This window comes from Prionailurus bengalensis, chromosome B3 (assembly GCF_016509475.1).
Source record: "Prionailurus bengalensis isolate Pbe53 chromosome B3, Fcat_Pben_1.1_paternal_pri, whole genome shotgun sequence".
NCBI classification, from domain to species: Eukaryota; Metazoa; Chordata; class Mammalia; order Carnivora; family Felidae; genus Prionailurus; species Prionailurus bengalensis.
This window is the reverse complement of record NC_057355.1, coordinates 122,708,814-122,993,498: the sequence shown is the minus strand read 5'-3', so window position 1 is coordinate 122,993,498 and position 284,685 is coordinate 122,708,814. Positions and strand designations below refer to the sequence as shown.

General features: G+C 43.5%; 10 protein-coding genes, 1 non-coding gene and 2 pseudogenes across 13 annotated transcripts in view; 9 read left to right on the top strand and 4 right to left on the bottom strand.

Annotated features, from left to right (window-relative positions):
• SPTLC2 (serine palmitoyltransferase long chain base subunit 2) overlaps positions 1–86,759 on the top strand; it is a 103,820-nt gene extending 17,061 nt beyond the window's left edge. Inside the window, exons 2-12 of the mRNA XM_043556731.1 lie at positions 11,292–11,486; positions 19,694–19,848; positions 21,299–21,447; positions 23,139–23,263; positions 28,405–28,498; positions 30,077–30,182; positions 31,385–31,604; positions 34,304–34,430; positions 79,022–79,157; positions 81,327–81,456; positions 86,379–86,759. Coding sequence (XP_043412666.1) covers positions 11,292–11,486; positions 19,694–19,848; positions 21,299–21,447; positions 23,139–23,263; positions 28,405–28,498; positions 30,077–30,182; positions 31,385–31,604; positions 34,304–34,430; positions 79,022–79,157; positions 81,327–81,456; positions 86,379–86,498 — 1,557 coding nt within the window. The 3' untranslated portion in view covers positions 86,499–86,759. The remainder of the gene's footprint in view (positions 1–11,291; positions 11,487–19,693; positions 19,849–21,298; positions 21,448–23,138; positions 23,264–28,404; positions 28,499–30,076; positions 30,183–31,384; positions 31,605–34,303; positions 34,431–79,021; positions 79,158–81,326; positions 81,457–86,378) is intronic.
• Positions 64,869–66,139, top strand: LOC122469389 (annotated as a pseudogene).
• A 6,389-nt stretch (positions 86,760–93,148) lies between the features above and the next one.
• On the top strand, positions 93,149–93,254 carry LOC122469693. The gene has a single exon (XR_006293588.1). It is a non-coding gene; the product is annotated as a U6 spliceosomal RNA (small nuclear RNA).
• A 4,659-nt stretch (positions 93,255–97,913) lies between these two features.
• On the top strand, positions 97,914–112,132 carry ISM2 (isthmin 2). Its single transcript, XM_043556730.1, has 6 exons — positions 97,914–98,710; positions 105,272–105,514; positions 106,790–107,168; positions 108,810–108,950; positions 109,203–109,286; positions 110,468–112,132. Exons 1-6 carry the CDS (start codon positions 98,585–98,587, stop codon positions 110,983–110,985), a joined length of 1,491 nt encoding a protein of 496 aa, XP_043412665.1. The 5' UTR covers positions 97,914–98,584; the 3' UTR covers positions 110,986–112,132.
• A 3,964-nt stretch (positions 112,133–116,096) lies between these two features.
• AHSA1 (activator of HSP90 ATPase activity 1) lies at positions 116,097–124,205 on the bottom strand. Its single transcript, XM_043556728.1, has 9 exons — positions 123,691–124,205; positions 122,151–122,341; positions 120,359–120,441; positions 119,845–119,962; positions 118,664–118,752; positions 117,723–117,851; positions 117,138–117,239; positions 116,605–116,656; positions 116,097–116,487 (listed from the first exon to the last, which is right to left on the bottom strand). The coding sequence occupies exons 1-9, from the start codon at positions 123,768–123,770 to the stop codon at positions 116,315–116,317; spliced, it is 1,017 nt and encodes a 338-aa protein (XP_043412663.1). The 5' UTR covers positions 123,771–124,205; the 3' UTR covers positions 116,097–116,314.
• A 146-nt stretch (positions 124,206–124,351) lies between these two features.
• VIPAS39 (VPS33B interacting protein, apical-basolateral polarity regulator, spe-39 homolog) lies at positions 124,352–148,861 on the top strand. 2 transcript variants are annotated; one of them, XM_043556725.1, is made up of 20 exons: positions 124,352–124,479; positions 128,376–128,468; positions 129,570–129,672; positions 131,342–131,488; positions 132,325–132,363; positions 132,714–132,778; positions 133,503–133,559; positions 134,741–134,833; positions 135,476–135,509; positions 136,000–136,102; positions 137,622–137,649; positions 140,935–141,008; positions 142,715–142,790; positions 143,238–143,372; positions 144,042–144,083; positions 144,410–144,499; positions 145,791–145,877; positions 146,465–146,554; positions 146,956–147,060; positions 147,809–148,861. In XM_043556725.1, exons 2-20 carry the CDS (start codon positions 128,376–128,378, stop codon positions 147,827–147,829), a joined length of 1,482 nt encoding a protein of 493 aa, XP_043412660.1. In that variant the 5' UTR covers positions 124,352–124,479; the 3' UTR covers positions 147,830–148,861. The 2 variants fall into 2 exon arrangements, with proteins under 2 accessions (XP_043412660.1, XP_043412661.1); XM_043556726.1 differs by lacking the exon at positions 146,465–146,554.
• Positions 147,983–169,527, top strand: NOXRED1 (NADP dependent oxidoreductase domain containing 1). The gene is made up of 7 exons (XM_043556727.1): positions 147,983–148,091; positions 152,123–152,294; positions 153,970–154,172; positions 158,808–158,988; positions 159,586–159,737; positions 160,384–160,606; positions 168,829–169,527. The coding sequence occupies exons 1-7, from the start codon at positions 148,055–148,057 to the stop codon at positions 169,004–169,006; spliced, it is 1,146 nt and encodes a 381-aa protein (XP_043412662.1). The 5' UTR covers positions 147,983–148,054; the 3' UTR covers positions 169,007–169,527.
• Positions 169,528–170,244: 717 nt separating this feature from the next.
• Positions 170,245–182,006, bottom strand: SAMD15 (sterile alpha motif domain containing 15). The gene is made up of 3 exons (XM_043556724.1): positions 179,884–182,006; positions 178,816–178,914; positions 170,245–171,922 (listed from the first exon to the last, which is right to left on the bottom strand). Exons 1-3 carry the CDS (start codon positions 181,918–181,920, stop codon positions 171,686–171,688), a joined length of 2,373 nt encoding a protein of 790 aa, XP_043412659.1. The 5' UTR covers positions 181,921–182,006; the 3' UTR covers positions 170,245–171,685.
• A 161-nt stretch (positions 182,007–182,167) lies between these two features.
• On the top strand, positions 182,168–217,055 carry TMED8 (transmembrane p24 trafficking protein family member 8). Its single transcript, XM_043556729.1, has 6 exons — positions 182,168–182,352; positions 200,394–200,475; positions 206,373–206,502; positions 208,071–208,197; positions 208,425–208,730; positions 210,061–217,055. The coding sequence occupies exons 1-6, from the start codon at positions 182,268–182,270 to the stop codon at positions 210,276–210,278; spliced, it is 948 nt and encodes a 315-aa protein (XP_043412664.1). The 5' UTR covers positions 182,168–182,267; the 3' UTR covers positions 210,279–217,055.
• LOC122469385 lies at positions 192,151–192,480 on the bottom strand (annotated as a pseudogene).
• A 1,774-nt stretch (positions 217,056–218,829) lies between the features above and the next one.
• On the bottom strand, positions 218,830–232,082 carry GSTZ1 (glutathione S-transferase zeta 1). 2 transcript variants are annotated; one of them, XM_043556723.1, is made up of 9 exons: positions 231,990–232,082; positions 228,974–229,025; positions 227,017–227,084; positions 226,463–226,543; positions 225,988–226,113; positions 224,807–224,885; positions 224,202–224,254; positions 223,708–223,757; positions 218,830–222,921 (listed from the first exon to the last, which is right to left on the bottom strand). In XM_043556723.1, the coding sequence occupies exons 1-9, from the start codon at positions 232,002–232,004 to the stop codon at positions 222,795–222,797; spliced, it is 651 nt and encodes a 216-aa protein (XP_043412658.1). In that variant the 5' UTR covers positions 232,005–232,082; the 3' UTR covers positions 218,830–222,794. The 2 variants fall into 2 exon arrangements, with proteins under 2 accessions (XP_043412658.1, XP_043412657.1); XM_043556722.1 differs by lacking the exon at positions 231,990–232,082 and adding an exon at positions 229,303–229,409.
• Positions 232,081–274,988, top strand: POMT2 (protein O-mannosyltransferase 2). Its single transcript, XM_043556721.1, has 21 exons — positions 232,081–232,733; positions 238,092–238,176; positions 243,197–243,301; positions 245,274–245,382; positions 247,097–247,205; positions 249,167–249,326; positions 250,633–250,739; positions 251,410–251,492; positions 254,256–254,365; positions 258,696–258,762; positions 261,303–261,372; positions 263,112–263,190; positions 264,533–264,684; positions 265,362–265,453; positions 266,556–266,632; positions 269,526–269,597; positions 269,907–269,966; positions 270,053–270,158; positions 271,232–271,372; positions 271,523–271,637; positions 272,486–274,988. Exons 1-21 carry the CDS (start codon positions 232,276–232,278, stop codon positions 272,589–272,591), a joined length of 2,463 nt encoding a protein of 820 aa, XP_043412656.1. The 5' UTR covers positions 232,081–232,275; the 3' UTR covers positions 272,592–274,988.
• Positions 274,989–278,329: 3,341 nt separating this feature from the next.
• On the top strand, positions 278,330–284,185 carry NGB (neuroglobin). The gene is made up of 4 exons (XM_043556720.1): positions 278,330–278,637; positions 280,012–280,123; positions 281,464–281,583; positions 282,984–284,185. The coding sequence occupies exons 1-4, from the start codon at positions 278,549–278,551 to the stop codon at positions 283,116–283,118; spliced, it is 456 nt and encodes a 151-aa protein (XP_043412655.1). The 5' UTR covers positions 278,330–278,548; the 3' UTR covers positions 283,119–284,185.
• The last annotated feature ends 500 nt before the right edge of the window (positions 284,186–284,685 follow it).

Below are 284,685 nucleotides of genomic sequence, written 5' to 3'. Positions count from 1 at the left end.
CACCCAGGCGCCCCTCAAGTCCTTTGTTTTAAAATTGGGTTGTCTTTTTATTGTTGAGTTGTAAGAGTACGTTATGTATTCTATATAACAAGTCCCTTATCCACGTATGATTTCAAATACATTGTGAATTATCTTTTCATTCTACTGACAGCGTCCTTTGAAATACAAAAGTACAAAGAGGTAAAAAAGTTAATTTTGATCTACTCCAATTTATTTGTTTTTGGTTGCTTATACTTACAGAGCCATATCTAAAAAAACACTGCCTAGGGGTGCCTGGGTGGCTCAGTCAGTTGAGCAACTGAGTCTTGACCTGAGCCGAAATTAAGAGTCAGACGCTTAACCAACTGAGCCACCCAGGTGCCCCTGCAAAGGTTTTAAGCGATCAAACTTATCAACCTTTATTTTATAATTTGTGCTTTGGTAGTTTTAGGAAAGTCACTCTATACTTTAAGGTCATAAATATTTTCTCCTCTATGCTAGAGTTACATATATATAATTTTCATATTTGAGTATCTAACAACCTGGAATTGATTTTACAGATTGGTGTGAGGTGTGGTGTGTATGGGGATGGTGTGTATGGGGGTGGTGAGGTGGGGATTTTTTTTTTTTCCTTCTTTTTCTATACAGAAAATCACCTCTCTCAGCACTAGTCCATTCCCCACTGATTTGAAATGCCACCATCATTATCAATCAAATTTCATATTCATAGTGTGCTCTTTCTGGGTTTTCTATTCTGTTCCATCAAAATCATACTGCCAATATCACTATAGGTTTATCCAAGTCTTATTATCTAATAAAGGTGATTCCTCCTACCCAATTTCTCTTCAAAACTGCTTTGGCTCTTCCTGGTCCTTTGCTTTTGCACATGAATTTTAGAATCAATGTGTCAGGAAAGAAAGCATGAGGAAGAGAGGAAGGGAGAGAGAGAGAAGAAAAAAACCCCAAAACACTCAGAAGGTAGGACTGTGTACCTGAAATGCTCTGACTTAAAGATCAGGTGAGGAGAGTGACATTTGTATCACATTTTCACCAATGCATTTTGGGAACCCAAGAGGATTCTGTGTTACATTATATTTTGAGATAGTAGTTTTACTCATTTAAAGATACGGTTTGGATCACTTAAATTGCAGTCAATTGCACTTTAGAAATCAGAAAGCTTAAAAAAATATTTCTACAGCTTTCTTTAAATTCATTTTAAAATGATATTCTGATCAGAATCATATATATACACATATGTACATATACATTTTTTTAATGTTTACTCATTTTTGAGAGAAAGAGATAGAACATGAGCGGGGGAGAGGGAGAGAGAGGGGGAGACACAGAATCTGAACCAGGCTCCAGGCTCTAAGCTATCAGCACAGAGTCTGATGTGGGGCTTGAACCCATGAACCATAAGATCATGACCTGAGCTGAAATCAGAAGCTTAACCCAGTGAGCCACCCATGCACCTCCCTCTTTTTCTTAAGAGAGAAAGTGCAAGCACACACGGGAGAGTGGCAGAGAGAGAGGGAGAGAGAGAGAATCTCAAGCGGTCTGTGCCCCATGTGGGACAGGATCCCCTGACCTTGAGATCATGACCTGAGCCAAATTAAGAGTCGGACGCTCAACCAATTGAGCCACCCAGGCGTCCCACACATATACTTTTTGAGTGGGCAATCTCATTTCCAGGAATTTATCCCTATGAAAAACTCAAAAGTGTGAGAAGATATACAAAGTGTTGACATATTGAAAATATTGGGGAAGTATAAACATTATGCACAGGGATTGGTTAAATAAATTACACTATATATTCATACTGGGAAATTTTTGTACCCCTTAAAAGAATGATGTTTGTCTTACTGACTGGTGATAGAATATATTAATGATATTAAGCAATTTCTTTTACATAAAACTGTACCCCCTCCCTATTACATATATATATATATATATATTTATTTATTTATTTATATATATTTATATATTTGTATGTGTGTGTCTCTATCTACCTACCTACCTATCTGGCAGGATATACATGAAAATGTTACAGTGGTTATCTCCGGGTTGTAGAACTTCAGGAGATTATTTTCTTTATACTTTAATGTGTTGGTTTAGTGCTTTCCAAGTACGGTGTTTTTCCAATTCCAGTATTTTGCATGTAAAATTGTATGTAATGTATGCTGACTTTACAAGAGAAACACTACATATGCCCACTTTAAATTTTATTGAAAATATACAAACGTTCAAGAAATACTTGTTAAAACTAAAAATTTGTAAAAGTTTTCAGATATGTTAACTCTGATGGAGCATATATAATACAGATACTATTCTACTTAAGGACAAACTCTCCCCATGGAAATTTTAAATCCCCGTGAGAGAGTGTTGTTAGGTTCATTGTGGCACAGGAGCCTACCCCCGTGTCAGTCAGGACCGAGGAAGGAACGTGATCGTGTCGCACAGAGGCGACCACCGGAATAATCCGAGATTATTCGCAGAGAAGGCAAAGGCACGCGAACCAGGTTGCCTCTCAGTCGGCGTCCACCACACAGCCAGAGCGGAGGGTGTGGTGCCACAGCCCCAGAACGTGTCAGAGGTGGAAGAGAGCCGAGATGAAGGTGCAGTCACCTGTGGCAGAGCCACCCTCGTGCTCCGCTCTCCTGTTACGCGGGTCTGTGATGCCGTGACACGCTGACCCGGAGACTGGGAAACGCTACAGAGGGGATGTGGGCGGCAGGTGAGCACGGTAACTCCGGGGCAGAGCCTCGCTGCCCGCGTGCACAGGATGCCACTGAACTAACTGAAAACGCTCCCGTGCGTACATACTTGGGGGTCTCCATTTTTGAGGCAGGAAAACAGTAATGTCAAAATATGTTTGCTTCACAGCTAGCTTTGGAAGCACTTTTCAGTCATTCCATATGGGGATGCTATTGACACAAGTGAGGGAATTTATCCTGATTGCAAAGAAAAAAAAAAAAATGTGGACTCCCTACTTTTCAAAATCCCCCTGCTGAAAAAAGGAGGACACTTCTGGAAATATATGTTCAGAGTGTGGAATAGCTTGTGTGACCAGTGCAAAGCTCCAAACTATTTTCGTTAGTATGTGTGGTATGCGGTAGGGAGAGGATAGTACATTTCAGTAAGATTCCAAGAAAGGGCCATTTCAGTAGAACTTTTTAAGGAACAACAGAGTATACCACTGGAAGTAAACAGGGTTCATTTAGCAGAAAAGGATGATAACAGTCCTTTGGTTGCCAAAGAATAATAGGTGTTCATAATGGACATTGATTTCTTTTTTTTTTTTTTTAATTTTTTTTAATGTTTATTTATTTTTGAGACAGAGAGAGACAGAGCATGAACGGGGGAGGGTCAGAGAGAGGGAGACACAGAATCTGAAACAGGCTCCAGGCTCTGAGCTGTCAGCACAGAGCCTGACGCGGGGCTCGAACTCACAGACTGAGAGATCATGACCTGAGCTGAAGTCGGACGCTTAACCGACTGAGCCACCAGGCGCCCCCCTTTTGTAATGTTCCAAAATGTCTGCCGGGTGGGCAGGTTCTGTCATCGTGCTATCACATTCAGTGGGGATATATCTATTTGCTTATAAAATCATGCTTGTATGGTTTTGTATTCATGTCAAATGTATGAATATACTTGTTTTTGTTTCCCAATAATTGCTTCCCCATTTTTGTATCATTACGTAGTTATCTTGTGTTCTTTCATGGGATTCTCAAAACCTCTGCTCAGGATCATTCCTTGTAAGTCAGTTTACCCTGTAATCAAAACTTACCTTTTTCCTTTTCTGAAACTGAAAAGCCAGAATGCAGCACATTATCAAGGACTCTTTTGCTATAAAGACGTTATTAGGAAAACTGGCAAAATTTAAATAAAGTCTGTAGACTAGCTATTAGTATAGTACCCTATCGGTTTCCTGATTAGCAATTATTCTGTAGTTATGTAAGAGAATATCTTTGTTTTTAAGAGAGACATGATGAATTATAGAGGTACATCATAACTGCAACTGACTCACCAATGGTTCTTGAAGAAAATTCTCCATCATTCTCTCTACACACCACACACACACACACACACACACACACAATTTTTTCCTGAGGCAATTGAAAGTAAGTTCTGTATATTATCTCCCCTTACTATTTTCTTAATCAGTGTGGGCACCTGTAACAAAATACCATAGGTGTATGGATACCATATCTATCTTAAACAATAGATATTTGTCAGGGCGCCTAGGTGGCTTAGTTGGTTGGGCGTCCGACTTCGGCTCAGGTCATGATCTCGCAGTCCATGGTTTCCGTCCCTGCGTCAGGCTCTGAGCTGTTAGCTCAGAGCCTGGAGCCTGCTTTGGATTCTGTCTCCCTCTCTCTCTGCCCCTCCCCTGCTCACACTCTGTCTCTCTCTGAAAAATTAAAAAAAAAAAAATCAGAAAACAATAGATATTTGTCATGGTTCAGGAATTTCAAGATCAAGTTGCTGGCACATTCAGTTCTTGGTGAGGGCCCTTTTCCTGGCCTGTAGATGGCTGCTTTCTCATCGTGCATTCACAGGGTCATTCTTCAGTGGAGATCAGATCTCTGCTTCCAGTACTTACAAGGGCATAATCACATCATGGGGGTCCCACCCTCATGACCTAATACAAACCTAATTATCTCCCAGAGGCCCCACTTTGAAATTCTATCACACTGGAGGCTCAGAGCTTCAGTATATAAATGAGGTGGGAAAGAGGGGAGACAAACATTCAGCCTATAACAGTCTGCCTATGACCCCTCTAAAATCATGTTCTTGCATGCAAAATACATTCATTCTGCCCCAACAGCCTCAAAAGTCTTAACTCATTCCAGCATCAGTTCTAAAGTCTATAATCCAAAGTCTCATCTAAATATCATCTACATCTGATATGGGTGAAACTCAAGACACAATTTATCCTGAGACAATCATCTTCAGCTGTGAGCTTGTAAAGCCATGTAAATTATGTGCTTCCAAAATGCTATGGTGGGACACAGAGGATAGACATTCCTGTTCCAAAAGGGAGAAATCAGAATGAAGAAAGGAGTAATGGGTCCAAACCAAGTCCAAAATTTAGCAAGGCAGATTCCATGAGATTTTTAAGGCTCAAGAAAAATCCTTCTTGGTTTGATGCTATGCCCCCTGGACCCACTGGGTTGGTGGGGTGAGTCACTTTCCTCTATCTCTTATGCTTCAGGCTGCCTTTTGGAGGCACTCACCTAGTGAATCTTTTTTGTTTTTTTTCTTTTTCTTTAAGTAGGCTTTATGCCCAGCACAGAGCTTGAACTCACAACCCTGAGATTAAGACCTGAGCTGAGATCAAGAGTCAGACACTTAACCAACTGAGAGGTGCCATCCCCCCGCCACCCCTTTTAAAGTAGGTTGCCTATTGGATCTGAAGTGATGGTCCCTCCTTGCCACCTTTGAAACTGAGGAGGGAACCCGATGGTCTCTGAATTGTCTTTGGAGTTATTCTTGTCTTGAAAATAGCACATGATCACAGCCAAATAACCCTATGGTCCAGTCTTCTAGGATCTAAGAATTCCTAACAGCCTGTAGCACATGGTTTCAAGCATCAGATGGTTCCACAAGGCTTGTTTTGAAATATACCGCAGTCTCCTGCTCTCTTCTACTCTTTTCTCCATCTTCTTTTTGGCATTGACCTCCACATTGCAACGTGCTTATGTTACTGCTTCTTGACTGTTCACATTGGACATTATTTATTGCCTTATTGCTATTAGAAGACTTGCAGTCCCTCTAGGAGAGGATCTTTGTTGGAAAGACTGCAGCAAGAAGTTTGGTGTGACTAGAAGGATAACTGGCATGTGTGGAGGGTGTTGGTGGCAGGGAGACCAGATGGGAAGAGGAGGGCATTGCAATAGTCCACTGAAGGAAGAGGCACTGAGGGCTTTTTAAAATTGAGGAGTCACATACATCTGTTAAGTGCATAAAGTATATCCTGCTCCCTGACTTTTTTAACCTGTGTGTATACTGTGTCTCCAAGACCTCTCTCAAATTGTAGAACATTTCCAGCCTCCTTAAAATGTCCTTGTGCCCCAAAAGAAGGTCTTGAACTAAGGCACAAAAATGCATTACTGGTTCTAGAATGAAGTTAGAAAATGAGGTGGTGCTAAAGATGACTCCAAACTTGGGAGACTGGGGAGACTGGGTGGTGATGCTGTCAACGAGGTGGGTGGTTCAGGAGGAGATTCTGGTTTGCATTAAGGGAGGAGTTAAGAGGGTGAGAGTTCAGCCTTGGACTTGCTGAGTTAGGATGTCCAAGTGGAACTTGGTGGTGGGTGGAAGTGTAAATTTGGAGTTCTGGGGAAAGTTTGGAACTGACATGTGGATTTGTGTATGCTCATCAGCATTTGCGGTCTGAGAGCCAGCAAGAAGATGAGAATTCTCTAGAGACTCTATAGAGACCCAAGGTTATGATGAAAGGCATATGTTGCTTTTATTAATTCTGTTTTTATTAATAGTGCATAAAATCAGTGAGAAAAATTCAGTGTAAACTTTTCTTTTTAAAATTTTAATGTTTATTTATTTTTGAGGGAGAGAGAGAGACACACACAGAGCACGAACAGGGAAGGGGCAGAGAGGCAGGCAGACACTGAATCCAAAGCAGGCTCCAGGCTCTGAGCTGTCAGCACAGAGCCTGACGTGGGACTCGAAGTCACAGACTGGGAGATCATGACCTGAGCCAAAGTCGGATGCCTAACTGACTGAACCACTCAGGTGCCCCTGGTGTAAACATTTTTAAAACAATGATACATAAAAATTCAGTAATGTGTACTCTTTGTTAAAAATGAAAAAATCACATCGGTTCAGAGGGTTATGAGTAGGAAGTATGCTCTCTTCCCACTCCAATTTCTTGTGTCTCCTTCCAGATGATTTTAGTGCATACATATTATGTTTATGGTTTATCTTGATTATTCCTTTCCAGTATTGCTTTGGTTAAGAGTGGCAGCAGTTTAATAAATATGGCTGACAGCCTACAGGCATGTGAACAGTATGGCTTATTAGTTTGATTTTTCCCCCCCTCCCCTTGTCCTGTAATGTGTTTTATGATGATATGCTTATAATCTTGACTGGAAAAAAATTTTCTTCTTTTGCCTTTTTTTTCTTTTGCATTTTCTTGGAAAAAAATGTTACTGTTCAGGCAAACATCTTAGTAGTTGTAGTACTTAAATCTTCCCTCGATTAATAGTACTAACACTGTCACAACCTTGTCTGCTTAATGTGAGCAGACTAGTAACTGTTTTTTTAACCTGGAGGTAGTGATAAGCTAGTATTTTTCTTGATTGCCTTGTCGACAGTGTAATTCTCATTAGAATGAATGAAAGCCTTTTAAGAGTCCTCTTGCCTGGTGAATCCAGAGACTAAAATACACTGGAAAAGTTTGTAGCCCATGTTTTCTTTAGCATGGATTTGATCTCCAGTCTAGTTGAGACTAAAAGGTATTAGATGTCGTTTCGAGAAATGTCCTAATGTTAATTGTGCAATCACTGTAACTTGTTAAAACCCTTCTATTACAGGGTACTTATTGTTGAAAGAGCAAAGAGCATAATGTGTATTTTCATTCATTCAACAAACACTTGTAAGGTACCGCTTTCTGTAATACTAATAGTAATAAAAGGAAACATTGCTTAGTACTTACTATTTGTTAGCTCTTAATAAATACTATCCTGAGTGCTAGATTTGCAATAATGAGCAAAATAAACCTGGTGCTTTCCTTTATGGAACATTACACATGTATAAGATAGTAATACTATCATTTTTATTTGAATCATGTCAATAAGAAAATTTAGCATCAGTAGTTGAATTGCTTTTCTTCTGAGTTCTAAGACTTTGTCACCTTTATCAGAGGTTTGCATACCAGTTGGCCTGTACATTCTGATCCTGAATGATCAGAGTGACCTGTATTTTTTTTTAACTTTTTTTTTTTTTTTGAGAGAGTGGGAGCGGGCCAGAGGTGGGGTGGAGACAGAGGATCCCAAGCGGGGTCCGCGCTGACAGCAGCGAGGCCCATGAGGGGCTCACAAACTTTGAGATCATGACCTGAGCTGAAGTTGAACACTCAACTGACTGAGCCACCTAGGCATCCCCAGAATGACCCCCAGTGATTTGACTGAGGCTGTTTTCCAAGAGTTACTTAGTTGAATCTCAGTTCCTTAAAATGCAATTAAAGTGACACTGTGATTATAATTACAATATTTAAAAGCAAACTAATGATTTAACTTATTACTTCCTAGACAGTCCAGCCAACAGTATGAATACACTGTGAGTAGTGCTGGTTTGGGTGTGTCTCAAATCAAGGCGGATATCTTTTAAAGAGATACACTCACAGCATTCCTGACATCCGCCACACATTTGTTACTTAGGAGCTCTGAAAATTGTCTTTTTCCTAGTATGTTCTATTGCGAGAAAATAGTTTAAACAATTTCAGAGTTAAGAGTTGGGTACTGGTATTAAATACAGTGTTCTTTTAGATATAGTTTTTTATTTTTTATATTTTATTTATTTATTATTTATTTATTTATTTTTACTGTTTATTTATTTTTGAGAGAGAGAGAGAGAGAGAGAGAGAGCACAAGCCAGGCAGGGGCAGAGAGAAAGAGAGGGACAGAGGATCCGAAGCAGACTCTGTGCTGACAGCAGAGAGCCTGATGCAGAGCTTAAACTCGTGAACCGTGAGATCATGACCTGAGCTGAAGTCAGACGCTTAACCAACTGAGCCACCCAGGTGCCCTAGATACAGTTTTTAAAAGAGATGATCAGATTATTATTTTATTTTTGTTGTGTTTTAAGTGTTTTTGATTTGTCCAGCTTAAAAAAGTTTAAGTTTATTTATTTTGAGAGAGACAGAGACAACATGAGAGGGAGAGAGGGAGACAGAATCCCAAGCAGACCCTGCACTGTCAGTGCAGAGCTCCATGCGAGGCTTGAACTCATGGAACTGTGAGATCATGACCTGAGCTGAAACCTAGTTGGACGCCTAACTGACTGAGCCACCCAGGTGCTCCTGTCCAGGTTTTTAAAAATGTTTATTTATCTTGAGAGAGAGAGAGAACGTGTGAATGGGGAAGGGGCAGAGAGAGAGGGAGAGAAAAAACTCCCAAGTAGGCTCTGAGCTATCACCTCTGAGCCCAGTGTGGGGCTCCATCTCACAACTTTGAGAAGAGGACCTGAGCTGAAACCAAGAGTAGGATGCTCAACTGACTAAGCCACCCAGGTGCCCCTGCTTTGCCCAGTTTAGTAACTTGTTTATATGTTATATTGTTAATTTATTTTTTATTTTTTATTTATTTATTTTATTTTTTTTTTTTTTCAACGTTTTTTATTTATTTTTGGGACAGAGAGAGACAGAGCATGAACGGGGGAGGGGCAGAGAGAGAGGGAGACACAGAATCGGAAACAGGCTCCAGGCTCTGAGCCATCAGCCCAGAGCCCGACGTGGGGCTCGAACTCACGGGCCACGAGATCGTGACCTGGCTGAAGTCGGACGCTTAACCGACTGCGCCACCCAGGCGCCCCTGTTATATTGTTAATTTTTAAACAATCTCCTGTCTTCAGTTATTGGCTCATTTCTAGCTATTCTATTCTAAACACATTGCAGCCTTGCTCCTGCATAAAACTTTCAGTAGTAAACATCCATACAAACTTCTACCCCTTTGGGGAAGAGATTGATGAAGATCTATATCAGTTTTACAATTAGTTTTCACAAGTTTCTTTAGGCCATCAAATTGAAGCAGTACCATCAGATTCTAAGTATCATGCCTATTTGAATGCCGTTCCTTTGTTAAGAACAAGTTTTTATTTTCCAGCTGTTCTAGCTTGCAGCATTCAGATAGCTTCCCTAAATTAATATTATCGGTATGAAATACTCTAAAATATATTTAACCCCTGGATCAAGTTGCCTGAGAGGCCAAGAAAGAATCTTTTATTCCTTTGGGACTTTTCATAACTCTAGTACAGTGCTCAATTGAAAATGTGTTCCTGATAAATTGTGAATGACCATCCTCACTGTAATTGGCTGTTTCATAGTTAAGATTAAAGTTAACACACAGGGGTGCCTGGGTGGCTCAGGCAGTTTAGTGTACGACTCTTGATTTCAGCTTGGGTCATGATCTCACGGTTTGGTTTGTGAGCTCAAGTGTTCTCTCTCTGTCAAAATAAATAAACTTAAAAAAAAAAGTTAACACACAAACTCCTCTGATGAGATTTTTTTATAAAACAAGATTTCCATTAAGATTGACCAAAAAGTGGGGTGCCTGGGTGGCTCAGCCGGTTAAGTGTCTGACTTCGGCTCAGGTCATGATCTCACGGTTCGTGGTTCAAGCCCCGCGTCAGGCTCTGTGCTGACAGCTCAGAGCCTGGAGTCTGCTTCAGATTCTGTGTCTCCCTCTCTTGTGCCCCTTCCTTGCTCATACGCTGTCTCTGTCTGTCTCAAAAATAAACAAACATTTAAAAAAAAAAAAAAAAAGATTGACCAAAAAGTAAAAAGCTTTGAGGTATGAGATCAAAAGTACAGTAGCTTGGTATTTTATATTAAAATTCAAGTGTCCCAAAGGATTAAACCAGGGATAATCTTAGAGTGGAAATGGGTACTTAGGTGAAGATGAAGGGGTCAGAATGATTTCATGACAGTTGCTGACCATTCTTAACTGTTTTTCCCTTGTGTTGCATTTCACTTTCTACTTCTGTACAGTGCTGGACCACTCTTATGTAAGCATTTTACTTTTGTGCATAATTTATTTGGGTTACCACAACAAAGGGTTAATAAACCACATGTTTCCCATAGGAACCTAGTACTGGTCATTATTTGGAATACTATGGCTGGTGGCTTTAAGACTATACAGCAATAAAACATTATAAATAGTTTATTCTAGGACTGATTTACTTTGCTTCATTTGTAAGTTAATATACTATTTTTCAGGACAGGCTTTTTCTTTGTTGATTTATTTTTTAAATTGCTTTATTAGAACAAAGGAAATTATACATGCTCCAACCATAGCATTTTAGGATCTATTTCATAAAATCAAATAATGATAGAAATGAGCATTAAGCATTGTTCTTGGGCACTTCCTTCTCCCTCTTTTTCTTTGTTTGCTGTTTATCTAAAGTATATATAACTTACAATATTTCTGTTGGAAAAAATTATGCCCTGCTTAGATCTTAGTGGATTTATTTTTACTAGTAGAGAATTCTGAAGTTATGCAAATCTGTAAGGACTTAGAGCTTAATCTTTTTCTTACTGGCATTGAAATAAACATTTTTACACTCCCTTTTAGGTCCATCATGTTACACAAAATGGAGGACTTTACAAAAAACCGTTTAATGAAGCTTTTGAAGAAACACCGATGCTGGTCGCTGTGCTTACTTATGTGGGGTATGGTGTACTCACTCTCTTTGGATATCTCCGAGATTTCTTGAGGCATTGGAGAATTGAAAAGTGTCATCATGCAACAGAAAGAAAAGAACAACAGGTAATTGTTAAGAGTCTTTGATTCTATAAATGGAAGCCTTTTATAGAGATCTTGGTATTTTCACTCATTATTTCTTTAGAGATCTGGGGACACGTTAAAATAAAAATATTCCAGATGAAGTTAAATGAAAGCATTTCACAAAGGAAGTGGAAAACAAGGTTAAGGCATGGAGAAATCAAGGTCTTTAAGATATTTCTAATTTAGTCATCACAAGAATTTATTCCTGTTTGATGGATGAGAAAGCTAAAATTCACAAGTTAAAGTAACATTTCCTAAGACACTTCGTGTCAGAGCTGGTACACAGACACAGGTCTGTGAAGTGCCAGAAGCCATGTTCTTTCTGTTCGTGGTACTGTGCTGTATCCCAAGTTGCGGCTCCATTCGTCTGAGAAGATAAAGTTCTGGAGAACTCATGATGTGTTTTCTCATAGGCACATTGTACATAGATGTTTGGCTCACAGATCAGCTCCTCTCCCCAAACAAGTCTGTAAACAGAATGTGGTTGAGCTCTGTTCATGGTAGAAAAACAATCTTGTTCGAGTAATTGTAAACAGAGATAATAATGGTGGTCTCTGGGAGGAAAGACCTCACTTCACTTTTTTCTCTATACTCCTTTGCACCTCTAGAGTTCTGTACAGTATGCATGTATTGCCTATTCTCAAAAATCAGCCAAATTAGGGTGAAAAATGCCTGGTGTTTCTAAAAACAAACTTGTTTGTTCTTGGCATGTGAAGTATGCAGAGGTTGTCCTCTAACCCAAGGAATATTTAGATTAGAGATTAGGTAGATAGATTAGATTTAGATTAGAGATAGATTATAGAAGGGCTTCAGAAATTAGATTTTTTTGGTCCATCATACTTCTCACTTTTGTGGGGTTTTAGAGGAGAGAGGCGGATATGGTGGCAGCAAGGTCACCACTGAGAGAGGAGCCATTAGACACTGGGCATGGATGGTGGTCCTGTCGGGGGAGGGATGGGGGCATCCAGAAATGTGGGCAAAGAAGGGACCTCGTCAGCTGCTAGAAAGCCAAAACCAGTCTGTATGGAATTGAGGATTCTGGTCCTGGGAGAACCCATAACCCAGGCTGTCTTCTCTCTCATGTCAGTCATTTTGCATCCTCACCAGCACCAGAACCACAAGTTGGCCATCCTTCACTGCCCTGAAGGGCCTACAGTTCACTTCATCAAGAAGGTATTTCTTGAATACCTAATGCAAGCAAAGCCCTGCATTCAGAAGTTTGGTCCAGTAGGCAAAACTCGTTGATGGTATTGCTGTTACTTATTTATGGGCCCGTATCTTCCTATTAGACTGAGTTGATGGTGGTTGTCACTGATGGGAGCTAACGTTTGATTCACATAGCCACATTCAAAAATCTTTGTCTACAGGGACCTCTCTTAGTGTAGACATACTTCAAAGACCTACTAACTAACATGTAGAGGTGGGTGTGGGGGTACTGGTTTTGATGTGGAGAGTATTCCAGGCTGAGGGGATGGGGTGGGCATGGGTATGAGGAATGTTTGGGAGCAGCTGGGTTTTGGCTGTATGAGAGATTGTGGTTTGAATGTCAAGCTAAGAACTTTGTGGGCAGTGAAGAGTCTGGGCAGTTTTTGAGCAGGGGAGTGGCCGGAGAGTTTGCATAGCTGGTGTTGTGTCATGGTGTGATAAAGAATGAATGGGGTTGCATCAGAATTACTTTGTAAAAGAGTACATCACGTTTCGAACTTGTTCTGTGTTTCCAGAGGGTGAATTGACTCTTGAGTATTGGGGCTGCCTGTGTGTACTTGACCTTTGTGTTAAGGAGTCAGAACACATAGATTTTATTAAGTAGTTTCTAATTCTGTTGAGGAAACATAAACTCTTCAGATTTAACGGGTCTTTGCAAAGCACTATACACGTAAATAGTGTCTGAATTGTATGCAGAACAAAAAAATAGTATCTGAATTGTATGCAGAACAAAAAAATAGCTGACTAGCATTGAATTAATCAGGAAATAATTGTAGGAGGAAGTAATAGGAAATATGTGGGACAGAGGGGGGACATTTGCTTCTACGGTTTAGAGGACTGTACTAATTTGTTTGAATTCTTTCAATAGGATTTTCACAGTAGATAACATTAACAGTTAAAACAGTTGAATTCTGCCATTTTCTTTTCTTTCTTTTTTTAATCTTTATTTATTTTTGAGAGAAAGACAGTGTGAGCAGGGGAGGAGCAGAGAGAGGGAGACACAGAATCCGAAGCAGGCTCCAGGCCCCGAGCTGTCAGCACAGAACCCAAGGTGGGGCTCTAACTCACGAACCGCGAGATCATGACCTGAGCTGAAGTTGGACACTTAACCGACTGAGCCACCCAGGCGCCCCGAATTCTGCCATTTTCTTATCAAAGTTTAGCTTTTAGAGGGAAAGGAAGATCATTCAGCCCTATGGTAGAGCATGTTTATTTTCTGATACTGGATTAGATGTAGTGAGAGGGATATGCAGAGTTTTAAGTGTTACATTGGAAGAAGTGAGGGAAAGTGCTTGGGATCATAAAATGCAAATCTAATGTTGCCACTTCCTCATTTCACTGAGTGAATGGTGTTTATAACTGCCTCCTTACTTTCTTCCCCATTCCATTATAAAAGAGAGTCCATTTTAACTATTTATGCTAGTTCTTTATATGTTGCTTTGGGTAGAACTGAATCCCATGGCCCCAACTAATGAGTTAGCATGACTTTGTTCTTTTCTATGTAAATTGTAAAAAAAAAAAAAAAAAAAAAAAAAAAAAAAAAAAATTCTTTGAATTCTTTACTGCTTGATCCTCTCCTATTAGTGTTATCTTGGAGGAGTGTGTTGTTTTTCCCAGTCTGTAGTCTGTTTCTTTTTTATGTGAGATGAAACTACTAGTCCTCTAGAAACATGTATGTGATTAGATATAGCAAAAGGTTGAATTTAAAACATTCCAGTATCTAGACAAGAAATACCTAAGAAATTTAAGGATCAAATCATGGTAGGTAGTTCCCATACAACTTACCAAACTTAATATTTTGCCTCTATGGTTTGTTTATGATCAAATATTCAAAAATGGGAAGGATAGGATATTGGGAAGGGACATTATTTATCCATATCCTGATATGTTTAATTTTCAAGATACAAAAGAAGAAAATTATTTGAAATAGATTAATAGAAATTCCTGGAAGTATTTTATTCTTGGCCTTCCTCAAAAAGTAGTTCACTAAGAATATTTTGATGGTTGCCATTGTAGCAGTATCTTTGGAAACTATTAATGTCGTATAGTTGCTTGATGTATTAAGCTGAGGGATTATCAGTTGGTTTGTCTTTTTTTGTTCTGTGTACTTATAAAGAGCTCTACTTTCCATTGTTTTGTGGTGTGTGTGGACCCCCGGACAGCAGTCATCTATTTTTTTTTTAAATAGCCTCATTGAGATAAAATCTATATACCATAAACGTCACCTGTTTAAAACATATAATTCAGTTAATTTTAGCATTACAGTTGACCCTTGAAAAATGTGGAGGTTAGGGGTGCCGACACCTCCCACATGCAGTTGAAAATTTATGTATACTTTTGACTCCCCCAAAACTTAACTAATACTCTTCAGTTGACCTGAAGTTTTGCTGATAACATAAACAGTCGATTAACACATATTTTGTAAGTTATATGTATCACATACTGTATTCTTTTTTTTTTTTTTTTTTTAAGTTTATTTATTTTGAGACAGAGTACCAGCAGGGGAGGGGCAGAGAGCAAGAGAAAGAAAGAGGATCCCAAGTGGCAGTGCAGATCCCAATGCAGGCTTGAACTCAAGAACCATGAGATGATGACCTGAGCCAAATCCAACAGTCGGACGGACATTCAAGTGACTGGGACACTCAACTGACTGAGCCACCCAGGCACCCCCACCTTTTATTTTCTTTTTTAAGTAATCTCTACACCCAAGGTGGGGCTTGAATTTACAACCCTGAGACCAAGATTACCTGCTCCACCAACTGAGCCAGCCAGGTGCCCCTTATATACTGTATTCTTACAATAAAGTAAGCTAGAGAAAAAATATTAAGAACCTTATAAGGAAGAGAAAATACATTTATAATACCGTACTGTATTTATTAGAAAAAAATCTGCATGTAGATGGACCTGCAAAGTTCAAACCCCTATTGTTCAAGGGTCAAATGTATTTTCAGAAGTATGCAGCCAGCACCATAATCTAGTTTTAGAACATTTTTATCATCTGAAAAAGAAACCCCATAGCTGTTAGCAGTCACTTATTACTCCCCCTTATCACCCTAGGCAACCACTGATCTACTTTCTGTTTCTAGATGTTTCATATGAATGGGATCATACAATGTGTGATTATTTGTGTCTGCCTTTTACTTGGCGTAATGTTTTTGAGGGTCATCCATGTTGTAGTATGCTTCAGTAATTCATTTGTTTTTATTGCTGAATCATATTCCACTGTATAGAAGTCATCTATTTGTATTTACTCTAGGGATTTCTCACTAGTACCAAGCTGTATCCCAGATAAACCTTTTCAAAGAGTTTTGTAGTAGATTACCACCTTATCCTTTTGCACTAGTGACATTAGTAGGTTTGCAAAAGTTTCCCTGTCACCTTTTGGGCTTTTTTGTTTGGAGCAACAGTGTAGCTTTTTTAAATTTAATTTTATTATTATTATTATTTTAATGTTTTATTTATTTTTGAGAGAGAGAGAGACAGCACGAGTGGGGGAGGAACAGAGAGAGGGAGACACAGAATCTGAAGCAGGCTCCAGGCTCCAAGCACAGAGCCCGACTTGAGGCTCAAACTCATGAACATCAAGTTCAAACAGCACATGAAAGCTGTTTGTACTTTACCATTGCCACTCACCTGCCAGTTAAGTATTTTTTGTCTGAGCAAGTATCCCTTTAGAGTACTTGTTATATTGTATTATAACTTCATTTGTGTGCCACTCTGCTCCACTAAGAGATCCTTAGGAGTGTAAAGGTTGTGTCTTACTCATTTTTATTCCTAATGCCTACCTTAGTGCCTGGAAAGGACAGCTCAGTAAACGTTTGTTCAGTGACTGAGCAAACAAGTATTAGGTTGGCCTGACTAAAGTCATTTCACAGTGACTAAATTAAGAAGGAGGAGGAAGAGGAGGGTGAGGATGTGGAGTGGGGATGGGGGACAGGCTGGGGGAGGGGGAGGGTAGGAGTAGTGGGGGTATTGTAGTTTGTGGAGAGAACTGTCTTGTTTTTTAATATATCCTGAGTCTGGCAGAAGTATTCAGCAAAAGGCATTGGAAGGAAGGAAGGAAAGGAGGAAGGGAGGGAGGGAGGGAGGGATAAGTCATCTATTTTAACCCTGTCCTAGAATATTTAAACTGTAGGAGATATTTTTGGGAACAGACACTCTTGTTGCCTAAACTGGAACCCTGAATAGTTACCCTGTTCCATCCCTATTCTTGCTTCATTGCTAAGCTGCAGGGAGTTTGGTTAGAGGCCTTTCAGTTCTTTTCACCGAACCTTCTAACTGTAGTCAAGCTTCTACCCTGGCCAGGAGTCCTTCTCTTCTGCCGTTCTGTCCCACCAGCTTTTGGTCTCTAACATCCCTCACTGTGGCAACTTTCCTGTCACTCTGTGTAAGTCTGTTCCTGTCTCAGGGACTGAGGTGTTGTCTCATCGGAACAATGAGGAGTGGTGAGCTCCTTGATCTTGACACTCTCTGCCCTCCCAGCCACACCCTGGCTGCCCAGAGCTCTACTTCACTTGAACCTGCAACCGTTTGGGGTTTGGTAACCCTTCCAATAAATGGGACCAGACTGTCTTAAGCGTTTTCTGATGTTTATATAGTAAAACAAAAATAGTGCTCTTTCTTCTAATAAAAATTTGTCTGTGATGGAGTATTTCTCTCAGGTGTTTGAGTTAATACCTTTAACATTAATGTGCAGTATTTAGAAAGGGTTTAAAGAAATGAGATCAAGAAGAGTTTGTACTGTTTACCCTATTTGATGTGAATGGACAAAGATTGGAAACAGCTCCCCCCACTCCCCCAATCCTACTTTGGGAAATAAATGCATGGTGAATGACAGCCAAGGGAAAGTCCCAAATTAGAATTTGGATGTCTTTGTTCCAGTTTTCATTCACTTAGTATTCTTGTTGGAAGAAGAGACTATCAAAAAGGATACATTATTTAAGTAGTAAATTTCCAATTATGATAGACACATTATTTATGGATATTTTCTCAAGGAAATGTAAATGTTAGGGCAATTGTGAAAGAGATGGTATCAGGTACTGCACATTCCAGAGAGTACTTTCTGACTCTGCTCAGCTTTATTTAAGATTTTATCTACTGTGAGGCTTACTTATTAGTTACTTTATAGTCCAATGTCATAGAAGGTTAATTATAAAATTTTATGAAGAGTCTTTTTTAGCAATAAAAATCTTACACAATAAGGCTTAAGCTTTGCATGTTTCTAATTAGCTTATTTAACAGATTAATTTAGATTGACACCAAGTCCAGATCTCAGGGCTAGAAGTTCAACAGTTTGCTAACTGTAGTATAGTTTTCTTTTTATTTGGATTACCCCTTATCTTCAGGAGTCCAGTTGCTCTAATGTGGTCTGATCATGTGGTCATATCACATCAGTCATATCATTATGCATTCATTTTAGCTCCACCCAGACTATTTTTTTATAGACTTAATTTTTAGTGCATCTTATTTCAGGGAAGAAGGGAGGGCTTTAAGTCCCTCATCATGGGAATTCATCACGAGAATCTTTTTTTCAAACTCCCATCCAAGGAAAGAAACCTGAGATAGGTGTCTTTCTATATAAGCAAACTTTTAGTCTTTCTTGCTTATCATTTTTCTTTGGATTTGTTTCACTTTGATTTTAATTTTTTTTTTTTCAACATTTATTTATTTTTGGGACAGAGAGAGACAGAGCATGAACGGGGGAGGGGCAGAGAGAGAGGGAGACACAGAATCGGAAACATGCTCCAGGCTCTGAGCCATCAGCCCAGAGCCCGACGCGGGGCTCGAACTCACCGGCCGCGAGATCGTGACCTGGCTGAAGTCGGACGCTTAACCGACTGCGCCACCCAGGCGCCCCTCACTTTGATTTTAAAAATATGCAGAGGATGGAATTTTAATTTCAGAATTATTATTTTTTGTTTAAAACTGAAATTACAGTGTTTTTTTTTTTTTTTAAGTTTAATTTATTTTGAGAGACAGAGAGAGAGCATGAGTAGGGGAGGGGCAGAGAGAGAGAATCCCAAACAGGCTTCACGCTGTCAGCACAGAGCCAGACAAGGGGTTCAAATCCGTGAACAATGAGATCATGACCTGAGCCAAAACCAAGAGTTTTGAATGCTTAACCAACCAAGCCTCCCAGGTGCCCTTAAAATTACAGTGTTTTTATTAAAAAAAAAATTTTTTTTTTATGTTTTTATTTACATTTGAGAGAAAGAGAGAGACAGAGACAGAATCAGAAGCAGGCTCCAGGCTCTGAGCTGTCAGCACAGAGCCCGACGTGGGGCTTGAACTGAACCGTGAGATCATGACCTGAGCTGAACTCGACTGAGCCGCCCAGGTGCCCCAAGACCTACTTTATTAAGTTAAGTTCTTTGACTCTACATTCATGCAGTCAGATGATTATTTACAACGATTTCATATAGGTTAGCCATCAAAGCCAAGTGGTTTTTACCTGATTAAGAGTTGTTTTACCTTGAGGCACCTGGGTGGCTTAGTGGTTTAGCATGGGACTCTTGGTTTCAGCTCAGGTCATGATCTCACGGTTTCGTGAGTTCGAGCCCGTGTGGGGCTCTGTGCTGGCAGTGCGGAGCTTGCTTGGGATTGTCTCTTTCTTCCTGTTTCTCTCTGCCCTTCCCCACTCTCTCTGTCTCTCTCAAATAAAAAAACTAAAAAAAAAAAGAGTTGTTCCCCCCCCCTCCCTTTTTTTAAAGTAATCTCCACACTCAACATGGGACTCAAATTACAACACTGAAGTCGACAGTCTCATGCTCTACTAAGCCAACCAGGTGCCCCAGAGTTGTTTTAAAGTTTTAAAGTTGTTTTTAACATAGAGAATTGATGCCTTTGTGATTGTTTTTCTTATCAGCAAATTCAATATAATTTACCTCTCATTCTTAAGTGCTCTTACAACATGAAAAGGGAAGTTGTAAAAATTTTCTAAAGCAATTTAGTTAAATTCATGGTATTTCACCATTTGTTGGCAGGACTTTGTGTCATTGTATCAGGATTTCGAAAACTTCTATACAAGAAACCTCTACATGAGGATTAGAGACAACTGGAATCGACCGATCTGTAGTGTGCCTGGAGCCAGGGTGGACATCATGGAGAGGCAGTCTCATGATTATAACTGGTCCTTCAAGTGAGTCTCAGTTGGGAAATTATCTCTTGACAGCAACAAAAAGGAATTTCTTCACTTCAGAATTTATTCTATTGCAAATTGAGTATTCTGTTAAAACAAGAGTCGAAGCTGAGAGTACAGCACAACATAATTAGTTTCCTTGCATATAGTTCATCGTTATCCAGATTTTTAAAATATATTTTTCTGTTACATTTGATACTGTGTTAGATTATAACTGAAGACAAAGCTTGACTAATTAAAAAGAAAAACAAGAAGCCAAAGAAAAACTGTCCTGTTGTGCCACTTACCAGAATCAAGTGTCTGAATATACTTCTAGATATTTTGATTTCTCGAATGATTCCAGGATATATGCAATGCTTTTACTTAAATAGGCTGAATAGTTTAGAAAACTTTTCATATTCATAAAACTTTATTGTTTAGATCTCACAAGTATTGCATGGTTGCATTGTTACTATTAAAAAAAGAAAAAGACAGATAATACAGATAAATGAAACATTCCCCCATGACAACTAACCACTATCCCTTCTGCAAATCCACTTCCCCACAAATCTTCACTCCCCAGAGGTGACCACTGTTACCAGTTTGTTGTGTATGATTCCTCCAGATGTTTTCTGTGGGGTATGTATGTGGTGAATCCACTGGGGTTACGTACAGGTAATTTTTGATTTATAAAAATGGGACCATACTATAGAAATCATTTTATATCTTGCTTTTTTCTTGCTAACATGTTGGTAATATCCTGCTTGTCTGTATCCACAGCCAGCTTAATATTAGCAGTGGCTACTTAGCATCGTATAGTATAGATGTATATAGTGTATGGCAGGTTGGGCTGCACCATCCTTTGTTAAAAACCCCAAAATTTCAGAGTTCAAACAGCAGCAGTTTCTTGTCCACACTTCCCGTCCACCTTAGGTTGGTGGAGCCTCTGAACCATGTTATTCTCACTGGTGGGCCCAGGCTGATCGAGCTTCCATCATATGGAATGTCACTGGTCTGTGTGCCTGGAGAAGGGGCATGGTAGATAAATTGTGCAGTGACTCTGAAAGGATCTTTATGCAGCTATCCTTTCGTATCTGTGTGGAAATTGCTGAGTCAAAGAGTATGTACGTCTTTTAATGGAGAAGTCCTGCCAAACTGCCCTCCAAAAAAAAAAAAAAAATTACTGACTGATATTCTTATCTACAGTATGTGAGACTGTCCTGGCCAACACTGGCTATGGTCAGTTTTTAAATCTTTATCATTATCTATACGTGAAAATTACTATTTTGTTTTAACTTTCATTTGCTTAATTTTAGTTTCTTAGTGAGTTTGAGCTTCCTTTCTACTAGGCCATATTCTCCCTACTTTCTGTATATGGTGCTTCCTTTTATATCATCAGTGTGTTTATTATTACGTGTACATATTTGATTTGCTCATGAGTTTCATGAACTTTTATGGTATTGAAATACAGGTACACAGGGAATATAATTAAAGGTGTTATAAACATGGGTTCCTACAACTATCTTGGATTTGCACGGAATACTGGATCATGTCAAGAAGCAGCTGCCAAAGTCCTAGAGGAGTATGGAGTTGGAGTGTGCAGCACTCGGCAGGAAATTGGTAAGTGCAGGTTCTGTTTGGCCAGCTAATGTTCTTAATTGTGCTACTCAGGAGGGAATAATGCTGATACAGAGCTAGAATAGTAAACAGCCAAATGCATACTTTGCCATATAGTTTCTGAAATAATGGATGATTTTAATGTGTTCAACACATGTTGAGACATATTTATCTTTTCCATTATATTATAATACAAAATATCTCTAGAAAAGTTCCATAAGTATTTGACTCATTTACAGCTTTAATGTTCACTTTGTTGGCTTTTACAAATGGTAGTGGTTAAGAGTGCTGTTTCCTAGGCCTGACCCTGTGGGCATATGAGGGTTATTTAATTTGTTTCCATGCTGGTAAGTGGGGGTGAAAATAATTACTACCTTATAGGGCTATTGAAGAATTAATTCATATAAAGCATTTGTGACTTGGTAAATATTCAGTAAATGTTAACTTTTTGTTATTGTACCTTTACAAAATATAAAGGTGAATAGATTTATATGAATAAATTTCATTTTTGTTCATAGGACGATTTCAAATTCTTCTGTTTTGTTCCAGAGAACTGATAACTATAAAGGTTAAAAGGCAACTTCTGGATATTTATTACTATGAATCACCTTCAAACTTAGTAGATTAAAACAGTAATTCATCATTATTTCTCATAGGTCTAAAGATTGGCAAGTTTAGCTGGGTCATTTGTGCTCAGGTCCTTAATGACATAGTTTAGGAAGCATGGTGCAATGACGATATATGGTAATCAGAACTTACATCTTTATGGCACTTTGTAGTTTATAAATTTCTTGAGCCTTTTCTCTCTTTTGATCCTCACAACAATGTCATGAGGTAGATAGAGCAAATATTATTATTGGTATTTAGCAGATATGAAACTGAAGCCCAGGGAGGTTAAATGACTTGCTTAAAGCTTTGAGAACTTGTAGCATCTCAGTTCAGCAGTCTTTTTTTCATCATCTTTTCTGCATTGATCAGTCTTGTTCGGTCCTTACAGATTTGATTATTGACATAAAATCACAATACAAAGTGAGGGAGGATGTTTTTTAACTTGTCTTTTGCTACATAACAAATCATTCTAAAACCTAGCAACTTAAAACAGACACATTTATTTGCTTATAATTCTGCCATTTGGAGAAGCCTTGATATTTATCTTAGCTCCATGTGGTGTTGGGTGGGGCATTATGGCTGAGGATAGAGTATCCAGGGTGGTTTCACTTACATGTCTGGTACCTCAGTTGGGTAGTGGGATCAGTCAAGGGCTGGCTGAGCCCTGCATTCCTCTTCCATAGTCTCTTATCCTCCAGAGGCCCTCCTGCTCCCCGTGGCTTTTCTTTACAACAAGCTAGTTAGACTGTTTTGTGTGACAGCTGACTTCAAAAGTATAAAAGCAGATGTTGCCAGGCCTGTCAAGGCCTAGACTTAGAACTATCATGTGTCAGCAGGAATGGGAGAAATTGTTGGCAATCCTCTTTACAGAAATTCCATCACAGGTGCTGAATCTGAAGGTATTCAGATCTGAAGTGGTATCGACCACGATGTCTTTCGTTAGCCATTTCTCTTCATACTACTCTTCCATAGAGCTTAGTCTGAAAAGGTTGTAACGTGAAGACTGTGATTTCTTTTTATAAAGTAATGAGTAACTCTTAAATTCAGGATTTGGCAGTGTTAACTTCACTAAGTTCTTCACACAGGAAACCTGGACAAGCATGAAGAACTAGAGAAGCTTGTGGCAAGTTTCTTGGGAGTAGAAGCTGCTATGGCATATGGCATGGGATTTGCAACAAATTCAATGAACATTCCTGCTCTTGTTGGCAAAGTAAGACTTGTCATTTATGAAAACTCTCTTGTATGTTGTAAAGCATTCAGAACAAGCCAAAGGCTGTTGTAAACTTCATACCAAACCTGGTCTGCTGAAAGATATTTCTATCACAAATTTTTGAATAACAATATCACATGGAGACTTGGTGGAAGCTTTCTTGCTAGAACTCATGATTCTTTACTCTTCCATTAGAGGACTCTTGCCTTTGTCATTCATGTGGTTTTGAAAGGGATTCTGATAAAAACCTCATAAAATGCTAAAATTTTGAAAGAAAAAATGTTTAATTTGGAAGGTTGTTTAACAGGTGGTTTTTCCTAAGTAGAAAAATTTGAAAATACATAGGTACCCTAATACTTGTTCTTATAATGCGTGTTGCTCAGAGATAATATAGGCAAATTATAGGTATATATGTAAAGTGAAGGTAATACTATAGATTAAAAGTAAGAATATAAGTTAATAATAGTGAAGGTTTGAAGCACCTGGGTGGCTCAATCAGTTAAGTGGCTAACTCTTGATTTCGGCTCAGGTCATGATCTCACAGTTCATGAGATCAAGCCTGCATCGGGCTCTGCACTGACAGTGTTGAGCCTCCTTGGGATTCTCTTTCTCCCTCTCTGCCCTCCTGTGCTTGCACTCTCTCTCTGTCTCTCAAGATAAGTAAATAAACTTAAAAAAAGTAATAATGAAGGTTAAAAGTAGTAGTACTAATAAAAATAATAATTTAAGAACTGTGTATTTTTTGCTCCCTTGTGGGTAGAGTTTGTAAGGGGCAGTTAAGGAGAGAAGAGATAAGAGACTTTGTAAATCACATTTTAGCAGACTGACACTCTCTGCTTGAAAGGGCCTTCAAGGAATTTTATTTATTTTTTAAATTTTATTTTAAGTAGGCTCCACACTCAATGTGGGGCTTGAACTCAAAACCCTGAGATCAAGAATTGTATGCTCCACTGACTGAGCCAGCCAGGTGCCCCAGGTTTTTTAATATTGATATTTAAGAATTGTATATTGAAAAATTGGTAGATTACTGAGTTGGAAGACTTGGGTTTTTGTTTGGTTGCTTATATATTCAAATTTATTTATTTTTTTATATACAAATTTAGCTCTATGTGAGCATGTCACAGCCTTCCTTTTTTTTTTTTTTTTTCCTTTTAAGTTTTATTTATTTAAGATATCTCTACACCCAAACCTGGGGCTCAAACCCATGACCTCCCAAGGTCCAAGAATTGGCCTGCTCTTCTTCTTTTTTTTTTTTTTAATGTTTATTTATTTTTTGAGAGAGACAGTGTGAGTGGGGGAGAGGCAGAGAGAGGGAGGGAGACACTAGAATTGCCTGCTCTTCTGACTGAGCCAGCCAGGCACCCCGTCACAGACTTTCTGAGCCTCAGATTTTGCCTTGTAAAATGAGGTACTTAGACTAGGTTAACTGTAAAGTCCTTTTCAGTTATATAATGTATGGTTTCTTTTTTTTTCTTTTTAATTTTTTTTTTTAACGTTTATTTATTTTTGAGACAGGGAGAGACAGAGCATGAACGGGGGAGGGTCAGAGAGAGAGAGGGAGACACAGAATCTGAAACAGGCTCCAGGCTCTGAGCTGTCAGCACAGAGCCCGACACGGGGCTCGAACCCACGGACCGCAAGATCATGACCTGAGCCGAAGTCGGACACTTAACTGACTGAGCCACCCAGGTGCCCCTATAATGTATGGTTTCAAGGAACACATGGAACAAATAGAGAACAAATACCAAGGGAGGAGGTTTAAATCCAATTATATTGATATTATATGATATTATATTAAATATAAATGGCTTATACATTCCAATTAGAAAAGAGAGGTTGGGGGCATCTGGGTGGCTCAGTCATTTAAGCATCTGACTTTGGCTCAGGTCGTGATCTCACTATTCATGAGATCAAGCCCCACGTTGGGCTGTGCACTGACGGTGCAGAGCCGGCTTGGGTTTCTCTCTCTCTCTTTCTCTCTGCCCCTTCCCCCCACACACGTGCTCTCTCTCTCAAAATAAATAAACTTAAAAAAATTATTTTTTCAAAAAGAAAAAAGAGCTTGTCAGATTAGATAAAATTAAGTAGGTTTCTACCAAAAACCTGCTTTAAAGACACAGGTTAAAAGTAAAAGGATGAAAGGAGATACAGCAAGCAAACAATAATTGAAAAGAAAGTTAGAGTGACTATATTAATATAAACAAAGATTTCAGAGCAAAGAATATTTCTCGGGTAAAGTGGAACATTGTATAATGATACAGGAGTTAATTCATTAAAAAGATAACAATTTAAAATATATCGGTACCTAAATAGAGCTTCAAAGTACATGAAGCAAAAATTGATGAAAGGAGAAATAGACAAATATATAATTGTTACTAGAGATCTCCATATCCTTCTCTGAATAATTGATAGAACTAGGCAGAAAATCAGCAAGGTTAGAGAACACTTGAAAAACATTACCAACCAACTTGACCTAATTGACATTTATGAAACATTTTACCCAATAACAGCAAACATTTACCAAGATAGGCCATTTTCAGGGCCATTAAACAAGTCTTAACAAAATTTTAAAAATTTAAATTATTCAAAGTATGTTCTCTGATTCTAATGCAATTAAATTAGAAATCAGTAACATAAGGGGCACCTGGGTGGCATCCGTAAGTGTCAGACTTTGGCTCAGGTCATGATATCACGGTTTATGAGTTTGAGCCCCACATTGGGCTCCGTGTTGACAGCTCAGAGCCTGGAGTCTGCTTCTGTGTCTCCCTCTGCCCCTCCCCAACTCGTACGTGCCTGCTCTCTCTCTCAAAAACAAATAAAATTAAAAAAAAAAAAAAAAAAAAGGAAGAAATCAGTAACACAGAGATACTTGGAAAATGCTCAAATATTTGAAAAAACATACTTCCAGATAACTCATTAGTCAAAGCAGAAAGGAAACATAGAAAATAACTTGAATGAAATGGAAGTGAAGCGTATTATAATTTGTGAGACAAAGCTAAAGCAATTCTCAGGGACTATATAGTGTTAAGTGCTTGTATTAATAAAAGAAAAGTTTTGGGGTGCCTGGGTAGCTCATTTGGTTAAGCGTCTGACTCTTGATTTCAGCTCAGGTTGTGATCTCATGGTTCATGAGATGGAGCCCTGTGTTCCATGCTGACAGCTTGAGCCTGCTTGGGATTTTTCTCTCTCCTTCTCTCTCAGTCCCTATCACCCCTCCCTTCAAAATGAAAAAATAAACATTAAAAAAAAAGAAAAACATTTTTTTTGAAGGAGAGAGAGACAGAGTATGAGGAGGGGAGAGGCAGAGAGAGAGGGAGACACAGAGTCTGAAGCAGGCTCTGAGCTGTCAGCACAGAACCTGATGCGGGGCTTGAACTCTTGGACCGTGAGATCATGACCTGAGCCGAAGTCGGACGCTTAACTGACTGAGCCACCCAGGCACCCCAAAAAAGAAAAATTTTTATGGAAACCAATTTGACAATAAATTTTATATAAAAAAAAAAACACATTTTGAATCAGCCATCTAAATAAGGACTTTGAAAAAGAAGAGCAAATTAAAGAGTCCCAAAGAGTCCAAACAGAGGAAAGATAAAATAAAGGTAAATTCAGAAATCAATGATTTAGAAAAGAGACAATGGGGAAAATGTGTGAAACCAAAGATGGTTCTTTGAGAAAATGAATAAAATTGATAACTCTCTAGCCAGACTGGTGAGGATAAAAAGAAGACACAAATTGCCAGTGGCAGGAATGACAGAGGGCACATCCCTACACATCCTATAGACATTAAAAGGATAATAAGGACATTTTAAGAACTTTATGCCAGTAAATTCAAAAACTTAGATACAGTGGACACATTCTTTGAAAGACCTAAATGTATGGTTCTTTGACTTCGTCACGTTGATTATAATACATTCCTGTCCTGCATTTTAGCAGTATAAATCTTGAGATTCTTACTTGGAATTTCTCAGAATTTTTCACAGTAAAGAGTTAAATAATCTTGTTCGATTCTTCCCTGTATGTTCAGAAACTCTAATAATCATGTAGAATTAGAGATCTTATATACAGACACGGAAGGTCTTACCTTAAAGATTTATCTTTCAAATCAAGTATTTTAGTTGAAATGTTATTAAGTATCATTTAATCTATTAAAGGCAGGAACCAATACAGTTTTAATATTTCTTTGAGTCTGATACTAAATTCTATGTGAGGTTGTTGATTATTCAGCTTCAAGGAAGGGGGAAACAGTATACTGTAGAATAAGAGCATGTGTTCTGGTAGCAGAAGCTTTGTAATGAATCACTTAGCATGCTTGTGACCTTGGGCAAGGTTTGTTAACTTCTCTGAAAGGGAATTTCCTCATATGTAAAGTGGGGATAATAATAGTACCTGCCTCAGAGATTTTTTTAATGAGGATTAAAAGTAATAATGCCTTTAAAAGCCTTAACATAATGCCAGGAACCTATTAAGTACTTAGCTGTTAACTGCTGACATTTAATTTTATTTTATTTTTGAACTAAGGATAGTTCATGGTAGATTGATACACAGAAATGGTGAATAAGAATGTCTGAAAAGGAGGTAAGGGGCTCCTGGCTGGCTCAGTCATGGATCATGCAACTCTTGATCTCGGAGCTGTAAGTTCGAGCCCCACGTTGGGTGCAGAGATTACTTAAAAATAAACTCTTAAAAAAAATACATAAAAAGGTAAATAACAAATCATATTGCAGATTTTGTCAGGAAAAAAAATGAGCTGGAAAGAGAAGAAAATAAAATTGTATGGAGGGAAAGGAGGAGGATCCTTTTAAGGTACAGTGGAATGCAAGAGTGGCAAATAAAGGATTTGAAGACTTGGAGAAGAGAAATTCAGAGTTTGGATGTAAATAAAAGCTTGTTGTTGTATACCTGAATATTTAAGTCAGTCACAGGACTGAAGAAATTAAAAGGCTGGAATTCTGCATCTACTTCTAAGTTAATTTTGCAAAACAAAAATATGTATACTTTTCTTCTTCTTGAAATTGATAGTTTTGCTGTTGTACAAGCTTTCCTTAATAAGATAGCATTATTCATGATTTTAGCGTTTTATAATTTGTGTAACTACATCTTTCCTCCCAGCTTCTTACCTTCCTGTGCTTGTGGTTTTGCAGGGTTGCCTGATTTTGAGTGACGAACTGAACCATGCATCTCTGGTTCTAGGAGCCAGACTCTCGGGAGCAACCATTCGAATCTTCAAACACAACAGTGAGTTTGATGTGGAATCCACTTCAGACTTTAGTGTTTAATATTTTTTGGGTTAGTGGCAGTGGTACCATTAGTTACATTAATAATAGAAAATCTAAATGAAGCATGTTGCAACATTTAAAATGTCCTTCTGGTCCAGTCTTTTAAAAGTTATTCTTGGGGCACCTGGGTGGCTCAGTTGGTTAAGCGACTGCCTCTTGGGTTTGGCTCAGGTCACGATCAATAGTTTGTGAGTTCGAGCCCCTAATCAGGCTCTGTGCTGACAGAGTGGAGTCTACCTGGGACTCTCTCTCTCTCTTTCTCTGTCTCTGTCTCTCTCTTTCTTTCTCTCAAAAAAATAAATAAACTTTAAAAAGTTATTCTCTTCCTCATTAGAATAGAAATAGAGGCTAAAGGAAGCCTTTTGGTACAAAATACAAGATTCTCCTTTTATTTGGCTTTCAACTTTTTCTAAATAAATTTTTTCAATGTGTATTTATTTCTGAGAGAGAGAGAGACAGAGTGAAAGCAGGGGAGGAGCAGAGAGAGGGAGACACAGAATCCGAAGCAGGCTCCAGGCTTTGAGCTGTCAGCACAGAACCCAATGTGGGGCTTGAATCCATGAACAGTGAGATCATGACCTGAGCTGAAGTCGGCCATTTAACCAACTGAGCCACCCAGGTGCCCCGAGAGAGGCAGGGGAGGGCTTGTGGTGGGGGAGAGAATCTTAAGTGGGTTCCACACACAGCGTGGAGACTGATGCCTGACATGGGGCTTGAACCCCTGACCCTGGGATCATGACCTGAGCACAAACCAAGAGTCGGATGCTCAGCTGACCGAGGCACCCCAGAGCATTTATCATTAACAGGAAAATTATGATCCTCATTAATGGTAGTACCAGCCAAGCTGTTTCTGGGCCTGTTAACCATCCTTAAGGACCAACAGAGCCATGAGAGCTAGATAATGTACAGACAGCTGATCAAGTCAAACAAAAGGGTAACTAATTGCCAAGCTTTCTTAACACATAGTCTCATGGATGCCACTGGCGTATTTTTAGCACACTACTAAGTTAAAGCTGTTTAATAAGCAGTTATTGAGTGTATCCTGGGTGAAAGGAAATGGAGCATGCGCATGAATTTTCCCTCCTATTTGCTTTTTAAGAGGTGCATGTATTTTTAATAGTTTATTTGCACTTTCTTGCTCAGTCTTTTATGTGTGTATTTCTGAATGACTCACTAGGATTAAAGATACAGTTGATTCTACGAATACAAAAAAAAAAAAAAGCTAACTGAATGGTCAGGTATTTAACATGAAACATGAGCCATTTCACAAGCATGCTAACCAACTCTGAATCACCTATGCCACAGTTATTTGGTGGAGTTTTTGTGGTTTTGAACATTTATTACATTTCAGATTGTCATTCAAGCTAGCAGTAGCTCACCCATTTTGCCTTTTTCTGCTCAGTTCTGATTCCATAAGTTAATGTCCTTTGCTATTTGAGACACCCTTCCTGAATAAGAAATGTGTATTTGCATTTCTGAAATAAAGTTCAGAAAGAGGAAGGTACTTTGTGCTGAAATTCTTTTTTGTGTGATGTAGATATGCAAAGCCTAGAGAAGCTGCTGAAAGATGCCATTGTTTATGGTCAGCCTCGGACTCGAAGGCCCTGGAAGAAAATTCTAATCCTTGTGGAGGGAATATATAGGTAATCCTACTTTCCTATTCTTATCTTTTCTGATTTGGCTCCATGAAGTTACAGAATTTTTAAGCAGAAGGGAATGGTAATCTAGACCCCTCTGGAAACTACGGGAACAATGTTTATGATTTGTTAAAATACCTGGAAGCAGGGGCGCCTGGGTGGCTCAGTCGGTTAAGCGGCCGACTTCGGCTCAGGTCATGATCTCGCGCTCTGTGAGTTCCAGCCCTGCGTCGGGCTCTGTGCTGACAGCTCAGAGCCTGGAGCCTGCTTCAGATTCCGTGTCTCCCTCTCTCTCTGGCCCTCCCCCGTTCATGCTCTGTCTCTCTCTGTCTCAAAAATAAATAAACGTTAAAAAAAACAAACAAACCTGGAAGCAGAGTTTGCACTAGAACAGAAGTCTTTTTCTCTGGCTTTTCTTTATTCTTTCTGTTGTGCTTCATAGTCTCCAGATCACCCCTCTGTTGGGGTCCTTTCTTTTTCTGCTGTTTATAGAGGGAATTTATACAGAGGGCCAAGAATTGGAATATATTTTCTAATATGTCAAAAAAAATCATACATCATTTCATTTGAAGAAAGATTGTAATTCTGGTTTATTTGCAGTCCTCACACTTAATTCTTTTATTTCATTTTATTCTGTTATTTTAATTACACATGCAACATAATACAAAATCTAATGTTGCCTGTAATTACAAGCATTGGAAGAATCTGGTGACCTTTATCCCTCTGTGGTAAATTAAGATCAGTTCTGTTCTGATGCTTGTTTTAAAAGATCCACTCTCCTTTCCCCTAGACATCTGCCTGGCCATGGCATCACCTAACTTTGCTAGTTTAAAATCACAGGCAGATGGGGCGCCTGGGTGGTGCAGTCAGTTAAGCGTCGGACTTCAGCCAGGTCACGATCTCGTGGTCCGTGAGTTCGAGCCCCGCGTCAGGCTCTGGGCTGATGGCTCAGAGCCTGGAGCCTGTTTCCGATTCTTGTCTCCCTCTCTCTCTGCCCCTCCCCCGTTCATGTTCTGTCTCTCTCTGTCCCAAAAATAAATAAAAAACGTTGAAAAAAATTAAAAAATAAAATAAAATCACAGGCAGAGTTGTCAAACTATTTTTAAAAAGCAATAAACTGAAAAAATTAATAATAACAGTAAGTTGACAGACCAGCCCCTAATTTTGAGTTAAGAAGTCTCTGTATGTATTTTCTCCTGTCTTGCCAGCATGGAGGGATCTATTGTTCGCCTTCCTGAAGTGATTGCTCTTAAGAAGAAATACAAGGCATACTTGTATCTAGATGAAGCTCACAGCATTGGGGCTCTGGGCCCTACAGGTCGAGGGGTGGTAGATTACTTTGGCCTGGATCCTGAGGATGTGGACGTTATGATGGGAACATTCACAAAGAGTTTTGGTGCTTCTGGAGGATACATTGGAGGCAAGAAGGTAAATGGGCCATGTGAATTGAGCAATTGAGGATAAAGGGACTGGTGATTAGACTTGGTAACTCACTTGTGACAGATAAGAATCTGGAACCCTGATGTGGAGACCCTGAATTTGTTTGTGGCTTAGGCTCACAGTGCCTTTGGGCTTCACAGTTTAGCTTAGGGAGTGACTGATAAACTGAAGGCGGGTTCTGTTCATTGTTTGTTGTTTTCTTATTTGAGCTTCGCTCTAAACTACACACTGGTCTGAGATACAGAACACCCTCTTGTATGAGAGAACACACAGTGGTGCTGCCTGTTTGCCACAGTCTTCTACTGGGTTTGAATTGTGCCCACAGTTTCAAAAGTAGAGTTTATAATGAGAGCCAGTGGGAATAGAAGACCAGTTACCCTCCCCTTGACCTCGAATGCATCTTGGGTGAGCATAGAGACAGGAAGAAAAAGATTATTTTGCCTGTTCTGGTATACTACAAGGCATTGTATTTTTCAATTGAAAAATTATGTAATGAACTCTGAGGCTTTTGAGAATCAATGCGGTGTGATGGAAATGGCTGAATCATGAGACAGAGGCCTAGGTTTGAATATTTCCCTAACTTTGTGAGACCTTGGGCAAAGCATTTAACCTTCCCATTTCCTTATCACTAAAAACAGAGATAAATATGCCTAGTTTATAAGATTGTATAGTAAGGGTTGAAAAAATAATGTATGTCCATGTTACAACATGGATGAATTTGAAAGTTCACGTTAGTCAGTTTACATGAACTTAAAGAAGTCAGTCACAAAGGTCACATTGTATTATTGCTTTTATATGATATATCCAGAGCAGGCCGATTCAGAGACAGAATGTAAGTTCGTGGTTGCCAAGGGCTGAGGGGATGGGAGAAGCGGCAAGTGATTGCTGATGGGTATGAGGTTTCTTTCTGAGGTAATAAAATGTCCTAAAATTAGATAGTAGGGCCTGGCTCGCTCAGTTGGTACAGTATGTGATTCTTGATCTCAGGGTCATGAGTTCAAGCCCCATGCTGGGCATAGAGCCTACTTTAAAAAAATAAATAAAACAAGATTAGATAGTGATGAAAGTCGCACAGCTCTATGAGTATACTGAAAGCCACTGAATTGTATACTTTAGAAAAGTTAATTCCATCTCGGTAAAACTGTTATTTAAAAAAACTCTCCATGGTATTAGAAAAAAACACATCATTTGTTAGTATTTGTATGAGGTATGTGGTAGGAGCTCATACATATCTCTAATTCCTTTTTAAACCTTGACATTGGGAGGCTTAAAGCATGGACTTTCTCTTAATAATTGATTGCCTTTTAGAGAAAACTCATTATTAGTGGTTTTAGTCAAGGCTGATAGAGTTTTACCTCAAATTTTTGTTAATGGAACCAGGCTCACTTTGGAGAGTTTGATTGCTAAGATTTATTGCCAAACCAAAGGACTTGAAATCATACTCTGGGAGATCATTTAGGTATGGTATATCTTTGCTTTTGTGGGTTTTGAATGGTTTTTAGTGTTTTTGAAGTGATACACTATTTTTGTAGTCTATTCTGTGTGTCCTTTTTGGGTTCTGATACATGAGCTACTTTGCACATTTTATTTAAAGATTTAGTGAAGTTAAAAGGAGAGAATAGGGACGTAGACCTGATTGTTTTGGACTCCTTGTAACTGGCATACAAAGTTTTTCTTCACTCAGTGAGATGGCTTTCCTGTTCTCATGAAAGACCCAGTGAATTTCTATTCTGCCATATTTATATTATTTTATAAATCTGTGTATCTGGAGGATATTTAGATTTTTTAATGTTTGGGGGGGGGGCAGAGAGACAAGGGGACAGAGAGGATCTGAAGCAGGCTCTGCTCTGACAGCAGAGAGCCTGGTGGGGTGGTTGAACTGAGGAACCATGAGATTATGGTTATGAGATATGGTTATGAGGAACCATGAGATTATGACCTGAGGTGAAGTTGGACACTTAACCAACTGAGCCACCCAGGCGCCCCTAGAGGATATTTAATACCTTTAAAATTGATGCTAGAGAACGGTCTTACTCTTACTCAGAAGTGTAAGGATGGGCTTAGCAGACATAGGGTAGCATGTAGATGATATTTTTTGTAATACTTAAAAGTAAATTATTGTGGGGTGCCCAGGTGGCTCATTTGGTTAAGTGTCTGACTCTTGGTTTCGGCTCAAGTCGTGATCTCGTGGTTTGTGAGATTGAGCCCCAAGTCGCTGACAGTGTGGAGCCTGCTTGGAATTCTCTCTCTCTCCCTGTCTCTCTGCCCCTCCCCTGCGTGTGTTCTCAAAATAAATAAATAAACTTAAAAAAAAAAAGGAAATTATTGTATCTAAAAAGCAATCCATACGCCTTGTTTATTAACACAGCATTGCAGATATGTTTATAACATTAAGTGATATGTTCTCCAAATTTAGAGGGCTTCTTTAAAACTAGTTTCTCTTTCTTTCATGTTGTGGCACATTTAACAAACAAAACAAAGCCTGAGGCTGTTGCCATGTGTCAGATGCAGTTGTTGCTGGTGGTGTCCTTTGACCATCGATGCTGGTTGATCTTGCATCTCAGATTAGTGTCCCCATCCCCATGCTCTTGAAGGGAGGAAGAGTGCTTTCACCTGGAAGGAAGGCAGTGACATCGCCCGAGGATTCAAGCTTTACCTCTAATGACTTGCTTCTGTGAACTCCGCAGGAGCTGATAGACTATCTGCGAACACATTCCCATAGTGCAGTGTATGCCACGTCGCTGTCACCGCCTGTTGTGGAGCAGATTGTCACCTCTATGAAGTGCATCATGGGGCAGGATGGCACTACCCTCGGTAAGTCTGTTTTCTTGGAAAATTTCCTATGTTCAGTAAATGCTTAGCAACCAAACATGCTCTTTTCTTGAACTTTTTTCCTCAAATGAGGAGTCAGGTCTACTAATGGGCAGAACTGGCAGGTGTGTGAGGCCTTGGTTGCTATGGGCATTTTTCAGTGTGTTTGGTACACATATGCCATGACAACTAGCCTGGCTTGCTTCCAGTTGAATTTTCTTGTCTACAGATGGTGACACTTTAATCTTACGATCTTACCTATCTTCATAAGTCTTAGGTAATGAGCCCCAGAGTCTTTCTCAAATTGTACAGTTTTATATGAAGATGTAACTCACTGTGTGTAGTGAGAATCTGTTCCCAATGTATTTAAAGTCTGCTGTTTGCATATATTAGTGTCCTTGATTCAGTGCCTTTTAAAAGAGTTTCTAATTTAAGAGCGGATAATAAAAGTCATCCTGGATTTGTTTATTCTGTCTTTGGTGGGATTTGTAGTCCAAGCTAGATGCCCTGACATAAACATACTAAAATGAACAATAAATAAAATGTGGTACTCACTTTCTATTTGGCTTTTATTCTGCATCACTAGAGGGCAGTATTGACTGCAGAAAATGTAGAACAATTGGGATTTTTGTTTTGTTTTTTTCACTTCTGAACTATTTCCATTGTGTGTATGAGACATACGTTAGTTTTGGTTATTGCTTTTTTAAGTGCGTCTAAAATGAGTCTTATTCTTGTAAAAGATTCTTCATTATCAGCCTTGAGCTGTCTTCATTTATATAATATTTTGTGGTAAGATTTATTTGGTTTGCACTGAAAAACAGGAAGGAAGGAGTATGTCTGATTTTGATTAATGTAAGCCTGTTTTCTTAAATCAGAATTTTACCTTAATATTTTTTCTCATCTGTGATATATCCTTATTATCTCTAGTAAGAGATTTTTGGAAATGGATTTTGAAAGTGTTGATCATTTTCAGTTTCATGAATTCATTCCTTGGGGAAGGAAATACTTCATTCATATTGTGAACACAGTATGGAGCCTTGTGAGTAACCCCCTGTTAACAGTGTCTATGTTATCTCCTGTCCTTCCTTTATGGTATTAATTACAAGTAGCGTGTTCTGATCTGAGATATACATATATAGCTAGCGGTGATCTACCTCCTTCACGTAGGTGCCATCAACCTTACTGATCCAGTATATGGACTGAGGTGACTGCAGTGAAAGGCCAACAGCTATCAAAGTTAATTTTGGATAATTTTTTTTGCCCTGTCCTAGAGCATGGATCTGTGTGATGTGTGACCTCTGGATAGATGACTTATCCATACCAAATAATGAAATCTAGGCTCTGCTGGCAGTGAGAAAATGAAATATGGTAATTAGTTATAGATAGACGTTGGGTTAGCACTCATTTTCCAGTTTATTTCTCGCCTCTCTAACCACCCCCTATGCGTAGTGGTGTGAAATAAGAGCCGTCTTATTATGCTCACAGATTCTGCAGGTCAGGAATTCGGTCAGGGCACAGCAGGATGGCTTGTCTTTGCTCCGTAATATCCAAGGCTTGAGCTTGGAAGACCCAAACGGCTGGGGAAGACTCAGATGGCTGGGGGCTGGGATCATCTGGAGGCTTCTTCCCTCCCATGTCACTTGGGCCCAAGTGTCTTGAATTCTGGGCTCAGCTGAGGCTGTTGACCAGAGCACCTTCACATTCCCTCCCCGCGAGGCTGGGCTCCTTATTGCACGGTGACTGGGAATCCAGAGGGATGCTTCAGAGCAGACATTTCCAAAGGATGTGCTGTAACCCCATGACCTTTTCTGATTTGTTGTTAACAAGCAGGTCACTAAGGCCAGTCCAGATTGCAGGGCGGGGAAATCAGACACCGTCTCAAATGGGAAGTGGGTCCAAGAGTGTGTGGCCATTTTTACAACTTGCCACTACCAGCTTTTATACATTTTAAAAATTACTCTCTAAAACTTTTAATTAGTAGTGACAAACTTCTTTTGGTTACATTATTTCTCTGCCAAAATAGAGGATAATAAAAATGAAACCAAAAGTAGAGATAAATTCTGTATCTCTTAAATCCAGCTACCCAGTCTTAATTAAATATGACCTGATTTCTTTTAGATTTGACTGTGTAAGGTAATGTTTATTTTTATGGTATCACTGAATGCATCTTTTCATTGTCCTTGCAGAAGGAAAAAAGTGTGACTCAAGCAGCAGCCCTTTGACTATGCCTTAAAGTGATTTTTAAAAAGAGGTATCTGCAAGTAATTGCCTGAGTGTGATTTTATAATAGAAGTGGCCTGCCCTGAGTGAAACTTAATCTCTTATGTTCGAGACATTGAATTTCATTCATTCCACAAACACTGAGTATCTCACTACGTGTTAGGCTCTGTGAATCACAATCCACAGGAAATGGGCTTACAAGCAGATCATTTGAGTGGAGTATATACTTGGGCAGTATTGGAGATGCAGAGGACAGTGGCTTGTTGTGTTAGTCTTGGAGAGTACTATAACAGAAAAATTGAAGTTTTACTATTTTACCAAATATTTGAGAGCTTGCTGTGTGCTAGGTGCTGTTTCTAGGCACTCGTGATTCATCAAGAATGAAACACCCCCAAATTTTTGCCTAATGGGGTTTCTAGTGAGGGAAACAGATTATGGAGTATGCTAGAAAATGGTGAGTACTCCGGAGAATAAGTAGAGAAGTTTTGAGGGACCCAGTTTGCAATTTTAAATAAAGCTGTCATTGAGAAGGCAAGATTTTAGCAAGAATTTGAGAGAAGTGAGGATTTGGCCCTGAAAAATCCAGGGATAAAAGGGCCTAGAGATGGAGGCAACTCTGTGGTCAGGAAGACCAAGGAGTCCACTATGGCCTGAGCATAATAGTACGGGTAGAGGGGTTGCAGGTGAGGTGTGGAGGATGGCAGTTCTGATAGGAGGCACACTTGTCTTGTTAAGGGTATTAGGGTGACACAAAAAAAAAACAGACACACTGGTTCTCTTGCCCTAGTATCAAATTCAGATTCTTGTCTAGTATTGAGTTCAGATTCTTATGAATCTGTGGCCTCACTAATGTTGGCAGGCTTCTGGCATGCTTCAGGTAGGTTAAAAATGTTATTGGTCCTTCAGGGGCACCTGGGTGGCTCAACTGGCTAAGTGTTTGACTTTGGCTCAGGTCATGATCTCATGGTTCATGGGTTCGAGCCCTGCATCGGGCTGTGTGCTGACAGCTTCGAGCCTGGAGCCTGCTTCGGATTCTGTCTCTCCCTCTCTCTCTGCCCCTCCCCTGCTTGTGCTCTGTCTCTATTCCTCTCTCTCTCTCAAGAATAAATAAGCATTAAAAAAAATGTTATTGGTCCTTCAGATTTGATGAAAAGGTACAGAAAATAATGTACCCATGATCTAATATTTTAATGATGTTAATATCTCACCCCATTTATCCACTTTTTAAAAAGAAAAAGATAGCTAAAACTCCCTGTAATGTCCCTTCTTGTTTCTGTTTCTCTCACCCATTCCCTAGAGATAACCACTATTCTGAAATTATCTTTCTGTACTTTTATGCTTTTACTAGGACCATATCCATGTAATGTAAGTATCCCCCACGTTTGAAGGCTCACTCTTTGCTGTGATGACTTCCAGAAATGCTTATGGAATTTAACTGTCTGAATCAAAACCCGCATCATGTGCACACCATCAAAGATGTTTTCACTTGTGCACAAGTCTGGGGAAGAGGCTGTGGAGTGCACTTCAGTTTATTTCTCCTCTTTTCCTGATAGGACCCGGTCCCTTGTCCACTTGTGTTGTAAAATGTGTTGTGCAATATCTCTTACCTTCCTTATATTACTAGTGAAAATGTCCTGTGATATGCAGGAAAGCCTATGAAGGAAATAGGTGAGCACAAGAGGCCCACGGATGTCCCTGCATTTGAAGAAAACGTGGGAGTGCTCATGCTCCTGGAGACGAGTGAATGCCTAAGTAGAAATATAATAGACTCCGTACTGGGCAGCATCACTGAATGATGCACGCTAGAGTACTTCAGTTGTTTGAGGGTTAAAATAGGTCATTGGTATTTTAGGTGCCTTCTATTTTATAGAAATTCTTGGTAGGCTGTTATGTAGATATTGAAGACTGTTTCAGTTTGGAGCTTTGGATGAGCCAGGAACATGTAATTTTTCTTATTTTTGAATGATGTAATATACAGACTCTGCCGCCTGAAATTCACAGTGTGACACACTTAGGAACAGAATGGAACAGACTGGATTCCAGTAGCGAGGACTGTCTATGGTATTATCTGTTTTTAAATGTTACATAAGTTGGTCATACGAGGTCATACAGTGATATTGGTGGATATCCTCAGAGGCTGCCAAATTCTTTCAGAAGTCCTTACAGCAGTTCAGTCTCCCATTCTAGTATATGAAAGTTATCATATGCCCATTTCCTTGTCTTTGTAGATACTGTCAGTCCCTTTAATCCTGCACATAGGATCTGTGTGAAACAGAATCTCATTGTAGTTTTTATTTCTATTTTCCTGATCATTTGTCCCATTGGCTGGGGGTTTTTGTTTGTTTGTTTTTGTTATTTTCTTAAGTAGGTTCCACGCCCAGTGTGGAGCCCAAGGTGGGGCTTGAACTTACAACCCTGAGATCAAAACCTGAGCTGAGATCAAGAGTTACTGAGCCACCCAGGCGCCCCTGGCTGTTTGTTTAGATGGGTATTTTTAAGAGTTCTTCATGTATTCTGGATAATAATTCTTTACCACTATTGTCTCTCAACCTGAGAGACATGGCTTTTCTTTAAATCTTGTTAATAATTTCACAAAACTTTCACAAAAGTTTTCATTCTTTTTTTTTAAATTTTTTTTTTCAATGTTTATTTATTTTTGAGACAGAGAGAGACAGAGCATGAACGGGGGAGGGGCAGAGAGAGAGGGAGACACAGAATCGGAAACAGGCTCCAGGCTCCGAGCCATCAGCCCAGAGCCTGACGCGGGGCTCAAACTCACAGACCGCGAGATCGTGACCTGGCTGAAGTCGGACGCTTAACCGACTGCGCCACCCAGGCGCCCCCTTTTTTTTTTTTTTTTTTAAATTTTTTTTTTTCAACGTTTATTTATTTTTGGGACAGAGAGAGACAGAGCATGAATGGGGGAGGGGCAACAAAAGTTTTCATTCTTAATGTGATAGAATTTATGATTCTTTTCCCATGTGGACAATGTTTTTGTGCCTTAAACAAACTTTTCTTTAGTCTGAGTCAAATATATCTTCTGTAAGTGTTTATTGCTTTCTTCTGTTTTGTATTAATTTGTGGTATGTCTTTATGGTTATATATGTATGTGCATGGCTTATTTTAGGGGTATTTTTTCAGTTTCATCTTGGGTTATCTAGGCTTTCTAGAACCATGCATTTTAATATTGTACTGTTTTTCACTTTTTATATGTTGAAGAAGTTTGGAAGGAATCAGATTTACATAAGAGCTGCACCAGTATTTCTTTCATTGAATTTCCACAGTGCTGTGAATTGGAAATGGGGAGAGCTAAAGATAACCCATATGTGAGCTGAAGACACTTTTACATCATGACAGTGAACTTGCAAAGTGAAGAGCCTTTTCTCTACCTTGTGTCAGATATCTCATGTTTAACTTCTGTATAGGAAGGAGGGAGAAAAGGTCACGTAATGTAAGTGCTTGGTCCTGGCTTTGATTTTAGTTTTAGGGAATGTTGCACTAAGAAGCTGGCTTGCTTTCTTTTCATGCCTTACCCTCTAATTTTCTGATTTCTGTTATTGGATATAAAATATCAAGCATTATTTTGAATAAGTTCATTTTTGACATACTATTTTCTCCTTTTTATAAGATATGACAGTTCCTGTTTACTTGCACGTTTTCAATCTCTGTGTTGTGTAAAGTTATTTCACCATAACTAGTCCTTGCTGTAGGACCACTTCAAACAGGATGCTAACCCAAAGGAGTTTTGTTGCAGATGGGGCTGAAGGCAGTGAAGTCACTGGGAACTTGATTCCCTTCCTTCCTTCCTTCCTTCCTTCCTTCCTTCCTTCCTTCCTTCCTTCCTTTTTCTTTCTTTCTTTCTTTCTCTCTCTTTCTTTCTTTCTTTCTTTCTTTCTTTCTTTCTTTCTTTCTTTCTCTTTCCCTCTTTCTCTCTCTTCCTCCCTCCTTTCCTTTTTCTTTTCTTTTCTTTCTTTCTTTCTTTCTTTCTCTCTCTCTCTCTCTCTCTTTCTCTCTCTCTTTCTCTCTCTCTTTCTCTCTCTCTCTCTCTCTCTCATGTCAGTTTCAGATAATTCAAAGAATTATAGCTAGATGCTTTAAATAAGCTGCAGTTAGGGGCGCCTGGGTGGCGCAGTCGGTTAAGCGTCTGACTTCAGCCAGGTCACGATCTCACGGTCTGTGAGTTCGAGCCCCGCGTCGGGCTCTGGGCTGATGGCTCAGAGCCTGGAGCCTGCTTCCGATTCTGTGTCTCCCTCTCTCTCTGCCCCTCCCCCGTTCATGCTCTCTCTCTCTCTGTCCCAAAAATAAATAAAAGTTGAAAAAAAAATTAAAAAATAAATAAATAAATAAGCTGCAGTTATTAGCATGGCATTTTTTGTTTTGTTTTTGTGTTTACACTTGACCACTTGGAGTATCATATAATTGAATCTACCCTTATTACCACACACTCTACCCTATTTGGCACTCAGATTCACTTTTCTGAACATGTTGTATTTGATAGATGTGTTTTAGTTTTCTGTTTTTAAGATCATGAATTTATTATATATCTTTTCTTTCTTTCTTTTTTTAAAGTTTATTTTTGACAGAGAGAGGGAGAGAGAGAGAGAGAGCGAGAGAGTGAGAGAGAGAACATGAGTGGGGGAGGGGCAGAGAGAGGGAGACACAGAATCTGAAGCAGGCTCTAGGCTCTGAACTGTCAGCACAGAGCCCGATGCGGGGCTCGAACTCACGGACCATGAGATCATGACCTGAGCCAAAGCCAGACGCTCAACCGACTGAGCCACCCAGGTACCCTGATTATGTATCTTTTCTTTAAGATAATCTATTATTCGAGTTTTTAGCATTTTATATGTGGTCATAAATTTGAGCCTTTTATTCAGAATGTCAATTTTGAGACTGATTTAGGAAGTTCATGTATTACCTGTGCTAAGGTAGTTTTTATTTTCTTCTTTCCTGGCCAAGTATGGGCCCCTGTTGATTTGCAGCACAAGTTTCTTGTTGCCATACAAAGATCATCTTTCTTATGTCTTTTATTTTTAAGTGTGCAGGTTTCATTTTTTGAAACTTTGCAGCTTCTGGAAGAAAATAGAAAATGTAGGGAGAAATTTGAGCATTTTTTTTCTTTTTAATTTACCTCCAAGTTAGCATATAGTGCAACAGTGATTTCAGGAGTAGATTCCTTAATGCCCCTTACCCATTTAGGCCATCCCCCCTCCCACAACTCCTCCAGTAACCCTCTGTTTGTTCTCCATTTTAAGAGTCTCTTATGTTTTGTCCCCCTCCGTGTTTTTGTCTTATTTTTATTCCCTTCCCTTATGCTCATCTGTTTTGTCTCTTAAAGTCCTCATATGAGTGAAGTCATATGAGATTTGTCTTTCTCTGACTGATTTCGCTTAGCATAATACCCTTTAGTTCCATCCACGTACTTGCAAGTGGCAAGATTTCATTCTTTTTGATTGCCAAGTAATACTCCATTGAATATATATATACCACATCTTCTTTATCCATTCATCCATCGATGGACATTTGGGCTCTTTCCATACTTTGGCTGTTGTTGATAGTGCTGCTATAAACATTGGGGTGCACGTGCCCCTTTGAAATAGCACCCCTGTATCCCTTGGATAAATACCTAGTAGTGCAATTGCTGGGTCATAGGGTAGTTCTAATTTTAGTTTTTTGAGGAACCTCCATACTGTTTTCCAGAGTGGCTGCACCAACTTGCAATCCCACCAGCAGTGCAAAAGAGATCCTCTTTCTCCACATTCTCGCCAACATCTGTTGTTGCCTGAGTTGATAATGTTAGCCATTCTGACAGGCGTGAGGTGGTATCTCATTGTGGTTTTGATTTGTATTTCCCTGATGATGAGTGATGATGAGTGTGTCGGTTGGCCATCTGGATGTGAAATTTGAGCATTCTAATCTTGCTCCGTGTTCTTGGCTTTTCCTGTTGGCTTTAAGAGACTGGGGCAGGGGAAGACAACTAAAAACTGTGGGGAAAAAAATCACAATAATTTGAAATATTATTCAAATATTTCAAAATTCCATGATGTAGAGCTAGCTATAGCCATATGGTAGAGTCAGTATTTCTGAGCATCGTATTTTTAAATCATTTTCTTATTTAAAACAATCACACAGAAAAGTTGGAAATAGGGGCGCCTGGGTGGCGCAGTCGGTTAAGCGTCCGACTTCAGCTCAGGTCATGATCTCGCCGTCCGTGAGTTCGAGCCCCGCGTCAGGCTCTGGGCTGATGGCTCAGAGCCTGGAGCCTGCTTCCGATTCTGTGTCTCCTTCTTTCTCTTCCCCTCTCCCCTTCATGCTCTGTCTCTCTCTGTCTCAAAAATAAATAAACGTTAAAAAAAAAAAATTAAAAAAAGAAAAGTTGGAAATAAAGCACAAAAGACTTTTTTTTTCCTGAACCAGTTGAAATCAAGCTGCTGATGAGAAGCTTCATCATCCCAAATGCGTGAGTACTTCCTACATTTTCCTACATAACCACAATACAACCATACAAAGTCAGAAATTGACACTGAAACAATTAACAATTAACTAAACAATATGGCATGATGTTATTTCAGTAACTAATACTGAAACGTTATTACTGTCTATTCCACAGACCCCTTTTAAGTTTGGCCAGTGTCCGAGTGATGCAGGTGTGGTTCAGAATCACGTGTTGCATTTAATGGTCCCCGTCTCTAGTCTTCTGCCGCCACGGTTCCCACTCTTTCTTTGACTTCCATGACTTTGACACCACGAACGATTACAGGCCACTTATGCTATAGAATATTCCTCAGTTTGGGTTCACCCAGTGTTTTCCTCGTGATTAAGACTCAGGAATGTATCTTGAACAGGAACAGCACAGAAGTTACACTGCGGTTTTCTATCTTCAGGTTATTCAGGCCTGAAATCTTGGTCAACTTCCCCATATCTAAGTCAGATTTTGTTGATTCTGCCTCTCACTTCTGCTTACTCCCATTGCCACATTTCTATTTCAGGCCCTGATTACCTATTGCCCAAACTATTGCCCCAGCCTATAACTGCCTTTTTCTTGCTGCAATCTTTTCCTGAACACGGCCACCTGTTGCGCTTCCTAACAGACAGCTGTTTGTCAGCATCTGCTTAAAGATGCAGAAATAGAAAATAGCAGTCTTCAGTATCTACTAGTTGCTCGCAGAATAAAGTCCAAATTCTTGATAAGATGCTCAAGGTCCTCTACATTTAACAGTAGCTTAACCCATCTTTTTCTGTATCCTCTCACGTATCCTTATTTAAACCAGCTTGGTCCCTCTGCCGGAATGCTTATCCTCCTATTCCCCAAATTCTGTTCATTCTTCAGGACCAACTGAAAGGCTCTTTTACAACACCTTTGTGCTAATACCCTTTTTCTCTCAAAAGCCTTTTTCACAGCTTTATAGTATCACAGACTTATAATTTTGTCTCACAGGGTTGGTGTTTAATGTTTGAACACAGTGTTTTGTCTAAAGTGTGTATGTAAGTCAGTTTGTAGAATTAACTGCTAGATGTTAAAATTGGTGTCCAGTCCTAAAACACCAAATATGTGATGAAATCTCTAAACCTTACCTTTTCATTGTAATTTTGACTGTTTTAAGTATTTTAAAGTATTTTATGTTACTTGCTTTTGGGTTTTTTTTCTTCATAACTGATTGTGTAGCTACAGTACAATTCCAATGAGCATATAAAGTTTATTATTGTCATATTCAGCGAGTCTAATAATTTTTGGTTTTGTCTCAGATAAATTAAGTTTCTGAGTGCTGTGTTAGTATTCACACTTTATTTTTTCCCTTTAGCTAATATTTTTGGTAATACAAGGATGAACTGTCATAGAATAATGCTGTTATAGAAAGACAGAAACTTTTCCAAAAATGAACGTTCAGTTATGGCAGTATTACTGGGTAGTAACTTGAAAAGCTTGTTGGTCAGGTGCTGGAGCTAGACCAGTAGTGTGGAGATTTCACTGTATAATGTATTGAAGTTCCCTAACCGTTGGCTGTAATGTTTCTGTATGTATGTCACCTCCCCTGTTTTTTTTTTTTTTTAAACGTTTATTTATTCTTGAGACAGAGAGAGACAGAGCATGAACAGGGGAGGGGCAGAGAGAGAGGGAGACACAGAATCGGAAGCAGGTTCCAGGCTCTGAGCCATCAGCCCAGAGCCTGACGCAGGGCTCGAACTCACAGACCGCGAGATCGTGACCCGGGCTGAAGTCGGACGCTCAACCGACTGAGCCACCCAGGCGCCCCTGTCACCTCCCCTGTTAAGATCCTTGTCTTGTTCCTCCTTCACACCTTAAATAGTGCCTGTATCAGGAACTTAGCGTCAATAATTGTTTGACTTGATTATTTTCATAATTGTTACCTATATCTTCCCAAAGTAGAATATAAACTCCACAAAAACCTGGAGTTTTGGCCATTTTGTTCATTTTATTCTTTCTGTTTAGAACTGTGTTTGGCACATAGTAGGCATGCAGTAAATACCTGGGGGATGATTAAATGAATACTTTGGTGCCTTGAAGAGAGGCATTCTTAAGAGTTAATGACCTACAATTTAGTCCCTTATATTCTTTGTTCTCTTAAATACTGAGGACTTGATAAAGCTATGCACCTAAGAGGAAAAGATCATTCATTCACTCATATAGGATTATTCCTGAATTGAAGCCTCATGTATGTATACTGACCAATGTTCCTAGAATTATAGGATTTAGGAAGAAACATACGAGAGATTTAAGATTAATAATTTGGTTTTTAAAATATAAATGTATCTTTGATTTGATGTTGTTACTGATTTTCCCTTAGTGGGATAAATCCTCAAACTTTGATGATACAGGTGATTTGACCTTTGCTGTCCCTAACCAGGTCCACTTGTAACATAGCAACCATTTGTAAGCTGGCTTTCTGAGCCTGAGAAACATTTGCTCCATTCTCACTGGCAGGTGTTGTATCTCATCAGTGATAAAGAAATGGAGCCTAAGAATTGTTGGAGAAATGTTATGAATCAGATTAGGATAGAGACACTGAACCTAGTTTCATATAAATAGGATTTATAGGTAACTGTAAAACAGATAAGACTTGGATTATAATATAAATACTTGTTTGTCATTAAATACTCTAGTTGAGCTTTAGGGTTGTCCCTGAACATCTATTCTAAGCAAAGATATGACCTGCGTCAGAATGTGGGACTATGGCACTCGTTTTCACCGGAGCTACTGTTCTCTCTCCAGTTATGTGCTTAGTATAATTTTTCTCCCTGCCCCTCCCCAAAGCCAGAGTTAGTGGATCTGAAATAGTTGTTTCATAATGATAACATGGGGGTGCCTGTGTGGCTCAGTTGGTTAAGCTTCTGACTCTTGATTTCGCCTCAGGTCATGATCTCATGGTGGTTTGTGAGATCGAGCCCTGTGTTGGGCTCTTCATTGACAGCATGGCGCCTGCTTGGGATTCTCTCTCTCTCCCTCTCTCTCTGCCCCTTCCCTGCTCACAAGCATGCTCACTCTCTCTCTCAAAATAAATAAACTTAAAAAAAAATAATGATAATATGATGAGCTATGAAATAGTGAACAACTCTTCTTCATTTAAGATGAAATTGGGTGTCTGGGTGGCTCAGTCGGTTAAGCGTCTGACTTTGGCTCAGGTCATGATCTTGCAGTTCGCGAGTTCAAGCCCCACATTGGGCTCTGTGCTGACAGCTCAGAACCTGGAGCCTGCTTCAGATTCTGTGTCTCCCTCTCTCCCTGCCCTTCCCCTGTTCATGCTCTGTCTCTCTCACAAATAAACATTAAAAACAATTAAGAAAAAAAGATGAAATCAAAACTAAAATGTGACTTGAATTGTTGGGTGTTAAAAAAAGAAATCACTTAGTTTTGACACTTGGAAGACTTTCTTTTGTTTCACACAAGTGTGGTGAAATAATCATAATATTATTGCTCTTAATTAATTTCTAGTTTATAGGATCAGTTACAGGTAAAGCATGGAAAGTTTAGCAGTGGTTATAAACCAAATGTAAATAACAAAAACCTCAGCATTGTAAACAGTAGCAGACGGAAGACAGGAGGTGTTGAAAGGGGTAAAGGAAGGTGAGGGACATGAAGGTGTATCAGCTTCTGTTATGTACTTGGTGGAGAATCAGTAGATACTATTTTAAGTTAATAAAGTATTTTAAAGTAAAGGAATCGTCTTCAAATTTATGACGGTACTGGCCACTAGAATTAAAAACAGTCATACGACAAAACTGGGCGGTGATTAGTAGCGGAAGCACGGCTGTCTTGGCACACCGCTGCCACCACCACCACCACCACCACCACCACCACCCTGCAGCGCTGCTGGAACAGAAGCAGGGGTGTGAGCGTGTTAATCAGCATTGTGGTGCTAGCTGCCAACAAGCTGGATGGAGAACCCGGCCCCGCTTCCTGGGATGGGAATGGAGGTGGCTGGTTGGAGGTGGGCAGGGGGCACTTCTGTACTTTGTATTTAATATTCGGTACTACTAGACTTTTATCCTATGTGTATGTCACTTTTGTGAGTACAACTTTTTTGTTATTAGATGCCAGGCTACATGAATAACCTACATGGAAATAAATCCTGCCTAAAATATGAAAGTAAGGCTTAAACATATACACAGATATTGCATGGTTGATTGTTAAGAAATGTTCTCATCTTTTTGTGGGAAGATGTATTGCTCTGTGGTGATAGGAGTGTGGAGCCTTCAGAGAAGCCGCAATGGCGCAGGGGAGGTTGAGATCCACCCACTCCCCTACTTTGTAAGCCCTCCTCTCCCTCCCTCCCTCCCTCCTTCCCTTTCTCCCCCTTTCTCCTTCCAGTTCCTCTCCTTTTCCCAAAGAAGAGAGGGTCATGTGACTGGATTGATGAGGAGCTGTTGAACCGAAGCCAGAGAAGAGTGGGTGGGAAGTGTGCGGGGAGGAGGGGGGCTCGTGCTTTGAGTAGACACACGGAGTTAGAACAGGCCGGCTAGAAAAACTGACAGCTAGGAAATTCTGACAGATTCCGCCAGACATTTGAAATTCTAACTTTTACTTAGCACACCTCCAGTAATGGAAATTTAGCTGTAAGATCTATTCATGAGTCCAGGCAAAACATGACTGACCAAAAGCAACTAAAATTGTGCTTTTTCATTTTCCAGAGCTGTGCTTGGCTGTATTTTATTTCTGGCTAGAGATGTAGTTAATAACATGCGTAGCACCCAGCTTAGTGTCTGGCATCTAGTAGTAGCCTTTTGATAAATTTGCTGAATGAATGAATGCACACATCCATAACTATTAGAAAATGAGTGGGTTCTTAAAGTGTATTGCTTAAGTAGATGAATGTTAAACGGAATGGCCAAATCATGGAACAAATTAAATAGATAGGTGCATTTTACTAGGTAAATTTAGAAACGATGACAAGTAATCTTCCGGAAAACTGCACTTTTTGTACTTCTTAGTTTTGAAAGAACTGAGCCTATTTAGGCGGTTATTGTATAGGAGAAAAAAGGAATACCTTGGGCAGATTGAGGTTTAATTAAAATTAGTTTGGGCTTATTTGAATTAATTCCTATAATAGACTTGTTAATGAGGTGTTAAGTGATCATCTTGAGAATCCCAGGAACTGTCAAAAGTTAATTTAGGAGAACTGAGAAACTTAAAAAAATAATTTAAAAAAGCATTCCAGGAGTCCCATGCTGAGGAGGCTGAACTTTTAAAGAAAACAGAATCTTGGGGCACCGGGGTGGCTCAGTCAGTTAAGCATCTGACTTCGGGCTCAGGTCATGATCTCACAGTTCATGAGTTTGAGCCCCACATCGGGCTCTGTGCTGACAGCTCAGAACCTGGAGCCTGTTTTGGATTCTGTGTCTCCCTCTTTCTCTGACCCTCTCCCACTCTTTGTCTCTCAAAAGTGAATACATGCTAAAAAAATATTTAAAAAGAAAAGAAAAGAAAACAGTCTTTTTGGGAGGAGAGGTAGGCATAAGGAGAATCTCCTGCTTTTCTGCAGGAAGGTGGACAGGGTAAGCCTGGGCACCCTTCTGTAAGTGCTGAGCTTTCTGCGCGCAGGACTGTTTTTGGATTCCACTTTTTTCGTTGTCATTATTTATCTGCTTTTACCTAAGTGTTTAATTCAATATTAGAAATTCATGTAAATAAAAATCAAGTTTTCTAATAAAGTTTCTTCTTAGTATAGCTTAGCAGTATATCTGACATTGCAAGTCAAACCAGATTACCTCCTTTCTTATAACTGACTTCCTTGAACACCGTTAAAAAAGATACTGGCTTCGACATTTATAAAACATTTATCAAGCATCTACTGTGTATCCTGTGGTAGGTTTCAAACATGATACTTGCCTTTGAAAAATCTTACTGTCTAGTGCTAGGGATAGGATTCCAGAAAAGACCTGGTCTCAGAGCCACAGGTAAATTCTTCCTTTTTTCAGCTTCCTCTTTTCTCAGTTTCCTCCTTCTGTCTCCTCCCCCAAAAGCTCCTTCCTCACCATCATCCCCCCAAAATCTTAAACTTCCTTGAAGCTAGCTAATTATTTGAGGCAAACTCAGATTTTATTAATCTTATGTTCCTTTAATTTTTCCAAATGGATTTTTCCCTTTTTTTTAATGTTTATTTTTAGAGTGTACTTAAGCAGGCGGAGGAGAGAGAGAGGGAGGGATGGGGAGAGACAGAGAGAGAGATTGAGAATCCCAAGTGGGTTTTGCACTGTCCACACAATGCCCACCGCAGGCTCACAAACTGTGAGATCATGACCTGAGCCCAAATCAAGAGTCAAGACCCTTAACTGACAGAGCCACCCAGGTGGCCCATCTAAGTGGATTTTTTTCTTTTTTTTTTTTTTTAATTTTTTTATGTTTATTTTATTTTTGAGACAGAGAGAGAGCATGAACAGGGGAGGGTCAGAGAGAGAGGGAGACACAGAATCTGAAACACGCTCCGGGCACTGAGCTGTCAGCACAGAGCCCAACGTGGGGCTCAAACCCACGAACTGCGAGATCATGACCTGGGCTGAAGTCGGACGCTCAACTGACTGAGCCACCCAGGTGCCCCAAAGTGGATTTTTTTCTATAGAAGCTTTCACTTTAGTAAATTACCAGCAATTAAAGAAAAAGAAAGATTTTCCTTTTGTAAATTGACTTCATCATTATGTAGCCTAAAGGGCTTTTTTTTTTTTAATTTTTTTTTTTAATGTTTATTTCTGAGACAGAGAGAGACAGAGCATGAGGTGGGGAGGGGCAGAGAGAGAGGGAGACAGAATCCAAAGCAGGCTCCAGGCTCTGAGCTGTCAGCACAGAGCCCGACGCAGGGCTCGAACTCACGGACTGTGAGATCGTGACCTGAGCCGAAGTCGGACGCTCAACCGACTGAGCCACTAAGGGGCTTTTTAACCAATAGCTTAAGCCTTCTAAAATCAGCAAGCAATATGACCACTTCAGGGGTGCCAGGGGCTCAGTTGGTTAAATATCCAACTTCGGCTCAAGTTATGATCTCACAGTTTGTGGGTTCAAGCCCCACGTTGGGCTCTGTGCTCATAGCTCAGAGCCTGGAGCCTGCTTTGGATTCTGTCCTTCTCTCTCTGCCACTCCCCTGCCTGTGCTCTCTCTCTTTCAAAAATAAACATTAAAAAAAAAATTTAAAAAAATCAGCAAGCAATATGACCACTTCATAAGTGGAGAAATTTCAGCCCACAAATGGTACAAGTTTTCTCAATATCTTGTCTCTAAATTGAAAGAACGTGGCTTTCTTGAACTCCGTTTCTTCTGAAGTTGCATTAATGGTATTTAACATTTTATTAAAATAGACCTTTATAACCTCATTCTAATTTTCTGATTTCTGGTATGCTAGTATTCCAAAAAACAGCTAAATTTATTTGTGAGTAATTAGCCCTGCAAATGAAAGTCCTTTGGGGTATTTACCTACCTATTTCCTCTCCATGGATCAATAACCCCTTAAGCCTCCTTCTCTGTTTTAGGAATCTGTTCGGAATACTCCAGAGCTCTGTTGCACAGTCTGTTTCTTCTTCCACTCCCATCTCTTTCTTCCACATCCAAATGCTAATAAAAGTGTCTCACCACAAGAGTGGTCTCTCCCTTTGTGTCTTGCTTCAGAGTTTGTTTGAAACTAGCTATTAAGATGCCCACAGGCAGCAGGCTGGGAGCTAACCTTTGAACAAATGTAGGCTTGTTCAGTTCGTAGAATATGGTTCTTAATGCAAAACATAAATAAGGAGTTGGAGGTTCCCATGGGACAGGAAAGGAGACTGCACTGGATGTTCCTCCTTTGGGAGATGTAGTAAGATGATATAAGGAAGCTAATTCTTAATTAAAGCATTGTGAGTCAGTACAGGGTCATTTTGTTTTTTAAGATGAAAGTGGGTGAATTACCTTGGTTTTATTACATAATCAAATTTATTTTAGGGGCGCCTGGATGGCTCAGTCAGTTAAGCATCTGACTTTGGCTCAGGTCATGATCTTGCGGTTTGTGAGTTCGAGCCCTGTGTCGGGCTCTGTGCTGACGGCTCAGAGTCTGGAGCCTGTTTCAGATTCTGTGTCTCCCTTTCTCTCTGCCCCTTCCCCGCTCGTGCTCTGTCTCTCTCTGTCAAATATAAATAATAAAACCTTAAAAAAATTAAAAACAAGTTTATTTTGAAGATTTTTTTCCCCACAGTTTGATTTATTCAGTTACTGTTTAGCTGAGCCTTATGACCATTCCTTAAGCCTGTTCTTATCATTTCTAATTTGTGAACCTTTATAACCCAGGCTCTGTTTTGTTTGTTGGAGAAGAACTTTCTAAACCTTAGCATGATTAGAATTGCTTCCCCCCTGCCCCCAGAATTATTTCTGAGGACTTTGTCTAGGAGACTTGATCCTAGTTTTTCACCAATTTGCTACATATTTAAAAAAAGGAGAGGGTGTATGGACTCTGTTCTCAATTAAGAACCAGATACCCTTCTGAAGCCTTGCCACATTTGAGAGCTTTTTGAAGAGGAATGATTTAAGGAAACAAACAAAAAGTCACCTATGGTTTTTCTAATTATCTAAATATTTTAATCTGCCTGCCATCTGCTCCGGTGGTGAAGTAAGGTTCAGAAGGACCTCATTAAGATACACTGTTGTAAGCCTCTGTTCTCAAGCTTTGTCCATGGACCCTGGGCATCAAAGGCACTTTTAGTGAAGTGGTTCTTAACTTGCTCACACAAAGGAAGGCTTTAAAGTTAGTAATAATGCTGATGTCAGGGTCCCTTGCAGACCCTGTGAGTATCTGGGGGTAAGACCCCTGCAGGGTGTTATTTAAAAGCACCTCGAAGTTGAGCACCAGTGTTGTAAAGCTTGTTAGAAATGAGGATTCTAGTCCATTCTACCAGACCACTGAGTCTTGGTGGACAAGGCCCTAGAATGTGCATTAAAAAAAATTTTTTTTTAATGTTTATTTATTTTTGAGAGAGAGACAGAGTGTGAGTGGGCAGAGAGAGGCAGAGAGGGAGGGGGCAGAGAGAGAGAGAGAGGGAGGGCAGAGAGAGAGGGAGAGAGGGGAGGGGCAGAGAGAGAGGGAGACACAGAATCTGAAGCAGGCTCCAGGCTCCCAGCTGTCAGCACAGAGCCCGACGTGGGGCTCAAACCCACAAATTGTGAGATCCTGACCTGAGCCGAAGTCAGGTGTTTAACCGACTGAGCCACCCAAGTGTCCCTAGAATGTTTATTTTAAAGAAAACCTCAGTTAATAATGCAAACTAGTTTTTAAGGAATTTAAGGGTTATTTTTTTTTCCTTTTTTTTCTCCCTTCCTCCCTCCCTCCCTTCCTTTCTTTCTTTCTTTCTTTCTTTCTTTCTTTCTTTCTTTCTTTCTTTCCTTCTTTCTTCTGCTTATTTACTTCAAAGAGAATCAAGAGCTACTCTACTGGTAGGTGTCTGGAAGGCATGATATATGACCTCTTTTTTTTTTTTTTTTTGAAAGAAAAATAAAGGGACATGTTGGCTTGTGGAACAGGAGCTTGGTGGTAAAACTGAGTTGCCAATTTTAATTGTTTTTGGAACTCTGGATGCCTTGATGCTTTCTTCTAAAGAGCTGATGATCCTTCCTGAATAAATCATTGACACAGGTGGAGAAGTCAAAAACCAACTAGGAAAGGAGAAAGAGAAGTAAGAATTCAGAGACCCATGATCATGCTTCTTAAGTCTGGTTGGAATTACTTTTGTTTCGCTCTTTTTTTTTTAATGGCCTATTAATTCAGAATCAAATTTTTCTAGTACATAACCTACGAATGGCTTTCCCTGCTATAAACTTTAAAAAGTTCAATACTAATTAGCTTGTGAAACTTATTATTGCTTGTCTTCCACCCCTGGTAACTATTAATTTAATTCCAAGCCTAAGGGGCGCCTGGGTGGCGCAGTCGGTTAAGCGGCCGACTTCAGCCAGGTCACGATCTCGTGGTCCGTGAGTTCCAGCCCCGCGTCGGGCTCTGGGCTGATGGCTCGGAGCCTGGAGCCTGTTTCCGATTCTGTGTCTCCCTCTCTCTCTGCCCCTCCCCCGTTCATGCTCTGTCTCTCTCTGTCCCAAAAATAAATAAACGTTGAAAAAAAAAATTTTAATTCCAAGCCTAGCCTTACCAGCAAGTGTCTTATTTCCTGGCCCTCCTCATCTGAGGGTGGATGCTTGAGGGCAATACATCCCTTTAGTTCTGCCTAAATGTATTCTAGCCCCAAAGCATAGTCTTTGGACAAATTAAGACTTTCTGTCCTGACTGAGCTGGCACCCTTTAAACTCAGTTCCTTAATTTTTCGAAAGCACTTGGCCTCCTTTCTTCCTTTTGTTTAGGGTCCTCTGTTTCTGGCTGTGCAATAGCAACCATGCTTTTAAACTCTTGATTGCATTGAATCAACAACTTTAAGCCTTGGCCCCTGCAGCCTGGTGCACATCCTGTGTCAGTCCTCAGGAAATCCTAATTTTTGGCATTGAAACTAATTAAGAGATTAAACTACGGTTAGGGAGTGATAAGCAGTACTTGAGAGAGTAATTTACTGTGCAGTGCTTGGTGTTAGCAGAAGCTGCTCTAGTTGCGGATGAGAGAAAGAGCAACAGTAATGTGGGAGAGTAGACTCAGATAACTTGGCTGCATTCTTATAGGGAGACAAGACGCCAAAGTCCACTTTGGAACAGTAGTGTCCCTAGGGGAGGAAGAGGCAGGCTGTCTGCTTTGATGTTCATTAGTTTGACAGTTGCCCAAACTGAGCGCTTTGTTTGTTGCCAGTCTGGCAAAATAGAGGGGCTGCTTCTAGGAGATGGTGAAACTAGTTCCTTCTCCTTTTGCTTCAGTGTTAAAGTTACTGAACTCTTGCTTTCTGGAAGTGCCTTATAAATATCTCTTTTATAAGACTGTTTGCTGGAGCACAAAAATAGCTTGTTAAGAGTGGGTTGGGGGTACATTTATTGTCCTATTCCTTATGTCTCTTATAAGGACCTTCAAACAGAAAGATTTTCTAGGGCAATTTAGCTGGTACTTAAGGGGAACATGGTATTCAAATCAGTCTGCCCTGCCGTTTAGCTAATATATCTTTTATTTTTGTCTTAAGTAATATTTCCAGATAAGATACTTTATCCTTCTTTCTCTGAAATCATGTGAAAAACCTGAACTCATACATTCAAATTCCAACATAGTGTGGTTTTGCTAGTGTTTTTTTCTTTACATCCCATGGTCTCCTCTCTCTCCCACTCCTGTTTCCTGCTCTAGTCCTGTTTGGTACTTAAAGATATTTTTAGGTATAGTGATCTTAATTTCATTTACAGATTGAAATTTTCAGGTGTTCATGAAGAAGTTAAAGAACAAAGGATGACCTCATAGGTCAGTTGATTTGTGTGTTTAGGCATTCTTTTGTCCTTCCTTTCCAGTAAACCATGAGATCCTACTCCCCTGGTATATCCCGACTGGGTGCTTGTGACACATGTACAGTTTATTGATCTAGAAAGTTCTCTGATGAGTGGAAAGTGTTGTCTGCTGCCTTCTCCACCCACTTTAGAGCTGTCCATAGAAGGTGACCATTGGTAATTAAGAAAGATGAGTGAGGAGAGACTGCTGCTTCTTTCGGAAAGAAACTGGATGACTTTGTTAAGAATTCATCCCTGTTCTGCCCAGCCCCTATGCTAAGGTATCATCTACATGTGAAATAATAATAATAATAATAATAATAATAATAATAATAATAATAATATGGAGTGGAAGTTCCTTTGTAGTGTAACCTTGTTAACTCTCGATATATTTCTGTTGGCAGGGAAATCAGCTTTGGTACTTAAGCACTCATAAGATTCTTAAGATAAACAAAAGTTTAAGAAATTTCAGCAAGTACCAAGGGTTTGCCACTACTGCCAGAAAGGTTTTCTGTTTTCCATTAATGGATCTTCACCTTTTCTGAACTTACCATTCAGTTTTAATTCGTTAGCATACCCTGATTCTTGGAGGAATGTGCACAGAGTATGGCTGCAAGATTTTTTGCTCTAAGATGCTTGCTACTGTATGTGATTTTGAGTAATGTGTACCATTCAATGATTCCTAAAAAACACCCCATTAATGATAGGATGTTGTCTTCCCTAGAGACCTAGAGTACTGTTTTTTGCCCATTGATAGAGAGCAAAGGAAGTACCTGGCTATTTTTATATTTGGTATGGGAAGGGGGGGTTCTTCTCTCTCATAATCAAAACTATTTAGATGAAGTACAGTAATTATATGGGTTAGTACTCTTTCCAATTCTGTGCTTGTTCTTCAGATAGTGGTCGCAGTGGGGATGGTGACCGTTTGGGGAGAGAAGTAGAAAGAAGATGGTAGAAAATGACTGGCTTTAACAGCACTTGGAGATTATTTTTAACATCTAAGTAAGAGTGTGGCCATTATTCAAGAAAATGTTCTATTAAGTATCATCTTAGTCCCCTTGGGCTTGGGATAAGTTGGTTAGATGAATAAATGGCCATTTCTTGGAGAGGATCTGAAGCTTTCTGAGGCATCAAAACTGCAATCATCATCATAAAGCATTTGCTGGACTTTTCCTGTGCAGTGTTTTTATAGAGAGGAAGAGGGAGAGTGGGCAAGAGAGGTATTATAAGAAATTGGCTCACATAGTTGTGGAGGCTGACAGGTCTGCAGATCTGCATTTGGCAAGCTGGAGGCCCAGAAGAGCTGATGTAGTTCTAGTCCAAATGCCGTTAGTCTTGAGACCCAGGAAGAGCTGATGCTTCAATTCAAGTCTGAAGGCAGAAAAAACCTGATTTGCCAGCACGACAGGCAGGCAGGAGAAATTCCTTCTTATTCAGGAAGGCCCATTTATTCTTGTGAGGCCTTCAACCAACTGGATGAGGCCCACCCACATTAAGGAGGACAGCCTTTACTCAGTTGTTCAAATGTTAATCTCATCCAAAACACCCTCACAAGCACACCCAAATTATGTCTGACCAAACATCGGACACTCTGTGGCCCAGTGAAGACAACACATAAAATTAGCCATCACAGCTTTCTTCTCTGTTGATTAGCACTCTCTCTCTTTTTTAAAAATGTTTATTTATTGAGAGAGAGAGAGAAAATGTTTGTGTGAGCAAGTGCACAAGCTGGGGGCGGGGGGAGACAGAGCGAGGGGGAGAGAGAATCCCAAGCAGGCTCCACATTGTCCGCAAGAGCCCAACAGGGGCTAGGACTCACAAACCGTGAGATCAAGACCTGAGCTGAAATCAAGAGTCAGATGCTTAACTGACTCACCCACCCAGCACCCCAGCCCTCTTGTTTTTGAACACTAAAATTTGCCTGCAAAGTTTTCCAGGTTCACTAGAAGTAAATACGTGAATAAACTCTGTTCTAGGCCTGTCACTTTTGTCTCCCTCTGTAGTGGGCTTGGCAGTGAAGAACCGGCTTTGGGTTCTAAACTCTGGTTCTCTTCAAATGTAAACAGTTTTTATAATATTGTTTGTTAACTTTATGTTTTAGTTTATTCGTTGATTTTTAGTTGGTTTCATTAATAATGTTCAAACTCTGGGAAATTTGCTGTAAAGTAACATCAGTAACATGATGAGTATATGCAGCTCAGGGATCAGTCTGTTAAGGATCCAAAATACAGGATTTTTAATACCAATTTAAATGTATCCATCTATTCATTCTTTATTTTGTTTATAAAACTAATAACATGCTTATTTTCAAACCCAAATATTACAGAAAGTAAACAGTCCCTATGATCTTATGTCTTGGGATAACTCATGTCAGTTGTTTGGCATATAGTCTGCAGATTACTGATTTTACATGCCCTTCTATACAAATAGTAATTTTTATCACGGTTACTCCTTTTTAGCAATGGCGTGTAAATAAAACCACTTGATTAGAAAGAGTTTGGTAGTCATGGGTAGGAAGAAAATGAGAATATTTATTGCTTTTTTAACCGTTGCTGGGGACAGTTTTGTTCTAGGATTATTACACTTTACTCCGTAATTTTGGCAAGAACAAAAAACAGATGAGTTCTGCTGGGATACCTCCTCTACCGTCTGTGTTTAATAGTACTTAAGTATTACAGAAGAGAAAGAAATCACATTGTGAGAGGGCTGTCAGCTTGTGAATTCTCCATAAATGGGGGCATTAACAATGCCTAAGCAAGTGATATTATCCAAGTAGGCTTGAAGGTCAGAATCTTGTCCTTATGGTAAGCGGAATTGTCTGTATTGTTTCAGCATTTCTTGTGCATACACCTTCATCTGAGAGAGCACCCCACATAAGGCTAATGTATTACAATGTTAATTCTCTCTGAAGTGTTAAAAAAATGAAACAAAATAAGCCATGTTACTGTCAGTTGTTAATAAGAGTTGGTGAGTGGTGAGTCTAGCCAATTGCTCTCCTTACCTTAGACCAGTGAGAAGTGCCCTGGCACAACACAGATACTCTTGTGCAGGAAGCTCTTTCTCTGTCTTGACTTGAGCATGTTGGTGTCTTCTTTTGCTGTTGTTATTGTGTATTTTTTTTTTTTAGTTTTATTTTTTATTTTTTAAGATGTGCATCCAAATTAGTTAGCATATAGTGCAACAGTGATTTCAGGAGTAGATTCCTTAGTGCCCCTTACCCATTTAGCCCATCCCCCCTCCCACAACCCTCTAGTAACCCTCAGTTTGTTCTCCATATTTATGAGGCTCTTCTGTGTTGTCCCCCTCCCTGTTTTTATATTATTTTTGTTTCCCTTCCCTTATGTTCATCTGTTTTTGTCTCTTAAAGTCCTCATATGAGTAAAGTCATATGATTTTTATCTTTCTCTGACAAATTTCACTTAGCATAATACCCTCCAGTTCCATCCACGTAGTTGCAAATGGCAAGATTTCATTCTTTTTGATCACTGAGTAATATTCCATTGTATGTATTTACCACATCTTCTTTATCCATTCATCCATCGATGGACATTTGGGCTCTTTCCATACTTTGGCTATTGTTGATAGTGCTGCTATAAACATGGGGGTGCATGTGTCCCTTTGAAACAGCACACCTGTATCCCTTGGATAAATGCCTAGTAGTGCGATTGCTGGGTCATAGGGTAGTTCTATTTTTAGTTTTTTGAGGAACCTCCATACTGTTTTCCGGAGTGGCCGCACCAGCTTGCATTCCCAGTGTATTTTGTATTCTGACAAACAGTTTTGACCTGTGTGTCATGACCGACAAATGTGTGCAAGTGATAGAGCTATCATGCAAATGAGGAATGGATTATGCCAGGTGTTCAAATGCACATTTCATGGCTTCTGGATGTTTCTTCAAGGAAATGGTTGAGGACTCAGCTAGTAATGATCGGCAAAAAAAAAAAAAGAAAGAAAAAAAATAGGATTAATTAGTTAAGGCCTTTGATACTGTAAAGCATCACAGATGTCCCTGCAGCCTGCGAGTATTGACCAGTAATGGTGAGGATAGTAGAGGAAACAGTGGAGTTACCAGAAGCCTGCCATAATTACAGAGGATGCCAAGAAGCGGCTTCCTCTGTTCCTGTCTGAAAGTACATCTCTGTAGGATTATGCTCAAACACATTTCCTTACAGATCCCACACCTCTCCTAAACGGGGTTATGTGTATGTCCAGATAATGCAGTCTGTGTACCTAGAATCTTTGCATTTCTAAGCTGAAAACAGTAAATTGAAATGAAAATAGGCCATGATAAGACTTTGCTTGGGAAAAGTTTCTTTGATCGATGAATGTGCTGCTTTCAGTTGAACTGGTTTGTTCTTCTGTATAGTTTAAACGATTGCGGGAGCACCTGGGTGGCTCAGTAGGTTGAGTGTCCAACTCTTGATTTCGGCTCAGGTCGTGATCCAGGATCATGAGATCCATGCCCAGCGCGGAGCCTTCTTATGAGTTTCTCTTTCCCTCTCCCTCTGCGCCTTCCCGGCTTATGCACACCTGTGCATCTTCTCTCTCTCTCTCTCTCTCTCTCTCTCTCTCTCTCTCTCTCTCTCCTCCTCTCCCCCTCTCTCAAAAATAATTAAAATAAAAAAATAAAATGATTGCAAACAGACCTTCTTCGTATAGTTAATTTTTGCATGTTCTTGGATTTTGCATGTTTCATATATTTTTGGTTTTGCAAACACATTATCTATGGCACATTTGTTCTCATAATCCACCTCTGCAACTAAATGTATCATTTCCCCTAACTATGTGTTAGTTCCCTTCTCAGTGGAACTGCCATATGTGGACTTAGGCCAGAATTAAATGTTAGCAATTAAGGAAGTCTGCTTTTAAGGTAACAAAATATATTTCAAATTCAAATGGAGACTTTTTTGGTTATCTGAGCACCCTTGCTGCTGTACCTCACCCCTCTCCCATCTGCACAGTTAATTGAGAATATGTTGTTAAATTTATTGTAGTAACAGATAAGAACTGTATCTTGTTACATTTTTATATTTTTTAGTCTTTTTAAGGCATATTATTCCTTTTATTGATATCATCCAGATGTTTGTTTAAAACATCCAGAGGGAGCTGCTTACTATCTCCTCTATTTGGTTTTGGCTTTTTAAAAATTTTGTGTTATGTTATGTTATGTTATGTTATGTTATGTTATGTTATGTTATTTTTTTAGTTTAAGCCACAGTAAGACCTCATTCACTCAGCAGTCAGTTTTTGACTACTGTGTGCCAGCTATGGAAAATGGCATAGTATCTTCAAAAACTTCTTAATGCAAAACATTCAGGTTTTTGAATTCTCAAAATAAGCAACATTTTCCTAGTATTTCTTAATACCTCCTAACCCCTTGTGTGTTTTATTTTATTAATTTTTATTCTCTCATTTTTGGTGTCTTATTAGGCTTTAGAGTTAGAAGAGTCAGTTGGCTTTTTCTCTTTTTGCTCAACATATTTAATATCTCCTTATTAAGACAAAGTATATATAGTCATCTATTCTGGCTTTTTTCTGATTGGAAGAAAGAATAATGCCTCAACACATTGTTATAGGTAAAATAATAAATTCTTATATAATTAATGAATTTTTAAGTACCAAATGTGAGGCATTTTATTAAGCACTTTACATGTATTATTTCACTTCATCCTTCAAACAGCCTTACAAAGTAGGTGAAATCATCATTATCAATTCCATTTTGCAGATGAGGAAACAAGCTCAGAGAGATTAAGTGACCTAGCCAAAACCTTACAGCTGGTAGATGATGGAGCCAGAATACAAACCCAGATAGCCTGACTTCAGAAGGGTATGTGCCACCAAAGAACCAAACTAAAGCTCATGAGTAAAATTTAGGAAGACAGTAGAATTTCTAGTTCCTTTCTTTCTCAGACCTGCTTTTACTCCTTTGATGTATTACTTAAAAATGGTTGTCTGATGGTTTCAGGCTTTAAAATGTCCTTAAAAAAAAAATTAAAAAAAAAAAAAGCACCTCGGGCGCCTGGGTGGCGCAGTCGGTTAAGCGTCCGACTTCAGCCAGGTCACGGCTCTGGGCTGATGGCTCAGAGCCTGGAGCCTGTTTCCAATTCTTCTGTGTCTCCCTCTCTCTCTGCCCCTCCCCCGTTCATGCTCTGTCTCTATCTGTCCCAAAAATAAATAAACGTTGAAAAAAAAAATTAAAAAAAAAATAAATAAAATGTCCTAGTACGGGCACCTGGGTGGGTTAGTCAGTGAAGCATCTGACTCTTGATCTCCTCTGGGTCTTGATCTCAGGGTAATGAGGTCAAGTCCCTTGTTGGGGACTTTTAAGCCTGCTTTAAAATAAAATAAAATGTCCTTAGTGCAAGCATGTCTGTATGCCTCTTCTGGATTAGGTGAAAGAATCAGTTTAGCCCAGATAGGGACCAGGTCCCATCCCTGTTAAGGTGAGGAGTGGTTTTCAGAAAATAAGGGTGTCTGCTTGCCATCTTGAATACTCCCAACTGCAAAGGTAATTTGCCTCATCTGGATGGTAATTAATGGATAATGTGATGGCAGAGATTGTCTAAATTGGTGTGTAAGGGAACACTGGCTAAAACTAGCTTTGGAAAGCTGATAGTATAGTATGATGGTATGATAGTTGAGGCGTATTTATAAGTTGTAAACCTTTATATGTTATGTGTTTATATGTTAGTAATGTCAGCTGTGTCCTATGTTATGTGTTAAGAGTATACTAAATTAAAAAGTGGGGAACTAGAAACAGTGAGGGAAAGCAAGAGGGTACTTTATTTCATCTTTAAAAGCTAAGGCTAAGCTAAAGCCAGATCATGTCATGTTGTGGAAGATGTAAATGGCATAATTTTAAGGGAAAAATACACAGGTGGCAGAGAATAATAAAGTGGACATGTATTCTGTTTACTATGTACTGAGCACTGCTCAAAATTTTTAAATAAATTCTCAGAATATGTATTAGACATGATTTCCTTCTTTTAGAAAATGAGACAGCCGAGAAGTTAAGTTGCTTACCCAAGGTCACAGAATTAACTAACTGGAAGAGCCAGAATTTGAACTTGGGTGTCCAGTGTGAGGATGCTTTTTGTGTATGAGCTATTTCATATTTCATTATTATTGGTATTTGTGTGTGTGTGTGTGTGTGTGTGTGTGTAATTGAATTAGGTAATTCTGTGGAATTCAAATTAGTTTGAACACATAAGAAAGGTTTCCATTTTCTCAGAATATTTCAACTTGAATGTTTGTATATTCTTGGTGGGGAGGTGCTGGGGGAGAAAACCTTATTTGCCCTCAGAATTTGCAGTTTGTTTTGAGGACAGGAGGCCACACATCAAAGGTGTAAGAACAGAAACAGGAACTTATAAAAAGAGCAAATTAATGACATACAAAGTAGAGGCATGTCTTAAAGGGTACCAGGAATTTTTCCACGACCTAATTTTTTACTTCTATCCTTTGTCTTTCATAATGCTATTGGTTCCTTTGAGGTTTTTCAAAAACTTAGAACTATATAAACATGGGTAGAAAATAACAAAAACAAAATGAAAATGAGAAAACAAATTGCTTATATTTACTGATTTGTATGATTTTCACCTACTGGAAAAAAATTGTCTACAGGAATTTTTGTTAGTAGAGCTGTGTATTTACCACCAAGCTAACAATGGAGAAAGATGTGTGGGCTTTGTTCAGAAGTTATCCCCCTAAGTCTCTTGTTTATGTAGAAAAAAGCAACTTTGGGATAAATTATTCCTCAACAAACAAACAAACAAAAAGTATTGCTTACACCTGACATATAGGCTGGAAGACTGGGGTGAAGTGGGAATGATTGACTGTGATACATGCCAGTTTCTTTTGGGGAGCAGTGAAAATGTTCTATAATTAATTACTGTGATGGTTACACAGTTCTATAGTTACACTAAAAAACTTGGAATTGAACACTTTAAATGGGAATGTGAATTATATCTCATTTAAAATAATGACCTCAGGGCGCCTGGGTGGCTCAGTTGGTTAAGCAACTGATTTTAGCTCAAGTCATGATCACGAGCAGTTCATGAGTTTGAGCCCCGCATCAGGCTGTGTGCTGACAGCTCAGAGCCTGGAGCCTGCTTCAGATTCTTTTTTTTTTTTTTTTTTTTTATGAAATTTATTGACAAATTGGTTTCCATACAATACCCAGTGCTCATCCCAAAAGGTGCCCTCCTCAATACCCATCACCCACCCTCTCCTCCCTCCCACCCCCCATCAACCCTCAGTTTGTTCTCAGTTTTTAACAGTCTCTTATCCTGCTTCAGATTCTGTGTCTCCCTCTCTCTATGCGTCTCCCCCACTTGCACTCTGTCTCTGTTTCTTGAAAAGGAATAAACGTTAAAAAAACAAACAAACAAAAAAAACCACTTGACCTCTAGTGAGTGAACATGGTGGTAAAATATACATAACATAAAAGGTAACATTTTAACTAATTTTAGGTGTACAATTCACTGGCATTAAATATACTATAGAATGTTGTGTAACAATTACCACTGTCCATTTCCAGAATCCTCTCATCATTCCAAACAGTAATTAACTTTTAATATGCCAATCCGAGTTTGGAAGCAGTAGTCTTGACCTACTTAATTTTAAACCTTTAGACTTTAAAAATACTTGCTTCCCCCAAATTGAGTTTTGTTTCTCTAAAATTTTTAGCCTTTTCCATTTGTTTCCCCCTCAAACATGCTTTTTCTTTCGTGTTCCTTCAGATAACGGCAAGTTGTCCAAATAAGAAACCCCTATTATATTTTCTCTGCTTCTTTATTCCGTGTATTTAATCACCAGAGCCTTTAGATTGTGCCTCCTTAATATCTTTGAACCTGTCCACTACTCTATTGCCACTGTTATTTACTTAGACTTCTGTCTACTTTCACTTGCATTTAATAGTCCTAGAAGGATCAGTCGAGCAAAAATAATTTCCAAGAATTAAGATAAATAAACATGCTTATAATAAGGAATAGGAGACATCCATGCAGAGAGTTCAAGTGAAACGTGATAAGTCTGATGCCTTTCCTGAGTGCTGTAGTCCACATTGGTTCTCCTTCCTATCCAAGATTCATTCATTCATCAAATATTTATTTTGTATCTTCTGTGTGCTTTAACAGTTTGTAACACTCTGTCCACCTTAAAAATACATGTCCTATCCACTTTTCATACCCATTGCTGTCACCCTAGTACAAGCCATCATCGCCCACGCCCCCTGTCTGCTTCTCTCTTCACCTGTTTATTTTTTTTATTTATTTATTTTTTAATTTTTTTTCAACGTTTTTTTTAATTTATTTTTGGGACAGAGAGAGACAGAGCATGAACGGGGGAGGGGCAGAGAGAGAGGGAGACACAGAATCGGAAACAGGCTCCAGGCTCCAAGCCATCAGCCCAGAGCCTGACGCGGGGCTCGAACTCATGGACCGCGAGATCGTGACCTGGCTGAGGTCGGACGCTTAACCGACTGCGCCACCCAGGCGCCCCCCTCTTCACCTGTTTAAATGCAGCACTTAGGTAACCCTGTTGAAACAGGAGATCTTACCAATCTTCTGTTTGAGAACCCTTGTGGGGCTTCTCCCACCTCTCAAAGTCAAAATCAGAGTCTTTCTTACAGTGAAGACCTGTGAGTCCCCTGTGGATTGGCCCTCTATAGATCGCCTGTATCACACGCTCCCTTTACTGGCTCAGTTCCAACCTTGCTGGTTTACTCCACCCTAGGAAATGCCACATGTGCTTTTGCTTCTGGGCCTTGGTGCTTTATGGAGATAGTGCTTGCTCATCCAGGTCATTTCTCAGACATCACTTGAGTGAGACATTTACCTTTTTTGTTGTCCATTTCCCACATTGGATGAACTTTGCTTCTTTTATTCCATGCAGTGTATCCAGGGCCTAGATGTCTGACAGACACACTAGACAGGTACTCAGGGTGTATTTATTTAACATCTGCTTGCCTAGCACGTAGTACATTCTTCCTTTTCTGTGTAGCCTTCCTGGTGAGATTTTTGTCTTTCGTGTAGTGTCTTTCGTGTAGACATCTTTATTATTTATTTTTATGTGCTAGGTTTGTTTTTCTTCACAGTTTTGTGTCTTAAAAGTAGATGAGGCTTCAAAAATGTTAGTAGCCCCCCAAATCAACTTCTTTAATGTTTGCTTTTAAGTTTCTGTAAGAAATTCTGAAGCAGGCTGTCGGCGGAAGTAGGTGGGGTGACCTGGGTTGATGAACTCCGCAGCAGGGTTGCTGAGATCAACGAGCTCAGTGGCCAGTGGCAGCTGGTACCGGCTGGGATGAGGGGTGGGCAGAGCCTAGGTGGCAGCAGGGGTAGTGTGTGGCCTAGGCCATGACAGCCAATGCTGGGGAATGGTGCTTCATGGAAAACGACCCTGGTCTCTTCACTGAGCTCTTTAAAGGATTTGGTTGCTGAGGAGCCCAAGTAGAAGAAATACGGAGTTTAGAGCCTAAGAATTTTGAAAAGTTAAAGCCAGTTCATGGGCTAATTTTTTTTTTTGTTTGTTTTTCAAGTGGCAGCCAGGAAAAGAATCAGCACCCTCTGTATCTTTAGTTCAGGACTCCAGACTTGACATGATATTTTTTGCCAAGCAGATAATTAATAATGTTTGTGCTAGTCAAGCCACAGTAAGTGTGTTATTGAATTGTACCCATCAAGGTGTCCATTTAGAAGAGACATTATCAGAGTTTAAAGAACGTTCACAAAGCTTTGATGCAGCTACGAAAGATTTGCATTGAGCAATCCAGGTGTGATTCGACAAGTCCACAATAGCTTGTCCAGACAGCAGATGTTTGCATTTGATGCAAAGACATCAGCAAAAGAAGAAGATGCTTTTCACTCTGTCAGTTATGTTCCTGTGGACAGAAGATTGTATGAATTAGATGGATTAAGAGAAGGACCGACTGGTTTAGATGCATGAGATCAAGATGACAGCACAATGAAGCAGTCATAGAAAAACGGATACAAAAGCACAGTGAAATTTGATTTAACTTGATGGCCATTGTGTCTGACAGAAAAATGAGACATGAACAGATAGCAGTTACAAGACAACTTGCTGAGGAACTCTTGGATGCAGATCAGGATAATAATATGTTAAGTGCTGTTCAGTCAGAGGTTGCCAAAACTCAGATGCTTATTGAAGAAATAGTACAGAAACTAAAAAGATAAGAGATCAAAAATATCAGAGGGTAGCATAATTATCTGCCTTTCATTATGGAATTTTTAAAGATTTTAGCAGAACACTAGCAGTTAATGCCACTAGTAGAAAAAGCAAAAGAAAAACAATGCAAAGAAAGCACTGGAAACAATGAAGAAGACGCTTTGGGATGTGTACGCATTTATGCTTCTGCACTTATTTTCATGGAAACCATTAAGTATAAAGAGCTTTGAACAATATCCTAGTTGACTCACCTTGATAGCATGTCTATAGTTTGGCAATAGTACCAATCTGTCTTTAACGCATGGATTCTTTCTCTGCTTGCAGCATACAGTATGCATGTAGTGCACAGTAAATAAAGGTCATTTGGGGCGCCTGTGGCTCAGTCAGTTAAGCAGCTGACTTCGGCTCAGGTCATGATCTCACAGTCCGTGGGTTCCAGCCCCGTGTCGGGCTCAGTGCTGACAGCTCAGAGCCTGGAGCCTGCTTATGATTCTGTGTCTCCCTCTCTCTCTGCCCCTCCCCTGCTCATGCTCTGTCTCTGTCTCAAAAAATAAATAAAACATTAAAAAAAAATTTTTTTAATAATAAAGGTCATTTAAGAGTGCTTGCCCACATTCCATTATTCAACATCGGATCTGAGAACTTCTGTTGGTTCTCTGGATGTATACTATCCTAATGAACTTAGAAATCACACAAATGATCATCTCTTCCTGTAGTTGTTATTTATAATTAATCTCTTAATCTTTTAGCTCACTTGCATGCTTAAAATTTATAAATGTCAGATCTTGATTAAACTGGATCTCTTGTTTCTCATCATTAATGAAAAAAAAATCAGTATTTGTCTTTGATATCTAAACGTTTTGAGGATTTTGACACTGAATGCAGATTATTTGAAAAAGACAAAAATATGATTTCTAGTGATTTTTTTCATTGCTGCCGATAGAAAAAGTAATAAACATCCCAATTGTATTTTAGCAGACTTAAAAAAAAAAAAACAAATCCTGAAGCATATTCACAACTACTGTATATGCACCGTTTCTTTCATTTGGTGACCTTAATATAAATTGGTCATTTTTCTCAAATCTGAGCACTTTTTAAAAAGTTTTTTTAATGTTTATTTGAGAGAGAGAGAGAGAGACAATGACCAGGGTAGAAGCAGAAGAGAGGGAGACACAATCCAAAGCAGGCTCCAGGCTCTGAGCTGTCAGCACAGAGCCCAACGTGGGGCTCATACTCACAAACCGTGAGATCATGACCTAAGCCGAAGTTGGCGCTTAATCGACTGAGCCACCCAGGTGCCCCATGAGCACTTTTGTTTTAATTGACTATATTGAATTTGATTAAGTGGTTCATCATTTACATGGAGTAAATAATTTGTATGAAACAAACTTACACATTCTATTGAGACTTCTGTAAATGTACAAAAAAAAATTTTTTTTAATAAGTAGCAGTTTTAATGGGGATTCAACATTCAGCTGTTTTCCTTTAGGCTCTTGAAAACCCCAGAGACTTAAGAATGTTTTTCATTACTGTTGATTATCAAATCTAAATGTTCACTTGCCAACCCACTTCCTCTTTCTTGGAAGAAGTAAAAGTTATTTTTAGACCTCTGATTTCCTGATTAAGTGGAGTCAGGAATCCCAGCAATTCTCCCTATTAAAGGATATGCTTGCACATGTAAGGAATGTTCTGTTTACCTAGGGTTTAGTTAGTTCAGGAATATCTTAAACCCTGTGACAAGTCCAGCCTTCCCTAAACTGTCTACATCTACACCCTCTGCTCAGCTCTACCTTTTAAAATGGAAATCAGACTCTACTCCTTTCCAAAAGAACCCATCCTTCTATTGTAATTTAGCAAAAGCATTAGTCCTAAGAAATTGATATTTTGCCATTGCCATATTTGATGGTCAGAATTTCAGATTTGAGTCTTCCTTAGAAAGCACAATCTCAAGAGAACCCATTTTTGTACATCAGTAATATATTGTGCTTACTGAGAGATTGGTGTCATTTTAACTTTTCCTTTGCTAATCTGATTAGTTCTGTGCGCATTGCAGGCTGATAATCCCGGTGATAATGCCCTGCAGCTCTCCTAAAAGGCCTTCATCCAGTAGGGCAGTTGGAACCAGATTCGTTAACAATACTTGTGCCAACCTTTCATCAGCTACTCCCCCTTGCGAACTATGTAGACAGAACACCTAATACTAAAACATCTAGGGAAAAATGACTTTGAGAATGAAAGCAGATTCACAGGTGGAAAATAAATATTTTTATGGCCAGTATTGTCTGATTTGTGCATTTGTTCATATCATTTAAAAGAGAAAGGAGGAAAAAGAGGAAGGGCCAGCCCCTTAGGCTTTCATTTCCTGCCTCGGGGCAAGGGTTTTAACTCCAAAGTATGCTTTTCATAACACTTTCCCTGTCTTACAAATTCCTGGAACACCTAGCAAATTTCATTATTTTTCCAGGTTTGTCTTAACTAACAAAGGCTGACAGGAGACCGCCAGAGACCACCCTGCATATATTGTCATTTTTACAAAGTCCCAGTTTGCCATCTCACTAGCAACGTATGAGAGGTTTCATATTTTTGTCAGCATTTGCTAGAGCCTCTCCAACATATTTTAATGCATTTAAAGACACATTTTCGTTAGGGGAAATCAGAGAGGGAAGAGGAAAAAAGAAGAGACATTTATTGTTACGCAAATTAGGACCTGTATCATGTTGTATTTAATATGTTTATTCGTTTCTCCCTTTGCCTTGCCTTCTCAACCCAACTCAATATTTTGAGAATATTTACTACATTCCATCCAAAGGAAAAAAAATGTACAGAAACAAACAGGAAGAAGACCTAAACAAATAGAAAGATTCCTGTGCTCATGGATTGGAGGACTTGGTATTGTTAAGACAACAGTACTTCCCAAGTTGATCTACAGATTCAACAATATCCCCATCAGAATCCCAGCTGCCTTTTTTGTAGAAGTTGGCTAGTGGATCCTCATATTCATTTGGAAATGCAAGAGACAAGAGATCCAGAATAGTCCAACTTGAAAAAGAACAAAGAGGAGTCACATGCCCCGAAGCTGTGGTATCAAGATAGTGTCAAACTGGCATAAGTATAGATAGACAGACCATGAAATACAAACGAGAGTCCAGAAGTAAACTTTTAATTTAGGATTAGTTGGTATTCAATAAGACAATCCAATGGAAAAGAATAGTCTCTCTTAACAAATGATTCTGAGACAATTAGATATCCGCATACAAAGGAATGAAGTTGGACCCCTACCTCCCACCTTGTACAAAAATAACTCAAAATGGATCAAAAGCCTAAGTGTAAGAGCCAAATTTACCAAACTCTTAGAAGAAAATGTAGATGTAAGTCTTCATGACTGTGGGATTAGGCAGTGCTTTCTTAGTTATGACACCAAAAGAATAAGCAACCAAAAAACATATATTGCACTTCATCAGAATTACAAGCTTTTGTTCTTTGAAAGACACCCCATCCAGAAAGTGAAAATACAGCCCTCAGAATGGGAGGAAGTTTTGCAAATCATGTCTGATAAGACTCTAGTATCCAGAATATAGAAAGAACTTTTACAACTCAAACTAAACAACCCAATTAAAAATATGCAAAGGATACAAATAGGTATTTCTCCAAAAAAGATAAATGGCCAATAAACACAGAAAAAAAGGTATTTAAACCTGTTAGACGTTAGGGATTTGCAAATGAAAATCACAGGATACCACTGTACTCTCACTGGTATGGCTTAAGTAAAAAAGACAGTAATGTTGGTGAGGATCTAAGCAATTGGAATGGCGTGTTCCCGTATTACTGGTGGGAATGTAAAATGTCCCAGCCACTTTAGAAAACAGTTCCAGTTCCTCAAAAAGCAGACACCAAAGAGTTACCACTTTACCCAGATTCTCTTCCTAGGTATATTCCCAATCAAATTGAAAACATATGCAGCATTATTCACAGTAGCCAAAAAGTAGAAACAACCAGTGTGCATCAACTGATGAGTAGATAAACAAAATGTAGTATATCCATTAAAAAAGAACGGATTAAAAAATAATTCTTAAAAAAGAATGAGGGACTGATATGTTCTAACATGGATGAACCTTGAAAACATTAAGTGAAAGAAGTAAGATACAAAAGGCCACATAAAATATGATTCCATTTATATGAAATGTCCAGAATAGGCAAATCATAGAGACAGGAAGTAGATCAGTGGTTGCTTAGGGCAGTGGAGAGAGGGAAATGGGGAATGACTGTTAACGGGTAAGGAGTTTCTTTTGGGAGAGATGAATTACATACTAGTGATGGCTACACAACTTTGCATATGCTAAAAACCATTGAGTTGTACATTTTTAAAAGGGTGAATGTTACAGGATGTGAATTACATCTTAATAAAAGGAGGAGAACTGAAAAAGAGTAGAGTAATGGGGGAGTACAATTTATTATATAAACTGTAATAATTTGTAATAGTCAAAGTAATGGAATAGAAATAAAATTCCAGAAAGGTAAGAAAAGGGTCTGCTGAAAAGAAGCCTTACCTAATCATAAAGTATTGTGTTTTAATGTACTGCTAATCATTTAGCTCATATTTTACATTGGGTTTTCCCATGTGTGGTTTTACACTTTAAATATACCAGATTGCTCCACATTTATATCTTCCTCTACATAATTGGTAATATCGTAATTAAATCTAGGGGAGATAAAAACATACCCAAGATCATATAGCTGATGTGTCTCCAACTCAAGTTTAAGGGTAAAGAGAAAAGAAACCCATGGTTCCTATGAAGAAAGAACGTTAGGGCCAGTAGTGGCTCTCAACTAACCAGGAGCAGTGCTGCCTTCCTAAGACATATTTGGAAAAATCTAGGGGCATTTTTGGTTGTCACCGATTAGGCTATGGGGTGGTGGTATTGGCATTTATTGCCAAGGGGCCAATGATTCTAAGTGTTCTTCAGGACACTGGACAGCCTTAACAACCAAGAATTGTGTCCCATATGCCAATCGCAGTCTTACTGAGAAACACTGGCAGTGGTTGACTGAAATTTTGCAGGATGCCCCCTGTTGGAAGATAGAGCAGTGACTGAAATCTTAGAATGGAAATTTGGAAATGTTACTAGACAAGAGAACTCATTCCAATCTTAGATTTGGTTCCTTGCCGCTCAAAAGTCAATAGTGGAGAGACAGGTGATGTTGGGAAAGGAAAGGTTGCTTTATTCAGGAAGCGGGCAACATGGGAAGATGGTGGACTAATATCTCAGAGACCATCTGCCCCATCCAGGGGAAGCCAGAAGGTTTTAAAAGGGAATGCACAGGAAAAGGGAGGGGGATATATGCAAGAGAAGCAGGTGCCCAGGCAGCCACTCCTCTGTTGACATGAGTGTGAACAGAATTGCTGGCAGCAGCAATAACTGCTTTCAAATGTAGTCAGACCTTATCTTCTGAGAAAGTTTGGTCCTTCACTCCTCAAGGCCAGTGGTCTGCAAATCTCAGAGAAAGTCAGTCAGGTCTGCTACAGATCAAGGGACTTGGGTCAGAATAAGCTTGAAACAATTTAACCCTTAATACTGGTTGAAGTGCTATTATACGAAGGATGCGGGATGAAAGGAAATCTCTCGGCACCAACTCTTTCCCTAGGAACAGATGGATTAGGGCCCAAGAATCAAGGAGATGTGTGGCCTCCAGAGCTGGGGTGGTGGAGGCAGGGTTAGTGTAAGATTCTTAAGAGGCAGGTAAGTCTCCAAGGGAGGCTCCAGCAGGCACCATCAGTGACTTTAATTAAACAGTTACTCAGTTCTTTTTTTACATTCCTGTTAACTACCATTCCCTTTTATGTCCTACTTAATACAGAAGCTAAACAGGATCTGTGAGCAGTGGTTGAGGGTACAGTCTTTGAAACTAGAAGAACCAGGGAGTTCAAATCCTGGTTCCTCCTCTTGGAGTTACTTAGCCTCTCCTGGCATTGGTTTACTTTCCCCAGCTGCAAAATAACTCTTAAATTTGCCAGTTTCTAAAAGGGAAAGGAGGGCAACCCTACTAAGTCTCTTCTTCTCAGAAATTATTGATGTGGTGTAGGAAAGACACTGTGGTTTAAGTATCGTAGCCAAGGTTTACTTGTCTCTTTTGAAAGTGTCATCGTGATTGCATCTGAGATTTTCTACCGTGCAAATAATTTACAGTTCGTGGAACTGCTGTAATAGCAATAGTTAAGGCAGACCTGACTGCCTCTTCAGCTAAGCCCAAAATACTTCCAGCCAAGCAAGAGATTGAGCTGTTGTCCTAACATTACATTTAGATGTAGCACCACTCATATAAGAGAATGCCAAGTTCATTTACATTAATATAAATCAACATGTTCTTCCACTCACTTATGGGAGACTATACAGCACTATCTTATTAGAAGATAAGGCTGGCTGGTAATGGACTTGGTAATATTTAGAGATATAGCAACTGAAATGAAATACAGTTTGGAAATTACTGTTACCAGCCAAAGGAAAGGGAAGAAGCATTTAGTGAGCCTGGCACCCTGCTTGCTATACTACGTACTTTCTGTGCCTTGAAGGGGATCAGTACTAAGAGCTTCCATAATCACTATGGGAATAGCCTTTGAAAACATAGTTTGCATGTGATCTCATTTACTTGATACAATATAATACTTGTTTAAGAGATCTTTAAGATATAACCCCATTTTAGATTTGAGTGGAGACACATGTTTAACATAGGCAAAGTAAGTACACAATGTGTGAGTTTATTCTACTTTTCTAAAATGCTTTTCAAGAGAAAAACCACTAGAGTGAAACATAGTTGCTTTTCACTTGGCAGTATGATCTAACCAAAGTAAAATATTAGAAAAAGTAACTTTCCAAATAGCAAAAATAAGCCATTTGGATAGATGATTAAACTAAAAGATTGATAGTTAAATTCAATTCTTAGACCTATAGTATTAAAGAGATTCTATGTGGGGCGCCTGGGTGGCTCAGTCGGTTAAGCGTCCGACTTCAGCTCAGGTCACGATCTCGCGGTCCGCGAGTTCGAGCCCCGTGTCGGGCTCTGGGCTGATGGCTCAGAGCCTGGAGCCTGCTTCTGATTCTGTGTCTCCCTCTCTCTCTGCCCCTCCCCCGTTCATGCTGTGTCTCTCTCTGTCTCAAAAATAAATAAGTGTTAAAAAAAAAAAAAGATTCTATGTGAACTGTCCACAATGTAACGTTTTTTATAGTTTAAATTAGAACAAGGTGATGGGTAGTGTTTTTCCATATTTTATCCTGCCTTAATAACCCTTACCTTGTAGTTAAAGCTGAAAACCAATTGAGCCCATTCTTGGGGCTGTTTTGTTTGGGGGACCCTCAATTAAGAAAACCCTTACCTACTTTGAGATTATGATCTTGAAGAAAAAGGGGGGAGGGAGAAGAAGTTCTTCAATTTCAAATTTTTCCAGCCCGTTATAATTAATTGGAAAGTGTAAGTCTGAAGAGTAGCAGTAATTTTATTTTATTTTTCCCAGGAAAGCAGATTATATCAGCATATCCAGGAAATCTAAGAAGATTAGGAACTGTGTAATGGAGTATGATGTGAGTTAGGGGATCAGATCTGGCTGAACATCATTTATATTTGTGTCCTTTATTTTGAAAGATTTCAGTTAACACCAGAGATGGTGTTTTTGAAGTTGCAGACTCAAACACATTTTGTTGATTATGTTATAAGTTATATAAAAGCTCATCAGCTAAATTGACAATTATATTGCTATTTAAGCAGGTGAGTACATGCTATAATTTTTGAAGAATAAGTTCTGAGTAGTTAGCACTAATGCCATTTCAGACAAAATGCTCCCTTTCTTATCCCCTTACTCTATACATAGGTCTTGTCCTGTTGTTTTTGTAACCAGTCCTGAGACATCAGGAAATTTGTAGCTCATAGAACACTAGCTGTTCTGATTGATACCTGTCTGGGAGGGCTTATGAAATTTTATTTGAGTAATAATCCAGTAGTTCCTTCAAACATTAAGTTCACATGGCTGGCAATCGTGAGGAATCTGGATTAAGACTTGATAAAAATATTCCTTTTGGAGAACATCTGGAATGCATTTGGTACAACCTCACAATCTATTTGGCAGGGTTAATAATTATAGCTCCAAATCTAATCCTATCTTGTTCGGTGACTTGAAGTTATTAATACATAGTGGTTATCAATAGGTAGATAGTTGTGATGCCCCACCTTTTGAGGTTTTGTTTCCTTAAAAGAACTAAATCTAATGATGCCATCACAATCTATTGATCCTTCATTACTTCCTAAGCATAAAATTCATTGCAAAGAAGTTGAGGACTAAAAATGATGTATTAAAGTTATCTCTTACATTTTCTGAGAAATGAAATTATGTGCTCCTGTTTTCTTTTCTTTTTTTCATGCCAAGCTGTAGATTTTATTAAGGAAGTTCTGAAAATGGTTTCACTTAACCATATTGAAGAACTCCAAACTCACGGCCACACAGCAAGGCTTAGTTGTAAAGTTAAAGAGAATCAGTATTAAGGTTGTTTTTTTTTTTTTTCAATTGCTTTGATGCTTTTTATCATCCTTAAAAGTAAAGATTTATGTTTGCAAAGTAGAGAAGAATGCTGGCCTCTTCTATTACCATCTGTGTTCTTAAAAAGATAAAGACATTTTAAGAGTTAGATTTTTTAAGACAAGACTAAACCTTCTTTTTACACTTTACATGTTTTAAATCCCTAACAGTTGGTCAGACTCTTGGTCTTGGGGTCATGAGTTTGAGCCCCACATTGGGTGTAGAGTTTACTTAAAAAAAAAAAAAAAAAGAAAAAAGAAAAAGAAATGGTCTAAATCCCTCTTAGACCATTCTTCCAGCCTGTTATAACTTGTGGCAACTCTGTGGTAAGAAAACTTCTTAGAACTGAGCTAGCAGATTGGACTTAAGTAGCAGTTACACTTCTTGCATTAATGTTAACTAGTATTTTAGGTGATATTTAATTCAAAATAGGTAACTGTGTTGTCTTTAAAGTTCAATGTCACGTCAAAAAAAGGAATAACCACTTAACTACTTCCCAGTATATGTAAATGCCAGAGCTTACTGAATTGTGTGCTATTATTTGTTTATTTTTCCTATTATTATCTTTGATATTATTAGGTTGTACCACAAGAAATTGCCATTTTTAGGTCACAAATAGTCAAATATTAGCAGTTCATGGTTCAGGCTGTGACTTTTGTAGCGTAAATAGACCACTGAACTTGTATGATTTGCTGCCATTTGTGATTGAGTTGACTTCTTTCTTTAGCACTGGTCTTGACACTTCCTCTCGGTCTTTATTCCCCGTACTCACCAGCAGTGACTGCGGTCTGCTGTTCAGGGTGAGTTCATTGGAAGAACTATTTTTCACTTGTCTTGTACTTGCCCTGTGTCTCCCTAGGCTCCTGCACCCATTCACCCCTACCCTATTCATTTGCCAGTAAGTACTGTTTTAAAAATAGGACACAGATGCTCTTACCCAGTAAAGGGCTGTGCTCTTTAAAGTTTGAAAAATACATAATTTCTTGATGTGGTGTAGAAGAAAAAACACTGACAGACCCAGAGAACGTTGATCTGCCTCCTACTGAAAGAAAGGCCTTAGAAAAAGTAATTTAACACCTGCGGGCAGTTTCTTTTTGTCAATAGTACATTCTTTTACTATACCCATCTAAAAGCAGTTGGGATCAAATGAAATGGAGCTGTTAATTTCTTCTTTTTTTAAAATTTATTTTTAAATTGTATTTCAATTCTAGTGTGACTATGATACCTAGATATATATTTAGGAGAGAATTCTTTTTAATCTCAACTTTTAATAGCTGCCAAAATGAAGGTTGGTGATCTCTGATGTCCATTAGCACGTGAGTATACAAACAAAAAAATAGTGGTGTATCTTTACAAAGGAACGCTAGTCAGCAATAATGGGGCTATATAAGTTGGGGATCCTAAATGCCTACTCCCACTGTCTTCAGGTTGTGTGACGTGAGTGGCATTTTAGATGTATGTTCTCCTGGGACTCTTCTTGTCTGGAGGCAGATGGTGATGAATCGTGCACCTGAGATTTTCACTTCCTTCCGTTAGAGAAAACTTGCTTAGAATGATATAGTAATTGAAAAAGTTAAGGTCTTCATCTCCTAAGATTTCTTCTTTTCCTTGATAATTTTTCTTTCAAAAAAATTTTTTTAATTAATTTTTTTATTTATTTTTGAGAGAGAGAGAGAGACAGACAGACAGAGTGGGAGCAGGGGGGAATGGCAGAGAGAGAGGGAGACACAAAATCTGAAGCAGGCTCCAGGCTCCGAGCTGACAGCACAGAGCCCGACGCAGGGCTCAAACTCACGAACCGTGAGATCATGACCTGAGCCTCAGTCGATGCTTAACCGACTGAGCCACCCAGGCGCCCCCTTTCCCTTGATAATTTTTCTTGATATTCTTGGAATGAGAAAAAAAAATTTTTTTTAGGATGAAGTCTTGCCATTTGCAATGAAAAAAAATTTTCTTAGCTATTTGGTTTGTGATGAGAAAAAGGTAGCAAATTGCAAAATAATAAGGTGAATGCAGAAAAAAATAATGTATACTAATATGCAGGTGTATCACTCAATTTTTTAAAAACCATCTTTAGTGAGATATCACTTGTATACAGTAAAATTCACCAGCTTTAAGTGTATAATTCCATGAGCGTTGACCAATGAATGTAGTCAGGCAATCACACCACAGTCGAGGAATAGGATGTTTTTGTCACTCCCCAGGAGTTCCCTCATACCCCTTTGCAGCCAGTCCTCTCTCCACTCCCTGGCAATCACTAACCTGTGTTCTGTCTCTATAATTATGTCTTTCTTAGAATTTCCTATATATGAATGCACTCAGTGTATAGTCTTTTGTGTCTGGCTTATTTCATATAGCATAATGCTTTTTGAGATTCATCAGCATATTTCCTTTCTCCCTTTTATCGTGTTTTCCCCCCACTTTTCCGAATGTATGGAGCATATTTACAATAGCATTTTGTGCATCCTTGTCTGCTGGTACTCTTATTTATGGTCTATTGCTATTGATTGACTTACCTCCTGGTTGGTGGGTCATATTTTCCCGTTTCTTTGAATGGCTGGAATTTTTTATTGTATGCCAGATGTTGTAAATTTTACATTACCAGGGGCTGCACTTTGTTGTATTCTTTTAGGTAGTGTTGGACTTTGTTCTTGGAATTAGTTGGATCCTTTTGAGACTTGCTGTTAAAGTTTGTAAGGGTGGATCCACAGCAACTTTGAGTCTAGGGCTAATTTAGCTCCACGACTCGTGTGACTCTCCATTTTGGAAGGTGACAATACACACTGTTGCCAATTCCGTATGAGCTCTGGGAACTGTTGAGTCTGCTGCTTTCTGCTGGCTTTTTCCCCAGCCCCTGGTGGTTTCTTCTCAAGCACAAGCAGATGACACTCAGCCAGAGGCTCAAGGGGACCCTTCTGTAGACCCCCACACTTCTCTCTTTGTACACTTCTCCCTCCTTTCCTGTATGCTGCCCGGCAAATTCTAGCCACCTTAGCATCCCCAACTCTGATCGCTGGTGTCCCAACTGAGGAGACTAGGTTCCTGTCCCTGGGCAGCAGCCTGGGACCTGCCTCTAGGCAGTCACGGGGCAATCCAGAGGCTTCTGTATTGTTTTCCTTCTCCCCAGCAGCATAGTCCTGCACTGCCTGTGGCCTGGTGTTTGAAAACCATTGTATATACATTTTGTTTTATGTGATTTGTCCAGTTTTCTGTTGTTAACGGCAGAAAGGTAAAACTGGTCCCGGGTATTTTACCATGGCCAGAAGTAGAAGTCTCTTTTTCTAAATGCAGAGTTAAGCGTGTATTGGTATTTCTAGGGAAAAACTTGGGCACAGGGCTCAGAGATTCTCAATATACTTAAATGTAACATACTTTAATGTCTGCTTTATTGTAGGACATATGTCATAACTTAAGTGATGTTCTTCAGTGTTCACATTAAGTGAGTCTAAGTTTGAGTGTTATTCTCTGGTTAACTTGAAATTATTTACACAAAGTATTAATTTTGGGTTATTTGTAGCAGACTTATCTAGGGTGGCTTTGCATCAGTGGATGGATATGTTAGCATTCTAAGCACGTTTGTTAACCATCTGTGTTTCTGATCAACTGATTAATTTATCTTTGGAGGTATATGACACTTGTACTTTAAAAAATACGAATTTGTTGGCTCCCTAATATATGTGAGAAGATGGGTGCAACCCTTTCTTATTTGTGAGTATTTGTGGTTGGGAAGACCCTTAAGCAGTGCTGAGCCCTTTGCGTGCTGATCTTTTGAATTTAGGCTTGCTCTCCATGATGTCTGTTCGTGGACGTCTGTTCATAGATTTACGTACCATAATGTCAAAACCCAGTTCAAATATTTAGTCCGCGGTTTGAGAAATGTTTGTTATAATCCATTCCTATGTAAGGAAGATGAACAGACTGGGATTAAAAATATGATTTTACAGGGGCGCCTGGGTGGCGCAGTCGGTTAAGCGTCCGACTTCAGCCAGGTCACGATCTCGCGGTCCGTGAGTTCGAGCCCCGCATCGGGCTCTGGGCTGATGGCTCAGAGCCTGGAGCCTGTTTCCGATTCTGTGTCTCCCTCTCTCTCTGCCCCTCCCCCGTTCATGCTCTGTCTCTCTCTGTCCCAAAAATAAATAAACCTTAAAAAAATATATATGATTTTACATTATTACGGATATGCTATTGTTGTCTGATAGTAGTTTCGGGGAAATGGTAACATAAAACCAAACTCTTAGGAGGAAAGTTTGGGGCTCTAAATGGCTCCATCTCTGGTCTCGTGTGTAAAATTATTTGCAGCATAGTTCATTGGAATGAATATTGAAGTCGAGGGACCTAGATTCTTGTCTTGGCTGTGCCACCTGTTAACGTGTAACTGCAGGCCAGTCACCACCTTTGTGGGAGTCACCCAACCTGCAAAGTGAAGATAATAGTTAATATTGTACCTACTGTTACGGGATAGAAGAATGCTAAATGAGATATATTGAAAATGTTTAATGATGCTAATGTGCCGTGAAAATATTGTTAAACTTCATTTTGTACATTATTACAAAATCTGCTATCAACATCTACTGTGACAGAATACAAAGCAAGATTTGTTTGTATTTATATTTCATACAGTTTGTTATGTGAAAATATTTTATGTTAGGAGGGAGGAACCAAACATAGGACTGATTGATAGAATGGAGACAGAGGAGATTGCTCTCTTTTTCCCCATTCCTTTTTCTTAGTGTTATTGTTTTCCTCCTCTTGATTTTCCAGGCAAAGAATGTATACAGCAGTTAGCCGAAAACACCAGGTATTTCAGAAGACGTCTGAAAGAGATGGGCTTCATCATCTATGGAAATGAAGATTCTCCAGTGGTGCCTTTGATGCTCTACATGCCAGCCAAAATTGGGTATGTTTTATTGCAGACTACAGATGGGTCTCTAATTAGACTTAAGGTTTCTGTGCTGTTCGACTCAGGCTTATGTATTTTGTCAGGAAAAATTGTCTTGGCTTCATTATATTAACCTACCTTCATTTGCTAGAAATTCCGTAAATAGTGGATTCCAATTTATGAAATAATGTTAACTTGTTAGTCTTTCATTAAACAAATATTGAGTTCAGTGCCCTCTTCTAGGATATTGGCATAGATCAGTGAACAAAACACAAAAATAAAATCCCTGTCCTTGTGGAGCTTAATGTTCTAATGGGGCAGAAGTCAGACAAACATAATAAATAAGTTATGTAATTTGTTAGAAGATGTTACATGTTATGGGGAAAAGTAGAGCAGGGCATGGGGGATGGGGAGAGTACCCTCTGGGTGGGCAGATGACAGTATTAACTTGGAATGGTCAGGGTGAGCCAGTGGAAAGGGAAGGTGACATGTGAGCTTGAAGGAGCTGAGTTAGCCACTTAGAGAAAGAAGTTCTCTGCAAATGCCATAGCACAAGAACATGCTTAGCCGATAGAGGGGTAAAAGAAGGTGAGTGGAGCTGAAATGCAGTGCCCGGAGGGGAGTCGTGAGCCTTGAGGTCAGGGTGTGTTGTTGCAGATTACACCAGTTTCTTTGATTTGTGCAACTCGTGTATAATGGAAAGCCTTGCTCTGGAACCGCTTCCAGTGTGTTTGACAAGTCCAGGTATATAACAAAACCAGAAGACATTTGAAAAGTAATTAAAAAAAAAAAGGAAGGAAGGAAGGAAGAAAAGTAGTATGAAGTGAGCAAATATAGTTACTTGCAAAGTAGGCAAAACTGCATCAGAGATTAGAAAGGAGTTATCTGGGGCGCCTGGGTGGCTCAGTCAGTTAAGGGTCCGACTTCAGCTCGGGTCACGATCTTACGGTCCGTGAGTTCGAGCCCTGCGTGGGGCTCTGGGCTGATGGCTCAGAGCCTGGAGCCTGTTTCCGTTTCTGTGTCTTCCTCTCTCTCTGCCCCTCGCCCGTTCATGCTCTGTCTCTCTCTGTCCCAAAAATAAATAAACGTTGAAAAAAAAATTTTTTAAAGAGCTAAGGGAATAGTCAAGAAGGAATAAGGTAGGTCAGCAAGAGGGAAACACAAGAAACAACATAATTAGCAAATAAGAACTTACATGAAAGTTAGAATTCTGTTATTTAGACAAGATATAGATGTGGAGTGAGGCCACGTGCCATCACTTTGGTTTAGGGTGGAGAGTTAAATAAATTTTGTGTAGTCTGGGAAATCAGCTGAAGCCTGGGGATGAGTTTGCCTCACAGACACCAAAGGAAATCCTAAATTCCAAATCAGAAATACCTGGTCTTTGGGGCACCTGGCTAGCTCAGTCTGAAGAGTTGTACGACTCTTGATCTCAGGTGAGTTTGAGCCCCACGTTGGGTAGAGATTACTTAAATAGATAAATAAACTTAAAAAAAAAAAAAATACCTGGTCTGAAGGGCTAATACTAATCGGCCATTCTGCCAGCAGAAAGATGTCCATGTTACCCAGATCTTTTGCATCTGTAATCTTAAGAATTCTTTAAATTTACTGCCAATTCTAATATTTCAAGGACAAGGTTTTAAAATTTTTAGTTTCTTTTAAGTGTTTATTTATTTTTGGGAGCGGGGTGGGCATAGACAGAAGGAGACACAGAATCCGAGGCAGCCTCCAGGCTCTGAGCTGACCACACAGAGCCCAGAGCTTGCCTCGGATTCTGTGTCTCCCTCTCTCTCTGCCCCTCTCCTGCTCTTGCTCTCTTTCTCTCTCTCAAAAATAAATAAAATATTTAAAAAAATAAACTCAAGTTCATTTTGAAGCCTCTGAACCACTCTTATGTGTCAGGGACACTTTAAGGCTCTAACTGCAAATCACTTTAGTCAAGCCCTATTAAAAATTGGTCTGTGACAACTATATTCTTTATCTTTGTGAAGGAAACCATTTGGGAGAAGACCACTTTAGGACTGAATTAAAGAAGTCTGGCAATTTTAACTTGAAAAGAAGTTAGAGGAAATTTCTAATAGAAGTCTCCAATGCCTGTGTCACCTGAGTTTAAATCATTCAGGACCAAAGACCTTTGGACCGTAGTTTATTATTCTTCCTGATTCTTACCCTGCTTTCCCCTTGCAGCGCCTTTGGACGGGAGATGCTGAAGCGGAATATCGGGGTAGTTGTGGTGGGATTTCCTGCTACTCCGATTATTGAGTCCAGAGCCAGGTTTTGCCTGTCAGCAGCTCATACCAAAGAAATACTTGATACTGTAAGTAGACACTTTGACCTTGATATAAACATACCTACACTAAGCACACCTAGATGTCAGATGAAATTAATCATCTGTTGATCTTGAAGTTCTTTGAGCACCTGAGGTATTGACTGGTAAAATGGAGGAGGGAGTATACAGTGCTGCTTCAAACACTGCAATTTACAAAATAAATCGCAAAGCCATTAGCAACACCCACTAGACCCATCAGAGCTCTGGGAATTTCTCGCTTTATCTTGTTCTATTCTGTCCCTTATTATGGCCACTATAACTGTGTAATTGTCCTTGCGCTATTTCTACTGCAAGCCTTTTTTTTTCTTTAACTTTATTTATATTTTTAATCACATTCTAACACTGGGAAATTAGATTCAGTGTATTATTGGTACTGTATCTTTTTCTTTTTCTTTATTTTGATGTGCCTTTCAAATTTTGTCCAATAGATTTTCCAATTTTTCAAAAATCTTACTGGTAAGTTTCTTCATTATTTCTTTTTTAACCCACTGATACCAACTTTTCTTCTATTCTCTTTTATTTGTGTGTTTAAAAGTTTGATGTGCCTTTAACAAAAGATCTGTGTCATTACAAGCAATGGCTACAGCAATACACTGTCTTCTAACAACAGCTTTGACTCCCAAAGACTATACACATTCATGAAAGAATTTAGATGTAGCCAAGATATTGAAGTAGATTTATGTTGCCAATAAATATGTTTGCCAGTTGAGAATTCTCACCCTTTCTGTAAGATCCACTTAAGGAATTGTTTGATTTTGCCTCCCGTTTAGTTTTTCTTGAAGCATAAAGTGCATTTTTTGAAACCAAAGGTTTCTTGAAGTTGTTTTGTCCTCAGATATTTTATGGAGGTAAACATGAGCCTTATGAGGTACAAATGCATTTTGTGTGTAATGAGCCGTGTGACATGATTACATAGAAATGCCATAAAATTCACACACAGAAAAACCAAAACCAACCTCTAGAGCTAATAAACATAGCTAGCAGAGTTGCAGAGTAAACAATCAGCACAGGGGCGCCTGGGTGGCTCAGTTGGTTGAGCATCTGACCTCGGCTCAGGTCATGATGTCACAGCTCGTGAGTTCGAGCCCCGCATTGGGCTCTGTGCTGACAGTTCGGAGCCTGGAGCCTGCTTCGGATTCTGTGTCTTCTCTCTCTGCCCCTCCCCCACTCATGCTGTCTCTGTCTCTCAAAAATAAACATTAAAAAAATTAAAAAAATAAAATAAAAAAATAAAAAAATAAACAATCAGCACAAAGTTAGGACATTTCCCAATACCAGCAGTGAAGAAACAAAAAGGAAATTAAGAAAATTTCATTTATGCTAGCATTCAAAACAATAAAATACCCAGGAATAAATTAAACCAATGATATGAAAAATTTGTATACTGAAAACTCTAAAATGTGTAGATCTAATGCAGTCCCTGTCAAAATTCCAGTGGTTTTTTTTTTTTGCAGAAATGGAAAAGCTGATCCTCAAGTTCATAAGGAACTGTAAGGGGCCCCCGATAGCCAAAACAGTATGGAAATGGAAAATCTAAGTTGGAGGAGTCAAACTCTCCAGTTTTGAAACTTACTACAAAGTAATTAAATCAGTGGGGTGCTAGCTTAAGGATAGACATATAGACCAATGGTGGTGAGAGTCCATAAGTACACCCATGCACCTATGGCCAATTGATTTTTCCACAGGAGAGCTCAGACTAGTTAATGGGGAAAGAATGTTCTCTTCAGCAAGTGGTACTGGACAACTGAATAACTATATGCAAAAGAATGAAGTTGGCCCCTACAACATGGATGAACCTTGAAAACATTATGCTAAGTAAAAGAAGCCAGGCACAAAAGACCACATTATATGAAATGTAACGAACAGGCAAATCCATAGGGTCAGAAAATAGATTGTGGTTTTCAGGGTCTGGGAGGAGGCAGGGATGAGGATGAGAGTGTGGGGTTTCTTTTTTGAGATGGTAATGCTTTAAGATTACATGGTGAAAGTTGTACACCTCTGTGAATATACTAAGAAACACTGAATTGTACGCTTTACAATTTGGGGTGCCTGGGTGACTCAGTAGGTTGAGCTCTTGATTTCAGCTTAGGTCATGATTCCAGGGTCATGGAATCAAGCCCTGCTTTGGGCTCCATGCTGAGCGTGGAGCCTGCTTAAGATTCTTCCACACCCCACCCCACCCCACCCCCCCACCAAATCTCCCTCCCTCTCTCCCTGTCTCCCTGCCCCTCCCCCATTCGCACACTCTCTTGCTGTCTCAAAAATAAAGATTAATCAATTAAAAATAAAAGGTGACTTATGGCATATGAATTGTATCTCAGTAAAACTGTTACTTTTAAAAATGAGAAGGGCAAGGTTATCGATCATCTCTGGGGTACAGCTGTCCTAGAATATTCTCTTATTCAAGGACCAAACTCAATTCTGATTTACTCATCTTTTTTTCCTAAGAATCCATCTCACCCTGTCCAGAGGTTGAGTGTAGATTATTTAACAGATGGTGGAACTTGTAGCAGTTTCTTATTTCTAATCTAACCAGGTAACCTATATAATGGCAAACTAACAGTTTCTAGGTACAATTTTATCTTTAATAAATAAATAAAACCAATTTATCTGAAATATTTGGTGTGGGATCAGAGGAAATCATGTAATCTAGATCCCTTTGGGATACTGTGGTGTTTTTTTTTCTTTCTGTCTATTCATTTTCTTTTTTACATCAATAAAAAAAATCAGGTCTTTCTGAAGTCAGAGGTCATAAATGTCCTTTCCTTTGTGATCTTCCATAAGTCATGTGTTGTTTTAAATTAATAAATCCTGTATCAGAGGTCAGGGGGATAAATGGTTAATGGGTTCTTCCAGCTGAAGTCACTCTTAATTTATTTACATATGGAACTTTCGGTTAAACATTTTCTTGAAGATACCACTGTTCTGATAGCATTCTGAAGTGCAGCTCTTAATTTGCTTTCTATATTTTCCACATTTGCAGTGAAAAATTTTTTTTCTTCTACATAAATTAAGGAATACTATTTACCGGTGGGTTTTTTTCTCTCTACAAACACTGAGTTTTAAAAGTTAAATTTAAGAACAGGCAAATGTGTCTTTTACTAATCAGTTGATTCCCTTTTATGAAGTAGAAGGTATACATTTTCATATGAAATTGTAACCGTAAGAGTGAACAGAAGATGTGTATGACGTGATGGAAATTTAGAGAGTCACACTCGGCTACTACTGCCCACCTTTTCCATTTCTTAGTCTAATTAGGGTGTCCTAGACAGAGCCCTGTCTCCGAAGCTGGGGCCCTTCGCCCCAGGTTTGTTACTGGATCCATGGGGTAACATCCACAGGCGCTTGGGGAATGAATAATAGGGCCGGAGAGCTGCCATGCAAACTGCGTTCTGTGACCTGCGTGAGGCACTCATAGCAAAAAGCCTTAGAACCTAGGGTCATAAATTTTTGCTGTCTTTGGATTTCTTTGGGAAGTATCTGGGCTTAGAGTTTCTCTGTCCTTCTATTAGATTTTTTCTGAGAAATTGTGAACACATATCGCTTTCTTATATTGGATCCTCTATTCTGACTCTCTGGGCTGCTTTTTGGAAAGATTAAGTCTGTGAACTGACTGTGATTCGTGCACTTTGCTGTATACATGTTATACTTCAACCGAGAGTTCATTTTTTAAAAAACATACACGTATAGAAAATAACAATTACCTCTACCAGATAGGACTGGTGTAGCAATCAGGAAGAGATTTTTTGGGGTGCCTAGGTGGCTCAGCCCGTTAATCATCCAACTTTTGATTTTGGCTCAGGTCATGATCTCACTGTTGTGAGATTGAGCCCCGCATCGGGCTCTGCTCTGACAGTGCAAAGCCTGCTGGGGATTTTCTCTCCTTCTCTCTGCCCCTCCCCCGCTCACACATGCACTCTCAAAAAAAAAAAAAAAAAAAGGCAGGGTGACAGGGAGAGACTTTTCATAACTTATCTCATGAAATAAGTTTCATTTCATAACTTATCTTAGCGTTTGAATTTCTTTGAAAAACAAAAGAGCAAGTTTTACAAGAAAGAAAGTTATACTGAGCTAATTAGTTTTGATGGGAAGACAAGATGATCTCTCAAGATTAGGATTTTGGAGTTCAGACTCATACCTGAGTTTAAATCCTGGTTCTGTCTGTTCTTGCTCCCTCACTTACACCTTGTTCATTACCTACCCAGAGTCTCCTAACAGCTTCCCCTTTTTCTTTCTTTCTTTTTTATTTTTTTTATGTTTGTTTATTTTTGAGAGAGAGACAGAGTTCGAGCAGGGGAGGGGCAGAGGGAGAGAGAGAATCCAAAGCAGCCTCCAGGCTCTGAGCTGTCAGCACAGAGCCCAACACGGGGCTCAAACTCACAAACGGTGAGATCATGACCTGAGCCTAAATCTGATGCTTAACCAACTGAGCCACCCAGGCGCCCCAGCTTCCTCTTTTTCTTACTAAGTCTGATCAGCAGCCCACCTTGGGTGCTGTCTTCATCTTGCATGTAGAAGGCATCTCAACACAGACCTCTCATCGGTTTTCTTGTATTTTAATAATAGAAACAACAAGTACTGGAATACGAAAGGAGAGAGGATAGTTGTAGCCAGGCTGACAAGTTCAGGGTGCATATTCCTTTTTCTACCAAGCATAATGTCCTTTGATGAATTATACCCTTTATCCTGCATAATTGCTATTCACAACCCATTATTCATGACCAGCCTGACATTCTTGCTGAAAAAGCAGCTCTTTCCACAGCTGTCCTATAGTCTGATCAGAGTAAATGCACTAGACACGAATGGTCTCATAAAGGATAATCTTGCCATGAGTGTTTTTAGAAAAATAAAGCACCAGGCATGCCTGCATCCTACTGGCTCTGACTAACCTCTGCTCTCACATATTTTAGGCTTTAAAAGAGATAGATGAAGTTGGGGACCTATTGCAACTGAAGTATTCCCGTCATCGGTTGGTACCTCTACTGGACAGGCCCTTTGACGAGACTACATATGAAGAAACAGAAGACTGAGCCTTTTTGGTGCTCCCTTGGAGGAACTCTTCCTACCAGGACAGTGTGTGGCTTTTCTGAGCCAGTTCCAGGAACCATACTTCTGTGGCCATCTCACGTGAAAGACATTTCCTCAACTACTGACGGTGGCCACCTCACTCTAAATGGCATTTTGTAAATAGTAAAAAACTGCTTCACGTTCTTCCTTTGCTACATTTCACCTTTCAAAAAAGAGGTGACCCGCTCTACTTTTTTGTCCATTAAAAATGTTTTATTTTATAACTCTTCTCCTTGTGAAATCACGCTGACCCTAGCCTGTCCCTGGCTAACCACGCAGGCCGTTACCCTCTCCCTGCCGCCTGCAGACTTGGCCCTACAAAAGCTCCTGCTGTCCCCCGCACTACAGCCTAGAGACTCACCCGGCCCTCCTTCCCAGGGAGCAAGTGCCTTCCGCTTACTTCCCATCCAGGTCTCAGAGGCCACCAACCTCAGAATCCTTATTTAACCTGTCAAGGATTCGACCAAAGTGTTCCTTTCATCTCAAGTTTAGCCGTTTAAGAAAAACCTAAACACTAACACTGCTAAAACCGCCCCTCATTATGTATCTCCCTCTGGCCAGCAGCCTCCCAAGGCTTGGTCTTGTTCCGTTTTGTTCTGGTCACCAGATGATTTCTTCCTTCACCATCAAATATTTCTTTGTAATGGTCACCGTCTGAGGGCTATGTCCACTTTCTTGGGTTTTCCCCAAGCTCTAAACTAACACTCCCACTTGCTATTTAAAACACTTAAATTGCTCAAAAAGTACTCACATCCCACCCTGGTCAGACCTGTTGTGGTGGAGCTGACTCACACCTCGCTGTGTGTTCTGTGTCTACAGCTGTTTGGCAGAGTGACCTGCCATCCTGCAGGGGTCAGAGGGCCGGGGCAGTGTGGAGAGAACGGATTACTCCCGGTGGAACATCTGTGGTTGATTCATACTGTTTACTTTTCTGCCTGGGTCTGGGTCCAGATTAGGATTTAACCTGATAAAGGAAAATGTTGGTAAATCCTCTACTCAGAAATCATTTGTCATGTTCCTCTTTAAGGATTAAAGTTATTAACTTACCCTTTTTAGAAGCTGACCCATTTAAATATTACTCTTCTGACTGCTAGTTCTCTTTTGTTATTCTTGATGTCCTAAGACAATTCTAATCTGGCATCTGGAGGTTAGGGTCTCTCTCTTTTTTCCTTTTTTTTTTTTCCTCTTGAGCAATCCTGAACACCTGTATCTCTTTGCTAAACTGGGATCCTCTATTTCGACTCTTTGCAGGTAAGGGGACTTCATTCAGAGAGCTTTATACTGCCTGACCAAAGAACAAATCTGAAAACCACCATGTTAAAGCTCTTACTTTTTTCTGTTGACCAAAGCTTAAGTGAAGAGGACTTTTGACTTTATTATATCCAAAATCAGCTTGTCTTTTAGTAGCCATCAAGTAATTATGGGGGAAGGATCGGGAACAGAATGGAAGAACACTGTGTGAAAGTAGTTTTGCACGTCTCTGTTTTTGAAATCACTCCTTGAACTGGTAAAAATACTCAGTCCAAATTCTCCTGGGTATCTTGTCATCAGCTGTGGTGTTTGTGCAGATACACGTAGGGGAGGACAGAAGCAATATGATTGTTGGGGAAGTTTTGTTTTCATGTCTTACGTTACCTTTGGTCACACTCAACATCTTGAGAGCCTTCAGCCTTTGAAATACTCCAAGGTTTTGTTTTACTTTTTTAAACAATAGAAAAGGTGAATGAAAGAAGCAAGTAGAAATGCAGGGACTATATTTAGCATGTGTAAATGGAAGTAAAGAGATTGTGTCAACTAAGTAGTCCTGTAAAAATACATTGCTAACCTTTCCCCTACATCTAGTCCCTCACCACAGAACCCCACTAGAGCACCAGAGTTTGCACTGTAGTTACTATCAAATGTTGTAGGGTTTGCAAAAGTCACAAACTTTAAGCAATGAACTTACCTGCTACTCTTTTTACTTTGGCTTGCATGAAGTCACTGCAATTTAAAATGTCAGTATGGGCATTTAAATATATATATATATCTATATATATCTATGTACATATATGTATAGATATATATAGATAGATAGATACACACACACACATCACTTTGCTGGTGCAAAGTTATGTCAGGATAAATGTAGTTAAGTTACAAGTTTATTTTTGAAGAGACAAAGCTGTGAGGCAAAGCAGGATATCTGCTTTCTAGAGAACAAAATGTTATACTCGCTGGTTGTCTCTTCTTGGAAACTGTAATATAAATCTAGGGTCCAGTCATATCACAAGTATCATTATTTAACCAAGCATCTGGGGAAATACAGGTGTATATATAAATACAGTCATTGGGAATGAGTAGACATAGGTATTGTTTGATGCATGGTTTAACACAGCCTGATTCACAAATCTGATGGGATGCAAACAGGTAGCAGCTAACTATTACTGCCAAAGCTGAGAATCGGAGTCAATCAGTAGAGATGGGGCTAAGCTTACCACTTTTTCTCATCCCTCTTTCTATTTAGCATTGCCTTTATCCATTTCAGGTTTATAAGACCTTTTTTTGCAGATCACATCAGAAACCAGGAAATTTATACCTAGGAGACATCACAATCACAAAGAATGGATCAAGAGGCAGTGGCAGATTCTCCTCCTGCCTTTATTTTAAAAGCTTTACCCCAGAATATGGCATACGCTCTACAGCAAGTAAATATGCAAAGAGTATTTTCAGGACTGGGGTCTTTGGAGCACTTCAACTTTTTGCTTTGCTCTAGAAAATGTCTTCCCTTTAAAAAGCACCCTAGGAGCACCTGGGTGGCTCAGTTGGTTAAGTGTCCTACTCTTGATTTCAGCTCAGGTCATGATCTCATGATTTGTGAGTTCATGCCCTGAGTTGGGCTCGAGCTGACAACACAGAGCCTGTTTGGGATTCTCTCTCTCTCTCTCTCTCTCTCTCTCTCTCTCTCTCTGTCCCTCCCCCACTCACATGCACACTCCTCATACTCTCTCAAACTTAAAAAAAAATCATCCTAGTCTAGGGGCACCTGGGTGGCTCGCCTAGGTAAGCATCCAACTCTTGATTTCATCTCAGGTCATGAGCCCCAGGATCATGGGATGGAGCCCCGCGTGGGGCTCTGTGCTGAGCGTGAAGCCTGCTCAAGATTCTTTCTCTTTCCCTCTGCCTCTCTCCCCATCTCGTGTGCGTGCTCTAAGAAATAAAAAAATAAATCATCTCCAGAACCCCCAAATACTGCTTGCTTGTTTGAAGAACTTGACATCTTAGTCCTGTAGTTACTATCTTAAGTTTTCATGATAGGGTGAGGACTTCAGAAGGTCACAGCATCCTTCTTCCTGATGCAGTCATGCAAGGTGAACAGAAATACCCTATACAACTGCTAAGGGCTAGGTGTTTGCTCAGTGCCCTTTCAGAAGCCCAGGAATTGAATATTCTGCCAATGATTTTTCTCTGTAATCCCTCCCTCCTATATTTGGCCTTTCTTTCTCTACCTTCCGATTCTTGACTGTTAGCATTTCAAGTCCAGAGAAAACATACGTGGTGGTGCTGTGTTCGGAGGATCGCTAGGTCAGATACTCTTTTCTTGGGACACTCAGCCTTACCTTTCAGGGGAGATAGTGAGCTTCTTTGTGCCCTACTTGAGGGAACTTATATCTAAGTTTGTTATGACTATTACAGTCTAGCTGAACTTCCTAGTGTTTAATATGCTCTGCTTCATTTCTGTTAGTGAAAACCAGGAGAAAATGGCTTACGTGGAGAGATTTCCTGGCTTCTCAGGGAAGGGGGAAAAGGGGACGCTATCTACCACTACCTCCCTGTTTTTCCCCCCACCCCGCCCCCTTTCCTAATTGATAAGGCTCTGGCCCCAATCATACCAGATTGGGCAGCTTAGGCAGTGAAGAAAAAGAATTTGGGCAATTCTTGTTTTGTAAGAATTTGTTGGGATGTGGCAAAACCATCGACAGGAGATCAAATACAACTGGCTGTCTCCTGGCTCTCTTGTGTGAAGAACGGCTGGGACCGAATTCCCAGGGTGTCTTTCCTTCCCTAGGTAAGCCACCTTTCCTTCTAGGTAAGCCACCATGGGCTTTAATCTCTGGTGGCTATAACCTGTGCGGTTAGAAAAGGGGAAAGAGTGTAGTGCTTTTCCTCTGCCTTCATGAAGTTCAGAACTGTTGACCATCTCCCACAGGTAAAATCAGCATAGGCCGAAGGGGTCATGAAGCAGGGAGTCATGAAAATCAAAAGATTCTTCTTGGCTGTTGAGCAGCTATTTGCTTAAATGCAGCCCAAGAACATAAGATAAACTGCTACCTGCTTAACACGGAAGCTCAGTGCCCCGCAGGCATCTTAATCCATTAAGCCAGTTAATCAAAATCCCTTCCACGTGGAGAAAAGCATATCTATCTTCTTCTCGGCTTTGACCACAGGAAATGTAGTGTTTGGGCTCCTGCCCATTTCCCGTGTGCCCAGATAGCCTAATGAGAAGGTTGGCTTCCTGCCTTCTCATCCAGAAGAGACACCACGACCAGCCAATGATCCTTTTGCTTTTAATTTTATGGACAATGTTGCCCCTTCTGTCATCTCCAGTGACTTCTGTTTTCCAAGCACCTTTCGCTATAGACTGAGTCTTTTTTAGGTGGAAACCAAAGGAGTTAGCTTGATACTTACTGAAGTTGTTTAGTCTTCTCTGGTGGGTCTGGCAGTCCATGCTTGGAGGTGGCTTGATGGGGGAACTGTGGGCAAGGTCTTGTTTACTACACAGTGCACGTGATAGATGGCCTTAAACTGTGATTCTTTGTGGTATGATGAGTTATTATAAACCGATCCTAAAGAATGCAGTGGTTCTTAAACTGCAGTTACACGTTTTTATTGAAGCAATACCCAAAGCTCTGTTCTTTGGAGTGGTTGTGGGGAAGCTGAATGGAAAGTAAAGACAAGAGCAATACCCTGATGTGCTAAGTGTCCTGCCTTGTTGCCATCTCCATGGATAAGTGGATCCCTCCATGCGTGAGGACCCTTGAGTCAATTCAGAGCCTGCGTTTTCTGACAATTCTCAGGTTTCTTGTGCAAAGCTTGGTCGCTTGGCCCAGGCCTTCAAAGGGAGTGTGGGACATATTCCTGACTGGGGTAGATGGTAACTTGTCTTCACCCTTAACATTAGGTCATGTTCCCTCAGTGACGTTAAACAAGTGGTTGGAGTGATAAAAAGCATCCTGATGGTTCTTTACAGGATACTGGTGAAATCACCATGTCAATTCAGCCAGCATGTCCATACAGTCTTGATGATCCCTCTCTGTAGAAAGGTAGCAAACATTAAGAGAAGGGGGAAAGAGAATAAGAACAGAGAGATAGCTTATGGGGAGCTGAGATCTTGTTTTGTTGGCCTTTTTTTTTTTTTTTCATTGACCAATTTGCCTGTAAGCTGGACTTTGCAAGAGGTGCTGTGATAACCCCTCTCCATTGCTGGGATGCCTATCTAATCTGAGAAAGTGTGAGAGGGGGAAATGTAAATAAAAAATGTTAAATTCTGGGGCGCCTGGGTGGCGCAGTCAGTTAAGCGTCCGACTTCAGCCAGGTCACGATCTCGCGGTCCGTGAGTTCGAGCCCCGCGTCGGGCTCTGGGCTGATGGCTCAGAGCCTGGAGCCTGTTTCTGATTCTGCGTCTCCCTCTCTCTCTGTCCCTCCCCCGTTCATGCTCTGTCTCTCTCTGTCCCAAAAATAAATAAACGTTGAAAAAAATTTTTTTAAAAATGTTAAATTCTAGTACTGTGTTAAAATGTCACTCTTCTCTCTTTCTCCCTTATCCCCATCTTCCTTTTTTGCCAGATGATTTTTTTTTTTTTTTTTTTTTACCTTGGATGACTGTGAAGCTATAAATAATGGGTTGGGTCAGGTGTATCAGTTATCAGTTTTGAGAGCACATGTTAAGAACTGAAGGGGGACTACTTGAAATGACTTAAGAATCATCCCATGCAAATAATATTGTTTTGCCCAAATAAACTATTCAGAAAGCTATCTCTGCCTTTATTCATTCAACCAATAAATATGGAGTGTTATTTCCATGTCAGGCTCTGGCATTACCAGTACCAGCAGCAAACAAATAAGCATCCGGACACATACATCATTTTACAAACTGGTAAGTCTGTGAAGGAAAAGTAAAGAGCATGATAAAAACAGGTAACCAGTATGGTTTAGACAGAGGTGATACAGAAAATATTTCTAAGGCATGAGGGATCCAAAAGAAAGTGTGACTGATGCTCTGTGAGCAAAGGGAAGGATGCTGGGGTGCAGGGGTGGGGGGAGGTGGTGCTGATGAAGAGGGGGCAGAGGCTTGCTGCCCTGGGCTGTCAGGGTGCGGGGTTATCTTATGCATTGGGGAAAACCAGTGTGGAGTTGCAAGCGCTGAAAAAGATCACCACTAGAGTCCTTTTTTTTTTTTTGGTAGACATTGGCAAGTTGGTAAAATGCACATAGAAATGCAAATAACCAAACAATTTTGAAAAAGAATTTGTACTACCCAATTTCAAAACTTGCTACAGAGCTACAGTAACCAAGACTGCATTTGGCATTAGGATGGTCATATGGAACAAATAAGACAGAATAGAGTCCAAAAATAGTGCTCACTTCGGCAGCACGTATACTAAAACTGGATCAGTACAGAGAGGATTAGCATGCCTCTGCACAAGGATGACACACGGATTTGTGAAGACTTCCACGTTTTTGAGTGACGTATAGAATTGTTCAATCACTATATTGAACACCTGAAACTAATACAACACTGTGTTAATTATACTGGAATTAAAATTTAAAACTTAATAAGAAAGTCCAGGAATAGACCTACACATATATGGTTAGTCGATTTTTGACAAAAGTGCCAAATTAATTCAATGCAGAAGGTACAGTTAGTCAACTAATGGTGCTGGAACAACTGAATATCTAGGGGAAATGACCTTCAACTCTTCCCTCACATATGCAACAGTTAAAGCAAAGATCTGAACATAAAAACTATAAAACTTCCAAGAGAAAATAGAAAAATCTGTGACTTTGGATTAGGCAACGATTTCTTAGAACACAAAAAGCATGGCTCAGAAATACTGATAAGCTGGACTTATCCAAATGAAAACTTCAAGGGACGCCTGGGTGGCTTGGTTAAGCATCCAACTCTTGGTTTCGGCTCAGGTCATAATCTCATGGTTCGTCAGATTGAGCCCCACGTCGGGCTCTGGGCTGACAGCATGGAGCCTGCTTAGGATTCTCTCTCTCCCTCTTTCTCTGCCCCTCCTCTCTCTCTATCAAAATAAATAAATGAACTTTAAAATATGAAAACTTCAAGTTTCCACAAAAGGAAAATGCAAACTCCAGACTGAGATAAAACATGCATAACACATATCCAATAAAGGCTTTCTATCTGGAAAAAAACCCTTAAAACTCAGTAAGGCAAGGCTATTCAATAAAAAATAGGCAAAAGATTTGAACACTTTTTTTTTAAGATTTTATATTTTTTAAGTAATCTCCACGCCCAGCGTGGGGCTCAAACTCACAACCCCGAGATCAAGAGTCTCGTGCCTTCCAAACCTAGCCAGCCAGATGCCCCAAAGATTTGAACAGAATTGTCACGAAAGGAGATGTGCTAATGGCCAGAAAAGCACAGGGAAAATGTTCAACATCACTGGTTGTCAGGGAAATGCAAATTAAAACTACACTAAGATTCCACTACTCACCTACCCACTACAATGGCTGAGTTAAAAAAAATTTTTTTAATGTTTATTATTTTTGAGAGACAGAGACAGAGTGCAAGCAGGGGAGGGGCAGAGAGAGAGCGAGACACAGAATCCAAAGCAGGCTCCAGGCTCTGAGCTGTCAGCACAGAGCCCGATGCGGGGCTCGAACTCACAGACTGCAAGATCATGACCTGAACTGAAGTAGGCCCTTAACCGACTGAGCCGCCCTGGTGCCCCTAGAATGGCTGCGTTTAAAAAGAATTACAATACCAAGTGTTGACAAAGGTATGGGAATACAAAGTTTATAGCCATTTGAGAAAACAATTTGGCAGATTGGGGCAGTGATTTCATCCACCTTAGAGAAGCATGCGCACACTTGCACTTGAATATTCACAGCTGCTAGATTCACACCAGCCCCAAACTAGAAACAATCCAAATGCTGTCATTGTGAGTGGCAAGGACGTTGTAGTATTATGTTCATGGGATGGAATACTGCTCAGCAATGAAGAGGAACAAATCACTGATACCTACAACTGTATGGATGAGTCTTTTTTTTTTTTTTTTTTTTCAACATTTATTTATTTTTGGGACAGAGAGAGACAGAGCATGAACGGCGGAGGGGCAGAGAGAGAGGGAGACACAGAATCGGAAACAGGCTCCAGGCTCTGAGCCATCAGCCCAGAGCCCGATGCGGGGCTCGAACTCACGGACTGTGAGATCGTGACCTGGCTGAAGTCGGACGCTTAACCGACTGCGCCACCCAGGCGCCCCTGGATGAGTCTTAACATGCTCAAATAAACCAAACACAAAAGAATACATAAATATGATTCTATTAATACAAAAATCTAGAAAGGCAAAAGTAACCCATGGTGACAGAGAGGGGTAAGTGGTTGCCAGGGAGCTAAGATTGGGAAGGTAGGAATGAAGTGCATCCAACAGGATTTTCAAAAGATAATTTTGGGGCGCCTGGGTGGCTCAGTTGGTTAAGTGTCTGACTTCAGCTCAGGTCACGTCTCATGGTTCGTGGGTTCTGGCTCTACACTGGGCTCTGTGCTCACAGCTCAGAGCCCGGAGTCTTCTTCGGATTCTGTGTCTCCCTCTCTCTGCCACTCCTCGGTTTGCGCTCTTTCTCAAAAATAAACAAACATTAAAAATGTTTTTTAAAAAGATAATTTTCAAAAAAACAAAATGATTCTCTTACAGATATAAAAACACGAGTTAAAGATTTTCTTTAACTCCCGAATGAGGAAACTGGTAAAGATATTATAAGCAATCAAAGGAGATACTGAAAAACAAGAACATTTATAGATCAAGAATATTGAAATGGATGTGCAAATGTAGGCAAAACTGGGGGCACCTGGGTGGCTCAGTCCGTTAAGTGTCTGACTTTGGCTCAGGTTATGATCTCACAGTCCATGGGTTCGAGCCCCGCATCAGGTTCTGTGCTAGCAGCTCGGAGCCTGGAGCCTGCTTCAGATTCTGTGTCTCCCTGTCTCTCTGCCCCTCCCCTGCTCGCGCTTCTGTCTCTCTCTCTCTCTCTCTCTCTCTCTCTCTCTCTCTCTCAAAAGTAAATAAAAATTAAGAAAAAAAATTGTAGGCAAAACTGGTTTCTTCTATACTGGGAGGTCAAATGAACCTCAGAGGACAGGACATAACTTGCATTTCCATATGTAATAACTATTTTACTTCGTTATTCTTGCCTACAACCTATATAGGGCTGTAAAATAGCTCAAAGAATCAAAGAGTAGAATCAGATGAACTCAGAAGCATGTACTGTATATAGACGATGCCTTGTTTTCCACTGAAGATAACCAAGAGCATTCGTGAGGAGGCAGTGAGAACAGGAGAGGATATAATAGAACCAGTCAGGAGGCTACTACAGCTGTCCAGGTAAGGGGGAGAGGGGCCTGGAGCACAGTGGTAGTGACTGACTCAGACAGGTATGCACAAATGAATGAACTTGAGCTCTGACTTTGAGCTGGCAGAAGGTGTAAAAGTTTGATGAAAAGAGGGGCACCTGGGTGGCTCAGTTGGTTAAGCGTCCGACGTCAGCTCCGGTCATGATCTCTCAGTTCATGGGTTCGAACCCTGTGTGAGGCTCTAAGCTCAGAGCCTGGAGCCTGCTTCAGATTCCATGTCTCCCTCTCTCTCTGCCCCTCCCCTGCTTGTGCTGTGTCTCTGTCTCTCAAAAATGAATAAATGTTTAAAAACTGTTTTTTAAATGCTAAAGAACAAGGTAGTCTCACTTTTTGTCTAGAAAAAAAAAACACAACAGTATGACAAAGCAGGTGCTCAAATGCAGGTTTCTTTGGGCTAACAGTTGAATGTTTACCACGTACCAACCATCTTATTAGGTTGAACCTCATGAAATTGCCAATATTTGGCGCTTTTGACCAAAAAATGGTAACTGCACCCTAATAAGAATCCTTAGCATAGACTCTTATTTACTTCTTACACCTGTGAGGTAGGTACCCCCCCCACACTCCCCCACTTTTATAAATGACAAATTCACCAAGAGGTCAAAGAACTTGTCCAATAATACCAACTTCTTAGTAAATGGTAGGAGCCGGATTCAAACCTTGGTGGCCAACTCCAGACCCAGTGTAATCCCTGTGATGCACTACTATTCAAACCACTGCCTATCAACAATAGCCAAAGTATGGAAAGAGCCCAAATGTCCATCGATGGATGAATGGATAAAGAAGATGTGGTAAATATATACAATGGAGTATTACTCGGCAATCAAAAAGAATGAAATCTTGCCATTTGCAACTACGTGGATGGAACTGGAGGGTATTATGCTAAGTGAAATTCGTCAGAGAAAGACAAAAATCATATGACTTCACTCATATGAGGACTTTAAGAGACAAAACAGATGAGCATAAGGGAAGGGAAACAAAAGTAATATAAAAACAGGGAGGGGGACAAAACAGAAGAGACTCATAAATATGGAGAACAAACAGGGTTACTGGAGGGGTTGTGAGAGGAGGGAAGGGCTAAATGGGTAAGGGGCACTAAGGAATCTACTCCTGAAATCATTGTTGCACTATATGCTAACTAATTTGGGTGTAAATTTAAAAAAAAATTAAAAACAAAACAAAACACTGCAGAGCCCTGGCCCGTGCCGCTGGGGTTTGGAATGGTTTCTCAGAACTGTGCCCGGGCCCCTAACTTTTTCACTTTGGCTAAACCCAGATCCCAAGATTTACCCCTATGGCGTATTTCTTGGCCATCCTCCCAGCACCAACAGGGATTTGCTATTCCTGCCCTGAAACCAGGCAGCCTTTGTGGTCCCTGAATAGGCCTTCTTCCTAGTGTCTTCCCACAGCTCCTCACTGACCTGTCCAACCGCTCTGCCCCCCGCCCTGCATCACTGCCCTCACATTCCCTCGCAGCCCCCATCCAGGCCACTAAAATTGTCCCTGCCCTTCAGGGTTACTGATCTTTATCACGAGCTGAGGTTTTATTTCATAACCCGCATATGCTACACGTGAGGATCCCTGCACAAGAGTCTCGCTAGAGGGAGTGGGTGGTCCCATTGTTTTATCCGGGATAAAACTAGGTGACACCCAGTGGCCGGGCTAGATCTTATGACCACTCCCTCAACGTGTCTAGCTGCTGTGCTCCTGGGGCTCTATCCTCACATCTGAATCTCAACTCTCTCTCGGTTTTTGTGCTCTGAGAACATCCTGAGGAAATCGGGTGCACAGTGGCAGGTGTTTTTCTGGGCTCCACCTCCAGCTGGGGAACTCGGGGAGCCCTGGAGGAGTTACTTCTCGGCCCGCTTCCCTGAGCAAACCTACCTCGAGGCACAAACAAACATCTGCCCCAGGCCGGAGGGCTCTCACGCTGGGCTGCGGCGCGTTCCCCGCTCGCGGGGTACTGGGGGTCCGTGTGTCCCCGCGCCGTCTGCGCGCCCGCGGGGAGGGCGACCCGCAGGAGTGGCAGTGCGGAGCCTGAGCGCGCCGTGCCGGCCGGTCGCGACGTCCCCAGAACAGGAATTCGCTCGGGGCTGCGACGGCACCAGCGGCGGGGACAGGGGGCGGGGAGGCGGCCAGATCAAAGGGAGCCGAGACTGTCCGGGCGCGTCAAGGAGCCGCCCCTCCGGGAAGGGCGGGCACATCCCGGGCGCTGACCCGAGAGCCGCGCGCCTCCCCCTCCCCGCGCGTCCCCGCGACCGCCGGTCTCCCCCACCTCCCGCCCCCGCCCCTCGCCCTCCGCGGCCGGCGCGCTCCCGCCCTTGGAGGAGGCGAGGCCCGGCGCAAACCGACGCGCGGGAGCGGTTCGGAAGGCGCGGAGGCTCGGCGCGGAGCAGCGCCGGCAGGGAGACGATGCCTCGACTGCCCGGCCGCGCGGGGCTCCTCCTCGGCGTGGTGCTGCTGGCGGCGCTGCTGGCCGCGGGCCGGGCTCTCCCCCTGAGGAAGCCGCGGCCCCGGAGCCCCGCGAGGCTGGCGGAGGTGAGCGGCGGGGAGAGGGGTCGGCGCGGGGCCCGGGGCGCGAGCGGGGACCTCCGAGGGCGGGCGCGGGGCGGGGACCAGGTGCGGCGGACTCCCCCCCCCGCCCCCAAGCCCCCGCTCCGACCGCGTGGCTGGCCGGCCGAAGACAGACTGCGCTAGTGGGCAGAGGGCCGGGCGCGGACCTCCCCCCACACGCCCCGAACGGCCCGGCCTCTCCCACCTGCGGCCGCCTCGCCCTGAGCGAACCTCTCCTGCAATCCCCTGTCCGGGGGGCGCGTTCCGAGAGGAGTCGGGAGGGTGGGAGGGGAACGCGACGCTGCGCGGTGTTGCTGAGGTTCAACCCGCCGAATAACGGCCGGTGCAGCCTCAAATCAAACCTGCAAAAGATTTGAGCCCCTTTGGGTGTGAATTAAGACGAGACGAGGTAGTGAGTGGGGTCTTTCAACTTGCCTGGAGAGTAATATCAGCCAGGGACCTTGATATTACTATGTAGTTTGTAAGAGCAGAAGTCGCTAAGACGTGGCGGGGTAGGGGTGGGGAGACACTTTCTGGGGGGGATGCGACCGAAAACAGAGGAGCGAGTCGGAGAAGAGTGTTTAGACGCGAAGAGGAACCACGGTCTGTCGACACCTGTCTCCCTTCACCAGGGGTCCACAGTCCAGCCATTACTGCGTGGATTGTCCCCTTGGGGACAAAACCCTCCCGATTGTCCAGGGTTTGCGGGCTGGTGTGGTAGGGGGTCCTGGCTCCTTCCAGGCTCTGAGCTGTTCTAGGAGGAGGAGGCCAGAGTAGTTCTTTCCATTTTCCAGACGAAGGCACTGAGAGGCCCCGCCGGGTGCGTGCAGGAGACCGGTGGGTGAGCGGCACCAGAGCTCGGGCAGCTAGCGGTGCCCAGGCTGCTGAGGCCCTCCAGAGGCGGCGGGAAGCACCGCCTGCATTTGAGGTCTCTGTGGACTGGTGTTTTATCCACGTTTTTTTTCAACGCTGCCTTTCTAAGGAGCCTTTTAGACATTTTTCCCCCCTAAATGCCTCTCCCACTGAAATTGGGATATACCATTTCATGAATGTACTGTTTATGTATCATGGCACTTGGGTATGTTACAAACCATTGTAATATCTAAGATTTTTTGTCTCCTGTTGAGACTACATCCTGTAGACCAGAGTTTCTCATCCTCCACAGTCCTGTCATTTGGGGTTGTATAATTCTTTGTTGTGCCTTGTGGGACATTTAACAGCATCCTTGGCCTTAACCTGTTAGGTGTTTGTAGCACCCACTGCCGGACAGAGCCAGACATTGCCCTGTGTTTCCTGACCGACACCCCTCTCCCCCACCGTTGCTGACAACCACTGCTGTAGACAAATCCAGAGGAAGTGAACATCCCCTGGTCAGTCCCACCTCCTAGGTGGAGGTGGCAGTGGTCATAAAGTTAATTGAATTGGCATTTTTTTTCCTACTCATTTTGACATATTTTCTATTTTAGTACTTACTGCCTTGTATTGTGTTATTTTTGACATATTTGCCAGATCTTCCCCCGAGACCAGTCTAGAGGATAGGTTATTTCAGAGCCAAAGTCATACCCCCAGCTCCAGTATAGGGCCTGGTGGAACCCTCAAACATATGTTAAATTAGTGCCATGAATGAAAAACAGAGCTTAGAGCTCAGGTCCTGGGGTTCTGGTCTCAGTGGGTCATTAACTCAGGTATGACTCACCTCAGATGATTTCCTGACATTTAAAATAAGGGGCTAAGTCATCTCTGTGATCCCGTCCAGTTCAAATACTGCTTCAGAAGTCCATGTGATGTGTGTTAAAGCTGTTATGTAATCAAGGTGGTAGTTAAGACATTGTGTTGACATAATGCAGACTGCTCTTCTAGGGCCTTAAGTGATATGTCAGAAATAAATGACAACTCCAGAGACTTTTACAATGAAGCTGAAGAACATACGGCCCCTCGGTGTTGTTCCCATGGTGTTGGATGGGTGTTAGTCTCATTTTCCAGATGAAAAAAATCAAGGCACAGAGACATTAAGCCTGACTGAGACTGGGAGCCAGGTCTGTCATTTCAAGAGCTAGACCCGGGACCTCAGGGTCCATCTTTGTGTATCATGCCCCAGCCTGCTCATCGTAAGTCTTGAAAGGTCTTGAAATCATTGGCATCGTGAACAAAATGTGCCACCCTCTCTCTGGTCAGGCCTGTTGCTGAGCATCAGTTTACTCCCACAGTCAAATGGGAATAAGAGAACCCATTCTGTCGGATGACCTGCTGGGTGAGAAAGCACTGGACGTACACATGTGTGGCATTGTCGTTACAAGAGTTTGTTGGGTGAGGCGCCTGGGTGGCTTAGTCGGGTAAGCATCTGACTCTTGATTTCGGCTCAGGTCATGATCTCACAGTTCGTGACTTTGAGCCTCGCATCGGGCTCCACACTGTCAGTGTGAGCCTGAGATTCTGTCTCTCTCTTCGCCTTTCCCTCACCCATGCTCACTCTTTCTCTCTCTCTCCTCTCTCTGTACATTAAAAAGAGATTCAAACTCATAACATAGTTAAAAAAAAAAACCCACAGGGGTTTTTTGGGCACCAGACAGGCAAAGAAAGAATGACAGAACTCTGCCTTGGGTGTCTTCTGTTCTGGATAGGATCCAAACACCACCCAAACAGCCACAGTGCCTAGCATTTTGTGGTCCTTGTCTTGTTTTCCTTGTTTTAGGGACGAGGAAACAGACAGTGGGTCTAATAACTAAGCCTCGGGTCTGCAGCTAGTGAGTGGCTGTCTCTCAGGCAGAGCTGAGTTTGAAGCCGAGCTTCGATATTATTACAACCTTGGACTTTATGTAAATCCCTTACCCTCTCTGAGCCTCCATAGCCTCATCATTAACATAGAGACAGTCACATTCACCCCTTGGGGTGCTAGTGTTCATTCAGTCACTCAGCAGTGATTTATTGAGCTCCTCCTGTGTACCAGGCACAGGATACTGCATGAAACAAGCAGACAAAGTCCAACCTGCACTCTAGCTGGTGTGGCTGGGGTGACAGAAGGCACATCCAGGGCCTACTAGCTCAGGCCTGGTAGAGAAGATGTGCTCAGACAGTACTCACAGGTCAGGGCTCAGGGGGCTCTGCCCGTATCTCTGCCTTACTCCCTGTTGCCAGTGTCCAGTTGCTTGAGGGCTGTCACTGGCACGAGGGCCTGTTTTCAGCTGTACATGACCGATCTGAAGTTCCCGGGGAACAAATCCTCTCCTCCACCCAGAACCCGTAATCAGTGACTGGTGAGGTTTGCAGGTATGTTGCCCAGCTCCCTACTTCTGGGGGAATAACTGAGGCACCAGTAGGATTGAGCTCCACTTGTCCACCATTGTCACTAACTTGATGGAGCATTCTTTATTAGCTGCCTCCCACCCGTGACCCACTCCCCCACTCCCTGCTGGTGTCTCCTGGGATCACCTTCCAAAAGAATGCCCTTGAATTCTGGTGTCAGCATTGGCTTCTGAAGAAACCCAAACTAAGACCCATGGCCCCATTCCGCTCCTGAGAGTTCTGGGGCCTGAAGCACAGAGCAGGGGCTCTAAGCAGCTCTAGAGAAGGGTGGCTGTGACGTGTGGCTGTGGTGGTTAGCCAGGAGTTTCTATGGCCTAGAGGTTGGAGAGGGCTGGAAATGAACATTCTGAGCCCTGCTGGATGCTAGCTCTCTCCCATCATTGTTCTCATTTTACACATAAGGATGCTCACAGAGGTTCTGTCCCGTCAGTGTCCCACAGGTCAGAAACCAGACTATTCAGGGATTCAGATCTAAGCAGCCTGACTTTAGAGCAAGGTTTCTTTTTTTTTTTTTTAAAGTTTATTTATTTATTTAAGTAATCTCTACGCTCAGCATTGGGGCTCAAACTCACAACCCCAAGATCCAGAGTCGCATGCTCTACCAACTGAACCAGCCAGGCGCCCCCTAGAGCGGGGTTTCTTAATTGCAGCACTGTTTTAAAAAAAAAAAAAAAACAAAACTTAAAAAAAATTTTTTTTTTAATGTTTATTTATTTTTGAGAGAGAGAGAGAGACACAGAGTGCAAGCAGGGGAGGGTCAGAGAGAGAGGGAGGCACAGAATCCAAAGCAGGTTCCAGGCTCTGAGCTGTCAGCACAGAGCCCAACGTGGGGCTTGAACCCATGAACCGTGAAATCATGACCTGAGCTGAAGTCGGCACTTAACCAACTGAGCCACCCTGGCACACATAAAAAAAAATTTTTTTAAATTTATTTATTTTGAGGAGAGAGAGAGAGCGCGCGCGCGAGTATAAGTTGGGGAGGGGCAGAGAGAGAGAGAGAGAGAGAGAGAGAGAGAGAGGGAGAGACACAGAATCTGAAACAGGCTCCAGGCTCCGAGCTGTCAGCACAGAGCCCATCGCAGGGCTCTAACTCAGGAACAATGAGATCATGACCTAGGCCAAAGTCCACGCTTGACCGGCTGAGCCACCCAGGTGCCCCTTGATTGCAGCACTGTTGACATTCTGGACTGGATGATTTTTGTGAGGGCTGTCCTATGTGTTGTAGGATCTCCCACATGGTGCCAGTAGAACCCCTCTCCAAGTGACAACCACAAATGTCTCCAGACATTGCCAAATGTTCTCAGATGAGAACCATTGCTTAACTACCCACTCACGAGGCAGTGATATCCACATCAGCCAGAAAGGCTGCAGACCCTGAACTCCTGCAGTCCTGAGGCTGCGGACAGAGGAGCTACTGAGCCAAGGCACGGGGACAGTTAGGGCTTTGGTGGCATAGTGAGTGGGAGCTGCCAGGAAAGCAGCATATGGGGATGTCCCAGGCCTCCAAGACTGGTAAGTGAAGGAGATGAGTTGTTCTTACTCATCTGTCCATCCTCTCTGCTCGTCTGGCCTGACTGTTGAGACCAGAGCACTTTGACTCAGTAACAGACTCCAGGGCCAGGCTCAGATGGGCCATGGTGATTAGTGCAGGAGCCTTGGAACCAGGTGTTTGGGCAACACCGAAGGAGGTGGTTAAAGGGGAGAGACCAAAGGTTCTGACTCTCTTTTTCAACCCAAGGAAAGAAAGTCATAGTGAGAAATTAGACTGAATAAGCCCCTGATTTGTGAAATAGACTCTCCACACTCTTGCCTGTAGTGTCAGACCAAAACAGTTAAGAGTGTGAGCTCTCAGGTGCCTGACTGGCTCAGTTGGTAGAGTGTGTGACTCGATCTCAGTGTTGTGGGTTCGAGTCCCACATTGGATGTAGAGATTACTTAATAAAATCTTAAAAAGAGAGAGAGAGAGAGAGAGAGAGAGAGAATGGGCTCTGGACCCAGGCTGTCTGTTTCAAATCCTAGGCTCTGCCACTAAATGTGTGTGTGACCTGAGGCAAGTTACTTGCCCTTTCTGTGCTTTAGTTTCCATTGTCAAAATGGGGATGACAGCTAGCACCTACCTCTGAGGGTTGTTGGGAGAATGAAATGAATGATTAAGTGTTTAGAACAGTGCCTGGCACACACATGCTATGGAAGTAAGTGTTTGATAAATAAATTTCTGACAATCCTTCCAGGTAGGAATTATCCTCATTTTGTAGATCAAGTTGAATGAGCTAGTAAGAGGCAGAGCTAGGATTTGAACCCAAGCTGATCTGACTGTCCAGACCTGTGTTTTTTCACATGGCTTTAGGTATGAGATGGGAAGTGGGGTCAAGGCTGTGGCCTGGCTGGGGCATGCTTTACATCATAAGGCAGCTCTGGACAGTACCCCCTCTGTCCTGTTGTAGAGACCTGAGCAATGGCTGTAGCCTGGAAGTAGGTGGATGGCCACCCCAGTGTCCCACTGTCTGAGCAGGTGAGGGCTGCTGCTGGAGTCAGAGACAACCAGGGTCTTTCACTTACTATCTGAGCCGAGGCAGGGACTGTCACGGTGTGGACCCCATGGGCACTGGCTGGTGGAGGGAATTACCTGGCAGACAGACAGCTGCGACGGCACCTGAACTAGGAAAAGGCGCTGGGTCCCAGACGGGCAGGAGGAGGAAGGTAGCAGTGGTCAGAGATGCTAAGGAACACAGCCCTCACGTGGACAGCTTGGGAGGGTCAGTGACAGGGGAGCCTGCTGGGGGAAGGCCCAGGTCTGCCACTACCCTCCTTGTCAGCCTTTCTGGGCCTTCCTGCCCTGACTTGTGAGACCCGCCATCTGTTCCTGGGCAAGAGCCCTGGGGGATTCTGAGGCATGTGGTCTGTGAACTGCACTTGGAAACACTGCCTTAAACAACATGCTTCCCTCTATGGACCTCAGTTTCTTCGTCTGTAAAATGAGGAGGTTGGTTTATGTTTCTTCCACATGTAGAAACCCGATTTAGCCCCGCTGTTATGCCTCATGTTGGCACCATTTGTCCAAGCACTCTGTGCACATGGCCTCATTTACTCTCTGAGGCATTAAAACACGTATGTTTGGATCCATGGTCACAGGGTGAATTTGTGGCCTGGTCAGACCCCAAGACTCCTGCGTTGCCTACTTTGGGTCCATTTGGGGTAAGCCCTGACCCCAGTCACCCCCTCCTCCCCTTCTCTCTCCTTCAGGTCTCAGCCTCCCCAGATCCCAGCTCTCCTAGGGAAGAGGAGAGGACCCCCCTGCTCCCCAGAACCCACCTCCAGGCAGGGCCACGCCAACATAGGCGCCGGGCTCTCAGTGAGCCAGCAGCCCTGAGCCTGGACAAGGCGTCCATGCCAAGGACCCTGGAGGACACTCCCTTGCTGCTGGAGCTGCAGAAGCTGCCAGGATTGGCCAACACAGACTTGACTGCCCCAAACCCCAATATCCAGGTGAGAGCTACAGGAGGGCATAGGCCCAGTGGACACCTAGAGAGGAACTGGGCTGACCGGCTCCATCCTGAGGTCAGGCGTCCCCATCCTGTATTCCTTGGAGGGCGGGGTTCTTTTGGGGTCACAGAGTAGTGGGGGCTGCTCCTCTACTTCCCAGCTGTGGGCCGAGCAGGGCATGTGGCCCTCTGAGCCTGTTTTCCAGTCCATAGCAAAGGAGAAACAGCACCAGCCTGGTAGGGCTGTCATGAAGACCCAAGGAGTGGGGAAGCTTTGTGGATGGCAGGGCCTTCTAGGGAAATGGGGAAGGGGCGACTTGTGGCCCCTACCCAGGCCCAACCCTTCCTGCAGGGTTGGTTGAGTGCAGAATGGAGTGGGCTTGTGGTAGGGGGCTGCCCGCCAGAGGGGCTTTATGGAGCCAGTGGGATTCCAGTTTACATTCTCCACTGCCAGTCCTCAATCCCTGATGATAAGAGTCCTGCATTTTGTGCAGCACCTACAGTTTGCAAAACACTTTCATCAAAAGAGAAAAGGCAACGGGGAAGTGTAGAAACTAACATTCTAAACTTGTTTAAGAGTTTGTGTGTATGCGTGTGCGCACGCGTGCATGTGTAAAACCTGGAAGTTTAATTATCAAAATGTTATTTGTCAGAGATGGAGTGGGGGCGATTTTAATTTTTTTCATTATATTTTGCTGGTTTTCCCCCAAATTGTGTTCGGCAATCTCGTATTATTTTATAATAGCCAAAAACAATGTTTCAAAGTTCACTTTCATGTAAATGATTTCATGTTACTTATTTCCCGTCCACAATGTGGTGAATGAGAGCCCACCCCCACCCCCGCCCCACCCAGGGCTGCTGTGGGACTTTGCTCTCTTTGCTGTCATTTTCCAGCCCTACAGCGAGACCCAAGGCTGTTAGTGGCCCCTAATTCTGGGCAGCCTGCAGCAGAGTTCACAGCCAGCTTCTCTTAAACTAGTGGGTCTCTACCCTTGGCACATGTTAGAGCCACCATACCTAGCCCCACCTCAGATAATTAAATTCATGTCTAGGGTTAGGTCAAGGAGTCTGGAATATCCAGGGGATTCTGATGCACAGCCAAGTCTTAAATTGTGACCCCGTGTGCCCTGGGAGGCCAGGAAGGTTGGCCAAGAGAATGAGCTGGTTTGGAGGAAAGGTTGGTCCTCTGCCCCTGCCCCCACACTTGTCATCGCTCCTCTCCTTGGAGCCTTGCTCTGAGCACTCCTTCACTGGCCGGCCTGTGTCTGACCCTCTGCAGGTGACCATCGAGGTGGTGGAGGATCCCCAGGCGGAGGTGGAGATGGACCTATTGGCTGAGCCCAGCAGTCGCTGGCCCCAGGGTGCCTCTAGCTGGCTGTCCGCCAAGGAGCTCTTCTGGCCCCTATTCTGGAGCTACCTGGAGGGCGAGGAGGGGAGGACCAATCTCAAGGGCAGAGCCCCAGGGGAAGAAGAGGAGGAGGAAGAAGTGGAGGAGGAGGATTACCCTGCAGAGTATAGTGAGAGTGAGGACCAGGAGGACAACGAGGAAGAAGAGGAGGAGGAGGAGGAGGAGCCTGGGTTCAGTGGGGCCACAGGCAGCTGGGAGCAGGGCTGGCTGGCCCCTGGGGACTGGGCCTTCAAGGAGCCAGACGGCTATGGTGAGCATCCCCACCTTGGCATCCCCGGCTGCTGCTTCTGGAAGTTCTGAGAGTAACTGGGGCTAAAGGGAGGCCTGAGAGCTTCACCGAGCAGAGGCAGCTATGAAGGCCAGAAGCTTAGGCCTGTACAAACACCATCATCTGCTAAATAGCAACATTACCCATAGCTTGCAAAATCTGTTTTTCCCCCAAACATTTGACCTTCACAACAGCCCTGAGACCCCCTAAGCAAATCGACGTTTGTTAATTTTATATATATTCATAGCTGTCACTTTCCAACAAATTGGGAAATATGGTAAACCCCACCACTCATAACTGACCTCATTTTCAGACTGTGTGGGCTTCAATCCTGGCTCTGCTGCTTACCAGCTGAGTGACCTTGGGCAAGTTACTTAACCTCTCTATGCCTAATTTACTTCCTCTCTAAAATGGAGAATGGCACAACCCTTAACTACATAAGATTGGGCGTAGAGGGTATTGAGTTAATACATTTAAAGTGCCAGCATGTAGTAAACTAAGTATTGGCTGTTTTTATTATTTTTATTAGAAAACAACATAGCACAGACTATCAGAAAATACCACCTAACACCTGGCCAGCTCCCATGACAGCCATTCTTGTTGTCGTTCAGGTTTTCCTGGGTACAGACGTGTTTCATGGACAGTTACAGCCATTCTCCCTAGAGCCCTGGTATTTCATCCTTGGACAGCGGTGCCATCATTAAGACTAAGGCATAGCAGGCTTTCCCTGGTTCACCAAAATGATGTAAATTGGCAGTTTTCATGCCTTTCAGCTTTTCTTCCATTAATTTTCCTTAAACTCTTGGTGCCCACCTGCTCCGGCCTGCCTGGGAAGTGAGGAGAGAGCTGGGTATGTCAGTACTTTGGGGGTTCCACAGAACCCCCTGGGTCTCAGCCCTGCAACAGCCAGAGGTCTGAGGGTGCAGTCATGGTGTATTTCAGGTTCCTCAGACCAGGTCTTGGTCCCTATCATGGAAAGTTAGGACTTTCCTTCATGTCCTCAGTGCTGGGGAAGTGTTGTCAGCCTTGGTTTTAATTGACATAAAAATTATAGGTCAGAGGAGCGCCTGGGTGGCTCAGTTGGTTGAACGTCTGGCTTCGTCTCAGGTGATGATCTCTCTGTTTGTGAGTTCGAGCCCTGCATTGGGCTTGCTGCTGTCAATGCAGAGCCCACTTTGGATCCTCTGTCCACCCCCCCTTCTCTGTCCATCCCCTGCTCTCTCTCTCTCTCTCAAAAATAAATAAACACTAAAAAATTACAAAAAAAAAAACCCCTCTAGGTCAGAGACGTAGGGGGACTTGCCCAGGGTCACATTGACAGTGGTCAGGTAGCTTCCAGCCCCAGATATCTTTTTCTCTTCTTCGCTATGTTGGCACAGAGTGGGTGGCTGGGATTGTTGCTGTGTCTGTAGAGCCACCTGATGATTTACATGGGTGTCCACCATGCAAGGGTCCCCGGCTGAGGGACAGGTGGGGGCTGAAGTCCAGCCCGTGCTTCGTCCGCTAGGCTGGGAGCCCTGGCACGGATGGCACCATCCTGAGGAAGGGGTACCCTTAGCTAATCTGCACCAATGTGCCCTGTGGGCTGTGCTCACTCACCCTTGGCTCCCTGCCTTGACCCAGACTATGAGCTTCAAGAGGAGTGGAGCCCCTGGTCTCCCTGCAGTGGGAGCTGCGGCAGCGGCAGCCAGAGGAGGACTCGGCCATGCGGCTACGCCTGCACTGCCACCGAGTCCCGTGCCTGCGACCTGCCCCTTTGTCCTGGTGAGATGAACCCCAGCTCCTACACAGGCAGAGGCTTACACTCTGGGCTTGGCCCCCTGGGAATGTGGGCCTTGTTTGAGGGTGGGGCCTGGAGAAGGGATGCAGGAAGCTTATAGACATGGTGGTTCTGCCTCGTCCCAGGCCTAGTCCAGATGCTGTGGGCACCGAGAGCCTAATGAGGGCTGGGCTTCCCCACTGGGAGCACAGAGGTGCCCTGGGGCCCCACCAGCCTGGCCTCCTCTCTTCCTAAAGGCACCGAGGACAAGGACCCCTCGGGCTTCCCCGGTGAGGGGTGGCCACCCCTGGCCCACAATGCTACGGACATGCTCAGCCCAGGTCAGTGGGGAGCTAGGCCCTGCTCCTGGGGGCTTGGGGAGAACCTCTCTCGGGAGGGTGGAGCATCACTGCACAGGAGGAATCTCACCCCCATCCACTGAGGCAGAGTACATGTTCCGGCTGGAAGATTAGTCTCCCCAGCAAAGAGGCCCTGTCATTTCTGAGTCCCTGTCATTTCTAGCCAAGCCATTGGCCTTTCCCAACCTGATATTCCTGCTGGGAAGACCATCCTGATGGGAGCCACTGAGCTTGGAGATCCACCTGGTGGGGCATATTCTCCCTGGCTGCAGGAAGGGATGGGGACATTCTGGCTTCCACTCCCGGGTGCTCTTGGAGGCTCCTGGGTAGGCTCTATGTGGGAAGGGATGCTGTCAGAAACAGTTTAGGGGCCAGAATTCCAGGACTGCTCCTTCCAGCAGTTTGGAGCAGACAGTACTTTCACTGGGACATTCTGCATCTCTGTCTCTTGGTGTCACTTGCCCCTCACAAGGAGGTAGGCAGCTGCCAACAGGCCCCCTTGCGGGTGGGACCTATGCTCAATACTGTGAAGCTCCCTGAGCTGGCGTGGTGGGCCTGGCACCGTGCAGGGCAGGGATTCCCAGAAGACTAAGGCCCAGGATCTGCCTTCAAAGAGCTCGGGTGTTAGGGAGAGAGACACACACGACCAACTTGAGCACGATGCTGCAGAGTGTGCCCCAAAGTTCTGGAGTGAGGAGGAAGGAGCCATTCCTTCTGTGTGGCCAGAGTCAGCGGCCACATTCCCAAGGTAGAGAGAAGGGAGGAAGACAGCATAGATGGAGGGGGTCACAGTGGGCAGAGGTGAGAGTGGGCCGACATGCTTTCTTACCAGTTGCTTAAAACAGCGTTTCCTGCGCTCAACCACCCCAGCTCCTTCCCCAAGACCCCAGATCTTCCCCACCATCCAGTACATAAAGGGACAGCACCTGGCACTTCAGACAGCCTCCAGGCTCCTCCTCCAGCCCCTTGGCCAACATCCATTCTGAGCCGTAGCCTCTGGCTCCAGGTTTCCTGGGTGGTTGTGTGGTAGCCCTTATCTGGCAACAGAGGAGGCCAAGCTGGGCTGCACTCAGCTCCGCTGCGGGGCCTTCTCTCTCCAGGCATTGGCCCTTGATCAGCCCCCACCCCACCGCGGGGCTGACTGGCTCCCCTCCCCTCTGCAGATGTGGATAGCTGTGAGAAGTGGCTGAACTGCAAGAGTGACTTCCTAGCCAAGTACCTGAGTCAGGTGCTGCAGGACCTGCCCAGCTGCCCATGCGCGTACCCGCTGGAGGCCGTGTACAGCGCGGTGAGCCTGCAGGATGAGCACCGGGGCCGAAGCTTCCAGTGGAGGGATGCCAGCGGGCCTCGAGAGCACCTGGACGTGTACCAGCCCACGGCGCGCTTCTGCCTGCGCTCATTGGTGTCCGTGGAGAGCAGCACCCTGGCCGCCCAGCACTGCTGCTACGATGCGGGCAGCCGGCTGCTGACTCGGGGCAAGGGCGCCGGTGCGCCTGACCTCGTCAGCACCGACTTCTCGCCCGAGCTGCACTTCAAGGTGGACACGCTGCCCTGGATCCTCTGTAAGGGGGACTGGAGCCGCTACCACGCTGTGCGGCCTCCCAACAATGGCCGGGCCTGCGCCGACAACCCTCCTGAGGAGGAGTACCTGGCCCAGTTGCAGGAGGCCAAGCAGTACTAACCAGGGGGCTGCTGTTCTGGAGAAGATTCCCCTGCACACCCCTCACCCTGCCTCTGCCCAGACCCCATGAGGCCGGCCGGCCTGGTGCCGCGGGCCCTCTGCTTGTGAACCCAAGGCAGGTCAGCACCCCAGGTGTCGGTGTGGGGCTGGGGACAGGTCGAGGGGTGTACAGGGCCCAGGCTGAGGGAGGGAGCTCAGCCCCCAAGGTCTCTGGGTGATGGGGAAGGGGGGAAGTGTGCGTCTGTGGGGGCTGCCCTCTCCTGCCCCCTGGGAGGTGCTGTCCCAGCCTGGCCACTCATTTTCCTCTCTCTCCCTCTGAGCTGGGCTCTTCCACCCTGGCTGTGGGCACACGTCGTGATTCCCAGGGCCTGTGATGCCACAGCTGCATTTTGTCAGGCTGACAGCCAGCCTAGCAGCCAGCCCTCTTTATCTCTGGTTGGTTGTGGGAGGCCCTCTGGCCCCACCCCTGCTGGGAGCCACCACAGACCCACACCGGGGCCCTAACAGGTTCTCCTCAACTCCGAGCTGCTTTTCAGTGGACACTACTTTGGTTAGGGCTAAAGTCAACCAGTGGGGCCCAACGTGGACAGACAGGCTGAGGTGGCCGAGACAGGGCCGGCTCCTGGCTGGGAATGGGTCAACCAATTCAGGTCCCTTTCTTTGTCCAGCAATCTCTGCTCTGTCCAGGTTGTAGGGATGTGCAGAACTGGATGGCACTGCCCTGAATGGACACAGCTGCCACGTCTGGGTGGTCTCAGAACAGCTCAGGAGGATGTGCACCATGGTGAGCTGGTACACCAGTTCTCGGCTCGGGGTTGGCGGCAGGGAAGCCCAGATTTGGGCAGTTTCTGTGGTGTTTGTAAAGTCTCCCGCCATGGCCCACTTGACGCTCCCGAGGTGATGTCATTGAACGCACTGAGCTCAGAGCTGGGAAGAGATGCACATAATCGGCTCACCTAGCAAACCTGGTGCTTCTTCCCTGCCCTCCTCACTCCCAAAATCTTACTTCCTTGCCTTGTGTGGGGTTGAAGGGCTGAAGTCCCCACCATCCTGCTCACAAAATCTCCAAAAGGTGGGAACTTCAGCCCCTAGACCGCCGCCCTGAAGCTCTTTGTGATCCTCAGCAATAAAGCACTTTATTTTCAAATTCTGTCTGATGAAGAATTTGGAGCCTCACCAGAGGTGTAGGGAGCCCTGTGTACAGCCCAAGCCAAGCCCCCATGGTCGTGTTTGTGACTCCTTAACCTAGCCGGGCAGGCAGAGCTCCTGGGATATCCCTACTCATACTTGCACAGGGTTTCCTAGGAGGTACGGACCTCAGAGCACATTTACTAGTTCTTGGGGAACAGGAAGACTTCCAAGGCAGAGGTCAATTAGCATGCACTCCAGAGGAAGTGGCCCTATTTCCCCAAGTACCTTGCTGCAAGTTTGGGCAGAGTTGCCCAAAGGACTACCCCTATAAGATGACAGAAGTGGACCTGTACCCTGCCTTGGTTGCTACCCTTAACAGAAACTGCACTGTCACTACTAGCATCTGGGGAAGGACAGAGACACATCAGGAAGTAGGATGAGGCAAGGTATGTCTAGAGCCACCACCTGGAGACGCTCAGAGAACCAGATGTTTCCATAACCATCACACCTAGAGGTAAGTTTATTAGTCTGGTCCTGGGCCACAGTCTAAAAATACTCTGGTGCAACTAAAATATTACAGGGCCAGAGAGGGCAGGATCTCGTCCCCAGATGGGATCAAGTTCCCTCCCATTCTCTTGTCTGGGAAAATCAACATGATTAGTACAGGCATAATTTAATTATCTGTTAGCAGAAACTGTGTGTGTGTGTGTGTGTGTGTGTGTGTGTGTATTTATTTTGAGAGAGAGAACACTAGTGGAGAAGGGGCAGAGAGAGGAAGAGAATCCCAAGCAGGCTCCACACTGCCAGTGCAGAGCCCCGACTTGGGGCTCAATCTCACAAATCGTGAGATTATGACCTGAGCTGAAATCAAGAGTCAGACGCTTAACTGACTAAGCCATTCAGGTGCCCCCGCAGAAACTTTTTTTTTATAAGATAAAAATATCCTAGAGTCCTTTTTCACAGGAATCTGCTAATTCTCCTCCTTTCTAATATAACTCACCTTAACACTTGAACACACTGTCTAAATTTAATCTATACCTAGTGGTTGTCTATTACCCAAAAACTGAGTTTAGCCAGCCACATTTTTGATCTGTAAGTGACATGGGAAATTGCTACCATCTCAGACCACAGATGACAGAAGATAAAGGCGGTTTGGAAAGGAGTCTTGAAGAGGTTGGAGAGCAGGTCAGCTATAAAATAGTGTTTATTCAAACTCTACAAAGGAGCAAGAGGCACTGTGCAGGTGACTTTGGGCTCAGGGAATAGGTGTGTGTGAGGAGAAACAGTGATGGAGAGGTCACTGATCCTGTTAAAGGGAGGATTTTAGGAGCGGCCAGGACCAGAATCAGGCGGGGGCCCTCCCCCGTTTGGGTCCAGTGTTAGGTAACTGTCTTGCCTAGCTGTTCTTACTTTTCCAAACACCAGCCCTCGTGGCTGCACACCCAGCACGAACACCACCACTATTTCTAGTTTAGCTGCCCGTCATCAGGATGGCTTGCCCAATTTGTCTCCATCTGGTGTACCTCATAAAGGGTCCTAGGCTAGGCAAGACTGGTCAGATCGAATTCTTACTAGGGTTTAAAGCAACATTGTACGTCCCTTCCAGATCCTGCTGACTTCCTTTGTTGGAAGATAGAATGTTTTCAGAGCCTTTGTCCTATTGTTCATGAGAAGGTCCCAAATGTGTTTCTTTGGCTCCTCCATTACAATTAGATTTTAACAGGTGGGGGTGCTTCTCAAAATGTGTCCTGACATCAGTATCACTTGGGGTATTTATGAAAATGTAAGTTCATGGGCCACACCCCACGCCAAGTAAGAATCTTTTAGGGGTGGAGTCCACATTTTCTGAATTTAACAGATTCCCCCAGATGATTCTTAGGTGAATCCTTGGCCTATGATTTGCAATTTAGCCAGCTAACTAGCTTTTCAAAATATTCTTGCTCAAGGGAGAACATTTGGGCCCTTGAGTCTGGAAGTCAGTAGGTACCATTACCTATGCTTCTATATTCGTCATCTCTAATGCTCTCATAAGGTACCTGTTATAACCATTATACAGGTGGGAAAATTTGCCCCATTTGTTAGAAGTGGTATGATTCAACCCAAGTCCAACCAAGTCCAACCAAGTCCACAGTTTTGTATTTAGCTCGATCTGCGTTTTAGGCTCAAAAATGCTAGCAGCAAGGGGCACCTGGGTGGCTCAGTCGGGTAAGCATCCGACCCTTGATCTCAGCTCGGGTCTTGATCTCAGGGTTGTGAGTTCAAGCACCATATTTGGCACCACGCTGGGCATGGAGCCTACTTAAAATGTTAGCAGTAAAATGGCAGTGGTAAAAATGGGAACAGCCATCATTAGTACTGGGGATGTCAACTGTTACTGAGCAGGTCACAGGAGAGTTCATTTGCCTGGTGCTTTGGTTTTTTTAAGGTGTTTATAATCTCTACTTCAGATTTTTTTTTTTTAACGTTTATTTTTGAGACAGAGAGAGACAGAGCATGAACGGGGGATGGTCAGAGAGAGGGAGACACAGAATCTGAAACAAGCTCCAGGCTCTGAGCTGTCAGCACAGAGCCCGACGCGGGGCTCAAACTCACAGACCGCGAGATCATGACCTGAGCCCAAGTCGGACGCTTAACCGACCGAGCCACCCAGGCGCCCCCAGATTTCTTTTAAAGAACTCTAGAATTGTTTAACTCTCCAGCCAGGCATGAAAAGGCTCCTATTTTGTCACTGGTCTCTGTGTGAGGAAGAGGAGGATTCTGTTAGGAAGGGTCCCTAGATTTGATTCAAGCTACAGTCCAGGTTCTCTATCAAAAGACTTCTTTTTGGACCCCCAAGAGGCAGATCTAATGCCAAATTAGATGCTAATTAGTTTAGTCCACCATTCCTATGAGTAATTCAAGCCAAAAGTGGCTCTTGGGGGTCTAAATTATCCAGATCAGTACTGGTCTTTTGCTTTAACTACAATGTTTTGGCCAAGTCACCTTGGTAGGATTAGCCTGCAGGCCTCACTGCCACCTAATAAAACAAGCAAAAATAGATGAAGGAAATAGCTGTGCCTGCAGGAGGTAGCATGTCTGGATTAGAAGGCCCTGACTCACACTGGGACACAGGGCACCAGGGCAGGGCTTGTGCGGGAAATCGGCCCTCCCTGTTCAGGTAGTTACTTCTGCCACGTGGTGGCCTGAACTCCAGTTGAACATACCCCCGCCCTGTGGTCAATGCTCAGTAAACTTGTTTAACGGAACCAGGTACTTAAAAAATACTTGACCAGGATATTAATCTTCCTCTTTCTGGGAGTACTAAGAGGCCTGGCATTTTTTTACTCCAGGAGGGATGCCTAACACACTAGAAATACAGCAGCCTCTTTAAGCAGATGAACCTAGCAACAGGGCAGTAGACATAGTGGTTTAGACTGGAGCACTGGCTCTGCGAGTTCCAGTCCTTCTCAACTCTTGCAAAGTATCAGCTGTAGGATCTGGGAGGTTACTGAAGAAAAGCAAGACTTAGATTTTTCTAAGACAGAAATGCAGGTAGTAGCTTTTTCATAAGGCTATTATGGGGGTTAAACGAGCTAATGCAAGGGGGCTACTTAGTCTCCAGTACATAGAACCGCTCAGTAAGCAGAAGCTCTGAACCTGAGGTCCAGTCCCCCCTGCCACAGGGCAGGGGATCTTCCCATGTATCAAACCAGCACCTGGTGCTCGTCTCTTCTTGCAAAGAGGCCACACAGAGAGGCAAGCCTAGGGTGCAGTTTCTTGGCACTGTTTACCCCCGAGAACCCCGCCTTGTCTTCTCGCAGTGAGGGGAGCAGCTCTGTGCCAGTCTGCAGAAAGGAGACTAGCTCAGGAATGCAGTGAGGTGGTTTCTTTCCTGCCTCCTAATTACCTGCCCTTACCCAGAATGGTTTTCCCTTTAATTCAGTGTCTTCAAGGGAACTCATTAATACCACCCACCCAAGCAACACAGGTTTCCAGATATGCACGTTTTTTAAATTACGTTTATTTAGCGTATGTACACATAAAAGAGAAATCACCCTCTGATCCCACCCAGCAGAAAACATGCACAAACCCAAGATATACGTGGAGGGAAGGGGCCCCAGCCCCAAGTTAGTGGTTGGGATGGTGCAATCCTGTGAGTCCCAAGCCCCAGTCAGGAGAGGGCTGGACCGAAGCACTGGGCAGCCCCTTGCTGCCAGCCCTAAAATAAGCGTGCGCCGTAGCCAAAGGTCTGTTTGATGCCTTCAAAGTAGTACCGCTGCCAACCCTGCCGCGTCCTCTCTTCCTCGGGGGCAGGGATGCCTCTGCCTTCCATGCACAGCTCAGTCTCTCCATTCTTGTCTATGAAGGTCAAGGTGATGGTGGCAAAATGCCCTGGGGAGAGGCAGAGGGGAGGGGGGTTTAAGACCCAGGGTTTCCGTCAGGGTTGGAGACTAAGGGGGAAAGAAAGAGTTCTGGGGGTAATGGCACTAAGCAACTATGCATACTTACCTTCTGGCCAAGATTTAAACCTCCACTTCATCACAATAAGTTTCTCAGGGACCTAAAATAACCAGAGAGATCAGTGTGTACCGTAGACTCCAATGCGCCAGATCCTGGCTGGGACCAGCTGTCTGTCTTTCGTTCGGCCTACGGTCTGTGCAATTCTACACCTCAGGGGCACAAAGTGGACCGTGGAGTTGGTAGCATCTGCACCAACACAGGCTACGGCCTCTCCTCTCACTCCCAAGTCCAGTCTGGTCAACTGTGCCCAGGTGACAGTTTAGTGCTACAAATGGAAAGTTACCAGCCGCCAATATACATGACCTCTCTTCCATGTTTGACTTCTTCAGGAAGAACTAATTTAACTCTGAGGAGAAAAATTCTAGGAAAGCAAGAGAATTCAACTGCAACATTCTTTTGAAAATACAAAAATGAGGTTTTACTAACCAGAGAGATTGAATTTTACCTACACAGCTGAAAAAAGGAATGTTTTTCTTCTGACCTGAGACTATATCCTGGGTCTGGGGCTAGCAGGCACTCACCAGATCAGTGAATTCCCCAGAGACGTTGCCATCTACCAGGTGAAACTTCCCACCTTTGTCTGCTTCTAACATTGCAGGAGCATGGGTAAAGGCCTGAACGAGCTGTGGGGGGAAAAAAAAAAAAAAGGTAGGGAAGATGTCCCTCTCAGTGGGACCTAGGGACAAACGCCAGGTGATACTTGCACACCTTAGCTCTCATTTCCAAACGCACCACTTTGTCCAATGACTGGCTTCTGTTATGTCCCACTACAAAGGGACAACCACTGCTCAGGGCTTTGACTTGAGTAACTCTTTGTAAATCCATGATGCCAATACTTCAGATCCATTCACTTTTCCAACAAGAATGTTTCCAGTGGTGCCCACTTAAACCACCCCAAAACACTATACGGGAGGACAGAGAGCAAGTCCACCTTGAGGAGTAGAGTGAACACAGAAGGGTTTTTTCTTTGTCGCTACTTGTACAAGGAAATCCTCATGGCACCACTTTTTAGTACCTGCTCTGCATGCAAAGGGGATGTGCCTACAACATCCCAAGTCACCTGAGCAGCAAATGCCTGGAGGCCTGACGGACAAGATTATACTTACCTCTTGGGTGGTAAGGACTCTATACAGCTCCTCTGGTGATGTCAGGAAGGTTTCTCTAAGGGTGATCTTACAAGTGGGGATTTTGACACCAACGGGTCTGGCCTGGGTTTTTGAAGGAGCAGACTTAGCCTGTGGAAGTGGCAGCAAGAAAGGTTTAGAGGGTGGGAAGCCTCCATTAACGTGGCTTCCAGGACAGGCCTGTCACTCATTCTCACAAACTTCTTCGCCTCCAGTGCTAATTATTCCAGGAGGCTGGATGGGCGTTTCAGTCATTAGGGGAACCTTCCCAGAGTGTTCTCAGTTCCCACCGAAAACAACACTCCCAGTGGAGGACAGATCCTCACTGGAAACCCCACTGACCAAAGGACCTGGCAAACCACTGGGCATTTCTGAAGCACTCAGTGTTAATTCTCCAGGAAAAATTCTGTGCTCAAAGAGCTGGAAGCAGCCACCTCCCCTCGGGAATCTCCTTCACTGTGCTGGCAGAAGGGCAGTGGGGCTGCAAACCAAGTGCTGAGCCTGAACTGTACAAGTTCTAGCTCCACAAAAACTAGCTGCTCACCCTGCAAATGTGGTGAAATTGATCAATTTCCTAATAGGTGAATGTCGTGATCTAAGCCCGGTACCTTTGTGACCCCTCTAGTGTCAAAGTACGAAATATCAACACCCCACTTAGAAAGAATACTGGAAACATAGATAGCTGAAGACCATCCTGTGTTCACAACCTAACCGGTGTTAAATGCAATCAAGAGAAACTCTGAAGCCCCTGCTGGCTTCCATTTGCTCTAGGGGTTTGTTATAAATGATTGAAAACCCAGTTAAAGAGGGACAAACAACTACACATTGTAGACTCTGTAAAAAGCACCATGGGCAGATCACAGGCTGCTGTGGCTTGGAGGTTAGTGTCAGAGAAAGAGCACATGGAAATACCACTTATTTACCTTGCGCTCCTCAGTTTTCAGTGCTGGCTGCCCGGCTGGGTCTACTGACTCTCCGTTCATTGTAGGCAAGATCATGCCCTGCGTGAACTCTGAAAAAATAAAATCCCCACTCCTGGAAGTTATTTCCTAGTAGCTGAGATTTGGGGCTTCTTTAGAGTTTGACAAACATGGACGTCTTACCCCCAAATGAAGTAATGACAAAGAAAGAAAGAGTCTACTTACTTTAGTCTTTACCTTTGCACTATGCCAGACAGGTATCTGAGTGTATGCTACAGAACACAGAATATTAACTAGGATGATTCTAAATCTCGCTCCATTAGAAGCAATACAACTTGTTAAATGTACATGAGGTCTCCTATGGATGGTAGCCAACGAATGTAGTGGCACTTTCAAGGAATTCAAGAGCAGGGCAAGATACCCACAGATGCATACTTAGTCCCCTTTCTCCACTCTGCCTTACCTCAGTAGAATAGCCATGCCTAGTGCACCAGAGCACTCGTTCTCACCAGAAGAGGTATCACCTCGTATGCTGGTGCCCTTTGACAATCATTTTATGTACTCCCAACACCAAGATCAGAACACACTGGCAGAACTGGAATTCTAGGGGACAGCTGAGCTGACCGCTATCCTAATGACCCCCTAAGTGTCCCTGGAGAATGCATGTCAAAGATAGTCCAGGACTGTGCTCAAGCAGTCCAGGGATGCCAAGTCTTTAGATCGCACCGTTCAACAGAAATGTAATGACAGCCTCAAATATAATCTTAAGTTTTCTAGTAGCCACAGTAAAGTGTTAGAACAGAGAAGTGAAATTAGTTTTAGTAACATGTTTAACCCAATACATCCAAACTATCTTATCAATATAAAAAGCTATTAGTAATTTCACATTCCTTTTCTGGTACCAAGTTTTCAAAACCCACCGTGTTTTCTACTCACGGCACAGCTCGACTTGGGACTATCTGCATTTCAAGTGCTCATCAGTCAATATATCAGATAATCCATCTCTATATCTTTCCCTTATTCAGAGTTTATAGATTGATTTTGAGGTGAAATAAGCCCCCTCCCCCACAAATCTTTTACCCATCTGGCAAAGAAAGGACTGTCAGGACCCTTAATCAGGGTCTGATGGTCGGGGGTGGGAGGGAACTACCTCCTCAAGGCATACGTAACTACTCAAGGGATACCTGTTTTGAGGGTGCTGATGTAAATTCCCATTGCTTCTCTTAGGAGTTTCACCCCTTCTTCCTTCATTAAGGCCACGAGATTTGTGTCAGGCTCATCTTTGGCAAGGCTCACACTAATCTGAGTGAAAGATCAGAAGTAGGTGGTAAATAACTTGAGGGGCACCCACGACATGGAATGTGGGTGCTGAGCAATCAGATAGCTGCTGACATTTCCAAAGGAAACGTGTGAGGGTTGGGGTATTTTTCCAATCCCCATGAGTGTTCCTTCTTGCATTCTGCCAAAGCCAAGGTGGCTAACATTAGAACCCAAGTTACTAGCTAAAGCGGAGTAATTAAACAAGCACAAGCTGTGCTGGGAGCTCTCAATGGCACCACAGACCTAGGAAATCATCTACAAACTGAGGTTCTGAATGCTTGGGCCAGGCCTGGGCTTTAATCTTGAACGGGAAGTCATTTTTCTCATCTGAGAATAGAGAATGTGGAAGACTCAGATGAGGAATTAGGAAGCACAAACCTCTACTTCATCCACACTGTTTTCATCAGACAAATTGGGGATCTCCACATGTCCCTTGTACTGTACTCCAGACTTAGAGGTACCTGTCAAAAGCAATGCAACATCATTAGTCTCCCCCTTTGCAGGAAAAGGCTGCTCTAGAGTCCTAGCTACTCTTCTGCTTGCACTTTTCTGTTTTTTGCTTGCACTTCTTTTGAACTACTGAACTGACCTTCTTTATTCGGAGATAAAGCCAGACGCAACCAACCCTCCCCGCTTCTCCCCTAGAAGAAATGTCTTTCCTCATTAGATCTGTTGAGGCCAACTGCGTTATTACTGTATGGGACTAAGAGCTGTGTGGATGTGGCACTGGCAGGAATTCTGCCAGGGAGAACTTAGGTCAACAATCAATGCAGTCAGTTCTGCTAGAATGCTTGTTTTGAAAATACAAATTTATTCCGATGTGACTGACACATTAGGGGTCAATCTGATCACAGCATGAATTTCACATTTGCTAACACAGGAACACACACCCACACAAAACCACACCCAGCTGAAATGAGCTGCACAGGAATACACAAAACACACACATCTCAAACATTTATCTGCCAGCAGCCTCAGTTCCCCATGTGCTATGAGCCACACCACCCACACTGGTGTTACAACTTCTGATTTCAGCTGACCCTCCTTCCACCAATCGACAATAACCCACATGCTGCAACCTTTCTGATGCCCACTTTCACAAGTGAACTTCAGGTCTTTTTCAAGGTAAAGCACCATGTTTACTGTATTATTTATGTACTTCTTCCCATATAACATGTGTAGACTGTGCTATCAATTTTTATGTTCCTAAATTTTAAAAATGTGTCACCAATGAAGGTTTTTGGGTATTGTGTCGTGTCCCTAACCCTATCCTCCCCATAAGCCCTGTGGTTTTGGTTGAGCAATTTTGCACAGTATGGGGATTTTTAGGAACACACGGGTGACGTTACAGCAGAACTGACTGTATTTCAAAATGAACCAACAAGATGATTATTGATCTTCACTTCTCCTGACCTCAGTTTCTCAATCTATAAAAAAAGGACTGGGTAAGATGATACCCAAGGTTCCTTTCAGACTACTATAGTTTTTTTTAAAAAAGTCACGAACAGATAGATCTACTCCTCTCCTCTTTATTACCATTTACTTGAAAAATGCTCATCGAGGCACAAATCTAATGTATGCTTTGCCCCACACATGTATTCCTTTAGCTTTAGTGCCTTTTAAAATTGTCAGGACCATCCAGCTAGGGCACATACATGGCTCCAATTCTTTGCCAATACCACCACAGAAGGGACACAAAAACTGGAGGATAAAACCACCCCAAATTATAGTCACACAGAAACTTCGTTAGCAGGGTAGTCTAAACTGGTAGATTCACACAGGAGAAAGTAGGAAAAAAAAAAAAAAAAAAAAAATCAAGACCAAAAAAACCCTCCCCTTCCCACCTTTAAGTCAATCATCCAAGAGACAAAAGTTAGCTAGTCTGAGGAAACGTTACCTGACATAAAATGTCCTAACATATCATGTGCCCCAAAGATTCAGTGGCCCAGCTGCTTCACTGGTGGCGGCTTATGAGGCCCACAGAGAGGAAATGCATTTAGTGTCTCACAGCAGCAGAGAAATTTTGGCACCCAATACTGATTTCTATAAAAGTAAGGAGCCCTGTGTCCCCTGAAGAGTTCCTAACCTTCCCAAAACTGTTCTCCCGGCTCCTTAATAGGTCAACCAAAATGCAGTTAGCCTTTGTTCTAATGGCCCAGCACAGACTTACCTGTCCAGTTTAGTTTGATGCTCCATTCATAAAAGAAGATAAGTTTGCCTTTGCGATTGTTAATGGATGCCTCTCCATCAAGCTTATTCACTTCTGTCACCTCACACTTGCCTTCCTCATTTTGCACCCGCACTGCCAGGAACAGCGTTTTCAGCTTATCCGTGGACCAGTTTGAAGCATCCCTCTCTGTCCTGCAAAACAGAAATAAAACTATGGACTAGCAACCAAATGGAAGACACACTGCTTGCTCTGTGCGAGAGAATCCAAGGCTAAAAGAGACCTGACAAATACTCTGAAAAGACCAGTCCCACTCCCATACATCCACAAACATCTTATCCTCTTTTAGGAAGATAAGGAGTCCCATACTGTCAAGAAAGATAACTGCTGTGTGGAATGGTTACAAATCAAATGGAAAATTATACTTTCCTTTCTCAGCATGATGGTGCTAAAGTCAGTATTTGACACTTGAACATGGCGCCCCCGTTTGACCAAATGGAAAACTGTGACCATCTTGCTGAGGTCAGGAGCCTAAGAGTGGGCCCTAGAATGCAGTATTTAGCTAACAAGTCCAGTAAGTAAGAAAGCAATAATCTTGACCTCATTAGCACAGTGTTCTGACCTGTCAAATTCAGGCTGTGCTATAAATTCCCTACACATTCTGTGTCCTCTAAACGTCTAGGAAAACAATGTTAAATCCAGGGCTTCAAACCAAATTAGATCAAAGCACTATGTATGTTAAAAGGAGATAGGTTGAAATATAGAGAAGAAAAATCACTATCTGCCTCCCAACATACTAACTAGCAGAGAACCCAGCAGCAAAAAGGGCTGCAACAAAGTAAAAATGAAAGCAACGGGAACAAAGTTCAGTGGAGTTAAAAAATAAAGAAATAGTACTTTTAGGACATTTCATAAATGAGAGTAAGCTTTTAAAAGTGGTTAAGTTATAAAACCGTGATTGCCCGGCAACCGGGGTAGTCCTGGGAGTTACAACACAACCAAATGAATAGTTCCGGGTGAGAGGCCATGGCATCTTCAGCATCACTGTGCTCTTGAGCACCCACCGAACACCTTCCAAACCTTTGTCCTCTGGACTGAGGCAGTGGTTCTCTACGACTGACTCTGAATCTCACCCGTAAGCCGCAAAATAAGAATTCCAGCCCACTAGCCCCGAGCCTAACACAGAGATCTCCCAAAACAATCCACGCCGATTTGGGTCTCACGGACTCCTCCGGCCACGTGTGGGAAGCATGTCCTTGCTCAGGCTGGATGCATCGGCCACGGGGGTTATGTTCTCGTATCTCTGAAACCCCTCCTCTGGGCGCAGCCCTCCACGTCGCCCTCTTGCCCTCTAAACACTGAAACAGAGGCAGGTGGTGGTGTGTGGAGAGACCTGGGACTACGGACCCCTGCCACAGGAAGAACCCACCCCCATCTCCGGGCAGGGCTGTACCGGCCCTAGTTTTGTTCCGCCCGAGGTTCCAGGGACCCGCACCCCTGGCCGCGCCGTAGTGTTCCCGCGGCCTGGCCCGCTGGCCCTCACCAGTGCCAGTTGTTGACGTTGGTGGCGTCCGCCCGCTCCTCCACGATCCAGCGTGGGTCGCCCTCACCCCACTTGGCCATCAGCTTTCCTGTCGCGCCGCCACCAGCTTCTGAGCAGCCACAGCCACAGCCTCAAGACTGCCTGGTCCCAGCCGCCCGGCAGCGCCTGGAAACTACTAGAAGCGGCCGCAGAACCTCCGGGCTTGCTTTTCCCTCCACCCCCCGCCCCTCCCCGCCTTAACTTCCGGCTCCTCCTCGCTTCCACCGGGTACTTCCGTTCCACCTCCTCGGACTTTGGTTTATGTGTGTTCTAGAGTTCCTTCAAGCTCCGTTGGGCTATCCCTAAATGGGCCGAAAAAGCAACCGCTCACACGACCATTTATCACCCTTAAGGCCACAAAGAACACGTCTCATTGTTTCCCTAGTCTCTGCATTGGCCCTGCCGAGCCTCATGGGAATTGTAGTCTTGTTTAGTAACCCGTTGGATAACCGCGGAAGGTCGCGCTAAAAGTAAAGGAAACTACTTAGGCACGGAGCTTCAGAAGTTCTGGGAGTTGTAGTCAAGAAGCCCTGTGGCACCTCTGGACAGCGCTTAAAGGCAAAGGCGGGAAAACTACAACTTCCAGCATGCTCTGCGGCCTCTTTCTTGACTCACGTTCCCCCCTACCGCTCCACCCAGAGACTGTTCGCTTCCGCCCATTTTCTATGCAGCTTAGCCTGACTAGAAAGGGTGGTCCAGCGGCGGAAGAGTCTGACGCTGCCCTGAAAGGGTGGGCTCGGTGTGGAAGAGGTGAGGGTGTCCTAATCCGTTTGGGCCGCGTATCTGGTTGAGTCCGGCCACGCCGCAGACATATCCTTTCCTCTTACTCTCTGAGGTGTCCCTGGACGCCCCCCCAGGCCCGACTCCTCCAGTCGGAGCGACCGAGTACGTTACGAGCCCGAGTACACTGGAGGTTGGGGCTGTGAGTGAGCCTCGACATTTGATTTTGAAAGAGCATTTACTCTGCTAGCGATCCGCCGGACTCTGTCGACTGCAGTAGGTCCATGGCTTCCTGGACTTTTCGCCTGTAGAGTCTTCCTAGGTTAACCCACATTCCCCGGTCTCCGTTAATAGCCTCACATGTGGAAGCCTGGCTCAGAAGATAATTGAATCTGAGTGTAACTTCTCGGTAGCTGGTTTCTGAAGTGTCCTGAGGCTGGGAGCGTGTTGGTTGTGGATTTCTTTTCTTTTTTTTTTTTTTCTGATGCCTGTTGTCCTTCCTTTGTCCTGTACCTCGGATTTGCTTCCCTGTCTTGTGGGCTCTCAGTACAGGTGACGATAGGGACAAGCCTCTGCTGTATTTGAAATCATGTTGAAGCACTTTTTCCAGTCACTCTTAAAATTGTACCTGGTTGCTGCAACTTGTAGAGCCATTAAATCTTTATCATTATCTCTTTACTTGGCAAGTAAATTTGCGTTCTGATTTGGCTGGAAGTACAAATTGGTGGCAAGTATCTCCTGCGGTTGCATGGTTAAAAACGATTCCAGAAATTCTCTGGTGGATTATCGGGTGTGTTAGACACATTCTATGCTTATCTGTAGATATTTCCAGATATTTATTTACTGCCCTGGTTTTCCCTAGAGTAAAACCGAAGGACCATGCATGTCAGAGTGGAAGTGATCCAGGAGCTAGAAAACCTAGATTATAGGAGCAATTAGCAAAGTGGTTTTGGTACCTCATTCTTTTGTGCCTCATCTTCCTCATCAGTGAAATAGAGATGGAATCTGCCAGACCTGCCTTACAGAGCTGTTGTGAGGATGAGAGTGCTCTATTAAGTTGGCAATCTGTGCCAGGGACATTTACATGCTCTATGTACGTCTTCAGTGTTGGTGATAGCCACTCTCAGCATTTTTGTGTCAGATTAATTTTTTTAATCTTTAGGATTGCTTGAAAGTATTTTCTGTCTAGCTTTTTCTAAGCTACCATGATGCTTTACTAATAAAAATTAATACTGAGCATTAATTTTGTATCAGACACTAGGTGCTCCACATGTATGATCTAGTTTAAGCTTCACAACAGTTTTATAAGGTAAGGGGTCTATTGTTATGCCCATTTTACAGATGAGGAAACTAAGATGGAAAGGTGTCAGTAAAATATCCTACACTAAAAAGAACTGATTGTTAGTATTTACTTTCTGCTAGGTGTTCCCTGAGTCCTATTTCTTCTTCACTGCAATCTTGTGAGGTAGGATATCATTTTCTCCAAGGCTTAGAAGTAAAATTATTTACCCAGTTTCCTCAGAATTGGGAGACCAAGATTTGAATTCAAAGCTGCCTACTATAAAGTCTGTGCTTGTACCACCATGAAGGATGATTTCATTGTATCTGTCGACTTTTTTATTTGGCTTTAAATATACAAAAGGATTTTTAAGTTACATCTGGGTTCAGTAGAAATTGATTAGTGATGTCTGCCATGGGAAGGGATCAGGCATTAGAAAATTCCCACCATACCTTTGCAATCCCTATATCCTCTGAAAACACAAGAGTCAGGAAGTGAGAGTACACATGATCTCCTGGCTTATAGTGGTTTGACTTACGATTTTTCAGCTTTATGATGGTGCAAAAGTGATGCACATCCAGGAGAAGCCGTAGGGTGAGTTTTGAATATGGATCTTTTCCCGGGTTGGCAATATACAGCACTGCACTGTTGAGATGCTTGGCAGTGACAGTGAGCTACGGCACCCAGTCAGCCACATCACAAGAGTGAACAACTGGTACATTTAAACTATTCTGCACCCACACAGCCATTCTGTTTTTTCACTTTCAGTACAGTAGTCAATAAATTACATGAGATATTCAACACTTTATTATAAAATAGGCCTTGCGTTAAATGATCTTGCCCAACTGCAGGCTAATATGTGTTCTAAGCACATTGAAGGTAGGCTAGGCTAAGCCATGATGTTCAGTGTTTTCTACTCACGATATTTTCTTATGCTTGGTTTATCAGGATGTTAACCTCATTGTAAGTTAAGGAATATCTGTAGAGTATGTTAAGGGCCATCAGAAGCTTCAACAGGGCTGCCGTGATGAGTGTATGTCAAGCTTCTGTTGTGAAAGGTACCATTGAGAGAAAAGGAAAAGCAAATGAATTCTTTAGAATTTAACCCTGTGTAGCCTTTGGAGTTCTTTTTGTTGCTTTGGGAGTTTTGGTTACTCCGTCCTAGTGTTTTTTGTTTCTTAATATTTATTTATTTTGAGAGAGCATGTGTGAGCAGGCTGGAAGGGCAGAGAGGAGAGAGAGAATCCTAATCTGGCTCCTTGCTGTTAGTGCTGAGCCCGACATGGGATTCAATCCCCGAAACTGTGAGATCCTGAACCAGGCTGAAATCAAGAGTCGGACCCTTAACAGACTTAGCCACCCAGGCACCCCAGTCTTTCTTAGTTTAAATCAGTTTTCACTCTGTCCAGTTGGCATTGATTATTTTTTCAGAGTGAAATCTAATTTTAGAATAGTGATGGGAGGGACTTGTGGTATTTTGACTGATTCTTTATATATATATTTTCTTTTCTTGGCCATGCTCTCAGTTCCCAGAATTTGGCCAATACTTATTCGTAAATTAATCATAATTTGAAGATACAGGCAGGATAATTCTACTTCATTTAATCTTTGCTTTCTTTCTTCTGACATTTAGCAAGCATGTATGAGAACAAGAGCCATTTTTATTCACTGTGGTATTCCCAGAGCCTGGAATAGTGCCTCAAAGATGGCACTCAGTATTAGATAAATGTTGAATACATGAATGCAATTTTTATCTGTTTTGTTGATGCTTTTTCTTCAATTTAGTTTTTTAAATATTTATTTTTGAGAGAGGGGAGAGAGTGTGAGCAGGGGAGGAGCAGAGAGAGAGGGAGACAGAGAATCCAAGCAGGCTCCTCACTGTCAGTGCAGAGCCTGATGTGGGGCTTGAATTCATGAACTGTGAGATCATGACCTGAGCCGAAGTTGGATGGTTAACCAACTGAGCCACCCAGGTGCCCTGGTTTTGTTGATACTTTGATCTTGTGTATTCAGCAAAATTTGGGATGCATTCTTATAACACTTGCCTGTCTTGTGCTGTTACCTTTATACATATCTATGCTGAATACCCCAGCTTTCTTGTAGGGTGCTTCAGAAGAGGCCTGTGTCTTGTACTTTTTTTTTTTAATGTTTATTTTTGAGACAGAGACAGAGTGTGAGTGGGAGGGGGGCAGAGAGAGAGGGAGACACAGAATCCGAAGCAGGCTCCAGGCTCTGAGCAGTCAGCACAGAGCCCAACGCGGGGCTTGAACTCATGTACCACGAGATCATGACCTGAGCTGAAGTTGGCCGCTTAACCTACTGAGCCACCCAGGTGCCCCTGTCTTGCATTTTTTACATATCCCTCACAGCTCCTGAGAGAGTGCCTTGAACAAAGTAGGTAGTCTAGGAATGAAGAGTACTCGTGGGTAATTAGAGGATCAAAAGTATGATTTGATCAGTTGGAGAGGCAAGGATCTGATTTTATGTGGCAGATTCAATATTTGCTCTATCTAATTCTTTGAAATGCCCCCAAATTACTGGGGTGTGGGGTGGGAGGGAGAGTTTGTAGTGAAGGAAATTAAAGTTTTTGGAGCTTTGTGGGAAGTGATCCAGGAAACGACATGCATCTGTCTTACTCTTACTCCAGATGAATCGGACAAAAGGTGATGAGGAGGAGTATTGGAATAGCTCCAAGTTCAAGGCTTTCACCTTTGATGATGAAGATGATGAACTGTCACAGGTGGGTTTTCTTGAGCAATTGCTGCAGGTCACACCTCCTCCACAGTGCCACTCTAAAATTCCTTCCCCTTGTGTCCTTGGTAAGCTAGCTTTTGACTGTGTCTCCATTAGGCTCAGAAGTGTTTGGGGTCAGACCTTTAGAAAAATCTTCATAGAAAAGAGGTTTCAAAACAGAGCCAGAAAGATTGTAAAAATCAACTCTCCACCCTTCTTACTTTTGTTCTTAAGGTAACTTATTCCTTTCAGTTTTTTTTTTTCCCTCAGAACCCCAAGTCTTTTATCATATGATGTAATTGTTATTTTTGAACAATGAATTGGATTGGAAGTTGTCTTTATTGCATCTATTTTACAAATGGGAAACATTTATTTTGGAGAGATGGACAAACTCACTCAGGTTTGCACAGTAAGTCATTGCCAGGAATATGATTAGCACTTTTTTTTTTTTTAAGAGTTTTTTTTTTTTTTTTAATGTTTTACTTATTTTTGAGGGGAGCGGGGGCAGACAAAGAGGCAGATAGATCTGAAGCAGGCTTCACATTGACAGCAGTGAGCCCAATGCAGGGCTCGAACCCATGAACCGTGAGATCGTGACCTGACTGAAGTTGGATGCTCAACCAACTGAGCCACCCAGGCGCCTCAAGAGTTGTTTGTTTGTTTGTTTGTTGTTTAAGTTTATTTATTTATTTTGAGAGAGAGAGGTTGAGAGAGCATACGCATGCACTCTAGGGCAAGGCAGAAAGAAGGAGAGAGAGAATCCCAAGCAAACTCCACATTGTCAGTGCAAAGCCTGATATGGGGCTGGATCCCATGAACTGTGAGATCATGACCTGTGCTGAAATCAAGAGTCAGAACTGACTGAGCCGCCCAGGTGCCCCTATTATTAGAACCTAAAAGCAGCTTTGATTCCTTTTAACTCTTGCCACTGGACTGCAGTGTTGGCTAAAGAACAATTTGTTTTCTTGGCAAATATCTGGCAGGCTAGATTGCAAAGGGTGAAAGTGTTTGCCATCTTTAAGTGTCAATTGCTCAGCCACCTTGATTGTCAAAGAGATAGGTGGGAAATACTGCTTACCTGAGTGCCCTGCCTTATGTCCCTCCGCAGTTAAAGGAATCCAAGAGAGCAGTAAATAGTCTTCGAGACTTCGTGGATGATGATGATGACGATGACCTGGAGAGAGTCAGCTGGAGTGGGGAGCCAGTGGGAAGTAAGTAGAAGAGGCTATAGGAGGGGATTGATATTCAGGGTTCTTGTCACTAATGAGGGCTCCATTTGCTTGTCTTCTCAGTGTTTTGTCAGGAAGGGGAATGAGGGTAGACTATTTTCAGATGAGCATACATTTGGAAATTTAACCTCAGAAGATACTTGAGGAAATAACAGTAGTTCCCATGTGGCTGTCTAGTCTGCTGTCTTAGGGTTAATGCTTGGCTGGGTATTTCGGACTCACTTGGGGTGCTTGTTAAAATTAAATTCCTAGGCTTCACTCCAGAGACTTTGATTCAGTAGGTCTCGGGGGTGAGGGTCTTAATTTATGATAAGTACTGTAAGTGCTTCCAATATGCAGTCATATTTGGGACTATTGGCTTAATTGCTCCTAACTGGCTGGCAGGACTGACTTCCTTAGCCACCAAGTCTCATCGTCTAGCTGTTATATAATACCACTTAACGCTTTTGCAGAGTCCATCTGATTTTTGAGAATGTTAAAATTTTTTTAATGTAGGAATATCATCACACTTTAAAAATATAGTATTTTAGGCAATCAATGAAAAGTTTCCCTCCAACACTATCGTGCATTTACTGTTCTCAGTCCCTGCTATCCCAAAACACTGCTGTGGTTTGCTTCCTGTGTGTTCAACTAAAGATTCTTTTACATTTGGAAATGCATATAGGAATACGTATATTCTTATCCCCTCTTTTACACCAGTAGTAGCATGCTTTATACCCTGCTCTTTTCAATTGACAATATAGTTTGGAGATCTTTCCATATCAGTACGTAAAGAAGTTTCTCATTCTCTATTTATTTTTTAAAATTATTTTATTTTATTTTTCAGAGAGAGAGAAGCAGAGCACAAGCAGGGGAGGGGCAGAAAGAGAGGGAGATGAATCTGAAACAGGCTCCAGGCTGTCAGTACAGAGCCCGATGTGGAGCTCGAACTCATGAGCTGTGAGATCATGACCTGAGTTGAAGTCGGACACTTAACCGACTGAGCCACCCAGGCGCCCCACTCTCATTCTCTCTTTTAAAACAACAGCATCGATTATGTTGTATGGGTTTACCATAATTTGTTTAAACAGTCCACTTTTGATGAACTTTAGATTGTTCCCAATCTTTTGTTTATACTGCTATCAATAACCTTGTTTTCTGCCCATATATGAGTATATGAAAGATCAATTCTTGAGTGGAATCACTGGCAGAGGGTATTTGCATCTGTATGGGTTAGATATTGCAAATTGTTCTCCACAGGGACTGTACCAGTGTGCCCCCATCAGCGATGTTTGAGTGTTCCTGTTTCCCCACAGCTTTGCCAACACAGGGTATTACTGAACTCTAGATCTTTGCCAGTTTTACAGGGGCCAATGGTATCTCAGTGCACTTTTACTTTGTGTAATTCTTTTATTAAAAGTAAGGTTGAGCATCTTTTCGTATGTTTAATAGCCACTTGAATTTCCTTTTCTGTGATCCATTTGTTAATTTCCTTTGCTCCTTTTTCTGTTGATGAGTCGATTTGAATTTATTTTTTCTCTCTACTTCAATTTTTTAAGTCCATGTCAATAACAGACCGGGGCCTCTGGTGAAAAACTTTTAGTATTTATCAGAATGCTGTATATCAAGGATTATTTTGTATGAGAATCACTGATTTAGTTCTATCTCACAGGTATCTCATGGTCCATCAAAGAGACTGCTGGTAACAGTGGGTCAAACCAGGAGGGGCGTGAACAGCTCAAGAGCCGAAACAGCTTCTCTTCCTATGCACAATTACCCAAACCTACTTCTACCTACTCCCTGAGCAGCTTTTTTAGAGGTAAAGAGATTGTTAAAGGGGTAGGGGGGCCCTCCTTTTCTCTTTCCAAAAAAAAAAAAAAAAAAGCACTCAGTTTATAATTTTCATTTACTCTGGAAGAAAAAGATTATTGAAGGATAAAGAATTATCTTTGGAACTGGCAGTTAGGGATTAGAAGTCAGAGAAGAGAGACATTCAGAGGGATTTGGCAGGAACATGATGAACAAAACTGACATTAGTTCTGTGGCAGGTGCTGAAGAAATTTACCTAGGTCAGGATTCCTGCCTACCCCTGTGCATTGCTGTAGGGAACCCTTGTTTACTACTGGTGGGGATATAAAATGGCGTAGCCACTGCGGAAGACAGTATGGCAGTTCCTTAAAAAAGTAAGCCAGACATACAAGGACAAATATTGTATGATTCCATTTCTATAAGATACCTACAATATTTAGATTCATAAAGACAGTAAAATAGTGGTGACCGGGACTGGAGGTTAGGAGAAATGGGGAGTTATTGTTTAATGGGTACAGAATCTTAGTTTGGGATGATGAGAAAGTCCTAGAGATGGATAGTGGTGATGGTTGTACAGTGTGAATGTACTCAGTGCCACCAAACTGTACATTTAAGAATGGTAAAAAAGTTTATGTTGTATATATTTTACCACAAGTAAAAAATTTTTTTTTCCTTGACTTTGTTTTTCATGGCACCTCAGATTTCTGAAGTTGAATGGAGGTTTGTTTTAAGCCTTGAGTTCCTACATTGCATAAAAAAGGTTCTATACATACTGCATCCTTAACCAAGTGAAATGCTTCTGCCTGGAACTATTGACCTCTCCCCTTACATGTTCTTTACTTCCAGGGAGAACTAGACCTGGAAGTTTCCAGTCTCTTTCGGATGGTAAGCATTGACCCTCTGCTCTGGAGTACTATGGGAGAAGTTACTGATATGTGGTACACTCTGCAGGGTCATGGAGATAGGTGGTAATTAGATGAAATGTTTTCTGAGTCTACCACCATTATTAGAGAAATTTTCTGATTTTGAGTAAGGAGGTCAAGATCATTCTGGCTATAGGGGCAAGGGGTGACTTCTAGGGGCGCTGTTTCTGGGGAGGAGCTGAGATCTACTTTGGGCCATAAAGATGCCTTGGGACCTCACAAGTCAACAAAATGCATGTGAGAAGGAAGCAGTAGAGGACAGGAGTGACATGAAGATGGTGTCTTTCTGAATCAGCTGCCTATTTTTTCCAGCTCTGTCGGACACACCTGCCAAAAGCTATGCTCCAGAGCTGGGCAGACCTAAGGGGGAGTACAGGGTGAGTTATATCTTGCACTGGTGTGACACTTCACACAGTGCAGAGTGCTTTGACATACGTTATCTTGCTTGATCTTCCTAACTTTTTGACCAGCTAATACCTTAACTTTTATGTAGAGAAGAAAACTGGATTTCTAAATATCAGGGCTTGCCTTGAGTCTCACAGCTATTAAGTGGTGGAACTCGGACTCCGTTTATTTTCTGATTCTGTCCTAGCGCACTTCCCTTACCCATTATACTGCATTTTGAAGGCTGTATTTTGAAACTTTTGATCATTGCTGTGGTCTGGAAGCTTTGTGGAGCTCATATTCCCAAGAAGCACATAACAAAGTAAATTGATTCATAAGGAAGGAAGTATATCATAAGATCCAGAAGAGAAACATGTCTCCTTTTCCTTCTGTCTGCATAACCGTCAGTTAGAATCCCCAAATGTGACTAATTGTATCTAGGGGATGACATCCTGAACCAGTAGGCATAGGGTTATGGTTTTGTCAGTTGGTTCTTTCCCTTTTTGATCCATCTCTTCTTGCCTGTATTGTCCCTGTTGTAATTTCTTCAGACACTCAGAACAAGACCATTCTTGTTCTTCATTTTTTTTCATCCATTCCCTCCCACAAAATATTTCCCCATTAGGGAATAAAGATAAGAGTTTTAAGTGAGGAGCTGGCACACTGATAATGCTGATCCCTTAACTTCTTGAGATTCGTGTGTTGCTGATATTCTAGGATTATAGCAATGACTGGAGCCCCAGTGACACAGTGCGACGCCTTCGGAAGGGCAAGGTAAGGCCACTGGAGAGAGAATTCTTGTGGGAAAAGAGCACCATGGCTGGGAGAAAACATTTTCAAAATACATATGTTATAAAGGATTTTTTTTTATCAAGAATATATAAAGAACAATGATTATCTTCAATAAGAAGATAAACAACTCAGTAAAAAACTTGGTGCAAGATGTAACCAGTTACGTCAAAAAAAGATACGTGAATAGCCAAAGAGCACTTGAAAAGTTCTTTCACATTAACAGTTATCAAGAAAATGTGAATTAAAACTGTGAAATACCACTGTATAGCCACTAGAATGGCTAAACTTAAAAGTATTGATCATACCAAGCATTGGGACGCTGTGGAGGAGCCAGAACTCTGGTACACTGAGAGCAAGAAGGGAAAATGTTAAAACTACTCTGGAAAATAGTCTGGCACCTTCTTATGAAGTTAAACATACACTTAACTTCGTTGCTAGATATTTACAATACAAGAGGAATGAAAACTTACCTTCAAAGACTTATACACAAATTTTTGTAACAGCTTCATTTATAATAGCCCCCAAAGTGGAAATAACCCAAATATCCTTCAGGAGATAAATGGATAAATGGTGATATGTCCATACAATGGCAAACTGTTTACCAGTAAGTAGGAATAAATTAGTGGTACTCACCATAATGTATTGAGACATCTCAGAAATGTGATCTTGAAGGGCACCTGGCTGGCTCAGTCAGTAGAGCATGTGTCTCTAGATCTCAGGGTCATGAGTTCAAGTCATGTGGGTGTGGAGCCTACTAAAAACAAAACAAACAAACAAAAAAAGAGAAATTGAGTAAAAGAAGCCAAATGTGAAAGAGTACATATTGTATGGTTCTGTTTCTGAAATCCTAGAAAAGGGAAAACTTTGGTGATTAAAAACAGGTGAATGGTTGCGAGGGGCTAGAGATTGGGTGGGGGGGAGTTGACATCAAAGCTGACAAGGGAACTTTTTGGGGTGATGGAGTTGTTCTGTATCTTGATTATGGTAGTATATGAACTTGTCAAACTCACTGGATATTACAGTTGAATAGGGTAGACTTTATTGTATGTAAATTATACCTCCTTAAAAAGAGAACAGATGATCTCTCTACCCATTGACTTTGGCAGGACTTTATCAGGACATCAGGACTTTCTTGCACGCTAATTCTGTTCTTATTTTGCCAGGCCTGCTCACTAGAAAGATTCCGCTCCTTACAGGACAAGCTACAACTCCTAGAGGAAGCAGTAAGCATGCATGATGGAAATGTCATTACTGCAGTAAGTTGTGGGTTTTGTTTGTTGTTTGTTTAATTGTTGTTTTCAGTAGTTTCTCCGAGTCCATTCAGAATAGGACTTTAACATTTTAGGTTAAATGTCTAGAAAAGATCCTAGATTTCTCTTATTTATTTGTTTGTTTATTTTAAGAGAGAGAAAGGGAGAGCAAGAGCATGGAAGGGGCAGAGAGGGGGAGAGACACAATCCCGAGCAGGCTTTGTGCTGTGGGCACAAAGCTTGATGTGGCACTTGAACTCACAAACCATGAACTAAAACCAAGAGTCAGATGCTTAACTGAGCCACCCAAGCGCCCCCTCGATTCCTCTTAAAGTGTAAGATTCTCAGTAATATATGCTCTGAGGCTCGGCTGGCAGGACTTGCATTGTATGTGGAACTCTTGATTATAATCAGGAAGTAGCAGGTTGGCTTCTAAAAAGTAATCTGAGAGAGAAGACGTATGAGAGCAGTCTCTCAGAGGGGGTGTCTCTTGCCAGTGTGGGAATGGGCAGGTGGACTTCTCTTAGACATCTGCCAAGATGCCTAATGTGTCGCTGACATCATTTCTAGACATCAGGAGCTCAGGGCAGGGCTTTGCGTTTGAAAGGTTACACAGAGTAATTTATTCTTTGTTCTCCTTTCCTCTAGGTTCTGATCTTCCTGAAGAGGACACTGAGCAAAGGTGAGCATGGGTTGAGAGAAATCTTCAGTCGACAAGATACCTGCTACATTTGAAGGGAGAATGTCATTGTGGCTTTTATCAGAATTCACCATCATCAGGTCTGTTTCTGAGACAGCTGGGATGGCCTAAGACTGCAGAGTATCCATCTCATCTCTTGAGGGCAGTTTTTCATCCTGTAGGGTGATAAGTCTATTAACTTCAAAGTGTCCCTATTTGCTAGACAGACAGATGGCTGTGTTGATTTGAGGACTTCAGAGTCCATGCTAGGTGCCTGCTGGTTGAGTTGGTGAAGGCTGACTGAATGGCTAAGAGTTGCCCTGGACCATGGAGTGCATTGATGGTGGATTGAGCCAGAGGAATGGGTACCATAAAAAACTATTCCTTGCTTGTGATTGGCTCTGAGATGTTTGGAATGTATGAGGAGGGAGACCAATTTCACACCTGAGTAATAGGCTTTAATTTCCCCACCTAACTATTTCCTGCCTGCCAGAGATCCTCTTCCGAGAGCTGGAGGTGCGACAGGTTGCTTTGAGACATCTCATTCACTTCCTTAAAGAAATAGGGGATCAAAAGTTGCTTTTAGACCTCTTCAGGTAAGAACTGATCATCTTGTCTATGAAGTTTACTGAGTCTTTATTCAAAGCACGCTGGAGAATACAAAGAGAAAAGACATTGTCCTTTTTTTGTTATTAGATAAGATACTGAAACGGTGATGGGATAACTAATAATGCACCTCAGCCTGTGATAAAGTGACAGTATAGCTGGTGGTTAAGAAGGAGGCCCTGGAGTCAAACATACCTACATTGAATACTGGCAACACCACTTAGTTCATAGAGTGACCTTGAGCAAGTTGCCCAACCTTTCCAAGCATTAGTTCCAAACCTGTACAACGGAAATGATGATTTGTACCCGGCAGGTCATTATGAAGATTAAAAGAGTTAGTGTGGGAAAAGCACTTAGCTTAATACATAGTCTGTATTAATATTTTTAAGCATTTTGTTATAAAAGACTCAGAATAAAGGTATCTTTTATTGCTTGGTCCCCAATGATGCCCGTGGGAAGTACGGTGGAAGAGCAAAAGAAGAAAATAACAATCTTTAGTCAGGATACCCAAGGAAAGCTGCATGGAGGTGTTTAGGAATTGAGACTAGGTAGGATTCTAATAGGTAGAGAGGCAAGAGGTAGGCATATGTGCTGGTGGTCAGGGGCAGGAGAATATCTTCTACCATGTTTTCCTTCCTTCCCTATCTCATTCTAATCAGTAGAGACTTTCCTGCCCTTAGCTTAAAATGTATATTATGTCTTGTCTTCAATGTCAGGAAAGGGGTTAGAACCTTTGTTTAGGCTGATAATGTGGCCCCTGGTAACTCCAATTATCTAGTGACTCCAGCACAGTGATGAGCTGCCCCAAGACTATGGTGGGAAAAGCAGATCACCTAGTCAGGGCCAAGATTACAGATGTTAGCCAGGAATTTGCAGAAGACATGTTCATTGAGGCAGGCTGTTCTCTCCCTCCTTCCCTCCCTCCTTCTCTCCCTCCCTCCCTCCCTTCCTTCCTTCCTTCCCTCCCGATCAACGAGGCTTTATTAGGCATCACCTCTAGGCCAAAGCAGTGACGTTAGTTACAGTGGTCCATTCAGAATAAGAAAGAATTAGAAGACAATGTCCTTGTTCTCCAAGGTCTTACCACCTTTGGGATAGACAAAACCCATTCTACACTACGTGAAAACAACAGAATAATATAGAAAATCTGTTTCCAAGATTGTTCTGACAGGGAAGAGGGCTTTAATCTTTCCAAAAAACCCTGTAAGATTACTGTGGGCTAAGGTTTTGTGGAGGCTCTGAGCCTATCAGACCTGTTAACATTACAAAGTTATTACTGTCCTGCAATGCCTTCTTGTCCTTGCTTCTTTCTCAGCTAGAGCGATCAGGGGAACAATCATACCTGATCCACCATGTGTTTTGAAGAGGTTGCTCATAGAAATTTTAAGAGGAGGGCTTATTTCATTTATGGAGGCAAATGAGTTTGAATAGCAGCCATCCTATTTTGTGAGGTTATACTGCCACACATCAATAGATAAAAATGCCCTGCTCCCTTCTGCTTCTTCCCAGGTTCCTAGATAGAACAGAAGAGCTTGCGGTAAGTGTGGCCTTTGTTTCAGTTGGGGACCTGTTTAACAGAAATCTAAGCCAAAACCCAGCCTCCAAGATCCCAGAAATCTAAGCCAAAACCCAGCCTCCGAGATCCCAGACTAGTTAACAGTTTCCTTCCTTTGGTATTAATTGCATCCGGAAGAGAAAGGCACTGGGAAGCCTGAAAACTAAATCCAAATGATGTTCTGTTTCTTTTTATATGCTCTTTTGATTGGGCGTGTCAATAAACACTTTTTTGAATAAATGAATAAAAAACTGGCCTGGTCAATTTGTAATTTGTTTTTTAGTTCTTAGTTGTTTTCAGTTCCTGGTTTGTAGGAGCTTTTGGGTTTTGGCTTCTAATACTAGAAAATGTTGGAGAGTTAAGAGGGATTAGAAAGCAGATATAGGTCAAGAAGGAAGATAGGTCAAGCCGGGCTGCACCCAATACACATTTTGGCTGAGGGCTGAATGGCCAAGTGTGTAAACTGATTTTTGGCAGATTTTCACCATTACAGAATAAACTCCTGAAATACCAGAATAAATCTGAAATTGTACCAAAAATTTCCTTATTTTATTAAAAATGTAGAGATATACTTTTAAAAGTTTGCCATTGTAGTGCAGGGGTAAGAATTCCTCAGCATATCCATGGCAGGATTGTCCCTTCAGTCACTACACCACACGTTTGTGGTGTTATCAGTGCTCACATTCAGCTGGCACGCTTAATAATCTTGCTAACCTTCTTCACACAGCAGAATAAAATTGAGGAAAATGTTTTTTCAGTCACATTTTGTAAAAGGAACTTTTACTTAATATTCAAGGCATGGAACAATCACAAAAATCCTTTATCTTAATCTACTGAAAGTGATTGGCAGTCTGTAGCAATCATTTTGAAAAGCTTCTTGTTTACATTTTTAATCTCCATAGATTTGTTGTCTTTTTTTTTTTATGTTCTTTTTTTTTTTTTTTTTTTTTTTTTTTTTTAGAGAGAGAGAGAGAGAGAGAGAGAGAGAGAGATAGTGTGAGCAGGGGAGGGGCAGAGAGAGGGAGACACAGAATCTGAAGCAGGCTCCAGGCTCTGAGTGTCAGCACAGAGCCCAACACGGGGCTCGAACTCATGAGCCATGAAATCATGAGGTGAGCCGAAGTCGTATGCTTAACTGACTGCGCCACTGAAGCGCCCCTAATCTCCATAGATTGGAAGCTGTAGGGAATTTTCTTCATACAGCATTCTTATAAAGTTTGTTGTTTTGAAGTTTGATTAGTGACAATAGATGTGTTTGGGTAACGCATTTTCTTCTAAAACTTTATTTTCTTCCTATTCTCTATTATATTTGAATTGAAGATTCAGATTTACATGCATGCTGTTGTATATAAATTTGGAGTTTTCCAACCTTACGAACTTGAGAATTGACAAAGCTGATGATAGTCTCCTTTCAGTTTCTCCTCACAGAGTGGGAAGTTTACCTAAGTAGGACTTTCCTGAAAGACTTAAGGCCAAATGGAATTGAACAATAAAAATAAACCATAGCTCTCAAAGATTGCTTTCTTTAATACTAGGAATGATTGTATACCAAACATTTTATGAAGATTAGATTATGATATAATTTCTATTCTATTTTATGTTATCATTTACATTTTTATATGCTTGTTCCTAAAAGGATATACTGTCCTTCTTAAAGCCAGTTTATTCTCTTAATATTCATATTAACTGTCAATCTGTTTATTTATTTATGAAAGATTGTATTTTTAAGTAATCTCTACACCCAACGTAGGGCTTGAACTCACAACCCCAAGATCAAGAGTTGCATGTGCTACCAACTGAGCCAGACAGGTGCCCCTAATCTATTTTTTTTTTTTTTTGGAAAGTTTTTAATAATTGTGCATAAAATCTCAACTTTTATAACCATCATAAATTATTGCATCAATTAGCTCTTGTAATAATAAATAGGGACTAACTTTTTAATTATTTTTAATTTTTAATGTTTACTTTAGAGAGAGCACAAATGTGCTCACGTGCAAGTGGGGGAGGGACAGAGACAGAGGGAGACAGAGGATCCAAAGTGGGCTCTGTGCTGACAGCAGAGAGCCCCAGAGCCTGACGCTGGGCTTAAACTCAGGAAATGTGAGATCATGACCTGAGCTGAAGTTGGACACTTAACCGACTGAGCCACCCAGGCGTCCCAAATAGGGATTTAATCTTCAGTTCCTTTTTCAGAATTCCAAAATAGAAAGCACATAAGGAGATTGTCTTTCAGAGTTATATGTATGACTTACGGTATTTGAATGTGAGTCTTCACGTGTCAACAGTGAATCAGATGACTTGCCTTACTTGTGTTACTGATGTCAATTATTAGGTATTTACAGGATAATGCTACCATTGATTGCATATAAGGTCAAGGATGCCAAAAATAATGTTGAAGTAAGCATTTAGCTCTTTGGCCTTTTGAAAGACTAAGGCTGAAGCAAAAGCCGGTTTTAGTTAAATAGGCTAAAGCCAAACTTTGGAGTAAAGCTGGGTGCTCAGCTACTCAGTGCTTCATTGTAGGCCAGCGCTGTCCAAATAGAGCTTCCTACGATGATGGCAGCATTCTGTATCTGTGCTACTGGATATGGTAGCCACTAGTCCACATGTAGCTTTTGTACACTTAAAAAAATGACTACTGTAACTAAGGATCTGAATTGTTTAATTTAACTTAAATCATTTAAATGTAAATGTAAACCAGATATGGGTAGTGGTTACTGTATTAGATATTGCAGTTATAAATAAACCAAAGAGTGATTTTGAAGATTTTTTTTTTTTTGAAGTTATCTGTATAACCCTGAGATCAAGAGTCGCATACACTGGGGTGCCTGGGTGGCTCAGTCAGTTAAGTGTCCGACTTCAGCTCAGGTCACGGTCTTGTGGTTCGTGGGTTCAGGCCCCACGTTGGGTTCTGTGCTAATAGCTCAGAGCCTGGAGCCTGCTTGGGATTCTGTGTCTGCCCCTCTCTCTGTTCCTCCCCCGCTCATACACTCATTCTCTCTCTCTCTCTCAAAAATAAATGAACATTAAAAAAAAAACAAAACAAAGTCACATGCACTACTTACTGAGCCAGCCAGGTGCCCCTGAAGAGCAATTTTGAATCACTGTTTATCCTCTCCACACCCACACACCCATCCACACCCAGAGGAATCTCTGATAATGAAGAATTTAGTTTTTAAGGATGGAAGGTCTAGTTACATAGCTAACTCAGCCTTCTAAGGAGACAAAATAACTCAAAGCCTGCCTTTTTTTTTTTTTTAATCGTAGTTGTCTCATTATCGAGAGCACTTGAACATTCAGGACCCCGAGAAACGAAAAGAATTTCTTAAGACCTGCATTGGGTAAGTATGGGGGAGAAATGTTTTTAAGCATAAATCTTCTTAGAGAAGCGAAGAGACTAAGGAGTGGATAGGTAGTTGAAGGGAAAGCCTAATAGTGGGTCATATAAGCATCATTAAAGATGGTCTCATTCAGTGAAGTGATTCCAAAATTAATTCCCCAGTAGAGTTTTCACTGATGGGTAGTAAATTGAGAAAAATAAAGGCAATTAAAAGAGGATTTTTTCTATCGCTAAATTTATTTTATTTGAAGACTGCCTTTTATTCTGGAATTTTTTTTTTTTCCTTCCTCTCCTTCCTTTTTTTGGTGACAAAATGCATTGGAATTTTTTTTAAATGAACTCATATATTAAAATAAAAAGTCGGCAACACTTTACCTTCCATATTATTTTCAGTGTTACTGGTCCTTGAGACCCCAAAGCACAAGAACCACTGATTCAGTTAGGTATTTATCCAGGATGTAAGTCCCTGTAAAAACCAGCCCCACATATTATTCTTCCAGTGATGAGCACTCACTGCTCTTGGAAGTAGCTTATTTTATTGTTGAATAACCTTCATTATCGTAAAATGCTTTGTTATCTTGGGCTGAAACTTGCTTCCCTCTATCTTTCAAGACAGGTATAGAGTCTTCCGGTAGGCCTTACTCCAGGTTCAGTATTCATGGTTGCTTTAGTCCCTAATGGGACGTGAGTGCCCGGTTTCACATTTAGAAATTTGTCTTTGTCTGTGCAATCCTTAATTTGAACATTATCAAATACTGAGCTATGTCATAGTGGCCTCTGGTGAACCAAGAGAAAAGTTGGAATAGTGAAGGAACTGAAACCTATTGCTGTCTCTCTTTATCTCTTGCAAAAATTGGCTGTGGCTCATGCTTCTCTGGGATAGTGTAATTGAGTTTCAGAATTCTTCCAGGAGTGAGTGGAGTATGGGACTAAGACAGCACTTTCTAAAGGAGAGATCTGTGAACCGGAAGCTTAAAATCTGGCTTCTATTCCTGGCCTTACCTCTTGACTTACCATGTATGACTTTTAGGCAAGACGCTGTTTGTCTCTTAACATTTTTATATGTAAGATGAAAGGTGGGGACCCTTGATCAAGTTTGTGTAGATCTGTGAGATCTTTATCAATCTATAAACGTACCACCATGCCTTGTAATTTAATTGTATCTTATTTCTCTGCAGTAAGAAACCACAGCACTTCACTGGGTTGTGGGTGATAGGCAGTTGGCTAAGTTCACTCACTCAGTATCTCATTTGTCACCAGCTCCCACAGTGAGAGAATTCTAACTAATTCCTCAGACAAACTACTGATGACTACATAATCTTGTGGACTTTGAGGATCCTTCCTTCCTTTTTTTTTTTTTTTTTTAAAGATTTTATTTTTCTTCAAGTAATCTCTCCACCCAACATGGAGCTTGAACTCATAACCCTGAGATTAATAAGAGTCTCACGCTCTACCAACTGAGCCAGCCAGGTGCTGATCAGGATCCCTCCTGAAGTGGCAAAACTTTAAATACAAAATCCTAGTCAAAGGTCTATTCTGTTTTCTGCTTTCTCTCTCTCTGCCTTTCAGGGATGGTCTAAAGGTGCATTGGGATCAGATTTGTGAAGTGCTGTGAGCCTCTTGTGCTTAGAGTGGTGTTTTGGTTTAGTTGGGTTTGTTTCTTGTTTTAGTAGAAAAAGAGGCGCTAACCTTCTGGCTCTCTACCAGTTTGCCATTTTCAGCAGAAGATTCTGCACATATTCAAGACCATTACACCCTCCTGGAACGTCAGATCATTATTGAGGTTAGACTCCTTATCTCTACATTTTCTGCTTCAATGCCAGTGCTCAGTGTCATTCAGCATCTAGGAGACTTCTGTGCTCTGTCATATATGTCATTTCCTGTTACACTCTGCGAGAGCCTTTCATTTCCTCTTTACGTGATCGCCCTTTTCCCTCCATTGTTCTCAGGCATCCTTTTCCTTCTCACTTGCTCTTAACCTGGAAGTATTTTCTCTTCCTCCTAGAACTCCCATTTCATCCTTACTTCTCCAGTCTTCCTCCATTCAACATGGCTCTGTCATCATTTTATGGTTTTTAAACTCCCTTGGGATATCCTGGGCAGTTTCTTTTTCTCATCTTTGCCTCTTTCCTAGGATAGGAAACACAACTGCTGTAGTATTTAATGTTTTTTTCCTACCTCTACTCTGTGGACATTGTTGTTTTTTTTCACTCGTTTCACTCCACCACAGGCAAATGATCGGCATCTAGAATCAGCAGGACAGACTGAGATCTTCCGGAAGCACCCCCGCAAAGCTTCTATCCTCAACATGCCATTAGTGACCACGCTTTTCTACTCCTGCTTCTACCATTACACAGAGGCTGAGGTATAGGCAAAATGTGAAAGACCCCATACACTCGCACTGCACAAGAGGAATATACTTTGAAGCCAGTTATTTCCTTGTGCTCTTAACAATGGGTGTGTATAGTTTTTGGAAGTCCACCTGGAAGCTTTCCTGGCCCTCAGAAAGGATAAGGAACAATGGATAAGGAACTTCATGTTATTTGACTTTCTATGCTCATAAGGGGTGGGCCAAGTGGGAAAAAGAGGTTTGTAAGGGCTTATGTGGCTTCCGGTGAGCTGGCATGCTAGCATAGCACATTCTGTCTCACCAGTGCTGGTCCCACAGCAGTCCCTGTTCAAAGGTCCATAATTTCAAATGGATTTGCATGGTACAGAGAAGAGCAGCAGGGTGTTAAGTATTTGTGAGTACTCTAAAAAATTTTGTTTTTTGAAGAGATTTGAGTTTAATGGTAGTAGGTGGGAATGATCATAATGGTCACAAGATTAACATTGAAATTGGGAAATATATGTATTAATCCAGTTTCATTCAGCCAAGTTGTGATATCCTATTAGACCTGGTGGAGTTTTTCTCTTAAATTATTTTCTGTGTTTAAATGGCTACAGAGTGAAATGTAGTAAAAAGAAAATGTTAGATTAGGTGGTATTTGAGAAAGTCAGTAACACTAAAATTCCTTCTCTACTTTCATCCTAGGGGACGTTCAGCAGTCCAGTCAATCTGAAGAAGACATTTAAGGTAGATATAAATTGGTCACTGTTGGGTAAGATAGTATCAGGATAACTATGTGGAGTGGATATTGCTTTGTAACCCTGCACAAGAAGTCCCTTAATATTCACAGTTAAAGGTGGAAAGACTGAGTTTGTGGGAAGTGAAGAAAGACTGCAACCGAATGGCTTACGGTGGTGCTGGGGCTTGGGAGTGAGGAGGTTCTTGATGACTTGAGAGATTTGTGCATTTTAAGGGGCAGAATCAACCCCAGGGGATATTTTTGCCTGTCTTTTCTAGAATTCTCCCTGATGCATTTCTACTTACCCTTAATTCCTTTGGTCTCTGTTTTTTAGATCCCAGATAAACAGTATGTGCTGACGGCCCTGGCGGCTCGTGCCAAGCTTCGGGCCTGGCATGATGTAGATGCCCTCTTTACCACAAAGGTGGGTGCCCTGGAATTGTGTGGTGCTGCTGGGGCCTCGGAGTTACCGTCTTGTGACCTCATGCTTCATGGGAATCTCGAGTTCTAGTTACTGGTTTACATTTTTCCTCCAACCTTTTATTTGTCAAACTGAAGGAAAAATTGAAAGAATAGTATGATAAACACAAATAGTCTTTACTTATTTCACTAGTTTATTAACATTTTGCCATATCTACTTTCTCTTTTTTTGCTGAACCATTTAAAAGTGAATTGCAGACATCGTGACACTTTTCCCTTGAATACTTAAGCATTTATTTCATTTATAACCACAATATTATCAATTTCAGGGTATTTAATGTTTATATATTTTTAAAATTTATTGAGAGAGGGGGAGGCAAAACGCAAGTGGGGGAGGGTCATAGAAAGAGAGGGAGAGAGAGAATTCCAAGCAGGCTCTGACAGGGGGCTTGATCACATGAACTATGAGATCATGACCTGAGCTGAAATCAAGAGTTGTATGCTTAACTGACTGAGCCACCCAGGCCCTTAACATTAATATAATATCATATGTATAGTCTATATTGAAATTGGCTCTTTAAAACTTTATGTTTTTGTGTTTGCTGTCAGGATCCAATCAAGGATCTTACATTACTTTGGTTGTCTCTATTTGTTTATATTTTAAATATCCTTTTTTCTACTATAGGTTTGAGAATTTTCTGTTTCTTCCCTTTATTAGGTGATTCTTACTTGTTTTTTTGTTTTTAAGATTTTATTTTTTTTATTTTTTTTTGTTTTTTTAAATTTTTTTTTTTTTTCAACGTTTATTTATTTTTGGGACAGAGAGAGACAGAGCATGAACGGGGGAGGGACAGAGAGAGAGGGAGACACAGAATCGGAAACAGGCTCCAGGCTCTGAGCCATCAGCCCAGAGCCCGACGCGGGGCTCGAACTCACGGACCGCGAGATCGTGACCTGGCTGAAGTCGGACGCTTAACCGACTGCGCCACCCAGGCGCCCCTAAGATTTTATTTTTAAGTAATCTTCACACCCAGGCTGGGGCTCAGACTCACAACCCCTGAGATCAAGAGTAGCATGCTTCACCAACTGAGCCAGCCAGCCTCCCCGCTGTATATATGCGTACACACACACACACACACACACACACACACACATACACATATATGAGAGCATATAAACCTCCCATCCATCCACACTCCCTACCGTGTTATTCTAGTCTGACCATAAAATGAATGGTTACAAAGTGTGTTGAGTCTTTCTTGTCTAGCTACTGCTGCCTCATCTTCCCTTTTCAGAACTGGCTGGGCTACACCAAGAAGAGAGCGCCCATTGGCTTCCATCGGGTTGTAGAAATTTTGCACAAGAATAGTGCCCCTGTCCAGGTAATGGCCTTCTAAAGAGAGTTGGGTACAGGATCCTCTAGGAGACCTAACTTTTAGCCTCTTACTGGTCAATGATGGGATACTTGATCTGCTCTGGTCTTATCTTAAAGACAATATAGTAGCTGCAGTGGATCTTGATATAGAAAAGGTCAGGTAGGGAAGTTGTCCTCTGCCCTTTAGAAGAAATCCCAGACTGCCCCTCTCTGAGGAGCATCTACTGTGTTTAGCCCGTGTGGAGCACTGACATATTACTCAAATGATACAAAAGGAGAGCTCAGTGACAAAGGACATCAAGTAGCACTGAGCACAGCACCGGATCAGATCTAGAACACACCTGTTGCTGGCATGGATGTCTAATTATAGGGTAAGGCAGAGTGTGCTCTTCCTGTCTCTCCTGGGCCAGCATGGAAGTACCGCATAGAGTCTACCTCACTCCCTATTGCAGAACTAGTCTTATGGTTGATGGTGGGAATTGTAGACATCAGATATGGAACTCATGCCTTCCTCAGGATTTTTTTTGTGTAGCTTTTAGAACTCTTTGTTTTATGAGTCTGGGAGTCATTAATCAGAAGTACCTCTTCCTATAGATATTACAAGAGTATGTTAATCTGGTGGAAGATGCGGACACAAAGTTGAACTTAGCCACCAAATTCAAGTGCCATGATGTCGTCATTGATGTGAGTCCCTAAGAAAGGAGAAGCCTGAGTTAGACCCTCAGTGGAGAGTGGGGGATTATGATCTTCTCTGTCTAGATCCTATGGTACTTCTTTCAATTTTGGCTTTAACAGACAAGATGATCTGGCAAGAGTTAGTTTGGAGACCTGTTCTCCTGTATTATTTTCCCAGCCCTTTGACCTCTCTTTTTTTATAAATTTGTTGCATTCAGAGAATTCATAGAACTGAATCCAGCCACATGAGCTCTTCAGTAAGAAATTCTGTAGGTGCCTGACCCCACTGTCCTCCCACTGTAGCCTCTCAGTCTCTCCTTGAACCTTGGCCCAGTGTTGGGAGTGGCAGGAAGAAAAAGGCCCTTGTAGAGAAAGCTCATTGGAAGTTTTATTGCTGTGTGTTGGTATAGACTTGCCGGGACCTGAAGGATCGTCAGCAGTTGCTAGCATACAGGAGCAAAGTGGATAAAGGATCTGCAGAGGAGGAGAAGATTGATGCCATTCTGAATAGCTCGGTAAGCAGCTACAGTTTACCCCCTGCAAGCAGTCTCAGGAGATGATCCCCAAAGTAGCATCAAGTATATATTCCCAAGGCCAAGATGGGGTCACAGTTAGCTGAGCATCATATATATAAGAGTCTGTGAGCCTAAGGGTCTGAAGCGCTGCTTTGAAAGGCAGAAATTACTCCTGAGATGTGGGATGATCCAGGGGTAATCTGGGGACCTTGGGCAGAGATTTCACATAGTACCTTGATAATCGTTAAACACATCAGGTAGGAGGTACATGCCCAGGGACCATGGGAATGACTGCTGCAGACGCAGAATATCCAGATGGTAGTTTTCTGGGGCCAGGTATGATCTACTCATTGGAAGTAAGTGGCTAAAACAGCTTTTAGCTATTTGGGCAACACAACTGACTCATCTCTCATAGCATGAAATTACTGAGCTTTTTGTTAACATAGAGCTTAGCTCCCTGTTAGATATTTGGGAGCCTACCATGGAGTCATCTAAAGCTAGTGAATCTTGGTCCTGAGGAGGGCAGAGCCAGAATAAATGCCCTAAATCAGGCTTGTAAGATACAGAATGGGTATTTAATTCATCTCTGAATAAGCAAACTCCCCTACATATTAGAAAAACATTTTTCAACTTCCCCCTCCATTCTCCTTATTCTTACTTTACCTAGCTGTGAGCCTTGTTTTATTGTATTCCCCTGCCTGTCTGTAGGGGTCAGTGGAAACTGATCATTGTTTGTTCTTTTCCACAGCAAATTCGATGGAAGAATTAAGTGGCATTAGCTACCCTGAAACCTGCCTCATTTCTTCCTTTCCTGCCTATAGTAGAGAGTGCTCTTTGTTGGGAGAATTACAGTATCACATCGCTTTGGACCCATCATCAACAGGCAATGTCTGCTACTCTTAGGACAGAAACCAGCGTCTGGGCACAGACAGCTTCAGACTGATCTTCTGTCCAAGAATCATCATCTAAGGGCCAAGATCTAAAGCTCTGACTCATGAGAAAGATTCTCTCCACCTGGTGCTCAAGTGAAGGTGGGAATAATTTCTAGATTGGGCCCATATTGGGCAAGATCTCTCTTGGTCTGGGAAAATGACTGCTCTAGAAAAGAAGTCTCCTAGACTAAGAGGTCAGGGATCATAGGATGGCCACTCCATCCCTCTCAGCTAATTATGACCCTGGACTTGGTGCTGGACATTGGCAGTTCTGCTCTGAATGAAGTCAGAATAGAACCAAAATGGCTCTCTCTCAAGGGACCTCAGGAAGGGGTGCCAGTATAGCCAGGAGCTATTGGAGGTGCCCTCACACCAGACTGCACAGAGTCCTCCACATAATGACAGAGAGTGCCCAGACGTCGTGTTTCTTCAGCCAGTGTCCTTCTGCTGCCCCAGTCTAGCCTCTGTTCGAGACTTGTGGTTCCTCTTTCACCTGCACACCAAGATGGCCTTGTGTGGGAGATAAGGACATCCCTGTTATCTACTTCTGTTTCCTCTACTTCTCCCACCCCAGACCCGTAACTTTATATGGAGCTAAGATTCAGCAGTGCTGGAGAGCTCTTCCTTTATGCACAAATCTCATTATTTCACTAGGAGCTTTTAGAAGGTCCACCAGGGCTAAACTCAGCAGCATTTCAGACGGTTAGGATATTAATTAAGATGGAGGTTTTAGTTTCACGCTTGGTTTTCAAGAGGGTATTCTGGAGTGCTAGCCTCCTGCTCTGTACCAATAGAAGCCTCTCTTCTCTATAACTGAATTGGGTTTCCCCGACATGCCTAGACTCCTAATAAAGCTATTTCTTCCTTGGTGCCTTCTCTTTTCCCTCCCAATTGTTTTGTGCAGAACAATGAAATAATTGCCTTGTCTCTTGGGACCACTACAAACCTGCCTCAGTGACCGCATTCAGTAGTCTGTCAACACACGTCAGGTCATGGAGTAACAGTGCTTATGGCAAAGTACAGCCGTGTGGTTAACAGAGCACTGTACCTGGAAACAAAAGACCTGGCCTCTTGTCCCAGCTCTGCTGCTGACAAGCTGTGTGATGTTGGGTGAATCCCTTTCTCTTTGGACTCACTATCTTAACCTGTCATAGGGGGGCATGTTTCTCTTGGAACTTGTAGAAGTCTATGCTCCTGTGACTGTGCGGAGCAGGTGAAGGGGTAGAAAGAAGAGATGTTGTATAGAGGCACAGAGCATGCTTAAATGCATGTGGTTCTCAACTGGGAGAATTTGGGCCCCAGGAGACTGTCCAAATCTGGAGAAGCTTTGTTGCTACAACTGGTGAATGCTACTGGCATCAAGTGGGTAGAAGCAAGGGATGCTGCTAAATATCCTACCATGTAGGACAGCCCCCACCAACAAAGAATTATCCTGCCCAGAATGTCAGTAATGCAAATGCTGACAAACCCTGCTTTCGGGGGATTAGACTCTATGTCTTGCTCCTCCACTTTGAGATCCCCTTTGCAATTCCAGGTAACCTCATAGTTCCTTCCCTAACCATCTGTCTTGCTGTTCAAGAAACAGGATTTGCTAAATTGTGCTCAAGTTATTTGCCGATAACAAACCACATTAACCTTATTAACTAGTATATCAGGGTTCATTTAGAGAAGCAGAATGTCTAGGAGTATATAGTCTGTCTATATGTGGGATTCATTACAGGGATCTGACTTTACTCAAGTATGGCCATTGGTTAAACAGGCTCTAGAAGGTTGTCTTCGTATCTGGTGGTAGAGGTGGACGTCCATAGGGCAGGCATTGGGGAAGGGAAGATGAATAAAATGTGAGGGAAAGCAAGGACAACATGAAGGCCATGAGGCTGGACAGGAACCCGTGTCAGCTGTCACTGCCTCCAATGTTGAGGACGTGGGTGTCCTGCAGGCAAAACTAGCTGGTGGTCTTTGTCACGAAACCGAACACAAACCTGGCCCAGGAGTGTGAGAAGCTGTAAGAGGATCCAGGGGAAAGTGTAGTGATCATGGGTCCAGCTGCTGCTCCTCATCAACACGGTCGCCAGCAAAGTACCTGCCCAGGCCTTGTAAGCAACACAAGCTGGCTGCTGCTTCAGCCTTCCAGATCCTGTGCAAAAGTCTTGTGGCACACCCTAACTGGAAACATTGAGGGAAGGGAATTCTGGGAAATGTAGTTCAGCTTCGCCAACTTGACATGTTACCAAGCCACAACCACTGGATCCACATTTTTGAGGATGTATTAGTGAAGGATGGGCCTAGGATCCACGCCTGTACAGGTTAACCACTGCTGAGTGGGGAGGTTTTGAACTTGTCTTTCCTTTGGAACAATAAATACCACTTGCAACATTAGGATGACCTACTCGCTGTTTTGATCAAAGGAAGTATTTCTCAGACTTGAGAATTTCCATACTCTTCACTTCAAGTGCTGAGATTGTGAGTGACATAGGAGCCCTCCCATGCAAAGGATTAGAGAAGCCAGCCACGAGAGGTCACATATTGTATGGCTCTAGTCACATGAAATAGCAAAAAAAGGTAAATCCACAGAGACAAAAAGATTTGCGGTGCCAGGGGCTGAGGAGGGTGGCAAGCAAGTGGGGGGTAACTGCTTAATGGGTACAGGGTTTCCTTTCACTGGGAGGATAAAAATATTTTAGAACTAGAGGTTCCAGAGCATGTACAACACTGCAAATGTACTGAACTGTTCACTTCCAAATGGCTGTGTTATGTGAGTTTTACCTCAATTTCTTTTAATTTAAAAAGTAGATTCGAGGGGTGCCTGGCTGGCTCAGTCCATGCAGCATGAGACTTTTGATCATGAGTTCGAGTCCCACATTGGGTATAGAGATTACTTTTTAAAAAGTGGATTAGAGAATTGAATAGTTTTGATTTCTGGTCTCAATTTTGCTATTGCTATAAAATAGAGTTCTGAATATCACTGATTGTTTTCCCACCATTACTGAAGTATAATTGACAAATAAAAATTGTATATGTTCAAGGTATACAGCATGATGATTTGCTATATATATTGTGAAATGATTACCAGAGTCCAATTAATTAACACATCTGTTATCTCGTATAGTTCCCTTTTGTGTGTGTGGTGAGAACATTTAAGATCTATTCTTAGCAAATTTCAAGTATATAATCTAGTATAATTAACTATAGTCACTATGGGGTACATTATATCCCAAGAATTTACTTGTCTTATTCTTCAGTAGCTTGAATACAAAAAGAAGAGGTATGAAAAATAACACCTTGAGTAGTGCTGGGATCTGTATGATATTCCAGTCTGGGAAAAATCTAGATGTCCAGAACCTTCTGTTAGGAAAGGGAGGATCCCATACTGCCCTGGTGTAGTGCTCCTAGGAGTAGCAAAAAGAATTCCTGTCCTCATGAGGCAAGTCTAGAAAACCTCTGGGTGGGGCTGGCCCCTTTAAGGCTCAGAGACTGAAGTAATTTGGTAGCTAAGGAGTCATAATGACAACTTTCTTGGGTAATTCTCCCTAGAAATGTAGTTCTTACTCTCCACGACCAGAAGTACCTAGGAGTAAAGCCACCTTCTCCTCATTTTGGTTGGTGAGAGATATATGTAAATGGGCTTACATATCTCTGGCTTCATTTTCTAAAACTCTAGATGTCCTTGGCCTAGAAAAGAGACCATGTTAAATTTGGGCCCTTTCCTATCCTGTGGGGAACACAGAGTTGAGTGAAAGGGAAGAATTCCTTTGAAGTGGTGTGTACATGTTCAGTCCTATTTCTAAAATCTTGGAGGGAATAGAAGGGACAAGGCCCTGGCCCACAACCACCTGTGAAACCCACTGCTAAAGTAAATGCATCTGCTGAAAAACGTGGCTGTAGCCTATGTAGATGACCATCACTTTGGATTTTTGTTCAGGTTTTTCATGAATCCAGATATTCCTGATCCACGAGCAGTCAGAGTTTAGGAATCCTCCAGGACTCACACTGCAAGTACAGAATCTGAGAGGAGAGAGGTGCTGAAGCCCACCATCACAAGAGCTTGTGACTGGGGCACACACCCTCCTGCGTAGACTCCCTTGTCTTCTAAGAGAGGGAGCCAAACTGATTGGTATCTATCACTGCAGGAGATGGTGGCTTGGAAATGGACTTGCTTGAGGACCTTGAATCCCTGCAGTTTGAGTATGGGATTCAAGAGGAAGACTGCAGCTGGCTGTATTTGCAGGGCCGTTCTCGAGGGCTGGTGATCAAGGCCTGTGCCCATGCAACTTTCTTCTGCAAGCTACTCTATAATTTGAGGTAAGCTAGGTCTCCAAGGTCAGGCAGATGGAGAAGAATCCCACTGCAGAGAATCCAAACGACTTAAACTTTTTATATTGGAGGATAGACTTGGCAGGGGGAGTGTCTTCCTACCTTTTCCAACCCACAGTCAATCACTCCTGGTCTGAAAGCACCAGGAAATGCATACCAGAATCCCTTGGCTGTGGTTACATAACAAAGCATGGCTTGTGATTACCTTTTGGTAAATCACAATGGGTAGATTGGTTAAATGATCATCAGTTCATTCATTCACCCATTCATCCCTCATTGGGACCACCAACTTGGCTTCTACAGCTACCATATCTAGCTATTCTCTGGCTATTGGCTGAAAATTTGGGGGCTAAGCTAATAGTGGAATTCTCCCTAACAGGAAAACCACCTGAAACTTTGGGGGTCCTTTTGGCCAGGTTACTTACATGAATACAGTATTCCAGGAATATTCTCAGTCTAGTCCTGACCTCTCGTGTCTTTGTACAACACGGCTTCAGACACTTAAACAAGAAGTGTGTGAGAGCAAGGTACTTAAGACCAGACTCCTGGATTCTATAACTCTAGGTTACTCCTTAACATTGGTAGCTCCCCTGCCACCAGACTACTTTTCTTGGAAATTAGATCAACTCCTAGATGGTGGGACCAGATCTAAATTGAGCATGTTACAGATACAGCAGAAACTCAAAGAGGTAGTCTGCTTAATGAGTTTGCTGATTGGTTGACTGATAAGAATACATAAACCTTTTGGTTGCATCCCAGATGAGTGGTGAGAAATCAAAATATGAAACTTCCGGAGGCATTTTATATTTGGGAGGATTGGACACAGAGGAAATACTTTCCTTTCAACTTAGAAAACTTAAATAGAATGTGGCTTGTGATGTATATATGGAAACTCCAGAGCTTAAGACCAATTTTTACAGAAATATAGAACAAATATAAGATAGTATAACAACAGAAAACAATGCCTTATATATTCAGAGGTTAGACTTTGTTCACCTTGGGCCAAGGAAACACATCCAGAACCAGTAAGTGAGCCTCTGGAAAGAGTGGCCTCAAACCCTTGGTCCTCAGTTTCTCAGATCTGTTTTCCCTTATACACCACTTTTATAAATCATGTTTGAAAAAAGCTAAGTTATCTGGTTCCCTAGATCTATGCAAAAGCGAAATAGCAAACTAGAAAGAGTAGGCGTAGGGTGAGAAAAGGTATTCTTATCATGATGTCAATGAAAATTGACAGCTGTCTGCATAGGAAACAGTGAAGGAACTGGCCCACAGTGTTCCAGGATGATGTATAAACAGTTGGCTGTTCACAATGATAGTCCTGAGTCAAACAGTTCAATATTCAGATCTTGTGTCTAGGGCAGGGAAATGCACAGTGCATGTAACAACAACAACAACAACAAATGTTCATTTAAAAATGTTTTAAACAAGTTTCGGTCCCTTGAAGGGGTATGCTTTTCTTTCTGGAAAATTCACTCAGGAGAAACATTTCATTCCCTAGCGATACTGGACAAGTGGCACTTGATTGGAATGCCTTATCTCTGGAGTACTAAAGGTGCCACCAGGCTGCCATATGATGAAGTTAAAGCAGAGAACACCAGAGGTTGACAGTTAAGAGCTACAGGCATATATTCATTTATGTGTCTGTGTGTTCCTTCTCCAGAGAATCATTACGTGAGAAGCACACTTCCAGGTATCTCTTGACTGGATTGCTTGCTGACACTCCCGATGATGATGATGATGAGTTAAAGGTGGGCATCATTGGAGGTGGCCACCTTGGGAAGCAGCTGGCTCGTGCACTGCTTCAGCTTGTCCCCATCCCTGCTGAGAACCTGAGGATTTCCACTCGCAGGCCAGAGGCCCTGGGTGAGGAGCAGTGTGTGGTAGCTCTTTAGGTGTTGATGAGGCCATTTTGAAGAGGTTCCTTGAAGGAGGAACCCCTGCACGCAACACGCTGAGTTCTCTGCTTGCTAGCCCTGAGAAAAGCTAGGAAGGTGTGTGTGTGTGTGTGTGTGTGTGTGTGTGTGTGTGTGTGTTAAAGGTTTTATTTTTAAGTAACTTCTGCACCCAACGTGGGACTTGAACTCACATTCCTGAGATCAAGAGTCTCAAGCTCCACCAACTGACCCAGCCAGGGGCCCATAGAAAGATGGGTTTTAACTTGTTCCTTAAAACAACTTTCTTCTCATGCTTCTGTTTCTCTTCAGATCAAATAAATCTTTTGCTTTTTACTGGAAGAAAAAAAAAAGAGGAAAACTTTCTTCTCTCTGTAAATGTTTTATATCTATCTCTCCTCCCTGTGCCCTTGGTGATAAAATAGCTTTCTGAGTCTTTGATACAGAAAAGTTTTCTAAAGAGAGTTCAGATCTTCTCATTGGACCAGTTAGAGTCTGGTGGGTATTAACCAGTTCCAAACATTTGGCCTTGTGTTTTTAAAAATAACAATTACTAAATTTGAAAAAATGTTTTATAATAATTTTACTTACTAGTCTATGATGATAGAGGTCAGAAGAGTGGTTGCTTCTGGGGAGACTGACAGAGGAGGGACCCAAAGGAACTTTTTGGGGAGATGAAAATGTTCAATATCTTGAGAAAGGTATGAGTTACATGGGTGTATGCATTTGTCAAAAATGATAAGACTAGATACTTCAGATGTGTGTGTGCCCTGTATATAAGTTATACTTCAGTAATAAAAGTATAACATACTTTTATGTGTATTATAGGAAATTTAGAATATTCTATAATGAAGTAAATAATAACTATCCATAATCCCCTTACCAGGGTTACCATTTCCTTCCTATATTTCTCTGCTCATATCAGATTATATCAGTAATTGATACTGTACAAAGTTGTTTGCATTCTGCATTTTTCACTTAATTTATCATAAGCATATTCTCCTATTACTTAACATTCTTCAAAATAATGATTTTAAGGCTATCTAGTATCCCAAAATATGGCTGTATGGTAATTTATGTTGTATTTGGTTGGATTTCCTTGCACATAATTTAAAAAATAAAATTAATAGGTCAGAGAATAAGTACATCTTTATTAAGATATAATTTGTGTATAATAAATTGCACATTTTCAAAGTGTACAATTTGATGTTTTGACACATCTGTGTTTTGACACATCTTTGTACACCTGTGAAACCATCAACACAATTAAGGTAATGAACTTATTCATCACTCCCAAAACTTTCCTTATAATTTCTCTCTCTACCTCCTTGCAGCTCCCCATGAAACCACTGATCTGAATTCTGTCACCATCAATTAGTTTGCATTTTCTAGAATTTTATATAAATGGAATCATACAATTTGTACTTTTACATTCTGACTTCTTTCACTCTGCATAATTATTTTGAGATATACCCATGTTGTTTCACATATTGATATTCTTTTTATTTCTGAGTAGTACTTCATGGCATGAGTATTCCATAGTTTATCTGTTCAGCTGGTAGTGGACATCCAGGTTGTTTCCTGGTTTTAGCTATTATACATAAGGCTACTATGTACATTTGTGTACAGATATTAGTGTGGACAAATGCTTCATTTTTTCATAGGTAAACTCCTGGAAGTGAATGGCTAGATCGTATGGTACGTTGTTTAGTTTTTTAAAGAAACTTCTAATATAGTTTTTCAGATTGACTTCCAAAAAGGGATGTATGCTTTCACCAGAATTGTGTAAGAACACCCATTTCACTAAAGTGGGTGGTGGGCATTGAGGAGGGCACTTGTTGGGATGAGCACTGGGTGTTGTATGTAAGCCAATTTGACAATAAATGATATTTTTTAAAAAAAGAACACCCATTTCACTATACTCTTGTCAGTTCTGGGAATCCTTTTTTTTTTTTAATAATCATTTAAATATGACTAAAATTTTTCTCATTTAATCTTCATTGATCACTAGAAGAACTGAATTTTTTTTTCAGGTTATAAAGATGATTTATTTATATTTTTTTCAATATATGAAGTTTATTGTCAAATTGGTTTCCATACAACACCCAGTGCTCATCCCAACAGGTGCCCTCAATACCCATCACCCACTTTCCCCTCCCTCCCATCCCCCATCAACCCTCAGTTTGTTCTCAGTTTTTTTTTTTATTTTTTATTTTTTTTTAATTAAAAAAAAATTTTTTTTTTCAATGTTTATTTATTTTTGGCACAGAGAGAGACAGAGCATGAACGGGGGAGGGGCAGAGAGAGAGGGAGACACAGAATCGGAAATAGGCTCCAGGCTCTGAGCCATCAGCCCAGAGCCCGACACGGGGCTTGAACTCCCGGACCGCGAGATTGTGACCTGGCTGAAGTCGGAGGCTTAACTGACTGCGCCACCCAGGTGCCCCTGTTCTCAGTTTTTTGTTTTTTTTTTTTAATTTTTTTTTTTTCAACGTTTATTTATTTTTGGGACAGAGAGAGACAGAGCATGAACGGGGGAGGGGCAGAGAGAGAGGGAGACACAGAATTGGAAACAGGCTCCAGGCTCCGAGCCATCAGCCCAGAGCCCGACGCGGGGCTCGAACTCACGGACCGCGAGATCGTGACCTGGCTGAAGTCGGACGCTTAACCGACTGTGCCACCCAGGCGCCCCTGTTCTCAGTTTTTAAGAGTCTCTCATGCTTTGGCTCTCTCCCACTCTAACCTCTTTTTTTTTCCTTTTTCCTTCCCCTCCCCCATGGGTTTCTGTTAAGTTTCTCAGGATCCACATAAGAGTGAAACCATATGGTATCTGTCTTTCTCTGTATGGCTTATTTCACTTAGCATAACACTCCCCAAGAAGAACTGAATATTTTTTATAGGTTTATTGCTATTTCATCTTTTTTGAGTTCTTTTTGTTCAACTTTTGTGTGGAATGCTGAACATTTTTTTTCTAATTATTTTCTTATTAGTTTGCAAGCATTCTTTCTGTATTAAAGAAACTTGAAAAAAATCTTACCACCCAAGACAAATCTCTTAAATCTTATCAATAGGACTAGTATATGTGATATTTCAATAAGGTACATATATTCCTTGGAAAGCACTATATTTTTTAATAATAAAATTGCAGTTTTTAAAATTAATTAACTAATTAATTTAAGAGCATGAGCAGGGGAGATGCAGAGAGAGAGAGAGAGAGAGAGAGAGAGAGAGAGAGACAATCCCAAACAGGCTCTGCACTACCAGCGCAGAGCTCGATGCCGGGCTCAACCCCATGAACCATGAGATCATGACCTGAGCTGAAATCAAGAGTCAGATGCTGAGCCACCCAGGTGCCCCTGAAATTGTAGTTTTAGAATATCACTGCATGTTGTGTCAGGAAGCAGGAACTCAAAATGCTTAGCATCAGAGTCTGTACACTTTTGAGAGCAAAACATGAAAGAAGAATGGCTGTGCATGTTTTCTTTTTTTATTTTAGAGCATGAGCAGGGGAGGGAGGGAGGGAGGGAGGGAGAGAGGGAGAGAGAGAGAGAGAGAGAGAGAGAGAGAGAGAGAGAGAGAAAGAATCTCAAGCAGGCTCCATGTTCAGCATGGAGCCTGATGCGGAGCTTAATCCCATGACCCTGGCATCATGATCTGAGCTGAGCTGAAATCAAGAGTCAGACACTCAACTGACTGAGCCACCCAGGTGCCCTTGTGTATATTTTTTAAACTTCCTCTTTGTCCTGTCCATCTTCTAGGTTTACAAGTGCCCAGATAACAATAGCATCACATGTATCATGTACTCTTGGTAGTGAAAATAAAAACTCACCTCTCCAATGTCTATAATATTCTTTTTTCCAATAACAATTAAAACATGCTGCCTTATGTGATTTTACATTTTTACTTTTGAAATCCATATTGAAAAAGTACAAATGATTAACTATCAGTGACCGATATACTGAAAATACATGAGCTACCACATTTCTCTCAACATTTAAAAGTATCTTGTTAACAGTCAGTTGTGTCTACTTTACTGAAACCATAAGTATATCTTTCCAGACTCCTCCAGCCTCTGCCCTATACTTTTCCACTCTCTTAGCCATTCCTACCTGAGAGCTCAAGCCAGTTAGCTGTGTAACTCTAGGCAAGCCAAATGATTTCTTGAAACCTCAGTTTCCTCATTTGTAATATAGGAATAATACCAATCTCTGTCTCAAAAGGTCCTTGTGAGGATTCCCTTACAATGTACGTAGAGTACTTTGTACACTATCTGGCATGTGGTAAGCCTTCAGTAAATTAGAGCAAGAAGGCTTCTTCCAGATTTTTTCTTTCTCAAAAATAAACAAACAAACCTGAAAAATTCTAGCATTAGGTCTAAAAGAAGATAAGGATGAATTGTAATCTCAAGCACTGTTGCAGTGGTGCTAGCTGCTTTGATAATGGGGTTAGGGCATTACCTGTGTCTTCTAGAAGATGTGAGGGGAATTCTTTGATTTATGTGTTGACAGGACTTGAGATGAATTAATTGTCATCCTCTCCCCATAGTTGATGTTTAGCTCAAACTCATTTGTACTATGATCTTTCTTTCTTCCTTTATCCCTCCCAGATGAGTTCCAGAAACTGGGAATCCAGTGCTTTTACCATAACCCTTATCTGGTGAACTGGGCCAACTTGATATTCCTCTGCTGCCTGCCATCTCAGCTGCCTACTATCTGTCTGGAAATTCAAGCCCGCCTGGAAAAAGGTTGCATTGTGTACAGCTTCGCAGCTGCTATCCCAATAGCCAGGTATCCTGTTAGGGAGAGCACGGAACTGGCAGAACCATATCCCCTCATATCTGGCTTCTACCCCCCACCGCCACCCCAGCCCCCTACCTCATGGAGTTGGTCATTCCCGGTAATAAGGTAGAAGCAGCTTCTCCTGCCACACCCAGCCAGCCTTTCTAATTGTGTCTTCCCCACTTTTCCACAAACAGCACTTGTGGGTGGAACATTTTCTTTCATGTGCAAATGTTTAGAACTGCAATGGCGCATTGCTTCCCACTACTTGAGGCTGACTAGCGTTCCCCTTGTGCATTAATGGGAAGGGAAACCACCAGTGACCAACATGAAAAATGATTCACAGCATGTGTCAAATAGTATTTTTGTGCCCCTATTGTCTAGCCTGGTGTTTGGCATGAGACAACATTCACTAAGTGTTAGTGGTTGAAAGAGTCCAACTAATAAGCAGTGCCCTCAGTGCTGCCTCCACCCATGTTTGCCTCTGAGCGGTGTTGTGCAGGGGAGGATGTTGTTGGGGTTGGATATGATCCAATGCAATGGATCCTGTGGTGGTTTATGATGGTCCTAGCCCAGCACTCCATGTCTTGGGGGATTTCCTTTCAGGTTGAAACTCCTGCTGGACCACACCAATATCTTGCGGCCTCAGTATCAGTGTGTTGAAGATTTTGTCAACATCTGGGGGGCCAATAAGGAGATCACAGCTGCCCTCCAAGATCCTGCGACCCTTCAGGCTACCTGCCCCTACAGTTCTGCTGGTAAAGGCTTGCTGTGTGTTTGGCACTCTTTTGAAAGTTACTTCCTCTCGGCCTGGTACTATTTTATAATCCCAGTGTGTGTGTGTGTGTGTGTGTGTGTGTGTGTGTGTGTGTGTCTGTATGTCTTGGGTTATGTGTGTAGGGGGAGTACAAGCTGGATACATTCTCAGCTGTTTAGTTTTGAATGGGAACAGCTTTGGTAACAAAAAGTAGCCTCCATAAAGGAAAGCAGACAAGTCTGAGTATTTGGACCTGTTAAGGCTGAGCCAGAAACAGCCAGAGGGGAGAGCCTATTTAAACAGGAGGATGTGCTGTCTGGCATTAAATGGCATTTCCCTGCTCTAATCTTGCATTTTTCCTTAGTTTCTTCTCCTTATTGGGAGGATCATTCCAGAGATTTCTAGAGATGCTTTTGCCATTAGCAATGTCTACATTAGTCATACCTGTCCTCCTGTGGTGGGGTTGATACATGATTTGTTATAAAGGGCACAGTCAGGGCTCTTGGCCCAGAAAGAAGAGTGTTTGCTTATCTTGAGGTTCATATGACCCACCTGTCTTGGAAAAAAGATGACTGTTCTTTGTCCTGTGTTCCCAGCAAACCTTTTTGGTGGTGCTGACTGGTATTTCCCTTCCCATTAATGTGTAGGGGGAATAATCCTCAATATCAAGTGGTTGGAGGGAGTGTTCTACGCCATCCTAAACATCTGCACCGCAAAGGACATGCCCCACTTACAAGTGCTGCAACATCTGAATGAACTGTTCCTCTCTGTGCACTTTGAAGACTGTGAGAAGGATGGAGCATCTTGCCCCAAATTTCAATTAGGTGATTTTGTCAACCAAGTCTATACCAAGAACCTATCTCAGAAAAGGTAAGGCACCAGACAGCTGGCTATTCTAATTTCTCCCACACATCTTAGCAGATGCTTTTTCCTTTCACGTGATCTTTAAAATTTTATAAAAATAATACATTCTTGTGAAAAATCCAACTAGTGGAAAAGCGAAAGCTCTCCTTTGCTCCTCAAATACCGTTCCATAGACTTTACCTCCAGTGAGTTTCATATTTTTGTCTTTTAATCTATGTATTTACAAACATATTTATATTATCATGGTATTATAATGTGTATGCATATCTATATCTGTACATTTTTGAAACATGGGGACTATATATGCTGATTTTTCATTTAATATGTTGTGGATGCCATTCTACGTCAGTACAATCATATCTACTCTATTTATAAGCAATGCGTAGGGATCCATTGGGTATATTATTTCATTGAATTTATTCATCTTATTTATTCTTGATGGTAATGTAGTTTCTCCCTGCCTCAAAATCTGAATAAGGGTCTGCATATGAACATTTTTATACATAGCTTGCACACTTGTACCAATATTTCTGTTGGATGAATATCTAGAATATTCTAGAAGAATATTTCTGGGTTAGAGGGTATATACACTTTATGTTTGATAGGTATTCCCAAATTGCTTATCAAAAACGTGGTGCTTAGAGCACCTGGGTGGCTCAGTCGGTTAAGTGTCTGACTCTTGATTTTGACTCAGGTCATGATCTTAAGGTTGTTGGGATTGAGCCCCATGTTGGGCTCTGCACTGACAGCGTGGAGGCTGCTTAGGATTCTCTCTCTGCCCCTCCCCTACTTGCATGCCTGCACGCACACACTTTCTGTCTCTCTAAATAAATAAACTTAAAAAAAAATCTTTAAAAAACGTGGTGCTTATTTACATTTCCACCAGTGTGTATGAGTGTGCCATTTCTCCATAGCTTGATAGCTATAAGAATCAATCTTTTTAATCTTTGATAATCTAATAGGGAAAAACTGTTGCCCTTATTACCAGTGACTTCCATGCCACTAAATGCATTTGGCAATTTTTTTTAAGTATTTTTTTAAACTTTTATTTATTTTGAGAGAGAGAGACAGAGAGACAGAGAGACAGAGAGACAGAGCAAGCAGGGGAGGGGCAGAGAGGGAGAGAGAGACACAGAATCCGAAGCGGGGTCCAGGCTCTGAGCTGTCAGCACAGAGCCTGATGTGGGGCTCCAACCCACGAACTGTGAGATCATGACCTGAGCTGAAGTTGGAAGCTTAACCAACTGAGCCACCCAGGTGCCCCAACAATTTATTTATTATTATTTTTTTAACATTTATTTATTTTTGAGAGACAGAGAGAAGCAGAGCATGAGTAGGGGAGGGGGAGAGAGAGAGAGAGATACAGAATCTGAAGCAGGCTCCAGGCTCTGAGCCGTTTGTTAGCACAGAGCCCGACATAGGGCTCAAACTCATGAACTGCAAGACCATGACCTGAGCTGAAGTTGGACGTTCAACTGACTGAGCCACCCAGGTGCCCCTCATTTGGCAATTTTTAATCCTCCTCTTCCTTGACTATTGAACCTGGAACTCTTTTAAATTTTTTTTTTTAATGTTTATTTATTTTTGGGACAGAGAGAGACAGAGCATGAACGGGGGAGGGGCAGAGAGAGAGGGAGACAGAATTGGAAACAGGCTCCAGGCTCTGAGCCATCAGCCCAGAGCCTGACGCGGGGCTCGAACTCACGGACCGCGAGATCGTGACTTGAGCTGAAGTCGGACGCTTAACCGACTGCGCCACCCAGGCGCCCCAATGAACCTGGAACTCTTGAATCCTTCTTGAAGCAATCTCTTTTCTTGGCTTTCATGATACCCTTAGGTTCTTCTCATTTTCTTCCTGTCTCTCTAGCCCCTCCTTTGCCAGCTCCTCTTTTGCCTCATCTTTATGTCTGGGAGTTTTCAGGGCTCTGTCCTAGGCCTTCTTTATTGCCATTCTACACTTTGTTCATGGGTGATCATTTCCAGTTCAGGGACTTAGGTTGCCATCTTTGCACTGACAGCAAATGACTCTTTCTCTAGCCTAGAGTCAACTCTATACCCAAGTTAAGTTTGTAGTCACCATCTCCCCTCAAACTCAACATGTCCAGAAGCATACCTGCTCTCATACCTGCTCTGCTGGTGTTTCTTACCTAATTACATGCTCTTTTGCCAAGTTGTTTAAACAGAAGCCTGGAAGTAATCCTTGATTGTCTCCCATCTCTCGAATTCTAATTTATCACCAAAGGCCAGTGAAGCACTTCTAGTTTGGGGATTTCCCTTCACCCTTAGCCTGGGATTCCTTTTTCTCTCTTACATTGGATCTCTTTTTCCTGGATCCCTCTTCCTCTGGTATGGTTTACTCTTTCATAGTGGTGGATCATATCTTCTTTCGGTAGCTTCTTTTGAAAACAATGTAATTATAGAGACTGTGTCTGAAAATGTTTTTATTCTAACCTAATATTTTATGAGAACATAGCCAGGTGTAGAATTCTAAGTTAGAAGTAATTTTGCCTCAGAGTTTTAAAGGCATTGCTTCATTGTCTCACAGAGTTGCTGGGTTTTTTTTTTTTTTAATTTTTAAATGTTTTTACTCATTTTTTGAGAGAGAGAGGGAGACAGAGCGCGAGTAGGAGAGGGGCAGAGAGAGAGATAGAATCTGAAGCAGGCTCCAGGCTCTGAGCTGTCAGCACAGAACCTGACAAGGGGCTCAAACCCACGAACTGTGAGATCATGACCTGAGCTGAAGTTGGATGCTTAACTGACTGAGCTACCCAGGCGCCCCAGACAGAGTTGCTGTTGAGAAGTACAATGCCATTCTAATTCTTGAATTCAAACTTTTTTTGAAATCTGTTCCTTTTCTCCCTGGAAGCTTTTAGGATCTTTTGACCTCAGTATCCTGAAATTTTATGATGGGTGATGAATTTGGGTCTATTTTATTTTATTTTATTTTATTTTATTTTATTTTATTTTATTTTATTTTATTTTATTTTTGATGTAGGTCTATTTTAACTCACTGTGCTGGGCACATGGTGAGCCTTTCTCCTTTCCCCCTTAATTAAAAAAAATTTTGCGGGGCGCCTGGGTGGCGCAGTCGGTTAAGCGTCCGACTTCAGCCAGGTCATGATCTCGTGGTCCGTGAGTTCGAGCCCCGCGTCAGGCTCTGGTCTGATGGCTCGGAGCTTGGAGCCTGTTTCCGATTCTGTGTCTCCCTCTCTCTCTGCCCCTCCCCCGTCCATGCTCTGTCTCTCTCTGTCCCAAAAATAAATAAACGTTGAAAAAAAAATTAAAAAAAAAAAAAAGATAGTAAAAAAAAAAATTTTTTTGTGAAATATAACACTTATGCAGAAAAGTGCATATTCCATTAATTCCTAAATAATGCAGTTTAATGAACTATTGTAAAGGAAATATGCATGTAACTGGTACCCATAAAAGAAACAGAACATTCAGCAGTCCTTTTTAACCTGAGTGTCAAATTCTCTACGTTTCTCCAGTTATGTCTTTGATAATTTCCTCCCCTTTCCTGTTTTGTCTCTTCTCTTTAGTCCAATGTTGAACCTCCTGGACTGAAACTCTGATTTTCTTTATCTTTCCTATTTTTAAATTATTTATTATTATTATTATTGTTGTTGTTGTTGTTATTATTATTATTTTTAGGAAGATGGGGAGGGACAAAGAGGGAGAATCTCAAGCAGGTTCCATGCTTAGTATGGAGCCCAACATGGGGCTCGATCCCACGACCACAAGATCATGACCTGAGCTGAAGTCAAGTGTCAGATGCTTAACTGACTGAGCCACCCAGGTGCCCCTATCTTTTCTATTTTTAATATCTTTGTCTATTTATATTGTCTGAGAGATTTCAACTATACTGTTTTTGCTATCATATTTTGAGCATATTTTAATTTTTGGTATATTCTGAATATTTTCAAAATTTTTAAGTCTCAAAATATTCCTTTTTATGTAGCATCCTGTTGTCATTTCACTATGCAATACCATCTCTTATCCCTTTGAGAATGTAAATGAATTTTTTTTCTTCTGTGAGGAATCTGTACTGATCACTTGTTTTGGTTTCTATCATGGATTTGAGAAGCTTTATTCGAGTACGTATATGGAGAGCTTTGCTCATATTTAAGGTCCTGGTTACTAAAAAGTTGATTGGAAACTCTGTTACTGTAGTCATTACTACAGAGTGATTTGGTCAGCTATTTCCTTGGGAAACGCTGAATATTGATTTATGTCTTTGGGACCCAACTGGGGGAAAGAAAGCTATGCATGTGTATAAGAAGAGGGGTCATCTTATTGCTTATATTTTTTTTACTTTATATCCCTTCTATTCAGCAAATCCTTGCCCGCAACAGTGCCTATTGTCTCCTTGTCCAGAGACTCCCTATTTTTTTTTAAAGTCTTATATATTTAAGTAATCTTCACACCCAATGTGGGTCTCAAACTCATGACCCCTGAGATCAAGAGTTGCCCACTCCACCGACTGAGCCAGCCAGGTGCCCCCCATGACCCTCTATTTAACTCTTCTAGAGAATAAATCTTCTGTTGGGGAGGAGGAGAGACAGTCTCCTAACTGTGCAGCATTGGGTAGTGTGCTGTGAGGGTCTCTCTCTTTTTTAAGATTTTCAGTCCATCATCCCATTTTGAGTCCCATCTCATCTCCACTTCTGATGTACTGGGTCCCACTACATCTTGAGTCTTTTGTGGGTTCTATGATGTAAATGGACTGTGTCTTGGTTCTCCCTGTTGCTGACTTCGATTCAGCTCAGTGTTATTATTTGTCCATATTTTTTCCAGCTTCCAAGTTGTTGCTCTTGTGTTCTCTCTCGTTCTCATTATATATTCTTTGCCTATTCGTTTCTCTTTTGTTTGCTTTTATATATTGTTTCAGAGAAGGTTTTCAGTAGGAATACATTATGTGTATTGGAAATAATTTTCATATTTTTCTTTCTTTTTGGTACCTTTTGCTGCTCAGAGATTCTCATTTTTGTAGTCAAAAGTGTCAAATCACTGCTTTATGGCTTTGGGGTTTTAAATCATATTTATAAAGACCATCTGCATCCTAAGATATTCTATATTTTCTTCTAGTATTTTATTTTTAAAATATTTAAATCTTTAAGCAGTTTTGGATTTTTAGTACCTTCTATTCATTTTGGAAAGCCAATTGTCCTACATTATTTATAGAGTGGCCATTCCTTTTCCTACCAATTTGAAATATGATTTTTATTATTTAATAAAATGCAGGATATTTATGGGTATATTTCTGGACTGTATTCTGAACTGTGGGCCTATTTTCTATTCCTATGCTATGATTTTTTTTTGTCATCAACTTTATTTTTATTTATTTTTAATTTACATCCAAGTTCGCATATAGTGCAATAATGATTTCAGGAATAGAATCCAGTGATTCATCCCCTACCTATAATAGCCAGTGTTCATTCCAACAAGTACCCTCCTTAATGCCCCTTGCCCATTTAGTCTTTCCCTCCACCCACAACCCCTCTGGCAACCCTTGGTTTGTTTTCTGAATTTAAGTCTTTTATGTTTTGTCTCCCTTCTTGTTTTTATATTATTTTTGCTTCCCTTCCCTTATGTTCATCTATTTTGTATCTTAAATTCCACATATGAGTGAAGTCATATGATATTTGTCTTTCTTTAATTTCACTTAGCATAATACCCTCTAGTTTCATCCATGTTGTTGCAAATGGCAAGATTTCATTTTTGATTGCCAAGTAATATTCCAGTGTGTGTGTGTGTGTGTGTGTGTGTGTGTGTGTGTACACGTACTTCTTTATCCATTCATCAGTTGATGGACATTTGGGCTCTTCCATACTTTGGCTATTGTTGATAGTGCTGCTATAAACATTGGGGTCCATGTGCCTCTTCAGAACAGCACACCTATATCCTTTGGATAAATACCTAGTAGTGCAATTGCTGGGTCATAGGGTAGTTCTATTTTTAATTTTTTGAGGAACCTCCATACTGTTTTCCAGAGTGGCCCAGTTTGCATTCCCACCAGCAGTGCAATAGGGTTCCTCTTTCTCCGCATCCTCATCAACATCTGTTGTTGCCTGAGTTGTTAATGTTAGCCATTCTGACAGGTGTGAGATAGTATCTCATTGTGGTTTTAACTTGTATTTCCCTGATGATGAGTGATTTTGAACATTTTTTCATGTGTCTGTTAGCCATCTGGATGTCTTCTTTGGAAAAGTGTCTATTCATATCTTTTGCCCATTTCTTCACTGGATTATTTATTTTTTGGGTGTTGAGTTTGATAAGTTCTTTATAGATTTTGGATAGTAACCCTTCATCTGATAGGTCATTTGCAAATATCTTCTCCCATTCTGTCGGCTGCCTTGTAGTTTTGCTGATTGTTTCCTTTGCCATGCCAAAGCTCCCATGCTATGATTAATTGCTGTAATGTGTTTCTATATTTTTGTATCTGATAGGGCAAGTCCTCTTCATTATTATTTTCCAAAAAAATTTTTAATGTTTATTTATTTAGAGAGAGATAGAGAATGAACAGGGGAGGGGCAGAGAGAGGGAGGGAAACACAGACTTTGAAGCAGGCTTCAAGCTCTAAGCTGTCAGCACAGAGCCTGACACAGGGCTCAAACTCACGAACTGTGAGATCATGACCTGAGCCGAAGTTGGACGCTCAACTGTCTAAGCCACCCAGGTACCCCTATTATTTTCCAAAATCCTTATGCATTTATTTTTCATGTGAATTTTTAAAAAATGACTTTAAAAATTAGAAAAGTAACAAATGTTTATAGTAAATAGGATATCAACTAAAATGTACCAAACAGAAAGTGAAAGTACCTCCCTTAAATCCCATTTTCAAGAGGTAACTACTCTCAATATTTGCTGGGACAAATGAACTTGAAAATAGGCTATGTTTTTAATGTTAAATTACTGAGTAGGATGTTTGCTCTTGGCTTCTGGCACTATTTATAAAGTTGAAAGATTCCTTCTTAAATGAAGGAGTGGTAGAATATCATCATTTTGTAAACTCTAATGAAATAATCTAGGCAACTATAGGTGAAAAGTTGATGGGGGAGCTTTATAATGAATAGATCAGACTGAATCCATTAATCAGTCTTAACACTGCAGAAAGAGAGACAATGTATTTCTGGATAAAAATAGATACAGATGAAATACTCTTACAAAAAACCCCAGAATTTGATCAAGTATAGATATAAATACAAGAGACAGGAAAATGTTAAATGACCATGAGATATTATCAGCAAAATCTAGAATATGGGAAATTTTAGAGGATAAACAACCTAATTTCTTCAACAAAAAAACTGCAAGGAAAAAAAAGAGGACGGGGAACTTATACATAAAAAAAAAGACTTGAAAGTCCCTATACATGTGTTGATCTATATACCTTAATAAGTTGAAGAGGATATCTTTTTTTATTTTAATGCTTTTTATTAATTTTTGATAGAGACAGAGTGTCAGCTGGGGAGGGGCAGAGAGAGAGGGAGACACAGAATCTGAAGCAGGCTTCAGGCTCCAAGCTGTCAGCACAGACCCCGATCATGAACCCGTGAGATCATGACCTGAGCTGAAGTTGGACGCTTAACAACTGAGCCACCCAGGCACCCCATTTATTGAAGAAGATATCTTAAAAAAATTTTTTTTTTAAGTATTTATTTTTGAGACAGAGTGCAGGTGGGGGAGGGGCAGAGAGAGAGAGAGAGAGAGAGAGAGAGAGAGAGAGAGAGAGAGAAGGAGACACAGAATCCGAAGCAGGCTCCAGGCTCTGAGCTGTCAGCACAGAGCCCGAGGCAGGGCTCAAACTCACCGACCATGAGATCATGACCTGAGCCAAAGTAAGCCGCTTAACCGACTGAACCACCCAGGCACCCCTGTTGAAGAGAACAGCTAAAAAGAAATGAGATCTTTTGTATTCCTAATGTCCATGATCCTCTTACATATTCTATTTCTAAATTCAAGGGAAATATACTGAAAAGAACATCAGTGTCATTATTATAATCATTCTTTAATTAATTATGAATTCCTGCACACTTAGAAAAATGTACATAAGTACAAAAATCATAAGTACAATTAAATCCACATAGTGAATAGTTCTAGCTGAATGTTTAACTATGAATTTTAATTAGTTTGATATAAAAATAAAGTACCTTATTTCCTGTTCTGTTTAACAGCCAAATCAGATGTACTGAACAGACGTTAAAAAGTAACAGTATTTTTTTTCACTCCAGGCCTTTCCCCTGGTTTGATCTGACTGCTGTGCAACTCAAGGAAACTCCATTTAGTCAGCAGCTCTCAACCAGTACTGCTCTCCAGGACCACCTTACCCTTCTATACTGTGATTCATTTGGCATCTCCCTAACCAAAAAACAGCAGCCAGTGGTCTCCAGAGGCTCTCCCTCCCAGTAAGAGAAGAGACCTCAGGAATCAGGATTTTTTTCCCTTCCACAATGGTTGTACCCTGATTATCACAATTCACATTAGGAATCATGTGATTACATTGTGTTTGCCACATGTTGGGCATTAAGGAATTAGAAAATTATACTGATGTTCTTTAAAATATAGAATAAAACAAGAAGTCTTTTACATTAGTATATTTGGGTACGTCTGGCTTTTGGAAGCAACCAAAAGAAACTATATAATCTGACACACTTAAGTAAGCCGCTTCCCTAGGAAAGCCGTGTTAATATAAATTATTTCACTTCTAAAAGCTAAATTATTAGCTGTTTAGACAGTATATATTGCAGCTTGTTCTCCTGTAGCAGTGAGTAGCTGACAAACGATACAGCTTGCTTTTCCTACCATTTTGGATAAAGAAGTAAAATGTGTGGTAAACAATCTTAATTGAATTATGACTCATTTCATGCTTATTTCAGCTATATATGACTGTTCTGGAATTATCTTATTTAAAGCTGTTCCCATTTAAACCATTTTATTTTTTATTTGTATTTTTTTTTGATGTTTTATTTATCCTTGAGAGAGAGAGAGAGAGAGAGAGAGAGAGAGGAGCATGAGCGAGGGAGAGGCACTGTGAGAGAGGGACACAGAATCCAAAGCAGACCCCAGGCTCTGAGCTGTCAGCACAGAGCCCGATGTGGGGCTCGAACTCACGAGCTGTGAGATCATGACCTGAGCTGAAGACAGATACTTAACCGACTGAGCCACCCAGGTGCCCCCATTTAAACCATTTAAAACCACAAAACCATTTTTATAAATGGCTGGCATTTATATTACATGGCTAAAAATAATTTTGCAAAATATAGATCTTATTCCTACACTGCAAAGTTATTGCCTTTACATTTTGCAAATACTTTATGTCAGTTATAATAGAGTAGAAAACAACAGCAGTGACCATCAGGTTGAGAAAGGAGGACACTGACTATGCTCTGTCATTGAACAGGACAATTGTTTGCTAAACGCTAAAGTGCTTTTGAACAAAACCATTCACTATACTTGTAAACCACCATTGTGTTAGATTAATCATTTACATTTTTCTCTTTTGCATAATTGTGAGCCAGGCAAACTCAATGGTATGGTGTAGAATGGTTTGAGATAAAATTTCATTGATCCAATGTGGGAAAAAAGTAGGTGCATCATCAAATATTAACAGTTGGTACGAATGCTAACTTGAGGTACTGTTCCTTTTCTCAGTACAAAAAAAAAAAGAAATTGATTCCTTTGACTATTCATTCAGGTGTAGGGAACTGGACAGGGTACATCATTGCCTTTCTGGATTATGGTAGCTCTTTAGTGGCTTTTAGGACTAAGAAGTGAGGCTGGGAAGAGAAAGAACAGTTAAGCCTGTAAACTAGAGAGGAACTGAAGTCATTCAAGCAACACGAACTATTTTATCTTTTTTTTTGAGCAGTCAGTTATGGGTAGACTCTGAATTCATTCATTCATTCTTTCATTCAATTTCTTTCTTTTTCTGTTTCTTTCTTCTTCTTTCCTTCCTTTTTTTCTCTTTCCTTTTTCTTTCTCTTTTTCTTTCTCTCCTTTCTCTCTTTCTTTCTTTCCTTTCTTTTCTTTCCTTTCCTTTCCTTCCCTTCCCTTTCCTTCCTTTCTGTAAACCTTACCCCCAATGTGGGGCTCAAACTCATAACCCTGAGATCAAGAGTTGCATTCTCTACTGACTGAGCCAGCCAGGCACACCTTGAATTTTATTTTATAAAGGTCTGGAAAGTACCACATAAAAGAGCCTGGTAAACAAACTCCAGTCCCTATTCTATAGTCCAGTGGTACTTCTATAAGCCATGTTGTTTGTAAGGATAAATATAAATTTTTAAAAATATTAAAATTTTTTTCTCTGATGCAAAAAATGAAAGAACTCCCCTCCTCCCTTTCCTTACAACATTTCCTTTACAAAACATGTAATTTAAATCATTTTTCTGTTTTTGACATGTACATAAATCCTCTAAAAAGTTGAGTAAGTCACCTACCAGTTTTACATCCCAAGACTGTCTGTTTGGGGGGCTTTGGGGCCATCTCTTTGAAATGTGAGCATTAAGGAGGATGGTACCTTATCTCTTGGGCCTAAGTGCCTGGCTCCAATAGTAACTTCATGTTTGTCATAAATATATGAGAAGTTTTCTTTTTCTTTTGGATACAGACAGTTAACATGTAAGTAATGGATTCTGTCTGGCTGGCTATATAAAAGGGTGAGATCTCCTCGACTTTGCAGTCTTCTTTAGCAGCTTGCCTGTGATATACATCACTGACTGATTTAATGCTGATTCAATAATACAACTGTTTCTTTTTTTGCATTTGTCGAGAAGATTAGGTTGTTAGGAGATTTTACTTTTAATTCCATTTCCCTAACATGTTCCTATACCAGATACATTACTGAAATTTATCAGGAATCCTTATAATTACCCAGAAAGAGAAATATTGATATCTTTGTTTAAACACGGAGCTAAATTGAAACCCAAATAAAAGGAAGGTGCTGCGAGGTGCTGACAGAACTAGGGGTGGAGCCAGGAGTTCTAACTCTGATCCTTAATGAAGAAGATAAAAAGAGAACCCAAAAGACCATACTTCTTCCCCCAAGTAGTTTAGTTTGATCTTTCAGGTAAGTGAAATGGCTCTTCCCTACGGTTCAGTGTAATACAATGCTTCATTCTTTTCAGGGGCAGTTACTTTTGGAGCATAGTCCTGTAATCCTGCTGCTTGCACAAATTCAGATAAGGTCAAGGAATCAGATTTTACACCAGTATGACCTTTTTGCTCTAAAAATAAGCCTATATTGTCCCTGTAGGGAAGGGTGATGGTGCGTCTGAATAATGGCTCTTCAATTCCCAGTAGCTCCCGTGTATGCCGAGAAATTACCTAAAATACAAGAACAGTTTTTTAATGGGGTTAACTGAAAATATAAATTAAAGAAGCTTTATTTATTTTCCTAGGCCTTTTGAATGGTAACCTTTTAAGTTATTTCTAAGGGAAAATAAAATAATGAAATAACACATGGAAATGCTTACTAGCCTGGCCTCAAAATAAAGTCCTTATAAGAAACATCAAATGATTTATTACCTTTTTATAAGTTCCATTTAAAGGTGTTTCTAGGCTCTTGGCAATGGCTTGCCATGGATGGGTTCATTTCTTTCTTTTGGCTGAGCAATCTGATCAGCCATATGAGCAGATAATATGTTCAGATTAAGAGCCATGACTGTCTCTGGGAAGGTTAATAAATAACTTGTCTATAAGGGGCTCAGTTAATTTGCAATTAAGAAAAAAATAATAACTCAAATAGTTACTTAATTTGTTTGACTAAAAACAAATCTCAAACACTAAAAAGCAGACATTAAAGTTCCAGCTGTTTTATTAGAATTAGAGATCCAAATTACTACAGGTGGCTCTTAAGAATTCTCATTTGTAATTGATGCTGCTACACCGAGCACCTTGTTAGGTCAGCACCTCACCCTGAGTGCCCCTGACCAGAGCAGGTTCTTTCACAAATTCACTGAGGTTAACAGATGGTGCCCCCAGGAGGGACCCTGTAATCATAGACAGATTTATTCACTATTAACCAAAAGAACTATGTGCCTACTGCAGGCTGAGAGAGCCCAATACTGTTTAATATTCTAATGCAGAAATTAAAAGTGTTACAAAGCTACTGGTTAGATGTGGAATCAGGAAATAAAATCTAACCATCTCTCATCTAATTCTATGTCTGAAGTTCATCAATGGACCATGAGGGACCTTTGATGGGCTATAAATTAATATAAAACTGTGAGTTCTTTCATTAGTTCTGATAAATGATAAGCAGCAGATCTTATTTTTGCCAAAGACTTAGAGCAATTTACTAGTAACTTACTTAAATTAGTAAGGATTACAGGAATACAGATATTTATGAAGATTATAAGAGTTTCCTAAGGATTCTTAATTCTGCGTTCTAGGATGGAGCCTCATGCTCAATGCAAATGGTCTCATGCAGAATCTGTAACAGTTCTAGTTTTCAAGAGGATTCTATTATTACTATATCATCATTGTATTCTGTGTTGATTATGGTTTTTAAAGGCTGCTATTCTTTTATTTGTAAGCTACGGATAGTTTTGCTTCATCATTAACAATATAATACATACTGTTTGTGGTTACCTTATGTATGTAACTATGCACATTTACATAATTGGAACCTATAATTAAACCTAAAGATGTCGGGGTGCCTGGGTGGCTCAGTCATTTAAGTGTCAGACTTCGGCTCAGGTCATGATCTGGTGATCCGTGAGTTCGAGCCCCGCATCTGGCTCTGTGCTGACAGCTTGGAGCCTGGAGCCTGCTTCGGATTCTGTGTCTCCCTCTCTCTCTGCCCCTCCCCAGCTTGCGCTCTCTCTCTTTCAAAAATAAATAAACATTACAAAAATTTTTTTTTTAATTTTTTTTTTCCAACGTTTATTTATTTTTGGGACAGAGTCAGACAGAGCATGAACGGGGGAGGGGCAGAGAGAGAGGGAGACACAGAATCGGAAGCAGGCTCCAGGGCTCTGAGCTGTCAGCCCAGAGCCTGACGCGGGGCTCGAACTCACGGACCGCGAGATCGTGACCTGGCTGAAGTCGGACGCTTAACCGACTGCGCCACCTAGGCGCCCCAAAAATTAAAAAAAAAACCCTAAAGACGTCATCATTATGGTTCAAATATGAATTATCTATACCACCATTATTAAAACAGATTGTATAGTCTCCTTAAAATCTGCTTGTTGATTCATATAATAATGTTGATTAAACTTTTTTTTAAGGTTATTTATTTATTTTGAGAGAGGGCGGCGGGGGGGTGGTGCAGGGGAGGTAAGGATCAGAGTGGGAGAGAGAATCCCAAGCAGGCTTCATGCTGTCAGCACAGAGCCTGATGGGGGGCTTGAACCCACAAACCATGAGATCATGACCTGAGCCAAAATCAAGAGTCAGACACTTAACTGACTGAGGCTTCCATGTGCCCCAACAATGTGGATTAATCTTAAATGCATTTTGCTAAGGGAAAGAAGCCAGACTCAAAGGCTATATATTATTTGATTCCATTTATATGACATTCTGGAAAAGGCAAAACTACAGGGACTAAAAACAGATTAGTGGTTGCCAGGGATTGGGGTGAGGGGATAGGCTGACTACCAAAGGGACACAAGGGGGACAGAATTGTTCTTTATGGTTCTGTGTGGTGGATACATGATCCTGTGCATTTGTCAAAACCCACAGAACTACAGACTGCAAGGAGTGACTTTACTATATGCAAATTTTTAAATTTTTTTTTTTTAACGTTTATTTTATTTTTGGGACAGAGAGAGACAGAGCATGAATGGGAGAGGGGCAGAGAGAGAGGAAGACACAGAATCGGAAGTAGGCTCCAGGCTCTGAGCCATCAGCCCAGAGCCCGACGCGGGGCTCGAACTCACGGACCGTGAGATAGTGACCTGAGCCGAAGTCGGACGCTCAACCGACTGAGCCACCCAGGCGCCCAATTTTTAAAAAGCCAGGACGTCTCAGGAACCCATATAGAATATAGGCTGTGGACAAATGAATATAATTATATTACAAAGTAAGACATAATCTCACTGAAGGAGGTAGGGAAGAAAGTTATTTAGCTGACCTAAATAACTTTGAAAAACAGTGCTTTGTCTAGGTGGTGTAAGGCTAAAGACAAGAACAACTGTAGACAAACACTGTACTCTGTTGGTAATTTGTTTCTCATATACATATTTATAGATAAAGAGAATCAGGTTTCTCCTATCAGAGAAAGAAGTTATAAAGAAGCAAAGTAGGGTAGGGAATCGGAAGGATGGGAAGGCTAGAATGAACCCAGTGGTGCTGGACTAGAGTCAGAGATAACAGGATGAACTCATGCTTACAGAAATAAATAGAAATTTGTATCTACATGAGATTTGCATATCTACGTATGTTTCCTACATCTTTCTGCTCAGAGTGCCTAGAAGTAATGATACTCCCATAGCAACAAGCACAACTGGTGCTACATTGTGGTTTCTAAATTCCATTCCCTGATAAAAGCAACCAGGGCTCCTGGGAGACATGGCTGCTTCCAGAGCTGCAGCAAGGAAAGTAAACAATGAGTCTGAAGTGATGTGTAGTGCCAGAAAGTACTAGAAAAAAATAAGGGGAGCATTGTCCAAAGGACACATGGGCCAAACTGAAAGAACTCCCAAATGGGAGAGAAGGGACAATTAAACATAGAATCGCTTACAAAGCATTCCAGTTAAACATGGAAGAAATGAGGGAAATAGAAAACCATCATCAGAACAACACAGTACTAACTGTTGCAGGCAAGAGTTTAGCATCCATCATGGATGCTAAAATTAGTGGGCCAGACTTTAAGGAGAAACCAATTTGCATAGCCTCAAAGTGTCTTCTCCAGCATATTTATTACTGTGGTCGTTTTACTATATGTCCATAAGCTCTGGTACTCCTCCCTCCAGGAGGTGGATCTTAATTTCCGTGTCTCTGAGTGTAGGCCAGACCTACTCACTCACTCCTAGTGAATAGAATATGAAAAGGGAAACACAGTAACTTTATAATGAAGAAAACTGGCAGATGCCACCTTAATCAGGTGATAAGGTTCACATCTCCAGTAATATAGCCCATTGATATCATGTACTCCCTGATGAGATGAAAAGGGCTCATCACCTCTGTGATCTCTTGTTTCATGGGAAACATTAGACAAACCATAATTGAGGGAAGTCTTCAAAATACCTGGCCACTACTTTTCAAAGTGTCAAGGTCGTGAAGACAAAGATCAAGAAACTGTCACATAGCAGTGCCTGGGTGGCTCAGTCAGTTAAGCATCCAACTTTGGCTCAGGTCATGATCTCATGATTCATGGGTTCGAGCCCTGCATCAGGCTCCACACTGGCATGGGATTCTCTCTCTCTCCCTCTCTCTCTGCCCCTGACCGACTTGCGCTTCTCTTGCTCTCAAAATAATTAAATAAAAAACTTTATGAACAACAACAAAAAAGAAACTGTCACATATTGGAGGAGACCAAAGAAACAATGACAACTAAAGGCAAAGTGGTATCCCCAGTTGGATACTGGAATAAAAGAAGGACATCAGTGGAGAAATATAAGAAATCTGAATAAAGTCTATAATTTACTTAGGAATACTGTACCAGTGGTAATTTCTTTGTTTTGATAAATGCCCCCATGGTTACATAAGATGTTAACATTAGGGAATGCTGCGTTAAGAGTACATAGGAACTTTGTACCATCTTCACAACTCTTCTATAAAACTAAAATTATCTGAAAATTGAAAGTTAAAGAAAAATATTTTGTCTTGTGAGAATTTGCTCACATATTATTAATCTGTGCTTTTCAAATAGTTTGAAACAAGGCAAGTGTAGTAAAATTGCTGGGATATAAAGCTTATGAGGTTATATTCTATAATGTAAAATCATGCATACAAAAGGAATAAGCAATTCACCTATGTTCTTCCCCAAATATTTCCCAAGAGTTCTTTTCTTTTGTTCACTTGATGGAGTGAACAGTTAAAAATATTTTGAGAATTGGGGCACCTGGGCAGGTCAGTCATTTGAGTGTCTAACTCTTGATTTAGGCTCAGGTCATGATCTTGCAGTTGTGAGATTGAGTCCTTCATCAAGCTCTGAGCTGGGTGTGGAGCTTACTTGAGATTATCTCTCTCCCTTTCCCAGTGTCCCTTTCCCCTGTGTGTGCACGAGTGCTCTCAAAAATTTTTTTGCTTTGAGATTCTCTAAGAGACAAAGCTGAAGCAGGTGTAATGCTATCTTGTTTAGCTTGTCCCTAGAATAAATACGATTGACTTCCTTTCCCCTTTTTACCAAGCTAATGCATCACTACAAATGGGAATGATAGGATGGTGGGTTTAAGAGATCCTTTGGCCAGGTTCAAAGAAGAATTAGTGCTTCGTCCCTTCTGTACTCCCCATCAGTCTCACCCACCCACTAGCTCTTTTGTCATCTTCTCAGTACGTTGGAGAAAGAGCAAAGGGAATGGTGAGTTCTTTCTACAGGTGAGGCATGAATAATTGCATTAAGGAAGTTGAAGAGAATAGAAACTGGCCATATATTAACTGCAAGGCTTGTAAATTGGATGCACCATTCAAATGGGGTTCAGTTTCTTATCAGCATGCCTAGAATTTTGCACTCTCAAGCCACCAGCTCTTTTCCCAGTCCTGCTATTCTGCCCAAGTCCATGAATGATGATACAGGAGAGTTATCATGGAAAAGAGCATTACACTATGTAAGTTTTGTTATGGGATGAATTTTGGATGTACTAGGTGCTGTAATTACAATGGTAGAACTAAAAGTGCTTATTTATCAGTAAAAAAGGTATCTATAGCATGCTTAAGTGTGGGGGAATGTGATAAAAAAAGATGTGACTGCTGATTGACCTATGAGCTGGACCTGGGCACCCAGAGGCTCCTTACCCCCTTCCCTGTCCTTGGAATGTGGGCTTCACTTGCCTTTCCCGCTTCCTGAGGCTGCTCTAAGGACATGGCCTTGGAAAGGTGATGTGGTGTTGAAAACACTTGCACAGTATACATGACTGACCCCTGTTAGGGCTTCTTTATAAACTTTTGAGATTTAGAGGACAGGCATGGAAATCATTCATCTTGTTGCCACCCAGGAGAAACCTCATATGTAAATTCTCTTTGTTATTATTAAAACTGCCACCTACCAACCTGGAGTGGCCTACATGTTTCTTCAGTCTCTCCCTGCCCTCTGAGTACAGGGGCCAATTTCAGACGACACAAGAGAGCTCCCAAAAGGGTTGAGAACCAACATTAAGTTCATGTGTGATCTCTAAAAAGTTACCTGTGTCATAGTGTATAATTAGCTTTTTTAAGTGGACCTATGTGTCAAGCAAAGCTTATCTAAGATACCTTTAAATGTCTTAATTTTTATTACTCTAGTGACCTCAAGGAGGGGGTCACACTTTGGTGACTTTGATAAATATTCTGAAGTTTGCTTATTCAAAGTTCTTGAGGTATAAGGATAGACCACTGGATTCATCATTTGAGGATTTCAATTTTTTTAAAAATGTTTTACTTATTTATTTTGAGAGAGAACGAGCATGAGCAGAGGAGGGGCAGAGAGAAAGGGGGAGAGAGAGAATCCCAAGCTGTCAGTGCAGAGCCCAACAAGGAGCTTGATCTGACGAACCATGATATCATAACCTGAGCTGAAATCAAGAGTCAGACCCTTAACTGACTGAGCCACCCAGGCACCCCAATTTTTCTTTAACTGAGCTTTATACCCAATATGGGTCTTGAACTCACAACTGAGAGATAAAGAATTGCATGCTCTACTGACTGGGCCAGCCAGGTGTCCCTACTCCTGCAAGACCAGAAAAGGATAATTAGAATTTTTCTTATTGCATTGTTGATACTGTATTTTTGGAATCAAAATGTCAAAGAAGCAAAATGAATTGGCAGACTCTGAAAAATGTTTTCTCATAAGAAGCTGAAATTCTTGGTATTTAAACATTTCAGGAATTTGTATTACAAGCTACTAATTTGCTAATTCTGTTCCTTATTTTTATTTAGAAAATCCAGTACACTATTAATGTAAGTTGAAATTAGAGCTCATACACATAGTTGTATCATCTTTGAACATAAAAAGAGTAAGATATTTATCTGGTGGTACTTGGTAGCTATGTGAGGGTATGACTGGAAATACCAACTTGTAATAAGTGGCCTTTTTCTACAACACAGTGCTCTATAGGGAAACATTAAACACAACTCACCTTCATGTCCTCAAAATCTGTTATCCCCATCTGAGGGAGGTTTGAGCAGTTTACATGAATGAGTTTTCGTCCACTGATGAAGTTTGTGGTAAAACACTCCTGTTAGTATAACAAGAACATCACTCAAATGATTTATGGCAAATAGCAGGAAGTTGGGAAGGAGAAGAAAGAATTGGGGGAAGAGAAGGAAGGGAGAGACAAATCATGTTTGTTTCTGGTTCAATACAGAGAAAAAATTTTAATTAAATTTTAAAGCAAATTGAAATTTAATAATAATCCTAATAATCCCACATTTTTTTCCACCTGAGCTCTTGATTAAATTTCACATTGCCCATATATATATATATATATATATATATATATATATATATTTTTTTTTTTTTTTTTTTTTGGCATGATACAACCAATGCTTCTTTCATTCCTCAATTACATTTCTCAGTACTGGGGTGCAAAAGATTACAGATCTTATGTTGTTTTGTGGCAGCCTAAGAACATAGCTGGCATCAACAAAATAAGATTTTCTCTTATCTTTTTTTCCCAGCTTCCTTTTTTAAAATTTTATTTTTATTTTTTATTGAAGTATAGTTGGCATTAACTGTATCTTTTTAATAGAACTACTCTTGATGAACTGTTTACATTAATACTGTTAGGTGCTCATGATACAGATGACATTTTTGGGGCAGACACTTAAGATTAGTAGTACAAGTTAAGGGAGCTGACACTAAACTTGACAAAGTACCAAAAGTCTACCTTGGACAAAATCTGTCAAAAAGAAAGATACTTATCTGTGAAAAGAGGCCTATATAATTTTTTTAGTCTTTATTCAAGAATTACAAAGAAGTATACTTACTGTGATAAATAGGGAAACAAATGTGACCCGCCCTTCCTCTATCAAAATACAAAATACATCAGTAGAAAGGCCAAAATTAAAATCCAAGTTACCTCTACCACAGTCCAGGACTTTTCTATGCTCCTTCTAGGGAAGAAGAAGCAAGAGCTCAGGTAAGGGTAAGAGGAATAAGAGAAAGATGAAAGAATGTGATCTTTAAAAACATTACTTTTGTATACCTTGTACTGAGGAAAGCCTAGCTTGCTAATCCACTCTGCAACTTTCTCTGGGCTCCATTTAAGATACTCAAATTGTAGCTCTATACTTTCTTTTGGCGGGGTTTCTTCATCTTTGTGTGCCAGTTCCTTCAACTCTGGGGACAAATCTTCAACTATTTCACCAAAAGGCTCCCCCAAATCCCTCTGATAATCTGAGACATATGCGTAGAAGTCACTACTGGTATCAGTAATCTCAAACAGTCCATTATGTTCTTTGGAGAACTCATAACTTGTACTTATTGAGTCTATTTCACTTATTGTGGGAGACCCAAACATAGAATCTCTTTTAGCTTTCTTGGTTTCTTTTACCGACCACGTTCTTGTTTGATAGTCAGAGTACTCTAGCTGATCCTTGTCTACAGACTGCTTAAATTTAACTAGTTCTGGCCAATCTTCCTTGGAAAATTCTACATGTGTCTCTTTTCTTAGTGGTAGTTTGGCTTTATCAGGTAACTCTAGATCTTTCTCTGTAGCTTCCTCTGTTTGTGTCTTCTCTTGAACCTCTGGTTTGGTCTTCTGTGGCAGCACTTGACCTGTTTCCTCAGTTGATTTTCTTGGTTCTTCCTTTGGAAACTTTGGTTTAGTCTGTTCTGGTGGCTCTAGACCTTTCTTCTCTGTTGACTCTCTTACTGTCTCCTCTGATTTGATCTTCTGTGGTGGTGCTAGTCCTATATCCTCAGTAGATTTTCTCTGCTTATCATTTTGACCTGATGATTTAGTGTCCTCCTCTAGTGGTTCTAAAACTTTCTTCACAGTTGATTCTCTCAGTATCTCTTCTTGAACTTCTGGTTTTGTCTTTCCTGATGGCTCTAGACCTGTTTCCTTGATTGATTTTCTTGATTTTTCCTCAGGAAATTCTGATTTGGTCACTTCTAGTGGCTCTAGAACTTTCTCCTCAGTTGATTTCCTTTGTGTCTCTTCACTAGACTTAGTTGGTTTCTGGTCTAGAAACTTTGATTTAGTTTGCTGAGGTGGCTCTGTCTGTTTCTCCTCAGTTGATTTTCTTCCGTCCTCCTCTGGAATCTCTGATTTAGTCTCTTCTGGGGGCTGTGGACCTGCCTCCTCAGTAGAATTTCTTGGTTTCTCCTTTGGAAACTCTGCTTTAGTCTGTTGAGGTGGGTCTGTCTCTTTCTCCTCAGTTGCTTTTCTTTGTATTTCCTGTGGAGCCTCGGTTTTAGTCTCTTCTGCTGGCTCCAGACCTGACTCTTCAGTTTCTCTTGGTTTCCCTCCTGGCAACTCTGGTTTCGCCTGCTCAGATGGTTCGGTCCTTTCCTCCCTAGGTGACTCTCTCTGTGCTTCCTTTGGAATCTCTGGTGTGGTCACTTCTGGCGGTTGTAGATCTGCCTCTTCAATTGATTTTCTTGGTTTCTCACTCGGAAATTCAGGTTTGGTCTGCTCTGAAGTTTCTAGACCTGTTTCTTCATATTGTGCTCTAAGTGAACCCTCCAGAACTTCCAATTTGGTCTCTTCTGGTAACTCTAAATTAGTCTCACTAATTGAGGCCCCTTTGGTCTCCTTTGGTAGCTCCAGATCTGTTTCCTCAGCCAACTCTATGAGTACATCCTCTCTAAGATCTAGTTTGGCCTCCTCTGGTGACTCTAAGCCTGGTTCTTCCTTATCATGCATAAGGACATCCAAATCCTGGAAGAGCTCTTCCATCTCTCTGAGTGTTTCTGACTGTGCCTCCCGGGACATCCCTGGATCAGTCTTGCTAGAAAGGTCTATCTCTGACTCCCTGGGAATCTCTTCCTCAGACATGCTGGTCGGTTTTAGGTGTAGGTATACATTCTCTGGCGCCCCCAATTTGAGGTCCTCTTCCTCCGCCTCTGGTTGTGGCTCCTGGTCAATCTGTAGCTCCAGGCCTACTTCTGCCGTGGTGTCAACTTCGCCATCTTGAGCCATTTTAAGTGACCTAGGCAGTTTGAGGTCCTCATACTCCAGGTCTCCTTCATCCGAGCCTGAATCGTAATATTCTGGGACTTCAGCCATGACGCACATTGGCCAACGCGCTCAGGCCTCCTAGCAACCCCAACTTCCGATAGCGTCTCTATGGATACCATGATTTCCGGTCGGGTCTTCCTGAATCTTCCCAAGGTTTTGCTTGTTCTGTCTAGCCCTGACTAAAAACCTGCGTTCAAAAGCACGCAGTCACCTCCCCGCGTCCGCGTCGCCAGCCTCCGCTGCCCAAAGCCCCTGCGGCCCCTCGGGGCCGGCACTCGGCCCCTTCCGGCCCGCGGGCCCCACTCGGCTCCTCCCGGAGCGCCGCCGCCGTGCTCGCTCGGCCTTCGGCTGTTTCCGGAGCCACTCGCTAGTGGCGGCGGAGGCGCTCGCGGCGCTGGCTGCAGATGTCGGAGCGGCAGGCAGCCGGGGGGCCGGCGGGCCGCGCCGGGGAGAGCCCGGGAGTGGAGGGGAGCCAGGCGGCCGCCTCAGGTACGCAAGCCGGGGGCCGGCGGGTGGGTCCGTCCGGCCTCGGGGCCTGGCGCGTCGTGCGACCCTCGGGCCGCGCCCTGCCCCGCTCTGTCCCGCGCCCCGCGGCGGAGCGGACCCGCCCGGGCAGCCCCTTGCCGCGCAGAGCCCCCGCCTTCGCTGCCCCTGGCCGCGCCCCTGCCCCCATCCCCGCCGCCCAGCCTGGGGCTGCGCTCGAGCTTGTTCGCTACTCCTCTTTCGAAATGGCGTGGTTCCTGCCCCGCTTCCGTCCTCCCATCGGCCCAGCTGGCGGTGACGGGGCTGCTCTGCCCGCGGCGCCTCTTGAGCTCGCCCGCCGGTTCCTCCTCGGCCGCGGACCCCAGCCCCTCTGGCCTCGCTGCCCCCTGCTTGTGGCTCCGCACCCCGCTCCCCACCTGTCCGCGCGCTCTCTGCCCGCGTCCGCCTGGGGAGCCTCGCCTTCCGCTGGCCTGAGCCCCGCTTGGTCCTGGCCGCTGCACGCGGGCCCCCGCGCCTCGCCGCCCCTCTCCGTCGCTCAAAGTGCGGGAGACGAGAGCCGGGAGGGAGCCGGTAGGCTCCGGGTCTTCTGAGTGAACGTCATGGCCAGAGCCAAGGCAGGACGTAGGGGCTGACTTAGGGACTTTGGCGACCTCCCTCATTCGCCGGCACCCTCCTCTTCTGGTTCGGGAGACCGTCCCCGTTTCTACCCACGCCAGTTCCTCGGCAAGGGTTCGCCATCCCAGGGGCGAAGGGTGCATCTGGCGCACTTCACCTTTCGGGCCTCCTTATGCTTACCACACCAGGAGGTTCAAAGGGTAGGGGGAGACAACTGGTCTCGCTAAGTGGCAAGTATAAATTAATTTTCCAAGTCTGAAATTAAAATAGGCACCATAAATTGTAGCGGTAGAGGTGGCGCCTGGGTCGGAGTCTGAATCTTCAGTTTACTGATTTGACCTTGGGCAAGTCACTTCTCCCTATCTCCGTTTCGTCATCTGTCAAATGTGGGTGCTGCTGGTACCTGTCTAATAAGACTGCTGGGGAAATTACATGAGCCAGTGAGAGCGAGGCACTGGTGCCTAGCTCCTGGTACATAACCATACTGGTGGTATTCGTTATTACGAGAATAAGGTGCTGTGGGAGGTGTTCCTGGATGTGTGTCTTCCAGCACGATGGTTTTTCTCGTCTTTTACTTCTATCCCAAATCTCTCCCATCTTCTAATGCTACTTCAGTGGAACACACACACACACACACACACACACACACACACATACCTTTGAGTCACCCAGCTTTTCCCCATGACTTTATGTTCTCTTTAAAATATCTAACAATTTTTGTCTTTTCTTCCTTCATGTGAACTTTTAAGCTTTGTAGTATATTCAAAATTGATGGCATGTATTTAACATTATAGCAATAAAAATTTTAAGCATAGTTTCTAAGAGACTCAGCAAATGAACACTCAAAAGTCTCATAAACATCTGTCCCTTGCATATGTCAATAGTTATAAGTTGAGGATTTTTTCTTTTCTTTTCAACTTCCCCTTTAGCTCCTTGTGTGCTTATGGCAAACAAACCCAAACATTTTAAATAGAAAAGTCTTATGAATAGTCCAGGACTATATTGGAGGATGGTGGTTTTGCCTCTGAGTGAGTCTCCTCTCCCCCTCACCCCTTTTAATTGGTTCCTGAATTCTCTTTTTGTTCCCAGGACATTGATAAAATACTTCTGGTTAGTTTCTTCCTCTTGTCCTTAACATGGTGAGTGTTGGTTTCTTCTTCTGTCATGTAGGGGTTTGTTACTGTGGCCCAGAGCAAGTTCTTCCCCTTGAGGTAGGATTTGTTGCTCTTAAAATAATAGTAATGGTAACTTACATTAATTGAATGCTTACTCTGTGCCAGAAAGTGGAAAAAGATTTACTTGTATTATCTGATTTAATCCTGTGAAGAGTCATTTTCTCCCCATTTGATTTATTTAATTAATTTATTTGAGAGAGAGAGAGCACGCGCTCAAGGGAGAGGGGCAGAGGGAGAGAGAGAGAATCTTGAGCAGCCTCCATGCTCAGCACTGAGCCTGACATGGGACTCAATCCCACAACCTGAGCCTAAATCAAGCATCAGACACTCAACTACCTGAGCCACCCAGGCGCCCCCTCCCCATTTTATAGGGGAACAAACTATAGCTGAGAGAGGTTAACTTACTGTCCAGGTTAACTGTGAAGATTTTACTGCCTATAGGAAATTGTCACCTTGTTGTGATGAAGTTTACAATCATTTGTTTTTATTGGCTGTTGAGCCAGTATTGGTGTTCCAGAGCAGATTATGGTCTTTGCCCTCAAGGTGTTTTTAGTTTGGTAAGACAAGAGTACCACTGGAAAAAACATCAGCAATTCAAAACATATAATTGAATGTGATACTACAGTTCTTTATGCACTTACCCCAAGAAATCTGCTTGAGGGAAGGGAAGAATCTGTCTTGTCTCTTTATCTCCTGTAGCCCTTGATGTGTCCTAGAGGTTCTACAAATATTTGCTGGATTGTGAGACAGAGTCTCAACACAGAGATTTGGTGGAGCACCAAATGCATATGAAGAATTAGGGTTGAGATATTCAAGAATGTTCCTTGGGTTAAAGCAGTGGTTCTCCGGGCGCCTGGGTAGCTCATTCTGTTAAGCGCCTGACTTCGGCTCAAGTCATGACCTCGCAGTCTGTGAGTTCGAGCCCTGCATCGCGCTCTCTGATGACAGCTCAGAGCTTGGAGTCGGCTTCAGATTCTGTGTCTCCTTCTCTCTCTCTCTGCCCCTCCCCTACTTGTGTTCGCTCGCTCTCCCTCTCTCTCTCTCTTTCTCAAAAATAAATAAACATAAAAAGAAAGAAAGACAAGCAGTGGTTCTCAAACAGGACTGATTTTGTCTGGGGATGCTCAGGGGATGTTTTGGTTGTCGATACTAGGGTTGGGGAGGAGTAGGAGGGCTATGACTGATACCTAGTGGGTAGAGGCCAGGGGTGCTGCTAAACACCCTGCAATGCACGGGACAGCCCCCACAATGAAGAATTATCTGGCCCCAAATGTCAGCACTGCTCCTTTGAGAAACCTTGAGTTAGCATGCAGCTGGGTTTCCAAAGCAGTGTGGAAATCACGTATCTGGCTTGGCTCAGTGTTGTATAACCTGGGGAATGAAGTTAAAAAACTGCTTCAAATTAAGAGTTTGATTGGATCCTTATGCCACCTTCCTCTGGAAAATGATCCAGTAAGTAAGCAGTGGAGGCCTAAGAAAGGATGAAATTGAAAGATTTCTGCCATCCTCTCTTAGAGGGAAAACAGCAATTAAGAAATGAGTTTGGACATTCAGTTGTTACTGAATTAAAGGTTTTGATTTTTCGGTGTATCTTATTCCTTGAAAGCAGGAATCTACAATTATCCATCGTAACTATAACTTGTTTTTTAATAATATTCTCTGCAGAAAGTACCTTTTGAGTGTCTTCGTGTTAGCTCAAGTTTTAGTGATGAAGTAAGAAAACTGTTTATTTTTTCTGAACTCAGCTCTGCAGTGGCCGCAGCGTTCTTATTGTTTTGTGAACTGTAATTGTTTTTAATAATCTTTTATTTGGGGCACCTGGGTCCTTTAGTCCCCAAGAGGAGAGGGCTACTGCTCTTTATATAGTGTAACTCTCTGAGGTATACATATTGCATCACTTAAGAACAGACTTTTTTTTTTTTTTTTAATTTATTGAGTTTTGTGGAAAATAAAGGGCAAATCTGTTATGACCTTGAAGTTAGCAGCAGTACTTGGTTTGGTGTATATGACCCTGAGAGCTATCGAGGTACTGAGATGCTAAGGACTATAAACAGGTCATGTGAACTTGTTCATGATTCTTATGTAGGTCTTTGAGCAGTGCAGTTTTTCTGCAGGGATGGAAATGTTGCCTACTGTGGCTATTTCAGTTTACATTGGAATTGAAAAATTGGTGGCTACCATATTGCATAGAGCAAAAGAGTGGAAATTTATGCCAAAGAGCCCTTATAGTGTTTTGGTTTTCTATTGCAGTTTTATATCAAAATGGAATAAATTTGTCTGCCTGTGGTAATTTTTTTTTCTGATAGTAGTTGTGTTTTTGTGTTGAGATAGCCAATTAGTCCTGTCGTAATTCATTCCATAACCCAAAGTTTGTAATATGAATGACCACTTAAGAGCTTATTTCGCTCATAAGGACTGACAAAAAATTGGACCACATGGTCTCTGGATTTGGTTGGAATGTAAATTCAGCCGGTTTCTTTTTATTTAAGCCTCTTGAGTCTTTAACCACATAACCTGCTTTTGGTTCCTCTGCCCTTGAATCTAAAAGGCCAGGCTAATTATGCCTTTGCAGCCTGTTTAGTGAAGGGGAAGTCCTATGAGACCTGTTCTAAAGAACTCTGACCTGATATTCAAATGCTTTAGGAAAAAAACCCTTTTTTGGTTCTCTTTGTAGAGAAAGTACAAAGTACACCATAAATTTAAATCTGAAACATGATCAGAATGTTTGAAACCATATTCTGGTAACAGGAAGAAAATTAGTATTTTAAATATTGTCAAATATAAAAGAAATCATAGGAAAGTTTTTTTCCCTCTTTACCTTGCTTTAGGGGCTATCAATTATAAATTTAATTATTCCTGAGCTTCCATTTTCCTTTCTCTGCCCATTATTTCCAAGACTTCGGCTGTGCAGGTATCACAGTCATGGTTTTTGCCATGTTAGAGAATACATTCCAAAATTATTTGGTTATTATTTTTTCTTTAAATGACATTAAAATTTTTGTTTCATTCTAAATGGTATCTGTGCTGTTACTATTTTGATGTATCAACTTTTCCTAATGTGTGTTGAAATAAATATATACCCATTAACACTCCCCCCCCCCCCCCCCCCCCCCCCCCCCCCACCCCCCCCCCCCCCCACCCCCCCCCCCCCCCCCCCCCCCCCCCCCCCCCCCCCCCCCCCCCCCCCCCCCCACCCCCCCCCCCCCCCATATTCCCATATACCATCTAAATTTGCAAAAGCTGTCCTGGTTTCTCTGGTCTCTTCGAGGAATGCTTGTAGAATTTGTCTATATTTGGCTGGCATATTAAAAGCTATCCTATAGGAAAACATGGCTTTTTCTTCTTTATAGTGGTCTAAATTTCATTAAATAAATTTAGGAAACTTGAAAAGCTGTGTTTGTAATTGTTTTCTCTCTCTATAGCAGGACTGCATCTTCCACACTTGATACTTCTGGAAATAAACTTAAGTATTTCTTTCTCCTTTTCTTACTTCCTAGCTCTCTGAATCTAGTTACACGTTGTTTTACCAGTAGCTCTTCCATAATTTAGCATGTACCTTTAACCTTAAAAATCAAGAGCACTATCTCTTTTCACTTTTTTCTCCTGCATACATTGAGCTATTAAAATGCTCTGAGAAGTGGCTCTTAGCATATGAAAAATGCTCAACCTAATTTATGATAAGGGACATGGAAATCATAAAACTCTGGGCAACTTGGTGTCTCACTGTTGTGCAGGAACAAATACTTTTGTGCATTGCTGTTAGGAGTGTAAATTGACACAAATGCTGTGGAGGGCAATTTGCCAATATCCATCAAAATTATAGTATATGCCCTCATTGATCCATTCCTTCCAGGAATTTATCCTCTAGATTTTTCTTGTGCCTGTTTAATGACACAGACATAAGGTTATTATATATAGGATGGTTTGTAATGGCGAAAGGTTAGAAAGGACATCGATGTCCATCAGTAGGGAACTGGTTAAATAAATTATGGGATATCCAGCCAATGAAATATTAATCAGCTGTAGAGGAAAATGAGAAATCTTTTAATATATAGTTACGGAAAGCTCTCTGAGATATAAATGGAAAAAGCAAAGTATGTTTAATATCCTCATTATTTGTATAAAAAAGAATATATATGCACACACTTAATGTGTGTATAGTATCTCTGGGAGACTGTATAAAACCTAATAACATTGGTTGCTTTGGGAGGTGGGGACTGAGATGAGTGGAAATTTCCCCTATATACTTTCACGCTTTTTGAATTTTGAATAATGTGGCTATATTACCTATTCAGAAAAAATACATGCAGATGGGTCATGAGATTTTTTCACTGTTCTTATACTGTAAGAGACATCTCTATTACCTTTGTGCTCATCAGGAATTGACCCTTTCTGGGCCTTTTTCTCTCTGATGAATTTTTTATGAATTACAGGTTATAAGTCTCCTTAGGGATTAATTTTTTGTTACTTTGTCCACTACTGCCTTTCATTATTTTTGTGGTAATTTCATTTACACCCAAGGATAAATCAAAGGGGGATAGAACCACTGCTTAGATCAGCTGATACTGTTAGCCAGTGACAGAAAGAAGGCAGACTTTTAAAATTTCTATTTGGTTTCCATTTTATTCAGTAAGGTATTTTCAAACTGAAAAAGGTAAAGAGGCAATGTTGCTTTCTGTTTTGAGTAATGGCAGACTAGGTAATCGGATCAGTTCTCCCATTGGGGACAATTAGAAAATAATTGTCAACATATAAATATTTGCTTGAAGATCCTGGGGAGCTAGCTAGATAATGAAGAATTACCAGGCTGTAATCAATGTGAGGGCAGAAGTATAAAGATAGAAGTTCAAGGATGAGAGTCCATTTTGGGGGTCCTTTCTCCTCTGGTGGCATGTGCTGGATTCTTGAGTGGGGAGGCTTGTCAAGGTTGTGAATGTGCTTCTCTGGACTAAAGCAACAAGCATTAATGTTCAGAACCAAGTGGGGGGAACCCTGGTGAATCCCGTTTTCTCTAGGTTGGGACTATGAAAGACCACGTTCTGGAAGTAGGGGTAAATCAGAAGTACACCGTTGCAGGGATTACAGCTCACCTTCGGAAAAATCTAAGTTCATGAAATTGGGTTAAGGTACCCTCAGGCTGCTAATGCCTCCAGGTATGTGGAAGAAGCAAAGCCACATCTCCGAAGGCTCATTCAGATTAGGCTTCAGATGATTTCTTCAAACAATTTTGTGAGAACAGTTTTCTGGCACATATCATAAATGACCAGATTCCTGAGAAGAGATAACATGAACAAAAATCAAAAGAAACAACAGACAGTAAAAATCGATCCCAAGGGGCACCAGACTGAAACATAATTATATTTATTATGTTTGAGATCAAAGACAAGTTTCATAAATTTGGCAAAGAACTGAAATTTATAAAAATAGAACCAAATAGAAATTGTATAATTGAAACATACAGATGAAAATTTAAAACTCCATTGATAGCTTTAGCAAAAAGTTACTACACCTGAAGAGAGAATAGTGAACTTGGTCAAAAAAAAAGAAGAAAATATCCAGAAGGAAATATGTAAAAATGCAACCATGGAAAATTCAGGAAAGAGGCAAAAGACATAGAAGATATGGTGAGAAGGTCTAACGTTTGTATAATTGGAGTCCCAGAAGGCGAGGAGAGCCAGAATGGACAAAAGCAATGTTTGATGAGATAATAGCTCTGAATTTTCCAAAGCTAACAGAATGCACAGATTTAAGAAGTCCTGTGTATCCCAAGCAGGATAAGTACAATGAAATCTACAGTAGGTATACATTAAGTTAAACTTGCTATAAAACCAAAGCAGAGAGAAAAAAGTAGCCAGAGAAAAATTACAGTTTGCTTTCAAAAGAATAGTAATTAGACTGACAGCTGACTTCTGCACAGGGCAGTAGAAGCTAGATTATTGAAAGAAGATACCAATATAGATTTTTTTTTTCAGGAAAATAGTCTTTTTTTTTTTTTAATTTTAGAGAGAGCGTGTGAGTGGGGGAAAGGGGGCAGAGGGAGAGAGAGAGAGAGAGAGAGAGAGAGAGAGAGAGAGAGAGAGAATCTTAAGCAGGTTCCACACTCAGTGCAGACCCTGATTCGGGGCTCGATCCCACAACTCTGGAATCATGACTTGATCAAGCTGAAATGAAGAGTCAGATGCTTAACTGACTGAGACACCTCGGCATCCCCAGGAAAATAGTCTTTGAGAATGAAGGTAGGGTGCCTGAGTGGCTTAGTTGGATAAGCATCTGACTTTGGCTCAGGTCATGATCTTACAGTTCATGCGTTTGAGTCCCATGCTTGGTGAACTTGTACCCCATGTTGGGTGAGCTTGAGCTCCACTTTGGGTAAGCCCTGCCCCTCCCTCCCTCTCTCTCTCTCTCTCTCTCTCTCTCTCTCTCTCTCTCTGCCCCTCACTCACTTGCACCCTCTCTCTCTCAAAAAAAAGTACTCATCAAAAAAAAAAAAAAGGAATGAAGGTAAAAGAAAGATATTTTCAGATAATCAGATACAGGATTTGTCAGCCTGCAGACGCACTTAAGGAACAATTGAATTCTTCAGGCAGAATAAAAATGATCCCAGATGAAAGGAAAATCACAATTTCATCTCACTCATTAATATAGATGCAAAAAGTCATGAGCAAAATATTAGCAGACTAAATCCAGCAATATATATGACCCAGTTGGGTTTTTTTTCAGGAATGCAAAGTCATCTTAACATTCTTTAAAAGTAAGTGTAAATCATCATTTTAATATATTAGGGGATAAAAATGATCAGCTTAATGCAGAAAAAAGTGTTTGATGAAATTTACCCTCCACTTATGATTCAAAACTCTTAGCAAACTAAAAGAAAACTTCCTTAATTGGATAAAGCATGTCTCTACAAAAACCCTATAAGCAGCATCAAACTTAATGGTGAGATTTGAAAGTTTTCCTCTTGAGATTGGGAATAAGACAGGGTACCCACTTTCACCACTTTTATTGGATATTCTAGCTAATACAGTTTGACAAAAAAAAATATATGAGGATTAGAAAGGAACCCTGTTAAATCTGTTGTTTGCAAATGATGGCTATGTACATGGAAAATCCAGAAGAATCTACACATAAATTATTAGAATAAGTTTAGCTAGATTACTGGGTATAGAGTCAGTATGCAAAATTTCCTTGCACTTACATATACAAACATACATCAGAGATATTGCAGGTTCAGTTCCAGACCACTGAAGTAAAGCAAATATCGCAATAAAGCATCTGAAATGAAGTTTTTTTTGTTTCTCAGTGTATATAAAAGTTATGTTTACACTATAGTCTATTAAATGTGCAATCGCAGCCATGTCTTAAAAAAGTAATACCTTAAATTTTAAAAAATATTGCTAAAAAATGTTAACCGTCATCTGAGCTTTCAGCAGAGGTGTAATCCCTGATCATGGATCACTGTAACAAATATAGTAACGAAGAAGTTTGAAATATTGCAAGAATTATCAAAATGTGACACAGACGTGAAGCGAGCAAATACTGTTGGAAAATGGTGCTGATAAACTTGCTTGGCACAGGGTTGCCATGAGCCTTCAGTTTGTCAAAAATGCAGTAACTGGGGCGCCTGGGTGGCCCAGTCGGTTAAGTATCTGACTTCCGCTCAGGTCATGATCTCGCGGTTTTTGGGTTCAAACCCCGCATTGGGCTCTGAACTGACAGTGTGGAACCTACTTGGGATTCTCTCTCTTTCCCTCCTTCTCTGCCCCTCTCCCACTCATGCTTTCTCTCTCTCTCAAAAATAAAGTTAAAAAATTGCAATATGTGCAAAGTGCAATAAAGTGAAGCACAATCAAATGAAGTATGCCTATCAAATGCCTATCAAATGAAGTTAAAAATATATAAAAGTACTATTTACCATAGATTAAAGAAAGTTCAAATACCTGGAAATAAATCTCACAAAATATGTGCAAAGCCTTTGTGCAGAAGATTATAGTACATTGTTATTATTTTATTTTTGAAACCAGAACATCTATTGTGTGACTAAATGTTGAAATCCTTGAGATGAACTGGATGCCACATTAGCTGCCCTCTTGGGTTTAGGTGTTGTTCCTTTACAGAATCCAGGCCTGAACCTGCAGCATAGTTTTTAGGTGCCTCGTTCAGCTGGCCCAGTATTATTTTGTCTTTTAGTCTTGGCACTCCAGTTATACTTTCTCTTCCGCTTGGCAGGATAGACACATTTGTCGCAGATTGACTTCCAAAGGTGGTAGGCCTTAGAGCCACAGTGGCGCCACAACATGTGTGTCTTATTGTGATGCTTTCCAGATGATGATGTCACCTTTGTCATCTCATTTCTGTGGCTGAAACCCCATAATCATTGAGAGAGATGAAATAATAAATAAATGGAAATATGTATCATATTCCTATATTGAAAGACTCAATATTGTAAAGATGTCAGTTCTCCCCAACTTGGTATATAAATAAAATACAATCCCAGTAAAAATCCCAGTGGGGTTTTGATGGGTTTTTTTGCATGGAATTTGACAAGCTAGTTCTAAAAAGTATATATAGGAATGAAAGGCCATAAATAGCATATATAAAAATACTCTGAGTAAGAACAAGATGGAAAGATTTGCTCTATCAGGGTATCAAGATTTATTTTAAAGCTTTTACAAAATAGTTTACTAGGTCCTAGGAATGGAATAAAAGCCTAGAAACAAAATCTTTGATTTGCAACCAAGATTGTACTGCAGAATAGTGAGGAAAGAATGGTAAATGTTGCTGGGACTATTGAATATCCTAAGAGAAAGGAAAGAAGGGAAAGAAAAGAAACTTGATCCTTACCTCACACAGCACACACACAAAAAATCAACTCTAGTTGGATTTTGCACACCAACATGTGAAAAGCAATACAATATGCTCCTAAAAGATAATATAGAAGAATATATTGTTCTCAGCATAGGGAAAGACATCTCAAACAGGACACATGAAGGGCTAATAAAGGAAAAGAGTGATATATTTTGACTACACATTAAAATGAAGAACTTTGGTTCACCAAAGGATACCATTAAGAGTGAAAAGGTGTATCACAGAGTGGAAGCAGGTATTTGTAACACATGTAATTAACAAAAGGTTTGTATTTAGAACTCTTATAAGTAAATAAAAAGACAATCCAGCTTTCAGCTTTTGGCTTGGAGGTGGCCAAGGTGTAATTTTCTGTAGCTGTCCTTAATCCAAGGTCATCTGACTCCAGCTGCTTCCACCATGCCACCTAAATTTGACCCCAATGAGATCAAAGTCATGTACCTGAGGTGCACCAGTGAGGAGGTTGGTGCTACATCTTCCCTGGCCCCAAGATTGGCTTCCTAAATCTTTCTCCTAAAAAGGTTGATAATGACGTAGCCAAAGCAACCAGTGATTGGAAGGGTCTGAGCATTACAATGAAAATGACCAAGATGGATAGGCCCAGATTGAGGTGGTACTTTCTGTGTCTGCCCTCATTATTGAACCCCTCAAGGAACTGCCAAGATATAAAAAGAAACAGAAGAATATTAAGCACAATGGAAATATCAGTTTTGATGAGATTGTCGTCATTGCTGGACAGAGGAGGCACCCATCTTTTAGTTAGAGAACTGTCTGGAACCATTAAAGAGATCCTAGGGACCACCAGACTGTGAGCTGTGATGTTGATGGCCGTCACCCTCATGGCATTATAGATGACATCAACAGTGGTACAGTGGAATGCTCAGCTAGTTGAGAACTACAAAGGAAAATATTTCAATAAAGGATCATTTTGTTAAAAAAAAAACAAAACAACCCAACAGTAAAATAGGGAAGAGACTTGAACAGGCATTTTATAAAAGAGGATTTCCAAATGGCCAAGAAACATGATAAGTCATCAGTGATATGCAAACTAAATGAGCATACACCAATCAGAATGGCCCAAATAAAAACTATTACTATGACCAAGTATTGCAGAGGCTACAGAATAATGGGAATATTCTTCAATACTAGCACGAGTACATATTTGGTACAACCCCTTTGGAAAATAGTTTGGCATTGTCTATAGAAGTTTATTCAGATTTCTATTACTCAACCATTCCATTTCTGGTTTATTACAAAATAAATGTATTCACATGTGTACCAAGAGACATGAACAAGAATATTCATAGCAGCATTATTCATAATAGCTAAAAACTTAGAAAGAACCCAGACTTTATCAGTGGTATATTGATAAATTAGCATTAGTCATAATGGCCCAAAACATAGAACCCAAATTTCATCAATGGTATATTAATGAATTATGGTATATTCATGGAATATTATATAGCAATGAAAATGAACAAACTTACCCACAACAACATAGTTAAGTCTTTCTCTTTTTTTTTCTTATGTTTTTGATGCTTATTTTTGAGAGAGACAGAACATGAACAGGGGAGGGGCAGACAGCATCCAAAGTAGGCTCTAGGCTCTGAGCTGTCAGCACAGAACCCAATGCAGGGCTCGAATCCACGAGCCGTGAGATCATTCCAAGCTGAAGTTGGCTGCTTAACCGACTCAGGTGCCCCTCTTTTTTTTTTTAAGTTTATTTATTTTGAGAGAGAGAGAGAGAGAGAGAGTGGGAGCATGAGCAGGGGAGGGGCAGAAAGAGAAGAGGAGAGAGAGAGAGAGAGAGAGAGAGAGAGAATCCCAAGCAGGCTCTTGTGGGCAGCATAGAGCCTGATGTGGGGCTCCAACTTACAAATCATGAGATCCCAAACCAAGAGTCGGACACTTAACCAAATGAGCCACTCAGGTGCCCCCATAGTTAAGTCCTTCAGACATAACGTTGAGTGAAAGAGGCTTGTTTTAAAATATTCTGCATTGTTTCCCTTTACATGGAAATTATTCCCCTTTACATTCAGGCAGAATGAAGTAACACTAGGAATACATATTTAAGTGGTCTGGCTGTAAAGAAAAGCAGGGAAATGATTCTGTAAGTTAGGACAATGGTTATGGAAGAAGGGAGCAGGTAATGTTTGGGAGGATCATGAGTGGGGCTTCAGGAGTGCTAGGATTGATCTGTTTCTTGCCTAGGTAGTAGTTTGCATGTTTCCTTTGTAATAATTTATTGAGCTGCACATTTTTTGTACTTTTCTCTATGTTCTATTTCACAATAAAGACTTGAAGAGGTCTCAGTGTATAATCTAGTTATTAAGAGTGCTAGCTTTGGACATGTACTGCCTGAACTCCTGTCACTTCTATTCCTATTTGCTGGTCATCTTGGGCAAGTTAACTTGATTTTGTTGAGCCTCAATTTCTTGAGTGATAAAAAGGAAGTAATGTTAGTATCAACTTCAGTGAGATTAAGTGCGAATTCAAAAAGATGCTGCCTGCAAAATGCTTAGAAAGTAATTGGCATATAGTAAAGATCACTAAGTCTTGGCTGTAATAATAAAGATAATCAGAATGAAGATAGGATGTCTGGCTACTTTAAGTTCAGATTTCTGGACCTATGCAAATACTATCTAGGTATTTTGGTCAGAGTTCTTGGTTACAAGCAGTACAAACTAATTTTGGCTGCTTTAAGCAGAAAGTGGCTTATTGCAAGGATACAGGAGGCCCATCATATTGTTGGAAAACTGAGGAGTAGGCCAATCCAGAGGCTAAGCAGCAAGAACAATTTGGTTAGGGCTCTCTGGCTGCCACTAGATGAATTCTCTTTTGTGCCACTCCTAGTTCAAATTCTTGGTGGGAATATTTTAGGTCATGTGCCTGTTCCCTAATTTCCTGGGGGCTGGAAAAAGAAGAATCTTCCATTCTGACTTCCATTGTTCACTGTTTACAAAGCCCATCCCCTCCTGGAGAAGGTTGGATATTTGAAAGCCAAAAGATTGACAGATGTGACTACCACATCTGGGGTCCCGAAAGAATCTGCAAATGTAATTGTGTGCTATCTTTGAGGAATGTCAGGGACTAGAAATGAACCTATCTATATATCAGTTATCCAAAGGGAAGAACAGATTAGAATCCAGTAGACCATTGTTTAGACCAGTAGACCATGGTTTAATGTAGACCATTAAACTTGATGCACCTTCTCAGCAAAGTTCTAGAATATGTCACAGATGGTTTGTGAACATATAGTGAAGGGTGGGGTGGGGGCGGGGAAAATGGGTGATGGGCATTGAGGAGGGCATTTGCTGGATGAGCAATGGGTGTTTTATGTAAGTGATGAATTATGGGAATCTACTCTGAAGCCAAGAGCATATATATATATATACATATACATATATATATGTGTATATATATATATATATATAAAGAAAATAAGCGTCACCAGCATGGGCATCCTGAAAACAAACTTGACCACCTAATGATTTTCTAAGAGAGTCGTCTCTACTCTTTCTCAGCTATCACTATTAGGTCCTCATTATCTCTCGTGAAATGGGGAAAGGCCTCCCATCTGATCTGGCAAAATCCATCTTACCAACAGCTGCTATAGAATTCTACCAAAAAATATAAATTTGATCATGTCATTTCCTAGCTTAAATTTAAGCTTAAAATTCTTGATCATCTGTGGGATGAGGGCCCTTCACAGTCTGCCCTGCTAGACCAAACGCTTCATGAGGGCCAGAACTGTGTCTGCTTTAGTGCATCATCTCGAGTATATGGTGTGGGGCCAGCCACTTGTTAGGAATTCATTAAATAATGAGTTAAATTGGCGGGACACGCTGAACTTGCTGTACACACCGAACTGTCATGGTGTTTCCTTTGTTTATTTTACTAATGTTTATTCTTTTTATTTCTGTGAAGTGCTTCTAAATATTTCCTTAAAATTTTTTTGTGTACAATACAGTATTGTTAATTATTGGCACAATATTGTACAGCAGATCTCTGGAACTTATTCATCTTATATACTTAAGACTTTATACCCATTGACTAGCAACTCCCCATTTCCCTCTCCTCCCATGCCCTGACAAACATCATTCTACTCTCTGGTTTTGTGAGTTTGGCTATTTTAGATACCTCATATAAGTGGAATTGTGCAATATGTATCCTTCTGTGACTGGCTTACTTAGCATAATGTTCTTAAGGTTCATCCATGTAATCACATGTTGCAGAATTTCCTTCTCTTTAAAGAATATTATAATATTCCATTGTGTGTGTGTGTATACCACATTTTTTTTAAACTGCCACATTTTTAAGGAGGCTCCATGCCCAATGTGGTGATTGAACTCATGACCCCGAGATTAAGAGTCGTGTGCTCTACTGGCTGAGCCAGCCAGGCACCCCTGCCACATTTTCTTTACCCATTCATCTGTCAATGGACAGTTAAGTTGTTACCACATTTTGGCTATTGTGACTAGTGTCACACTGAAACATTGGAGTCCTAATCTCTTCGAGATCCTGATTTAAATTTTTTTGGATGAATACCTAGAAATGGGATTGGTAGATGATATGGTAATTCTATTTTTAATTTTTTGAGGAATCTTTATACTACTGTTGTCCATAGTGGCTTCACCATTTTACATTCTCATGTAGATTCAAGGGTTCCAATTTCTACACATCCTCTCCAATGCTTATCTTGCTGTGTTTTTGTTTTTGTTTTTGTTTTTTAGTAATAGCTATCCTAACAGGGTAAGGTGATACTTCATTTTTTGTGGTTTTGATTTGCATTTCCTGATGATTAGTGATGCTGAGCATCTTTTCATATACTTGTTGGGCATCTAGATGTCTTTTTTGGAGAAATGTGTATTTCAGTCTTTAGCCCATTTTTAAATCGGGTTATTGGATTGTTAGTGGATTGTTATTTGGATTGTTCCTATTGAGTTGTAGGAGTTAAAAAATTTTTTTTAATGTTTATTTTTGAGAGAGAGAGAGTGCGAGTGGGAAAGGGGCAGACACACACACACACACACACACACACACACACACACACACACAGAATCTGAAGCAGACTCCAGGCTCCCAGCTGTCAGCACAGAGCCCGACACGGAGCTCGAACTCACGAACTGCAAGATCATGACCTGAGCTGAAGTCAGATCCTCAACCGACTGAGCCACCCAGGTGCCCCAAGTCCCTTACTTTAAATGGAACAAAGAGGAACAACAGAACAAGGCCAGTGTGGTCAGAGGTCGTCTGAGGGATGATTGAAAGAACTGGAAATGGTCAGCCTGAGGAGGAATTTGCAGGAAAGATGATAGCAGGCTGTAAATATTTGAAAGGATATTGCGAGGAAGGATAGAAGGGCAGGGCTTAGTAGGAAACAAATTTTACTTAGGTCAACATAGGGGAGAACTTTGTATTCTCATTGTCTCTGTGAAAAGGGCCTCTTCACAGAACTGGGAAACATTTGACAATTGTCTGAGACTCAGTTCCTTTGTTGGGAGGTTTAAAGAAAGCTTAGTCCTTCTGAGTTTCTACTTTACTCTCACACTGACTGCCTCTCACTGCACTTCTGACACCAGAGGTGGGTGTTTTTCCCTCACACCAAACAATTCTGTGACACCATCTGGGTGTCCTACAATTTAACTGAATTATGACACTCTACCTGGATATATAGTGTTACGTCCCACAGATTAAGGGCTTGGTCCCATTAAACTGTTCCTCAGCCAACTTTAGATGCCAGTCTCGAGTAGTAGGTCTCAGGTTACCCACAATCGCCTGCTGATTTGGCTATAAATTGGAGGTTCCCATGACCTCCCCCTCCTTGGATTTGATGATTTGCTAGAGCAGCTCAGAGAACTCAGGGAGATACTTACATTTACCAGTTGATTAAAGGATATGAGAAAGGATACAGATGAATAGTCAGGTGAAGAGATACAGAGGATGAGGTCCAGGAGGATCCTGAGTGCAGGAGCTTCTGTCCCCTGGGAGTTGGGGTACGTCACCCTCCCAAGATATGGATGTGTTCGCCAACCTAGAAGCTCTCCAAACCCTGTACTTTGGGGGTTTTTGTGGAGGTTGTATCACGTCAGTATGATCAACCATTAACTTCATTGCCAGCCCCTCTCCCCTCGCTGGAGAATGGGGCTGGGGTCACAATTCCAAGCCTCTGATCATGGCTTGGTCTTTCTGGTGAGCAGCCCCCATCCAGGCGTCCACCCAGAGTCACCTCATTAGAACATAAGACACTACTAACACCTAGTAAATGCCAAGGGATTTATGAACTCTGTGTCAGGAACTAGAATCAAAGACCAAGTATTAGAACAAAACATGCTCCTAGTGCTCTTTTCACTTAGGAAATCATCAGGATTTTTGGAGTTCTGTGCCAGGAACTGGGGGCAGAGACTAATATATGTATTTTCTATTACGTCCCAAGAAGAAAATTGGGTGGCATAAGCTCTAAGGTCTTTCTATCTATGAGAGTGTGAGTTGACAGAAAGAAAAATAGATCTTTTCACATACGAAAAAATGAGGTTGGATTTAAGTTGTATCAGAAGGATTTGTCCATCATTTGCACTTTTATGTTGTTACCAAACTCTGAAATTTGCAGTTTTTGACATTTACTTCATTAAGTTGTATTTTGTATTGAGAAGTGGACTTTGGGTTTCAGTTTCGTTCAGTCTTAACTAAAGGAGGTTAAACCAGGGATTATCTAAATATGCTGAACCATTTTCTGAGTGCTCAAGGAAAGTCTAGATGAATAAACCATAAGACTTAGTAGCACCTAAAGGTTAGGAGCATGACTGCCCACATTTGAATCTGTCTGTACCCTAGTGTTCTTACTTGTAAAATGGCAATGATACCGGTCCTAGGCTTGTGACCTGGGGGACATGGCCTTCATTATGCATTTCACCTGTATGCTCCTTGAGGCTACCTAACAGTTCTCCAGTAAGTCATTGGTGAGTGAGTAAGTGAAAGAAATTATAAAAATCCTTTCCCTCTGATATGTGGTGGGAGCCTACCGAATGTGGAGATGACCCTCCATCCTTTGGCTCTGATTCCAGTTCATTTCATCCTAAATCTCACTCTGCCTTCTGTATTTTACCTAATTTAACCATATGCTTTCTGAGAAGTGTGATTCTTAAATTAGAATGAATTTTGTGGGGACTTGTTTTGGAAAGGGTTTTATTCTTTCATGAATGGGTTATGATGGTCTGAGAATACTTGGATGTGAGGACTTGAATAATTTATGCACTGGGCCTCTCAGAAATTGATGCCCAGGATATTTTTGTGAAGAGAAGGTTGGTTGAAACTGCCAGATTTTTTTAAAGGTACAAGATAATTATGATTGTGCCTCTTCTCAAATATTGAATATTTCTTTCCATGATTTTCTAGAGAATGAAGATCTAGAAAACACCAAGGTGACCTCTCTAGTGGCTTCTGCCTCTGATCCAGAGTCCCATTCCTCACCCTACAGGTAGGGACAGCAACTGCTTGGCTCCTAGAGGTTTATCTCCTGAGATAAGGGATTAATGAGATGTGGATGGCAACTTTGAGGGGGACAGCCAGTTGGAGTGAAGAGTATGGATGGTTTGGTGACTAATTAGCCCTTAAGTGTGTTTAGGGGCAGTGTCAGATCTTTTTCAGATTATGAAATTTTCTTCACTCCCAGAGAACGAAATTGTAACAAAAAGTGTAGTCTTTTTTATCTTCTCTTGAAGCCCAGGTTGAAATGTTAAAACATTAGACATGGATCCCAGGTAGACTTTCAAGACAATGTGTGTTTGGTTTTTACCCATAAGATACACAGCCACACACACACACACACACACACTTTTGGAGGGGTTTTTTTCTAATGTAATTTTTAGATTAAACCAGTGTGAGAACCTTCAATATTGTTATTCTTTTTTTAAACATTTGTTTAAATATTTATTTTTGAGAGAGAGAGACAGAATGTGAGTGGGGGAGGGGCAGAGAGAGAGGGAGACATAGAATCCGAAGCAGGCTCCAGGCTCTGAGCTGTCAGCACAGAGCCTGACATGAGGCTCAAACTTACAAACCGTGAGATCATGACCTGAGCCAAAGTTGGGCTCTTTACTGACTGAGCCACCCAGGTGCTCCTCAGATTGTTCTTCTTAATTTCCTGCTCCATCCATTTCATCTATCTACTGTCATTAATATCAGAGTATATAGCAGAAAGGAAACAGTTGTACTGAGCTCTAGAATAAGTGGAAACCCAAAAAATTAATGGAATAATTAATGAAAAACTGTATTTTGGAGAACCCTGAGCAAATGGATATTATAGCCCAACTGATCTGCTCATGGCACAGTACTGTTGAGTAGAACCAGTGTGGTCTCAATGCCCCACACAAAGTTGATGGCTGGGCGTAGGGAGGAATGTCAAGATATTTAAACAATCTGTTATTCCTTTTTTTAAAATCTTTTTTTAAATGTTTATTTTTGGGAGAGATAGAGTTTGAGAGAATGTGAGTGGGGAAGGGGCAGAGAGAGAGGGGGATAGAGGATCCGAAGCGGGCTCTGCACCCACAATAGAGAGCCTGATGTGGGGCTCGAACTCATGAATTGAGTTCATGATGTGAGCCGAAGTTGGAGGCTTAACCGACTGAGCCACCCAGGTGCTACTGTTACTTCCTTTTTAAAAAACATTATTTTATTTTATTTTTAAGTAAACTCTATGCCCATTGTGGGGCTAGAACTCACAACCCTGAGATCAAGAGTTGCATGCTCCACCAACTGAGTCAGCCAGGTGCCCCAGTTTGTTATTTCTTGAGTAGAATTTCTTTCTTCTTACTTTTGCATATGAAATAAAGCTTTTTCCCCCAGAATTCAGATGATGGGAGATAATAATGTTTAATATAATAATTATGGTAATATAGTTAGTGATAATAATATAATAGCTATGCTTCATTGAATATTCTCCATAATAATGATAATAAAATAGTTACTTTTTACAGAATGTTTCTTAAAAAAGTTTTTTTTAATCTTTATTTTAGAGAGAGAGTGCAGGCAGGAGAGAGAGGCAGAGGGAGAGAATTTTAAGCAGGCTCCATGCTCAGTGTGGAGCCTGATGCAGGGCTTGATCCCACAACCCTGGGATCATGACCTGAGCTGAAATCAAGAGTCAGACAGCTGCTCAACCCATTGAGCCACCCAGACGCCCCTTTTACAGAATGTTTCTATTTGCTCAGTACTAACTATACTGGGTGCGAAAATGCATTCTACCGTTTAATCCTCCTAACAGCCCTACTGAAACAGGTGTTTCTTTTCCAATGAGGAAAACACGGTGAATTTAAAAATTTGCCCAAGTTCACACAGCTCTAGGTTTGTTCTCTAAAGCTCGTTCTGGTAAGTAGCATTAGAAGGGTTTTGAGTTCCATGCTTAGAGCTACTAGGTTATTTATAGAACAGTCCCTTTAGAAGACCAAGCCTCCCCAAGGCTGTGTTGATTTGAGACAATTCCTGTTCTCCTCAAATCCCAGGAGGGAGCGCCTTTTCCTTCTTGCTGCCACCAGCCTTTTTCTGGATGTTGATCTGAGGGATGTTTGGGGGCTGGCTTTTGACACGGACTGATGTTAACCTCCTAAGAATAAAGTTTTGAGTGAAGAATCTACAACATTCTTAGAAAAAAGGAGATTTAATTTTAAAGCTCTGTTTCTAAAATCTAGTGTGTGAAGAAAGAAGTCCAGTCCAAATGACGCTTGAAGTGCAGTGTTTATGTTTTGTGTATATTAGAAATGGAAGGGCCCAACTCTCTCTCTTGCCAGTGAGGCTGGCAGGCTGGTCAGGCTGTCCCCTCCCTTGGGATGGCCTTCCTGCTCTGGGTCAGCACAAACCAGAAGGCTTACAGTGGGAGTTTTTCCTTTATGTGATTTATCATTGGCATCAAGTGATTTGCAATTTATCTTTCCCCAAATACCCTTCATTGATTCTTCAGAGCATGAAATGCTAATGTGAACATTAAACTCATGTGGCTGTTGCATGTCCTGTTTAAAATAGTTTATTTGTTGGTGTGCCTGGGTACCTCAGTTGGTTAAGCGGCTAACTTTGGTTCAGGTCACGATCTAGCCATTTGTGGGTTCGAGCCCCGCTTTGGGCTCTGTGCTGACAGCTTGGAGCCTGGAGCCTGCTTTGGATTCTGGGTCTCCCTCTGTCTGTGCCCCTCCCCCACTTGCGCTCTGTTTCTCTGTCTCTCTCAAAAATAAATAAACATTAAAAAATTTAAAAAGAACAATTCTCTAAAATAGTTTATTTATTTTTAAAAGATTTTTTAAAATTTATTTTGAGAGAGAGCGTGGGAGGGGCAGAGAGAGAAGGAGAGAGAGAATCCCAAGCAGGCTCCACACTGATGGTGTGGAGCCCGATGTGGGGCTCAAACTCATGAACCATGAAATCATGACCTGAGCCAAAATCAAAGGTTGGATGCTCAACTGACTGAGCCGTCTAGGCACCCCTAAAACTTTTTTAATAAGCAGAACAATATTTGTACAAAGTAGCATACACAAAGGCAAAGAGGAGACTTAATTTTAGATGCCTTGTCAGTAAGGTCAGGCTAATGGTCAGATTAACTTGTATTCTCACATGCCAGTATTTCTCTTTTGCTCCTAAACAAAAATTAATATATTCATTTATTTATTCAACAAATATTTTGGGACCGTCTACTATTTATTCATTCAACAGATATTTGTTGAGAGCCTGCTACTTACCTGGCAGTGTTCTAGGCAATGGAGATACAACAGTCCAAGTCCCTGGTCTCATGGCGTTTATATTCTAGTGGGAAGGGCAGACAGAAAGCAAGCATACATCCTATTTCATAGACTCTAAGTTGCCATCACCTGTAAGATGTACTGTTATTTAATGAACTACCAAGAAAGGGAAAAATGTCCCAGGCAGAGAGTCTAGTAATAGACACTCCCTCCCACCCCCACCTGCTCCCATCCTTCATGGAGCTAGGACACCAAAAGTGTGAACCTTCGGTGAAAAGGTAAACAAGAAAAAAGATCCCTCCACACAGAGAAGGACCGCAAGGAAAGTTGAATGTTTCCATCTTGGCTCTGTGTAAGGGGAGGAGAAAAAGATATCCCCTGAGAATATGAACCATGAGTCTGTAGTCACCAGTTTGTGGTCTAAATTCACCGTGCCATTGGAGTTTGAACAAAACCCTCACACAGAACTTATTCAAGTTGTCTCAGTTGGAAGCCCTCCTGAATACTGGCAGAAGCAAAGGCAAATCTCCTGGGCAAAGACTGTGTCAGTCCAGGCCCCGGGCAGTTGTAAGACACCACCAGTTTTTAGGACATCCTGCATTTCATTTGTGTTAAAATCTGAAAACAAATATACACCTTGCAGTCAACAAGATACGAGACATAATATGTCAGGCAGTAGTGAGTGCAGTGAAGACAGGTGAACAGGGTAAGGCTAGAAGGACTGATGGGGCTAGGGCAGGGTGAACCATTCAACATGCGGCTATCTGGGGAGCCTCCCTAGAAGTGATAGCTGAGCAGAAGCCTGAAGGAAGCCCTCAGGTAACTGGCAGCAGGATATTCTAGGCTGAGGTGACAGCGGGTGCAAAACCCTCGAATGCTTGAGGTGTTTGAGGACCATCAGAGATTCAAGAGGCCATTGTGACTGCAACGGACTGGGCACGACGACATGAGGTCATTTTAGGAGATGAGGGTTCCATGTGATGGGCCTGGCAGTAGATGCCATGCATGCCGGGAACAGGGCCCATCCCTGCCATCAGGCTCACTTACTAATGGAAGACACAGATAGGGATAAAGAGTGTCAAGAAACAAAAGCAGACTGGAATTTCTGGGCTTAAGAGAAAAAATAGGCTTGCAGCCTAGACTAATTTACATTTTACACAGGACTACCCAAGCAAAACCATAAAAATCAACAGTATCCCATACCTTTGGTTTTTATAGTGACTACCTCTTGTTTGTCCTGAGGTAGGTTGGGGTGACTTGTATACTCCAAAAGATGGCTCTATTTTATCTGAAAAGAGGTAATTTGTAAACTAGGAGTGCTTTTTCTTGTTTATAATTTAAAAAAGAAGAGAGAAAGAAACTAATGAACACCAAATAAGTCCTGTTTCCCCATATTGTCTCTGGTACTGTTTTCCATTCATTTACTCAGTGGGGAAATGATGCTTGAAAGCAGTGGTTCTCAAACCTTTACACAATTCAAAGTTATTGAGAATCCCAAAGAATTTTTCCTGTAGTTTATCTCTGTCAATGTTTACTATATTAGAAATTAAAACTGAAAAATTAAAAAATAGTTATTGATTTAAAAATAAAAATAATGAACTCATTGCACGTAAACATAAATAATATGTTTTTAATGGAAAACAACTGTTTTCCAAAACAGAAATAATTTAGTGAGAAGAGAGATGTTGTAACTCTCTTTCATGTCTGGCTTCACAAAGACAGTTGGATTCTTAGATCTGCTTCCCCATACATTCTGTTGCAACATCTCGTGTCCTATACTGGAAAACTCTGATGTATTCTCTTGAGAAGATGGAAATCAAAAAAGGCAATCACGTTTTAGAATTATTATAAAAAAAGTCTGAAGAGCCCCAGCGGTCCTCACACTGAACTCTGATGACTGCTGCTCTAAAGAATCCCATGCCACCTTTTGTTGACAACAGATTTCCAAGAGACCTGGGGTATTGTGCCATTGCCCTGGCACCTAGCTCACTTTGTGGTCTTTCCAGAAGCCAGGGGAAAGGGAAGAGAGCCGAAATTATTCCTCTGCTTCTTTAAAAGTATTCAAATTGTCAGGCCTTAAGTCATTGGGATAATAGATTAACGTGCTTAAAAAGGGAAAGAAAATGATGACCTTCTTTTATTAGCCAGTGTGATCTGGAGGATGGTGTGAGGCGAAAGACTGAAAGACTGCTCCCAGCCTGACTGGAGAGGGATTGCCTTGCTAATCAGTTTGCGCCCCCTGTGTTTTGGTGATTGATTTCTGGCCCTGGCGAGGCCTCCTCTGTTTGCTTCTAACAAGTTTTATGTGTAGAACAGAACTGGGATTCTGACTTTTGTTGAAATCCTGTGTGGAGCAGATGGTGTGGGTCCCAGAGAACAAAATTCAGATGACTGACCTGCGTGTTCGCCATGGTTCTCAGAACCTGGGGCCTGGCTTCATCAGTCCTGGGCCGTCACACGCTGTCACCGCTTTATTGTGGGCCAAGTCAGCCCAGGGCAGTGGTCAGCTAAACTGACAGTGGACCCAAATGCCAGAGGAAAGCAGAGGTTGGGAGATGTCCCTTGAAGGTTGTTTTATTTCTAAGTTTCTCCAAGACTACTGTGCCCTTTGAAAGAGTCCTTGAATTGACATGCTGTCTTCTTCTGAGAGGCCACAGACGGTATCTCGAGCGAGTGAGGATGCCACCGAAGATCTGCGAAAGACAGCTGGTGCCTTGGAGGCGCAGGCCTTGGTGGAGCAGGAATCGCTGCCTGCAGACCAGGCCCAGGTCCTCAACAAGGTAGGGAGGGCAATGTCGCAGTCTCTTCGGGAGGAGCGGTGTGTGGCACCAGAATCTAGATGTGTGTGGATGGGTTGGACCTAGAAAGCATTGGGGCGTCTCAGTTTTATTTATTTGGAGAATGGTCATGTGTGTCACCCTCAGGGCCCATCACTGAACTAGCAGCTACTCAAGAAATGAAGTGTTAGAATGGATGCTCATGTGGCGTCTGACATCCTCTGGATGTGAAGAGTCTTCAACCATGGGATCGTGTTTTAGCTTCAGTTTTTTTGTGGTAGATCTACTCAGGATTTATGGTCAAGGTTCCATAGAAGTGGTGTAGATAGCAGTAATCTCCCTGCCATGGAGGAAGGAGTTGTTTGTATTGTTACTAACACATATATTATAATGACTAATGGTATTATGGTCAATAAAGACAATGCCAAACATTATCATTACATTTGCTTTACGAAGCATTTTTATCCACAATACTTCATTTGCTTCTGAGAACAAACCTATGAGACAGGTACCATTATGTTCCCATTTTACAGATGAGGGAACTGAAGCCAAGATCTGTTGGTGACTTTACTAATGCTGTGCTGCTAATATGTTGCAAACTAAATCCTTTGTTTAGCCTTGTGGAAAAGGAAAGACTCATGTAAGCAGGTTAGCCAAAGTCTGATTCACCTCATTTGGCAATAGAGGTAATATCTTCAGAAAGAGATATTATGAGAATATAGTCTGGGATGAATTCAAAATTTCTTTCTTGCAAATATAATTCTGGTTTCTTAACTGGATAGCCATCTCACTGGTATGCTGTCCCGTGTGGCCAGTGGGTGTACATTTCTTGAGTTGCCTGCTGACTGCTTGGAGAAGGATCAAGAAGTTATGGCATAAAAACAAGAAACGGGAGCACTGATCTGAGTGGTTTCATGTGAAACCCGCTAGAGAGAGACTGCAGCCTCCTGCCATGGGTTGGTTAGCGAGGGCTTCGAATTTCAAGGGATGCTTGTACTCTTCCGTGGAGGTTAGATATCTGGCAGCAAATGGACTGTTTAAATACATTAAAACAGGTGAAATGACAATTGTTTACAGAACACTGTTAGTGGATGTGACAGTCAGTGGCATGGGACATCCCGGATGTGCCGTGGATAAGCCAGGGACAGAGAATATAAACCACAGGCTCTCTCTGCAGTGCTTTGGTGACTTGATTGACAGGGATCTGGAGGTAGCCTGGGAGTGGGGATTGTAGCGGGAGGCTGTGTGGCAGAGTCAGAGCCGGGCTAAACCCCGGATGCAAGCGCTGTCATGAGAGGGGCCACAGGGAGGTGCTGTGCAGGTCACGGTGTGGCACAGAAACACTATTGGTGCAGAAGTCAGTAGCAAGCTTGGAGGAAATTCACGGGCAAGGATTTTATAAAGGGTCTGGAGTGGGAGAGCTGCAAAAGGGAGGAGGGAACATAGCACATCAGGCTTTGAGCTGATGGAAAGTAGAGGCAATAGGGCAGGGGTGGGCAGCCCCCTTGGGAAGGAGGCTAATTGGAATCTGCCATGCTAGTAAGTGCTCTAATCAGATTTCCATTGTGCAGATGGCCAAGTACCAAGTTCCACAAAGGTCCGGGGACATCGTTATGATCCAGTCTGAGCACACAGGAGCTATAGATATCCTTTCAGCTGATTTGGAATCTGCAGATCTCCTGGGGGATCACAGGAAAGGTGAGACCTTTGGGGGTATGGAAGATAGTTTCTTTGTTCCCCGTGGGTGCTTAAATAAAGACAGGCAGACAGATGGAAGGAAACTAAGAAGGTGACTTGTGAAAGGCAGTCAAAGAAGCCAGGAAGTAGAAAGAATGTCTTTGACTATGACACCCTGCCTAAGCAAAATGCCAGATTTGGCTGTATTTTCTCTTGGTTTCTCAGTAGTAAGCTGCTTGTCCTTTTAGTGTCCCCACCTCTGATGGCTCCTCCGTGCATCTGGACCTTTACCAAGATGAAGGAATTCAAAAGCAAGCTGGGCAAAGAGAAGAACAGCCGTCTGGTGGTGAAGCGGGGTGAGGTGGTGACCATCCGGGTACCTACCCATCCAGAGGGGAAGCGTGTTTGCTGGGAGTTTGCGACTGATGACTATGACATTGGCTTTGGAGTTTATTTTGACTGGACCCCTGTAACCAGCACTGACATAACTGTGCAGGTCAGTGATTCCAGTGAGGATGAGGATGAAGATGAAGAAGAGGAGGAAGAGATTGAAGGTAAATTTAATTTTAGCATAATTTGCAATTTGCTTCTTCTGGCTCAACCCAGTTTCTAATGACCACTTCCCGTATTATACCAGTCCTTCCCTTCCTTAGAATGCAGGCGAGGAATCCTGCTTTCAGCACTGTAAGCTAAACTGAGTGGTACAGGCCAAAGTCTGACCCTCAAAGAACATTCTGGTGGGGTTGGTATTGGTGCCTTAGTGGAAAGCTTCTTTTGCTTTTAATCAGTATCCAGCTGTTTCCCCAACATCTCCTTGGGGAAAGGGATGGGATGGGCAGGAAAGGGGTGGGTCAGTGCTGCAGTATATAGATCATGTATAAACCGAGATTATTTTATATTTCTCTCATAGTTTGGGATATTTTTGCCATTGTTCTTAGTCTGGAACCAAACTGGGTGATTGCACATTGCTGACTGTACTCCTCTCCAGCCTGTCACAGTTGGCCGACTACTGTTTACTTCCTTCATTTCATGCCCAGAGCAGGTTTTTTTAACCTAAATAATCTTTATTGAGATATAATTGATGTATAACATCATATTAGTTTGAAATGTACCACGTAGTGACTTAATATCTGTAAATATTGCAAAATAGGCCCAGAGTAGTTTTAAACATAGTTTCTGTGCTCTATTCCAGTTGTTATTTGCAATGCCTACTCAGGATGACTCAGAGGCTTTTTTTTTTTTTTTTTTTTTTACAATAGTATGAGTAGGTTCTAAGTAGGTTCCAAGCATCTTGATTTTTCTATATAATCTTAAAAATCAATCCCTTGCTTCTTCGTGGAAAGGCAAGTCTGCAGGGAAATCTTCAGGTTTTTAGGCAGTGGGGGGAACCTTGTGTCTTACTTAGCTGTTCTTTAGGAGGCCAAGTAGAAGTTCTGGGTCACTCTGTTCAGTGTGTTTGTATTTCCTACCTCCATTAGCTGTTTCTTTCTCCTGTTGAATGAAGAGATGTCAGAATCTTCCCTTCGAAATATTTTCTCCCTCTTGGAGATGTCCAGACACTTCCGGAACTAGGTGGGCTGTATAAGGCTAAATCATTGTTTCTCAGTGGAGACATTATTGGCATTTGGGGTGGGATGCTTCTTTGCTGGGCAGGTACTATCCTGATGTTAAGTGCTCCTGGACACTCGGGCACTAAATGCAGTATCACCCACTAGTTTCTCTGATGGCCAAAAGGTCAGCAGACATCTCCAAATTCCGGGAGGAGGGTAAGAGCATTCCCCCGGCTAAACGCCACTAAGTCACCTGGTCCATTCTTTTCTCTTGAGGTCGGATTACTCAGTCTCTGAAGTCATATCCCAACACTGTGCCATTTTGCTTATGCAGACCCTGTCCCAGTTGGAGACGTAGAGAGAGGCTCCAGGAGCTCCCTTCGAGGTCGCTATGGGGAAGTCATGCCCGTGTACCGGCGAGACAGCCACCGGGACGTGCAGGCTGGCAGCCACGACTACCCTGGCGAGGGCATCTACCTGCTCAAGTTCGACAACTCCTACTCCCTGCTCCGCAACAAGACTCTCTACTTCCACATCTACTACACTAGCTGAAGGCCCGCCGGGACAGGAGGCAGGCGGGTATTTGCTGGCTGGAGCAGGCTGCCAGCTGGTGCCTCTCGTTTTGGATAGGCAAGAGCTAAAAGTTGAGCGTGAGGCTCCTGACCCTCACGTCCTGCCTGGCATGCCTGACTGTTGACCCCATGTAGCTTTTCCCCCTTCTCGGCTTCTGCAGGTGGTGGTGTAGTGCTCCTGTTCTGTGGTCCTTGACTCACGCTCCTCTTGCTTCAGACTCCGGCCACGTCCCTCCGTGAAGGAGCCCATTGGGCAAAAGCCTAAAGGGTAGTTGGGTGTTGTCTTTTAAAAATAGGCTTGTTTTGGTACGAGGTATTATTCCAGTTGCTGCTCTCTCCTCTCCCACAGCCTATATTGCAGATGTGTTTAGTGGCACCCAGTCTTCATCTTTTGAAAGTGCTGGAAGAGGAAAAGCACATTGTCCATGCAGGAACCCAGTGTTTTGGATGGAGAAAGCTCTGTCCAGCCTCTCACCACTGCCATATTCCCGCCTGCTGGTTCTTCTTGGTCTGTAGCACAGGCCGGGAGCCCTCACTGCCTTTGGAGGGGTGTTAGTAGTCCAGATTGTTCGACTCCGCCTCGTGCCCTCCTCTTGCCTTTCCCACGCCTGTGTCCTTGCCCTCACGGCAAGAACGTCCATGCAGTCTAAGTGACGATCACGTAGTCTAAGATCCAGAGGGGAGAAACTGCCTCCGTCACTTCCTGCTTCAAGAGGTAGTGTCCCTTAGCAAGGGTGCTGGCAATTGAAGGGGAAAGGGTAGAAATTAGGTACTAGATTGATCTCAGAATCCACATCTTTGCAAGTCAAATGTTACTGAATTATTATTTTTTGTATAATCAAAGAAGGGGTATAATCTGAGAGACAAGGTTAAAAAACAAAAACCACTCCAGATTCCCCACCATTCTTTTTTATCTCGAGGGTAGGAGTGTTATTTAGTAATTTTTCTTCAGAAACAATCTGACTTCAAGTTTCTGGATTTAGGTTTCTTGCATTGAGGGTTTAAAGCTTTCGGTGTTCGAAGTCTCTTAGAAAAGGTGGTAATGAAACTTCACTGTTGCTGCTGATGGGATTTGTCTTTACCAGGCCAAAGCTTGCGTTTTCCGGGTCACAGCCTTCCCACTGTATTAGTCATGAGGCCCAGGAGTGCCATGGGAGGATAGGGGAGCTTCAGTCAGTAGCCAAAACGGTGGGGTGGCTGGGCCTTGGGCAGAGAGGGGACCACTGTGGTTGTCTGTACCTCCTTGTTTCTTATTCCTTGTGTTGAGTCTGTTACTGCCTTAGAATTTTGAGGAATGATTCAATTTATTTATTACTTTATTTATTTTTTGGCACATTTCATTTTTGCCTCTGAGATACTTTCCATCTGTTTCTTAGAAGGCTTCTGTCTGCTCTGAGCCATTTAGGCCTCTTCTGTGGAGTGAGATGATGATTTTAGAAGCTGGGAAGTGATAATTCCCTTCCTGCAGGTCAGTCCTAGGGTGCTTTGGGAGGACTCTGCCCTTCTGGGGTGGACGATGCCACCCTCCCCCAGGATTCCCTGTGAGGAATTCCAGGCCGTGAGGGGCCCTGCCCATTGACCCAGGATTGAGTGCAGGGGAGTTGACTTGCCAATCAAAGATATCCTATGATTCTGGGATTTCGAAGTCCTTTGCCTGCTCTGAGGAGTCCTCTTCCTCATGATGTTTCCTTTGGCTCATCCCTTTCTTGTGCAGGTGTCTGACACCAAACCTGTCCTCCCTACGGGAGCAGGAACTCGATCAGGGCTCCTCACGGTAGCACCCGTGTCACCAACAAAGGGCCGTACAGCCTGTACCTTCTCTTCCCCTGGGAGCGAAGCCCCACGGAGGGTAGGATGTTGTGGACCGAGCAGCATCACACCACCATTGTTTTATATTTCAGTGCGTTTTGTAGAGGATTACACTGGCCAGCGTTTATCTACCTTGTAAGAAATTAGAAATGATTTTAGAGACTATCTGTTTGGGCAGCGAAAAGCAAACTCGCTGCACATCATCTAATCATGAGATAAACGGAGCGAGCACTCTTTCAGCATGAAGTTGAATCCTGCCTTAGCTAAGTGAGTCTAATCTTTATAAAATAATTTTCTACTGAGCTGTTCTCCAGTCAGCTAAAGCCTTGCTTATTTATTTTTCCTGTTTATTATTAACTTCTGGCTTTCTCTTAAAATGGAGCTGTCAGGCCCTAGCAAGCTCCCTGGGACAACAAACACTCTTTATTTTTGCCATGAGCATCTCTGTACTTACTTTCTTTGGCATCCTGGTTCTGGTGCATCAGGGACCTGAGGGACCTGTTCCTGTCACCTCCATGTGCCTCTTTTTGTCTGGTCACTTTTGAAATCCTGGACATTGTTACATTTCATCCTGCACTGGCGTTTCTTTGTTCCATTAGCACAAAATGGCTAAAAAGATATTTTTGCTGTCTAACCATTTACTCTTCTCCTATTAAATTTCTGCAATCATTGAACTGTAGGGACCAAATATTATTTGTGGAAGCACATGTAATTACTGAGAATTTCATAGCCCAGCGAATCCTCAGAGATCATCCTTTCCTTAATCTCTCCCTGTCCAAATTCTTAAAAGCAAACAATGAAATCAAAGTCCTCTGCTTCCCCTGTCACCCTATTCTCTAGAGCACAAATAAATACTAACAAACAGAATTCTGAGAATGCTTTGTAGTGGGAGAGAGAAATTCTCTACACACAGTAGCTGACTTCTTAAATTTCTTCAGTCTGTTTAGCTTGGCCACTCTGTTGAGAGATGGGGCTTTTAGAAAGGAGGACATGTTTAAAGTGTTAATTTTTTCTAACACTTTTTGATAAAGAATTTTCAGCAAGCAGAGGACTTAAAAGTAGAGTAAGTGTAACTGTGACGCTGCTCTGGAAAGACTTTATTCTAATCTGTTGCTTTATGACAGGTCCTCAGGACTCCAGAGTTAAGACTCAATCCTCAGACAATGTATAGCTTTATAATGGGAGTAGGTAACAACCTGAAATAAGGCCATTCATGTATTTTTAAAATATTTTTTTTATCTGTTATTTAGGAAGGGAAACCTCAGACTTTTTAAAAGTACATATTGCCCCCTACTACGTGTATATGAAAGAGTTAAATCTGAGAGTTCTCTGTCTTATGTTAATCAGTAGGACTCAACATTATTGCAAAACTTACCAGTTATAGAAAATATCTGAGTTTTGATGTTTTTGATGGGCCCTATCCAGTTCCTCTTTGGAACAATTAGGCGAAAACCCAAATCCTAAAGTCTGTATCTTTATATTTATTTTTTAAGACCACTTTTCTGCAAAATGTTGCCTTTTAACCCCAAAGTATATGATTCTAAGGCATGGAGTTGAGTGACTCTAACATTTACATAAAAGATGATTGTTTTAGTGGAGGGAGGGGGAGAGGCGTGAATGAGTTTTGTGCAGCTTGGGGACTACCTTTTAAAACTGATAGTAAGGAAGAAAAAGAGAGTGAAATGAGGGGAAGAGAGATAAGCTATCAAATGCATCCCAGAGTTTTGCTCATATCCCAATTTTGTTTAGTTCTTTAGTCTGTATTTCATTAGTTGGAACTGTTGTTGAAGTCAGAAGCCTTGCCAGTCCTCATTATGGTTGTTGGAGAAACCTCCAAACCCCTTTTGCTGTCTTTCCCAACAGGATAGACTCCTTCTGAGTAGGTCTTCTCTACCAAGTGTAATCCCCTGACCGGAGGCTGGATTTCATCTCCGTGTTCTCTGGGCCATGGAGAAGGATGGTGAAACTAGAAAGGGGCTGGGAGGAGGTGCAGCTGTGTCTCGGCAGCCCCCGTTGGTTTTGACTTGGCCAAGAAAGGGATGAAATCAGTTAATTTTGACCAACATCACAGAAGGGCCTCAGGCCACAGGCATATGTTTGCGAACCAGCTATGCCCCTGCAGGCTGACCTCCCTGTGAGGTGTAGGAATCACCATCTTCTTTAACCTGTGTGGAATGGTCACACACATAGCAGTAAGTGGGACAGTTCTCTCTTTAAAGAGCTTCCATTTGGAATTTCTCCTGGGTCTAAAAGGTCCACATCAGCGTCTTTAACTAGTCTCTTTCCACCTGGCCGAAAGGGTAGAACTCCTGGAAACCTGAATTTGCTGGAAAAGGAAAAAGCACCATCCCTATAGAATCTCAGTGGTTGAAGAGAGTTGGAAGGTGAGTTTCTGTCTGAAGGAAGGTAATTTCATTTCTTTTATTGTGAGGGGCCGCACATTAAGGGATTAATGCTCTTTAGAGAGCAAGTCATTGTTTGAATTGTGTTTGTGCTCAGGAAGCCACGATGCATGATTCTCTGGGAAGTAAGTAGGAAATGGGTATCTAGAACCAATCACAAGCTGGGTGCTCTCCAGTAACCCAGTGTGTGGCGAGCCTCTTTACAGCCAAAGTCCCAGTCTTCATGCATGGAATCCATTCCTAGGCCCTCATTTCCACACACCTGAGAGATAAAGAGGGACTAGGCTCCCTCCATTTCTCTATGATATCTTGATTATTTACGATATTGTTTAGCACTGGCAGTATGGTATCCAAGGCCTCTGTTTATCCGATTAATCATCTAGTGTGAGTTGAGTGGCTAAGGCAGTCAGCCTTGGTTGGAAGTAGGACTGGGGAAGGATTATGACTTATAGTCCCATGTTGGGATAGCTGAGTTACTGGTGTATGACTATACAATCATCAGTTGGAACTCTTGTTAACCTTACCAAGTGAATGAAGAGCATATGCCAATGGGATACTGATGAAGACAACAAGTTAATTGAGTCGAGTAATAACTAGAGCAAGCCCTCCTTCTCTGGGAACTATGTGTGTCACAGGTTATAAATGCAATGGTAGTGTGAGTTTGCAGCTCCTCCGTGTTCTCAGAAGGAGAGGAACCCCCTGGAAGTTGGGTCCTGGTGGGCAGTTTTCTGGAGATGGGGGAGGCATCCAGGAGAAAACTGCTTTGGCTTAGTTGGTACCTGGTGATGGTCAGTGTTACCCCTTTGCTCTGTCTAACCCATCTAGCATCTGTGAGCACTTCTTTGACCTTTACCCACTTATTTAGATTCTGAGGTTAGGGCAGGATTTGGGACCCAGAGGGTGAGAGAAGCTTTGCTAAGTATTATGTGACCAGATTTCATTGCTCCTGCCTGAACCATGAAGGCCACACAAACCCCTGCTGTTTGAATCGCTTGTCACTAAGCTAAGAAAACCCAGTGGGCCAAGGCCTGATGGGGTTCATTTATAAATAGTTATTCCTTCACAAACGAAGTCCACATGTAAGATGCTGGCTTTGAAATTATTTGTGGTTCTGGTCACTGGTTTGAACTCATGATCTGATTACCATTATACATACTTTGATTTCTTTTAGGTCCCAGGCATGTGGACCAGGTTAATTTCATGGCTCTTCCTTACTCTAAGATGTGAGGAGAAAGTGCCCCAGAAATACAGATATACAGGCTTCCTGTCTTTCTGTCACTTAAAGTACTTATCTAAGGGTAAAATAATATATGTGAAACTTCCAGTTTTCTGTCAGTTTTCTGTCACTTAAAGTACTTATCTAAGGGTAAAATAATATATGTGAAATGACTTCCAGGGGACAAAGTGCATTTTCTAAAAGTTCTGATATAGGGTCATGAACAAGTCTGAAGTTTAGGTTTGGGATATTCTAGCATATAGGGTTCCAGAAGAGCCCTTAGCCAACAGTTTAAAGAGTTCTCTTCCTGAACTCACTTCTTCACTCAGGTTTGAAATATCTCTGTGTAAAATGTTCCTTGTTATTGTTATTGTTATTGTTATTGTTATTGTTGATTTTTAGGTTCAGGCTGACAGTTGTCTGGAAAACATTATCTTAATTCCTTCTCTCACGTCCTAAGTAGTACATTGTACTAAGAAATTACATGTTAAAAACTCTACTGACCTCCATTTCTGAGATTATTGTCCCATAAATGAAGTTGTTTTAATTTAATCAAGTTGAATTATGTCCATTTAGCCATGTTCAAGAGCAAGTGTGAAGTCTAGAGAAAGCAGTCCTGTAACCCATGGACTCTGGTGTGCCCATTTGCCCTTAATAATGGAAACATTTTGAAATTCCCAGAAGAAAGTTGCTTTGTAATCAAAGGGATGGATTATGAGAAAGCCAGACTTTGGGGAAGGATAACTGGGATAGAGGGAGGTGCTTGCAGATTTCCTAAACTACTTTATGCCATTTAACTTATATTTCTGAAAGGCCTGCTTTGGTGCTGTGCACTGAGATCTGTCCATTGAATGAAAGATGATGATGCTTTCTTGGCAAATTGGCAACCACAAAGGCGTCCTTTCCTTATTCTATATCATGCTTTGACGCTGATGTTACAAAAGGGGTCTGAAAGGGAAACAGTCTTTTCTTTAAAGTATAAAAGTAGCCCAACCAATCATTTATTGCAGTCATCTTGTTTTACATGTTCTGTATCATGAGAAATGCTGTCAACAGATCCTATGATTTCTAAGAGCTCTGTACCAAATTGTTACTCAATCGTTGTGTCCTGCTGAGTGGTTTTTCCTTTAAAATACCTTCTCTTACCACCCTGTGGCACTGAATTTGTTGCTGTGATACACAGATGATCCTGAGCTGTGGTTCTTTAAATAGCTCAGTTCTTGTGTTTTTATATTCCGTAACTGTTTTGTGAAGCTTTTGTGCATTCTTTGTCTTCTCTTCCAAGTTTTGAAATCTGTCCTAAATAAACTTTTTCACTATGCACCTGAAACATTTGACTTACATCTTAATGAACCTGATTTACATTTGACATTTTTTATTCATCTCTGTATTCCTCCTGGAAGAAAGGTATTCTGTAAATCTGTGTGAGTAATTCTGTAATCTCTTGATTATAAAAATTAAGAAAAATTAACAATTAAGAAAAGATTGAGAAAGATTAATGATAGATCTTTCAGCCGTGTTTAAATTCATGGCAGAGTATTATGAACTGGGGACTGGGTTTGGCCCGAGGGCAGAACAGGTGGGCGCGCAGTGATGATTACTAAATAGAACATTATAGTTTTATCAGTATTTGGTTTCCAGTGATGTTCATTTTCCAATGAGCTTACTGTGTTCAAATTTGGAACTGGTACTTTTGACACCAGGGTAATCATTAACGCAGTCCGGGTGATATTAATTCAGCCTTTTTTTCATTTTAAAAATGACACTTAAATGACATTTTAAAAATGTCTTAGACATCTCTTAAAATGCTGCCTATGTGTGTCTCTGGTATTTATTACAAAATGAGAAAGACTACTATCTGAGGAGGAAGGAGCACCTTTGAAATCTTTACTTTAGTGAGATCTGTGATTCTAAGACAAGCCTATTAGAGCTCTCTCTGTTTTCCTTTGCGTCGTATTTTAGAGGCTGCTGTATAAGGGAGGAGGAGATTGGAAATAATTGTGAGTTAAGTGGATATGATCTGCCCACCAAACTAGGGCACAACCAACCATAAAAAGCCCAGGCAGACTACATGGAGCTAGGGACCTTTTATGAGTTATGTTTGGCTATGCTGAATGTGTAATGGCTAAGTCATAGTATATTAAAGGTTATTTTTTATTTAAACATTTATTTTTTGGAGAGCACAAGCGGGGTGGGGGCAGAGAGAGGCGGACAGAGGCAGACAGAGGATCCAAATTGGGCTCTGCGCTGAGAGGCTGACAGCAGCAAGCCTGATGCGGGGCTCGAGCTCACAAACCGCGAGATCATGACCTGAGCTGAAGTTGGATGCGCAACCAACTGAGCCACCCAGGCGCCCATTGAAGGTTATTGTTTAATGTTTAAAGGCATTCATTTCTGTCACATCATTGACCCTGACACAGCTCGGGATTATATGTTGCAGCTCTTGACATTTAGTCTTATGTTCTTTAACCTATGAGGTTCCGGCTAAAGTCGGCAGCCATGTTAGTTCACATATTCTCTGGCAGTGGAATGATGCCTGCTGGTGACTTTGGAATGAGAGCTAAGTAAGTTATGTTTAAAAGTTAGGAGGAGCCGATACAATGAGTCCTTCTGAGTATGTGTATCCACCTGCGTGTTCAATAAGTGTACTACTTTCCTTAATGGATATGTCAAATTGCTTTGGAACAAAATCCCGTATATTTTGCTTTGTTCTCAAGTGTGTCCGGGAAGCACCTCCTTCCTGGTTTCATCCTTCTCAAGTATTTGCCGGGATTTCCCGCTTCCGTAGAGGTGAAAGACCCTCCACACCTAATTACCACTCCAGCATCTGCCGGCCATTCCCTGTGGCCACTCCCACTGTGACTGCAGATCAGGTCTCCCTGTGGCCTCTGACATACCAGGTCAGGGATCTGCCAGTTGTTCCCCACAGGTCTGACGACTGAGGTGGGAATGCAGGACTTGACATTTACCACCCACTCAGCCTTTGGAAAGAGGCTCCTGCTGGGAAACATGCCCTAAATAGGTGATGGTTTTGAATTGAAAGATACATCTGACCCCTGAAAACCACTTATTTGCAGACCTAAGGGAGTCACAGAAGAGGCAGGTTTCAAAACGCTTTAGAGAATCCTAATTATTGCCAAGTCCCAGGACCATTTGGCTTGACCTCTAAGTCATCTCTGTACTTAGGGAAATATTTGCTCCTTCATGATCTTCTAGGGCCCCCCAAAGAAGAGAGGGACATTCTGGGAGGGGAGGGGGTGGCCAGCCATGGCTGCACAGGAAGGACATGTTTCCTTCTAACATGCCCTTACGTAGTAACGCTAGTCACCTTGTGTGGCACGGGGGTCACAGGGAGGTCGGGAGTACAGTCCTATAGGAGTTTGAGAGCACTCAGCTCTCATGCAGGGAAGATGGCTTAGAAAGGCCACATTCTTTTACTCCCCTCCCTGGAGCACAGCTAAGTTCTTCTGGGAATAAAGAGGGTTCTCCTCCCTCCCATGAAACCAGCCACAGGGCCCTGGAGGACAGTTCCCGATGGGGAGGGCTGAAGCCAGCAAAATCTCAGGTCTCCACATCCCTCAAGGGCGGGTCAGCTTACTGTGCTGGTGACCTGGACTCCGCAGACGGCCCGGGGCTGGAACACATGGAGTGGTAGCCTCACTCTGACTCAAAACCACAGGCCCAGAAACCAGACCGCTCTCCTTTCTCGGGCTGTGGTCGTTCGGCAAGGCCAGAGCCTCTGCGCATCCCATCGCCCCTTTCCACACTCCCCTCCTCCATCCCTCAGTTCACCCTGCACTGGTGGCTCCCCACCCCCCCCTTCCCGCTTGCCTTCTCTTGCAGGCCCCCAAATCTCATCTCCAGTTCCCGCACTTCCTCAACAGGTCCGGTGCCCTAGCCCGCAGGAGACACCCAGAGTTGTCGTGGGCCCTCGAGAGCTCAGGCACTGTCCTCAGGTCTTGGTGAAGAAGGCAGCCATGGTGGTCCCAGCCCGTGGTGCTGCCAGCTATGTGGAGAGATCCCAGGGCTTAGGTTCTGTCTTTCAAATACAAAAATCTCCTTTACAAAAACATCGTGAGGTGGGAAGATAGACGGCTGTCCTCCTAAAGCCAGTGCAGCCGAGAGCCACAAAGGTTTAGGCACTTCCTCTGGGTGGTGCAGGTGAAGGATGCGGGGATGCTGCAAGTACCAGCAAGGTCCAGGTGAGTCACCTCGCAGGAGCCCGGAGCGAGTTTGTTTCTCTGCCGTAGACACATTTCTGGTTTTTGTGGAGAAGGTCAGGTTTGTCTGAGTTTGGGGGTGGGGGCTCTGGGGAGAGCCAGATAGAAAGGAGCGCCTCAGAAATGGGACTCCAAGGATGTCTGCTGAGCCTAGAGGAAAAGCCACAAATTCATCTCTCTCCTCCCTACCCACCCACAGCTGGTATTCACCTTACATTTGACACGTACCAGAAACTTCCTGTTGAATCAGAGGACCAAACTATGGGAACTATGAGAAAAATATGGAAAGTGTGCCACAGATGAGGGATGGTTTCCATGTTTTGACAACAGAGGCTGTATCACCTCTTCCCCTGATTTGAGATTTCCTTAAAACCCATTAAGCTCTTGCCACCAGTTTTAGGCTGATAGAGTCCCAGGTTAGAAGGGTTAATATCTGGTAGTGTCCAAGAGAAGACCTGAACTGAACTCTTAGAAGTCATCTTGGGTCAGACAGACAAGCAGAGAAGCAATGGTGGGCCTGTTGGGTGGTGGAGTTCACATGCCAATTAAACTTCCACCAGTAAGGGGAGGGACAAAAGCTCAGGAAGAGCAAGGGCCATGTCTACCACATTCTCTGTGGCACGGCCACATATCCCTGCTCCCAGCCGGGGTGGGGGGGTGGTGGGAGGGTCACCTGGGAAGGCTCACTGCAAGCTGGTGGACTGAATGGAGGGGGTGGCAAATCCATTACTAGCTGGAGTAGGACAGCCACCACTTTTCTTCCAGGAAAACCCATTCCCCCCCTTCACTGTATCTAATTCTCTCTAGAATCATTCAGGGCAGGAGGAGTGGTCTCAGGTTGTCTGTCTCAGTGCCCTGTCCTGGATGCAGACTCTGTCTAGTTCCCTGCTTTCCCGGAAGTCTCTCTGTCTGTTGCCCGGAGATGGGACTGGGAGGAGGAAGGGGTGGAGGAACCTGGTAACCTCAGCAGTGTTGGAAATCGGTTCTAATCATCTGGGCTCCCAAGGTGCCTGCTGGCGAGGGGCAGAGCCAGCTCTCTCCTTAATCCCAGGGAAGTGGCGGCAGCAGCCCGTCTGGCCTTGCCCACAGCTCCTCACCTATCCCACTGTCTCTCCAGAGCCAGGAAGGCTGACTGCCATGGGGCTATGGGAGCACAGCCTGAAGTGGCCAGCCTCCTTTCCCCAGAGTTCGTTCTGTCTTTAAAATCCATGGGGGCTGTAATCACCTTCAACTTCAAATGTCCAAGTCAGGTGTCAGTCCTGATCCCTGGGCTGAGATTCGTTTTTTGAGTCAAGGTTTTCTGGAGGGAGGCCAGGTGAACTTTACCCAGCCAGGCAAGTCTGGGGTAAGCTGAGGGAAAGATGGCGGCAGGACAGGAGGAACTGCCGAGTCTCCCTTGTCACTGCTGTGTCTCACCTACTGTCCTGTGCTTTTTTCTGGCTTTGCTAGGACAGACGCAGCTTGGGAACAAGAGTGGCCCACTTTGGTCATTCTAAAGCCTGGAACCCGAGTTCAGGAAAGAAGAGGCCACAAAGGGGGTGATGGGAGAACTAGGTACTTTGGGATCAGGGCTGAAGGGACTCGGCTGAGAGTGGCGGCTTCCATTTGAACCAGACACATCGATCTCAGTTCACTGTTTAAACCCTAGCCATGCAGGGGAAATGAAATCTCAGGTACAGGACATAAAAGTCATCTGATTCCACTTCCAGAAGGGACCTCAAGGTGAGCTGCTACCTGGTTGGGGTCCTGAGCCATCCTGATCAGTGGCTGTTCACACTGCCCACGCAGGAGCCTGCCTCCAATTCCCAAGGCCATTCACGACTGGATTTATTTGAAGCGCTTACTCCTGGGACTGATCCGGAGAATGCTGCCCCTGAGGATGTGGGCCAACTTCCCTCTCCGTGTTCCAGTCAACACTTAATAGTACCATTCTAGCCCTGGAAACTTAGCTGGTCACAAAATGCTCTCTTTCCTAATTTTCCTCTAAAAATAAAATTTTTTTTTAATGTTTTATTTCTTTTTGAGGGAGAGACAGAGCAAGTGGGGGAGGGGCAGAGAGGGAGACACAGAATCCGAAGCAGGCTCCAGGCTCTGAGCTGTCAGCACAGAGCCCGATGCGGGGCTCGAACGCACAGACCACAAGATGATAACCCAAGCTGAAGTCGGACGCTCAGCCAACTGAGCCACCCAGGCGCCCTTCTGCTTTTTCTATCTGTTCTCTTCTGCATCTGGGTCTGGTTCTATCAGGCAGGCTTTTGAACTTCTTTCTCTCCAGTGCTCTTAAGTGCCAGGGGCCAGGCCTACCACAGGGTGGGCAAGTGGCTGGCTGATTTCCTCTCCTGGCCCAGACACAGGGGGATTCCAGCGAGGAAGAATGTTCATTTTCTGGAAAGCATCTTAACTGAATATAACCTAGAGGCCTGGGCTTCAGTTTAATTACCGTATTTCAGTGTGGACATTCTTTGCAGTCAGGTACAGTCTCAGGGAAGGGAAGAGGCGCTCAGGCTTCCTGACTTCTCTCCGGTGAACTTGCTAGGCATTTTAGTCTACACTGTGCCTGCATCTTCATGACTGCCCATGACATAGGTAATAGGTAATGTTCCTGCCTTCCTCCCTCCCAGCATCCTCTCCCCCACCCTACCCACATTCGACAGACTGTGGGTACTGGAAGCACAAAGAGGTTCAGTGGGAAGGCAGGTCCAGGGCTAGACTTCAAGTTCAAGGGCTAGGAGTTCAAATTTCCTGCTTCTCCACCTAGGGCTTGCCTGTTTCCAGGCCTGTTCAGCCTACCTAGCTTCTGCTCCTGTACCCCTTTCCTGCCCCCTCACCCACGGGGTACAGTTTGAGGGCTAGGCCCTCAGCTCAGGGGGTGTATCTGGCTGCCGACAGGGGTGAGACACTTGGAAAGCCTCCAAGGCCAGCAGTGTCTTGTTGATGCGGCTGATGGTAGGGTAGGGAGTGAGATCCACCTTGAACCTGTAGCAGAGAAACACCTGTCTCACACCATCTCAACACCAGGTGTGCAGGGGAACGGGCAGACTGCCCTGTGTGCAGCAAGGGAAGCACAGAGGTGGGCTGGATGGGGCCCCTGGAGCTGACCAGAGAAGGACCAGGAAGGTGGCCCTGTCACGTGGGGGCCTTGTTCACAGGCGGCTCTGGGATGGGCGGGTCTCATGCAGTACTGTCTAGCATCTCTGTTGCCTACTGTTCCTATTCCAAGCAATGGCTGTTCATCGAGAACCTACTACACATTTACATATACAGATAGTCTCTCTACCCATATCCCAAGCTTCTCAAGGGCAGCCAATGTGTCATAACATCTCTGTATCCTGATGGTGCCTGACATGATGCCTTCCAGAGAGGCACTCTTTCATGCCTCCCTGAAGGGCTGTTGGAGGAAAGCAGAGTAGAGCTCACTGCTGGGCACAGACATACCATGTCGGGGGCAGCAGGCTCTTGTGGGAGGTTTCCTCTAGGGGTGGCCACCAGGTGAGCCACCTCCTCTTAGGAGCAGGGGCTATACGGGATTGTATGAGCTAAGACAGGCATGGTCGGGGGCGCTCCCCTGATTTCTTCTGCCTGTCTCCTCTAGACCACAGTGGCTGGTGTGGCCTGGCACCCGGGGCTCCCTGGCCAGCTGGAGGGAGTCTCCGCATGAGACGCTTCCTCAGTAGATGAAGTTGGGGCCTGACGGTGGGAGGAGGCTGGGCATTTAGAGGGGAGGAGCCAGGTGGGAGAGGGTGGGCAGTGGGGCTCTCTTACCTTTCAGCGTTTGCCACCTGAGGCACTAAGCAGAGATCAGCCATGGACACCTGAAAGAGGGTCGGGTGGGTTTGCATCAGGGTGTGTGCCCCGGACTCACAGGCTGGGCTGGCTGTGTCCACGGGCTGCCAGCCCTTGACAGTTCCCTTCTGCTCCTGGGTCTTCCACCCCATCCCCACTGCCCCATCCCCCTCCTCTTCTCCCCCATCTGTCCCCAGAGCACGTGTCTCCCAGGCCAGGATCCAGTTGTCCTGACAACTGGCTCTGTGGGGGGCCAAAAAAGGTTTGATGGTCTCAGTGGATCTTAGCATGCTTGTTAAAAACCACCATCATAGGCACTTCCCTTGGGCGCCCAGCAGGGAGGAGACGCCTCAGGATGAGGTGAGGGGCCCTGAAACCACCCCAACCCTATGCCTTCTCCGGAATCTCTCTGGCCTGCTCTTGCCCCAGGGTGGAGGGAGAAGGCCGCTGTAGGAAGGCCTGGGAGAGCTTACCTCGTCTCCCACACAGTACCTCCCTGCTGTGCTCTGCAGGATCTGCTCCAGAGCTGTGGGGAGGCCACATGGATTTTACTCGGGGCACAGACTGGGCCTTGGCCCCCATAGTTCTGAAATGGGCAGCTGAGTGACAGGCTGGGGCATGTGTGTTGGAGGGAATGCGACAACCAGATCTGGAGAGAGTTGCCGGGGATGTGGAGGCAGATGATGTTTCCCCGGGCTCCTCCAGCCCAGTGGCCGTTCCCTCCCCAAGAAGGGACAAGACGGGCCACTGGCCGAAGTAGCAGCTCTCACACGATGGGCTGGTGCTTTGCTAGCCTTCGTTTCCTGGCTGGAGCGGGCAGTGAAGCAGAGGTTGGGCCATCCAGCTCCAAAGGGCTGTGGGCCTCAGGTGCTGAGGTGCCCAGAAGTACTAGAGGTTGAGGCCAGGTTTGGACACTATCCAGTCCCACTTCCTCCTTGGCTCTGCCCCCCTACCCTCACCCATGCCATTGTCAGGACCAAAGAGCCTGGGAAGCTGTTTCAGATGCCCACGGCCTTAGGCACGAGAGCTGTGTCATTGAGAGGTCACCCTGGGATGGCTCGCGGGAGTAAGGACTCACCGTTAAAGCCAGAAGTGATGGCCTTCTGGGCCCAGGTCAGCTGGTTCTCCTGTCCCACTTGCTTCAGGACAGACAGGTTCTATGCAACCAAAGATGATAATCTGTGACTGGCTTTGGGAACCGCCTGCGCCTGCCAAGCCCCCTCAGGGAAGCTCAGTTCCCTTTCTGCCCCAGCTTGTCCATCTGTCCCCTCCTGGGCTCCATGAATCCCCTCTTCCCATCTGGGCACTGAGGGTGGATGGGGGCTGGGACAGAGAGTGATCCCAGCAGCCACCTTCTCAGGTTGCCCCAGTGGCCCCTGTTGTCGGGAAGCTTGTGACCCTGGCGGAGGTGTGGAAGGGTGGGGGCACAGGACGCGGCCATGACCTGAGGCCTGTCTCCCCTGCAACCAGTGGGTCTCCCTTATGTGGCCCCTTGTGAGGAGAGGGGGGTGCAACATGAGAGGTGGATGGGGGAGAAGCATAGGTGGCTTTCAGGAGATTTGGACCCTTGTTCCATCCTTACACCCCTGGAGCCATTTCACTTCTGGGCTTCAGTTTCCTCATCTATCAAATGGGGCTATCTGTCTGCTCCAATCTCCTTGTTACAAACAACAAGGTAACATGGGGATGGGGGCACAGGTACAGTCAGGGGTCCTGGGCCCTGGCCCCTGCTCTGCCATTCTTAGTGGAGTGACTCTGCAAAGTCCCTCCACCTTTCTGGGGCTACTTCCTCATTTAAGCCAGGGGTTAGCACAGATGAATTGCTTTAACACTTATTTTTTAGCAGGGAAAATTTTAAAAGATAAAAATCTCTCGAGACTCCCAATCTATGCTACAGAACAGATGAGAGGGAGGCCGGTCTGGTTAAAGGTGGGGAGGGGTCTGGCTCTGCAGCACTCAGCCTCTCCCCTGCCACCTGGCCCCTCCCCTCCTTGGGAACCTCTGGGCTGTCCTTGGAAACCTGGGGCTTCTGAGAATGCGGCTGGGGGCCCCCGCGGGGCAGGTGATTTCTGGGATCCCTCGCCCCTCTGCCACGTGGTCTGGGTCTAAGCCCCTGAGGAGCCCTCCTGTCCTCCTGCTGCCCCCACTCCCAAGCTGGGTACCCCACTATGAGGCCCCACACCCAGTGTGCCTCTGAAGGCAAGAGCGCGTGAGGGGAGGCATATGAGAGGCGTGCAGGGTGCAAGTCCAGAGCCACACCTGCAGGGGCTGGATGCCGCCAGCGATGAGATCGGAAATCATGCGCACGTGGGCTCTCTTCTTCGGGTCCTGAGGCAGGAGTCGTGGAGTGGGCCGAGTCTCCTCCAGGTACTCAATGATGGCCAGCTGTTGGGAGGGGAGCAGCGAGACACTGGGACGGGAGGGCCGCAGACCCCTGGACCAGAGTGACGGGGCCAGCAAACTCCTCCTCGCCCTCCTCAGCTGGAGCCCGCGAGGCTGACACTCCCCCAGGGAAGAGCTCTTTGTGGCCCCCTGTCCTGCAGAACTTGGTCCCCATATGCTCGAGTCTCCGTCACTTCCCCAAACAACCAGCCGAGCTCCCTCCCTCTGCCAGGAACTTATCATGTCCCTACTAAGGCCTAGGCGCTTGGCCACACACAAGCAAAGAAGAGCTGTGAGGTCCTCTTGTTCGGGGCACCCCTCTTGCAAGGGGCCTCCCAGGCCCTGCACTCACTGACTGGCCAATGGTGATGCCATCGATCTTCAGGGCCGGCACCTGCTTCATGGGATTCAGTGCCTGGAATTCTTCAGCGAACTGTGGAGACAAGGACCTGATGGATGAGGTGGCCTGGACTGGGCACACAGGAAGACCCCAGGCTTGCGGCCCACCTGCACTCTCCTCCCCTGGGCAAGGCCTGAGGGATCCAGGCAGTATTCCAAAATCCACTGGCTGCTGAACTATAGGATTCATCCCAATGGCCTGGCTGTGTGTGTCCCCTTGTACCTCACACTGTGGTCACCAAGGTACATCCAGATGGCCCAGCAAGGGGCAAGGACCCCCATTCGCCACTCACCCTCCTGGGGTCAGGCACCGAGAGGCCAGTCTGTGGCACAGAGCCTGGAACTGGGGCCCTTCCCATGACTCCTCATGCTGCACAGCTTGTCACCCCGTCCCTCCAGGGAGAGCCAGCAGGTTCACCTCTTGCGGGGAAGAAGTCTGTACCCTCTTCTGGGTCCCTCTACCAGACCTCCAACTCTCACATGGTGGTCCGGGGGCAGCCTCCTCACCTGCTGGCCTCCATCCTTTATGAGGTTGATGGGGATCGTCTCATAGTCGATGCTTTTCAAGGCCAGAGCTACGAGAGACAGCAGAGTCAGGGGACAGCTTCTGGTTATACTTCCAAGGGCTACATGAGGTTCCAGAAGGAGGCTTCTTTTTCCAGGCAGCTAGGTGACCAAGGCCCAACTTGGCCCTGTCCTCATCTCTCCAGCTTCCCTGGTCAGTACCCACTCTCCTCCCTCAGGTCTCTGAGGCTCTTCTTGCCCCCAAACTCTCAGGGCCATCCTCTCCATACCCGCACAGGGTCCCCGCACCCAAGTGGTGCCTACAGGCGTGTGCCCTGGCACCCTGGGATCTCCAGGAGGGCAGCAGGGAAGTGTTCTGGTCACCTCTGTCCCCTCCAGGGCCTTGAACAGTGGCAAGCAGGGCTTATTTGTTGGAGACCTGCAATTATTCTCTCATGAAGGTGTCCAAGGGCCCAGGGCAGGTGCTCAAGTGACCACAAAGTGCATACACAAGCAGGTGACACTCTCCAGAGAAGAATTCCCTTTCTCATCCATTTTCTCTGTTCTCAGAGCTGATTACTACCCATTCCAAGCAGGGCACCAGGACTCTTTAGTGGCCTCACAGTATCTGCTATGACTCCTAGTGACCAAATTTCCTCTCTGTGCCCTTTGATAATTTCCCCTGGCAAAGTGAGGGTAAACACTGGACCAGCCTAGTGAAGACTCTGTGTGTGTGTGTGTGTGTGTGTGTGTGTGTGTATGCGCATGTGCACTGAAATATGGTGACGGCTAGTCTTGGGCAAAGGCAAAGGAGCGAGGGGAGGGGATGAGACATGTCACGGTCTGAAGAGAGACTGGGAGGCACGGGGCTCTTCCTCAGCGCTGGTCAGCCCCACTCTGGACAAAGTGGCTGCTGGGGCCAGGAGGGAGAGGTCATTGCACATGGGTCCTGTGGCTCCTGTCTGGCCCAGCTAGGGCAGAGGTTCTGGGCCCAGAGGAGGTGCCTGGAGAGATTGTGTCCTTTGGCACCCCAGTGCACTTGCCTACTGATTCTAGCAACTGCCAGCTGACTGTGGGGCGGGGGAGGGTCATGGCAGATGGCTTCCCAGTTAGGGCCAGACTACCGGAGGCAGACTGCTTGGGTTCAGATTTCATCACATTCATTTGCTAGCTGTGCGGCCTTGGGCAAGAAACTTAATGAGCCCCTGTGCCTTGGTTTCCTCATCTGACAGTAGAGTAGTTAAGAACACAGACCCTGGAGGCAGACTAGCTGTTCAAATTCCAGCTCTGCCTCTTACTAGCTACCTAGTCTTGGGCAAGTTATTTAATGTCCCCGTGCCTCAGTTTCCTCACCTGTACAATGAAGGCAACAATAATCCCTCCCTCCTAGGGTTGCCAAGGTTTAAATGGAATCATGCACATAAAAACATCCAGCACGGTTTCCCCGCAGTATGAGCTGGGACTATGATCTTTGCCACAGGCTGTGTTGAGCTGAGGGAGGGACGGGTCAAGCTGGGACTAAACCGGAGGGCCCTGGTTTCTGCTTCCTTGAAGCCTCTGGGGTTGACACTGGCCAGTTCCGTTTAATTGCCAGATCAAATAAGATAAGAACTGAGAAAGGCCAGCTGTTCCCTGCCAGTTACCAAGCACCTCTGGGTTTTGTGAGCCTGCTTTAAGTGTGGTTGCTAAGTGGCTTTGGAGAGCAGGGTGGGAGAGGTGGCAGGTCCAAGGGAAAAGACAACCCACCTTCCTGCCACCCCCACTCTCCTATTTTTGACACTTCCTAGGTGGAGGTGCCATTCAAGGTGCAGGTGCTAAAGTCTCCAGGGCACTGGGGACACTGGTTGCTGGGGATGGTGCCCTGTCTGACAGAATACCCCTCTGTCCCAGGCCAACTCTCCACGAAGGGCTCTCTCCACCTCCATCCCCCCCAGGCTCTTGGTGGGAGCACAGTTCTTACCGATTCGAACTCTCCATGAGCAGGAGCTCCGGAAATAGGAGTACAGGATGGGCTGAGGAGAGAAGCATGAAGATACATGTTAACCCATGCTCGTGGGGGTTCTCAGCCCCAGAAGCCCACTGGTGAGGCAACGGCCCTCAGCCGGGGGGCTCCAAGTCAGCAGGCCTCCGTTCCCGGACCCGTGTCTGCAACTCAGGCCAGACTCCGAGCTCTCTGGGTCAGAGGCCTTGGGAGTCAGGTGGGGTCCCTCAGCTCCAAACTGTGCTATCGTGCATCCCTGAGGTCCAAGGGGCCCCCGACAGGGCAGCCAGCCTGCATGTCTTCCTTACCTTGCCAGACTCAGTCATGGTGTTGTGGTGACCCTTGGCCTCTCAAGGAATGTCCCCTCTCCCAGAGCTGCAGAGCAGGGGGAGGAACCCTGAAGGGGTGGATCCCATGAGCCAATGGGGAAGCTGGGCTAGATAGGCTTCCGGGGAAACTTTGACTCTGGTCAGAAAGGACATCTCTTTCCAACTTGTGGGAAGTTTTCTATGTTCCCCGTGGAGCCAGATTTGGTGTCTTGGGCAGACAAGGTGGCCTGGTTTTGGAAGCAGTAATTCATGTAGTGTGGTGCACTGGATGCTGGCATACCTAGGGTCTGGTCCCAGTGCAGGAACTAGCTCTGTGTGACCTTGGGCAGATCCCTGCCTTCTCTATTCTCTAGTCTTTTCTCTCTCATCTGTAAAATGAGGAGTTGCTGTAAGATGATAGCATAATTCCTTCCAGCAGCGACAGAAAGACCAGGAATTCTAGTTCTTTCATGCTGCAGTGCCCGTCTCTCTCAACCCACCACCCACCCATCAGTCCTTTAGGATGCTCTCATAAAAATAGCTGGGGGATATGCCCATGGACTCCAAAGCTAAGGTCACAAAAGGACAGCCTATAGTGTATTGTGTTTGGTCTACTTATATTTAAAAATGTTTCGGGGTGCCTGAGTAGCTCAGTCAGTTAAGGTCTGACTTTGGCTCAGGTCATGATCTCACGGTTCGTGGGTTCGAGCCCCTCACTGGGCTGTGTGCTGACTGCTCAGAGCCTGGAGCCCGCTTCAGATTCTGTGTCCCCCTCTCTCTCTGCCCCTCCTCCACTTGCACTCTGTCTCTCTCTCTAAAATAAATGAACATTAAAAAAATTAAAAATGTTTCTAGTTGGTTGCCAACATTGAAAAATCAAGATGTTTCGTATATAAGCCCTATTGTCTGTTTTTTCTTAAAAAGATCCGAGACAGTGTACTCGGATTCTTGAGTAGCAACAATTGATTGGAGACAATTACTGGCCTCCTTCAGTCAGGGCATGCCCTCTCTGGTCTGCCATGTTCCCTACCTGGCCCTCTTCTCTCATTTTTGTTACCCTGGAGGAGGCACCTGGAGGAGGCTGAGTGTGTGTGTGATCTCTCCTCTAAAGTTTAAAAGACTCAAAGTTCATTTCTCTGGTCCTTCTTGGGTAGTCAGCATTTCAAAGCAGGGCCCAGGACTAGTAATTAGTTAGCACTCATGAATCTCCAGGCAGACACGTGTGTATCCATATGGATGAGGGAGAACACAACGGGATTTCTAGATCACCTCTGACTACCATCCCTTTGACTACAGACATTTCCCCCAAGTTCCCTCTCCCTTCTGCACCCCGGAGCACACCAAACTGCTCTGTGGCCCTGCCTTCACCTTCCGTGAACTATCAACTCCCGTCTTCTAGAGAGGGCCCAATCCTCTCTAGACTACATCCCTGAACTATCAACCAGGCCTTCCCAGGTTGGTTTCTGAGCCTAGGAGTTCCAGCCGGTACTGGAGGCACCTTTTGTGGGGGAAAGTAAAGATGGCTCTGGTGCAGAGGGCAGGTGATAGACCGCAGATGTCTTTGGAAGCAGAGGAACTAGGTGGCCACGACTAGATGAACCCTATTCAGAGGTACATCCCTTTCCCTAACAGGTCAGGCTGGAGGGGCTCCTGGGGCCAAGAGGCAGGGGCTGCTGGTGAGGGCCGGGACCACTAGAAAGCCTCAGACATTAGCTTAGAATCCTTAACGAAATGTCTTACCTAATTACTGAATGTTACATCTTCACCTGTGCTGAGGGTGACCACAGAGTCACTGCGAATGCCACTGCCCCCAGGTTTCCTACTTATGGGCCATCAGGAAACGTAGCGGAGAGCAGCTTCTGCTTTTCCTCTTACCAGTGATAATTGCGTCAACTACCCCGTGTTCCCTTGTGCACTTGTAGAGCTAGATTTTAAGCCCAAGTGAAGAATTCATCTCATCACTACCCCTGGAGGAACTTCGTTCCCAATTCAAATCTGGATTCTGACGAGTCTAGCAGATTTTATTTTTAAACCATTTCTCACGCATGTTTTGAGAGAACGACTCCTAAAATCCCATTTGTGAGTGGGAGAGCTATATATTATTACGGGGATGCTGCATCCCATCTGACATGCCCGCTACCTTCCTTGGTGGTTCTCAAACTTGAATAAGACTTTAAAAGTTCATCGGGGCGCTTATTAAACATGCAGATTCTCGGGCCCCTTCCCCCAGAGGTGACACCGTGGCTCTGGGCCAAGCGGGAAGGCGCTCCCCAGGTGCTCTCTCATAAAGCAAACCACCCGGGAAGGCCCTAGGTTAAGTGTTAGGACCCGTCGGGCCGACCGGCTGGGAAAGACCACACGGGCTGTACGGAAGAGGGAAGCAGGGGACAACGTCTTGAAAACCTAGCAGAGAGAACGGTAAGAGGCAGGTGGAGCGCGAGGGTACAGCGACTCCACAGCGCCCCGCACAGTCCACCAACCCGCGCCGCCTCGGGCCCAATCCTCTAGACTCTGTACAGGCCCCAGCGGGCAACAAGAAGCTGGCAGCGCGCAGGCGCAGAGCGGCGCCGGTGCGGCGCTCTGCATGCCGGGAGCGTGCGTTGTCCAAGCTCACCTTTAGCCCCCGCCCCCCAGGGTTTCTCAGTGTTTCTAAGTAGTTTCCCTCTCCCTGTATGCGTGGCACAGACCTTCCCCGCTTGCATCTCGCGCCTCGGGCCACCCCTCTTCCAGGCCCGGAGACTTCACGTCTGGGACTCTCCGACTCGTCGACGGCTGTGGCCCTGTGAGACCCCGACACGTCAGAACTTACACTTATGTTGTGGTAAAGCTAGGGGTTGGACTAGAATGATCTTTAAGGGCTCCTCTGGCTCGCCCCGCCCTGCCGCCACGCCCCCACTCCCGGAGCTGCTGGGAGTTGCAGTTCCTTGAGCCCGTTTTCTCCCTGGCTGGCCCGCCGGGCCCGCGCGGTCCGTCATGCTCTGCGCCACTAGCCGCCTCTTAGCGGCCCGGACGGCGACCGCACTCCCTGCCCAGCCCAGAGGCCGGGGCCCCGGGGCCCGCTGCCGACGCAGGGAACTACATTTCCCAGGGCACCCCGAGCTGGACCTGGATGACTTCTTGACCGGGCGGCTCGCAAGACCGAGCGTGCCGGTGGGCCGGAGGGCGATCCTGAGGAGGGGCAGGATGCCACCAGCGGTGGGCGGAGGCCCGGCCCGGTCCGAGCTGCGTCCCCGGCGGGGCCGTTGTGGGCCCCAGACTGCTAGGGTTGTGGGCCCGGACGAGACCGCCAAGCCTGCAGCGCGGAGCCCCAAACGGGCTGGTTGGGGCTCGCGGCACTTCGAGGCAGCCGGCCGGTGGGCCCTGCTGGCCCTGGTCACGCTGCTGTCCTTCGCCACCCGTTTCCACCGTCTGGACCAGCCGCCGCACGTCTGGTGAGTGACAGGAGGGACTTGGCGGGTCCCATGGCAACCGGGTGGGAGGGGTGCGCCCTCTGATTGGCCCGGGGGCACGAAGGGGGCGGGAATCACAGGAGGAGGGGCGGGGCTGCGCTGGAGTGGGAAACAGGTTTCTGGAGGTTGCTTTTGGCCAGGCGCAGTCTCTGTGAGAGAAGTCTTTTTTGCTCTGGCAGTGGGATTTGTTTTGGCAGTGGGATTCCTTAAGATCCGATAAAGCGGTCTTTCAGATTGTGGCTTTTAAAGGTGCTTTGAACTTTCAAGGAGGATTGGAAATTCTTAGTATAGAATTCCCTAAAGCCTGAGTTCCTAATCTGCAGGATTTCCAGGCATCATGGGAGGCAAAAATCATCCTGGGGAGAGGGGACGACAATTTGTGTGTCCAGGGATGATGACAGGGGTCTCAGGAAGCAGGTCTGGGGCCCTTTTGTGAGGAGAGACATGTGTTCTTAAAGGCTTTATTTTGTTGGACTCAAATTTCATGAGATAAGTTTAAAAAGTCTCCAACTAGAAGGAGAAAAAGTTTTATACAATCTGAAAATGGTTAATTTATTAGCGAACAAGCGATACCATGTTTTGTCAGTATCCCTGACAAGAAAGTTAGTGTAGGGAATGTTAGAAATGGAACTCTTTGACCAAAAAGCCAGCTATCAACCTATCTGGGCTATCCTACTGGGAGGTGAATAAATTAGCCTATTATTGTTTCATGAGTGTTGGCAGAAGACACAAGACTCCTGGGTCAGAGATAAAGGACTTACTCATGGGGCAGGAGGTAGGATGAACATCAGCATATTGGCTTAAGTTTGAATCTCCCACTCCCTCTCCCCTGCTGGTCTGGAGTTGTTAGGGGAAAGAAAGACAAATCATGCTCAGGAATAGTCCAGGAAGAATCTAAAATTTTCAAAATGTAGGTTTATATAACTCTCCACCTCTTTTATCCTGATCATTACCCAGTTGTTGGCCAAGAGGAGATGAGCCCTTTCTGATGATGACTGCATTAGGTGACCAAACTGCTTAACTAAGGTGTGTGAACCAGGAGGAGGTGAGGGAAGCAGAGTTAGAAATCTTTCTGTGCTTGACAATACCAAATGCCTGTGGAGGGTAGGGAGTATGGAATGTCATCAAGTACCTTGACTATTGGTTCATTATTATGTGGCCATTAGGGAAAAAAAGTGCACTATTGTCAGACTGTGGATGGTTTGGAATGACATTGTTTAGTTTCAAGGACCCCAATGACATATGTGGAGTCAGATAATTAGACTGGAACAGCATCATCAACACTGTAACCTGAAAAAGTGTCCATAACAGTAAGGCACCAGTGATAGCCCGGAGAGGGGAACAAAGTCCTAAAACAGTTAGTTTCCTTGGAGTGGGCAGAGTCAATGCCCAGTGCGATGTGGCCTCCTTTATTGCAAGACAAACTGGTCAGCTTTTGGCCGGAGTCACAAGTCACCACAACACAGTGATGGCTTCTGCTTCAGAAACATATAGTCCTTTACTTTGTGCCCAGTCCATGATGATAGATGTGTTTCCATGCCTGGGGCATTCATGAATCCAGGTGGCAATGGCAGGAGTCTATTTGGTACAAGCTTGATCTGCAGCTTGATTTCAGTCAGTCTTATCAGAATACTGGTCCTTACTGTGGGCATCTGTGTGAGTGATCCAGATTGTCCCATTGACAGGAAGCCATGACATTTTCCCCCACAGTTCTTGGCTCTGAAGAGGAGTGTTTGAAATTTCTCAGTATATAGTCTTCTAGGTGGCACACAGAAGCTAGGTTAGTGGTAAAAGCCCAAGAGCCAATAAAAGTATAACTTGTCTGTTTCTCAAAACTATTGTGTAAGGCAAGAGCAATGACTTTCAATTCAGCCAATTGTGCCCATCAACCATTATTACAGCTGGCCTTCCAGAGTTGTCACTGAGACCGGATGATTGTTGCTGCCCAGTGGATGCTATCAATGAACCAGGCCTTGAGAGGAACCTCTGTGAATCAAGACTCCACTGAGCCAGTGGTTTTGCTTCAGGTGGCGGAGTGGAAGATAGTTTCTCCAAAGTGGGAGCTCCTACCTCTTATAAAAAATCAAGATGCCCCTAGGGCCAGGCCAGCTATATCACTTCCATTTGACCAGCAAGCCTGTTGAGCCCTTCCCTTGTAGCCTTCGATTCTAAGTTGACTCACCCCAAGGTGTCAATATCAAGCCAAAGAGTCCTAAGGCCTTCATGGGTCGGGCACTCAGTTTTAATAAAGGCTTAGTGGGTTGATAGCTATCCCTTTTAAATAGTATGTGCTTGGTACCTGTGTCCAGCAGATGGCGCTGTTACCCTGGAGAATGGCCTCTCCTGGCTCTAGCTGCCCTATCTCTTTATGGCTGTGATTTCACTTTCCCTTCTTGGGATTTATATTATTTCTTCTGGACCACCCAGGATAGGATAGGATCACCGCTCAACACACAGCAGTCCCGGAATGGGATAATCCCCTTTGACACTTATAGGATCAATGCCAGTGTACATCCCACTGCGGGAACCACAATAGTAATATAGGGGCCTTACCCACAGCTCATTTTACCTTTCCTTCCCCATGGGGAGCTTGGCTCAGACCCTGTCAGTTGAATTTGGGTGCTTTTTCCCCCTTGAACTTATAAATCTAATAGGCCTGCATCGGTAATTATAGTGACAGCCATCCAAAGATTATGCCATTCCCCAGTGGAGACTGTGGATTGCTGGATGCAGGGGGTAGGATACATGTGTATGGCCTTCAGTCCCCTTTAGGGAGAGGGAGACCTTGGTTTTTAATTATTTTATTTTATTTTATTTTATTTTATTTTATTTTATTTTATTTTATTTTTTTAACACAGCTGAGATTGTGGTAGAGGAGGAGGGATCATGGGACACAGGGAGAGAGTGGTTCTGAGCCACTAAGCAAGGCACATTTACTTTTGAGCACACAGCTCACCCAAGGAGCTTTCAATGTGTTCATTTTGCCCCAATTTTCTATATTGAATAGCAAGATCTCCTTACTGCTGGCACCACTTATGAAAGCTTTGGAGACTCCTTGATTCAGCAGCCATATGCATATTGCCTTTTAGCTGCGCCTGCTAGGCTTGCTGCCCCATTGTCATGATTACTCTCTTTCTTATTTTGCCAGAAGAGTGAGCAGTAACCAAGGCAGCTTTCAAACTGTTTCTTTCTCCATTCAGCCTCATTAATAGGTAAGATGGTGGGAGACTCTTACTACCTTCCTTGCCCACCACTTGGATAAGGGCATTTATTTACCAGATTCCATTCCCAGCTTATGGGGCCCTTGTCCTTTCTCTTACGGAAAGGTATGTCTCGGCATCTTATGCTTGTGACCACAGTCAGGGTCTAGGATTCTATTTTACCCAACTTACAAACTAGTAAGTTAGCCTGTCATTATTTTATGGATGCTGGCAGAAGACGAAGTACTGGGTCAGAGACAAAAGACTTTATTTTTCATGGCACAGCAAGCAGGATGAGAGCATCAGCAGGTGGGCATGTGTTCCTCTTGCTCCCCAATTCCCATGTGATGCCATGGGTCTGAATGAATGCCTGCACGTGCAGTGGGTTGCCTCACAGCTGAGGGATACTGAGCTTGGGGAATCCACTGTTTTATAACAAGCAGTAAACAAGAGTGCCCTCTGTCCCGGAGGAAGATGCTAACTCTTCTCTCAAGGTTGCCTTTCTGCAAACATATCCTGAGAAATGGCCTGAGTGAAGAGCAGCCAGGACCTTGCATTCTTGGCATACCCAGCAAGGTCTGTAGGAGCAAGAGAGAGTCAGGGAGGATCGTCTCTCCCAACACAAACACACAATAAAAGCCAAGAAGAGATGTGAATGTTACTACTAGTTTTACTTGGGAAATTTTTGAAGTAAAAATCTCATACCCCTTTGTCAATATGTTTCCAAACAGACCTCAACACTAACCAGAGGTGTTGGGCAGTTTAAATAGTGCCCAGTTGTGACAGTTTATAAATGTATGGGATTTTATAGTCTACAGAGTTCTTTCACATGTTTTCTAAATTGAGTCCTAATACTTCCCTGTGAAGGGCACATAACAGATATTATTGTCTTCATTGTGTAGATAAGAACAGAGATCCAGAGAGGGTGGGTGATTTTGCCAGGTTGCACTGTTGGTAAGTGGTGGAACTGGGACTGATTTCTCTTCTTTCTGCAAATCCATTTTGTCACACTGCTCAGAAGTTACTTCTCTCTTTGACATCTCCATGCCACTGTTCTTACTTCGTGTCAAGCAGAGCGTTAAGCAAACAGACGCAGAAATAGATTTACTCTTCTGCCTTACTATTGGACCCACTGAGTTAAAGAATAAAAAAAGAGCCCTACACTTTGGGGAAAAGCATGTTTTGCCCCTTATGTTGTAGGTTGGTAATAACTGCTTATGGAAACTGATCTGGGGATGGCTAGTCCCTAGAAAGCAACCATTCTTCTGAGCTGCAGGGAGGAACTGACAGAAATAGCCAGGCTGTACCGGATTAACTGGGCTGCTTCCATAAAGTCTTTGTGCAGGATGTGAAAAGGTCATATAGAAGAACAAGATCTCTGCATTGTGTTTAAAAGCTAACATATTAGAATCACTTATTTACTTGCTTAATAATTTGTGCAACGAGGATAGCTTCTAGGTAGGCTCTTAACTCAATTTTTATATACTGATTAGTTCATTATAATAAGCTCAGTGAGTTCATAGTCAGCAGGTTAAGTATCAGAGGGTTAACGAGTGAAATTAGACTCCTGTGACAACCAGTTTGTAGTCTCTTACTGTTCAATAGCCCCACGGTGTAGTTTGTAATAGCAATAGTAATCTGCTTTCTAGTAGCAAAGTAGTCTCGGAGTCAGAAGGTAACAGACTTGAGAGAAAACCCTTACCTCAAGCCTTTTTATTTTATAGGAAAACTCTGTTCTATTAAAATGAATAGAAGCTCAAGCTACAGAATAAGTATAGATTTCACTTAAATTTTTAACTGGTTGGTAAATATTTGCTAACCTTTCTCATCTATCTCAATAAAGGTTAATTATCAGTGTGATGTCTTCCTCCAATTACTTGTGTCAAAAAAAATTTTTTTAAGTAAGCTCTACCCCCAACATGGGGCTCAAACTCACGACCCCAAGATCAAGAGTTGCATACTCTACCAACTGAGCCAGCTACATGTCCCAACGTGTCAAAAAATTTTTAATCCATATTTTCTCATTAACTGATTAAAACTTACAGCCTTTGGTTTTAACTGTAATTTTAACAATGTTGTATTATGGCTATTTGGATTGTATGATAATTTAAAAATTCTCATTTCTCTATTTTTCCTTTAGTTGGGATGAGACTCACTTTGGAAAAATGGGAAGTTATTATATCAACCGTACCTTTTTCTTTGATGTACACCCACCTCTGGGGAAGGTAAGCAGTGTGATGACTGACAGCTCTCTTCAAATGGTTGGAGCAGAGTCTCAATCTTGTATTTAATTCTTGGGTTTGTGGAAAGAAATCCCTGACATTCCAGTCCAGCTGCTTACATGGTAAATCTTTGGTGTTTTTAGGAGTCCTCTGGGCTCAGAAATGGGGAGGCAGTCCATCAACCAATGGATGGATATTTAAAAAATATGGTACAGCTAGCTATACAATGGAATATTATTCATCCATGAAAAGGAATGAAGTATTGATACATGCTGCAACATAGATGAGTCTTGTAAACATTATGCCAAGTGAAAGATGTCAGACCCAAAAGGCTACATAGTATGATTCCATTTATATGAAATGTCCAGAATAGGCCAATCCACAGAAACAGAAACCAGATTAGTAGTTGCCAGGGTCTGGTGGGGAAGGACTGGGGGGTGACTGCAAATGGGTATGGGATTTCTTTTGGGGTGATGAAATGTTCTGGAATTAGGTAGAGGTGATGGTTACACAACCTTGTGAGTATGCTGAAAACCACTGAATTGTACACTTGAAAATGGTGAATCTTATGGTATATGGATTTTATCTCAATTCCAAAAACTAAAAGAAATGAAGAGAAGGAACATATTGCATAAAGCAGAGATTGCTTAGGGTAGCTGTCTACAAGGGAGCACAACACCTTTCCCCCTCCCCACTCCCAGCATGCACATTCTTTGACCTATACCTCTCACATGTTTTACAATTAGAAATCCCACAATCCGAATTCATTTTAGTCTTTTAAAAACAACCACCTCTGAGAAAGCTAATGGATCAGCCTTTTCTTCCTAAATGAAGGCTGAGATCATTAGCACCAAGGGGACAGGAACTTGTCTGTTAGGAAGTTGGGGAGTCATCTTGGAGCATGGAGTACTTGGGGATGAAGGCATGGGTGAGGAGAGACAGGGGTGGTAGGCTGTGATAGGCAGGCTTAGGGGCGCAAGAGCACTGGTTAGGGGCCAGGGAGGGTTGGAGGGGGTGGTGGGATGGTGGCTTATTTCAAAATTAGCTCTGAGCCCACAGGGCACCTGGGTGGCTCGTCAGTTAAGCATCTGACTTCGACTCAGGTCATGATCTCATGGTTCGTGAATTCGAGCCCTACGCTGGGCCCTGTGCTGACAGCTCAGAGCCTGGAGCCTGCTTTGGGTTCTGTGTCTCCCTCTCTCTCTGCCTCTCCCCTGCTTATGTTCTGTCTCTCTCTCAAAAATAAATACTAAATAAAAATTCAAAATTAGCTCTGAGCCCAGAGCCAGAGTGGAAAATATGCCTTGGGGCACCTGGGTGGCTCAGTTGATTAAGTGTCCAACTTCGGCTCAGGTCATAATCTCGTGGTCTGTGGGTTCCAGCCCCGCATCAGGCTCTGTGCTGACAACCCAGAGCCTGGAACCTGCTTTGGATTCTTCTCTCCCTGTCTCTTTGTCCCACCCCCCTATTTGCACTCCCTCTTTCTCTCAAAAATAAATAAACATTCAAAAAAGTTTTAAAAAAGAAAATATTATGCCTCTTTCTGTCTCCTTTTAAAGATAACAGCAATAAAAATCAGAGCAATTGAAAACTTAGTCTGTTTTAGTTATTTTCCATACATTATCTTATGTCATCCTCAGAATAAGCTATGAAGTGGAGATACCATTGTATCTCCATTTTGCCAGTGGGGAAACTGGGGCGCAGGGAGGAAAAGAAGTTTGCCATAGGGAGGAAAGCTCCTAAGTGGCAGAGTCAAGGTTTAGGCTGGCTTAGCGTCTACTCTCAACTCTTCTACCACACTGCCTCATGAAACTGGCCTTGCCCCAGTACTCGGATGACATCTGTTACTACCATACAATTAAGCAGTGGAATGTGTTGAATGTTTGCACTGGGCTAGCAGTGGAGGAGATTTTTCCTAGGAGAGCCAGCACAATTTTCCAGCCAGGGACTGCCTGTGTGTTTTTGGAGTCCCCCAGTGCTAAGCACAGTGAAGCATGTGGAATATTGGTTGATTTGTTTTTACTTAAGCCCTCGTTGCTTCACATCCCTGTGTGAAGGGAGAAATGTAAGGCTTCTTTCTAAACCACCCCTGCCCCACCGATTTATCTCCTGATGGTCCTGTGCTCTGCCTGGTTGAAAGAGAGTGATGAACACAGCAGCTTTCATAGGTTCTAAGGCCAAACCAGTCAAAGACTCAGAAAGCCCCTTGAAGTTGCAAATGGGAAGTTTTCTCCTACAGTACTGAGGCTGATACCTGCTACTCCACACTGGCCCCCAGCCCTGGGTTAAAGAAAAATGCCTGCACGTAGTGAAAAATTTGATCTGCACAGAAGAAAGTAAAAGGTCACAAGCTACCTTTCCCCATATTTCTATTAGTTTCGTAAATGTTTTCTTAGAAATTCTTTATACAAATGTGTGTATATTTATACATATACATGAACAATTGACATGTATAAATCAGACCAGACTAAAATTGTTCAGCAACTTATATTTTAAACATGATAGATCTTAACTTCTTTCCATGTTAGTACATAAAAATGTACTCCATTTTTTAAAAATTTATTTATTTTTAATTTGATTATAGTTGACACACAATGTTACATTAGTTTCAGGTATACAACTTAGTGATTTGACAAGTTTATACATCATGCCGTGTTCACAAGTGTAGCTGTGGTGTTACACGGCTATTACAATATCATTGACTGTAGTCCTTATGCTGTGTTGTTTATTCCCATGACTTACTCATTCCATAGATGGAAGCCTGTATCTCCTTGCCCATCCGTCACCCCGTTCCTTCTAGCAACTGCCAGTTTGTTCTCTGTATTTATAGGTCTGATTCTGTTTTTGTTTGTTCATTTTTTTTAGATTCCATTTATGAGTGGAATCATATGGTGTTTGTCTTCCTTAGTCTGATTTATTTCACTTAGCATAATACTTCCTGGGTGCATCCATGTTGTCTCAAATGGCATGATCTCATCCTTCCTTATGGCTGTTGCAGTCCATTCTTTTTAATGTTGTATATTATTCTATTATACAGATGTGCCGTGAATTATTTTACCCGTCTTCAATTGGTGGGCATTTATGTTACTTCCAGTTTTCAGACGTTACAAAAGATTTTGCAATGAACATCCTTGTACACTTATCTTTTCATAATTATTTATGTCGGTGTATCTAAAAGTTTCTTAGGAGCCAAACTAAAGAGTCAAAGGATATGCACACTTAAATTTGTGTTACATATTGCTAAGTTTTTCTGCAAAAATATAGTGATATATCTCCTACCAACAGTGTCTGAGTGTTGTTTTCCCCGCACCATTGCCAGCACTGGTATGATCATACTTTCAAAACATTGCCAATTTGAGAATGAAAAATTGTGTGTCACTGTTTTCATTTGCATGTCTTTATGAGTTGAGTTAAACATTTTCTTCATATGTTAATTAGCCGTTATTATTTGTTTTCTATGAATTTTCCCATTATTCTAGTAGGGTTTTTATTATTATTTTTATTATTATTATTATTGATTTGAACGAGTTAGTTAGAAAATTAGCTCAGGGCTACTTTTAACCTTAAGGGCTACCCTTTTAACTGTGAGGGAACTGGTGTTTGGCACAGTGCCAGCGTTTGACTTATTGCACTGTCTCTAATCCTCCCAACCCCCTGCAAGGAAGGTTTTATTACTTGTAGCTCAGAGATATTAAGTGTTGTCTGCAATCAGAGAGCTGAGATGCAAACCATCTGTGCATTTCTTCACTCTAGCAGACCAGCCAAACAGTCTGGGAATTTATACCAGCTCCAGGCGAATTTGTCTTCTGAGATCCCAGGTGGGAAGGGGCATCCATTTAATTGTCACCTGTTGGTTTTTGTCCATCTAGGTATTTGGATAGTTCCATCTTTTCAATTCCTTCTCTTATTTTATATTAAATTAGTTATGTTAACTTCTGAGCCCTAGGATTCCTTTTTCTTTTCTTTCTTTCTTTCTTTTTTCTTTTTTTTTTTTTTTTAACAAGGCTTTATAATCATTTATAAGCATTTTGGCTTCTGTTCCTTGCCATGGAATTATAGAGAGTGGAACTGGTTAGAACTAAAGTAAAACAGGAGCTGATTAGTGATCTAGACCCAGTGGTCCAGACCCATGAGCAGCGTCTCAGGGAGGGACTTTCTCAATACAGCCAATGTCCTCTATCCTTCCACGCAGCCTAACTGGGGCATAGGGGTCCAGCTAGGGCATTTTGGGGCTGTTAAAAATGCTTGGTATTTGCTGACACTTTTTATGTCTTAGCAGCTTCTGATTGCTTGTGTGGAAACTAGACTTTAACACTGTTGATAGCCATGGAAAGATAGACATGAAGGAGCTGATCTTCTTGAACGTTTTGAAGGACTCACAAATCTCAGTATAATAGTTGATTTGTTCTGGTTTGGAACATGCCAAGGTTGCCCTCCTTTGAAATATTAGAAATAAGAGAAACTGGTCTCTGGCCTTTTTGTATTTTTTCCACTGGGACTTTTCTCCTCTGGGAAAGTCTGTCTGTCTTAGCATTCTTTTTTCCCTTCTGCCCATTCCTAGTATGTAACTCCTTGGCCACTTTTCTCCGTCCTCATTCTGGCTTGGAATCTCATTTCCCTTTCAGTGGATCAGTCTTTCAGGAATCAGCCCCTGCCCATGGCTTCCCCCATGAGCTGTCACGTTTTATTTCATAGCAAATGAAAGAAGGCTGAACGAGAGAGCCCCTCACTGGCCTTGCCAGTGGGATTTTTCTTTGTGGGATTTTTCTTCCTAAATGTTCAATCTGCCCTATTCCCAAGAACTTGGCCTCAACACAAGAGAGGATTTGTTTCAAGCAAAGAGCTCTGTGGACAAACGATTCTTTGCTCTGCAACAGCTGCAGGAGAAAATGTCACATTGGCAACTCCTGTGGACAGTTGTCAAGGGAAGCCAAGTCTGGGTGCAGCTGGAGGGAAATTCAGGGGACAGAGGAATCTTAAAAGTCTCTCATCATCTTTTTGTTTGTTCTCCTTCTCTCCTCAGATGCTGATAGGTCTTGCTGGCTACCTGAGTGGGTATGATGGTACTTTTTTGTTCCAGAAGCCCGGGGATAAATATGAGCATCACAACTACATGGGAATGAGAGGAGTAAGGCTTCCTGACTTGCTCTAGACTGAACCCCGGGGCCACACTCAGAACATAATAATTGGAAGCCCTGGAGGGTAGCAAGTGTAGACAGAGGGACTTTATGTGGCAGTGGAAGGGAGGATGATTGGACCCACATCCTGTAGTAGATATTCAGGCATAGAGATTCAGAACTGGGTGAGTAAGAAGGGAAGGGAGGCCACAGATAATACCAAGATTGCATAGGTAGGAGCGAGCACACAGTGTCACCTATTGCCCAGCCCATGTGAGGCTTCAGATGTTGAGTTAGAGAGTTACCTAGGACCAAGGCAGCCAGGAGTCTCCTGCAGCCCTGACATTGGCCTCAGCACATTGATAGGCTACACATCATCCCTCTCCATGGCCACAACTGCTAGAGCACTGCCTACCTCTGAGGGCCCTTCTTAAGATTTTAGCATCTTTACACCCCTGCCATCAGGCCCCTGCTTCTTTCCCTGTGAAGGGTTCAGGCACCCAAAAGGGGTTTTCCAGTCTTTTAGGGGAGGCTATATGTTTGTCCCCAGTCCCAGCACCAGCCTTGATGAAGCATGGCCAGGCCTAAATACCCAACTCTGTGGGGACCCTTATCTGTAGCTAAATGAAACCTGCAAAATCTGACCTCTGACATGGAGCTCTCAAAGCAGGTTGTGTTTATTTACAAGCTCCTTAAGGAGCTCAAAACGCTTTGGATAAAGGCTATATGCTTATTTGGGCTAACCATTGGATGATTTGCATGGTCATACCATATTAAACAAAGTTTTCCCCTACCCTCAAGCTCACATTCTTAAGTGATTCTGTGTCTTCCTAGTGACTTTTGAACATCACATAGCGTACGTAATTGGATATAGGTCTGACTCACTATGGACTTACTGTGGAAATTGAGAAGGCCAAATATAACAGCCTTGTATTCTTTCACACTAGGATACATTGCTTTCTATTGATAAAAAGTGGCAACCAAGATGTGAGAGTTTCCATTCCCCCAGCTTGTCTATTTACTTTTGATGGACAGGGTAGGGAGGTGGAGAGAAGGCTGGTGGTTCCAAACAAAACAAAACAAAACACAGCTCTCCAGATACTTAAGTGTCAGGTAATCTTTTTTCCAGAATCAAAATGCAACTTGTAGATTAAAGAGTGATTTCTGGTGTGATTGAAGAAGAGAGCCAAGGGAGAAATAACAAAAATAACATTAGAGTTCTTTAGAATATGAAAACACCTTAGAGAAGTCTTTCTCAACTTGCACCCACAGTTTTGTAATAGAAGCTGATGTTTTTTGAGTACCTTGTGTGTGCTAATAAAACTAGCTCATTTAATCTCCAGAGAAAACCTTATGAGGTAGGAACCCTTATTTTTCACATTACATAGATAGGGAGGCTGAGATTCAGAGATACACTAGTTCAAGGTCACAGCTGGCAGTTGATGGGGCAGTCCAACTTTGGAGTTCCCTACTTGAAACCACTGTGCCATCCTGCCCACATCTACTTGGCTGAACTTTGCTGATTTCATATCAATGTTCAAGTTGGTGCTCAGTAGGCACATGAATGTTGCTTGATATGACGATTCACTGTCACACCAGCCCTTTCTTATTTATAGATATTCCAGGTGATTTCAGGTCACCAAGTCACGCCTGCATCAAAGTCCTCCATTTTAAGTTTTTTTAAATGTTTATTTATTTTTTGAGACAGAGAGAGACAGAGCATGAATGGGGGAGGGTCAGAGAGAGGGAGACACAGAATCTGAAGCAGGCTCCAGGCTCCGAGCTGTCAGCACAGAGCCTGACACAGGGCTCGAACTCACGGACTGTGAGATCATGACCTGAGCCAAAGTCAGATGCTTAACCGACTGAGCCACCCAGGCGCCCCAAAGTCCTCCATTTTAAACATTAGCTTGTACCAAGTCAAGTAGGTCTCTGATACTTAGCTTAGTTGGCTGTTTGACTGCTTCTCTTTTCCTTCCATAGTTCTGTGCTTTCCTTGGTTCCTTGCTGGTCCCCTTTGCCTACCTCATTGTATTGGAGCTGTCCAACTCCCTCCCAGCAGCACTGCTCACTGCTGCCCTTCTCACCTTTGGTAAGTTGTCTTATACCATATTTCTTAGGAAATTGACTGCCACAGTATGAATATAGTTAGAAATCAATATATTTAAGGATCCTATCCATGGGCCTAGTAACTTTAGGATTGGGTGAAGTATTACAAATCTTATTTTCTTCACCAGTAATATTTACATATATGAATAGTTGTATGTAGCAAGCCTTTATATTATTAGAGGAGAGAGCTCACATACATAATCCCAAGGAATAGATTACCTCCAAGTTATCCACATTTGACTTTGCTGTAGATAAGAAGATAAATTTGTGTGTGTGCGTGTGTGCATTTATGTATTTGAAGGAGGCTTATGATTCTAATTCTGCTTCTCTCAGGTTACTATAAGTTCGCATTCGGTAACTGATTTCAACTGAATGCAAGTACAGATGTCTCAGAAGTAGCTCGGTGGCAGGAGATAGCAAAATGAGAACTTAAATATTTTCTGTGGCTATTTCTCACATGGATAAATGAGAGCTGATCCATAGAAGTTGATCCTCTGCTGTTCTTGTTTTTGTGAAAGTGAGTTCATGACTTCATAGAACTTACATTTAAAGAAGTCCAGGCCAAGTTAGGTGGGTGTTTCATGGGTGAATCTGGCTTTGTTCTGACGGATATGTTGCAAGATTATAGGGCCTTTCTATAGAGGATTGTGTCTTTGATTTCCTTTTTCAGTTATTCACCCATTCAGCATTTATTCTTTTTTCATTCCATAACTATTTTTCAAACATCTCCTCTGTGCCATGCCACTTTTTTTGGCCTCAGAGGGTATGCTGATGAGACACTTTGCTGTCATGAAGCTAACCTTCAAGTGGGGCAGATGATAAATAAGCAAGTAAATTAGTAAGTCTGAAATGTAACAACTTCAACAATAGTGCGATGTAGAAAATAGAGTGGTATAAGGGAGAGAGTAATGGGGAGGGATTCTGTTGTAGGTAGGGTGGCCAGTGAGCAGCTCCCTGAGGAGGTGACCTCCTTGAGCAGAGACCTGAGTGAAGCAGAAGATTAACCCATGGAGAGATCTGAGGGAAAAGTGTTCAGGCAGAGGGAACGGCATGTTCAGTACAAGGCAGCACTTAGTGGTTTCAGGGAACAGTAAGGAGGCCAGTGTGGCCATAGTGAGGCAGAGAGTGCTGGGAGAGGAGGTTGCACAGGGCGGGAGACCGTGCCGGCTTTGGCAGCTATCATGAGGGGTTGCTTAGTCTGAGTGAGATGGCAAGACTTTGAAGGCTTTAAGCAGGGGCTTGATGTAATGAAATTTTGTTTTAAAAACGATACTTTGGTGCCTGTGTGGAGGATCAGCTCCCAACAGAGACTTCATGTAAATCCTAAGACTCTACCCTAGGTGTAGGTAGTTTGCGGTTACATAAGCAGGGCGGCAGAATTCCCCGTTTGCTGGTGGAAATGAGGAAGAGCCCTCGTCTCAGGACTGCTCCATGTGATTGAAAGACATGGTCCTTTCTTGGGTCATGGGTCTGAAAGCAGTGTGAGATACAGTTTCCTACTCCTGGGCTTCGGTGTACCCCAAAGCTGTGGCCTTCCACCTCCCTGGTGACTCAGTGGCTTATCTGGTCTTGACTGCATAAATGCTTACATGCAATTAAGTGTAAGGGGCACTATTTCTTATTGTTGGGGTGTTTGGTTCTCAGAGGGGCCCATCTCTGATTTCTACATTTTTGACCACTGACCTCGTGTTTTTCAGACACAGGATGCCTCACTCTGTCCCAGTACATCCTCCTTGACCCCATCTTGATGTTCTTCATCATGGCTGCTATGCTGAGCATGGTCAAGTACAACTCCTGTGCCAACAGGTCAGAAACACCATCTTTTCAGGGGTTGGCATGGGGGTGGGGTCAGAAGCTGTGGAAGCTCCAAAATTTCTATAATGGCCAGAGACAGGGTAGATGCCTTCAGGACTTGTCTTAAAGCTGAACTTAAGGCAAGCATACTTTTTTTTTTTAGAACTTAGATTGCCCATTTTAGATCATAAAAATATATTTTAAAATGTTTTCTATGTATTTTTGCCTTACATGAGATTAAGAAAATGTCAGTTGTCTTTTTAAAGAGTATTATTATTATTTTTACAATGGGGTGGATTTGGGTAGGGGTTTGTGGATATCATGGAGGAGTCCTAATGCCTTCCCCCACCCCACCATTTCCTTTCCTTTCCTTTTCTTTTCTTTTCTTTTCTTTTCTTTTCTTTTCTTTTCTTTTCTTTTCTTTTCTTTTCTCTTTTCTTTTCCTTCCTTCCTTCCTTCCTTCCTTCCTTCCTTCCTTCCTTCCTTTTCTTTCTTTCTTTCTTTCTTTCTTTCTTTCTTTCTTTCTTTCTTTCTTTCTTTCTTTCTTTCTTTCTTTCTTAATATATGAAATTTATTGTCAAATTGGTTTCCATACAACGCCCAGTGCTCATCCCAACAGGTGCCCTCCTCAATACCCATCACCCACCCCCCATCAGCCCTCAGTTTGTTCTCAGTTTTTAAGAGTCTCTTATGTTTTGGCTCTCTCCCACTCTAACCTCTTTTTTTTTTTTAACCCCACCATTTTCTAAGCCACCCCTTGGCACCAAAGATGGTTAGGCGATCCCAGGGCATTTCTTTATCTTTCTTCTTTATCTTTTCTTCTTTATTTTCCACACTCTCTGTCCCAGAGGGGAGGGCATCAGGACATAAACTGCCTGAGAACTATTTGTGTCCCTACCCTCTGTGGTTGCATCCAGTCCCAACCTACCAATGGGAATAACATATATAAAGTTTGACTTAAATGATCCATACCCATCAAGAGGACTGGTCAGTTCTGGAGCTGTTCTGGAGGGTCTGGTCTTCCTCCAGAATAGTCTTTTCCAGATCATCCTTCTGCCCCTAGAGAGTAGAGTAGGTTATTCATTCTATTCAAACCAAACGAGCTGACTGTAACTAGGCTTTTCCAGGAGTCAACTTGGTTTCACCATGGCCAGGCTTATTAAATTATATTATGCTAATAAGGCTGGATCCAGTGACTACCATCTCCCTGTGGTTTTGGGTTATCTTCTCCTTCTACCACATACACTTCTACCTGCCATTTCTTGAATACATACTATGTGCCAGGTTACTGTGTGAGGAGCTGGCGGTACAGAGGTACACAGGTCTCGCAGTTAAGGAACCTTCACTCTGGCTGGGGAGGCAGCCAGCTAATCAGAAAATCACGGCACAGAGTGCTGTAAGTATGACAAACCTTGGAAGCGACTGCCGGGGCTAGGACCATGCTCCATCCACCACTTGCTGGCTGTACTGCTTACCCTCTCTGTACCTCGATTTTCTCCTGTGTGAAAAGAAGATAATAATATCTACCTCCATGTGCTTATAGTGAAGGTTAAAGAGTTTATACGTGTAAAGTGCTTGGAACAGCACCTGACACATAGTAAGCACTCAATAATTGCTGGCTTTTCAAGGTCCACAGGTGACACCAAGGAGATGGCTGACTGAATCAGTGGGATTCTCTGGATTTTCTTTTTCTTTCTTCTTGACTGGTCACTACTAAAGAATAAGCCTGCTTACTTTGAAAGCTATGACCCCCCTCCCCAGAAAAATATCCTCCTCACTGTCGCATGGCTTCCTGCATGTGACCACATCCTCCTTGGAGCCAAGTCATGGTCCCCTGAGGTTAGGGGCCCTCAAGAAGGATGGCAGGCACAGCCTCTCAGAGTCACAGAACCTCTGCCCTTCCCCACTATTGCTGTTGCTTTTGAGTTTGGTCCCAACTGCCAAACTGAACTCTGTGTCTTGTTGGTTTTCAGGCCCTTCTCTGCCCCCTGGTGGTTCTGGCTCAGCCTGACTGGCATTAATCTGGCTGGTGCTTTAGGGGTCAAGTTTGTTGGCCTCTTTATCATCCTTCAAGTGGGGTGGAACACCATTTCAGACCTTTGGCACCTGTTTGGAGACCTCAGTCTTTCAGTGGTGAGAACTCAAGTACTTGTAGAAATGTCATTGCTCCGTGGTGTTGCTCAGCAGAGCCAGGGGCCTTTCTCTGCCTTTGGTGCAGGTGATGGAGTGGCTGTATTCTGGGCCCGAGGTGGGATCCATCTGGCCACTGTCCGTAGGCAGCGTGACAGCAGAAAGTAGGCCATGGCTGAGAAGCTGGAGAGGTGTAAAAGGAGAGGATGAACTAACATCCTTGGAATTTTCTTTTGGCATTTGTTTCTGTGATATTTTTCAAATACTCTACAAACTATCTAGCCACGGGATTCTGTCCAGCTGGGCTCAGACGCTGGCTGCATGGGATGCTAGGTCAATTGGGTAGGATGACTTTCTGAACTCACAATTTTCTTTTTCTCACCCAGGGTCTCCAGATTTGGAGGCCAATAAGGGCCTTTAGAGTTTATTACTTTAGAGTTTATTAGCTGATTCTGTGCCAAGCACTGTGCAGAATGCTTTAGTTCATTATCTCATTTACCTCCCGTAACAGTCCTATGAAGTAGGTAGTTTTACCTTCTCCTTACAAATGAGGAAATCAAGACCTAGCGAGGTAATTATGTTCCCAAGACCATACAAGAGTAAAACATAGATCTAGGATTCAGACTTAGGGGAAGCTGATTCCAGGCCTGAACTACTTTGCTATAACGCTTCTCCATCACCTCTGAGCCAAAGTTCCAAGTTCATTTATTCATTCAGAAAATATAGACAGACTACCCTTTAAGTGTGAAGCATGGAATATGCAGATGAATAAAATAAGGATTCCTGTTCTCCAGAGACAATGGAGAGAGAAATAATTAAACAGGCAATTACAGTCCAGCCAAAAAGTGCTGTGAGAGCACAGAGGAGAGTATGAGCCCAGGTCATGTGGTCCAGGAAGGCTTCTGGGAGGAGGCTGAGACCTGATGTTAAGATAAGGAGCAATTATGTGTGTGATGGGTGGGGCTGGCATAGTACTGGAAGCATGGTGACCATGCAGAGGGGACTAATGAGTGATGAGGCTGAAGATGCACGCAGTGTCTTGCTGTTGGCACAGTGCTGGGCTGAGGTCCTGGGTGAGGGCCCGGGCAGGTAGCAGAGGTCTGGCCCATGTTCAACCCCCTGCAGTGCTTAGGTGGTGGGGTGTTATGAAAAGGCTAGGGTTTCCACATACTCTTTCTCGTTGGCTGTTAGTTTTTCCATCTTTTATGATTTTGACTGATACATAAAAACCCATGTATAATGTGCATATAAGGTATAAGGTAGAATAAAGCCCCATTTGCCCAGCACCCCTCACTGGCTCTGTTTGCAGGTGACCGTGGGAAAACACCTGACTGCTCGCATCCTGTGTCTCATAGTGCTGCCCCTGACTCTCTACACAGCCACTTACGCTGTTCACTTCATGGTGCTGAACAAAAGGTACAGCAGAGCCTTTCTAGCCTCTCGCTTATAGTCTTCCTCTTGCCTCTAAGCCCATGGAGGGGGGGGGGGGGGGCATGTGATCTCCTGGGTCTGTGGTTGGGATATTAAAGAGACGGATAGGTTTTACCTGTTTGTTTCCTCCTATGTTCTATCTTCTGGGTATCCAGAGGGCTCAGAAAAGCAAGCACCCTGACCTGAAGGAAGAGGAGAATTTCCCAATAGCCAAGCTTCCCCTTATCCCTAAACAGAGTCCCTGTGTTTAACAGGGATGGGCCAGAATAAGTTGTGTGGTTGGAGGATAATTATCACAGCAATACCAGCAGCAGCTCCCATTTAACAAGTAGATACTAAATGTCAGCATTTTGTACATATTATCTCAATCACGATCATTTTTGAGTTCTTTGGTTTTTTTTAAATAACCCAATTTATAAATGAGGAATTGAGGCTAAACAAAGTGAGGTGCTTCTGAAGATCACCTCACTAGCAAGTGGCTGAGTTGGGATTTGGACCCCTATGTTTCCACCTCCATTATTTGTGTCATTCCCATGATACCACATCACCACTCCATTGTAATTCTCTTAAACCGATTGTACAGAACTCTTCCTAGGGTTCCCAGGAAATTGCAGTTTCCCTCCATGAACTTGTCTCTCTTCTCCTTTCCCCACAGTGGTCCTGGTGATGGCTTCTTCAGTTCTGCCTTCCAGGCCCGGCTTTCAGGCAACAACCTTCATAATGCTTCCATCCCTGAACGTGAGTATCTCTTGGCCTTTATGAAAGTAGAAGGGCAGAAGCCTTTCTGGAGAGGTGAATTGGAAAAGACATGTATGATAGCTTGAGTTATTTTATCCTATAGATGGTGAACTGGGAGAAAGATCCAGTTAGATCTGGTACAGGCAGGCACTCAAGAGTGACTTGGAACACAGGGTGGAGAAAGACACCCTGAGTAGCGAGCTCTTTGCTGCTAAAGAATGACTTATTTGTGACTGTGGAAGTATCCAAGTCAGCTCTGTGGGAAGCCAGCCAGAGAGAATCTGGTGAAAGGGCAAGGCTGTCCAGTGCTAGTGGTCAGTTTCCACCATGGTATCCTGTGACTCACATCCATCCAGTTATTCACAGATCAGAACTGAGCACACGTTTGCCACATTGGAGGCTGTAGATAGACGCCCTCCAGAGGATAGGATCTGGTGACTGTATGTGTTAAATATATAAAGAGGGAACACAGAGCTATGTGAATTGAAGGGTGCAAGAGATCACTTCTGCTAGAGGGTTGGAGGGCATCATGGGCTCATAGACTGAGTTGCCTTGGAGTCAGTCTCTGGAAGAATGGGTAGATTTGAATGGGTGGAAAGGGAGGAGAGGGCATATAGGGCATAGGGGATAGCATGATCAAGGCCAAGAACAGGACACAACATAAGGCGCAGATTAGCCACAGAGAAGGATTGAAAGATCAGGCTGAAAGGATAAGTTGGGCCCAGATTATGAGGGTTTGAAACATTTGGGTGTTTGACTTCATAAACAGACATTGGAGATTCAGTGGGGGCCTTTGAGTAGGGAAGAGGACAGGAAGGCTGTGCTATAGGGAGGTGACACTGATGACAAAGTATAGGATGGCTAGGGACGGGGGGGAATTGGAGGCAGAGGATACCCCCTGGACTTGAGCTGGGCGTCATGGCAGCAGCTGTAGGAGTAGGGCCGATGGGCATGTAGAGGGGAGATCGGACATGGAAAGAGGAGGAAAGATGTCACTGAGGACTTGAGCCCAGATAATTGTCTCTTGGAGGCATGACTGTCTTTTAGTCTCTCCAGTGCTTTGTACAGTGCCTAGAACACAGGGGGCCCACCAAGACCATGGATAGAATGAGAGATTGGAAAGCAGGTTAAAAATTGGTTTACAAAGACAAACATTGAGTTCTGCTGTAGAGAGTTTGACTGAGACGCTTGGAGAAATCCATGCAATGGGGCCAGTGGGCTTGGAGCTGATGCTTTCAAAGCAGAAATCAGCCAACTAAAGGAGTAATTGATACTGTGACAGTGGCCAATGTCTGTACGGAAACTGTAGAAAGAGAAAGAGAACAGGGTTGAAGTCAGTTCACCGGGGAATGCAGGAAGAAGGGGGTTAGGAAAGTCTGTAGAGGACAGTCCATGAGGGAGTGTGAATTGAAAAGGGAGAACAGAACATTTCAAGAAGCAAAGATGGTCATCAGTGTATAGGTCTGCATATGTTAGCCTGAGTGAGAACATAGAAAAATGGAGTTGTGGGGTTTAGCAGATTCCTACCCGGTATTTAAAAGGCTTAGATCAGCTGTGATCTCTTCCATCGAGCCAGACTCTTCTTACTCTTTGCATGGGAATTCATCCTACTCTGCTCTGGGCTCCCCCCATGTCACATATTGTTACTCCTTTACTGGAGCATTTGCCCATTGTCCTGTGTTCATTAGTGTGTATAGCCACCTTCCCCAAGACTGGGCTCTCCCAGGGCCACAGCCAGGCCTCCTCCAGCTTTGGATCCACTGTGTAATTGGCACAAAGGAAGAATGAACAAAGGAAGATGGGAGTAGCCTATCACTGGCAGAGTGAGACCTGTGTCAGTGGACGGGGTTGGCAGGGCAGCCAGATTACAAGGGACTGAGAAGAGGGACAGTAAGAAGGAAAAGAGGCTTCTCAGTAATCCAGGGCCTGCAAGGAGAGGGGAAGTTCTTGGGTAAACTATTTACTCTGTTTTTTTGTTTTTTTTTTTTCAATTCAGAGTTAAAAAGAAAAAAAACGAACACCGTTGAACTTTATTATATAGTATTAGATTCAAAAGACACAAAAGGATTTCGCAAAAGTAAAAATTATTTTTTAAAATTATTTATTTATTATTTTAAAAATATAATTTATTGTCAGATTGGCTTACATACAACACCCAGTGCTCATCCTGACAAGTGCCCTCCTCAGTGCCCATCACCCATTCCCCCGCCCCCATCCCCGTTTGTTCTCTGTATTTAAGAGTCTCTTGTGGTTTGCCTCCCTCCCTCTCTGTTTATAACAAATTTTTCCCCTTCCCTTCCCCCATGGTCTTCTGTTAAGTTTCTCAAGATCCAAAGTGAAAATTATCTTAACAGTCTATCATAACATTATACCTATCTTGAAGAATATTCTAGGTAGGACATGAAATGTCTTCGTCTTTATTCTGTTGATTGTATGTGTAGACTTTGACTGAAGGACAGTCTGTTTCTAATCTTTTGCTGTTAGAAATAGTGCTTTGATTATTATAGTGCACTGTTAATACCAGCTGCTTCTGAAGTCCTGAGGAGGGAAGAGGGGGTGAGGGCACTGGTAAGACCCTGTAGCGAACTCCCACTTGAGTTGATGAAATTGGAGGGTAACTTCGCATCTTGCTTTACGTGGTCGCGGGCCCAGTGGAGTCTGTTAGAGGGTCGGTGAGTTCTTTGGCTTCAGGGGCTCCTCCCAGTCAGGGGCAGTCGAGCCACTGTGCCAGCTCACACCCTTCACTGTCTTCCTTCCTTCCAGATCTGGCCTATGGCTCTGTGATAACCGTGAAGAACCTGCGGATGGCCATCGGCTATCTCCACTCCCACAGACACCTCTACCCCGAGGGCATCGGCGCCCGCCAGCAGCAGGTCAGAGAGCAATACCAGAGTGTTTCATGTGACTGAACCCGCTGTTCTTTCTTGCCCCGCTGTCCTTTACCTTCGTTGTTGTTTTCCCCACTTGAAACAGGCTTCCTCCTGCACCCTCCTGCTCTTTCCTCTAGCTAGCTCCAGCTTCTTGAGACTTCAGCGTAGGTGTTCCCTCTGATTACCATGACCCACCTCCACTCGATACTGTGGTAGGTGCCTCTCGCATGAGAGGCTTGCCTGGCATGCTTTGTAAGCCTATGTGATAACTCTCTCCACATTGAGTTGTGAGTGCTTCCTTCCGTCTCTCTGCTACTTGATGGCCACTTCCTGATGGTGCAAGCACCTAGCACAGTGCCTGGCATGCCATGGATGATGAGTCAAGTATTGTGGTTACAAACACAGACCTGGGAACCAGACTAGATTATCTGGGTTTGAATCCTGGTTCCACTAGAATATGACTTTGAGCAAGTTACTTAACCTTTCTGTGCTTCAGTATCCTCATCTTTAAACTGAGGAAAATAAATAGTGCCTTTCTCCATCATGGCATTGCTGTGTAGATTAAAAGTATGAGATAATATGTGTGACATGCACACTGGGGGATTAGCCATGACTATTACCTGAGTGAGTGACACTGTGTCCATGTCACGGTGTCGGGTGTGGCTGTGGTGGACAGTGCCTGAGAGGGAGGAGCAGGATGTCGGGAGAGTTTGGGGAGCCAGGTTGTGTAGAGGCCTTCCATGTTACAGTAGATTTGATTTTGTTCTGTGGACACTGGTGAGGCGTTGAGATTTATTAAGGCATGATAATATGTGATTAGATTTTTAGGTTAGAAAGGTAACTCCAGCAGGAGGGTAATGGATTGAAAGGAAGAGCAGACTGGAGGCAAGGAACCAGTTAGGGTGCAATAATCATGACAGAGGATGATGAATGGAGGCAAAGACCATGGATAGAGGTGGGAATTGATTCAGGAAACACTTTACAGGTCAAGTGTTAGAGCCCCCAAACTGGTGGCTGTCAGGGATGAGCTATGTCTAAGTCTGTAGGTTGGTCAAGGTGTATGTGTGATAATGCTATTTCACCATAGTCAGAAATGGAGGAGGAAGAATAGCTCTGGAGATGACTTTCCTTTGTGTATTTTAGGTTGTGGGCTTGTCTTCAGGAAAGAGATCTGAGTGTGTAGCACATGGGTGTCAGCAACACAGAAGGATGTGTGGCATTGCCCCAAAAGGGTGTGCAGAGGGAGGAGAGCCAGTGAAGGAGCCCTAGGGAGCAGCAATACTTAGGCAGTGGTAAGAGGTGCTCCCAGGGGCACTAGTAGAAGAGGCTGAGAAGGAAGTTGTGAACAGGGAGGTTGGAGGAGAGTACAGGACAGACAGTGTCCCCAGGAGAGGGGTGGTCAGCAGTTCAGGTGCTGCAAAGGCCTCAGAGAAGGTGAGGGCTAAGAAAGAGGTCTTTGGATGGCAGTAAAGGGCCTCGTAACTAACTGAGATCACTTCTGAAAAGTGGTGGGGCCAGAAGTCTCAGCCACAGTGACAGGGAGTGGAGGGGAGGGGAGGTGTGCAGGCTCCAGGGCAGGCTGTTATTCTGAGAAGCTGGGAGTGACATTTCTCTTCCTGAAAAATGACCAGTATCTTTACTTTGCAAAAAAGTTTTGCTTTTCAAAATTCCTTATTATTATTTCCTTAATTTACTAGTGTACCAGAAAGTTGACCCAGAGTGTTGGGTGTCAGTATCAGTTTCTCATTCCTGATTCTCCATTTGTTTCTAGCACTTTAGAACACACTGGAGAGCTTTTAAAACATTCTGATGCCTGGGCACCACACAGCACCTCTGACTCCATTAATCTGGGATGGAGCCCATTCGTTGTGCCTTTGTTTTGGTTTGAGGCTCTCCAGAAGAGTCATTATGTACAGTCAGGGCAGAAAACCATAGCTCACCCTTCTATGGGGAGCTGCTGCTATCTTGTACAAGGTAAAGTTACAGACATGGTGGCCAGGAACATCTACACTGTACAGAGGGAGAGAAGGACCCTGTCATGCTAGTCCTAGGGTTACACACTTGTGGCCCATACATGGAGGTGTGATGTCATGATGGTAATGTGGAGAGAGCATGTGGGGGCCAAGGAGTGGACGAGTCTGGCTCTGTCATGTTCTAATCACACTAAGCCTTTCTGAGCCTGTTTCTTCATCTGCCAACTGGGGGATTGGACTAAATCACCTCTAGTGACCCTCACTGCCCCGGGATTTAACGTCTTGTCAACAACTCTAAGTGTCCATTTTTAAATATTAAAAAAAAAAGTTTTTTTAAATGTTTTATTTATTTTTAAGAGAGAGAGAGAGAGAGAGAAAGACAGAATGAAAATAGGGGAGGGGCAGAGAGAGAGGGAGACACAGAATCCAAAGCAAGCTCCAGGCTTTGAGCTGTCAGCACAGAGCCTGGGTACAGGGCTTGAACTCATGTTCTGCGAGATCATGACCCGAGCCGCAGTCAGACTCTTAATCGACTGAGTCACTCAGGCACCCCTAAATATTTTTAAACTATAACATTTATAAAATTGAGAAATATAGAAAAGTAAAAAACGAAACAAAAACAAAACGAAAAAAACCCCAAAGGATAAAAGCTACACATAATTCTGGAAGATCACTTTTTATCCACATGACTTGGTGCACAACATTCTGTTGTTAGAGGATACCAGTGTTTCTTGGAGACCTCATGTTATTGAAAAATGCATTGTAAAAACAAATGTTTGGCTGGGAAAAAGAGGCCGTGGACTATACTCACAATGAAGAAGTAATTTTTCTTACAGGAATTTTACTAATAATAGGTTTTATTTTAAAAAAATACACAGAGTACACACACATAACCACCAGAAAAATCTTAAGATCCATAAGCAAATCTAAGGTGGACTCTGTATATCTGTGTTCAGGGGCATGGACTTACTTTCTCTATGGCTGCCAAAATATTTTAGTTTCTTGTATATTCTTAATACCATTAGTTCTAATTTTTTTTTTCTGAGAATGTAAAAGCCACCAAAACAAATTGGCCATAATACACGCATATTTTTTTTCCTTAAATGCTAATTCCAAATCTCTTTGCAAGTAAATCAGTCATGTTTTGTCCAATTGGAGTTATAAAAACTCACTTTGTAAGTATTTCTGTTGTCTCTGGGTATTTATGTTCTTGTTTACATAATTGGCATAATTGTTTGTTAGATGGTCTCTATCCTGGGAGCATTGGAATTAGCTGCCTTGGTTTGAATCATGTCTCTCCATTGATAGGCTGTGGTGACCTTTAACAAATTACTTAACCTTAGTTTCCTTATAATTAAGGTGGGGATAACCAAAGTACCTATAGCATGGAGATAAGACGTGCCTGGTGCTTAGAATAGTACCTAGTGATAAATGGCAGCCATTTTCAGCATCAGCATTTTATAAGCCTTTTCCTATGCTGGTAAAAAATGCTCAGAGACGTTTCCTGTGGCTGTGTAATATTCTGTCCTGGGACATACCATCATGTTAACTATTCCTCTAGTGACATTTATACTGTTTTCAAATTTTTGCTGTTAGATTCATCACAGTGTTACAGGCATGTTCACATGCATACACACACATTTAATTTTTAAAAAATCTGTATATAGGATGGCTGTGGGCTAAAACTTCAGGCTTCTAGGATGAGATATTTATGGAGCTTTTTAGTTTCATTTGGCCACATTCTAGAAAATATAGCATGAATTTTTCATTTAGAAAGTTTGAGGCATGGTCTTAATTACTTTTTTTTTTAAGGTTGGTTTTTTTTTTTTTTTTTTTTTGAGAGAGAGAGTGTGTACATGTGAGGGAGGAGAAGAGAGAGAGGGAAAGAGAATCCCATGCAGGCTCTGTGCTGCAGAGCCTGATGTGGAGGTTGAACCCACGAGCAGTGAGATCATAATCTGAGCGGAAATCACAAGTTGGACACCTAATAGACTGAGCCACCCAGGCATCCTTTAATTACTTCTTAAAATGCACTAAATCCTCTTTGTATGCTGGAGACTATGTTATACAAGGTATCATGGCTCCTCCTCTAGGTGGCTGAAACTTTAAAGACAAGATGCAGAAAGATATGAAGAGACAAATCAAAAAGGCTGTTGTGGGAGAAACCTCTAAATGCAGATGGAAGGAGAGAATCTTACCAGTGTTACTTCTGAACCCCATTGGGAAACATGGCCCCTCGGGTCAGCAGCTCGGGATTCTGAAAGAGGCTTAGGCAATGTTGATTTGTTGTTGATTGTCCTGTGGCTGTGCCGATAGTGATGGTATTCTCCCCCCTACCTCCTCCCACCCCTTCCCCTCAGGTCACCACCTATTTGCACAAGGACTACAACAATCTGTGGATTATCAAGAAACATAATACAAATGCAGGTAATACGGTAGGGAACTGAGTGATGTCTCTTGTGTTATTGCTCACTCTGAGCCATTTTTAACATTTCTCATGCCTTCAAATGGTACAGAGGTGGGCTCTCCTGATCATTCTTGGGCAATACCTTTACTGAGGTCAATTATCCTTTCAACAGTTATTTTTTGAGCACCTACTATGTTCCAAGCACTGCAGTCAACATAGGAGATAAGCAGTGAGCAAGACGGATAAGATCTCACTCTTGACAGCTGTCATTTTGAAGCTAGAGAGCGGGGCCAAGGTTCAGGCTTAATCCAGAACTGGTTGCCTGGACTTGCTGCCAGGGGCTGGTCGAGTAGCCCCAACTGAGGGCACATGGTAGCTGCTGTCCTTTCTAATTGAGAGCACACCAAGCCTTGCAGACCCCAGCATATGGTGCAGCTCAAGTTGTCTTGATCTGAGGGCCCGTGGCTGGGCTTGTCTAGCCTGGTGCTTAGCCCCTCACTCAGTACCTGCTGGCCTGCCCCTGATTGGCCTGGGCAGAGCTGCTCTGAAGCACACTTAATGGGCTCTCAGGACTTTATGACATGGGCTATATCTGGATCTTTCTTTGGTCAGTGATCTAGCTACCTGCAGGCTGTGCCTTCTGCTACAGCTAGGAAGAGAACAGAGGGCATCTCCTGCTCACCTTCTGAGCCCCTGCTGATTGTCCTATGTCACAGGCGTTCTCTGTGACTCCTCAGTAAACACCACCTGGCTCAGCCTGTCTTGAGTCAGCTGCTCCTGAGTGTTTGTGTGGCAGTGGGCGGCTATTCATCTAAACTCACCTTCTTTGTTCCTTTCCCCAACTCTTCTTGCTGTGGTCTTGAGACTAGAAATGTGGCACACACAACCACTGTTTTTGCCTCCTACTCCTCAGTGATATATGTTGTGATACCACTGGTCAGAGTCTGTTTGTATACCTTTATAATACCAGTATTGATTGTTTTCATCCAACAGGATAAACATAAATGGTCTATCACAATGGGGGGTTGTAAGGCAAGACCTCTTTCTTTTTATTTTTTTTTATTAGATCTATTAATTTTTGAGAGAGAGTGAGACAGAGCGTGAGCGGGGGAGGGGCAGATAGAGAAGGAGACACCGAATCCGAAGCAGTCTCCGGGCTCTGAGCAAGCGTTCAGCACAGAGCCCGACGTGGGGCTCAAACCCACGAACCGTGAGATCATGACCTGAGCCGAAGTCAGACACTTAACCGACTGAGCCACCCAGGCGCCCCAAGACCTCTTTACTTCTAAAGCTATGTGGGCATCGACCAAATCTTTGAACATCTAGGATCTGTTATTCGATGTGGCTTCTAGATTAGGGTGGTTGCATTTCACCTAGGCAACTGAGGCTTTGTGTGAAGACAGAGAGGTATAAGCACTTTGGGAAGTGGGGGCCATATATACTGAGGTCTTTGTGTTCTTTTGATAGTTTATTTGTTTCTAAGAATTTATCCATTTCTTCTATGTTGTCCAATTTGTTGGCATATAGTTTTTTAAAATAATACTCTCATATGATTATTGATATTTCTGTGGTTCAGTTGTTATGTCTCCTCTCTCATTTGTGATTTTATTTATTTAGGTCTCTGTGTTCTTGATGGCTGTAAATGCCCCCACCCCGCCAAATCCATGTGAGCTGAAACTTCCCTCTTCCCTCCCCATTGACTTATTTTGTCACTTTGCTGATTAATCTTTTTTGGAGACTTTAAAGTCCACAGAGGAATGGGCATCTCTACACTTGAATTCTCTATTTCTCTTGAGAGCCAGTGATTTGTTCTGGCACATTTCTCTTTCCTGACCTTGAGTGTCACTGTCTCACTGTCTGGGACAGAAGTTTGCAAGGATCCTTTTGTGTTGCTGATTACTGCCAGCAACTTTGCCATTGTCACTGCCTTGCTAGACCTGATTGCTCTTGGCTTCTGGAAGATGTGGTCCCTTTCTTTTGTTACCTCATCATTTTCTTTGCCTCACACTTAGCAGGTTTTTGCCAGAGACAAGATAATGACTGGCAAAATTTGTAGGTTTAACATTGGATTCTGAGGAAAGCTGGGCATATGGTCGTTTACATGGAATTAATTTTTGGAATACTATATTTTTACTACTAAAAGGAAAATATTATTATTTGCCTTCTCAGCTTAAAAATCTTCCTGTGGGGGCTTCGGTACCTGTCAGATACAGGCCTGTCCTTCACTGTCTGGCCCTACTTGTTCACACCCTCACCTATTCCCACTGTCTTTCCCGCCCACTCTCCCACTCATATGAAACCATTTACCTTTGATCAAAAGTGTTTTGTTCTTTCATACAACTGTGCCCCACTTGTTCACCTGACAAAATTCTCCCCTCCTCGAAGAGTCTTTTCAAGCATTTCTCTGAGACAGTGAGGGGCCCTTTCTCTTTGTTCTCCCAGCACTCTATCTGTACCTCTCAAATATACCATATTGTACCATAACTCTTTACCTGTAGGCCCTCAGTTGGCACTAATGAGTGAATGATTTCAGATATCAGTGATTGTTTCTTCTCGGCAGATCCCCTAGACCCTTCATTACCAGTGGAGTTTGTAAGACATGGAGACATCATTCGGCTAGAACACAAAGAGTAAGTAAATTTGCTGTCTGGGATGAATGAGTGGTATGGGCACCAAAGGTAGAGAGTTCTTTTAAGCTGGAAATAAATAGAAGTCAGATTGGATGGGGCTCTAGTAAATAGAACAAGGCTGCTGTGCTAGAATGGGAGAGCCATTTTATGAAGGCTGATCAAACAAGCAGGCCAGTTTTGTCCACCTCTTTTGGCTTTGGGGAGTTTGAACTTTGAAGGCACTGTTCAGTTTCCCTTCTTCTAGAGAAAAAAATGTATATATATATTTGAGTTATCCAGAGCTTCTTCTCAAGTGGCTGCCTTTAGGAAAACATAGAAGTCTGTTTCTGAGAATATGGCAAGCTAGTTTATTTAAGCAATGTTCTCACTGGAAATGACTAAAAATGCTGGAATGATATGAAAACATCTTAAAGCATCAAAGAGCTGACAGACAGTAGGGAGTTACCAGGCCAAAATCTAAGTGAAAGTGGGCATCCAGAGAAATGAGTGGGGTGCTGCAGCCCCTTCTGCCTTGACCCCACAATGTTGAGTTTCGATCTTTGGTTTTGTCTGCCTTGAGAGAAAGAGTTGTAAATTCAAAGCTCTAAGCTCACCCAATGTGGTAAATTTATTAAGTAATCCTTCCCCTAAACTTGGAACCCCAAAGGGCTTGAGCAGGGGGAGCAGGGATGAAGAGGGGCTATCTCTGGTTCCTGAAAAGTTGTAACTACCAATTGATCCTCACATGAATTTGTGGCCCAAATTAATTTTATCTGGATGGTCTCGATATCTTTAGGCCATGAATTTAAACAAACATAATCCTAGACTGGTAATATCTCCTAGGTACCTGCCTAAAAGCAAATATAAATCCGCTTTTGGGAAATACATTGTCATCCATTCCCATAAATAGCTTTTCAGTGACAGTGAATAGTACATAGTAAAAAATAACTAAGCACACAAGGAAATAGGGCACCATGTGCAAGAGCGAACAGGAACAATAGATTGCAGAAGCAACCCTGCAAAAATTATGTATACAAGAATCATCAGGTACAGATTTTTTTTTTGAAAATCAGGGATTATGTATATAGAAAAGCTATAAGCAGTGTTTGGTGTTTTTTTTTTTTTTTTCCTATCTGGTAGGATTATAGACACTTTTAAATTTCATTTTGTTTTATAAACAAATTAAAAGTTATTATTTATTGTTAAGTTTTATTTTTGGAAATTTCCAAAATTTTTATAATGAACACTTATTGTAGATAAAAGTAAGAATTATTATAAAAGGCACAAAGCAAATAAAAGCTAAATTAATCCCCCTACTTACCCCACAGTTCCCCACTTTGTAAAACTGGTAATGAGGGTAGAAAGAGTAAATGGGAGGGAGGAGGCTTAGCTGGCTCAGGCAGGTATAGAATACAGATTTTAACTTCTTCTCCCCAAAGCTGCCTCATGAGTCAGGCAAGCTAAGTGTTTCAAAGCCACCAAATGTGATAAGTCATCCCTCTGACTGCTGAAGTTAACCCCTTTCTTGGCATGTAGTCCAGGACTCCTACCATCTGTCCTTCCTGGTTTGGGATTCTCTGATTCTCTGGGTATTTCTTGTAAGTAAGTAGGCAAGACATTCCTGATAAGTTGGATTTCATAGTTCAGATTCTAATTTTTCTTGCCCTAACAGATGATTGTGAATATCCTCAGTAAAAGAGGATACACTGCATGTCTCTTTTTTCCAGGATGATGATATTTCTCTCTCTTTTAACTTCTAGGACTTCTCGGAACCTGCACAGTCACTATCATGAGGCCCCCCTGACCCGAAAGCACTATCAGGTCACTGGCTATGGCATAGTAAGTGAGCAACTGGAGTGTGAGTAGGATGTAAAAAATTGTGAGGCCTGGCTCAGGGCCATGTGGCAGAACACATCCTCCCTGGAATTCTGCAATGTTCGTAAGGATTGGGGGCTGCACAGGGACTCTGTTAACATTGGGAACGTTTTGGCTAAGTTTGCTGTGGGAAAAGCAACATATGCTTCCATTTGTCTCCATCTCTCTCCTCCCATGATAACCAGGCCATTCTTATGTTCTGACACTTAATAAATGTTACATATGAATACTATTTGGGTTTCTTTTAAAATCACATTGGAGGGGGCGCCTGGGTGGCTCAGTCAGTTGAGCGCCCACCTTCAGCTCAGGTCATGATCTCATGGTTTGTGAGTTCAAGCCCTGCATCGAGCTCTGTGCTGACATCTTGGAGCCTGGAGCCTGCTTCGGATTCTGTGTTTCCCTCTCTCTCTGCCCCTCCCCTGCTTGTGCTCTGTCTCTCTTTCAAAAATAGATAAACATTAAAAACTTAAAAAATAAGTAATAATAAAATAAAATCACATTGGACATAGAAGCCATGGATCCACAATATGATCCTAGGTGAATATATAAGTTTATCCTTTGCCAGATCCCAAATCTTCATTGGCTTTGTTTTTAAGGATTACTTGCCTGTTCTGCAGAGCGATGTTAATCACCACGTTATTTTGAGATTTTTACTACCTTGGGGTGATGTAGTTAATAGAAGAAGCTTTATACTTATGGCTTGGGGAGTAATTTGGAAACAAAACAACTTGTGGGCAGCTAGACTTAGGACCATCTTATGTTCCCTTGCAGAGGCTTTGGTGCAGAATCAGTAACGATTCTGCTAGGTGGACTTCCCAACCCTCTTTCTGTTTGCTCAGCCTACAGTACTGGAGCCACAACTCATCTTTTTCTTGCGGGTATCTCCTGAGGAGAATTAGACATAAGTGTCTTAATTTCTGGCTTAGATGAGTAAGTGTCCAGATGGCCAAGTAATGGGTGCAAATGACCCAAATCTATTTCTGTTGGTTCAGGGTGATGTCTTGAGTTTGGTTTAAGAGTAAAAACATATGTTTAGAATTTAAACTCTAGTCCCATGAAGTGAAGAATCGGACTGCAGGCTGTAGAAGTTACACTACTTTTCTTGGTTGTGATAGTGAGTGCTGAGGAATGTGTATCACTTGGGGTGTTGCTGTGTTCCCTTTCCCACCTTATCCATTGAGGCCCATTTAGTCTTTGACCTTTGTAACATGGTGGCATCTGAAAGGGTGGCCATTTCCCCTTCCTGACATGCGTTCTCTAAAGTCATCTTGCTTTCTTTGTATTTTTTCCTTGATTTACATGGCAGAATGGGACAGGAGACTCCAATGATTTCTGGCGGATTGAGGTTGTAAACAGAAAATTTGGAAACCGGATCAAAGTGCTGAGAAGTCGAATTCGACTCATCCATCTGGTCACAGGTTGTGTCCTGGGCTCCTCGGGAAAGGTCCTGCCCAAATGGTGAGTCTTTGGGGTACTGATGTCCCAGTTGAGGCTCACGCTTCTCCTTTCACAGTACAAGCAGTATACCAGAAACTTCTGTTTCTCCATTGTCAATGTTTACCTCATGTTTTTGTATTTAAAAAAAAAAAAATTTTTTTTTAAATGCTTATTTATTTTTGAGAGACAGAGCATGGGGGTAGGGGTGGGGCAGGGAAGGGCAGAGAGAGAGGGAGACAGAATCTGAAGCAGGCTCCTGGCTCTGAGCTGTCAGCACAGAGCCCGACGCAGGGATCACACTCACGAGCCACGAGGTCATGACCTGAACTGAAGTTGGATGCTTAACCAACTGAGCCACCCAGGCGCCCCTCATGTTTTTGTATGGTAAATAGAGGGAGAAAAGGCATCGGGTGTGTTATAGAGCAGAGAACTCCAGAGTCCCTTGGGTATTTTATGTGTACTGAGAGTTCAATGTTTGTTCATCTGGTTTGGACCTTCTAACTGCTCTGGACCTTCCTAAAGCGGGAATGCTCTATGCTAGATGACTTCTGTGATAGTCGTGGAATACAAGAGTGAGGTTGATAAAAGCATAGCCCCTGGATTGAAAAGAACAGAGTCCTGTGTATTTAAGAGATTCAACAGTGCTACTCTGGTGAGTTTCACATCTTCTGAGAGACATCTGTGACTGCTTTTCACAGGGGCTGGGAGCAGTTGGAGGTTACTTGCACCCCATACCTAAAGGAAACCCTCAACTCTATCTGGAATGTGGAGGACCATATCAACCCCAAACGTGAGTGAACTTACTTCCTGGAAACATTTATAAGTAACTCTTATCTTAGAAAAATAAACCTTTATAGACTCTGCTGTCACTTTGTATCATTATTGCCATTTCTTGCCTTTTTTAAACTGAATCTCTTCACACGAGTTTTTGTATGAAGGTAGCTCCTTTCTCTTCCCATCCATGTGAACTTCCCGTCTTCCTTAAACTCTCCCTAAAGTGACCAGTGACTTCACTCAGGACCAGAGCTAATTTCCTCTTTTCATTTTCCTTGCCTCTCTCTGGATTTAATGCTTCGCCTTGACTGCCTGCAGTGCAGGCCCACCTCTCTCATCTCCTTCTGGGCTGTTCTGTCCCCTGTACCAGGGGTGCTTCCCACTCTCAAGGCTTAGAGCAGACTGGTGCTTTCCCTTTATGCCCCTATGTAGAGCTCCTCCCCTCCCCACAGCCAGCCAACACTTGTACAGAAAGCGATGGCCACAGCCCTTGATCTGAGCCCCATATCTGTACTCCCAGGCTCCTGTTTGACATTTCTGCATCAGTGTCATCTTCAACTCAGTGAATCTTTGGATTCATCGTCTGTCCTCCCCAACCACCCCTTTCAAGCTTTTGCTTGATTTCCCTTCTCCATGCTTCCCATTTTACATTCTTCTTACTACCTAATTTAACCAACCAGCTAATTAATTCACCAATTAAACAACTCTTTAGTGAGTATGAGGGGAAGACTGGGGGTCCCAGGAAGACACTGGTGGATGAGGTGGACTTGGCCCCTGTCCTCACAGACCTGCCTGGCAGGGAGAGCAGCATTTGAAGCTGTACCATAATGAAGGGTGATGGTGCTGAGAGCGGTGGCCACACCAGGGACAGACCGGAGACAGACCTCATCGTCTGTTGCCTTTGTGTTTCTCCAAATGCCTCATGAGTGCTTCACACAAGCTGAAGGCGGATGATCAAGAATTGGGTCAAGCTTTCTTCTGTCTCCTCAACACTCCTACCTACTGGTTAGCCAGAGCATCAGGAAGGCTGCACTCAGACTCTGGCTACAGTGTGGATGCTGTGGACAGCTGGGAGAATGTGCGACCAAGGTTTTCTTCTTTGTCATTTCTTTGCCTAGTGCCGAACATCAGCCTGGACGTGCTGCAGCCCAGTTTTCCTGAGGTCTTGCTGGAGTCCCACATGGTGATGATCCGGGTACTGTGGCCCCTCTCATTCGATGGCTTCTCTACGAGCTCTTGCCATCCACAAATTTGCATCACAGATCAGGAGCTATGTATAGATCCACTGCCCCCTCATGGAGGACTTTGAAAGGGTCTTCACTTACAGTTTACTTGGTTTTCAAAGGCATTTCCCTTATCACAGAATGATGATAGTGGTGATGATGATGATGATGATAACAGACACCAGTGCACACGTATGTAGCTCTTATGTGCCAGCCACCACTCTAAGCACTGCACGTGAACTGACTTATTCAGTGGTTATTACAGTCCTATGGAGATTATTGTCCCCAGTTTATAGATGAGGGAATTGGGGCACGGAGAGGTTAAAACTGCCCAGGGTCACACAGCTAAATGTAAGAGGTGGATCCGGGCTTCACAGTGAGGCTGGCAGAGTCAGTGCTGGTTACTGCTACACTCTTCCATTTCTAAGTGATTCTCAAATCTGTTCAAATGGCAGAGCTCCTGAAAGCCAGAGTGCTCTTGCCTGAAGAGCATGAGATGCTGATAGTTCATTCCATCACCTGAGGTTAGAATGAATTAGGATGAATAGCTAACCTGAGCATGTTGTTTAGCTGCAGCATAAAATCCCTACCATGAGCCCCCTCAAGTTCCTAGACTTGGGATCTATTTAGGGGGCCTGATTGAGTCTTTTGCAGGTTTTATAAGATTCTTTGTTTGTACTCTCCATCATTGGTATCTGACAGCAGTCGTAGCTCAAAGGCGTAAGAACAATTGAGAGAAGAGAGCTTTAAGTTGAGAAAGTTCTACCCATTATCTTAACTTCTCCCGGTGTGTTAGAGAAACCTTGCTGCGGTGTGGATGTGTAGAAGAGACCCCTTTCCTTTGGCTTATGGAAACCAGTGTTCTGCAGGAATGGTGTTTAAGAGTCACTGTATCCCAAGTCAGGTTTGTGATTATCACTCCACCCACAGGGCAGCAGAGAGGTCTAGTGATTGTTATTTTTCCCCTGCTGAGCCGTTGTCAAGTGGACCTCCCTGGAAGTGATTTTATAGGCGGTACTCAGTAAATATAGTTGACTTCTTCCACCAGATTAAATTAAAAAATTCAGATTTTGTCATTTTTGCACATTGCGAGGTGATGACTTCACATCAAGTGATCTCTGGGTCACTTCTTCTCTGACTCTCTGCTTGGTAGCTGTCACTGTGGCCTGATGACATAGCTCCTTTGAATATGTGCCTGTCAGTCAAAATATCATTTTAGGTCTGGGTAGAATTTTTTTATTTTTAAAGTTTTGTTAACTTATTTTGAGAGAGAGAGCACATGTGTGTGTGCGCGCGCACACACGAGTGGGGGAGGGGCAGAGAGCGAGGGAGACAGAGAATCCCAAGCAGGCTCTGCACTGTCAGCGCAGAACCTGACATGGGACTTGATATCATGAATCGTGAGGTCATGACCTGAGCCAGAATCAAGAGTCAGTCTCCCAGCCAACTGAGCCACCCAGGTGTCCTCGTCTGGGTAGAATTTTAAGACTAAGTCTAAATAGTCTCGTTTCTTCTTTCATTATTTAAGAGGTAGAGCCAAAGAATAAAAGGGCATAAGGGAGCTTTCTTACTCAACCAATGTAGCATCAAGATGGGGAAAGAGATCAAAATAGTCCAGGTGATGGAAACTGCACGGGAGAGGGCTTTTCTGCCAGCTGAGTGGAGGGCCTGAGTCCTGTGCAGAGAAGGCTGCCTCGTCTGGTGAGGTCAGCTGGAACGAGCCCACTCAAGGTGTTAAGCATAGAGAACAGTGTACAAATGTATATGCCTGTAATGGTTACAGACTTTTCCTTCCTTCCATTTCTTGGTTTAGTAAAGGAACTGGATTTCTGACATTAATGTAGTAAATAGGATGCCCCTGGTTTGTTATAGCTCTGGCTGGAGTCCTTGAGCCTGGGACTGAACTGCACTGGTTTGAAGGAATTCATTTCCCTCCACAGCTCCTTTGGGGTCCAGATTCATTCTTCATTCTGAGGCCCTTCAATGGAGAAACCCTGACCTAACTCACAGCATCTTACAGCTGTTCTCAGGAAGTGCCTTCTCAATTTGTTCTGATAATGAGGCTGACACCAGACCTGTGCTTAGTATCCAGGGTCCTGATCCTTTCCTTCTTGCCTTTGAAAAGCCCTGATTTTGCCGTGTAGAGGACAGTCTTAGCCACTGGATTAAAGGGGCTGAATCTTGTTCCTTCAGGCTAAAGTATGTATTCTCAATGCGTAATATCACCCAGAGGGTAAAATGTGTTCTTGGAGGGCAGAAAACCGTTAACTTTTTCATGTATGAAGCATAGGTAGTCATCCAGTATATAAACATATTTACGGTATTGCTGTGGTATTAAAATGTCATTGGAGGCATTTAGGAAAAAAATGTCTGAAAAGTTCCAGGAGGGGCAATAATGAAAAAAAAAAAAAGTTGAGAAACACTAGGTTAAAGGAACTTTTTCCAAGTCTGGGAACTCATCAGATTTCTGGTTCTGTGTTTGAAATTGGGTTCCTGAGGGAACAAGTTGGCTTGATTTTGTATCCCCACTAGCTCTCTTCACACCTTCTCCTTGGTCTGAAAGATGGGTATATGTTTTGTGCTCACAGGAAACAAGTCTTTCATTCTCTTTTCTCTCAAGCATAGTGGGTCTGAATGGACTGTCTCTGGTGGAAATGGAGGCTTGTATGTTGGGAGAAGTAAGGCAGTTGTAAGCAGGTGAACAGTGACTGAAAATGAGCACCTGACTTCCCTGCAGGGAGGGGGACGGTAGGGGGAGGTTTCCTCTGGACACTTGGCCATATGTCAGAGATGCCCATTGCTCACACTTCTGTCAGCTCTCTAGATCTCTGCCTTGACTAGCTTCTCTTTGCCATTTTCCTGCAGGGGAACAATGGTCTCAAACCCAAGGACAATGAGTTCACGTCCAAACCCTGGCACTGGCCTGTCAACTATCAGGTAGGGCTCAAGGCTAGAGTTTATCCCAGGAAATGGAGCCAAAAAAGAGGTCACTGAGACTTGGTTGGGTGGGGTGAGCTAGGGTAACTAGGCAAGGCCTTACCTGGCATGAGGTGGCTGGCCGACAGGGCTCTGTTTTTTGTCCTGAATCTGACCCACCTTCCCCGAGAGCTCATGTAGAATTGGCACTTTCTGAGCCTCCTGCCCAGGCTCCCTATCTGTGAAAGGTAACTGGTCTTCCCCCCACCGGAGCACGTGTGGCCTGGATGCACTGGGCCCTGGATCAGCAGGGTGTCCTCTGCCCCACAGGGCCTGCGCTTCTCAGGGGTCAATGACACAGACTTCCGTGTGTATCTGCTTGGCAACCCGGTGAGTACCCAGCCCTCTCCCTGTGTAGACCTTCAGCCTGGGGACTGCGGCTTTCCTCTCACCTGCCCATTCTCCTTTCCATGCAGGTGGTTTGGTGGCTGAATCTGTTGAGCATTGCCCTCTACCTCCTCTTGGGGAGCATCATTGCTGTAGCTGTGCAGAGAGGGGCACACCTGCCTGCGGAGGTTGAAGGTTGGGTCCCTTGGGCTCTCCCTCCCCTGACCTAGCAGCTGGCTGGGGCCTATACTTCTGCCGGGCCATTCTGCCTTCAGCCCCCACTCTCTCCCTTCTTTAAAGCTCAGTCACCGAATGCCTATCCTCCCAACAGCCCTGTAGAGTAGAACATTCTTACCCCCATTTTATGGATTAGGAAGCAAAGGCAAAAAGAGAAGAGACTTGTCCCAGAACATACACTGGTAAGTGTAGAGCTGAGATTCAAACCCAAGCAGTCTGACTTCAGAGCCTTCACTTTTTTTCTTTGAGAGAGAGAGAGAGAGTGCGAGCACGAGCACGAGAGCAGAGGAGAGGAGCAGAGGAAGAGAGAGAATCTTAAGCAGGCTCCCATGCTCAGCATGGAGCCCAACACATGGGGGCTTGATCCCACAACCCTGGGATCATGACCTGAGCCGAAATCAAGAGTTCGATGCTCAACTGACTGAGCCACCCAGGTGTCTCCAGAGCCTTGCTTTTAACCTTTACACTCTGTAGAGAGCTACCCACCTCTTCTCCTCTGCCTCCTCCCTGTTCCATGGCCCATCTTCTAGTGGGGTAGGGAGGAGCCCCTAGGGCACGGACTGCAGCCCCTGAAACGTTCCCGCAGGCTCTTTTTACCCTGTGCCGCTCCCTCTGTGAACAGCCACAGTCCTAGGCCCCCTCTGTCCCCCTCCATCCTCATCTCCAACTTCACCTCCCTCCTGTCGGCCGCTGCAAAGATCTGTGTGGCAGCAAAGGTGTGGGAGACGGAGGTGGGATGGGGGCAGCTACCTGTGGGATGTGAGCATCTTGGTTTCTTTAGAGGCTAGGCTGCCTCCTGCTGGTGTTTGGTGCACCTGCATGGGTGCCAGCCTCCCTGAGTGGGTAATGTGCAAGGCTCTCGAGGGCCAGCTGCTCCTCTCTTCCAGCTGCCTAGGCTTGCTCAGCATTCTCCAGATGAGGAAAGGCAGCCCGGTCCAGTCACACAGCAGGGAAGGGGCAGAGCTGGACAAGGACCCCGGGTCTCTGCCCTCTCCCTGGCTATAACCTGGGCTGTGCTGCTTGGGGCCCAGGGTTGTCCCAGGTCCTGCTGCGAGGAGGCGGTCAGCTCCTGCTTGGCTGGATTCTCCATTACTTCCCGTTCTTCCTGATGGGCCGGATTCTCTACTTCCACCACTACTTCCCAGCCATGCTCTTCTCCAGCATGTTGACAGGTCAGCACTGCCTACCTGGACCTGGGGGAGAGGGGCAGAGGAACAATGCTGAGGGGGTCTCCCTGATTCCTGACCTGGAGTGGCTCCTTCGTGCTGCATCCCAGAAGTCATCCTCTGACAGACTGGTGCTAGGTCTCTTCTTACACTTAGGTATTCTGTGGGACACTCTCCTGCGGCTCTGGGCCTGGAGCCTGGCCTCCTCTTCCCTGGCCAGGGGCCTGTATGTGGTGGGAAACCTGAGCCTGCTCCTGGGAACTGCCTACAGGTGAGTATTCCCCACTCCTTGTATAGCTGTCCCCCACTCTCCACCCACAAGTCTGATGCCTCTGCCCTGGATGCATTTTAGAATCCCCTGGGATTCTAAAGCACTCTGCTTTTAAACTCTGCTTTTAAAGCACTCCGGTAACTGAGCCCCACCCCCAGAGGCTCTGATTCCATTTTTCAGAGCTCCCCAGGTGACCCTAATGTGCAGCCAGATAGGAGAAACAGGGGCTAACTCTGCATTGTTTCCTTTTACCAGTAGGTTCCAGGTTTTATATGACCATGGCTCCCTACCAGACAGCTCTGGAGGAGGCAGGGTGAGGGAGAGGGTGGGAAGAGTGGTGTGGGCTGTGGCTCAGAATAACTGGAAGGAGGGTGTTTGGCAAGCCTCCCCTCCTCTCCCCACCTTCATGCCAGTCTCACAGATCCCCTATTGGGAGTCACTGGCCTTTAGTGCTGCCAGGGAGGCAGCATTAAAGCATGAACTGCAAATGGTGGGTCTGTGACCTGAGAGCACATGCACATTATAACATATACTCTGAGCCAAACAGCCATGACCAGACCCCTGGGCTGGTCTCTCCCTGGGGCCTCTTGGGAGGAGCCCTTTCCTTCATTGTCATTAAGTCAGCATCTGCTAAGCTCTCAGACAACAGTGTGCCCAAACAGCAAACCAGACAGACTGTGGTGACAAGAACAAGCAGATCTTGTAGGTGGAGAAGACCTAATGAACTCTAGTGGGGGGGGGGGGTGTGAGGGGGTAGGGGGGTGGCTGAATTTCAAGGGTCTGTAGGGCCGCTTGCCGATGCCAAAGCACTGGATGCCACCCGCCCCCCTCTGGATTCTCTCTCACAGCTTCTACCTCTTCCACCCTCTGGCTTACGGGATGGTTGGTCCCCTAGCCCAGGATCCCCGAAGTCCCATGGCAGGACTAAGGTGGCTTGAATCATGGGACTTTTGAGGCTACTGCAAGGACTTCAGCCTGAGTCCAGGAACTTTCTGGGCATAGCCAGCTGTGCAGCCAGCCCTTGGACCCTCCCAGCTGCGGGCGAAGCTGCCCGAGGAGCCTGAGGAATTCTGCTGCCTTCCAGGACCGAGCTCTGGGGGCACACCCGGAACTTAACCCAACACAAGGGAGAGCCACGGCTCTCTCTGCAGAGGTTCCACCACTGGGAATGGCCCAGCAATAGAGGACACCACCTCTCTGGTCTGTTTCCCCAAGTGTGCAACATAAGGAGGGATGTGTGTGGGGGTGTGAGGGTACATGTGCCCATATACCTGTGGAATATAGACTGTGACTGTGGACAGCTGAGTGTCATAAACTCAAGAAATAGTCCAGGGCTACAGTAGTATTTTCTGGTATTTTCCTTCACGCTGGATTTGGTTTGAAAGTAAGACCATCATAAATTCTCTGACCTCCAAGAAGGCTGAGCTCACCGACCCCACTCTGGGATATCACCAAGACCAGAGCAGACGGGACTGTCCACGCTGCGCCGCTCTCCTCCCAACAAACAGAGCGGAGCACCTCTGGGCTGGAGGGCCGGCCTCCCAGCTGTTTCCCGGGTGGCAACTGCTGGGAAGTCTCCAGAGCAAGGCAGTTGAGAGCTCACCAGCCCTGGCTTCCTCACTCTCAGAGTATTACGTGATGCCTTGTGGGAGGAATGGCACCCTATCCTGGGCTGCTCTGTGTTCGCAGGGCCTGCTTGCCAGAGGTGTTTCTTGCTACTGTCCTTTTCCCTCTGCATCCAGCCTGGCTGCGCCAGTGGGGCAGATGCACTCTCCTGGTGGCTGGGAGAGCCTTTGGGGCCCCTTTTTTAGCAGCCGAGGGTGATGGGCAGCAGGGCAGGGATCTGTGGTGCCGGGCTGGGGTCCCAGTAGGCCGTGTGGCCCGTCCAGATTGATGTCCCTGTCACTCATGAGGTGTTCCTTTTACTTCTCTAGTCTTCCCCTGCTGACACCCCATTTCCATTTCATTCCCCTTTCTCTGTGTCACTGTTTCACTAATCTCTTTCCCCAAGGACCCAGAGCACCTAGAAATGCAGCAAAGCTTCTACTCTCTGCCACTTTAAAGCCCAAGGAAGAAGCTCAGAGCTAGCTGTTCCTTTCACTTCTTCCCCAAATAGAAGAGATTAAGGAAACCCTTGGGTGAGAACCGAACCAGCCCAAGGCCAGCTCCTCAGCCTGCCTCCCTCCCGCCAGTACATGACAGAGTATTTTGTCTCGGAGGGCTGTGATGCTTCCAGGTTTAATGATGAGGCTCTGCCACACTTCATCTTCCCTCCTCTGTAGCCCCCACCAATTCTGACAGGGTCAGAGCTCTTTAGAGCATCTCTGAGAGGCGGTTGCCACGGAGACTGGAAATTGGTCCCAGGGACAGACTGTGCTACCTACTGGGAGGTGGGGAGGGAAGCTTCTGGCCATCCTTAGCCGTTCGGACGAGCCATCATTAATGTTAATAGAGGAAATGCAGCAATGTCAAAAGCAAGGCAGGTTTGTTAATTAGATCTGGGGTGTGATGACCTCCCTCTCTCAGGGCTGCAGCCCTTTTGACTTCCCCTGGCAGGAAGTGCTGCCTGTGTGCTGAGTCTGGGCTGTGTGCTTAATTGCATTTCTGGAAGGAAAGAACAGGGATGGAGAACCTCTGCTTGCGCTTTCCACCGCACCGCTGTCTCTCTTCACCAAAGGCAGAGAGTTGGTTTCTTCTGAGCTGGGTGGGGACAGCCATTTGGGTGGGCTCTCCTGCCCACCCAGGGAGAGTGCAGGAATCTACGCTTGCCTCTCAGCTAAGAGCACTGGCCTGATGACAACTGGGAGGTGGCCGTTGTTCCCTTGCACCTTCTTCTTTCCTAATAGGAACTTGTTGGAAGGGAGGAACCCTGAAGGAGCCAGAGGGGCAGCCACTCTGGGGGAGGGTGGGGAATGAGAAAGCTCAGCCACCTTCCTCCCTGTGGCTCCCTCCTCATTTGGCCACACTGGGAATGAAGGGTTCCTCCGTCTCTTCTATGTTCCAAGGATGAGAGGATAGCTTGCTCACTCCCCCCGCTTCCTCTTAGCCCAGATGAACAGACCTTTCTCTGGGGACGAGGCTGTGCGGGTGGACGCAGCTGCAAGTGTTCAGATTCTGTTGTTGGCAGATGCTGGGGAGAGGGGCTGTCGGGGTGGTGCCCTGAGTATGAGCTCCAGTGCCCAGGAATCGGCGGAAATGTGATCTGCCCCACAAACTTGCTGGTGGAGGAAGAAGATGTTTGTGAGCACAACCTCCAGCCAGCTTCTTGAGCCACGATTTTATATTAAAAAAAGGTTTCCACAGATAATCAGAGGCCATTTACTTTTGTAATAAATAGCCCTTGTTTTGAAAGCCATGGTGTTCTTGTTGTACTTAATTGAACCTGACTTTCCCTCGGGCTCCCAGAAAGAGAAGAATGTTTTGGGGGCAAGAACCGTTCCACCGTGTCCCGGTGTCTGAGGCCATTCTAATTTCAGCAAAGGCCCTGGCTGGGCAGGTGAGCCCCGTCACCCCGAGGGACATTGGGGCCCTCCCACGTACAAGGTTACTTGAGTAATGAGGGCTGTTCTTTTATTTAAACTTATCCCAAAATAAGTCGGAAGCTGGACTGTTTCTCTGGTAACCTGCCACACAGGAGGGCAAGGAGAGTGGAGAGTAAGAGTGTCCATGTCTGAGACAGCCACACAGCCCAGCACTGTAGCAGCTGCCATTGTGCTCGCCAGAGGCCACATCTCGCAGGGGTCTTTTGTCATCGGGAGTGATGGCGAGCGTCCCAAGGAGGTGAGCACTGGTGTGTGTGGGGCAGTGGGTGGAAGAGGAGAGGAGTGGCACTGCCCTGTGAGGTGCAGGCGGCCTGACTCCCCCTCCCCCCTGAGACAAGAGGGGCTGGAGGAGGCAGGGAGGGGACGTGCAGAGCTTCAGGGGAGGGAAGACGCCGAGTCCAGGCAAGTTAGGAAGGGACCAAACACACTTGACCGGCACAGCTTAGTTTACTAAGCACCGACACATCAGTGACACTTCATCCTCGTAAAGGCACAGTGAAGTCAGTGCTGCTTTTGTCTCCATTCTACCCATGAGAGATTAAATTATTTGCCTCAACTCTTGTGATTAGTCAATATCAGGGCCAGGACTGGACACCAAGTTGGGCTTTTTCTGTTTCTCCGGCTTGGTCCTGGGATAGAAGCACCTTCCCAGAACAACAGACAACCCTGGGTCCCCGGGGAGAAGGCCTGGACTCAGCTCAGAGGTGTCCACGTTTAGCACGTTCCTTTGTGCATTCTGCTTAACACATCCACAGTGCACCCGGGGCCCAGTGTTTCCTGGTGCACCCAGACCAGTGGTTTTCTGGGAGGGGAAAAAAGGCCTGGTGGGTAGCACTTGCCAATTTCCATGGTGTACATATTCTCACCATGGCCCATTTCAGGCTAGCAACCTGACGTCACTAGATGAGAATCTGGAAAGATCAGTGCACACCATTGGCTCTCCGAGGCGATCTAAGAGCCAGCTCCAGTATACCAGTACCAGTACACCAGTCAGGAACCACTGACCCAAACCCAGTGACCTTGGTTTGGTCTGAACTACGGATAGAGCTCTTGGTCATGGTCCATTAAAGTGAAGGGGCAGAGGAGCACAGAGGTCCAGAGAACAGGCTGGAGTCAGACTTGAGGGCAACTCCTGGCCCCACCGCTTACAGCCATGTGATCTTGGGCTAGTTACCGAACCCCTGGGCTTCTGTTTCCTCAACGGTATAACCAGATTGAAACAAATGGTACCTTCTTGGCAGAGACAGTGTGAAGACAAGGAGTAAATGACGCAAAAAGCCTTGCACAGAGTTGGGACAGGAGTGCTCCATGAATGCCAGCTCTGTCACTGTCTACTGTTGACAGTCCACTCAGTGACAGCACTGGCTCTAGGACAGCACTCAGCTCTCCTCTGTTAGCACCTCCTGCCTGAGTCATGGCAGATGCCAGGCAAGGAGGGGAGATCCTGGGAACTTCTGATATGGACTCAGACCTTCTGTCTCCTGGAACCTCCTCTCCCCTCTCTCCGGCTGGCCCTGCAGAGGCCCAGCTAGTTTCTCCAGCCTTTTCTCCCAGGGAAGCAGGGATTACAGTGCACTTAGCAACCCTTCTCCTGGCTCTAGAATTCTAGGCAGAGTGAGTGCTGACTCTACCACTTACCAGCTAAAACCATTAACTGCCATGAACTAACTTATTACACCCAGACACTTTCTCCCAAAGGAGAAAGGAATCAAGAAGTTCTCAAGTAGAGACTGTTGCCAGGAAATGCAGACTGGGTAGAGTGGGAAACCTTAGATAAGCCAGGTGGCCTGCACAGAGCACAGAACATCTGGGCACTGAAAGGTGAAGCTCACCAGAGACATAATATGGCCTTCTCCCCCCTGACCTGCTGACCTGGCTGTAGGGTCATGGGATACTGAATGAGAAATCTAGTCCCCGATCTCAGACTCTTTAGGACACAAGCTAGGCCTTCTAGCCTGGCTCTCCTGCTCAGCCCAGAGACCCCAGAGATGTGTGGGGAGGTGGGGAAGAGAGGAATGGGATGCACCCCCACAAACTCCTGGGCATGGAGCCTCAGGCTATTCGTGACCACTGGCCCTGAGCACCGCCTTGTGTCCATGGAACGAAAGGAGGTGGGCCAAAAGGCCCCTAGAGACCTCACTACTCAACTCCCTTACCGTATGCTGAGGACACTGAAAGAGAAGTAGGCAGGCAGGCTGGGAGGAGCTGGGCTCTGAGACTGGAAATGATGAAAGATAAACGAGGGTTTTGCCCTGCAAAGCCCGGGCCACTCACACTGGGGTGGGACCGGGGGAACTTTGGTGCTTGAAAGAGAGAGGCTCAGGCCTGGCAAGTGGTCAGCTTCACACTCTGAATGGCAAGCAAGAGATCGCACTACCTGAACTTCAAGCTAGAGAATGAAGTAGTACTTCCGTTTAAATTTTTTGAGTCTATTGAAAGTCGTGGAATAGCATGTTGGCACTTAACTCCCTCAATGTCCAGGTATTGCAGTGGTCACTCCCGCTGCACCCCAGACCTGGCCCTGGCCGGCAGAGCCGGGGTTAGAACTGGAGCTCACAGATTGCTAAAGATGATCTCAAGAACACCCAGCCCTGCCTGGAAATGGCTGCAGTCTCGGCCCTGTCCCTAAGGCTGAGAGCCCTGGTGGCCCCCAATGTGCAGGGATGGGGAGTGCGGATGCCTCAGACCCAGAGCTAGGGCAGAGAGCTTCTCCAGCCTGGGCCTGGTCACACAGGCAGGTGCTGGGCGTCCCCTGGTCCGATTTCCAGGCGGAAAGAAGGAGAACCTGTGCCAAGGGGGACAAAGTCTAATGCCTCCGGGTAGCGCTTGAGGGAAGCTTGTGGAGAGATGGCACATGCAGAGCCTCCTAAGGTGATCAAGTTCAGCTGGGTGCCCTAACCATTAAGTGGTGAAATCATCACCAGTTTCCAGATGAGAACCTGAGGCCCAGAGAGGCTCGACGTTTTCTGTTAAGCTCTGCCGCCCAGGCATTTCCCAGGCCACCAGGTCGTCCCTGGCCACAGCCGGTTGCCCAGAGATGAGCGCCTTGACGGACGGAGGAGGGCGGGGGCCGCGGTTGCTTTAAAGCGCCCCAGCCGGGCGGCGCGGGGCGGGGCGCTCTCGGAGCCTCGGGGCGCGCAGGGCGCAGCGGCCGGAGCGGGGTCCCCGGAAGCGCCAGCCCGGCGGGCACGGCGGGGCGCCTCCACCTAGGGCGGGGAAGGAGCGGCGGCTACACCCCGCCCGGCTGAGGCGCGGGGGCCGTAGGGGGTGCGGAGTGGCCCGCGTCGCCGCGGAGATGGCGCGGCACGTGCGGTGACGGTGCCCGCGCCCCGAGGGTCCCAGCCTCGCGCCCCGCGTCCCCGGGCCAGCATGGAGCGCCCGGAGCCCGAGCTGATCCGGCAGAGCTGGCGGGCGGTGAGCCGCAGCCCGCTGGAGCATGGCACCGTGCTGTTCGCCAGGTGAGGGTTCCCCGAGCGCCCCGGGGGTGCGGGTGGCGGGGTGCCTCGCCAGAAACGGGCTCCCGGCGGCTGCACCGGCGCCGGAGGAGGAAAGATTGGCCCTCTGCCTCGGCGGCGCCGGGGCGCTTCCAGAAGTGCGCCAAAGGAGCGAGCGCGGCGACGGGTGGCGCAGCCCCTCCTGCGCTTCCCCGGGCGGTGGGCGCAGCCGTGGGGAGGGGGGGGCTCCCCGGGGACGGGCGGCTGTCCTCCCCTGCGGATCTCCTTACACTCTGGCCAGCGGGCTCTGCTCCCCGCGCTGCGCCCTCTCCCTGGCTCTATTCCTGAGTGTTCCTTCCTTGGGTGGTGCCTGAGGGGTGCCCCGAGGGCCCGTGAGGGGAGGGTGTGCCTGGCTCCCAGAGGGCAGGCACTGGCCAGGCCCTAGGAGTGCACACTTCAGGCCGCCAACAGAAGGATAAACCTTTCGGAGGAAAGGACCAGGCTGGGAGGAGAGAACAGCCAGGGAGGGGACAATACACGCCCACGTCTCACCCCTGGGGAGAGGGGGAAGGGGTTGCCCAGACCCAAGGGCACGGAGGCCAGTCTTCAACCTTACCTCGAGAGTCTCTAGGTAACCCCTCTGTCATCACCAGAGCCAATGCTCTGTCACCATGGTTTTTCAGGAGCCTTGGCTCCCAAAGCCAGCCCGGAACTTCTGAGGAGGCTTTTGCAAACCACCACCTCCCCCCCGACACACACACCAACAAAAAGGGAAAAGGGGAGCCCTCTGTGGCTCTGCTGCTTCTAAGCTGTGTGACCATAGGCAAGTTACTTAGAGTCTCTGTGCTGTAAGCCTGGGATAACAGTCATACCTACTGCTTAGGATTGTGAGGGATACAGAAGTTAACTACATGTAAAGTACTCAATGACCAGTAGGTTTAAGAAATTCTCAGTAGTACGGCTATCATCACTGGCCCAAGCCCCCCCAGACATGATGAGACTCAGACGTTCTGACCCAAGAGTGGAAGAGAGAGAGACAGAGACAGAGAAAAGACAGAGAGAGAGAGAGAGACAGAGAGAAGGGCTTTCCTATTTGAGGACCCCTCCCTGTCCCAGCCCTCTGAACTGTTTATGGAGGGGCTTCTCAATGCTGGGTCCTGTGAGAGGCCTAGAGACTCACTGAGGATGCCCCTCAGAGCCGGTGGAGGAAGAGGGAAAGGAGCACTGGCAAAGATGGCAAAGGGGTCAGTGCCCGGTTGGTGGGTGTGTTCTAGGTTTCGGCTGAATCCCTACACACACACCCCCCCCGCCCCCCGCCCGCCGCCACTGCTGGGCAGCTAGGGCTCGCGGAGCCAGTGGGGGCCTGTAGGGACTGACACCTGGGCCTCCCCCCCACAGGCTGTTTGACCTGGAGCCTGACCTGCTGCCCCTCTTCCAGTACAACTGCCGCCAGTTCTCCAGCCCAGAGGACTGCCTGTCCTCCCCCGAGTTCCTGGACCACATCAGGAAGGTGAGACAAGGCAGAGCGGCCTCTGAGATCCTGCAGAACGCCTTCCTGGGAGAGAATGAGAGACTTGGGATAGGGAAAGTTCCTCCTGCCCTGGCCTGCTCTCATTCCCCTCCTGCTGCTCCCCCATGCCAGGGGCATCTGCTCCTTGCCTTCTGTGCTGAGCCGGGCAGAGTCTGGGGCACCCTGTGCTCAGCCAGCTGGTCCCAGCCCCACCCTTGCCCTCAGCCTTGTCCCTGGCTCCTGAGGGTGGTGTCGGCACTGATCCACTAGGGCCATCTGCCTATGACAGCCAAGCTGGGGTTCCCCTTAGAGGCTTGTGACTCTCACAGTGCCTCAGTTTCTCTTTGTCCAGGGTGGACAGCACCATCCAGCTGCCAAGTTTAGGGCTTTGAGACCCTTAGAGGAGAGGAGCTGCCTTCACAGTATAACATTAGTAGTTTGGCCACTGTTGAGTACTTCCTGCATGCAAACTCAGATTGCCTTGCACTCCATTCCTTCCTTCCTCCCTCCCTCCCTCCCTCCCTCCCTTCCATCCTTCCTTCTTTCCTTCCTTCCTTCCTTCCTTCCTTCCTTCCTTCCTTCCTTTCTTCCTTCCTCCTTCCCTTCCTTCCTCCCTTCCCTCCTTCCTTCCTTCCTTCCTTCCTTCCTTCCTTCCTTCCTTCCTCCTTCCCTTCCTTCCTCCCTTCCCTCCTTCCTTCCTTCCTCCTTCCCTCCCTTCCCTCCTTCCTTCTTTCCTTCCTTCCTTCCTTCCTCCTTCCCTTCCTTCCTCCCTTCCCTCCTTCCTTCCTTCCTCCTTCCCTCCCTTCCCTCCTTCCTTCTTTCCTTCCTTCCTTCCTTCCTCCTTCCCTTCCTCCCTTCCTCCCTTCCTTCCTTCCTTCCCTCCTTCCTTCCTTCCTCCTTCCCTCCCTTCCTTCCTCCCTCCCTTCCTTCCTCCCTTCCTTCCTTCCTCCCTTCCTTCCTTCCTCCTTCCCTCCCTTCCTTCCTCCCTCCCTTCCCTCCTCCCTCCCTTCCCTCCTTTCTTCCTCCCTCCCTCTCTTCCTTCTTTCTTTCTTCCTCCTTTGATTTCTTCCTTTTCTTTCTTTTTAAAACATTTTATTATTTATTTTTAAGTAATCAATACACCCAACATGGGGCTCAAACTTACAACCCCAAGATCAAGAGTCGCACGTTCTACCATCTGAGCCAGCCAGGTGCCCTGATTGCCTTACATTTCTGATCCTGGAAAACTGAGGGTCCTGGTGACCTCTCTTACTTCTGGTTGGAACCCCCATCTAGACTGTGGTTGTGAACAGGTGGCACTGCTCTGACCTCTCTGATTCACTGCTCCTCTGCCTTGGCAGGTGATGTTCGTGATTGACACTGCGGTGACCAATGTAGAGGACCTGTCCTCACTGGAGGAGTACCTTGCTGGTCTGGGCAAGAAGCACCGTGCCGTGGGTGTGAAGTTCAGCTCCTTCTCGGTGGGTAATGGGGCTCCCCTCTCTCTGGAGCTCCTGACCTGAGGCCACCACTCTCCCTGTCCTCCCTGCCCACCTGTTCTCTCTCCCCATTCCATACCCTGAGATGACTAGGGCTGGGGGCCTGCATCTGTGTCTCCCCCGCCATGTGACCCCCGGCACTGCCTTGACCTCTCTGAGCCTCCAATTCTTCTTCCGTGGTGTGGCTTCTCTTAGAACCGTGGAAACTTAAGGAGCCTTTGGGATTTGCCAGTCTGCCCGGTTTCCTATCACTGTGTATAAAACCATCCCAAGCAAACGATTTCTGGGTTCGGCGGGGCCGTGCTTTTGCTCTGCATGGTGGGGCTGGAGCCACTCGTGTACCGCACTCAGCCGAGAGCACGGCTGGGGCTGGTGCATCCAAGTTGGCCTGTCATCCTTTGGGGCCTCTTTCCCTGTGGTGTCTCGTTATCCTGTGGTGTCTCGTTATCGGTGGCCTAGCTGAGCTTCCTCGCAGAGTTCCAAGAGGCCAGAACCCCGATGTGCCAGGACACTTCCTGCCTCCGCTTGCAGCCCCCTTGGTAACGCCCATTGGCCAAAGCCAGGCACGCGATGAGCTCAGGCTCCAGGTGGAGGGACCCCACTCAGGGGGCGTGAATCCTTGAAGTGTGGTTCACTGGGGGCCATGGACGTGACAGCCTACCCCATAGTCCAGTCACCTTGCCAGATGGCCAGCACACCGAGGAAGGGACCACGCTCACCTTGGCCTCTCTAACTAGAGCACTGGTGCGGTGCCTGGTCTTTATGGATATTCTGTAAACATTTGTGGAATAAGTAAGTGATATTTTGTTATGGTTAATAACAAACAAGAGCCATTATTATTCTTGAAGGCTCACTGTGTACAGATGCTGTGCTAAGGGCTCTTTATAGATGGTCTCATTTAATCATGCCAGCAATCTGGTAAGTAGGAACTTTTACTTTCCCTGTTTTACTGATGAAGCAACTGAGGCTCAGGTTGTAAAACTTGCTTGAAGCCACACAGCTCATAAATGGTGGAATCAGGAGGTGAATTCAGGTCTGTCTGGTTGCAGAGTCTGGGATCTTAATACCATGAGTGCTGCCGTGCAGAGGAGGAAACTGAGTCCTGGGGGCAGTGACTTTGCTTGGTCTGAGCTGGGGGTCCCAGGCAACCATGGGATGGTTGCAAGGCTGAGTGGAATGAAATGCTTGGTTCACTATAAGGCCTCCCATTTAAGGGAAAAGGGGACCCGATGTGGCACCCAAGGATTGGGGCAGAATCTTGCTCGGGAAGCATGAACCCTGTGCAGGAGAAAAGAAAGGTCCAGGCCTCAGTTTTCTCACCTGTGGAATGGAACGATGCCTTCCTGCCTTCAGGAATGACAAGGTGCCACTTACCTCTGCAGACGGTGGGTGAGTCCCTGCTCTACATGCTGGAGAAGTGCCTGGGCCCTGCGTTCACACCAGCCATGCGGGCCGCCTGGAGCCAGCTCTACGGGGCCGTGGTTCAGGCCATGAGTCGAGGCTGGGATGGCGAGTAAGAGGCAGCCCCTGGACAGCAGCCCCCACCTGGAGGCCCCCATCTGTCTGTGTCTGTCTGTTGCTCTGTGTCTGTCGTAGCCCAGCTCCCCTTAGGCCTCCTTGCACCTAGGCCCTTGTCCCCTTGACCACCCTGGAGAGGTGATGGAGCAGGGCTGGGTCTCAGTCCTCCTCATCCCTGACTGCAGACAGGGGTGGCTTTTCCTTCAAGAAGGGGCTTCTGGATTTCCTTGTGTCCCCAGTAGCTTTTCCCTGCCTGCCTTTTCCCCCCTCTAGCATCCCCTCCTCTGCTAAGAGAGGAGCAATGTTTGGGTCACAGAGGTGGCACGGGGCTGGGAAGGTGGAGATCTTTGAGAGCATGGGCTCTGGTCATCCATCCTTCTCAGGTGAGCTGGGCCAAGCAGGGAGTGGGTGGCTGAGCTTCGGGCACCTTCCCATTTTGCCTGCTTTCCATTCTTCTCTCTCCCAGGGGTGTCTGCCTTTCATAAGTAAACAAGAGGGCCATTTTAGCCTTCATGGTGGAATCACAGGTGGTAGGGGCAGGTGATCAAGAGAACTGCTGGGGAAGGGAGAGCTGACCTGGGTCTGTGATGGGCTCAGCGGGGTCCCAGGGGCCTGCTTAGATGTCACGTGACAGAGTGTAAAACTTGTTTTTCTTTTGCTGTTTCCAGTTCCCTCCTTCAGTGCTGCTGCTGGGAGCTCCTTTAGTACCACTCTGTAGAAGCCAGCTAGCCAGCCAGGGCGGGGTGGGGCTGGGGAAGGGCACGGAAGGAGGGGGATTTCACTCCAAAGAGGCCTGGGTTCTGGTGGCTGTTCCTCACCACCCCGCCCCAGCAGGGCTGGGTCTCACCTGCCCCGCGCTGCCTCTCTGATGCTGCCCACATCCACTGCCGGGCACAGCTCCCCACGTTTAATACCTGGTGTGTGTCTGTACTTAGGCTGCGATAGAAGAGAAAGCAGCGGGGGAGGCCCTCTGCCCTTGCCCAAGCTGTCTGCACTTTTACCTTTTGCTCTGTGCTGTGGTTGTATAAACTCATGAGGAATAAACCTGTTCTGTGTGCCTCTCTGACCTGCTGGGACTGGTCTTTTCTGGGGTGTCAGCTTGTGGCCAGATGAAGCTGTAAGGTGGGGGCTCTAGGGCAGGGTGGGAGGATGGGGTCAGGAGGGCCAAGGCCAGAGAGTGGATATAAAAGAAAGGAGAGGCTTGGGGAAGGCAAGAAGCCAATGGCAGAGATGAACCTAGGGGTCTGTGATAGAAACTGGCTGGCAGGGCACCAAATTCGGTTCCTCTTCCTCTTAGGTACACAGCCAGACTACATTTCCCAGCCTCCTTTGCAAACAGGTGGGGCATGTGACCTAGTTCTGACCAACGGAATGTGTAGACCTGTGCGCCACTTCTAGACCTGGTCCTCCCAAACTCCTGCAAGTTCCTCAGTGCTCTGTCATCCCTCTGCCAGCCCGATGGAGATCTTACAGTGACCTTGAGGGCCATGTGTTGACTGTGGCAGAGCCACAAGATGGAAGGAGCCCGGGTCCCCGAATTGCTGCTTGGAGGAGAGCACCCACTAA

Bases quoted from the DNA above. Each gene is read 5' to 3' on its own strand.
- ISM2 (XM_043556730.1), top strand. From the start codon at position 98,585: ATGCCTCGACTGCCCGGCCGCGCGGGGCTCCTCCTCGGCGTGGTGCTG. The intron at 98,711-105,271 runs GTGAGCGGCGGG...TCTCTCCTTCAG, and splicing joins GCCCCGCGAGGCTGGCGGAG to GTCTCAGCCTCCCCAGATCC. The intron at 105,515-106,789 runs GTGAGAGCTACA...GACCCTCTGCAG, and splicing joins CCCCAAACCCCAATATCCAG to GTGACCATCGAGGTGGTGGA.
- AHSA1 (XM_043556728.1), bottom strand. From the start codon at position 123,770: ATGGCCAAGTGGGGTGAGGGCGACCCACGCTGGATCGTGGAGGAGCGG. The intron at 119,963-120,358 runs GTTTGTGCTTCC...TCTTTCACTCAG, and splicing joins ACAGTGTGGATGAAGTAGAG to ATTAGTGTGAGCCTTGCCAA. The intron at 117,852-118,663 runs GTAAATAAGTGG...CCACTTCCACAG, and splicing joins TGAAAACTGAGGAGCGCAAG to GCTAAGTCTGCTCCTTCAAA.
- VIPAS39 (XM_043556725.1), top strand. From the start codon at position 128,376: ATGAATCGGACAAAAGGTGATGAGGAGGAGTATTGGAATAGCTCCAAG. The intron at 141,009-142,714 runs GTAAGTATGGGG...GCTCTCTACCAG, and splicing joins TTTCTTAAGACCTGCATTGG to TTTGCCATTTTCAGCAGAAG. The intron at 142,791-143,237 runs GTTAGACTCCTT...ACTCCACCACAG, and splicing joins AACGTCAGATCATTATTGAG to GCAAATGATCGGCATCTAGA.
- NOXRED1 (XM_043556727.1), top strand. From the start codon at position 148,055: ATGAGAAAGATTCTCTCCACCTGGTGCTCAAGTGAAG. The intron at 154,173-158,807 runs GTGAGGAGCAGT...TATCCCTCCCAG, and splicing joins TCGCAGGCCAGAGGCCCTGG to ATGAGTTCCAGAAACTGGGA. The intron at 160,607-168,828 runs GTAAGGCACCAG...TTTTCACTCCAG, and splicing joins AAGAACCTATCTCAGAAAAG to GCCTTTCCCCTGGTTTGATC.
- SAMD15 (XM_043556724.1), bottom strand. From the start codon at position 181,920: ATGTGCGTCATGGCTGAAGTCCCAGAATATTACGATTCAGGCTCGGAT. The intron at 178,915-179,883 runs GTATACAAAAGT...TTATACTAACAG, and splicing joins TAGGCTTTCCTCAGTACAAG to GAGTGTTTTACCACAAACTT. The intron at 171,923-178,815 runs GTGAGTTGTGTT...CTTGTATTTTAG, and splicing joins CAGATTTTGAGGACATGAAG to GTAATTTCTCGGCATACACG.
- TMED8 (XM_043556729.1), top strand. From the start codon at position 182,268: ATGTCGGAGCGGCAGGCAGCCGGGGGGCCGGCGGGCCGCGCCGGGGAG. The intron at 206,503-208,070 runs GTAGGGAGGGCA...TCCATTGTGCAG, and splicing joins AGGCCCAGGTCCTCAACAAG to ATGGCCAAGTACCAAGTTCC. The intron at 208,198-208,424 runs GTGAGACCTTTG...TTGTCCTTTTAG, and splicing joins CCTGGGGGATCACAGGAAAG to TGTCCCCACCTCTGATGGCT.
- GSTZ1 (XM_043556722.1), bottom strand. The intron at 224,886-225,987 runs GTGTGGCTCTGG...TTGGTTGCATAG, and splicing joins GCGGCATCCAGCCCCTGCAG to AACCTGTCTGTCCTGAAGCA. The intron at 223,758-224,201 runs GTAAGCTCTCCC...ACCCTCTTTCAG, and splicing joins GGTACTGTGTGGGAGACGAG to GTGTCCATGGCTGATCTCTG.
- POMT2 (XM_043556721.1), top strand. From the start codon at position 232,276: ATGCTCTGCGCCACTAGCCGCCTCTTAGCGGCCCGGACGGCGACCGCA. The intron at 245,383-247,096 runs GTAAGTTGTCTT...CGTGTTTTTCAG, and splicing joins TGCTGCCCTTCTCACCTTTG to ACACAGGATGCCTCACTCTG. The intron at 264,685-265,361 runs GTGAGTCTTTGG...TGCTTTTCACAG, and splicing joins GGAAAGGTCCTGCCCAAATG to GGGCTGGGAGCAGTTGGAGG.
- NGB (XM_043556720.1), top strand. From the start codon at position 278,549: ATGGAGCGCCCGGAGCCCGAGCTGATCCGGCAGAGCTGGCGGGCGGTG. The intron at 278,638-280,011 runs GTGAGGGTTCCC...TCCCCCCCACAG, and splicing joins GGCACCGTGCTGTTCGCCAG to GCTGTTTGACCTGGAGCCTG. The intron at 280,124-281,463 runs GTGAGACAAGGC...CTGCCTTGGCAG, and splicing joins TCCTGGACCACATCAGGAAG to GTGATGTTCGTGATTGACAC.